Raw genomic sequence first — 288,358 nt, 5'->3', positions numbered from 1 at the left:
TGAAGATGGTGAACAGGTAAAGACTTCCAGTTGTAAGATAAAGAATTAATAGATATGCAATGTACAACATGATTACTATAGTTGACACTGTAGTATGGTATAGTTGATATATACATACATCATATATATGATAATTGTTAAGACAGTAGATCCTAAGATTCTCATCACAAGGAAGATAAACCTTTATTTTATTATCAATATGAGATGAGAGATGTTAACTAAATTTATTGTGGTGATCATTTTACAAAGTATAAATCAGATCATTATGTTGTACACCTTAAACTTATACAGTGCTCTATGTCAACTATACACATCGTTGACACGTGTACAGAAAAAATTAGAAAAATAAAATAATGCATATGTTCCTTTTAATGATTCTTATTTCCCCAAATCAATTCTAATAATTATAATTTAAGTTTCAAAAGACCAAGTACAACATTGTGTGTGGATAGTTTTTTAAAATTTGGCATAAAGGTTTAGAGAGAAAAAATTATACTGAAATTATTGTTTATTTTCTAAACCCTTTTTTCTATCAGTATTCAGAATTAGAGATATAAACATGTGAATCTAGGTGTCCTTTACTTTTCATATGAATATTTGTCCTTCTCTGTGAAAAGGGTAAATATTGGGGGCAATAGTGATAAAGAGGCCAAAGTGTCTGAAAGTGAATCCTGGTCCTCCCATTGTGCGGACCTAAGCATGTTAGTTAGCCTCTCCAAGCATCAAATAATTTTTCTCTAAAATGAAGATAACATGGTGCCATCCTCCTATAGTTGTTGCAAGGATTAACTGAGTTATTACACATAATGTGACCATGTACCCAACATTTAAGTGTGATGGTAGATTCAGCTATTATAATGATCATGATGGTGATGGTGACAATGATGTAGCAGGCAATGATGATGATGGATATATTATGGAGAATGGAGATAAAAAGGAAAACTTCTCTTACCTCTGAAAGGAGGAAGAAAATGGAGAGAAAGTATTTAATTGTAATACAAAACCAAAACAAAATGTGTAGAAATATAAATAGGGTGACCATCTGTCCCAGCAATGATCCAGTTTATCCCCGTTCTAGCATAATTACTAATTTTATTCAGAATTGGTGCAATGGGATGAAATAAAGTAAGTAAAACACACTTGACACAAGAGGCCAGGGGATGAACTTAAAGCCTCAAGGAGGAAAAGACTTTTGACCTGATCCATAAAAGGAATGGTTAGACTAGGAAAGCCATTTCTGTTCCTTGCCAAGCTCCCCCTGAAAAGGAAATGGGCAGGGGAAGGCTAAGTTTTCCTTGAGTTTTCAGCAAAGCAGAAAGCAGAAAATTCTAAATGAGACTATTTTGATCTCTTCTTGCTACTGTAGCAATGAACACTAAATTAGTGCCTTAAAGCAATGCAAATAGCCTCTCCTACAATTCAGGAGGTCAGAAGTCTAAAATGGGTCCACAGGCCTGCATGTCATTGGGAGGCTTCCGGGGAGACTCTGTTTCCTTGCCTTTTCCAGTTTCTAGAGGTTGCCTGCGTTCCTTGCCCCGTGGCCCCTTCCTCCACCTTCAAGACCTGCAGCCTAATCTCTTCTCTCTGAATTCAGCTTCCACCCTTACATTTTCCATAAATGTTAGAATCCTCCTGCCTCCCTCTTCTGAGGACCTTTGTGATTACATGGGGCCCCACCTGGATAATATAGGATCCTCTCCTGCATTTTAAGATCCTTCATGTAATTACATCTGCAAAGTTCTTTTCACCATGTCAAGCAATATATCCACCGCTTCCAAGGATTAGAACATAGACATCTTTAGGGACCCATTATTCAGCCTACAGTGAGAGCCACTGTTTTCATTGTTCTGGTGTCAAGAGCACAGCACTTGGAACCAAATACCATTCTATTGAAGATGAAAGGTACAATATTTTAACAATCTCAGGCACATGACTAAGTCAGTTAGCTACAATTGCCAACACCAGAATCAGGAACACATTTACTAAGAAAATAGGGCTCCAAACTTCAATATGACTTCTACATGTATGTTTAAACTAGGAGAATACCAATGTAGGAAATCTTCATTATCTGAGAATAATTAAATAAAAGGCTTTTAAGGTGAATCCCTTTATAAAGGGGTGGGGGTGGGGGGTCCATAATAATTAATGATAACCAAGAATGACTGGATGTTTTCTTGACAAATAAAATTGAAAAATTTAAAAATACATATGCTGAACAAAACGCATTACATTTCAATTGTGGTCTAATGTGTTGAATAAAGATTAAAGTAAGTTGACTCTTTTGGTATAATATTTTTTTAATGTGATAGAGTATGACTGCATTTATATTTGGCTTCTATGGAACGATCTTAAAGAGGCATTTCTGAAAATATATTTGAGGGCATACCAAATTTCTCAAGCACCTCACAATTATTCACTTTTGAATAATCTATTTTGTTACCAATGTTATAAACATTTTTCTTTGTTAACAATTCTTATTCTATCAGATTTTCATTTCTTTATTGGTTTGATTACAATATTTTTCCAACATTATTTTCATCAACTGCGTTATATCTTATATTCTCAATAACATTGGTAAATTTACTTCAAAGTTGATCTGAAACATATTTGCATAGAACATCAGGTCATAAAATACAAATAAAATAATTAAAAGCCTGGATGGGCAAGGATATTGCTGTCATGGTGACACGATGTAGTCCTATTAACAGAAGAAGGATGTTTGAGCAGGGACTAACTGAATTGAAAGCTCTAAATGAATTTTTCATCATATGATGACTTTTTCTTCCCTATGCAATATTCTTTACTATGGAGAGCTAAAACAATGAATACCCAGGTAACCAATTCAGACTTTTACTTAAACAGAGTTGTAAACATTGGGGGAAAAAAATCACATTAAATTTGCCTTAAATTTTTGTTCTTTATTTTATTACTATATTTACTACATTTAATGGCCACTTGACCAATTTCTAATGATTTTTTTCTTACCGTAATTATATCTATATTGTTCACTATTGTGTCCCTCACACTAAGATAGTACCTAAAATAGAGCAGACATTCATCTGGTTTAGGGGAGAAAGCACAAAGTAAAAAAATGTTTAAAGGTGAATACGTTGAGAGAGCATTCATTAAACCACAATATTTATCATGGAGAATTTATTATATCCATTTAAACAAAGAGTTCCTTGTAGAAAGTAGGAATATTTGATTAAAATATTTTATTACCAATATTTAATGTAAAAAAAGTATAACATTTACCTCCTTCTCCTTTTACTATGAGAACATTCTTGGTCATAATTCAAAGTCAGTATTTCCCATAATTCAAAGTCAGTATTTCCCATAATGTTTACACTAAATATAGTATTATCCAAGATAAGCATTTGGGAAACAGGGAAATTTTTGTCCAAAAAATGGGAAAAAAACAGCATACTATACAGCAAAACAAAACATTTTTTACAACATTTGCTGTATTTAATTGATAAGGAAGACTCTGTCCCTCTCAAAGACCTACAGGAACACAATGAGTCTATTTAGAACTACTTTTGGAAGCACTTCTTTCTTTTTCTCTTCTTCCCACCCCATCTCTTCTCTACTACTTTGAGCTTTAAGAATTTGGAAAGTAGATAATGAAGCTCTAAAAAATAGGGAAGTAAGTAAAGAAAGGAGGAGAAAAGAAGAGTAGAAATGTTCAAGAAATATGGAGTTGATGAGTAAACAAGAGACACGGTTGCCTGGAGAGTAGAGACTTGGAGGTAAAACTGCTGGAAGAAGATGTGGGCGGCTCATGATCCACAGGAAGCCTTTCGCGTGAGGAAGCTCTCCCAGCATGTGACGACATGGTCACAAATATCTGTGGTTGTTTGCAGAGAGGAGGGAGGTGGTGATATTTTGGTCTTTCCTCTCTCAGAAAGTTCCTGAGATTCTTATGCAAATGGTTCTTCACCTCCCTAGAGTTTTGCAATCCAGGGAGTCAATAGAGAGCCATGAAGATTTTCTGACTAGACTTGCACATATAACTAAAGAACCCACTTAAATGAGTCTTTAAAATTTTTTAAATTATGAAATTATGTATGTGTTTTTATGTAAATGGCTGTGCACAAAACAAATAATGAATATGTTCGGGTTAAAGGGGAATAAAATAAACACTTTGTTCTCTATACTATATAAGTTCACAATATCTGTGGACCCTCCCATATGCCTGTCTCTGGTCACAGTTCACTCCATCCCCTCAAAAGCTAACTAGGATCCAGAAATTTGTGTTTATTATTTGTATTTCTTTATTACTTTACCATACATGTACATATCCTTTAATATAGTTTAAATTTTCATATTTCTGAAATGATATATGGCCTCAAACTGCATGTGTTCTTCTGTGACTTGCCTTTGTTGTTGTTCAACATCTTTTGTGAGATTTATCCATGTTGGCACGAGTAGCTCTTGTTCATTTATTTTCACTGCTGAATTTTAATCCATTCCATGACCGTATCATAATTTATGTAGTCATTCTCCATTGCTGGATATTTCGACCAGTTCCCCTTCTTTTGCCAATACTGCCACGAACACGCTTTCTTGAGCATATACTTAAGAAGTGGAATTAGTAAGTATAAGCAAGTTCACATCTTGAACATTGCTAGATGTTAAATTGTTTTTCAAGGTGGGTGTGTAAGCAATTTGTACTCCTACCAGCATTCTCTAAAGCTTACAGATTACTCACATCCTCAAGAGCACTTGGTATTGTTAAACTTGAAGCCAATTTGCAGCAGGGCAGCAAAGTTTACTCCATGATCAGCTGCCAGGAGGCAGAGCCTGTGGAATTTTGAGCTCACCCTCTAAGAACATCTCTGCGGTCTTGCTCCTTGTGAGTCAGCATGAGTTGAGACCCAGCCAGTGTGGTATGGTGTCCTGTTTTAGGAAACAATGTCTGAGAAAATATTTATCTAAGATATGTATTCCTGAAGCTGAAAGATGGTCACAACTCTATCCTGATCAGTTATCAGAAGTGACAAGGGTACCCCTGCAGGAGGGGAGAAACATCATCTGACTCTGTGAAATGCCCATGAGCAAACCAATGGTGGATGTGGATTAATCTGACCTTACAGTCCTCTCTTCCTGTCTGGTATTTGGAAGCAGAACTAATCTCCTTGGTAGTCAGTAAGCCCCTTTGTTCTTAGACAATTCAGTGTGGGATTGGGATGGGAATGTAGGGGGACATCTTGAAAAGGGAAATAGAGGACATTTCACTATATAAGGAAACTTGAAAACTCAAACAACTAACTGGAAAATAAAAGTGTGACTATTTACATTGCAAACAAGTTAAACAGGTGATACCAAATTCATATTAACTGCTGATATAAGACCCCTCCTTTTACCTATTTCATACTAACCCCAATTTAAACTTCTCTGGCAAACTTCACCCAAATCCAGCCTTCTTATAATTAGCCAGGCTTATTTCTCACAACCTCGTCCAAAAGTTCACCTTGTCTTATCAACCTGGTCTTCTCAAAACCTTATGAATATGCCAAAGTTTAATTGTCAATATTTTCCTCTCTCTGGAATAACCTCTCCTCAATTCTTTCTCAGTATAATTAGTCTGAGGTTACACTTAAAACTGTACCTTAAATCATAATAACTGTAAGTCTGTACAAACCTTGCTTATAGAAATTCCAGTATTTGTAAGGACTACCGTTTTCTATAAATTTCCAACATTTGCTTACAGTGAATTATAAAATATTTGTCACTGGTCTTACCCTTCAGACTCCAAGGTAGGAATACCTCAAATAAAGCCCCCAGAGGTCGAACTCCATTTCTAAATCTCTTTCTTCCATCAGTTGCCCGTGGCCCATGTGCCATTGACAGTGACTGATTGCTGTTCCTCCCAGTGATGCAACTGGACATAAAATGTCACTGCTAACTTTGCTGGAAGCCCTAGCAACTTTTCAAGTCTGTGGCTCACCTAAACATCAATCACCTCTTCCTGAATCCCTAGTGCCATGCTCCCCAAGATCCTGATGTTTTCAGCCAGTGGCCTCATCCATTCCTTTCCTCCTTCTTAGAAAGGATGGCCTATCCGTTAGTGGAAACCTTTCTCCAAAAGAAACCAAATGCAAATTCAAGCTGATATAAGTAAGTAATCAAATGAGCAAGTAAATGAGTGAAGTATTGACTCATACACCTGGAAAGTCTAAGCACGTGGTAGACATTGAGCACATTTAGATCCAGGGTTTCTGAAAAAGCTGTCACACTCAGTTCTCTATCTCTGGGCTCTGCTTGCCTCTATTTGATGACTTCCTTCTTATGCGAGCTTTTCCACAAGGTAGCAAAAATGGCTGCTGTCAGCCTCAGGTCAGTATCTCCATAGTTTATGAACCAAAAGACAATGAGAGCCTCTCTCTTTCCCAGTGTCTATCCAATCTCATGGACTCAGGTAGGTCCTGCTTGGGTCGCACGTCTACTCCTTGAACTATCGCACTCACTGATTAGGGAGTAGATTATCCTGATGAGCCAGGCCAGATGTGGAGCCCAGCCTTTTTGCTAGGAGATGGTGGCACTATGTGATTGACAGGTCCCCTCAGAACCACACTGAATGGAAGAGGAACATTCCCCAATGGAAACAGTAGTGATAAAGCATGAATGCGTTCGTGCACACACACGCACACACACGCACACACACACATGTCCACTAGGCCACTCTAAACTAGTCCTATTTAGGGGACTTTATGTTCATCCCTTTACTAATTATTATTGTTATAGTTGATTTTACGTTTTTGTCTTTTGTTATAGTTGTCTTTTGTTATTGTTATAGTTGATTTTACTTTTTTGTCTTTTAATCTTCATACTAGCTTCTTTAAATGATTGATCCTTTGTCTTTACTAGTGGGATTTTTCCTTTTCTATAGATTATTACTTCTTGTTATAATGTTTTCTTTTCCACTTAGAGAAGACCCCTTTCACATTTCTTTTAGCAGTGGTTTAGTATTGATGAACTTTCAGTTTTTGCTTGTCTGAGAAATTGTCTCTCTCTCCTCTTCTAAATTATATTCTTACTAGGTAGAGAATCCTAGTTCGCAGGTTTTCCCCTTTCAGCACTTTAAATATATCATGCCAGTCCCTTCCGGCCTACAAATTTTCTGCAGAAAAATCAGATGATATCCTTATAATGGTTTCCTTTCTACATGGCTCTTTGTTTTTCTTTTGCTGCCTTTAGAATTCTTTATCTTTAAATTTTGCCATTTTAATTATGATATGTCTTGTTCTGGATCTGTCTGGATTCATCTTGTTTGGGACGCTCTGTGCTTCCTGGACCTGGATATCTCATTCTTTCTTCACATTTGGGAAATTTTCTACTGAATTTCATCACATACATTTTTGACCCTCTTCTCTCTGTCTCTTCTCCTTCTGGGACTCCTATAATGAAAATGTTGATATTGTCCTAGAGATCCCTTAAACTGTTGTCATTTTTTTAAATTTGTTTTTCTTTTTGCTATTCTGATTGGGTAATTTCCATTATTCTTTCTTTCAGACCACTTATGTGTTTTTCTGTATCACCTAGTCTGCTGTTTATTCCTTTTAGTGTGTTTCTCATTTCAGGTATTGTATTCTAATTCTTTTTTATATTTTCTAGTTCTTCGTTAAAATTCTGGCTGTGTTCATCTATTCTCTTCCCTAATTCAATTAGCATATTTATTACTAATGCTTTGAACTCTTTATCTGGTAAACTATTTCTGTTTCATTAATTATTCTAGGGTTTCCTTTTGCTCTTTAAAAAATTTTTTTCTGTCTTCTAATTTTGCTTAACTTTCTCTGTCTCTGTGAAATTAGGTGAAATAGCTGTCTACTGTGGTCTTGAAGTAGTGTCCTTGTGTAGGAGCATCCCTATACAGTCTAGGTATGTCCAGTGCTTTGGTGGGAGACTGGACCGGACATGAATACAAGTCATGTCTTTCCTCAGGGTGTACTGGCAGCTATCACCTTGGTAGGAGGTAGGGCTGGAGATGGAGGTGCTGGGGCCAGAGCCAAGTGTGAACCAGGGCTTCTCCTCTGCTCATTGGCTGTCACCACCCTCTAGGGGGTGTGGATTGGTCTCAAGTTGCTGGAGCCGAAGCCCTGAGGTTTGGGTCCATGCTGCTCTGTTCCTTTTAAGTGTGTTTTGTCCCCTCTCTGAGCACTGGCACTCTTGCCCCAGAGGGGAGCAGTGCTGGGACAAAGGGAGCTGGCAATGAGCACTTGGCGTGGGTCAGGGCACGGCCTGCAGCAGTCCAGCTGGGGTCACAGACCCAGACTGCTTCCAATACACTGCCTCTGTAAGCACCAGAAATGGCTGTCCCCACCCTGCTCAGACACTGCTTCGGGTCTGAACCTCCTTTGTTCCTCATAGCTGAGATCTTCCTTTGGCCTCTGCTGCCATTGCCTTGGTGTGGAGCCATGACACAGGGCAGGTGAGGCCAGTGCAGGTGCTCAGCATGGTTTGGGGCATGGGGCGTGTTCATCTGGCTGCAGAGATTGGGACTGCTTCTGATGGGCTGCCTGTGAAAGCACCAGAATGGCTGCCCCTGCCCGACTCAGACACCATTTTGGGTCTGAGCCATCTCTGTGTCTCACAGCCCAGCTCTCTCCTTGGCCACAGCAGCCCTTGTCCTCATGCGCAGCTAAGTCATGAAGCAAGCAGGGCTGGAATGGACATTTGGCCCAGGCTGTGGCACGTGCTGGGGCAGTCACAGGAAAGCTTTTGGTCCACTCCTGTGGAATAGGGGCTGTTCTCTATAAACTGGCTGAAAAAGCCTTTGGCCTGGCTCCTCCTGGACCAAGCTATCACTGTAGAACTGGCTAGTATTAGCTTGAAAGCTGTTTGAATTGAGCTGTTTTTTGCTGTAACCTGTTAAAACTGTTTGAGAATTGTTTTTACTCTAGAGAAAAACCTCTGAGAAATGGGATCCTAGTTATCTATGTATTTTGAAGACATCCCCCCCCCATACAGGAACTTTAGCCAATTTTACCTTTATAAACCATTGTCCTTTCTCAGGTACATTTCTCAATAAATGGACTGATCTGACTAAAGGCGATGTAGAATACCAATGGCCATTATGGGAAATTTTTGAAAGCCCCAAACTTAATTTCCTTAAAACTTAGTACTACAATTGCTCAAAAATTTCCGGAACTGAATGGTATGCCTATTTTGACTGGGATTTTGAGGCTTCCAGGCATGATCAGGAGTCTAAAATTGTCTCCCTGCAAAATTAAATTTTAAGATTAACTGAAGCAAACAAAGGTTTAAAGTAAGATTAAATGGCTCCTAAAGCCTCAGGCTCTCTCCTCCTTGTTTCTTTGTCTCAGGCTCTGCTCTGGTACCATTTTTTCTCCCTCCCTAAGCTTCTCATGGTCAGACTCCACCTCCGGTGCCATTTTCCTCCTTTCCTTCTATGCTCCCTCTACCTCCTCTATACCCTCAAGTCACCCACATAAATTCTCTTGACAAACTTCTTTTCTTTGTCACTCTCCTCACTCCTTTTTCCTCTGAACTCATCAGAAACTACTTCTTTAAAATCAAGCCTTCTGAGGGTCCAGAGACTAAACCATTAATTTCTTATAGCGCATGGACAAAAGCTGTGAGCCACAGACAAAGATTTTCCCAAAGTAGCTGAAGATCCACACAGATTTGCTGAGGAATTTAATATAGTCATTCAAACTTATCACCTGGTTTCTCTGACTTATATCAGCTAGTTCATATGCTTGTCAGTAAAGGCCAGGCCCAGCGTTGTATGAAAACCGCTAACTGGGAAAAACCCTGAAATGTCTCCATGTTTACAACCAGGAGACCAGCCCACTAACTAATTCATTGTATGACAGGCTCTGGCAATCACTAGGCAACATCATCAAGTAATTCCTAGGGCTTTTCCAAAGTCTGTTGAATGTTACAAAATTCAGGCTTGCACACAAAAATTTGATGACCCTTTTCATGACTACTGCAATTGATTTCAGAGTGTTTTTAAAGAAAACTCTCATCTTCCTTCAGATATTGATTCCACCAGGTAGTTTTTAAACTTTATGTTTACTAATGGGCTGAACTGCGACCTTTCACTTCTAGTAAAAGTACCAGGATGGAATGAGAAACTTGTCCCATTCCACTCCAGATTTAGTCAATCTGGCAAACAAGCTTTCTCACTCTAAATGAATCACCCAGAAGGAAGACTGCCAAAATTCTTAATCTTCAACTCCAGCAAATGAAGGCTCCTAAGTGAAACCAGAGCACTCCTAGTTATTATTCAAGACACTGCAAAAGAAATTGTTACAAATTTAAGTGCACTAGGTGCCTACAGCCCTCTAACCAGCCTTCCCAGCATTCTCCCTGTTCTCAATGATGGAGCTCCAAGAACTACAGAGGCTCTTTCCAGTCCTCCCTCTTAACTGGCTTGGAGAAACATTTCTCTGGATTGGTGATGAATCTCTTTCAGTCCTAGTTGACACCAGAACACCACTCTCAGTTCTCAACCCTACTACTATAAAACAGCCCCCTCCTCAGAATAGTACTAAAACAGCTCAAATAGTAGGGATCACTAATGAACCTCAAGAGGTTCCTGTCTCTGAACCCACTCCCTTTTGTTTAGGCCCTTTAGAGAAACACATCCTTTTCTCTTTAGTTCCTCTGCCCCTTCCAGTTTATTAGGCTGAAACTTCTTAGAGAAATATCATGCCAGAATTTCTTTCTCCTAAAAGGGGGAAATCATTCTAGAATTTGACAGTAGTCATCAACGTAATCAACTAGGTGAATTAAATGACCCTTGCATCTCTGATTGTACTAGATTTGATTCTGGAAACACTGATCATTTGTCCCTATTGAATCAGCTCCCATCCTCCTTATGGGCAAAATCTCCAACTGATACTGGCAAAATTCACAAGGCACCTCCCATCAAGATTCATACAGATCCCTCAAAACCTCTTCCCAGAAATAATCAACACCCTATAAGTAAAGAAGCCCTTCAAGGCATCAAGCCCCTAATAGAAAATTACAAGGCTCAAGGCCCCTTGGCCAGTCCCTTAATACTCCTATTTTACCAGTGAGAAAACCTAAGGGCCAAGGCTGGAGGTTTGTCCAAGACCCTGAGCAATAAGCAACATTGTTATCCCTCTACACCCTGTTGTTCCTAACCCTCATACACTAAAATCCGTTCCCACTGGAAGCAAATTCTCTACAGTAAGTGGTTTGTGCAGTGCATTCTTTAGTGTTCTAGTTGATAAAGCTAGCCAATACCTTTTTGCCTTCACTTGAGAATAAAAACAACTCACTTGGACTACAATGCCTCAGGGTTTTATTCAGAGTCCTTCTTATTCTTGCAAATTCTGAAGGCTGATGTGGGTGATGTAAAGTTCCCTAGAGATTCTACTTTGAAGACAGCATCCAATTGCTAAAGCTTTTAGCATTAAAGTGTCATAAGGAAACAAAAGAACAATTTCAGTTTGCCCAAACCCAGTTAAATATTTAGGGCATACGATATTAGAACAAGAGTTACACCTAGATCCAGAGAGACTTCATGGTGTCCTAAGTTTCCCAAACCCAAAACTAAGCTGAGAAGTATTCTCAGGCTAGTTGTTATTGCTGAAATTAAATTCTAAATTACTCTCAAGGCCAGACCTCTGTATGTTTTACTAAAAATAACATCCAGACCCAATTTTATGGGAAGAACTGGACAACATAGCTTTCAAGACCTTAAAGGAGAGTTTGATGAACCCACCTGCTCTTGGGCATCCCAATTATCAGATCTCTTTTACCTTTTTGTATGTGATAAGGAAGGGAATGTTCTTGGGGAACTCACCCCAAAACATGGGACCACCATCAACCCATAGGGTATTATAGACAGCAACTGGACCCTGTGACACAGGGCTACCCCTCTTGCCTGTGCCATTACAGCCACTGCCCTTCTGGTTAAGACCACTGTGAAAATCATTATTTTTGCACTTCATGCAGTAGTAGCTCTCCTGGATTCTCAATCACACAAAACATTTCTCTGTCAACTGCTTCACCTCCTATGAAGTCCTTTTTTTTATCTGCTCCTCACATAACTTTTATAATAACATTACTCTGCTACTCTTCTCCTCTCTGTCACCAATGAAGTCCCTCATGACTGCTGAATACTGACAGATCACCTCCAGACTCCTTGGGATGATCTAAAAGGTAGATCACCTTTGGGTAACACTGACTTCTAATGGTTCATTGATTTAAAAGGTGACAATGGCAAATATTGTGCTAGGATTGGAAATTCAACAATTGTTGGTTTGACAAAAAGAGAGAGCTCTGGTTTAGACCAAATAACAATCCAGTCCTACTAGAGACTCTAAAACTCTCACTCCTCCCCACCATACATTCATTAAACTATTGGTCTTCTGACAAAATAATAGCCTGCATGAATCAATATTGATGGGAAAACATTAACAAGAGTGCAGAAAGTACCTACATCATTTGTCCAGCTTGTCCAAAGTACAACCCAGGGAAGCCTGTCTGTACTGCTCCCAGACATTTTAAACTGCCAAATGGACCACTCAAGGTCTGGAAAATGGATTTCACACAACTTTCTCCATCTCATGGATGTAAATACATGTTAGTCATAGTCTGTATGTTTTCACACTGGACTGAAGCCTTCCTGTGTAGACAGGCTACTGCCTCTTCTATGGTTAAAGTCATTTTGGAAAAGGCCATCTTTACCTGCGGAACTTCTCTTGAACTTTACAGTGACAGAGGAACCCATTTTACTGGTCAGAAATTTTGACAAATCTGCACTATTTGGCAACACTTTCACTGTGCTTACCACCGTCAAATCTCTGATTTAGTCAAACACACTAACAGACTTATTAAGACTCATTTGGAAAAATCTGTAGAGGTCCTCCAACTACCTTTACACTTACTCCTTCTAAATCCTAGATCTATCACTTTTGGAACTCAGAAACTCTCACCATTTGAGAGAGTCACAGGATGCCAAATGCACTTGCTTCCTTCTTCTTTTGACTCATAACTGATAAAAGGAGAGACACTCCAATATTGCAAAAACCTAATTACTTTCTAAATACAGTCACGTTTGGGTAGAGCAATCTTCTCTCTGTGCGCTCTTGAGAGACGAAGACCTTAAGAATCACACTTTGAAAACTGGGGACTTTGTCTATTGGAAAAAACACCTCCAGAAGAATTCTCTTCAACCTTACTGGAGAGGTCCCTATCAGGTACTGCTAACCAACCCTCATGCCAACAAACTCCAAGGAATAGACCCTTGGCTTCATGTGACACGCTTATAGAAAGCATGGAACCCCAACTGGTCCTGCACATCATCTAGTGACCTGAAAGTAAAGATTTCCTGTAATTGAAGTAGACAGCATCTGATAAGACAGCTTTCCCAAAATATCCAGACCATGACTGTTGGAATTTTGTCACCAAACCTTTCATGATGACATAATGCTTCAGATGATCTCCAATGTTTATAATCTTAATAACATATGGACTTTAGATAAAAAGTGCCTGAGAGTTCTCCCTTTTACCCCTCTTTGTTACTCTCACGTGACATCAATAGGCTTGCAATATGTACATGTGCACTTGGACATGAGACGCTGCACCCAGTAAAGCTCCTTCCTGACACTGAGGGGAAAAAAGGCACTGAAACTAGAAAACCTGATTCTTGATCAGCAATGCTTTCAGAGAAAGATCTTGATCAAGATGGGGAAATGTAAAAAATTAATCAACAGAAACCTCAATTAAATAGAGTCTGGAGACCAGCATGGGAAGCTCTCATATCCTGCCGTGATAGTAGAGCCCAACAGGAAGAAGAAAGAACCCTCTTCTTTTTGGGCAAAATCTCAGCCAATGAAAAGCCATGGATCCTTTATTTACTACAGCTCTTCCAGCTTTCTTTTTCCCCTATAAAAGTGTTCTCTCCTTGCTGTGTGGGAAAATTACACATAGCTCGCTATGATTGCAGACCCCAAATTGCAATTCCCTGCTGATCCTGAATAAACCCATCTTTGCTGGAAAAATATCTAGCATTCTACTTATTTCAGGTCAACAACAGTTACTTCACACAAGATGGAAATAAAAGGATTAAAGTGTCAGGATGGTTTAAGAAAAAGCCCATTTAACTGGGAGATCAGTCATCTGGGTCCTATGCCTATCAGAGCACATTGAATGCACTACTTTCACTCCTGACTTTATATTACATTATTGTTTTTTTCTTTGGTTCATTACTTGTTTACCTTTAATTTCCTATTTGGATATGTTTCCTGTTTCGAGGTTATCTTAAATTCATCCTTTCATTTACTCAATAAAATTTTATTGAAAACATATTATGCATAGGCTCTGTGCTATATCTAGGAATGAAAAATTTACAATGAATATATAGACAATACCTTCTTTAATTTTCTAGTCCACTGGGAATTTCAGGTAAGTAATTGATGAATGAGTAATGGTGAGGTGACGAACTGTCAGGAAGCAGTGTTCCAAACAGAGAGAATAACGTGTTCTGCTGATAGGAGGAGAGAGAAAACACTGGGTTCAAAATAATACACTAAACTAAACATCAGTATTGCTACAGCATAGAAGGAATTTGGGGAGAGTATAGTGAATGGATGAAGCTGGAGCTTATGAACAACCTTGCAAGTCATTTTCAACAGTTTGGACATGATCAGATTTGCATTTTAGAAAGACAGCACCGGGGTGGGGGGGCTCCAATCAAGCTGGCAGAGTAGAAGGACATGGAACTCGCCTCCTCCCACAAATACATCAAAAATAACAATTCAAAATAACAATAACAAATGGAACAATTCTCACAGAATACCTACTGATCACTAGCAGAAGACCTCAAAAACCTGAAAGGACAAGAAAGATCTCCACATAAATGGGTACGATGAAAGTAAAAAAAAGAAAAAGAGGAAGCAGATGGGACCTACCCCCTGGGAAGGAGCTGTAAAAGGGAAAAGGTTACCACACCTCTCACTGGTGGACAGATAAGCCAGGACAGAAAAGGAGCCTTAAAGGCTCAGAGGAGAGCACAACAACCGGCCTGCAGCAAGCAGAACAGAGAGAGAACTGCACAGACAGTCAGTGCCACTGCCCTGCACAACCCAGCCTAAGACACCTGTCCGCTGGTACGAGTGGGGCCTGGGTGCTGAAGCTCGGGGTTTAGAGGACAGACCTGAGGAGGGGAGAAGACTGGTGTTGGCTGTGCAGAGAAAGCCTGAAGGGGCTGGAGTGTGGCATGTCCACAACCAAGAATGTTCACAGAAGAAGCCTGGGTCCACCAAAGAAGCAAATCACCGATGTTAAGTGGCTGGTGACGGGAGGGCCAGGGCCGCCATAGCAGCCTCTTTCTCTGCACACCAGCCCCATCTCCATGGGCTATGGGAGTGTACACCCCAGCTGCCGCCTTGGCGGGCTCCCGCATCTCAGCTACCGCCTCTGCAGGCTCTGGGAGCAGAGGCCAGCGGGTTGCCCACCCACAGGGGTTTGGGGGGGAGGCTGAAATCATAGCTGAGGCCCAGGGGCCTTACAATTTAGGAAGTGGGCTGAAATCTCTCCCTGCATCTGCATGAGCCATGGATTTACACCTCCGCTGGTGGCTTTGTAAATTCAGCACCTGCTCGGGACATTTGAGTGAATAACAGGTGCTCCTGCTGCAGGGACTGGTGTGGCCTCAGCAGCAGTGGGCTTTGTGGGTGCACGCACTCAGGGGCTGGGTCTGCTGGGCCAGGGTCTGCGCTGTCTCCATACTCCCACAGTGAGTGGGTCCAGGTACATAGCTACTGTAGTCCTCAAACCTGACTTCGGTGGATCTGTACTAGTAGCCTTGTAAAAACAATGCCTGAGGGACACCATGGCTGACTGCTGGCATTCCCACGGTTGAAGCGGGTTGAAGCAGGGCCTAAGGCAGTGACAAAAACAGTGTATTTTATAAGCCTGCACAATGGGTGACAGGTGACACAACAGAGTGCACTCAGCGGTGGACAGCTGTGCCAAAGGAATACTCAGTGGCTCCTCTCCCAGGGAGGAACATTTCTATCCTGCCTACCTCATACTGCAGCTCAGAAACAAATCTGGGGGCTTGTACTCCAACAACTAGGGAGGAAACCCTGCCCCTCACAGCACAGTGACAACCACAGAGCAAAGAGGAGGCCCTGGTCAATATCCAGGGCAGGCTCTGGTCACCCCAACACCAGTCACACCTCCTATCAAGGGGATAATGGCTAGCATACACTGAGGAAAGAGGTGGCAGACATCCATACTAAAAACAGCCCTCACACCAAAAATATTAAAACCACACAGGCTACATGTGGACACTCTCACATAAAAATAGCATTCCAAGACCGCAGTAGATAACTGTATCTCCTAAACTCATACAGCAAGAGAAATATAAGTAAAATGAAGAAGCAGAGGAATCACTCCCAACTGAAAGATTAAGAGAATTCCCCTGAAAGAACAAACAATAAAACAGACCTCTTCAGTCTTATAGACACCAAGTTCAAAAAGGACATAATGAAAATACTGAAGGAATTAAGAAGGGCTATTGATAGAAATGCAGACTGCTGTAAAAAGGAATGAGAAACTATGAAAAGGAACTAAGAAAAATTAGAGAACTGATTCACAGAAATTAAAACTGAGCTAAAGGCAATGAATAGCAGAATGAATGATGCAGAAGAATGAATAAGCAATCTGGAAGATAAAATGACTGGATGTTAGCAAATCAGAACAGCAGACAGAAAGCCAAATGAGAGACCAATGGGATAATGTAAAGCATGTCAATCTACACAGAATAGGGATCCCAGAAAGAGAAGAAAGAGAAAAGAGGATTGAAAATGTATTTAAAGAAATTATGGCTGACACCTTCCCAGACCTAAAGAAGGAAACAGATATCCAAGTACAGGAAGCACAGAGGGTCCCAAACAAGATGAACCCAAACAGACCTACACCAAGACAAATTTTAATTAAAATGGTTAAAGTTAAAGAGAGGATTCTAAAGGCAGCAAGAGAAAAACAAAGAGTCAATTACAAGGGAACCCCCATAATGCTATCAGCTGATTTCTCTACAGAAATGTTGCAGGCCAGAAGAGAGTGGCAAGATATATTCAGAGTCCTGAAAGGGAAAAAACCTGCAACCTAGGATACACAGCAAGATTATCAATTAGAATAGAAGGAGAAAAAGAACTTCTCAGACAAGCAAAAAAAGAATACAGCAATACTAAACCTATCCTAAAGGAAATATTGAAAGGTCTTCTCTAAATAGAAAAGTAAGAATCTATAGGAAAGAGAAAAATCACAGTTGGAAAGTAAATTATTTAAATAAGCCAGTACACAGATTTTTTTTTAAAAAATCAAAACATTTCTGTGAAAGCGATGATAACCACAATGAACAGCAAAAGGATGAATATAAAGATGTAAAACAGGATATCAAAATCATAAAACATGAGAGGAGAGTAAGAAAATGTAGACTTTTTTTTCTAGAATGTGTTTGAGTCTATATGACTACCAGTCTAAAGCAAGTAGATATAGTAAATGGTTAACATACTTTAAAAACAGGGTAGCCACAAATCAAAAACATACAATAGATTAACAAAAAACAAAAAGAAGAGAATACAAGCATAATACAAAAAAAAAAAATCATCAAACCACACAAGGAAAAAAAGAAAAAGAGAGGGAAAAAGAAGAAATATAAAATCAATGGGAAAATAAGGTTTAAAATGGCAATAAATACATAGTCATCAATAATTACCTTAAATGTCAACAGACTAAATGCTCCAATTGAAAGACACAGAGTGGCAGATTGGATTAAAAAAACAAGAGCTTACAATATGCTGCCTAAAAGAGATCCACTTTAGGGCAAAGGACACACATAGATTGAAAATGAGGGAATGGAAAAAGATATTTCATGCAAATGGAAATGACAAGAAAGTGGGAGTCACAATACTCATACCAGACAAAATAGCCTTTAAAACAAAGGCTATAAAGAAAGATAAAGAATGACACTATATAATGATAAAAGGATCAATACAAAGAAAGGATATTACATTTGTCAACATAAATGCACCCAGTAAAGGAGCAATCAAACACATAAAACAAATACTACCTGACATAAAAGGAGAAACTGACGGGAATACAATAATGGTAAGAGACTTTAACACCTCACAGACAATGGACAGATCAATGGACAGATCTTTGAGACAGAAAATCAATAAGGCAAAAGAGATCCAAAGTAATACAATAGAACAATTAGACTTTATTGATATTTTCAGGACATTACATCCAAAACAAGCAAAATACACATTCTTTAAAGTGCACATGGAACATTCTTTTCAAGTGCACATGGAACATTCTCTAGGATTTATGACATACTAGGGCACAAAACAAGCCTCAACAAATTTAAGATTATAGAAATTATTTTAAGTATCTTTTCTGACCACAATGGCACAAAACTAGAAATCAACCACAGAAAAAAAAACAAGAAAAAAAAAAAACAATTACATGGAGACCAGACAACCTGCTATTAAAAAACCAATGGGTCAACAATGAAATCAAAGAAGAAATTTTAAAAATGCCTTGAGGCAAATGACAATGAAAACACAACCATACAAAATTCTATGGGATGCTGCAACAGCAGCTCTTAGAGGGAAGTTCAGTGATACAGACCTTTTTTAAGAAACAAGAAAAATCTCAAACAACCTAACCCACCATCTAAAAGAATTAGGAAAAGAAGCAGCAAAGAAAACCTAAAGTCAGTGGAAGGAAGGAGATAATAAAGATCAGAGAGAAAATAAATTGAGATTTAAAAAACAGTTTTAAAAAATCAATAAAACCAAGAGCTGGTTCTTTGAAACGGTAAACAAAATTGACAAACCTCTGGCCAGGCTCACCAAGAAGAAAAGAGAAAGGACCCAAATAAACAAAATAAGACATGAAAGAGAAAAAATCGCAACTGATAGTGCAGAAATACAAAAAACCATAAACGAACACTATGAACAATTATATGCCAATAAGTTTGACAACCTAGAAGAAATGGACAACTTTCTAGAAACGTACAGCCCACCAAAACTGAATCAAGAAAAAAGTAGATAACTTAAATGGACTGATCACTAGAGGTAAAATAGAATCTGTAATTTTTAAAAACTACCTACAAACAAAAGTCCAGGACCTGATGGGTTCACAGGCGTATTCTACCAAACATACAAAGAAGAACATATACCAATCCTTTGCAAACTCTTCCAAAAGACTGAGGAGGAAGGAGCACTCCTAAAGACATTCTATAAAGCCACCATCACCCTGATACCAAAACCAGACAGACACACTACCAAAAAGGAAAATTACAGGCCAGTATCTTTGATGAATATAGATGCAAAAGTTCTCAACAAAATATTAGCAAACTGAATTCAACAACACATGAAAAGATCATACACCACGGACCAAGTGGGATTCACCCCAAGTACAAAAGGATGGTTCAACATACGCAGATCAATCAATGTGATACACAACATCAACAAAAGACAAATACCACATGATCATCTCAATAGAGGCAAAAAAATCATTTGATAAAATTCAACATCTATTCATGATAACAACCCTTATGGAAGTGGGTACAGAGGGAACATACCTCAAAATAATAAAAGCTAGTTATGACAGACAATCAATATAATACTCAATGGTGAAAAGCTGAAAGTCTTCCCACTAAAATCTGGAACAATACAAGGATGCCCACTTTTACCACTTCTAGTCAACATAGTATTGGAAGTTCTAGCCACAGTAATCAGACAAGAAAAAGAAATAAAAGGTATCCAAACTGGAAGGGAAGTTGTAAAATTGTCATTATATGCAGCCGACATGATTCTACATATAGAAAACCCTAAAGACTCCACACAAAAATTACTATAACTGATAAACGAGTTCAGCAAGGTAGCAGGATACAAGATTAACATACAGAAATCAGTTGCATTTCTTTACACAAACAATGAAATATCAGAAAGGGAATGTAAAAAAGCAATACCTTTTAAAATCACAACTCAAAAAATAAAATACTTAGGAATATACCTCACCAAGGATGTGAAGGACATATGTTGAGAACTATAAAATATTAATAACGGAAACTGAAGATGATTCAAAGAAATGGAAAGATATCCCATGCTCTTGGATTGGAAGAATTAATATTGTTAAAATATCCATACTACCCAAAGCAATCCTCAGAATTAATGTGATCCCTATCAAATTACCCATGACATTTTTCACAGAACTAGAACAAAGAGTCCTAAAATTTATATGGAACCATGAAAGATCCAGAATTGCCAAAGCAATCCTAAGGAAAAAGAACAAAACAAGAGGCATAACCCTCCCAAATTCAAATAATACTACAAAGCTACAGTAATCAAAACAGTGTGCTACTGGCATAAAAACAGACATATGGATCAATGGAACAGAGAGCCCAGAAATAAGCCCATACACCTACAGTCAATTAATCTTTGACAAAGGAGGGGAGAATATACAATGGGAAAAGACAGTCTCTTCAGCAAGTGGTGTTGGGAAAGGTGGACAACCACATGCAAATCAATGAAGTTAGAACACTTCCTCACACCATACACAAAACTAAACTCAAAATGGCTTAAAGACTTAAAGATATGACACCATAAAACTCCTAGAAGAGAACATAGGCAAAACATTCTCTGACACAAATCATACCAATGTTTCCTTAGGTCAGTCTCCCAAGACAATAGAAGTAAAAGGAAAAATAAACAAATGGGACCTAATCAAACTCACACGCTTTTGCACAAAATGAAAAGACAACCTATAGACTGGGAGAAAATATCTGCAAACGATGTGACTGACAAGGGCTTAATTTCCAAAATATACAACCATCTCATACAATTCAATTAAAAAATCCAATCCAAAAATGGTCAGAAGACCTAAATAGACGTTTCTCCAAAGAAGACATATAGATGGCCAACAGGCACATGAAAAGATGCTCATCATTGCTAATTATCAGAGAAATGCAACTGAAACTACAATGAGGTAGCACCTCACATCAGTCAGAATGGCCATCATTAAAAAGTCTACAAATAATAAATGCTGGAAAGGGTGTGGAGAAAAGGGAACACTTTTACACTGTTGGTGGGAATGTAAATTGGTGCAGCCACTATGGAAAACAGTATGGAGGTTCCTCAAAAAACTAAAGATAGAGTTGCCATATGATCTAGCAATCCCACTCCTGGGCATATACCCAAACAAAACTATAATTCGAAAAGATACATGCACCCCTATGTTCATAGCAGCACTATTTACAATAGCCAAGACATGGAAACAACCTAAATGTCTGTTGACAGTTGAATGGATAAAGAAGATGTGTTATATATATACAATGGCATAATACTCAGTCATAAAAAATAACAAAATAATGTCATTTACAGCAACATGGATGGACCTAGAGATTATACTAAAAGAAGTCAGTCAGAAAGAGAAAGACAAATACCATATGATATCCCTTATATGTGGAATCTAAAATACAACACAAATGAACATATCTATGAAATTGAAACAGACTCACAGACATAGAGAACAGACTTGTGGTTGCCCTTGGTGGGGGCAGGGGAGGGAAGTACTGGGAGTTTGGGATTAGCAGATGCAAACTATTATATAGAGAATAGATAAACAACAAGGCCCTACTGTATAGCACAGGGAACTATAATCAATATCCTGTGATAAACCATAATGGAAAAGAATATGAAAAACAATGTAAATATATGTATAACTGAATCACTTTGCTGTACAGCAGAACACAGTATTGTAAATCAAGTATGCTTCAATACAATATTTTAAAAAAAAATAACACTGACTACAATGTGGAGAACAGATTGGAAAGGGATAAGTTGAAGAGCAAGAAAAGCAGTAGTAAAGTCTGTTTAATAAGCCAAGGGGTAGTGGGCTGATTTTTAAATTGAATGTAAAACTTTACAAAATGGCAGCATGTCATATCTAAGCTATTCTGGCAGCTGGTCCACACCCTGTTTGGCTCTGTGTACTTCAGCCAATGGGATAATGAGGAAAAGCGGGGAAGCGGGATCAACAGAAAAGGACAACAGGAACAACCACAGGTTAGTCTGTGCTGAACACGCAGCAAGTGGATGACCTACAACAGTGTCTCTCCATCCTGCTGCTCATCAGAACCACCAGAGCACTTTTAAAATGCTGATGCTAAGGCAGAGATTCTGATTTAATTGACCTGAGTTGGGGGTCTTAAAAACATCCCCAAGAGGGATGAGTAGGCAGGACTGAGATCCAACGAGAACCAATGAGTCTACCCAGAAATTCAGGCCTATCTATTCCAGCTTTATTAATTTATGTTCCAGACTCTAAGGCAGTTGTTCTCAAACTTTAGTAGGCATCAGAATTCCATGGGGAGCTTGTCGAAACTCTGATGGGGCCCCGTCAGCGTCTCCGATTTAGTAGGTTTGTGTGGGACCTGAGAACTTACATTTATAACAAGTACTAAGGCTCTGCTTCTGCTGCTGGTGCAGAAACCAGGCTTCAAGAACCACTAGTCTAAGGCAATCATTTTGGAAATGAGAATTTTACCAAGTGGGGGTGGGAGGGTGGGATGAACTGGGAGATTGGGATTGACACATATACACTAATATGTATAAAATAGATAACTAATAACCTGTTGTATAGCACAGGGAACTCCACTTCGCTGTACAGTAGAAACTAACTCAACATTGTAAAACAACTATACCCTCCCCCCCAAAACTTTTAATTAAAACAATAAATTATTAGAGAATTTAGTCTTACAAAATAAAGTCATATTAGTTTTCATTGTAAAAAAATTAAAATATGATTTATTTTTTGCTGGAGGAACTAACTTTTCTTATTCTTTTATTCATTTAGATATGTAGAGTCTTTTTAGTTTCACACCTTGTGTGCTAGAAAAACACCAAAGTGGAAACAAAGATGAAGAAACTATGGTAGGATTTTACTACAAATGTGACAAGTAAATAGAGCCTTAAAGAGTTTCCTCAAAATACAATCTGTGCTGATTCTTCTGCTTTTTGAAAATTTTAGAATGAGGCATATACAATGAGAAAATACATAATAATCTGATGGTTCACTATTGTTCATGATTTAGAAAAAGCTTGTCCACCATAATCATGACTGACCTATGTTTCTGTCTAAAATAAGTCTGCAATTTATGACAACCCAGTACCTGGGGCTGGTTGGCTATCTCATAATTCTGATCATGCTGATTCATTATTATTGATGTGACATCAATCATTGTTCTTTCAATTCTTTAGGAACCTTGGTTAGTTTACAAAAGGCACTTTTTCTTCCAGAAAAATATTACCAAAGAAATTTTGATTTTATAGTCAAGCCTGATGTGTTTCTCAAATGTACACAAATCATTCCAAAGTTCTTATTAAAAGTAAAAGCTACTTTTACTTTAACTGCATGGTTTAATAACAACAAATGTAACTTAGGTCAGGAATTTAATGGCTTTTTATATAAAATACCTTTCCTTATTTAAAATAATGACTTCCACAATGTCAAAATTCTTAATAATATTTTTCTGCTTAGCACATTGACATTTCTTATGCCAACTGGTGAGTAAAATCTTATGGATACCAAGGAATTTTCTTTTTCTTTTTTTAAAGGTATTTTGCCTTTTTTTAAAAAAAAATTATTTATTTATTTTTGGCTGTGTTGGGTCTTCGTTTCTCTACCAAGGGCTTTCTCTAGTTGCGGCAAGTGGGGGCCACTCCTCATCGCGGTGTGCGGGCCTCTCACTATCGTGGCCTCTCTTGTTGCAGAGCACAGGCTCTAGACGCACAGGCTCAATAATTGTGGCTCACAGGGCTAGTTGCTCCACGGCATGTGGGATCTTCCCAGACCAGGGCCCAAACCAGTGTCCCCTGCACTGGCAGGCAGATTCTCAACCACTGCGCCACCAGGGAAGCCCAAGGAATTTTCTTAATGAATAATTTACAGTAATTACATGTTTTAAAATGTTTCGCATGTTTTGTACCAACTATACACCAGTATTTTTTTTTTAATTTTATTTTACACAGCAGGTTCTTATTTGTTTTTTGTTTTTTGTTTTTTTGCGGTATGCGGGCCTCTCACTGCTGTGGCCTCTCCCGTTGCGGAGCACAGGCTCCAGACATGCAGGCTCAGCAGCCATGGCCCACGGGCCCAGCCGCTCTGCAGCATGTGGGATCCTCCTGGAACCGGGGCACGAACCCGCGTCCCCTGCATCGGCAGGCGGACTCTTAATCACTGCACCACCAGGGAAGCCCTAGTTATCTATTTTATACATATTAGTGTATATATGTCAATCCCAATCTCCCAATTCATACCACCACCACCACCCCTGCCACTTGCCTAGCTTGGTGCCATACATTTGTTCTCTACATCTGTGTCTCTATTTCTGCCTTGCAAACTGGTTCATCTGTACCACTTTTCTAGATTCCACATATATGCGTCAATATATATTTGTCTTTCTTACTTCACTCTGTATGGCAGTCTCTAGGCCCATCCATATCTCTACAAATGACCCAATTTCATTCCTCTTTATGGCTGAGTAATATTCCATTGTATATATGTACCACATCTTCTTTGTCCATTCATCTGTCAATGGGTATTTAGGTTGCTTCCATGACCTGGCTATTGTAAAGACTGCTTTAGTGAACACTGGGGTGCATGTGTGTTTTAAATTATGGTTTGCTCTGGGTATATGCTCAGTAGTGGGATTGCTGGGTCATCATATGGTAATTCTATTTTTAGTTTTTTAAGGAACCTCCACACTGTTTTCCATAGTGGCTGTATCACTTTACATTCCCACCAACAGTGCAAGAGGGTTCCCTTTTCTCCACACCCTCTCCAGCATTTGCTGTGTGTAGATTTTCTGATGATGCCCATTCTGATTGGTGTGAGGTGATACCTTGTTGTAGTTTTGATTTGCATTTCTCTAATAATTAGTGATACTGAGCAGCTTTCTATGTGCCTCTTGGCCATCTGTATGTCTTCTTTGGAGAAATGTCTATTTAGGTCTTCTGCCCATTTTTGGATTGGGTTTTTTTTTTTTTTTAATATTGAGCTGCATGAGCTGTTTATATATTTTGGAGATTAATCCTTTGTCCGTTGATGCAAATATTTTCTCCCATTCTGAGGGTTGTCTTTTCATCTTGTTTATGGTTTCCTTTGCTGTGCAAAAGCTTTTAAGTTTCATTAGGTCCCATTTGTTTATTTTTCTTTTTATTTCCATTACTCTAGGAGGTGGATCAAAAAAAAATCTTGCTGGCATTTATGTCAAAGAGTGTTCTTCCTGTTTTCCTCTAAGAGTTTTAGAGTGTCCAGTCTTATATTTAGGTCTCTAATCCATTTTGAGTTTATTTTTGTGTATGGTGTGAGGGAGTGTTCTAATTTCATTCTTTTACATGTAGCTGTCCAGTTTTCCCAGCACCACTTATTGAAGAGACTGTCTTTTCTCCATTTTATATCCTTGTCTCCTTTGTCATAGATTAGCTGACCATAGCTGCATGGGCTTATCTCTGGGCTTTGTATCCTGTTCCATTGATCTGTATTTCTGTTTTTGTGCCAGCACCATACTGTCTTGATTACTGTAGCTTTATAGTATAGTTTGAAGTCAGGGAGTATGATTTCTCCAGCTCCATTCTTTTCCCTCAAGACTGCTTTGGCTATTCAGGGTCTTTTGTGTCTCTGTACAGATTTTTTTTTTTTTGGCAGTATGTGGGCCTCTCACTGTTGTGGCCTCTCCCATTGCAGAGCACAGGCTCCGGACGTGCAGGCCCAGCGGCCATGGCTCACGGGCCCAGCCGCCCCACGGCACGTGGGATCTTCCTGGACCGGGGCACAAACCTGCGTCCCCTGCGTCGGCAGGTGAACTCTCAACCACTGCGCCACCAGGGAAGCCCTCTGCACAGATTTTAAGATTCTTTGTTCTAGTTCTGTAAAAAATGCCACTGGTAATTTGATAGGGATTGCATTGAATCTGTATATTTCTTTGGGTAGTATAGTCATTTTCACAATGTTATTCTTCCAATCCAAGAACATGGTATATCTGTCCATCTGTTTGTGTCATCTTTGATTTCTTTCATCAGTGTCTTATAGTTTTCTGAGTACAGGTCTTTTACCTCCTGAGGTAGGTTTATTCCTAGGTATTTTATTCTTTTTGTTGCAATGACGAATGGGATTTTTTCCTTAATTTCTCTTTCTGATCTTTCATTGTTAGTGTATAGGAATGCAAGAGATTTCTGTGCATTAATTTTATATCCTACAACTTTACCAAATTCACTGACTAGCTCTAGTAGTTTTCTGGTGGCATCTTTAGGATTCTCTATGTATAGTATCATGTCATCTGCAAACAGTGATGGTTTTTCTTCTTTTCCAATTTGTATTCTTTTATTTCTTTTTCTTCTCTGATTGCCATGGCTGGGACTTCCAAAACTATGTTGAATAATAGTGGTGAGAGTGGACATCCTTGTCTTGTTCCTGAATGTAGAGGAAATGCTTTCAATTTTTCACCATTGAGAATGATGTCTGCTGTGGGTTTGTCGTATATGGCCTTTATTATGTTGACGTAGGTTCCCTCTATGCTCACTTTTTGGAGAGTTTTTAATCACAAATGTTGAATTTTGCCAAAAGCTTTTTCTGCATTTATTGAGATGATCATATGGTTTTTATTTTTCAGTTTGTTAATATGTACACCAGTATTATTTTTAACAGTAACAAAATGAAACCTATTCAAAGGCCAAAAACATACTAATCACCATAGACTTTTATTTCTAAAAATGTACGAGTATCAAATATCACCAAAACTATGGATATAAAAAAAAACCATCAAAATAAAATGAAATGATGCAATTTTGAAATTAAGGAACTGGCTGACTTTTTCTCAATTAGGAAAAAAAAAATCTGGCTAAACAGATGGATTCTGAACTGAGCCCTGAAGGAGAATAGAGTTGGCTTTACTGTACTTGGCTTTACTGAGACGCAAGCCATGGGTCTGGACTGTCCTTGTCCTTAACTCAGAACACTTTACCAGAGTGGAATATTCCAGAAATAAGTGACTATTAAATTGGCTTTGGGGAGCATTTTAAAAACTGACAGGAAAAGCCAACAAACACTTTCTATTTACTTATCATTCTAGATTAAGTCATCAAACAACATGAGAACTTTTAATCAATTTTGGATGGTTGCTGGATTTTATCCAAATATTTCCCGATACACCTGTATTCAATAAGATGGTCCCTGCACACACCAAAATGCCATTACAAAAGAAACAACATGGTTTCTGCTGCAATCTCACTTTTGTCGCTTCCATGCCCTTGGGAACTCAATTTATCCAGAGCAATTTTAGCATTTCAGGGCAATGGGAAATTATTTTAAGATACATTACAATTCTAGACAAAAAGACCTGAAGCATCTTATAAGCCCATGGATGGATTTACTCTTTATTGTTCAAATCATGCAAAGGTGTTTTTAAAAATCATTGTTTGTGTCAGAAATAATTTGTGGAGTAATTCATCACCATTCAAGAAACATTTACTAAGTGCTAATGCAAGACATGGTGCTAACGCTTCTCAACACAGGTTTAGTTTCTCTTTAAGCATACAGATTGCTTATCATCACTTATTCATAGCCTCAAAAGACACATTTAGCTAAAAACAATCATAAAAAGCCTGAATGGTTAGATATGTAGTCCCATAAGCCATTAAAAGAATATTAATATAGACTGTATTTTTACAATAAAGAATACTTGACTAAAATTAGATACTGAGATAAAATGGAATGTTTTGGATATTATTGACTTTTTGATGTTTTAAGTATTTAATATTTTCATTTGGAAGTAAAATCTAATTCAGTTACCTTGTAAGATTGTCCAAGAATATGATCATCATTTTGAATATTTTGAGTAAAAAAAAATTTGGAAGAAATGGATCAAAATGTGAAGAAAATATTTACAGCATTTGCCTCTTTCCCCTTTATTATGCACCAACAGGCGTGATAAAGTTGAAATACTTGCCTCTAGCCAATGCAGTAAATAATGTGGTCAAGCAGGAAGCCCAAGGAAAACCATATAACATTATTTATGATTCTTGGAAGTGGCTATGGGTACTGTTTGATAAACACACAATTTAGCACTTTAGAAGAAGGAAGAGGAATTAGAGATAATCTATTCTGACACCCTCATCTACCCATGAAGAAACTGAAGCCCAGAGCTAATAGCAGGACTCTTTGTACGTAACCCTTTCTCATATTTGCTTGTAGTATACATAGCACATCTGGTGATACTTCCTCCTGTGATCTAGTATAAACTAGGGAAAACTTGCTTAGTGGCTCTCAAATTTTCATGTGCTGGTGTGTTTGATGGACAGGCCCCATGCCCTGAGATCAAGTTCAATATGTCTAAATGGAGCCCAGGTATCTGCGATTTTGTGATTGTGATGAGATCACTATGACTGTGATGAAGTCATCCTGAATTAGTGCTGAGAAAAACAAAACTGCAGAATGCAAAAGTTTTAAAAAGGGATGCTGAGTGAGCACAGTTTTCCAAACAAGTCACAGCTTTTTCATTAAACTGTAATTGCTTTTCCTTACCTTTACAACTATAAGGAAAAGGGAATGCTGTTTAAACAAGAAACTGGGGAGACCACAGAGCAATACTCGATCAAATTCTTGACAATCAGAATCACCTGGGATACTTGTGCGACTACAGATTCATGGGACCTTTGCCTGGAGAATGTTATTTATAGGGAGATACTGATGGGACCCAGAAATCTGTAGTTTTCAGAATCATTCCTGGTAATTCTGAAAACCAACCCACTTTGAAAACTACACCGTGATCTGTTGTATTAAAACAGGATTCAGCGGTTCTCAACTCTGCTTTACACAATCAGCCAGGGGACTCAGGAAAACACTTACCTCCAGAGCTTCTGAGCGGGTAGGTCTGAAGTAAGTCCAAGAATTTGCACTGTTTCAGGCTCCCGGGTGACGCTGACACATTGCGAACCGCTGGGCGACACCGTGCTGTGCAAACTGAGGCAGAAGAGTCACGGGAAAATGGCCAGAGGCTGCGGCAATTTCTCTGCTGAAACTCGTACCTCCGCCTCCCGCTGCCCGAAGAACAAGACAATGGCGTCCGCGGCTTTTTCAAACCTCAAGCAGGTGCTTCTGATTAGTGGAACCTAAATTGGAACCTCCTGGGAGAGAATCTGGCCCAGGTAGTTCCCAGGCTGTTACACTGGGTGGAGACAGCCCGGGGCGGCCGTGGAGAGGGGCGGGGGTGGGAAGTAGACGAGGGGAAATCGTGCTAACTCCCAACACGTAAGGTAGCACAAATGTCAGGTAAGTTTTAGTAGTAGTTTGTCCCAAACTACATAAATCAGTTAATCCCTGATCATATTCAAACCATAACGCAAAAATGTCCTCGTCTTTCATGGAAGTTGTGTAGTGAATTCTGTAACGTGATACCCAGATCCCCCTTCAGGACGGGTACACGTACTTCCTCGCTGCTGGTGAGGGTGCCGGGAGCACCGCCTGGTCAACAGCCCTCAGCGCTCAGCTCCCTTCAGGAACTGCATCATTTGATGTGAGTCACCTGGCCTAAGCCCCTGCCCCCTTCAGGAACAGCCAGCAACCAGTGACTGGACATCCGGGGTCCCTGCCAAAACTCTGAAGGATCTTGTAAGCTTTAGAGCCCCATGTGGGTTACAAAGGAATATTTTGATTGCATAACAATCCACCTTCTCTATTATCTGCCCAATCTCGTTTCCTTCTCTTCCCTCACCCTTCAAGGGCACGACCCCCAAATCTTCCTGCAGTCAAATGTCCATCTCAGAACACCATATAGCAGGTTCTAGCTAACAAGAAAAACAAAAGAGAAATTAGATATAAATTATTAAAAAGATAAAAACTGCTATCTAGTAAAAACCCTAAAGAAAATGAATAATTGCAAAAACTCATAAAAATTCCATAAGAAGATCAATAAAAGAGCAATACACAAAAATCTATTAAAACCTCAAAGAGCAACACAATAAAATCTAAGGCCCTTCACATCTCAACTAACAAAAAATTGAAAATGTAATGGAAAAATTCTGAATAACAGCAAAAAGATAAAGCATCCTGGAAATCTAAAAAGCAAAATAAAGCACAAGATATATATGAAACACATTTTGAAATTTAAAAAATGCCGAGTAATGAGGAGAAAGGTTTTGTCCTACCAGTTATCAAAATGTCATATAAAACTATGGTAATTTTATCAATTTAATATTGGATGAAGAATAAAGTTATGAAATAGAAGCATCTAAAAACATGCTCATGAATATATGCGGATTTAATTTGTGATAAAAGAAGCAATATGTATATGTGGGAAAAGAATGAACTAACCATTTGCAAAACATGAAGTCAGATTTATGTCGTACCGTACACGAAAATAAGGTTAACTCTTAACTTGCCACTTAATCCTTTGATTCCCGTCCTTCCTTTCACCTGTGTAAATTCATTCTGTTGATTTTCCTCATCTTTTACTGTATGTTCCTCCTCTCCTTCTCTGTTCCGTCAACAAGGAAGCGAAGGCTTTCCCATCTTAAACAAACAGCCAGTAGCGACAAAAGAAAAACCCTCAACCCCACCAGTTTCTTGCAGCTACCACCATGTTTCTTTCCTCTAGATTGAAAGCGCTGCCCCTGGTACTGTCTGTGCTTCGGCCTCTCCCGCTTCCCCTCCTACAGCAGCCTGCCTTCGGACCCAGGCCTCACACTGGGTCTCTGGAAACAGAGTCTGGGATCAGAGAATTCTGGACTAAAGGAGTTTGAGGACATTCTGTCAGGAGATACACTAGTAAGGAAGTGAAGGGGCAGGATTAAGCAGCTGGAGAAAGTGACCTACAGAGTAGTTCCTGCTGAGGCCCCAGTTGATCCTGAGGGGAGCACAGGAATCCTTCCAACTGAAACAAGGGGGCTGGGCCTTTAACCCCCACATCAGACAGTCACTGGCCTGGGCTGCCTGTGCGTGGCAGTGCCCTGCAACTGAGGACAACTGCCTATGGGGACAGTGACTCTTGGCTGAGGATGGAGTAACTGGCCCTACAGAAGGGATCTGGGTGGAGCCACAATATCTGCTACATCTCTTCTCTGAGGGCCTCACAATCACTTGCTTCTTAGCCAGTTTCTCCCCATCGGGGAAAGGCTTGGCCAGGATTCTGGTTGGCCTTTCTGGGGAAAATTGTGAGAGAAGGGTTGGTAGAATGAACTACAGCCCCCATTGCCACGCCTGATCTCAGAACTACAACTGATACTCACCATCTCTCTCCTCCACCACCCATTCTAGACTCCCCTCAGCCAACACCTCTGCTGGTCCAGGCATTTTACCTCCTTGGATGACCTACACCGTCATTCCTGAAGGGTCGGAGCCCCTGGTGACTGTGCCATTTCCAGGCTGCAGCTGCTTCTCCACACACCATTTAAACCAGGCATGGCGGTGCCCTGGACAACCCAGTGGATCACCTGAGGACCAAACATGTTTATCCCTCCCCACACTGGGTAGCAGCTGCCCTTGCCCTGCCTCCTCCTGAAGATGGGCTCCATCACTGCTGCTGGGATGGCGGCTCCTCTTCTTCGTGCTGGCCTGGTGGCATGAGGATCCTGGAAGACTAGGTGGCAGCAGGAGTCTAAATGTCAGTGCTACTGTTATGGGGAGCCAGAGTCTCTAGATCTGTGGAATCTACAACGGTACGGGTGGAAAACACAAATTCCCTCCAAGTGGATCACTGAGAGTGGAGGTCATAAGGGCCACTCCTACTTCAACAGTTTGGTTCCCAAGCCCCTGAATTCTCCCTGCTGTGGACATAGCTCCAGGCAATACTAGTTGATTTAGGCTGTACATGACACCCTGGAAGGTGGCACCATCCTCACGGGGTGTCCTCTGCAAGCCGGCACCTCAGCTATGCTTTTAAGAGGCCAATCCATCTCCATCAGCCTGCTTGGTTCTGAGGGGTGCAGTAACATGCAGGGCCAGGATAATGTGAGGTAAGTGAGGCGCAAAGGCTCAGCATTCAGGAGGCACTAATCTCCAGAGGAATCTCCTTCCATACAAGTTGATGGACAAGGCCCACCAGCAAGAGTTCTGCCCGCCAGGAGGATTCTTCCTCACTGATGTCTTTCAAGGCCAGCCCTGAAAACTTCTCAGAACACAAAAGGGTTTATAGTGAAAAGTAATCAGCTCCCCTCAGTCTCCATTTTACTTCCCCTGAAAGGTAAACATAATTATAGATAACATATATGTCTCTAGATAACCTATGCACATACAAGCATGTACACATATACTATACACACATGTCCATTTTATCTACAGATTTTTAAATACTTTTTTCTTAACCTTATGTTTTAAAATTTATCATATCTTGGAAATGGTGTCATAGATTATATAGAGCTATCATTGTATAGCTATAATTTATTGATGGACATTTAGGTTGTTTTCAATTTTTTGTTATTAAAAATAGCATTGTAATGGATCAGATACAATTTAAATTTTGATAGATAAATTAAAATCTATATATTATGGTATTTCAAGTTTTGATTGAGGGTGAGCATCTTTTCATATTTAAAAGACATTTATATTTCCTTCTTTGGTAAATGATTGGTTAATATCATTTGCTTATTTTATGATTAGTTCATAGATTTTTTCCCTGTTAATTTTAGAGGCTCTTTTAATTATTTTTATAATCATTTGTGTTATACGTTTTTTAATACTCCATTAGAGTTTATTACAAGGTAATGGCTATAATTCCCTGTGCTATACAGTATATTCTTTATTTTTTGAATTTTATTTTATTTTTTTAATAAAGCAGGTTCTTATTAGTTATCTATTTTATACATATTAGTGTATATAAGTCAATCCCAATCTCTCAATTCATCCCACACACCCCCTTTCCCCCTTGGTATCCATACATTTGTTCTCTATGTCTCTATTTCTGCTTTGCAAATAAGATCATCTTTACCATTTTTCTAGATTCCACATATATGCGTTAATATACAATATTTGTTTTTCTTTTTCTGACTTACTTCATTCTGTATGACAGTCTCTAGGTCTATCAATGTCTCTGCAAATGATACGATTCCATTCCTTTTTATGGCTGAGTAATATTGCACTGTATATATATATATCACATCTTCTTTATCCATTCCTCCATTGATGGACATTTAGGCTGCTTCCATGTCCTGCATATTGTAAACCCATTCACTATAACTATGTATGAATGATCGCATTGGCTGACTACTCCGTACTACATTTATTTTTCAAAATTTTTTCTAGGATACACACAATGACTTAATATGCAAAAGTTACTGAAACAATTTACTGTCTCTGCTGTTGCAACTAGTTAAAAAGGTAAAGGTGATATTTGTTTTCCTGTTCCTCTGTCACCAGTTTTATACTTTTCTCACCATTAGCTAAAATTTCACCCTAGATGACTTACTTCTTAAGGGTTTGGAGCTTTCGTTTGCTTCAATATTGCCAAAGGGTTTACTCCTCAGTTGGCATGAAAACACCGAGAGATGCTCCAGGGAACCACAGGGATCTCTAAGTACACCCGTCTTCCCATACTTTGTTGCAGCAGCCCCTGCTTATGGATTCAGGACCACGTCTAGTGATAATGGTAACTCCTTTCTTTGCCTACTTGCCATCCAAAAAGAAAGAAAAAACCAAATTCATAGAAAAAAAGAGAACATCTGTCTGTGGTTATGAGAGGCAGATGTGCGGAGAGGGGGAATTGGATGCCGGTGGTCAAAGGTACACATTTCTAGTTATAAGTAAGTACTGGAGATGTAACGTACAACATGACTACTATACATACACTGCTGTGTTTTATACATATATATAAGTTTGGAGTAAATCTTGAGTTCTCATCACAAGGAAAAAAACAATATTTTTGCTTTTTTGTATCTATATGAGATGATGATGTTAACCAAATTTATTTTGGTAATCATTTCACAATATACATAGGTCAAACCATTATGCTGTATGTACACCTTAAATTTATACAGAGCTATAGATCAATTAAATCTCAATAAAACTGGAAAATAGTAAATTAATAAAAATATAAACCTTAAACATACTTTTAAATGCAATTATTTAGGAAACAAAGTTAATTTATATAGTTAATTAACATAATATGAAGAGCTTGTAATGAATCATAAAGAGCCAACTTTCCTAAGGCAATTTTGATTTTCAATCAAGCTACACAAATCTCCACGGGAGCGAGGGACTACCGTGCCGGGTTACTTGCTTTGAAGTATAAGGGCAGATAAGATGAGAACAAACACACTGAGAGCAAAATATCTCCATAATCTATCCTGCCATAGTTGAACACACACACGGACAGACACGCACACACTCCTTTAACAGCTCACTTCTGGCACCTGTGTAGTTATATAGTACAAACTACTATGGTTTGCCACTCATTGACCTTCTCGTCCCTGTGACCCACATTAGTCATCAGTGATGATTGACACTGGTCACTCGCTCCATTGCGTGGTCTTTCAGCCGTTCCACCCCCATGAGCCATCGCACCTCGTGCTAGCGCGCTCTGCGCCTCCTTCCCCAGGGGCTCGGCTTCATTCTCGCATCTTCGGTCTGCTCCGGGCCACCGTACCTTCTGTGAGTCAACCTTGCACTTCTCGTGCCACATTTCCCCGCCTCTGTCTTATTGTAAAAGTTTTCTATTGCTCTTTCACAAGGACTTTTCTTTGTCCTGGGTTACTCTCATTTCCTTAATTTATAGACTCCGTTAGGGTTAATAAATCAGGATTTGACAGGATCAGGATTATGAAATATTTCTGTAATTCTAGCATAGTATTTCTTTTGTTGTGGTTATTGCACAAGTTCTGGACATATAGCACTAAAGATTAGGTTAATGAAATTTTATGATTAAAATGAACTTATTTCTGTTGTACATTTGCACTCCAGCTGTAGTGGTATAGGGGTGTGTGTGTGTAGTAGAAATAAAGATTTAATGAAAGTTTTGAAACAACTTCTCATTCGCGTAGGGAAGTTAAACCTCTACAACCTTATAATGCCTCAGTTAAATACCAGGATTATCTGAGGACACTATGAAATGGAGCATTCAAATTCCAGGCCCATTCAATATACATAGGTAAATCTGCATTTTAGAAGTGTTTCCTCCCCCCTAAACTAGTTGTAAGCAACCATTTGATTGATTAGACACATTTTGTAAATCAAAGCCATTGATCTAAAAGATCCAGATAGAAAATCAACCTCTTTGAATAATCAGATTGTCTAGCTCTGTACTAGGTCCTGGGAGGAATTCAAAATACTTGGAGGTCTTTGCTTTTGCATATATACATAAAAAATAAAATTAAATATATAACAAGCAAGCCCCAAATGTCATAAGCAGTGCATTTTTCAGACAAATGCTATAGACAATAAACACTCTCAGGTGAAACCTGAGAGAAGTTGGAAATCATGTGAGCAATTATTCAGTAGGCACTTTTTGTTTTGTTTTGTTTGTTTTGCTTCAGAAGGCTATTCTTATTTATACTATAATTAAAACTTAGAGATAGAATTGGGAGATGCTTTTAAAAAGAGAGATGGCAAAAAAAAGGAGTGGGAGAGCAGGAGTAATGTGGGGAAAAGCAAGAAAAAGAAGCAGAAGTGAAAAGGAGAGAGGTGAATATAAAAGCAAGAGAGGGACTTCCATGGTGGTGGAATGGTTAAGAATCCACCTGCCAATGCAGGGGACATGGGTTCGAGCCCTGGTCCAGGAAGATCCCGCATGCTGTGGAGCAACTAAGCCCGTGCACCACATCTACTGAGCCTGCTCTCTAGAGCCCGCGAGCCACAACTACTGAAGCCGGTGTGCCACAGCTACTGAAGCCCATGTGCCTAGAGCCCGTGCTCCACTACAAGAGAAGCCACCGCAATGAGAAGCCCGCGCACCGCAACGAAGAGTAGCCCCCACTCACTGCAACCAGAGAAAGCCCGCACACAGCAAGGAAGACCCAACACAGCCAAAATAAATAAATAAATAAATTTATAAAAAATATAAATAAAAGCGCGAGAGAGAGAAAGTCACCAATAAGTGCCATTCTCCTGAGGGGCACCCATGCCACAGAACCTATGTGCTCTGGGATGGGACAGAATGTGGAGGCTTGGATGGAAAACATGTTCATCTGAGTGAATTACTTAATTCACCTTAGTCCCATTTTTCTTGTCTGTAAAGCAACAGTCTGACCCCGATGATCACCAAGATTCCTTTTTTGCTTTAAAATACAAAAATGATATGAAAGGTCACACTCTAAGCCAGGTGGCAGCTGGGCAATTCAAGTACGTGTTTACATTCCAAACATCTTCCAAAAGCACCCTGTAGAGTTTGAAAAGGCCCCTGAATGTGTCCATCAAAAATTCTTAAATATGAGCTGCTCTTTGGACTTTGTCAAAGTGTTCCTTTCTTCTTTTGTAAGAGACCTCTGTCTGAAAAAGCCACCTGGGAAAAAATCACCTCAAGTTTTCTCGTAGGGTGGAAACACTGTCGCTTGCTGACTGCCTAGAATGAATACAAATCCACCCAGTGGTCACTAACTGTCATCAAAACCCTAAATCACTTTCAGCTTGGAGAAGACCTGTGTGTTGGGATGGGTCCCATTTAATTAGTCTGTTTCAGCTGAACTCTATAGAGTGAATCAGGGCTTAAGCCAATTCTTAACAAACACACCAGATTTTACCATCTGGAAGGAAGCTGATCCAAAACAAATTATATGATCCATATAGAGTGTAGCTCTGGTGTGGTCATCTGATTCCTAAGCAGTGACCATACTCTGGATGAGTATGATGAACTTTTAACCAAACAAATGACAGTTTAGCAAACAATAGCTGCTCAACCCTTTCACTAGTAGACCCATAAAAAGTCGCAGAAAATAAATTTTGTTTACAGCAGTATTAGCACTTCAAAAATGGCTTTTTCTTTTTTTTGTCTGCAGAAAATAAGAGAGCTTGCCGCAATCCCAGGGTTCAGCTCTCCTTTAGGAGATAAACCACGCCTTAGAAAAGCAGATAAGTTTAATATCTTTTCTTCTGCTGCTCAACTGGCTCTTTAATTTTATCTTGGGCTCTGTTTTGAGCCTTTACTAAGGCAAAGCAGAATCTGTCTTGGATGATTTTGTTAACAATGTGGGTTATACTATGTTTTATTACTAATTAAAATGGACTGAAAACTGCATAATGGTGTCTCAAATTAATGCACCCTCATTTGGACCCCCAGGGCTTGTCTCAGGAGGTTTTGCCCTAATCCTGTAGCCCTAGGCACTTTCAGGTGGTTATTGATTGAATCCACAGATTCACTTACAGCAAATGACACTATGTGGTCTGTCTCTTAATTACTTAATGCAGTCTCTGTGGGTCATGACAATATGCACATTAAAACAGGTGGTGTAAATTTAGCTGGAATGATCCTGGTTGAGGCAATTTTTATAAAAGCTGCTCTACCCAAATGGGAGGATCTCAAATTCAGTTAGGCAAAGTGTTTCAGTGAAAATGATGCATTATCCTAAAAGCCATTTGGATGATGTTATCTGTTATGCATAAAATGACCTAATGAAAAAATTAAATTGATAAGGAAAGCGTGAATGTCTGTATATTGGGGGTCTGGATGGGCAGGGTAGTATTTTGCCTGGCAGGGAGCTCCTTTTTAAACTAGGATAAATAGGGGAAAGGATGATGTCTAATTATTAAGCAGAGTTCCGTGGGTTCTTATTAAGGACGCTCATCTTTTCCTAAACATCTCTGAGGCACATCTACATGCTAGATGTGAACCTTGAGTAATCCACAAGGCAGGGAATCACTTTAACTACATCATTGGTCGGTTTTCTTGTAGTTTTAATACTCTATTATTCTATGAAATTATTCACTTTTTTTTCATTTTTGGTTGGCTGTTTGGTCCAAAAACGTTGCAAGGAAGAAGCCAATGATGAAGATTTAGTAAAAACTCCTGAGCTCAGGCAGTCAGTGTGTAGGAAAGATCTTTAAGAGATTTTCTTCAAGATTGTTAAACATCCCATGAGTAATTGAAGGTTAGGTGTATTTTCGTATTGTTTCATCATGTTGTGTTACTTGGATGTTGATATGTTTTCATTAGGTCCTTAGCCTATCAGTCCTGGGTCTTGTATTTTTTGAATGATAGAGATTCAGAGCCCAGAATCAAAACGCTGTGCTATATGTCACTCAATATCCTATCCAGTCCTAGTTTTTTATATTTGAAAAAAAAAAAGTGCCCCTGAAACTACAGGAACAGATGCAGATTGTTTTATCAAAGGTTAACTATTTCCAGAATATAATTGCTTTTATAGCCTTATTATTCTAGCATTTGGAAAGTATAATACACTCTATTATCAAAGTTATATTTCATATTGATTCTGTGGTATGCAAGGGAGGGAAAAGAAACAGATGTGTCTACTAGAAGAGTAAGGTTATTACTCTCACTAACCAGGTTTTGAATAAGAATGAAGAAAACTATCACAGGAACTAGTTTTTGGTCCAGAAGTTATCCACAATAAAGATACAGCCAGCAAGACTTTTCAGACCTTGGCTATTAAGTCAAAGACAAGTTTTGAAATGTCTAGTCTATTGCTAAACTCCAACAGCTAGGCTTTCTTGTCCACTTATTCATCAGCCTCATGCACTCTGAGATCATGAGACTATAGCATTTCTTTAAAAATAAAGGAACTTGGATAATTCTCTTGTGGCATATGCAAACCACAGCTCCTGTGTCAGTTGAACTACACTGTTGAGTGGCTTCATCTTCAATAGCAATGACGGACAAGTTCCTCTTCACTGACCCCACTGCCATCTGTCATCCTGGATTCCACCTACAGTGCATTATCTGAGCTACACTGAACAGGTTTCACCCTGGTCAAGGTCACTGCCCAGCCAATCAGAACTGACGGGGTCACTGCAAATATCCAAATTACTTCCAAATGGAGGTGCTGACAGACACTGTTAATGAGGACTGTTTTGTCAGACTTGTTGATGACCTTTGACAACATCGCTCTTGCAGACTGCCAAGAGTCGTCTAGTTTTTCTCCCTCTGACATTTATGTGGTATCCGATACTTAAATGCACATTTGAGGGTAATCTGAACACAGTGTCCAAAGATAAATTTGCACAAGTGATAAAATTGAGAGCATCGTTATCCATTCATTAGCTAAGAAAATATTTTAGCCACTTATCTCAAGAAAGATCTAAGCCTGCACCTCTGGGTAACTGTTATTGCAGAAGCAGATGTTAGATACGCAAATCTATATAATTGTAAGTATAGCGCAATGATGATAGCAGTGCAAATAATTCTGCTTCTAAAAAATGTCATGTACCTATTTTTCCACTTGTATCCTGTGCTGACCAGTGAGGTGCAGAATATGAGAGAGAACAGACTGTTCAAAACTATAGTTTACATTCTAAAATAATGACATCTGCATATGCTTGGATGTTGTGATAAAAACAAGCAGAGATATTATCCTATAGACTTTTTTTTTTTTTTTTTGCAGTACGCGGGGCTCTCACTGTTGTGGCCTCTCCCATTGCGGAGCACAGGCTCCGGACTAGCAGGCTCAGCGGCCATGGCTCACGGGCCCAGCCACTCCACAGCATGTGGGATCTTCCCGGATCGGGGCATGAACCCGCATCCCCTGCATTGGCAGGCGGACTCTCAACCACTGTGCCACCAGGGAAGCACCCCCAATAGACTCTTTAATCATAACCTTGACCTCAACATTAGATAACATTTCCAATTATCCTCTGTGATAAATCAGCCAAATCTCAACATTCTCAAGAAGCCACTTAAAATGATGAGTATTAGACTGTGTGTGTCTGTGTCTATGCAGGTAGGAAACTCATACATAGGTAGATCATTGACAAGTCTACATTTCAATAAAACATCCAGCTTAGAAAAAATTAATATATAATTTTGTTGTTTAATTTTAAAATTATTCTACCCAGCAGCTTTCTATTTATACTCCATATTTTCAGGTATGCATGTCTCTGAGTTATACTTAAATACCACTTTTTTAATACTTCTTCACAGTCACTTGATTCTTTGTTTTAATTGTCTGTGAACTTAAGTTATGCGAAGGGAAATCCTTGTACGACTCTATTCCTTAGCTCCAAATGTAGGCTCCGTTGTCTCTCTGTTCTCTGCTTCCTCAGCTAGATTTAATCTCTGTTCATAAGCGGACAATTACTACCTGTAGCCTCTCTCAGGATTCTATGGTTCACCTTGCTTCCAACTTAAATCTGGAAGGCTGCTTCACACCTGCGTCACAACTTTAGCTGAAATTACTTTAGTCTCAGAAATATAGAAATTTCCTTAGAATAGCCATAATTTAGGAAATATTGTCTGTTCTTAAAAATCAGATGATCACCATAGAGATTTACTCTATCAATCCTCTTATTTTTTCAGTAAAAATTGTACCTGTAAACTCAGTCTTTTTTTGCTTCAAAAATAGTCTAATGGAGTCAATTTTATGCTCCCCTCCTTTTGCAATTCAACATATATTTTTAAAAACCATTTACTATAAATATAAACCATTTACTATAAATATAAAGGACCAAAGACATTTAGAACACTGATTTATGATCTAATGTCTGGGGAAACGAATCCAAAATTAACTATGAGACAAAGATAAATGTAATAGAAAACAATATAAATACAAAGTTCTACAGAAAATGATCGTCATCATTCTTTTTCCTTTGTAATTTTCCTTGAGTGATGCCTTCCTTCCTTGTAGCTTCAACTCTGTTTGTGGAGAGCCCCTCAGTGATTCCTGCACCAGCTCTGAAGGCTCTTACACGAATCTCTTCCTGGTTTTGTATCTTGTGATCTCATATTGGTAACCATGGTGGTGGCATTTATGCCATGGAAATGGGTATAATTTCTTTGGTTTTTCTTCTGGAGACCTAGTTAAAATGTTTACCAGAACATCACTGATCTTAATTCTATCCTAATTCAGGTTAAGACTTGGTGAAAATAATTGTACTTTTCCCCCTTTGTTTTTAAAATAAACATACAAAAATCACATTAATTTAATGAGCTATGGCTATGAAAAATAAGCAAAGTTAAGTTTTTTGGAGAAATGTTCTCCAGATATTACTACAAAAGAGACAGGTAACTGCATGCAAAGATAAATTGTATATTTTCAAGCCTGTGTCAGCTGTCCCAAGGAAGATAGTTTCTAATTGTTTGCAGAGAAATGAAACAATTGTTTCACTGTGAAGGATGAGAGAAAAGGAGAAAGGAATTGTCTTTTCTCTTCCTCCAAAATCTGCCTTCATCCTCTCAACCATCAATTACAAAAGTAGACATAGAACCTTACCACTCATAGTGTGATCTGCAGACCAGCAGCATGGACACCTCCTAGGAGCTTATTAGAAATGCAGACCCTCCAGAGCAATCTTATTGAATGAACAATCTACCTCTTAACAAGGTACAGGTAATTCATACACATATTAATGCTTGAGAAACATTGGAATCGAAGAGACAGAAGCATGGGAGAGGTAAGGAAAGGAAGGGGCTTTGATGGGGGGTAAGGGGATGCGGGGTTAGGCCAGAGGCACATCCATTCGGTTGTCAGGCCATAGTACGCTGGATTCTCTACAAAGGCAGGCACAACAGAGGACAAACTGGCTTTTTTAACATTTTTTTCAGATGAGTTTTCTATCCCCTACACCTGTGGTTGCTTGTCCCCCCCTCCCAGCACCTGTTAAAAAAGACAGTGAGGCTGACAAGATAATTCTCAACTACTGCTGAGAAAATTGGAGAAAGTTGTTGTTGTGACCCTGAGGGCGAAGCTCTTCATTTTTTCACCAGGCAGAAAATGTGGATTAAGGAAAAGCATATTCTTTCACTTTGGCCCTGTTTTATACTGAGCTGAGCAAAGCCAAATGAGACTGACCCCAAAAATCTGCTCTAGTAAGACAGCACAATTGAACAGCATCCAGGCAATAATACAGAATCCCAGAAAGTCAAGCTTTAACTTATTTGATGCTGACAGCCAAAAAGAATCATGTTTTTGTTCTCGTGTGCACTTTTCTGCACTATATAGCCATATCTCTAGGTCACTTATATATATGGAAAAAGCACTACATTGAGAAATAAATGTACTTCTTAGTAACAAAATATGTGACCTCTTTATGACTGTCAGTTTCATCATCTGTAAAATGGTTGTGTGTGACAACTCTTGGGACCACCCTTGTCTTCCCACCTGCTTTATACTGTTCACCCCAGAGTATTCTCATCTGGAAGAGCCATTTACTAAGAACATTTGTCCTCTGGCTCTAGCTGTTTCAGTGTGTGCTGACAGCGTGTTCCCCTTGCCTTAGATTTTTTGGATTCTTGAGCCTTACATTTGTTAAATTTGTCAGAAAGATTTTCTCAACTAAATTGTGCACCAGTATTGTGTATAATTCTACATATGGGTGTTATTTTAACCTAATCTTAATCATTGATTTTTCTTGTGATAAAGTGATGTCCTGAGACACTACAATTGTTGTTGGTACAATTGGTAGTTACTAGAAATTCTGATATGCTGAAACCATATAATCTACAGAGACAAATATCTATAAATAGGAAGACAAAGCTGGAAGCCCTCATTTATAGACATTACTCTAATATTTCCTACCAAAATTTATCACTGACATTACAGATCACTTGAGTCTCATAGAGCACCTATGAATGACTCATTATAATGTAACAGGGCATCAGAGATTAGAATATTCTACTTACTAACTCTCTTATTAATGTTAAATTTCTTAATATTTGTGTGCCTTGGTTTCATCGTCTGTAAGAAGGTAAATAATAGTAGCGTATTTTTCCTGGGTTTGCAGATGAGAATTAAACAAGATAATGCATATAAGCAACACTACCTGGCAATTAGTAAGCATCCCATTGATGTTAGCTATATTGTCATTTTAAGTAGTAGTGGTAGTAGTATTTCTCTTATAAATACATAAATAAAGCACAAGGTGGGTAATATTCTAATCCATTCAACAATTATTCAATATTTAACCCACATCTAAATATCAAGGGCCTTCTTAGTTTTGACACATACATGCAATACAAACCTAGCCTCAGTTGCCCACTGAGTTGAGAAACGATAAGCGTTCATTACTCTTCTACCACATTAACCTTATTGACCCCTAATAGTATTTTCTCACTTCAGATTCCTTTGAGAAGCAGCCAGGGCACCCATCAATCAATTAAAGTAAATGTTTGCCCCTCATTTCTCCCTTCTTAAATATATCCTCAAAAGCAAAGAGCAAACCACGTTTATTTCATTATTTGCTCCATTCACTTGCACTCACATCTAACTTTAACTTTGCTCTTCCATAATTTCAACTCTCAAAATCAATCAGCGGGTTCCTTTTTGCATGGCCATTATGTTTCCCACCTCTGAAGCTCCAGAAATGTCCTTCTTCCTCCACATCAACCTATGTGAATTCTATTCTCCACAGTCCATTTCAAGATCTTTCTGCAGCAAGGAACCTTCCCCGATTACTATAGTAAAGTCTCCGTTTTCTCAACTCTTACTCCTTGGGCAGTATGGGCCAAAAAGTAAACGTGGTTTTCAGTCCCAGTCCATTAATGTGCTAGCCGTGGTGGGAATGTCTGGGTTTGTTCTTCCATCTGTAAAATTCATATAACAATGCCTACCAAATCATTGCTGCTGTGGTAATTAGGTGAACTACTGAATACATTGGACTTACAGCTAATAGAACACTCATAGAGCGAAGTAGATATTTTAATCACGTTCTCTTGTTGCCCTTGTAATATAAATTATTTGATTGTTGTTTATTGTCTTTTACTAACAGATATTTAAAATTTGTCTTAGCTTTCTCTTGTACAATTGAGATGGGGTTATTCATTTCTCACATGAAGGTAGATGGTATATTAATATTTTAAATCGTTGGTTGATGATAAGTTTGAGTGTTCTAGTTACCATAATGGATTTTCAAACCAATAACTGTTCACGTTCTGAAGTCTGTATTACAGTATATAGTATCAATTCCCTATTCATTAGATATTAGAGTTTAAAAGGATTTACTATATACTATCTAAAAGGGAAGATGCTGTGTGTTTATTAAGCACCTACTATATAGTCAGCAATGTCCTAGATACTAAGAATAAAAAATGATTAAAATGAAAAACACACTGTAGCTGGCAAGAGACAAAAATAAGAGATTAAATGTTAATAAACAGGGCTAATGCTATGACACATGTGGACAAGCCATGTGGAACAGCAAGGAGGGATAAACCAACCTGGGAAAGTGGAAGAAAGCCTCACAGAGCTGCAATTTTTTTCCTGAAAAAAAGTGTTACAAGGAAGTCTGCAAAAAGGTTTTTAGGATTTTTCTTGATGAATTTAAAAAAGAAAAGAAAAAAAAATTCTGGTAATCTCAGAAAATGTTAAGCACTTCTCCTGCTGTTCTCTGGCTGTAAATATTTTTTTCTTGACCCAGCTAGTGGTTTTGGTGGTGGTAGTGGTAGGCATGGTACAGGCTAATGCTCTTTATTCAGAAATGAATCGGTCTTTTATTCCTTCTTTCCCTTCCTCAAATCCATCTTCCATAGATATTTTTATCCACAAGTGTCCATAATTACTCTGTTCCTGAGAAGACACTTGGATTTCCCTTCATTTTCAAAGCCTCAACGACAGCTTCTGATGAAGCCGTCTCAAGGGAGTCAGTCCAGAAACCATCTTTCCTAGCAACACTTCGTTTCCCTTTTTAACATGACAGAGGAAACAGTCATCTGGGGTGGAGAAGGGTCCATTATGAAGAGCTATAAGAGCTCCAGAATCACTGCTTCAAGGCTGACCCCAGTGCCTTAATTAAAGATTTGAAGTCCTATATAACGTGCATTGTAATTTCACCCTTCTGAAAAAGGATATTTTACCCCACAATCCATTTTCTAAGTAGTTCTCACTCACTTGACAATTTGTTTCTAAGTGCAGGATGAAACTGCATCACTTGCCCAGTAAATAAAATCAGGATTAATTAACTGGATTGTTAAGGCAGCCGGTCTTTACAAATTGTTGGTCTCTTAATCATGTCGCACTATATATTCACTAAGGTTATTGTGGACTCTCAACCATAAAGGCTGTTTGCATCCTCAGTTATTTACAGCCCCTGGCCATGTGACCCCAGACTGTCTTAAAAGCATTCACACAACACTGTCATTAATGGCTCTTGGATTTTTATCCATGACTGATTTAGTTCTCAGTATTGAAACCTAAGCCACTTCCTCCTCTGGCTATTACTGCATAATAAATCCCTCTTTCTGACAGTTTCTGCATATTCTAGCTCCAGGACCACCCCTAGGGCTCTCTACAAGCCACCTTTGACCTCTTTTGGTGTCCCTTTTTCCCTTCTGGGGCAGGCCACTCCAACAATTCTTGCTCAGCCTCAGGGGATGAGTAATCTCATATCACCCCTGCCTTTTATTTCAAAAGTACACTCCAGGAGGAACCATTACCAATTGTTTATACCTCTTTGTGAGTGAAAGTCAATACTTAAATCTACCGGTTATGTACTCTTTTAAAAATATGTCTTTGGCTCCTAGTTGCTCTTTCTGTTTTCTTTGTTTGCATTCCTTGCTCTCAAAAGTCCTCTGAAATACAGCCAGAGATATTTTGTATGGAATGTAAATCACTAATGTGATGTCATTACCTCCATGACTTTTGTATTCCTTAGAATCAAATCTAAACTTCTCCCCGTGGTCATCAGGACCCACGTGACTTTGTTTCTCTGCCTTTGGAATACAGTCTCATCCTTGTCTTCTCTTCTTTCACTGAGATCAAGCCACTCAGGTTTTCTTTTCTTTGCCTCAAGTCTGCCAGAATTATTTTTGCCCCAGAGCGTTTACTAGTTTGTCGCTCTGCCTGAAATGCTCTTTTCCCCTGATCTTTGCAAGATTTTTTTCACCTGTCTTTAATTTCCTTCATAGAACTTATCTCAGCCTAACTTTTTTTTTCTTTTATCAGGGTATAGTTGCTTTACAACGTTGTGTTAGTTTCTGTCGTTAGTTACAACGAAGCGAATCAGCTATATGTATATCTATATCCCCTCCCTCTTGGACCTCCCCCCTCCCACCCCCCCTTCCCACCCATCTAGGTAGGTCACCACAGAGCACAGAGCTGAGCTCCCTGTGCTATACAGCAGGTACCCACTAGCTATCTTTTTTACACATAGTAGTGTATATAAGCCAATCACAATCCCCCAGTTCATCCCACCCCCACTTCCCCACTCCCTGTGTTCACATGTCCGTTCTCTATGTCTGCATCTCTATTCCTGCCCTGCAAATAGGTTCATCTGTACCATTCTTCTAGATTCCACATATATGCATTAATATACAATATTTGTTTTACTCTTTCTGACTTACTTCACTCTGTATGACAGACCCATCCACGCCTGTACAAATGACCCAATTTCGTTGCTTTTTATGGCTAATATTCCATTGTATATATGTACCTCATCTTCTTTATCCATTCATCTGTCAATGGACATTTAGGTTGCATCCATGTCCTGGCTATTGAAAATAGTGCTGCAGTGAACATTGGGGTGCATGTGTCTTTTTGAATTATGGTTTTCTCATGGTATATGCCCAGTAGTGGGATTGCTGGGTCATATGGTAATTCTATTTTTAGTTTTTTAAGGAATCTGCATCCTGTTCTCCATAGTGGCTGTATCAATTTACATTCCCACCAACAGCGCAAGAGGGTTCCCTTTTCTCCACCATCAGCCTGACTTTTACATAGCTATTCGTGTGTTTGTTTTACCTTTTCCATCCAGGAAGTAAATTTCACAACAGCAAGGATGTTGCTTTGTTACCTGCTATATCCTTAATGCCTAAAATACTGCCAGGCACATAGTTAAGTGCTCAATAAATACTTGGTGAAAGAATTAATAAATGGTATTTCCAGTAGCAAAGACATAGTGATAAAATAGTTAATACTACCTGATATTCATTTTATATCAGGTAAGTTTTGAGCACTTTACACAAGATCTTCACTTTCTCATGAGATTGATATTATCATAATGATGTCAGACCTGTAAAGTTAGGTAGTAGTAACCTAGAAAATTGAGTCTAGGCATTCTGACTCCATGGCCTGGGCTAGATGTTACCCAGAGTCCTATAAATTATATTATGAAGGCTGCTGTGTATGAATGTTTTTGTAGTGAAAAGCCTCCTTGGTGAGACTCTAAGTAATGAAATATAGAAGATGCTTAAAGTTTGGAGCTAGACTCTTTGGGGCCTTTAGAAAGTTATTTAACTCAGGGCAAGTATCTAAATGCATTAGACTCTCAGTTTTGCCATTTACAAAACAGACTAATACCTTCAGAAGATCCTATGAAGAAAGCAGATAACTATGTATAGTGTGTACCTTTACATAGGAATGCTCACAGAAAATGCTCAGTAAATGGTTATTTTTAAGAGGGTGATAATTGTGGTAGTTTTCTGGTGCAATAGCTGTTGACTGTTATGAGTTGCCTAGCACATAGTTTACGTTCTTTACCAATATGAATTCAGCCATGATTTACCATGCCTGGAGCGTTGCCAGGAGAGATCCGACGGGAGGCTATAGAATGGGAATACCGAGGACGATTATGATAAAGGACAAGTTTGTAACAATGTAGATGACAGCTAACATCCAGGGTGAGTAAATCTAAGCTCCAGGAGAGCCAGCTTCTCCCAGCAACTCAAGGTTACAAGGTGAATGGAGAAGAAATTCAACTTGAGGAAAGAATGAGTCAAGACCCTACTCTTGAATTGGGAAAATAGAAGTTCAGGGTCAAACATGAAGACCCACAGGTGCATAACATGATAATGATCATCAGAATGTCTGCTGGACAGTGGCAGGGGGCTAAGAAAATAGGAGCAACAATAAAGATAACAAATCCTCACTGGAGCTTCTGAATGAAGTGGAGTGGTCTTATAACAGCACGTAACAAGAGCATTAACTCAACTAATAATAATATATAATCCTGTGGCAGGAATGTTATGAACACTTTATGTATAAATACGATTCTAACCTTCACAACAACCCTGTGAGTTGCTATCATTATTATCCTCATTTTTCAGATGAGGCACCCAAGGTACAAAGAGGTTAAGTAACTTTCCCAAGGCCACTCAGTAAGCAACTGGCTGCTGGGAGTCTGCATTACAGATGATTATCCTGGAAAATCCACAGATATGGGTCCATTGAGCCACACAACCCATCAAGGCATGATTGGAACTATAGGTACAAGTATTGAGAAGAAAGATGGTTTCCAAACATTTAAAAAAATAAAATTGCAAGAGAACCTAATGAAATTGTCAGTTTTTAATTAAAATAAACTTTAATAATAATTATGTGACATATTCTTCAAAAGATACTTAAGTGTTTGAATAGCAGCACTATAATGAAACTTCTTCCATCTCCAATTATGTAAGTACATTTCCTCATACTTTCATATCTAAAATCAAAAATTAGAAATAGCATTTTGGTTCAATCTTGTTTCATCCAAGGTAATTTAATTAATGAAAGAAAAACATGCTACATCCATCTCATATACATCTTCATTTAAGATTTTTTTTGTTTAGTGATTTTTATGCTTTTGAGCTTTTACTATGCGTCAGGTACTGTAAGAATTCCACATGTATTAACTCATTTAATTCTCACAACTACTACATGTGAAAGATATTATTATAATTCCAATTTTAGAGAAAGCAACATCTCATCAAGAGGAACATAACATCCCCAGGCTGTATCATTTTTAAGTGGAGAAGTTGGAATGGGAACTTAAAGCAGAAACTGAGACTCATTTTGAATTAATAAAAAAATTGAATATAGCTGGCTTGTGGATCTCGATGTGCATGATCTGTGGATACAACGCACATACAACTGCATCCATTAAAATATCACTGGGAATCCAATGAATGTCCCAGGCAGATGTGGCTTGGGTAGTACCTCCTCAGTTTTTTTGTTTCCCATGGTTGCTTTTCCTATTCACAGCTTACAACTGTGAGTTCTCATCAACTCAAAAGATACTTTGAAGGTCCAAGTTCTCTGTTTGATGAGCCATGATGCAGCAGAGAAGGGAAGTTGATTATTAACCATACCCTCTCCATCCCCAACCCACACAAATCAGTGAAAGGGAAAAAATTAAACAAGATATTGAAAAATATCCAGAGAAACAATAGGAATGGCTTTGATTTTTATAATAATTCCATCATATATCCATTTGACAATGCAGAAATCATTACGTTTTTGATCTCATAAAATGTTTGGATGGCATATTTATAATTCAGAGGAAAAAACACTTAAGGAATATAATTCACCCCACTTTTGTACTTGGGGGTTGAGAGATAAACTTACATAGGATAAATAGTTTTAATGTGTTTGTTATAATGTCATTCTTTAATAGCACTTTATGTAAGTAACACTCAAGCATGGCAACATAATAGCCCTGAGAAATATACAATTCAACCTGTGTGGAAAGTATTATTTTGTGAGGTACATAGACAAATACATTAGTCACTAGAGTGAAGATGGCATTTTCTTATCTTGGAGGTAGTTCTTCCAATTCTCAATACCTGTGCACTATGAAAGTAAAGTTGTTATGAAATCATAAAAATTGAAATATATACCAGAGGCCCCTTAGGAAAAACAATTCATTGACAGTGAAGTTCACTGAACGGCACATACACAGAATTTGTTGCAATTGGCTTTGATTTTGCAGAGGGGCTTGTATTTTTGTGCAAAAGGTGATTGGATAAAATGATGGTGGGATAAATCTTATGAAAAAAAAATATTTTTCACAATAGTCTTCCACAACTTTGTCACCATGCATAAAATTCAAAGAAATTCTCAATGCCACGGGTTAAGTAACCATTTTACTTAGTCTGCTTTTTCCTTGTCTAGACTGAAGTTTTCAATGGACTTGACTGTGCTGCAAAACAAAGCTGCGGTGTCTCTCTTGACTTTAGCCAGAGAGCAAATATAGGAAACTGTGATCCTTTCCTTAAAAAAGTTTTTCACTTAGGTAGGAGACACAAAGCATCAGAAATGCAGTAAAATTATAGGAAATGCATTTAAAAAATTTTAAACTAAGGTTAAGTTCAAATAGAAGCAAGGGAGATACTGAGAAATGAAACAATTAGGGAGTAGTGCAGAATCATCAGGTTGGAAGATTTGTTGAGATTACTTTTATTTTTTGTTGTTTCTTTTCCTGTGGCTTCCTTTCCCTCACTTTCATAAAGGTTCATTTATCTTGGTAAGGTGTTATCTGATCCACTGACCGCAGGCTCCCCAGCCTAGACCATTGGCATTTAACTTGTCAAAGGACACAACTTAAATATTCCTTCCTGTTCTAGCAATATCTTTCTAAATAAACAAATATTAAGAAATTTATTAATACTTATTATATGATATGTTCTGCCCTAACACTTTACTGGGATGAACTTGGGCAGAGAACTGAGGCAGAGAGAGATTCGATAACTTTCCCATGATAAGACAGTAGGATTGGATTCAAATCCTAGCAGTCTGGCTCCAAAGCCCAAGTATTTATAAACTATACTTTTTTTTTCCCCACTGTGGACACAAGTCTGAATAACTGTCCACAGACATGAATGGATGTACCATGCCTCTTAAAGAGAAAACAAACATGAATTTGCTTGCTGTTTATAAAACATCATAGAAATACACACAGAAACTGAGAACATTGGATCCTTCTGGGGTAGGACTTGCATAAAGGAGAGATAGTAGTGCAAGGAGAGATTTCCAAGTATATCTTTCTGGAAGTTTCGAATTTTGAAATCCAGATGCATTACTTTCACACACAAAAAAAGGATAAATAAATAAAACAGGGAAAAAAAGAACAATTACGAGAGTCAGTAGATTCTACCATGCCAACAAGAAATTGTAAACCCAACATTAAAAAGGAAAATTAAAGACATCCTTGGGGAATTCAACATGTTTTATTTTGCCAGGCACATGATTTCTTCAATATCCAATTAAATAATACTGTGCTAACTACATTTTCTAACAGAGTGAACATTCACTGTAATGACAGTTTCATCATGCTAAAATCTATTCACAAACCTACACTGTGAAAAAAAGTGCATTTCTAGGAAATTTTATGTACAAATGGAAAACATATCAAGTCATCGAACTGTCAAACTACACAAAATAAAACCAACCAATCAACCACCAACATTCAGTATACGTTAACAATATTTTAAGAAAGAAAATTTTCTTTACATTTGGCAGTTTTGTTCAAGAGGGGCTCTATAATTTTAAAAGTAAAATAATAAAAGTATATACAATTTAATAATGTTCAAAATAGAAGATATTAAATAGCACAAATAATGTTACAACACTAAACACCCTATTGTCTATCAGTTTGGGTTTACATGAAGCAAGGGGACCTGTATAGTTTACCCTATCCTCTGCATCTAAAACAATTTTACTTTCGACTCTGTACATAGAATAGATTGGCCATAAATACAGAAGATGGTTTTGGCTTTATGCACATTTCTATTTGTGCAAGTAGAGTAGAAATAATGACCTACTTGCAAAACAAACTGCTTTAGAGACTACTTTAGAATCATATACATTTGGAACAATAGCTTTTATTTAATAGCTTTTTTTTGAATAAACATTATTTATGTTGTGTTTGTTAACTGCTATTTTTGCCCCATTGAGGCTTCCTCTTATAATATCATAATTTACCACCATTTAAATAATAAACTTTATTCCTAGATTTTGATCAGTGATTACATTCATTTTGACAATGATTTTAGTTCTTGACGCTTTATATTGTAGTGCTTAGGAAGGTAATATATCTACCTTGATTACCTTCTTCATGGCTTGTTAACTACAAATAAAACTTTCGTATTAGATTTTGATTAGGTATGATATAAGCTCTGTTTGCACCTAGAAACATGAAAATGTCTTTAAAACTAAGTAAAATGAAAGAGCAAAAGTTGTGTTTTTAAAAGAAATGTGAGGATATGAAGAAAATTTTCATACTTCTCCCATCTAGTTGTTATCTGGAGTAAAAAAAAAATCACTTTTAAATTACTCTAATAAAAGGATCCAAACATACAATTAGAAGATAGTTATTTTATTCATCACAAACTTACCACATTTGTATTTATATACCAGTGAACATAATGTACCAACATTCTTTTAAAATAAAGTATGTCTATTTTTGTTCAAATTAGAATTTTTCTCACTTCTGCACAAAATGAGCATCTCTCCAGCATACATGAAAGAGTATTAAAAAAAAAAAAAGAATCAGTGACTTAAAAATCAGTATGATATCTGAGGTTGGTAAACAAAAAAAAGTGAGTTAATCATTGAAATTAATTATTGAAGTTAAAAATTAGTAACATTTTTAATAAACTTCTGTCAATAAAATTGCATTTTCTACCTTGTTTTTTTCTATTTTTTTTCCATTTTGATGGTTTCGGCCCTCATATACAAGTTTGATATTTCAAAAGAAATTTCTTCTTATATTTTTTAAAATGCCATACAAACTAGAAAATTAGAATAAACACATTTATCAATTAAACTGTGTAAGATTATATTCTCTGAATCTAGAATAACTTAAATAACTTCCAAAAAAGAAAGTGCTTTTGTTTGGAAGACGATTACATAACAATATAAACGTAAATGCTTCACTGACATAATTCCAATTAAAGATATTAATGGTTAGGTGTCCTTTTATCTTCCTGAAACAAGGGAACAGAGATCAAAGACAGATATCAAAAACTGATAATTTTTGCAATCTTAAAAGTAACCAATACTATATTTCACTGGAAGCACATAAACTCCATGTTATCTTTTTATGAAAATCGCTCGTGTTTTAGATTTCCTCTTCCTTGTCTCTTTTCTATTCTACATTTCTTTTGACAACTACTCTGTCACATGTATTTATATAACTTTTACTATGTAAAAATTGTGAACTTGGCATTTGGTCTTGTATACAAATGATTGACAGAACTCTAAACCCTTAAAGCAAGGATGGAAGATCACAGGTTATGGCCCTAGTTCAATTAAGGGATGTAAGAATTCTAGTTTTATAGTCGCCATATTGGTTTTGAAGAAAAGGTAAATAAAGATATAAATAAAATCTAGGTTAAGTTAAATATTTCTATGCACCATGAGGACCATGACATGTCTAGTGCTAGTCAATATCATACAAGAAAATGCATATTCATTTCAGTTCATGTAACGTTCACCTTTAGGAGTGAGTAATCACCTTTCTCAGGAATTTCCCATGGGTAAAGCACAAGATTCTTTGCTCAGAAGTTGATCACTGAAGACAGATCATTTACTGATGGAAGCACTGAAGACAGATCATTTACTGATGGAAGCGTAAGCCCTATTTAAGAAAACATTATGACTCTGGCAGCTGATTCCTCCTATTTCTACTTTTCCGGCTATTGATGAGAGCCTTTAACTTGCCATAGTCCCCTCTCATCTTCTGGGATTCTTCTCCGTGTTGATGTTGCTGCCGAGTATCTTTGCAGTACTGATTAATCATCTGCATTTCTGAGTGGCTGAACGCCCCCATGATGTCCTTTGGGTGGAAGGGTAAAGCCCTCACAGAGCTGGCCCAGGTCCATGGAGACCATTTGTCTGTAACAACAGCCACCATTTCGGAATCTAAAACTTTAAAGTTGATCTTGGCTATGGTCTGCTTGAAGCTGTTTTCTGTTGCAATGCAGTGATACAGTCCTTGGTCAGAATTCTGAACAGAGCGGATCAGGAGTCCTTGTGAAGTGGCTATGATTCGCTCATTCAGCTTGACCTAAAAGTGAGATATCAAAGTTCTGAATACCCAACTCTATATATCTTCTAAAAAGATATGACCAACAATACAGAGTGTTAACTTCCTTCTTAGTGGACACAGATTTTTGATAAGTTCCATTGCCTTTTTTCGTTTTTTTTTTGCTCAGGAAATCTAGTCTCAGTGGTACTGAATCTATTAAAGAGAGGGTGAAGTTATCACTCATATTGCCCAAAATAGCTTAAAGTGCATTCCCTTTGTGTAGAAGTAGTTTCTCCACATATAAGCCAGAGTTTGGGATGTTTCTGGAATGTAAATCACAGTCAACATATATAAATGAAATTCACAGATAGTTTAAAATGTCTATTTTATCCTGTAGTTCTTGCCTTTTATTGTAACAAAAATACTCACTTATTGAGTAAAAACATGAAGCCACAATTAAAGGGTTGAATTTTGCCTTTTTTTCAATGAATGAATGAATATTCCCTTAACTAAAAATTTTATAAGCAGAGGCAGCATTTTGAACATTATCAAGGGCTTTTTCCTGTTATCTAACACAAAGAATGACTAAAAATAAGCTGGAACTCATTATCTTGTAAGTACTCCAAGTGGTTTTACTTTCCAACGAAAAGTAATAAGAAGCTATGAGGTGAATATTTAATTATTTTACAGGCTTATACTGGAAAAAATATCATTTTCTAGATATAAACTAAATGCTGAAATCCATTTCCTTACAGTTCCCGCTATAGTATTGTCAATGAACATGTAAAAACCTAAGTGGTAAGTAATTCCTTCACATGTATACTCAGGAATGCTCTTTCATTGAGGGAAGAAGGAAATTTGACCCAAAGAAAAATAAGGGAAGGCAAAATATAGTACTGAAATACAAAAAATAGAACAGAAGTAGAAAAGAGAGATTAGGAAAAAGTAAGGACAGAAATATATAAAGCAAAAATTTTTATGTTCATTTAATTTGTAAAGTTTAAATGTGCCTTGAAAATAGTTTTAAATAATGTAGAAATGCATTCAGAAATAAAAGAAAAGAAAGCCTTTTCCATTTGTGTGAAATTGGGAAAAATTTTGGAGGCCAATTTGATAATATCTATTAGCGTGTATATAATATTCAGTGCAGACATTTTATTTCTAGGGATTTATATAGAAGATATACTCTTACAAGTATGCAGATATTCATTTACATGATGTTTTTGATAAGAGGAAAAACAAGAAATAATGTAACCAGTAGATAGCTTTAGAAAACTTAAGGTATGTTCATACAGTGGAATACTATGCAGCCAAGAAAAATAAGGCAGCTCCACATGTACTGATATGAAGTGTGTGTGTGTGTCTATGTATCAGAGAGACAGAGACAGAGAAAGAGAGAGAGGAAAATAGGAAGATTATGGAGACTATTTGGAGGAATATATAATTCTTAGCAGCCTTATACTCTGAGAAGTGGGAATAAGTATTGATGTGGAGAAGAGGAGGGCTTTTAGTTTTCACTTATGCTATTCAATATGAACTATTTGCATTTTTCTCTGCAAGCTTTTTTTACCATTTGTCTTACTTTTCAAAATAAAAGTTCAATATTTGCACACCATTAATATGAGAAATATGTGTATGTTTGCCTAAACTACTAAGGAAGAATTAAGATAAATTTAATTAAATGTTAATAGTTTATTGAACTAAAGTGAGACTGAGTGGAATTGTGATCTGCTTGAATTCTGGACAGAAGAGATTTTCATAATTACATTAGAGTTAATTTTTTCATAGTCTTAAATTATGGCATTCTTCTGTTTTTTGAGATTGGAAGAAAAATCAAGATAGTCATATTTGAGTCTCCACATTCTTGAACCTTCTGAAATAGAACATTAGAAATACCATAAAAGTGATAAAATTTATGATCCATTCCCTTTTAAATTTCATTTGATAATTCCTGTGACATGTATTCAAGACTGTATATATTCATTTATTTCAATTTTACATAATAGAAATTACATTCACTCATATATTATTCCACTGAACTTTCTACTGAATAAAAGAAAAGCATGTTATCTATGTTAGTCCCCGTTTGAGTTTTGGATTTCCAATTCACATACACACATACGGACTTTCTCTGGAAGGATGGTTCATGTCCACACGTCATGTTCTAACCTAAGAATTCCATTTCTGTATGATAATCATCATAGTACTTTATGAATTTTACCCCAGATTACTTTGCAAGGCAATTATTCTTACGCTCCATATCCATTCAAAATAATTTTAAATTAATTAGACTACAGACAATTCAAGACTAATTTGATGATAGATTTGATAGCAAAGAAAATAGGTCGCAAACAATAATTTTTTATTAATGAAAAAACTAAAAAAGAAAAAATTTAATATCATGGAAATATGGAGCAAGAAGGGGCCCTGAAGTGCATGGAGCTCATCTTTGATAGTTATGTCTCATCTTATGCAAGTGGTCATCAGCCTATGGTTTAATATTCCAGTGACAGGGGACACAAAATTTCCTAAACAACTCATAACATCTTTGGATAGGCAGGTCTGAGAATTGGGAAGTATTTTCTTATAAAGAGCCAACATCTGTTTCAGTAATTTTGATGCAATGCCTGTGTTGTACATCTTGGGATTGTATCCATTCTACATAGCCCTCATTAATCTAATATGTAGTACGGAAACTGCCTACAACAGAACACACACAAATGCAGAAGGCTCTATTTTCTCTTTGCTACATCAGACTTTATGATGTACTGTTAGTACCACTGCAGTCTAGGCTACTTTAACGGTTTATATATACAAATATATTTTTCTTCTTATCCTCTCATTTGTCAGGACAACGTGATATCAATATTATGGAATTCATTATTTATAATATTTCACTCTATGCTGTTTTACAATGTTTTCCTTTTTTTTTTTTTTTTTTTTGCGGTACGCGGGCCTCTCACTGTTGTGGCCTCTCCCGTTGCGGAGCACAGGCTCCAGATGCGCAGGCTCAGCGGCCATGGCTCACGGGCCCAGCCGCTCCGCGGCATGTGGGATCTTCCCAGACCGCGGCACAAATCCGTGTCCCCTAGCATCGACAGGCAGACTCTCAACCACTGTGCCACCAGGGAAGCCCTACAATGTTTTCCTTTTAAAGCAGCTCTTTACAATCAGTGAAAGGTTAATAATATAAGTGTCCTTTTATTTGAAAATCGAGGGTTTTTTTTACATATCAGTAAATAAAGGCAATGGTCCCATACACAGTGATTCCACATATTACCTAACAAAACCCCAGGAGTTATGAATAATAAAGCAATGGAAACAGATTACCACACAGCAGAAAAATGCTCTTTACCATTTCTTGCTGAGGAAAATTGAACTTTTTTAAAAGCCCCTTTTATCTTGTGAATCACACAAAGGTGCTGTTGTATGAGAACTTAGCTTCTGGATTTGCACACATCTTGTTTCTTTTACAAATGCTTCCTCACATCAATACCCCCATCTGAGTGCACAAGCTCTTGTTTTAATCACTGTGTTATCGAGGTGAGCAGGAAGAAAGGATTTCTAATTAATCCGTCAACTCTATGGACAAAGCATTTTAAAGACAGAGGCACTTGTCATCCCAGAGACATTAAAGGATGTTCATATGTCTTTCCTTTTTCATTTGATCTGAATGTCACTGAGGGATGGTGATTTAATGCTCTTTCCAAAGCCCTGACTGATTGCTCTGCTGAGTTACTCACCTCTTTCCTCCTGTCCTCGTCTTTCTGTAACAACCACTTGATAGATGCCTGTGGAGACTTGGGCACACACTCAAGGAAAGTGGTGTTATTTTTTACTCCATACTGAACAATTTCAGCTGCATTTCTATATGCTGAAGAGCAAAAATAAAAGGAGAGAGGATGACAATGGAATTTGGAACATATTCTATTATTTGAATGTTCGTTTCTCTATAAAATTGTGAGCGACTATGGCAAACCCCAAAGGCAGTCTTAATCATTTAACAAGCAGACTATTATACATTGTTTGCCTGGTTTGTTTAACCTAAAGGGAAGGAGAGAAAGATATAAGGGAATCAATGTTTATTCAAGAATTACTTTACACGAAGGAATGCACTTAATATCATCTTGAACATTTAATTATTATAACATCTTTGTGAATTAAATTTTCTCAGCTTTTCATAGCTGAACAAATTGAGGCTGTGAGTTATGAGGAAACATATCCTAGTTAAAGAATTAGTAAGTGCCAGGCAATACTGAAGCCAAGTTCATCCCACCCTTAAACTCCATACTCAGTGTGGTATAGATTAAATTCGGAAAGGCAGAAAAGGCAGAAAGCAAGGTGTGGCCACAGTGGGATGTAATGGTTGAGAAAACGATCTTTGAAATCAGATTTTACCCGAGGTAAAATCTTGACTTTATCACTACTGGCTATGTAACCTTAGAGAAGTTATTTAATATCTCTGTGCTTCAGTTTTACTTGGTTCTAAAACAAACATTTTCAGACATTCTTTACTGAAATTCTTAAATTAGAAGAGTATTTAGTATAATCATGTGGTAGCTTAGACATGGGCAGAATCCTCATTCATAAAGTGGGAATAGGAATAGACCTTACTTAAGAATAATTTCTTGAGCACTGAAATAATCCATGAAAAAGCACTTAGCTCAGGTTTTGACACAAAATCAACATCGGTGTTTGTTCATCATTACCTCCGCTGCAAATACTCTTACCACTATGACTGACACTCGGATTTATAAAATACTCAGCAAATAGAGAAATAGTAACCTGGCTTTATTCCCTCAATTAGATGTATGGAACAATTAAGCAAAACGTGTCTCAATTTTCTTCTTGTAGTTAGTGTAGTTAGTGACAAGAATTTCATTCTTTAAATAAAAACAAAAATGCCCAGACTCAAAAAGATTAGCAACAGGAATCTCAGTGTTAACAGTTAACAACGGTACCTCTGTAGCACCTTGGTGAGCCTGGAGGAAGGTCCCTCTGTTGGTGGGGTGGAGGTGGAGGGAGGGGGTCAGTGGGAAAAGTATAATAACATAATATCCATGTCAGGATGGGAAGAAAGGAGTTAGATTAATTGTAAGATACAAGGCAGGACTGCCAGAAGCAAATGGAATGGTTGTAAACTGTAAAACCAAGGCACTAAAGTACACCCATGTTCAGAGCAGGATAATTCATAATAGCCAACTTTTGGAAGCAGTGCAAGTGTTCATTGATGGAAGAGTGGGTAAACAAAATGCGATATATATTATACATACAATGGATTATGTTTTCACCTTAAACAGGAAAAAAATATTCTGACACATGTTACAACATGAATGAAACCTGAAGAAGACATTAGGCTAAGTGAAATAAGCCATTTACAAAAGGACAAATATTGTATGATTCCACTTATATGAGATATCTAGAGTATTCAGATTCATAGAGACAGAAATTAGAACAGTGGTGGCCAGAAGCTGGGGAAGGGGGAATAGGGAGTTAGTGTTTAATGGTTATGGAGTTTAACTTTGGGATGATGAAAAAGTTGTGGTGCTGGTTGCACAACACTGTGAATGTACTTAATGCCACAGAACTGTACACTGTAAAATGGTTAAAATAGTAAATTTCGTTATGTAATTTAACACAGTAAAAAACAAACAAACAAGATGTTATAAACATGGTAACGTGGTAAACAAAAAAATAAGTAAAAAATAAGTAAATTTTTTTCTTCAGAAAGAAAATAATGTCTAGGAAAATCTATAATTACTATCTTTGTGAAAGACTTACCTACTAACATATCCAAGGTATCTGTGTTCCCGGACTTTTGTTTTACAAAATTCTTAGTATACATACAAATAATATTTAATTTTTAATTACCATATATGAATACCACTAATTTTTATAGTGAATCTTTCTTTAAAATGACATACTTGAATCTATTACAAGGTTTCCCTTACTGAAATGTGATACTGAGCACTGCTAGTCTTTACCAAGTTTGACCACTTTTAATTACCTTTTAGATTAAATCCTCTGCATTGAGTCAATGGATTTCCATGTCTCACATCTTGTCGTCGGCTCCTCCTATGAAGCACAGAAGTATATACAAGTGACTTAGAATTAACATTGCCAGTTATACCACATTTAAAAGACTTCAGTTTAAATTTTGCAATCTTCTGATTGCCTAAGCTTTCATAAAGAAAGGTGGTCTGATTATCTGCATTTTTTTGTTCAATGCTTCAAATACAGTGTGGATACTTAACCTTGTTTTCAATCTGAATTAATTCAGACTCTCCCCATCTACCTCTTGTGATAGATGAACCTCCTATTATGTGTACATCCTGGGTAAATGCTAGATTCCAAGTTAATATTGTAAATTTTTATTTTAGAGACATTCATAGAAAATTTTCTAAGATGATAACTCCAAAGTATAAACTCACTAGCATCTTCCTCCTTATAATTTTTTCTTAAATAAGTACAATTCTCTTACAAAAGTCAATGCTTTCAAACCATTTCCAGAGATACTAAAAAGTTTCCAGAACAAGAGATACAGAGAACATGGATTTTTAGTATAAAGTTAAACAAAATTTTTCATTTACTAGAATAAGAATTTTCCTTCACGTTTTTATTTTGAAAAATTTCAAGACTACAGAAAAGTGGATATATGAATACAATGAATGATGGTATACCTAGACTCATAAATCGTGTTTTGCCATATTTATTTTTTCTCTCATACGCAAGTATATGTCATGTATATACTGTGTATGCACATATATGAAAATCTTTAGAAAATAAGTTGCAGACATGATAATTTTACACCCTTAAATGTATGTGTCTTCTAAGAATAAGTAATTTCCCTACATAAGAACAATATCATTATTATACTAAAGATATCAATATTTATTTAATAATACTATATAATACACATTTTATATTAAAATTTCACTACTTGTCCCCAAACTATCCCTTATGAAGTTTTTAAAGTTTATTCAGGATCCAATCAAGGTTCACTCAGGGTATTTACTTGTTACATATCACCAACTTAAGCATTTCAAAAATTTAGTTACATCCTTTGTAAGTTGGTCATTATTTAAATTAAAGTTACTTGCAAACTATTTAATTTCTTGTCTTAGATTCACTTACATATTAGCTTCAATTGTATTACATAGTGCAACAAATCAAAATAGACAGAGCAACTGAAATTCTCTTAGCAATGAATCGTGGACATGAACATGGTTATAAGAGAGAAGAAAGGGAACACTCTTCGAATATTGGAAGTACAGGGGTAGATCAGTTGTTTATTATCAGTGCTGAAAAGTATATATGGATAAGCATACCACTTAATTGGGTTAGTTAAGTCTCTTAATATTTTTAACCTTAATGATAAATTAAAAAATTCAGTAAGAAGAAGGGAAATATTAAAATCACACTGGGATTATAAAATTTGCAAAGCAAAATGAACCTCAAAGTCAATAATGAAAAAATTTATTTTAAGGTTACAGCAAATAGTTAAAATAATCAAGGGATTATATACATCTATTTATGAAAATATGAGTACAATTTTTGTGTCATTTAAGTACTGTTTCTCCCAAAAAGCCACATGATGCTTATTCAATTGTATATTTCTTTACAATCACACACACACAAACTAGTGGAAATCACTCTTGTCTCAGAAATTATGATTAATACTGTATTTTAGAATAGATCCTATGTCAGGTTTTTACTGCATTGTATTTGCTATATTTTGAAGTCACAGCATTATTTACTACTAGCTAACTTGTGAGCGTATATTATATGAGAACCATATGACAGTTCTTATGGCTGAACTGGTCATTTTCAGTCATCTAGACAAGCAATATTACTCACAATGGTTAAACTTATTGTCCTGTGATCAGCACTGTGTTACGGTTTACTCAAGTACATGAACCTCCAAGCTGGGTGATCTGAATTTGCAGTATCACATAGCTTCCAGACATTCAAATACCATTCAAATACCATTGTTATGGCTTGTTTTAAATGTTGAAAACAACAAGGCAGCCATCTGAGCTTTCTATATGTGTAGATTCCCTTTCAGGCATTTGTATAGCATTGTGAAAGCATGAGGGTAGACAGTCATATTATATTGCATTTAGGATTGGGGATGTGGCTCAAGTTGCCAATGTTTCTGCCATTATAGTCTATTCTTTTGGATAAACAATGAAATCATCTACTTCTTGTGTAAAAAGCAGATATTTACTTTAAGGGTGAACTGATTATCTTGTCTTAACGTTTCCAACTTCATGTCTGAATCCATAATAAATAACATTTGAGATTAAATTGTAATATTTGATACAGATGCACAAATAAAGGTAGTTGAGGGTGAAGAGGAAAAATGCTTATGTTGTTTACTATGAAAAAACTTTTTTTAAAAAAGAGAAACTACGGAGCCAATGATACTTAACAACTCTATTATGTCAAAATATAACCTCTATTGACTTCCAAGCGTAACTGTACTTCTTTGTTTCCATACAAAGGACATGTTTTCGTTTTTCATTCCTATGAACTCCTCTACATGATCCTTGTATTCCAGTTAGATAGTGCAATCGAAATAAAACCAGGTAAGTTAACACTATTAAAGAAAATGAAAAATACTCCAAATGATCATTTTCATATTATTATTTAATCTCTAAAGAAAACAAATGCTACATATGGGAATTTGGGAAATAATTCATGCAGCAAACATGTTTTGTATTCACTATAACTGTATGCTTAAAAAAGTTTGGGAATAATTTGGAGAATTTAAATAGTATAGATAGTTTTTTTGTTTGTTTGTTTTGCGGTACGTGGGCCTCTCACTGTTATGGCCTTTCCCGTTGTGGAGCACAGGCTCCAGACGCACAGGCTCAGCGGCCATGGCTCACGGGCCCAGCCACTCCGCGGCATGTGAGATCCTCCCGGACCGGGGCACGAACCCGTGTCCCCTGCATCAGCAGGCGGACTCTCAACCACTGCACCACCAGGGAAGCCCATACAGATAGTTTTAATGAAACTCCCAGTATGCTAGCCAAAGACAGGTAAGCGTAGGCCAAGGAATACCTTATATATGTGTGTATATGTACACACACACACACACAAGTCAAAACCACAATGAGATATCACCTCACACCTATTAGAATGGATATATATATATATATACATATATATATATATACACACAGTATTTTTTTGGATCTCTGTGATAGAATTAAGACACTGCTAGAGGTATCAAGATAGCTCCTTAAATCCTTAGTTTCTTTTTCAGCCCATGATACATGTTTTTTTTCTATCTGTACTTGAAAAACTGTGGTATAATTGACATATAACATTATATTAGTTTCAGGTGTACAGTTTCATATTTATGTATATTGCAAAATGATCACCACAGTAAGTCTAGTTAACATCTGTCACTTTACATAGTCAATTACAAAAGGGTTTTTTTTTCCTATGATGAGGACTTTTAAGATCTACTCTCCTAGCAACTTTCAAATGTGCACTACAGTATTATTAAGCAGTCACCATGCTTTACCTTACATACCCGTGACAATTATTTTGTAACTGGAAGTCTGTACCTTCTGACCCCCTTTTGCCCATTTTTCCCACCACCACCACCCCTACCTATGGCAACCACAAATCTGTTCTCTGTATCTATGAGCTCGCTTTTGTTGTTGTTTTTAAAGTTCCACATAAAAGTGAGATCATACAGTATTTGTCTTTCTCTGTCTGACTTATTTTCCTTAGCATAATGCCCTCAAGGTCCAACCATGTTGTCAGAAATGGCAAGATTCCATCATTTTTTATGGCTGAAGAGTATTCCATTGTGTGTGTGTATGTAAGTATGTACCTATCAATCTATCTATCTATCTATCTACCATATCTTCTTTATTCATTCATCCACTGATGGACACTTGGGTTGTTTTCATGTGTTTGCTATTGAAAATAATGTTGCAATAAGCATGTGGGAGCATATATCTTTTTGAATTAGTGTTTTTGTTTTCTTTGGATAAGTACCCACAAGTGGAATTGTTGGATTGCATGGTAGTTCTATTTTTATTTTTTTCGGGAACCTATACACTTTGCCATAGTGGGTGCACCAATTTACATTCACATCAACAGTTCACAAGGGTTCCCTTTCTTCCACATCCACGGTAACACTCGTTATTTTTTGACTTTTTGATGCTAGCCATTCTAACAGGTATGAGGTTATAACTCACTGTGGTTTTTGATTTGCATTTCTCTAATGATTAGTGATACTGAACATCTTTTCATGTGCCCCTTGTTTATCTGTATGTCTCCTTGTAAAATGTCTGTTCAGATCTTCTGACCATTTTTAATCAAATTATTTGTATTTTTGCTATTGAGTGGTATGAATTCTTTATACTTTTTTTAATAGATCTTTATTGGAGTATAATTGCTTCACAATACTGTGTTAGTTTCTGTTGCACAACAAAGCGAATCAGCCATATGCAGACACATGTGCCCATATCCCCTTCCTCTTGAGGCTCCCACCCCTCTTCCCTATCCCACCCCCTCTAGGTCATTGCAAGGCACTGAGCCCATCTCCTTGTGCTATGTTGCTGCTTCCCATCAGCCAACTATTTCACATTCGGTAGTGTATATATGTTGATGCTACTCTCACATCGCCCCAGCTTCGCCCTCTGACCCCATGTCCTTAAGTCCATTTTCTATATCTACCTCTTTATTTCTGCCCTGAAACTAGGTTCATCAGTACCATTTTTCTTTTTTTTTAGACTCCATATATATATGTTAACATAAGGTATTTGTTTTTCTCTTTCTGACTTGCTTTACTTTATATGACAGACTCTAGGTCCATCCACCTCACTACAAATAATTCAATTTCATTTCTTTTTATGGCTGAGTAATATTCCATTGTATATATGTGCCACATCTTCTTATCCATTCATCTGTGGATGGACATGTAGGTTGCTTCCATGTTCTGGCTATTGTAAATAGTGCTGCAATGAACATTGTGGCATATGTCTCTTTTTGAATTATGGTTTTCTCAGGGTATATGCCCAGTAGTGGGATTGCTGGGTCATATGGTGGTTCTATTTTTAGTATTTTAAGGAACCCCCATACTGTTCCCCATAGTGGCTGTATCAGTTTACATTCCCACCAGCAGTGCAGGAGGGTTCCCTTTTCTCTATACCCTCTCCAGCATTTGCTGTTTGTAGATTTTCTGATGATACCTATTCTAACCAGTGTGAGGTGATACCTCATTGTAGTTTTGATTTGCACTTCTCTAATAATTAGTGATGTTGAACATCTTTCCATGTGCCTCTTGGCCATCTGTATGTCTTCCTTGGAGAAACGTCTATTTGGGTCTTCCGCCAATTTTTTAACTGGATTGTTTGTTTTTTGATATTGAGCTCCATGAGCTGTTTGTATATTTTGGAGATTAATCGTTTGTCTGTTGTTTCATTTGCAAATTTTTCTCCCATTCTGAGGGTTCTCTTTTTGTCTTGTTTATAGTTTCCTTTGCTGTGCAAAAGCTTTTAAGTTTCATTAGGTCCCATTTGTTTATTTTTGTTTTTATTTCCGTTACACTAGGAGGTGTGTCAAAAAAGATCTTGCTGTGGTTTATGTCAAAGAGTGTTTTTCCTATGTTTTCCCTAAGAGATTTATAGTATCTGGTCTTACATTTAAGTCTTTAATCCATTTTGAGTTTATTATTGTGTATGGTGTTAGGGAGTGTTCTAATTTCATTCTTTTACATGTAGCTTTCCAGTTTTCCCAGCACCACTTATTGAAGAGAATGTCTTTTCTCCATTGTATATCCTTGCCTCCTTTGTCATAGACTAGTTGACCATAGGTACATGGGTTTATCTCCGGGCTTTCTATCTTGTTCCATTGATCTATGTTTCTGTTTTTGTGCCAGTACCATACTGTCTTGATTACTGTAGCTTCATGGTATAGTTTGAAGTCAGGGAGCCTGATTCTTCCAACTCCCTTTTTCTTTCTCAAGATCACTTTGGCTATTCAGGGTCTTTTCTGTTTCCATACAAATTGTAAAAATTTTTGTTCTAATTCTGTGAAGAATGCCATTGGTAGTTTGATAGGGATTGCATTGAATCTGTAGATTGCTTTGGATAGTAAAGTCATTTTCATAATATTGATTCTTCCAATCCAAGAACATGGTATATTTCTCCATCTGTTTTTGTCATCTGTGATTTCTTTCTTCAGTGTTTTACAGTTTTCTGAGTACACGTCTTTTGCCTCCTTAGGCAGGTTTATTCCTAGGTATTTTATTCTTTTTGTTGCAATGATGAATGGGATTGTTTCCTTAATTTCTCTTTCTGATTTTTCATTGTTGGTGTATAAGAATGCCAGAGATTTCTGTGCATTAATTTTGTATCCTGCAACCTTAGCAGATTCACTGATTAGTTCTAGTAGTTTTCTGGTGGCATCTTTAGGATTTTCTATGTATAGTGTCATGTCATCAGCAAACAGTTTTACTTCTTCTTTTCCAATTTGTATTCCTTTTATTTCTTTTTCTTCTCTGATTGCTGTGGCTGGGACTTCCAAAACTATGTTGAATAAGAGTGGCGAGAGTGGACACCCTTATCTCATACCTGATCTTAGTGGATATGCTTTCAGTTTTTCACCATTGAGTATGATGTTTGCTGTGGGTTTGTCACATATGGCCTTTATTATGTTGAGGTAGGTTCCCTCTATGCCCATTTTCTGGAGAGCATTTATCATAAATGATGTTGAATTTTGTCAAAAGCTTTTACTGCATCTATTGAGATGATCATATGGTTTTTATTCCTTAATTTGTTAATGTGGTGTATCACATTGATTGATTTGCGTATATTGAAGAATCCTTGCATCCCTGTGATAAATACCACTTGATCATGGTGTATGATCCATTTAATGTGTTATTGGATTCTGTTTTCTAGTATTTTGTCCAGGATTTTTGCATCTATGTTCATCAGTGATATTGGTCTATAATTTTCTTTTTTTGTGATATCTATTTCTGGTTTTGTATCAGGGTGATGGTGGCTTCATAGAATGAATTTGGGAGTGTTTCTCCCTCTGCAATTTTTTGGAAGAGTTTGAGAAGGATAGGTGTTAGCTCTTCTCTAAAAGTTTGATAGAATTCTCCTGTGAAGCCATCTGGTCCTGGACTTTTGTTTGTTGGAAGATTTTTAATTACGGTTTCAATTTCATTACTTGTGATAGTTCTTTTTATATTTTCTTATTCTTCCTGGTTCAGTCTTGGAAAATTGTACCTTTCCAAGAATTTGTCCATTTCTTTGTAGTTGTCCATTTTATTGGCATATAGTTGTTTGTAGTAGTCTCTATAATCCTTTGTATTTCTGCAGTGTCAGTTGTGATTTCTCCTTTTTCACTTCTATTTTTATTGACTTACTTCCTCTCCATTTTTTTCTTGATGAGTCTAGCTAAGGGTTTATCAATTTTGTTTATCTTCTCAGAGAACCAGCTTTTAGTTTTATTGATCTTTGCTATTGTTTTCTTCATTTCTATTTCATTTATTTCTGATCTGATCTTTATGATTTCTTTCCTTCTACTGACTAGATTTTCTTTGTTCTTCTTTCTCTAGTTGTTTTAACTGTAAGGTTAGATTGTTTATTTGAGATTTTTCTTGTTTCTTGAGGTGAGATTGTATTGCTATAAACTTCCCTCTTAGAACTGCTTTTGCTGTGGCCCATAGGTTTTGGGTTGTCGCGTTTTCATTATCATTTGTTTCCATGTATTTTTTTATTTCTTCTTTGATTTCTTCAGTGATCTCTTGGTTATTTAGTAGCACACTGTTTAGCCTCCATGTATTTGTGTTTTTTACATTTTTTTCCTGTAATTGATTTCCAATCTCATAGCGTTGTGGTCAGAAAAGATGCTTGATATGATTTCAATTTTCTTAAATTTTCCAAGTCTGGATTTGAGACCCAAGATGTGATCTATCCTGGACAATGTTCTATGTGCACTTGAGAAGAAAGTGTATTCTTCCACTTTTGGGTGGAATGTTCTATAAATATCAGCTAGATCTATCTGGTCTATTGTGTCATTTAAAGCTTGTATTTCCGTATTTATTTTCTGTTTGGATGATCTGTCCATTGGTGTAAGTGGGGTGTTAAAGTCCCTTACTATTATTGTGTTACTGTTGATTTCTCCTTTCATGGTTGTTAAGCATTTGCCTTAAGTATTGAGGTGCTCCTATGTTGGGTGCATAAACATTTATAATTGTTATATCTTCTTCTTAGATTGATCCTTTAATCATTATGTAGTGTCCCTCCTTATCTCTTGTAACAGTCTTTATTTTAAAGTATATTTTATCTGATATGAGTATTGCTACTCCAGCTTTCTTTTGATTTCCATTTTCATGGAATATCTTTTTCCATCTCTTCACTTTCAGTCTGTATATGTCCCTAGGTCTGAAGTGGGGCTCTTGTAGACAGCATATATATAGGTCATGTTTTTGTATCCTTTCAGCCAGTCTGTGTCTTTTGGTTGGGTCATTTAATCCATTTACATTCAAGGTTATTATTGATACATATGTTCCTATGACCATTTTCTTAATTGTTTTGGGTTTGTTTTTGTGGGTCTTTTTCTTCTCTTGTGTTTCTTGCTTAGAGAAGTTTCTTTAGCATTTGTTGTAAAGCTGGTTTGGTGGTGCTGAATTCTCTTAGCTTTTGCTTTTCTGAAAAGCTTTTCACTTCTCCATCAAATCTGAAGGAGATCCTTGCTGGGTAGAGTAATCCTGATTGTAGGTTTTTCTCTTTCATCACTTTAAGTATATACTGCCACTCCCTTCTGTCCTGCAGAGCTTCTGCTGAAAAATGAGCTGATAACCTTATGGGGATTCCTTTGTATGTTGTTTTTTTGTTTTTTCCTTGCTGCTTTTAATATTTTTTCTTTGAATTTAATTTTTGTTAGTTTGGTTAATATGTGTCTTGGTGTATCTTTCCTAGGGTTTATCCTGTATGGGAGTCTCTGTGCTTCCTGGACTTGGGTGACTATTACCTTTCCCATGTTAGGGAAGTTTTCAACTATAATCTCTTCAAATATTTTCTCAGACACTTTCTTTTTCTTTTCTTCTTCTGGGACCCTTATAATTTGAATGTTGGTGTGTTTAGTGTTGTCCTGGAGGTCTCTGAGATTGTCTTCAATTCTTTTCATTCTTTTTTCTTTATTCTGCTCCTTGGAAGTTATTTCCACAATTTTGTCTTTCAGCTCACTTATTCGTTCTTCTGCCTCAGTTATTCCGTTATTGATTCCTTCTAGTGCATTTTTCAATTCAGTTATTGTGTTGTTCATCTCTGTTTGTTTGTTCTTTAGTTCTTCTAGATCTTTGCTTGTATTTTCTCAATCCGTGCCTCCATTCTATTTCTGAGATTCTGGATTATCTTTACTATCATTACTCTGAATTCTTTTTCAGGTAGATTGCCTATTTCCTCTTCATTTATTTGGTCTTGTAGGTTTTTACCTTGCTCCTTCATTTGTGACATATTTTTTGCTGTGTCTTTTTTTTTTTTTTTTTTTTTTTATGAGTGGGATTGTGTTCCTGTCTTACTGGTTGTTTGGCCTGAGGCTTCCAACACTCGAGTTTTTTGGCTATTGGGTAGAGCTGGGTCTTGGTGCTGAGACAAGGAACTCTGCGAGACCTCACTCTGATGAATATTCCCTAGGATCTGAGGTTCTCTGTTAGTCCAGTTGTTCAGACTCAGAGCTCCCTCTGCAGGAGCTTTGGCCCAACCCTGGGTTTGTGAACCAAGATTCCGCAAACCGCCTGGGGTGGCAAAAAAAAAAAAAAAGAAAAAAAAAGAATAATAGCAAAGTAAAAAATAAAATTAGACTAGGAAACTAACAAATATGTTAGGAAGAATATAAAAGTAAAAATATAGATGAATCAACAACTGGAAGGTACATTAGTACCACAATAGTAAAAAAGAGGAGGAGGGAAAAGAGAAAAGGGGGGGGGAAGGCTTTGGCTGTGGAAGGCAGGGCCTAAGCAAGGGTGAAGTTTGGGCGGTGGGTGGGGCCAAACCTTGCCCTTGCTTAGGCCCTGCCTTCCACAGCCAAGGCTGGAAAAGGCTCTGGGGGCTGTGGGGGTGTGGGGCTTAGGCTCAATAGAACAGAAGGGGCCCAGGTATGCCCCCCACCCCTGTTCTCAGAGGGCGGGGGACCTCACCTGGGATCCCAGCAGGCTTCTTGGGCATGAGTGGGCAGGGAAATGCCGTCCTCTCATCTCCTGCTCCTCTGGTCTGGGAGGGCCCCTCCTGCCTGCCTCTCCTGATCTCCCTGGCCTCAGGGGCGCAGATCCTATCTGGCTTCCACTTCTCCTATCGCCTCAGTCCCCCTACCTCCTGCTGGTTCACTTTGGGGTTCCTCCCGTCTCCTTCAGCATCACAGTCCCCCACCAGTGGCCAGCAGGTGCCCTAGTTGTGGGGAGACACTAACTCTGCATCTTCCCACACGGCCATCTTGACTCCGCCTCCTCTTTATACATTTTGGATAATAACCCCGTATAGGATATATGTTTTGCAAATATTTTCTCCCATTCAGAAGGTTGCCTTTTCATTTTGTTGATGGATTTCTTTGCTGTGCAGAAGCATTTTAGTTTGATATAGTCCCACTTGTTTATTCTTGCTTTCGTTACTTTTGCTTTTGGAGTCAAATCCAAGAACTAATCACCAAGACATATCAAGGAGCTTACCACCTACATTTTCTTTCAGGAGTTTTGTGGTTTCACGTCTTATGTTCAAGTCTTCAGTTCATTTTGAGTAAATATTTGGGTGTGGTGTACAAGAGTAGTCTAGTTTCATTCTTTTGCATGTGGCTGTCCAGTTTTCTCAATACTATTTATTGAAGAGCCTGTCCATTCCACATTGTATATTTTTGGCTCCTTGGTTGTAAATTAATTGAGTATATATGCTTGGGTTTGTTTCTGGGCTCTCTTGTCTCTTCTCTTGATCTATGTTCTGTTTTTATGCCAATGCCATACTGTTCTGATTACTCTAGCTGTGTAGTATAGTCTAAAGTCAGGGAGCATGATTCAACCAGCTTTTTCTTCTTCCTCAAGATTCCTGTGGATATTCAAGGTCTTTTGTGGTTCCATACAAACTTTAGGATTGCGTGTTCTATTTCTGTGAAAAATGTCATTGGAATTTTGATAGGGGTTACCTTTAATCTGTAGACTTTGAAATTATCCAGGCCACTTTTCCCTACTCCAGATTCATATTTCTAATTGCCTACACAACATCTCCACTTGAATATCTCATAGGCAGCATTAACATTATCTTTCTCCCCACAAATCTGCTCCTTCCACAGTCTTCTCTTTCTCAGGAAATGACATGTACATACTTCCGATGCTCAGTTCTGAAAACTTGCTCATTTCTGAGTCCTCTATTTCTCTAACATCCCTACATGTAATATGTCAGCAGATTCTGTGAACCCCTGAACCCTATCCAGAATCAGACCACTTTTGGCTACTTCCACTTCTATCATCCCTTTGCAAGCCAACATTGTATCTCACTTGGATCATTAGTTAGTAGCCCAACTGTCTTGCAGCTTCTATTTCTTCTTTCCCACATCTTCTTCCCATCTCAAGACCTCAATCACAGCCAAACACAACCAGACGATCTTTTTAAACCAAAAGTCAAATAATATCACTCCTGAGCTCAAATACTCTCAGCAGTTTCCCATTTAACTCTAAATAAAGGACCTTCAATGATTTACTACGTCCTATGTCATCTGGCATTCTGATCCCTTTTCTTCCTACCCTTTTTTTTTCTCATTCCAGTATTGCCCCATTAGTCTTGGTGTTGTTTTTTGGACAATCCTGGCACACTTAAGCTTTAAGGATTTCTGGCCCCTCTCTCCGAAATGCTGTTCTCCCGAATAATGGTGGTATCACCTCATGGTATCATTCCTCATCACATTCAAGCCTTTGTTCAAATATACCTTCAGTAAGGCCTCCCCTGCCCACCCATTTAACAATGCAATCCCCTGCTTCCATATGCCCTATCTCCTTTCCCTGCTCTTTTAAAAGTTATAGGCCTTATCATCATTTGATATACTGGAGGGTTTCTTTCTTTATTTGTTAATTGTCTGTATTCCCCCTCTAGAACTTATGATCCCTCAAGGCAGAGATTTTTGTCCTTTTGTTGTTATTTTTTTTCATGTTATATGCCTAGCTCTAGAATACTGCCTGGCAAATAATTGTCTCATGATACAAATTTATTGAAGTAATAGATAAAAAGATCAGAATAATCTTGATATGCAGAAGTGCTAGGGTTGTTTTAATCTGTCAAGTCCTTAAAGGCCTATATCTTTTTTTTGTTGTTTGTTTGTTTTGTGGTATGCGGGCCTCTCACTGTTGTGGCCTCTCCCATTGAGGAGCACAGGCTCTGGATGTGCAGGCTCAGCAGCCATGGCTCACGGGCCCAGCTGCTCCGCAGCATGTGGGATCTTCCCAGACCGGGGAACAAATCCATGTCCCCTGCATCGGCAGGTGGACTCTCAACCACTGCGCCACCAGGGAAGCCCAGGCCTATATCTTTAACAGAGAATAAAGGAGCTATAAAACACCATCACCCCAGTGATTTTACTTGAAATATCACTGGTGCTCAAGGCTTGTCCTATTTGCTCTCTCCTGATGACCTGTGTTTTATAGGTTTTCCTCCTGTCACCCATCATGACCCATATCAAATTTTGACTGAAAATAGCTGACCTTGGTTAAACCTAAATTCTGCTTATTCTTTGTTTTATAATTTCACTACTGGTGTTTCCTTCCAACTTGGTGCAAGTTGGTTCAGAGTTTCCTGCCTAAGTCTTCTCTTGGATAAAAGGCACTATGCCTCAGACTGCCTTAACCTCTTAATCTAACCAGCAATCATGCACTCACCATTCTAAGGGGTAAAGCATGGTCATCAAGGTTTTGAAAGTGTTCATGGTACCCATTCTGGAGCGATGCTCCTGTTGCCTGAAGTAGGACAAGCATTTGATTACAGGGGAATTAAGCGGCCAGGGAAATCCTAGGAAAGTTAGATTTAAGGATATCTGAAGCATATAAAACAAAAAAGATAAAAATTAGGTAATGTGAGAGTTAAATGCTGCTTGAAATATTTGAGGTGGGGATTGTGTTGCAGAGGAATGTTAAAAGGAGAAAGGAATTTTTCCAAAGTACTGCATTCTAATATGTCTGTGAGAATCTCAAGTTATAAAGCAGGGCCATTTTCTGTTTTGTTGTTGCTGTTTTTTTTAATAGGTTAATTCCAAACTCCTAATTTATCTCCTCCCAACCCCCACCCCTCTGTCTCCCTTGGTAACCATGTTTGTTTTCTATGAATGGCCATTTTCTTAATTCAAAGACTACATATGGTACTAAACTTAGCTACTACTTTTAGTATCATTTTACAGAGTACTGCAATAGAACTATTTTAATAATGTGGAGCACTGCTTAATTGTCTGATGATGTCAATTTTGATTTTCAGCTGAATATTAATACTCACCGTTTCCCGGTTGGATAGAACCTAGAGCAAGCATGGCCATCCCAGGCGCAGTAAGGGTCTCTTGCCAGGCAGCAGTCAGCACAGGCTGTACCGTAGATGTGGCAGCGATGCAGAGACACTTGGGAAAGTCCTTCATTGGAGCTCACATACAACTGTTGCTATTAGAAGAATAATGGTGATTTATTTCAGATGTGGAAGTTAAAAGTGGACTTCCAGCAGGAACACAATATAATATATGCCCACAAACCCTTGGATTCATTTTGAAATAGACTAAAAACAAGAAGCAAAGCACAGAAGGGTATAAAGCCAAAATAAATAGAATTTTCCTACGTTAATATGCCTATAACATTACCACTTTCCTGTTTAAAAAAAAATGTTCAGAGCACCATGTAGAATGGTAATGTATTTTAGACACTGGGATTCATTGTTCTCTCAGATTTGAGCTAATGTATTACAGATTTAAATTATGATGTTTGCCTTTTTTCTTTGAATGCTGTCTCTTGGCAAAGCACAAGACAGCTTTCTTATTCTTCAAGTCTGGCAAACCATCACCTTGTAAATTTGAAAAAGTAGAGTCTAAAATAAAGGGCACTTTTATGTTTAGAAAAAATAGATGGTAAATATTAGATAAAAATATTAGATTAAAAAAATTTCACATGCCTTTGAAAGTGACTTATTACTGAGAGCAATTTTAAAATTATTTAGAAGACTGTAAGTATTTATATTTAGACATGTTTTAAACTTTCTGTATGATCCCAAGATCTTCAGCAGCCTAAGTCATAAATAAAGATTTCATCCTCCTTCATTTGTACAGTGTCAGGAGCTTATTATGATATTTCTCCAACTCTTTTAGCTGTGCATAAAGCAGTTCTCAGGAGTTGAAGGGATGTTTCTAATTCACAGTCCTTATTTTACAAAGGACTGATAATATGTAATTCAAGTTAACATAGAATTTCTAAGCTGGAACTTGAATACATGCACATGTGCACACATATGTGTGTGTATGTGTGTGTGTCTGTATGTATATAAATTTAGAAATTATATATAAATTTAAATATTATATATAAATTATATATAAAATATTTAAAAATTATATGTAGATTTAAAATTAAATCAGTGAGGGCACCATTGGTCTATCAGGTTCTGGAGGCACATCTCTGAGATTCAGATCCCAGCTACCACAAATTTGCTGGTTAACTTTTCTGAATCTCAGCTTCCTCTTTGGTAAGACTGAGACAATATAGCACTTACTCCATAGATTTTATGTAAGAACTAAATATAAGGGCTAACTCCACATAAAATGCTTAGAATAGTTTCTGGCACCTAAACGCTTAATGAATATTAAGCAATAGTATTAGTAAACTACCAATGAACAAGCTAGCAATTTATACATTTTCAATTCTAATTAATCATTTGAATCACATCTCAGCCTAGCACGCGTAATATAAAATAATTATTTTATTCAGATCAATGAATTTTTCAGAAAATAGGCTGAAAATCACTGATTCCCATTTGAGACATTCAAGCTATAAGAAATGTTTTGACGATATCATTTTGCATGTTTTGATGATAATCATTTCTCTAGAAATATTTGAAATAAATGTTCATTGAGTACATTAATAAATAATACAGTGAATGCATCAACCTCATTAAAATATTTCAAGGAAACTTGTTTATTTGAGGAAAGGATACAGGTAATTCCATTTTAGAAATTATCTTTTTTATTAATCTATTTTCTGCTATATGGAATGCAAGGATAAATTAGAGAATAAAGGAGCATAAAATGAAAAGTAAAATTTTTAGTTTGAGCATTAGAGAAGGTACTAAATTCGTGGAATTTAAATATATATAAAATACCATTGGCAATTTGTAGCTCTTTCACACTGAAAAAATAATGCAATACATAGTTGTGTAAATGAATTCTCCCCCAAATCAAACAATTACCTTGCCCTGAATCTAATTGCTTTAATTAAACATTTTAAATTACCTACAATATAAGATGTTGAAACAAATTTAATACTCAGTCTTTCCAGTGTATGTTTGTGCTGTACACTGCAATTTAATGGAATGGATTGTGTATTACAAGTTCACCAGTTGAATTATGAGCTGAAACCTATATTGTATACTGTACTACTATGTCACACAAATGGCTTTGTGTCCATTTTGAATCTTGCTCTGATACTTTCTCCTTCCATTAAACTACTGTAAACAAAGGGATTCCATGCTGACTTCAAAGACAATTCTGACTTGGGATCAGCTCCCTAGGACACTGGGGAAAATGACAAATGGCTTCTTGTTACTTGGGAAAATGTTTGTTATGCACCATACAAACATTTTTACAGATGAGATCTTTAGCTCCCTTGTACCCTATTTATTTTTCTTCATAAAATTTAGTCAAGTGAAAAGAGTACGAGACTAACTGTGGAGTACTTCTTTATCTGTAACAGACCAAATATGGTGAAGAACACTAAAGTTATATCATCAGTTATGCCAACACATAAAACCTTTTTTCCATATTCCAAGAAAAATAAGTCTTAGGCTCTTACAAACAGCAGTTACCGAAGACCCACTTTGTTTTAGGTCATTTATGTAAGTTAACTCATTTGTGAGAAAGCATTACCTTGCAGAGGCAGAAATTTAGGTCAGTGAAGTAAAATAATTTGTTTATAATTTAAGGTCACGTTGGGGTTCAAACGCATGTCAGTCCCATTCTGAAGCCTACCCCATTTTTGACTATACTGCTCTGCCCCTTAGAACTTTTGTTTTAGAGATAGCAACTTTGGGGTCTGGAGAGGTGCATGTTTTGCACATGTAGAGATTGGAATTGGGCTTTTCCTCTCCATGGTCATTGTGTATTTGCGTGTGAAGGCACAAATTAGAAGATCAAACATTTCTGATAATCATAGTAAAACATTTATTCCCCAGATCCTGAACCCTGATATGGCTTAGATTTGAGACGTTCAGATTTTTTAAATGACATGTAAACCCTATAAAATAGCACTTCCTTAGAAATAAGCATAAAAGAATGCACTGCATATTTCAAACATGTGACAGCAACAGGAACTCAAAAGAGTATTGATTACTCATTCCAAGTCCCTGAGAAGGTTCGTGATGCTACAGTAGCCCAAACATTATGCTAAATTCTTCCTTCAGAAACATTATTTTTATTTTGGTTGGCTTCATACACTGTAATATTTGAGAATAGGGGATATACAAATGTTGGAATATCTTGCTGCATATATATATATATATAAATATATATATATTCTACTCTGATGAACTTCTGTACAAAAATAAGCCTATTTTGTCTTCCACTAAAGCTAAATTCCATATCAAAATTAAGTGTGTGGTATACTATGAACAGTATTAATAATTTTGCTAATAGTAAAATTAAATTTTCAGAAATTATAAAACACATTCTTCCACAATAGTAAAATTTTTAAATACAAAGAAAATAAAAATGGGGTTGTTTTTACCTTCTTGGATGAAATTTTCATTGTTGTTATAGGAGCATGATTCTAAAAAAGTTAGAAAAACATTGTTAGTTGCTCAAATAATCCTTAAAACAGATTTTACATTCAAAAACTTTCCTTGTTTCTGTTAAAATTCAAGAAATCATCATTTCTCTGTATATGCACATATAGTTTCAAAGTTTAGCAGTAATTGTCTATAAAGTACATTTCCTCTGTTTGGAATAAGGGCAGATTTGTTACACAAATAATAGGCCTAAACTTTAAAAAGTGGCAATTATAACACATCTATCAATATAGTCATTAGAAAAAAATGAAAATTTGAGAAATTTCAGAGACTTGAAAAAACCGTATCTTGGAATATCGAACACAGCGCATAACTCAGGATTGGATCTGGGTACTTGGGGTGGGGGGCTGTGGAATGGTACCCCTCCTCAACACAGCACTTTGCATAAGATACTGTTGTTCAGCTGCCAAATGTTGCTATGCCAAGAAGTATTTGCCTGAGCCATACTTATTCTCTTTGTTGAATACAAAGAAATATTGTTAGGTAAGGTCCTCTTTTGATAAATGTGAATTAGTGAAAGAACCTAAGAGTTATCTGAAATAGTCATCCTTTCTGAAAGTTCCTCTATTCTTAACTTTACTTCTTAAACATTATTAGTTCCTTTTAAAGATTAAAAATTAGACTCGTGATAACCTGATAAAGATGTGTGAAGTTTTACTTGAATAAGTCAAGTGGCAACACACTGTCAAAGTCAACTGTGCCCATAATTATTTCACTTTCTGGAGTTGTGTGTTCCTACAAACATTTTAAAAAGAAAATGGTGATATCTTTAAATACTCAGTTGCAACAGATCATGACATTCATTCAGAAATATACACACATACAAAACAAGTTTTGCAATTTACATCCACCTAGGCAACTACTAATAGTTGTACCTCCAATTCAAATTAAGTTTAGGGAAGTTGGACATATTTTCAGAAAATATTCTGAACAGAGGATTAAAAAATATATTATGGTTCTGTGCTCTTTAAAAACAAAGTGCCTGGTTTTTACATTGAGTTTCCTGCAGTATATCAGTGTAACACTTAGCTAAGGAATTTATTTCAGTTTAAATGTATTATTTCCTCAAGTGCCCATCACAGTATATCATACACACCCAATTATTTTCACCTCACCTCAGAAAATGTGACACAAACACCACGCTGAAGACAGTAACTGTATTTGGTAACTGTTTCTCTCAATTTAGCCATATCAATCACTGGCACACGCATCCAGAAGGAAGCTCAAACTTCTTTAGTCTCTCTTGGGTTGATGTCCCCCAACATGCATTTTGACTGACTCCATTCTTCCACTGAGAGTTTATTCTTTATGATATAACACCGCACATGATCAGAATAACTCTCATTTCTAAGACCTTTCCATAGAACACATGTAAAACTCAATTAATGTTTCCTTATTATCAAACTCAATTAATGTTTGTGTCAAACTCACTTAATTAATGTTTCTTATTATCAAAAAAATATATTTCACAATTAAAAATGGAGTGCTGCAATACGGCCTTTTTGCTATTTTCAAGAAAACTACTGAATAAGGTACTTTATATTATTTTGGCCATCCAAGTTGTCCCTATTGAATTGAATGAGAAGAAATATATTATATATATTTTATATGTAAAATGCAGTTTTGGTTAATCCAATGAAACAAACAATTTCTTTACAAAGCAAGGCATAGAAAAGGCACTTAAGTGCACATAGTTAATATTTTATGAGCATAATTTTAATGCACTAACCACAAGGAACCTTCTGCCAAAGTTAGTCTAGCATTAAAAATTGTAACCTTAATAACATATTGGGAAATTGCCAGAATTCCACAGTTTCTGTATTTGATTTGATTTTTAAAAATAGTTCTTCATATTTAAAATGTATTAGTAAAACCTAATATCACTGTATCTTGATCACTTATGTGCTTATAAATCCAATATTTTTAGTGACTGGGGGAATATATATTAAGTTAATACATTCTGAGTCCACTCAACAAAGCAAGGCAACTTACTGGACTAGCAATAGTCTGCTCCCAGGGGCTTTGAAGTGCTATTTTTACTCCAGTATAGGCTGACTCTGGTCTTTTGGTGTCCTTGGCCATTGTTTCTTAATTGGTTTAGTTGGAAATAGAAGTTTGATGTAGGATTGATTCCATACCAAAGTTTCTTTGAAATCCTCTGGCTGTGCTTTACCCATCTTTCCAAATCAGGTAAGAGGGACCACATAAACTGCAATGACCTATACTTTAAGGAGAGAAGGGCTTGCAGGACATAATGTACCAGCTCTCCAGGCTCACAGACACATAAAGAATTGGCACTCTGCCCTCAGTAGGTTACATCTTACAGGACTGAATTTTCTTCTATGTGCCTGTTTTTTGTTGTGTTTTCTTTTTCTTTTTTCTTTTTATCCCAAATTCAAGGACAAAGAGAGTAATACAATGCAATCTCAATTTCAGACAGAACATGAAGTTTTAAGAGACAACATTTGTTTTATTTAACTAGAGTGACATTTGAGTTGAGAGCAATAAAATAAGAGAAAACAGCAGTTTTTCTTGAAGTTCCTGGCTAAAAAAATATGAGAAAGTTTATCTAACAATCAATAATGTGGAAGAATTTGGGTCTCGGTGGCTTGTGAAGCAAATGATAAAAGCCCTTTCATGGCAAATCTTCTAGACCTTGACCACAAGAACTCATTTTTTAAAAATAATGATGACCAAAATTCTTCAAGTTGTGATGATAGCTAAAAAACTAATTCTTTTATGCTAAGATAACTTAAAATGTTAAAAATTACTTTAGAAGAATATTTGTTATTTCTCATTTTATCTGGTGTTTCCTACATTCAAAAATTTATAACATTCATTTATTTGATCTTTTATCAATTTTTTTCCCCTCCCCAAGTGATTGTAAGATTAAAGAGTTGCATTTATCATGCGTGTGCTGGGGCTAATAGAATAGATGTTCAAACCTTAAAGACTTCCAACTCCTCCAGAATGAGCTCACAGCTGGCAGAGCTGTTAGAAGGAAGAACAACAACCTTCTGCACAGTACCTCGATCTAAATCAGAGAAAGAAACAATGAGATGTAGGAAACAAAGATATTTAGACATAAGACTACTACTGGCTTAGAATTTAGAATATTGTTTATGTAATTACTTAGTCATCAAAAAAGAGATTACATACATTGAGCTATTACCATTTGCAGTACTCTGATTTCATTATAAATCTCATATGTTTAAATTGAGATTATGTAAAATTCAAAAGGAATTAATAGGAACACCTTATATTTTGCACATATTTGGTATAGTCATAATTATGAGAGAAGAAGGGAATGTCCAAATGTCTTTTGAAGTTCAAAGTTCTGTTTCTGAACCAAGTGTGTATTCTTGAAATAGTAATACATAACTTTAAGTTTGGCCCTTAAGAATATTACTCCTCCTAACCAACATTATAAAGTGACACTCTCATATTTTTGTTAAAATTGACACATAATGATTTGAATATCGGAGAAAAAATTACTATGAATGAGTTTTTATAATAATTTTATTATAAATCATTAGTACTAGAAATTGACATTTGACCTGTAGCGGTGAGAGATTTTAGACACGGTAAAATATTTCACTCACAATTCAAAATAATTTTCAAAGCAGAAACATAGCTATGGCTTTATTTCAGATGTGGACACCTATTCATAGAATAATTCTATGATTTTCACAATTATCTTTATCAGTTGGGAATGTTTCTTTGGGTATTTTTAAAATATAGGGAAAATTTCAAAATTACATGAGTTGAATAAACTTAAGCAAATAAAAAACCTACTTGTATTTCTCAATTATAGATTGCCAAAAACAGAGACGCCCAAATAAATGTATTATATATAGAAAATGTTACTTATGTCAAGATTTTTTTTTTTTTTTTTTTGCGGTACACGGGCTTCTCACTGTTGTGGCCTCTCCCGTTGCGGAGCACAGGCTCCGGACGCGCAGGCTCAGCGGCCATGGCTCACGGGCCCAGCCGCTCCGCGGCATGTGGGATCTTCCCGGACCGGGGCACGAACCCGTGTTCCCTGCATCGGCAGGAGGACTCTCGACCACTGTGCCACCAGGGAAGCCCTGAGGGGACTATTTAAAAGACACAGCAGGAGTTCTAGTTGATCAACGACTTAGGTGATTGGTCAGGATCTCTAGCACTTGGACCCTCATAAACAGAGATTCCAACTGTAGTGTACACATTTACAAGGCTCTACTCTAGATGTCTTTATATTTCTGCTCCTCTTACAAACTGCCAGACTCCCACAATCTCCAGTTCAGATTCTCAAGAGGCAGATTTAATTTGGTCCAATCTAGTCATGATGAAGGCACACTGTAAACTGTGGCTTGGTGGATAGATCAGTTGTCAAGTGCTAATGGGTCATTTCAATCAGTTATGGCACCAGGAAGGAGCCAATATATATATCACCCACGGTTGCCCCTTAAATTGGCCCATGTTAATGGGAAAATTTCTCTCAAAATGCAGTCATGGTAGACACCTTTGGTTTCTTTTCTAAACATACAAAACCTCAGTTCCATATATAGAAAATACTTTTGAGGTATCCTTGGGATGAACCATTCACTACTAAGTAAATAAAAGGACTTGGGTTGTCTTCCACCCATTTTTACTAATTGGTTCAACAAGAAATTACTGAGTACCTTCAGTATGTCAGGCACTATCACCAGTATGAATGCAAAGATAAAAGGGCATGGCACTCAAGAGTTCACAGTCTAGAATTTACAGGGTTTTTTTTTATGGTTTTTTGAATAGTGTGTTCCCATAAATGTTAGTCATTGAAAAATATGCATTCCGGAATGTCCATAAAATTCCCAATTACTTATGTCTACATAAAGCCATCTCTGAACCCTTTAGCCTGAAGATGATAATATATATAGTTATCAAATACCTTCCTTCTGGCGGTAGTGAGAATGGCATTCCTTGAATATATGCAGCATAAATTCTTTTTGCTTTTGATCTGCAGAATTGGGATATAGCTTATATTTCCTTGGGAAAAGCACCTTGCCTACAATATAGTTACAGTTTGCTTGTGTGCAAATGTAAATAATAATTATAACTTTTGTAATGGATATCTGTTACTAAGGTCTACCTAGAATCACTTCCCCTTTCTTGGTAATAACACCCTGAGACATCTTTTGGAAACAACACCTCTCTCATTCTCAGTCTACATGGTTAAGGAGTGGAGTATCTCTCTTTCAGCCCCAGGGAGATGCCATGACTTAGGCCTGTGCAATTAGAACATCTCTTTGCCCCTATGATTCATGCAGGAGTGGGCGTAGAAACAAGTCAGGGCCTAGCCCTCCTTGGGAATTAGATAGGTGGGAGCCTCTTTCTTTCTGAGATCAGGACTGTTAAAGACTTGTAAATTTGGAGGTGCTGAGGCCATCCCTGCTACCACATGCACAGACTCCATTTGAGAATAAAGAGGAAGGCAAAGCTGAAAGTTGGTAAGATAAATTCCTGAAAACATCCAATTAGCACAAATTCAGCTATATCTGAGGCTGCCTCCTGCATTTCCCAGTTGAACACACAAAAAAAATTATTATTCTTTAACTAGTTTAAGTAAAGCGTATGGTCACTTTCAGTTGAAAGAGTTCTAATAAATCTAAATGAATAATACATGCAAATTGCTTAGTATGATGTCTAGTGCATAGTACCCTCAATAAGTGCAAATTATTTTTCATTTGTAGCTCGACCACTTACTAAACTTTTGACATTATTGGAGTCACTATTTTTTCTGAACCCCAATTTTCTTATCTATGAGATATACATAATAGGCATGCCTTGAATACATTAAAGCATTGTGACATGAATCAAGCAAGACACATCTTACAAGTGATTTGCATAATGTAAACTGATATACAACGATGGCATGGTAGACTCACCAACCCATATTAGTGCTCTTAATTTTCTTCTACTTCATTGAATCTTTAAAGAAAATTCCCCAGACAAACTTCTTTCCTGTATTATATATTTTATAACATCTAGGTGCTCTTTTTCTTTCTAGTACAACAGATCATAGCAATACTATCCTTAAACCTTACCACTGTCTCCAGATGAGAGAACAGCTTGCATTTATATCACAGTATAAACAAGTGATGAAACATAACTCATTACCTGCAGGTTATTTGAACAGTGTATGTGTATCTGTCTACTGAGTCTCTAAACTAGTCTTTAGAGGTTTCCCTAGAAACTGCTCTGCCAAGCTGTCTGCTTGCCCTTGGGCTTCTGGCTGCCTGGGGATTTGGGAGAACACTGCCTCCTTAATCAGATTTAGTCAGTCCCTTACCCCTGGTTGTTATTCTTTAAAAATATTCTAGTCAGGGTTGGCTTCATGGGTGTTAGACTTGTTCAGTCACACATATTTCTGTGGTCAGAAGGGTTCATATTTAGTTTAATGCTCTGTTGTCACCTCCTTGAAATTCTTAATAATTTTAAACAAGAAGCCATGAATTTTCATTTTGTAGAAGGCCCTGCAAATTACGTAGCCAATCTTATTCTAGGTGTTGGTAATTAAAGCTAGCAATTTGTACCAGCTAAGGAGGGACCTCATTCAATTTAGTAAAGACAAACATACAAATTCCAAAGTCATATACTTAACTGTTTCCTCCTTTTTCTCAATCTTCACTATAGTGTCTCTAAATGTCAACCTAAGCAGCCCTTTGCATGACTTCAGAGGTTAATTATTGCAGGAAAATCAGTTCTAGTGTTTATTAATTAAAATTAGTATTATCTAAGATAAAATCACTATATTTGTTAAATAACAATACTTTTTTAATTATAGTTTTCTGCACCAATTTGTTTATTAAAATTAAGAAATATATTATAAAGCCAAAAAAGAACTGCAAAAGCTCTGCTTGGCAAATGAAAGCTTTATAGACAATATAGGGAAGAATGAAATGACTAGATACCTTACATTGTTAGTTTCTATAATTAGACCTTACCAATTGGCTGCTTTAGTTCATGTTAGTTAAAATATATATTCATAATAGATTTCTTTTTCCTGTTAGTTTATCAAACTGCTGCTACATTCTTTTAATAATATTTTTTAAAATTTGAGAATAAAACTGAATCTTAAATTTATAAAATCTTTATTAGTAGTTTACTGAATACACCTTTAAGAGGTGGCAATTCTATTCATGTATGACCCCCCTTACTATATATATATATAGTACATATGTATATGTATATATATTTCTAAACTAGGTCATTTAGCACAATTTCTCACACTTAGCAGAGCTTTTCACACTCAATAGGTTATCTAAATGCTGTGATGTTGACACCTGCAGCTTCAGCCCTTGGGCAGTTAGAGCCCAAGTTGGTCATCAAAGGCATCTCAAGTATCTCTATTTGAAGGGAGGTCCTTGGAAAGACAGTATCAACAAATGCTATCTATTCAGCCTCTCCCTGAGTGTGATAATGTTAAAAAGTTTGTAGGGAAAAAAAAAAAAGTTGGTAGGGTTGAATAAATTTGGATAGTACTAGATTAACCTAAGTTAAATAGGTTTCTTTTCTCTTTACTACAGAACCTTTCAGAACTATAAAATACTTTTCCACATTATGAGGAAAATATAGTATTCAGTGACTTTCAAGTTTATTTGCTGATACCATTAATTTCATTTGACTCCCAAGCACCTACCACCCATGCTCTTTTAGATACCATGTTCTATTATACAAATAGTTTCTCAAAGGGTTGTGTTCAGTCCACCTCATTAAAAAAATTAGGGAGTTTCCAAAAAATTTTGATGTTGATTCCCACGTCAGATCACAGATTTATAATTTTTAAAAGTGCTAATTTTAGGGCTTCCCTGGTGGTGCAGTGGTTGAGAGTCTGCCTGCCGATGCAGGGGACGCGGGTTCGTGCCCCGGTCCGGGAAGATCCCACATGCTGCGGAGCGGCTAGGTCTGTGAGCCATGGCCGCTGAGCCTGCGCGTCCGGAGACTGTGCTCCGCGGCGGGAGAGGCCACAACGGTGAGAGGCCCACGTACCGCAAAAAAAAAAAGTGCTAATTTTAAATAAGCTTTACAAAATAAATATATATCTGTTAAAACATTTGAAAATCACAAAAGATGAACATGTACTGAAAAAGCTACTAAATTCATTTTAAAATATCTATTGATTTTTAATTTTTTTCTGCCTAAGTTCAGCTAAAATAACATATTTTCTCTGAATATATAAAATTAATGACTTATCTGGAATGTACTAAAATATTCTGGGAGTGTCCCCAAGTAAAATTATAATAAAAAGTTTCAGATATTTTGAAAATCATACTGTATATGATTTGTATGTAAAAGTGCACATGTATGAAAAAGTATATATATCTAAAAAGTGTATATACATATACATATGAAATTACAAAAATACCCACTTAATCTCCAAACATTAAAATAATGTTAAACCTAGAGCTGGTATGGATATAAAGAAATAGATATTTTCATACACGTTTGGTAGAAATGCATTCTGAAAAATCTTTCTGGAGGGCAATATGGCAGTTGGTCATGATGCAGTAACTGATACTAGAATATCCTTTTTGTAAGAAACAACTATAAAACTGGATGAGTTATATGAGACAATTCTTTCTAGGTAATGGATAACAGACAGTACAAGACTAAAAGAAGAAAAAAATTCACAAGGTGGTCTTCATGATTACCCCACTTTCTGCCTGGGAACAATTTCTCAACAGAGGTGCAGAGAGCAGGTGTCCAAGTAGTGCAGAGTAGTCCCACTGCGATGAGAAGGCAGGTATGAGAATTTAGGGCAGCAGAAGCAAATTAATTCTCTGGCACATGGTATCAGAGAAAGGGAGGTGTCCAGAAAACGGGTTCTAGAAGGCCATGTGAAAATCCCCTGTGGGTCTATGGCTAATTCCTGGGCTATACATTTGCAGGATGACACTCCCAAAGCTTAACAGATTGCGAGTCCTATTAGGAGTATGGAACAGACAAACTATGGGTGCAGCAGCTCTGGAGAAGAGCAATCCTGGTTTAATTGGAGCTCTGGCTCTATTAGAGTAGACAGATTGCATTAATACCTTGTTTAAAATCCTGACATCCAGCTGACACAAGAAGGTTGACCCTATAAGAGTAAGCGCCACATTCTAGAGTTAAGAACTACGTTAGGTCTGCCCTAACACAACTTGTAACCAAGATCTGACAAGAGTTACAAGGGAGAGAGTTTGGAGTTTGAGTCCTGCTAAAGTAGAATGCTTGAGCACAAGAATTTTAACAGAGAGTAAAGCAAGTCTAAACAAATTCAAAGTGATCAACTAATAATTGACTTCTTGAACCTAAAGGCAAGTTATTATCTACAATGTCCAGTATCAACAGCAACAAAAATTATTGTATGTGGGGAGAGAGAGAGAGAGGGAGAGAAGAGGAATGAATACATGAGTGGTTAGTCTTCGGGAAGAAAAAGAAGTTAAAAATATCCAAGATGTTGAACTTAGCAAGTAGAAACTTTAAAGCAGCTATTATAGCTATTATAACTATGTTCAAAAAATTAAAAGGAAATCAGAAATGAAAATAAGTTATGGTCTTAACGAATGAACAGACAAGAAAAATTCAGCAAAGAAATAAAAACTATAAAAAGTCAAATGGATATCTTAGAACTAAACTATAATAACTAAGATAAAAGGTCAATTTTATAGACAATAGCAGATTGGGGTTGAAAGAAGAAAATCAGTGAACTTGAAGCCAGATCAATAGAAATTATCCAGTTGCAAGAACATAGAGAAAAAAATTGAAGATAAACAGAGTCTTTTGGGCATGGCTGACATTACTAAATGGTCTAATATATGTGTAATTAGAGTTCTGAAAGGAGAATAAGGAGAGACTGGGGAAGAAAAAAACTATATGAAGAAATAATGGCTGAAAATTTCCCAAATTTAGTGAAAAATAATATGTTGCAGACCTAGGAATTCTGTGAGACCCTAGCTAAATAGATATAAAAAGAGCCATGCACAGGCACATTATATTTAAATCGCTGAAAACAAAACTTATAGAAAGAAAACTTTGAAAGCAGCCAGAGAAAAATACACATTATGTCATGAGAACAAGGAATATAATTATTGCTGACTTTTTATTACAAACAAGGGAGCCAGAAGATAATGGAGTGACCTTTTTTTAAATACTGAAAGAAAAAAAGAGTTAACCCATAATCTTATACCCACTGAAAATATTCTTTAAATAGTAAGATGAAATCAATCATTTTTTAGATAAATAAAAGCTGGGAAATTTTGTTGCCTGCAGACCCCCTTCATTTGAAGAAATGCTAAGGGATGTCTTTTAGTCAATGGAAATAATACAAAATAGAAACAGGTTTATAGGAAGAATAAAGAGAATCAGATATGACCTCTTTCCATTAGGGCTGATTGGTTTGTAGATATGTTTTGGAACTTCTGCAGCCATTTGTAAACATGAGAAAAGTTAACCTAAGAACAAAGCTGATCTCTGCTCCTTGCTAAGGAGGACAGAGCCAAAAACTCCAAAGAAAGAAGCTGGGGTCCTGGTCAAACAACATGTAAAACCACTCTACAATTGTGTTTTTCAGTTTTGTGAACCAATAAGTCTGTAACAAAATGTAAGTAATAATATTTATGAGAATCTTAAGTGACAGTGAAATAAAATATCCCTCTCTTCTCTCCCAAATATGCCAAGCAGAGCTATTTGTGATATCTTACAGGGTAAAAAAATAATTAGTGTATATATAGTATAATCCCTCTGTATAAGTAGTGGGTTACACTAAATTTTTAATATGGGCTTATAATCTTTTTTCTGCAACTCTAAATTTCAAAAGTTTTTTTTTTTTTAAGTGCTTTGGTGGTAAAATCTGCCCTGACTTGAACTCCTTTGGTCACAAAATTTGACCTGCACTTACTTAAGGCTATTTATGGTCTTTATTTATTATACTTGGTTTGAAGATTTCTATGTTTCACTGTAGAAATAGTACTGTGCATTTCACTGTGATCCAAGGTTCTACAAGCCATTTTATCTAATATATATGTACACATTACCTTGCCCTATTCACATACTTCTTAATGCTGAAATACACTTGGTTTCAAATTACAGAATACAAACTAGGATTGTTTTTTCTTTTCTTTTTCTTTTTCTTTTTTTTGTTCATCTATTTCCTTGATTAAAAAACATTTAGCTCACGCAATAAAAAAATAATAATTTAAGAGATATAATTAAGTAAAGCTATAGATCGAAATAATGTTCTGGTTATTACTAAAAAGATAAAGTAGAATGTAAGTATTCAGAAGTAAACTAAAGCTACTGTATAATTCAGGACACTGCTATTGAGTCTGCCCAACAACAGTTACATTAGAAGGAATACAACAAATTAGTACTGTTTCACCATATGCTGAACGCTGAGTACACTTGTAACTGCGCTCTATGACGGTTCTCTTTTTGCAGTTAGCTCTCAGGAGTAGATAAGCATTGCTTATTAACAGCCCAGTGAACGGCAGTTCCCACACCACTACTGAAAAAAAAAAATACCTATTTCCCCAAACCTACAATAGCGTCCTCTATTCTTATCCATTCTGGTTTTATACTGGAAAATGGTGTAAACTTGAGCAAATCTGCCTCCTGTAAGCCTTTTTATTTCTCTATAAAATGTGGATATAGTATTTGCTTTACATACCTGACAAGGCTGCTCAAGATCAAAGGCAAAAGTCTATGTGAACCTTCTTTGTAAACTCTACAGAGATTATAATTTTTCTCTTAGTGTTCTGAAATTGTCATTCCTCATTGTCCTGTTTATGTAACTTTACCTGTTACATAAATTACTTACTGTTCTTATATACCAGCGCTTTACTTTTATCTATAATTTCCAAACAGAAGAAATGCCTCTCATTTATTAAAGGCAAATTCATCTATGGTCTGTCATTAAAGGTTTTGTTTCCTTTCTGCTTTTCCTAATACAGTGTACTCAAATTTAAGTAATGCTGTAAAATAATTATGCACATATTATTCATTGCCTGTTTCCTCCCACAAGAATATGAACTTTATAAAAGGTGAGACACTTGTGTATTTTTTTCACTGCTTATTTTTGGTGAATAGAATAGTATCAGGATTTGCAATCGAAATTCAAAAATATTTATGTATGCACAAATATACTTATATATATGCATATTTATATTCATAGATATGTATGATTGATGTCAATAAATATATATCTACTGTATAGATACTTGTGTATATGTACCTGTTGAGTGCTTACTAATTTCTAGGCAGTACATTCAAGGTTTTATACACATCATCTCATTCAATCTTTAAAATACATCCATAAAGTAGGTACAGTTAAGAAAACCAGGCTTAGAGATGTTATATAATTTGCTCAGGTCATATAACTGGTAGATGATACAGAGCAGAATTTAAACATACGTCCTTTGAAGTTAAAGCATGTTCCCTAAGCCTTAGCCTAGAATTTATCCAAGAATAACTTATTATAACTATTCTAACAAGTTATTCTGTTTTTAACAAGGTTTTGGAGAAATCCTAAACAAAGTTAGAATTGATCATTATGAGAATATCTCTGGAAATTTTAATTTCCCATTACACACTGGATTTCCCATTTCACACTGGACCTAGGATTTTACAGGTAAGCACACACACGCTTGTATCCATTACTGCTGTAGAAAGTTTGGGAGTTACATATCTAGATAAACTAATCGAGAAGTAGACTTCTGGGGCAAAATTTTAAGGCCAACAATCTTACTAAACTGGCAATTTTATAAGGAGTGACTAAATTATAAGCCTTGACTTAGTTGGGACTTACCAAAAAATCAGAATCCAGCAAAATGTGCCATTTTAAAAAGTTGACTTAATTATTTATTCAACTAAGGTTTCTGTCCTCATGAAAAATATCTAATGTATCAAAATGTGTTTAATTAAGTTACAATGTAATAAGTTCTGGTTCTAGAAGCTAATTTTTCCTGTAATGATTTTGAAAAATATCTAACAGTATTAGACCAAGGGATAATCCATCAGCATATGGTTTACTGTAGTTATTTCCTGGTGATACAGCTAAAAATAATACTCAAATAGGGCCTCAGGAATCACTAAAATTAATGTTTTAGGATTTTGTAAATTACCAAAAGGTACATATCATGTCTCATTATCCTTCACTGCATTATATCATGAATGTTTTATTTACATCTCAAGTTAAACAGACTTACATGCAGGTGCATGTCCTATGTAAAGTTTTACTGATTCTACACTATGAAATAACTAAATTTCCAAAGAGGCAAAACTGGAGCTAACTCTTTCTACTTAATCCTTTATCATTTGGGGAAAGAATTACTCATCTGAGATTAATGAATTTTATGGTCATTAAATAATTTATTTTCTGCACCATTTTTACCATAAGATAGGCTGTTCTGCATTAATTTGCAAAAATTAAAGCACATACAAAAGCTGATTTGGAACATTTACCTATATTTCTGGGTGCTTGGGTAAAGAGGAGCTTTCCCCTCTTCATTTAGTCATCTCTTAATCCACCATGGACTTGCTCATGCTAACGCCTTCTTACTGCCTCCTGTTCACAACTCATTCTTTCCACTGGAATGGTTGTTTCCTCTCAAACTTCTCTGGTCTTCAAGAAGACAGGCTAATGAGGAAAGGAACGTATTGCAAGGGCAGTCAGACATAACTGTGCTACATCTGATGATCTCGACCACGGCTTCTTTCCTGCCTGCTATTCTCTTCTCTCCAGATCACCATATTATTTTCTCTTATTCTCCTGTTACTTTCATGGTCACTTTTTCTCCATTTTCTTGGTAAATACTCTCTATTCTCCTACCGTGTAAATGAGCTCCCCAGAGTTAAATCCTTATCTGTATAGTTCCTAGACTGACCTCAAGAATTGTCATGGATTCAGCTAACACCTACATTGCTCATGACTCCTATATCTACATCTCTAGCACAGCCCTCTCTGCTGAAGTGTATCTACAACAACACCCTCTTTGACTTATCCATCTGAATGGTACACAAAATCTTTAACTCAGTGTGAGACAGACCTGGGTTGGAATTTAATTAGTTTCTAATAGCTTCACGAACATAAGCTCAGTTTACACAGTTGTAAAATGGGAATAATGATTCCACCTCATTGGGATGCTATGAGGTTTTAATGAGATAGTGTATTTTAGGTGGTAAATTCAGCTTCTAATCATAACAGGTCATAGGAGAAGACAGGTGTGCTCTTCAGAAGGAATTCGTTACTTCCCAAATCTGCTTGCTGATTCTATATTCCCTTGATCAGTGAATGGTACTTCTTTTCACCCCTTTGCCAGACCATAAATCTACAAAACACTTTAGACACTTTTCTTCATCTGCCTACCCTTCCCTCATCAATTTGTTATCATCAGGTCCTTTCCTCATCCTAAATATCTCTTGATAATCTCTCTCAATCTCTGACTTCTAATACCTGTTTTAATTTAGGCTCTCATCAATTCTTGTCTATAAAAAACAAAAGTCTCCTAACTGGCCTTCTTTCCTCAGTCTGTAATGTATCCTCCCCACCAATACCAAACAGATCTATTTAAGTGTATCTGGGCAGTGACTGACCTACACTAAGGTGAACCCTACTAAGTCATGCCCTTGTATAACTTCTCCCCTTGAGTGCAAGTGGTTGTGTGATTTGCTTCTAGGCCAAAGAATAATGCTAAATTGATGGTATGTCAATCCCGTGATTATGCTCCATTGTATGAGACGCCGTGTTACCAGATTGAAGGAGCAAACAATCATGTTTTGAATGGCCAATGGCAGGGAACTGCAGTGTCTCATTCTTGCATCAGGAAGGAACTTAATTTTTCCCAAAACCATGCGAGTTTGGAAGAGAATTTAAACTCCAGAAAGGAATGCAGTCTGGTTTACACTTTGACTGCAGCTTTGTGGGACCCTGAGCAGAGAGACCATGATCCAGGGATTAGGACTTTGGGGGACTCTTATTCTGCTTACCACATAAGTGAAGAGAAAAATAAGCATACAACTAAGTAAAACATTTATGACTCTAAACTAAATAAAACATTTATGACTTACCTCAGAAAATCCAGTTTCAAATCTTTTTGGTTCAATTCACACTACACTTCATATTCTACAATGAAACCTTTCTTTCCATTTTTGACCATTTGAACTTTTCTCAGTTCCATAAAACTTTTTTTTAAAAAAACTGGCTTCCCACAAAGACCACCCTCACAACTGACACCTGGCTATGCACCTCCTTTGGGTAGTCACATAGAGAGGGCCTGGCCTGGCTGGGTAGTGGGCTGTGAGATTTTCTCCTGGGGACAAAGGCTGCCAAGTCTGCTTCAGCGAAGCTTGGCAGCGCATCAAGAACAAGAACAGAGTGTGGTTATTTCTTCTTAAGATGCAGACAGAAGACTTCATAAATTAATGTCTTTAGGCTAGAAAATTTCTTTACATTCATATAAGAGTAAGGGGTTAAATGAAGGCAACATACGGATTAGGTTTGACTGTAGTTGCTTTATATTAGTGATTAAATAGTAAAAGAACCAGTGATAAAGAGCATATTGTTGCCAGCTCTACTGCTGAGAGCACTATCTCCTTGTGTGATATTCTGAAATCCTCCATATCTATCTACTGAATATGCAAAATCTATTTTAAGTAAATAGAAACCTGCAAATTAGATATATGTGTTTTGGTGAGTGCATAAGACATTTTGGACACAGATAGAAGCCCCATTTCAAAACAAGTTTTAAAACACACAAAGATTTAGTGATATATCAAAAAGTAAGATGAAGTACTATTCCATTTCTGTACTCTACTCTCCCCCCAAAGTATTACCTCCTTCACTCCTAAATATATGGCAACTGACATAAAAAGATATCAGAATCACAGGTTAATTGGTTAATTCACATACAAATCCAGTCTGTTCCAAGTCTTTTCTGTCACCTTGAGAGGTATCTCGTTCACATGTAAGACGTGGTGACAGCATGTGGATGGGCAAAAGCGAGTGATGTCATTCAAACAAAGCAATGCTGATGCTAATGTTGAATGTCAACGCATCAGCAATATCTTCTTGACATATGTGGATGAAACATTTAATTCATAGTAAAATGAGACAATATAAATTAAATTACCTTAACTTCATAAAAGGAAAATATGTAAAGTGGTGATGGTAGATGAGGTAATTAACTTGAAGAGGGTAAATGCTCAGGATGTGAAATCAGACAGCAAGAGGTGATATTCTGGTTGTATCATACCCTCAATATCTATGTGATCTTCACTTATCTGAGCTTCTGTCAAACACGATGGAGGATAAGTGCAACTCATTCACTCATTCATTCAAATAATATCTATTGAGTGACAACTTTGAGTGATGCACTATTCTAGGTACTGAGGATATACCAATGAATAAATCAGACAAATATCCTTGCTCTCTATGGAGTCTACATTCTCACAGTTCTTTAATGGGTAGCTATAAGGGCTGGAGGTGATTCAATAACATATGTGGAAAAAGATAAGCACTGTAAATAACTTTAATTAGCATCACTATAATAGTAATAAAATATTTCAGAAACTTGAAAAAGTATACTTATTTGCATAATAAGTAGCATACTAAATAAGTAAATGGGTAATTCAGGCAAACTAGCTACACTAAAATTTGTATAAAAATTATGTGAGATTTTATGCTAGCTTTAAAAGAATGTATCTCTGAAGAGTAGCTTAAAGGAAAAGAATTATGTTTAAAAAACTTTTTTTCAGCAATTATCCATATATTTATTTTTAACAAATTGTCTTTTTAAAGTAAAATTTAAATGAGAACATTTGTCTCTGGATTAACAATCACCATATGGGCTCTCTTGCATTTTTTTCTCTTCACATATCCCTTTTGCTACTCTTCCACATGATCAAGCAGTCATCACACCATGATTTATCATCTTTCTCCTGTCAATTCAGCCATCACTCCACTCTGTTCTATTACTATTTCCTGCTGTGAAAATCCCTGTAGAATCCTTGGTAAACTCTCAGAAGTTTCCAGATTCTGCTTTGGAAAGCAGTGAACCACAATGTTATTAAAAACCAGTGACTTATAAGGGGATTTGTTCCTTACTCCTAAGCAAAGGAGCTTCCAACTGACAGTATAGTCTTTTCTGAAGTCAAACGTACTGTTCCAGCTATCAAATTTTACATCTTGAGTAATTTAGGGAGTTCCTTAAAAATCAAAATGCCTGCCTCTGCAGTTCATTAAGTGTGCCATTCCAAGAGCTGTGACTGCCAGAACTTGTTAGTTACTATGAAGGCAGTTAACCTGTAATGCTGCAAGGCAAACGTATTAAGGTTTGAGTCACATATGTGGGCACATACTTCAAAACTCCACACTTTCAAAGGACTTATTGGAGCCTACAGTCCAACTTAGTACTCGTCCAGTTAAACAGACGTTAAGAAGAGCATGAAACACTACACACTATATAAGAATTTTCACAGAGTAGCACACGTATTGAGCTTACATTAAAAAATCATAATGGCATTAAATCATCCTAAACCTCTAACAACCATTCACAAGAATACTCCCACTCTTTCATCAGAAAGCACATGGCATTCTGATTCATATTTAGTGCTAAAAATGTAAATTTGACACAACGTGTCTGAAATTGACCTAGACACTTAAATATTTTCATAACTCCAGAGGCAAAAGGAAAACAGGCAAAAATCTCTTCACTGTGCATTATAGTTGGCTTTGAACAAATAGCCTGGACATAAGCAGTAGGTGGCAAAGTTAAAATAGAAATGTTAATCCTATGAGAACCCTTGCCTGCTGTTTTATAGACCTTCCTAAAATTAAAAAAAAAAAAAAAAGAGTAAGGAACATAAAAATACCCATCGCCCTAAATACTAAAAACTAAAAAACAAAAAAACGAAAAACCAAAAATGCTACAGAATATCAACAAATAATACCAAATTTTAGAAAGCACTGATTATAAATTACATTTTTTTTTAACCTGTGCTCCTTTTTAGGGGATGTAGTAGTAGGAATGAATGGGAAAATAATTAAGTAAACTTGGTTTCTAGTTTAAGTTTTAATAGAAGAGCAGGACATTTTTTACTCAAGATTAAAGAAGATGTATTTATATGAAGCAACATTACAAATTCTTGTATTATAGCTACATATTAGAAAATAGCTTCTTTCAGAAGTCTTAACTTTTCTAAAATTATATAATTATTAAATAAAACAGGAGTCAGCAATTTTTTTCTGTAAAAACCCAAATAATAAATAATTTAGGCTCTTTGGGCTAAGCAGTCTCTGGCAACTACTCAACTCTGCTGTAGTAGCACAAAAGTAGCCACAGACAAAATGTAAATGAATGAACGTGGCTGTGGTCTAATAAAACTTTATTTCTGGGCACTAAAATATAAAAATCTTATGATTTTCACTGCTCATGTAACATTCTTCTTGTAATTTTTTTACAGTCGTTAAAAAATGCAAAACATTCTTAGTTTACAGACCATACTTGCAGAGGGCAGTGGGCTAGATCTGGCCCATGTTGTAGTTTTCTGATCCCTAGACTAGACATTGATAATGCAAACTAAGAAATAAAAGATGACAGGACAAAGCTTACTTTTCTTTCTCCTCTCCCTCCCTCCCTCCCTCCCTTCCTTCTATTTTTTTACTTATAAATGTACATATGCACATACGTAGGTATGTATGTATTTATTTGTTTGTTTATTTTGTCAGCTGACAGCACACAAAAACTAATGAGGCAGTCCTAGAAGGGTGAAAAGACAGATTACCAGCCTCTCAAGCTCAGCCAGAGTACTACACTGTAATGGACTAACTGTAACAGTTATTGGGCATTGAGCCCACATAACTACCATGGAGATTCTGTGAACTACAAATCATTCATACTAGTCAAAGTGGATACAGTTACAAGATACGTATTTGCATTGCAATGACCTGTCACATGTTTTTCCTATGGCAAATTTTTTGACAACCAATGTCTTCATCAAATTTCCTTAAATTCTCCATGAAGGTCCAGAGAAAAGGGAAGACATGAGAGAAGCTTGCTTCATTGTGGGAATAATTGAAGCATAATTATTTATTTATAACAATTAAAGGGCTATTTTGTACTTGACACCCAAGACATATTATATCCTTCCTAAGACATTGAGATACACAAAGCTAAGAAATCCTGGGAACAGTGACCTGTGTTTCTCCTAAGTTCTATTTCAGAAAAGGCTATTTTATTCACTTTTAGCAGCAAACAAGCACAGACAACTGTCTTCTGAAGAAATTTCACCAGAAATCCAAGATCTACTCAGGCAGAAAATATTTCATCATGATATACTGTTTGTTAGAGTTTCACGAAAGTAGAAATCACTTTTAAAAATTACAATGTGGGGCTTCCCTGGTGGCGCAGTGGCTGACAGTTCGCCTGCCGATGCAGGGGACACGGGTTCGTGCCCCGGTCCGGGAGGATCCCACATGCCGAGGAGCAGCTGGGCCCGTGAGCCATGGCCGCTGGGCCTGCGCGTCCGGAGCCTGTGCTCCGCGGCGGGAGAGGCCACAACAGTGAGAGCCCCGCGTACCGAAAAAAAAAAAAAATTACAATGTCGTTTGATATAACCATGAGGATAAGGTTCAACGGTTAAGTGAGTTACCATCTATTCAGAAAGGTGCTGTTGGCAGAGGCACTGTCATAACATGCACTTTCCAAATAGGATACAGTCTTCAAGAGACTTATGTGGCTTTGTAAGCAAGCATCAGTGAAGCTTCCCACTACAATTAAAAACAGATGCCTAAATACTGCCTAAATACCTAAATACTGTTTTTGAAAATGATACAAGTTTTTTCTTTTCTTTTTTTCTTTTAACATCTTTATTGCAGTATAATTGCTTTACTTTACTAATGGTGTGTTAGTTTCTGCTGTATAACAAAGTGAATCAGCTCTATGGGGGTATATATATATATATATATATCCCCATAATTCGGCCCTCTTGCGTCTCCCTGCCACCCACCCTATCCCACCCCTCTAGGTAGACACAAAGCACCTAGCTGATCTCCCTGTGCTATGCGGCTGCTTCCCACTAGCTATCTATTTTACATTTGGTAGTGTATATAAGTCCATGCCACTCTCTCACTTCGTCCCAGCTTACCCTTCCCCCTCCCCGTGTCCTCAACTCCATTCTCTACGTCTGTGCCTTTATTGTTGACCTGCCCTTAGGTTCTTCATAACCGTTTTTCTTTTTTTTCTTTTTTGATTCCATATATATGTTTTACCATACGGTATTTGTTTTTCTCTTTCTGACTTACTTCACTCTCTATGACAGACTCTAGGTCCATCCACCTCACTACAAATAACTCAATCTCGTTTCTTTTTAAGGCTGAGTAATATTCCATTGTATATATGTGCCATTATCCATTCATCTGTTGATGGACATTTAGGTTGCTTCCATGTCCTGGTTATTGAGCTGCAGTGAATATTGTGGTACATGACTCGTTTTGAATTATGGTTTTCTCAGGGTATATGCCCAGGAGTGGGATTGCTGGGTCATATGGTAGTTCTATTTTTAGTTTTTTAAGGAACCTCCATACTGTTCTCCATAGTGGCTGTATCAATTCACATTACCATCAACAGTGCAGGAGGCTTCCCTTTTCTCCACACCCTCTCCAGCATTTGCTGTTTGTAGGTTTTCTGATGAGGCCCATTCTAACTGGTGTGAGGTGATACCTCATTGTAGTTTTGAGTTGCATTTCTCTAATGATTAGTGATGTTGAGCATCCTTTCATGTGTTTGTTGGCAATCTGTATACCTTCTTTGGAGAAATGTCTATTTAGGTCTTCTGCCCGTTTCTGGATTGGGTTTTTTGTTTTTTTGATATTGAGCTGCATGAGCTGCTTGTAAAGTTTGGAGATTAATCCTGTGTCAGTTGCTTCATTTGCAAATATTTTCTCCCATTCTGAGGGTTGTCTTTTCGTCTTGTTTATGGTTTCCTTTGCTGTGCAAAAGCTTTTAAGTTTCACTAGGTCCCATCTGTTTGTTTTTGTTTTTATTTCCATTTCTCTAGGAGGGGGGTCAAAAAGGATCTTGCTGTGATTTATGTCATAGAGTGTTCTGCCTACGTTTTCTTCTAACAGTTTTATAGTGTCTGGCCTTACACTTAGGTCTTTAATCCATTTTGAGTTTATTTTTGTGTATGGTGTTACGGAGTGTTCTAATTTCATTCTTTTACTTGTAGCTGTCCAGTTTTCCCAGCACCACTTATTGAAGAAGCTGTCTTTTCTCCATGGCATATTCTTGCCTCCTTTATCAAAAATAAGGTGACCATATGTGCGTGGGTTTATCTCTGGGCTTTCTGTCCTGTTCCATTGATCTAAATTTCTGTTTTTGTGCCAGTACCATACTGTCTTGATTACTTCAGCACAGTCTGAAGTCAGGGAGTCTGATTCCTCCAGCTCCGTTTTTCTTTCTCAAGATCACTTTGGCTATTTGGGGTCTTTTATGTTTCCATACAAATTGTGAAATTTTTTGTTCTAGTTCTGTGAAAAATGCCATTGGTACTTTGATAGGGATTGCACTGAATCTGTACATTGCTTTGGGTAGTATAGTCATTTTCACAATGTTGATTCTTCCAATCCAAGAACATGGTATATTTCTCCATCTGTTGGTATCATCTTTAATTTCTTTCATCTCATCTTATAGTTTTCTGCATACAGGTGTTAGGTTTATTCCTAGGTATTTTACTTTTTTTGTTGCCATCGTAAATGGGAGTGTTTCCTTAATTTCTCTTTCACATTGTTCATCATTAGTGTATAGGAATGCAAGAGATTTCTGTGCATTAATTTTGTATCCTGCTACTTTACCAAATTCATTGATTAGCTCTAGTAGTTTTCTGGTAGCATCTTTATGTATAGTACCATGTCATCTACCAACAGCGACAGTTTTACTTGTTTTCCAATTTGGATTCTTTTTATTTCTTTTTCTTCTCTGACTGCTGTGGCTAAAACTTCCAAAACTATGTTGAATAAGAGTGGTGAGAGTGGACAACCTTGTCTTTTTCCTGATCTTAGTGGAAATGGTTTCAGTTTTTCACCATTGAGGACGATGTTGGCTGTGGGCTTGTCATGTATGGCCTTTATTATGTTGAGGTAAGCTCCCTCTATGCCTACTTTCTGGAGGGTTTTTATCATAAATGGTGTTGAAATCTGTTGAAAGCTTTCTCTGCATCTGTTGAGATGATCATATGGTTTGTATCCTTCAACTTGTTAATATGGTGTATCACATTGATTGATTTGCATGTATTGAAGAATCCTTGCATTCCTGGGATAAACCCCACTTGACCATGGTGTAGGATCCTTTAAATGTACTGCTGGATTCTGTTTGCCATACTTTGCTGAGGATTTTTGCATCTATGTTCATCAGTGATATTGGCCTGTAGTTTTCTTTCTTTGTGACATCCTTGTCTGGTTTTGGTATCAGGGTGATGGTGGCCTTGTAGAATGAGTTTGGGAGTAATCCTCCCTCTGCTATATTTTGGTAGAGTTTGAGAAGGATAGGTGTTAGCTCTTCTCTAAATGTTTGATAGAATTCACCTGTGTAGCCATCTGGTCCTGGGCTTTTGTTTGTTGGAAGATTTTTAATCACAATCTCAAATCAGTGCTTGTGATTGGTCTGTTTATATTTTCTATTTCTTCCTGGTTCAGTCTTGAAAGGTAGTGCTTTTCTAAGAATTTGTCCATTTCTTCCAGGTTGTCCATTTTATTGGTATAGAGTTGCTTGTAGTAATCTCTCATGATCTTTTGTATTTCTGCAGTGTCAGTTGTTACTTCTACTTTTTCATTTATAATTCTATTTATTTGTGTCTTCTCCTTCTTCTTGATGAGTCTGGCTAATGGTTTATCAATTTTTTTTATCTTCTCAAGAACCAGCTTTTAGTTTTATTGATCTTTGCTATGGTTTCCTTCATTTTTTTTCATTTATTTCTGATCTGATCTTTATGATTTTTTTCCTTCTGCTAACTTTGGGTTTTTTTTTCTTCTCCTTTCTCTAATTGCTTTAGGTGTAATATGAGGTGGTTTATTTGAGATTTTTCTTGTTTCTTGAGGTAGGACTGTATTGCTATAAACTTCCTTCTTAGAACTGCTTTTGCTGCTTCCCATAGGTTTTGGGTCATCGTGTTTTCATTGTCATTTTTTTCTAGGTGTTTTTTAATTTCCTCTTTGATTTCCTCAGGGATCTCTTGGTTATTTAGTAGTGTATTGTTTAGCCTCTATGTGTTTGTATTTTTTACAGATATTTTCCTGTAATTGATATCTAGTCTCATAGCATTGTGGTCAGAAAGATACTTGATATGATTTCAATTTTCTTAAATTTACCAAGGCTTGATTTGTGACCCAGGATATGATCTATCCTGGAGAATGTTCCATGAGCACTTGAGAAGAAAGTGTATTCTGTTGTTTTTGGATGGAATGTTCAATAAATATCAATTAAGTCCATCTTGTTTAATGTATCATGTAATGCTTGTGTTTACTCATTTATTTTTATTTGGATGATCTGTCCATTGTGAAAGTGGTGTGTTAAAGCCCCCTACTATGATTGTGTTACTGTTGATCTCCCCTTTTATGGCTGTTAGCATTTGCCTTATGTATTGAGGTGCTCTTATGTTAGGTGCATAAATATTTACAATTGTTATATCTTTTTCTTGGATTGATCCCTTCCAAAGAAGTGTCCTTCTTTGTCTCTTGTAATGGTGTTTATTTTAAGGTCTATTTTCTCTGATATGAGAATTGCTACTCAAGCTTTCTTTTGATTTCCATTTGCATGGAATATCTTTTTCCATCCCCTCACTTTCAGCCTATACGTGTCCCTAGGTCTGAAGTGGGTCTCTTGTAGACAGCATATATATGGGTCTTGTTTTTGTATCCATTCAGCCAGTCTATGTCTTTTGGTTGGAGCATTTAATTCATTTACATTCAAGGTAATTATCGATATGTATGTTCCTATTACCATTTTCTTAATTGTTGTGGGTTTGTTATTGTAGGCCTTTTCCTTCTCTTGTGTTTCCTGCCTAGAGAAGTTCCTTTAGCATTTGTTATAAAGCTGGTTTGGTGGTGCTGAATTCTCTTAGTTTTGCTTGTCTGTAAAGGTTTTAATTCCTCCGTTGAATCTGAATGAGATCTTTGCTGGGTAGAGTAATCTTGGTTGTAAGTTTTTCCCTTTCATTACTTTAAATATGTCCTGCCACTCCCTTCTGGCTTGCCGAGTTTCTGCTGAATGATCAGCTGTTAACCTTATGGGGATTCCCTTGTATGTTATTTGTTGTTTTTTCCCTTGCTGCATTTAATATTTTTTCTTTGTATTTAATTTTTGATAGTTTGATTAATATGTGTCTTGGTGTGTTTCTCCTTGTATTTATCCTGTATGGGACTCTTTGTGCTTCCTGGACTTGAATAAGTATTTCCTTTCCCATATTAGGGAAGTTTGCAACTATAATCTCTTCAAATATTTTCTCAGCCCCTTTCTTTTTCTCTTCTTCTTCTGGGACCCCTATAATTCGAATGTTGGTGCATTTAATGTTGTACCAGAGGTCTCTAAGGCTGTCCTCAATTCTTTTCATTCTTTTTTCTTTATTCTGCTCTGCAGTAGTTATTTCCACTATTTTATCTTCCAGGTCACTTTCCGTTCTTCTGTCTCCATTATTCTGCAATTGATTCCTTCTAGAGAATTTTTAGTTTCGTTTATTGTGTTGTTCATCAGTGTTTGTTTGCTCTTTAGTTCTTCTAGGTCCTTGTTAAACGTTTCTTGTAGTTTCTCCATTCTATTTCCAAGATTTTGGATCATCTTTACTATCATTACTCTAATTCTTTTTCAGGTAGACTGCCTACTTCCTCTTCATTTGTTTGGCCTAGTGGGTTTTTACGTTGCTCCTTTACCTGCTGCGTGTTTCTCTGTCTTCTCATTTTGCTTAACTTATTGTGTTTGGGGTCTCCTTTTTGCAGGCTGCCAGTTCATAGTTCCCATTGTTTTTTGTGTCTGCCCCCAGTGGCTAAGGTTCGTTCAGTGGGTTGTGTAGGCTTCCTGGTGCAGGGTACTAGTGTCTTTGTTCAGGTGGATGAGGCTGGATCTTATCTTTCTGGTGGGTCATGCCACCTTCAGTGGTGTGTATTGGGGTGTCTGTGACCTTATTCTGATTTTAGGCAGCCTCTCTGCTAATGATTGGGGTTGTGTTCCTGTCTTGCTAGTTGTTTGGCATAGGGTGTCCAGCACTGTAGCTTGCTGGTTGTTGAGTGGAGCTGGGTCTTAATGTTGAGATGGAGATCTCTGGGAGAGCTTTCTCCATTTGATATTACATGGAGCCGGGAGGTCTCTGGTGGACCAATGCCCTAAACTTGGCTCTCCCACCTCAGAGGCACAGGCCTGACACCCAGCCAGACCACAAAGACACTGTCAGCTACACGGCTCAGAGGAAAAGGGACAAAAAAAGGAAGAAAGAAAACTATAATATAAAATAAAATAATTAAAATAAAAAAGTAAAAATAATTATTAAAAAGAAAAAAAAAGAAAGAAAGAAGAGAGCAACCAAACTAAAAAACAAATCCATCAATGATAACAAGAGCTAAAAACTATACTTAAAAAAAAAAAAGAAAAACAATTGAACAGAGAGAACCCTAGGACAAATGGTAAAAGCAAAGCTATACAGACAAAATCACACAAGGAAGCATATATATACACATTCACAAAAAGAGAAAGAGCAAAAAAATACATATGCTGTTGCTCCCAAAGTCCACCGCCTCAATTTTGGGGTGATTCGTTGTCTCTTCAGGTATTCCACAGATGCAGGGTTCACCAAGTTGATTGTGGAGATTTAATCCTCTGCTCCTGAGGCTGCTGGGAGAGATTTCCCTTTCTCTTCTTTGTTCGCACAGCTCCTGGGGTTCAGTTTTGGATTTGGCCCCGCCTCTGCGTGTAGGTCACCTGAGGGCATCTGTTCTTTGCTCAGACAGGACAGGGTTAAAATTGTAGCTGATTAGGGGGCTCTGGCTCACTCAGGCTTGGGGGAGGGAGGGGTACAGAACGCAGGGCAAGCTTGCTGCATCAGAGGCCAGCATGACGTTGCAACAGCCTGAGGCGCACCGTGTGCTTGCCTGGGGAAGTTGTTCCTGTATCACGGGACCCTGGCAGTGGTGGGACACACAGCCTCCTGGGAGGGGAGGTATGGATAGTGACCTGTGCTCACACACAGGCTTCTTGGTGGCTGCAGCAGTAGCCTTAGCATTTCATGCCCATCTCTGGGGTCTGTGATGATAGCTGCGGCTTGCCTCCATCTCTGGAGCTCATTGAGGTGTTGCTCTGAATCCCCTCTCCTTGCACATCCCGAAACAATGGTCTCTTGCCTCTTAGGCAGTTCCAGACATTTTCCCGGACTCCTTCCCGGCTAGCTATTGAGCACTAGCCCCCTTCAGGCTGTGTTCCCGCAGCCAACCCCAGGCCTCTCCTTGGGATCCACCAAAGCCGGAGCCTCAGCTCCCAGCCTCCAGCTGCCCCGGCAGGTGAGAAGACGAGCCTCTCGGGCTGATGAGTGCTGGTCAGCACCGATCTTCTGTGCGGGAATCTCTCCGCTTTGCCTTCCACACCCCTGTTGCTGCGCTCTCCTCCGCGGCTCCGAAGCTTCCCCCCTCCACCACCCGCAGTCTCCGCCCACAAAGGGGCTTCCTAGTGTGTGGAAACCTTTCCTCCTTCACAGCTCCCTCCCACTGGTGCAGGTCCCATACCTATTCTTTTGACTCTGTTTTTCATTTTTTCTTTTGCCCTGCCCAGGTAGGTGGGGAGTTTCATGCCTTTGGGGAAGTCTGAGGTCTTCTACCAGCGTTCAGTAGGTGTTCTGTAGGAGTTGTTCCACATGTGGATGTATTTCTGATGTATCTGTGGGGAGGAAGGTGATCTCCGCGTCTTACTCTTCCGCCATCTTGAAGGTCTCCAAAATGATACAAGTTCTTAAATACCAACATAAAAAGTCTATGTAGGGCTTCCCTGGTGGCGCAGTGGTTGGGAGTCCGCCTGCCGATGCAGGGGACACGGGTTCGTGCCCCGGTCTGGGAAGATCCCACATGCCGCGGAGCGGCTGGGCCCGTGAGCCATGGCCGCTGAGCCTGCACGTCCGGAGCCTGTCCTCCGCAACGGGAGAGGCCACAACAGTGAGAGGCCCGCGTAACGCATAAAAAAAAAAAAAAAAAAAAAAAAAAAAAGTGTATGTAAAGGTGCCAGATTACTTATGTGGTAAGAAAAGCCAAAGAATTTGTGCAAAAGCATGTTTCTTACTGCCTTCTATCTAAATAAACACTGCTGAACTGTTTATAAAGACTAAAAAATTCCATCCATGAAACCTATATATTTTATGTAGACTTTCATGAAAAAACAACCTGAATGTGATATCAGAGTCCACCTCTGAGAAACAAAAACACTAACCGGAGAAGATATCTGCACCTCTGTGTTCACTGCAGCATTATTCACAATAGCCAAGATGTGGAAATAACCTAAGTGTCTGTTGACAAATGAATAGAAAAACAAGTGTGGTTTAAAATATTACTCTGCCATTAAAAGAATGAAATCTTGCCATTTGTGACAACGTGGATCGAAATTGATGGCATTATGCTAGGTGAAAAAAAGTCATACAGAATAAGACAAGTATTGTATGCTCTCACTTATATGTGTAATATAAAGAAACAAAAACAAAAACAAAATGAAAAACCACATTCACTACCAGATGTGGAGAGAGGGAGAATTAAATGAAGGCAATCAAAAGGTACAAACTTCCAGTTAGGAGATACTAAGTACTAGGGATGTAACATACACCCCCATAGTTTTGGGATGTACTACAGTTACATTGCTGTATGATATATATGAAAGCTATTAACAGAATAAATTCTAAGAGTTCTCATTAGAAGGAAAAATTTTTTTTTCTTTCTTTTTATCGTATCTGTATGAGATGATAGATGTTAACTAAACTTATTGCAATAAGCATTTCACAATATATATGTCAAACCGTTATGTTGTGTACCTTAAATTTATACAGTAATGTATGTCAATTATATCTCAATAAAACTGGGGAAGAAAAGAGTCTACATTTAAGACAGCCTTCAAAAGGAAAATAAGAAAACAGTCATTTTTTTCTGAGTAATATGAGACATTAGAGAGAGGTGTGACTCTAAATGACCTCATCACTTGAGGAAAAAAAAATTTTTTTCAAAAGCAATTTCCACACTGGATGATCAGAATCAAGGCTAAAAGAAACTCTTTATAGTTATTTATATGGAAGCAACATCTTTGGAGAACACAGTTTTATGCAAGTGAAGATTAGCTTTTGCAATCAGTTATGAATTCATTTCATTGTACGTGTTGCCGTGGATATAGTCATGATTTTCAGTTCATCTTGACAAATATTTACTGAGGTTACCCGGTACTGTGATATGCCCAGAGAGAAATGACATATGAAGGAGAAACGGCACCTTGAAAGGAATGTGTGGTAATGAATACAAATATGGGAGACTGGATTAAGCACTGGTTAAAGAGTTTTAGAAGTGAATAAACTGAGTTTGAAGCATGATGTTTGAAATGTTAACCTGTCATACAACTTGTGTTACCTAATCATAAGTTGTAAATGCAAACACTGAGCTCACAAAATGGCAAGGACTAGAGATACACATTTGGGATTGTTTGCACAGACTAATTAAAACCAAATGAATGAATGAGATGGCCAAAGAATACATAAAAATAAGAGGACCATGCAGAGAAGCTCAGGAAACACCTACACTCATGGGGAGGAGAAAGCGAGGCTACTGAAGGAAACTGAGAGAGAACTGCTAGAGACAGAGGAAAATTATGTGCCTTGTGGCTGAAGCAACAGGTAGGGTGATTCTAAAACGCCAAATGAGGCAAAGAGGATGTGGAGGCATTTCAGTGGTTAAAGGATTTTGGATTTTCTTGTCATGGGAACACTGAAGACCTTGGCGAAATCAGCAGTATAGCAGAGGTGGCAGTAGGTGAAGGTACAGGCCTAGTTTCATTTGCTAGCGTAAGGTTTCTAAACCAAGAATTCAGTAGAGGATGAAATGCAAGAATAAAGTATATAATAATATAATTGATAAAGAAACGTCCTGGAGATGGCAGGAAAGCATATATGGCTCCATGTGTTTATGAAGCGGTCACAGTATTTGTTTTAGTTGAGAGAACACTCATGCTTAAAATTTCCCATCCCTTCATTCATCTCATTACCTTATTTCACCACAATATATGCCAGGAATAGTTCTAGGTGCTTTATATATATTAACCCATTTGTTCCTCACAACAATCCTATAAAGTAATTTATCTTAACTGCATTTTACAGATGTAGAAACTGAAGCATGAAGACATAAAACACCTCAGAGTCAGACACATGTAAACACTGGAGTTTTTCTGATTTCAATATCATGCCCGTAGCAAGTATGCTCTTTTACTACACATTAAGCTAGTTTGAGCTCAAATACTTACCTGTTCCGAGAAACAGAACATGGTATCTACCATCAGCAGCATTCACTCGATCCACAGCTATTTTTGTGTACTTATAGTCAGTGCCTGTACGAACAATCAAAGGCCTTCTGTGGATTGGGTAGATGGAATTGTACATGAGAGGGTGGTTCCGAATAAAAGTGACAACATCGTCTGGGAACTCCTTGGTGGTTCGCATATTGGGTGTAAATGCTCCTCCTGGGCACTAAAAAAAATTTTAAAGGACTAAGTTAATACAATAGTGGCTTTATTTTAATAATAATCAGAAGACCTCTATTTTTCAAAATACTTAGAAGCTCAAGCTGTTTTAAGTGTATTTGCTACCGAGTGAGGAGAAAACTGCATGACTATGCATAGTACTACTATCTGTAGAAAATAAGGTGTATAATTTGATCATTTAAATAGGCTAAGTCCACTTATCCTGCACTGTTTGTTTTCAGAGAGGAGCTGACACCATTTGGTATACGGTATAAATTTTCACCCTTCTCTCACTTTTCTGTTTCTTATTCTGCGCCAGGTCCAGTGTTGTTATAAAAAAAAAAACCTTCTGGATATAATCTAATGCTGCTACCGGCTAAAATAAATTAGATTATTGTTATCAAATTCAATCAGAACTCTAACCTGCGAGAGTTTTATTCTATCTGATCCCCTCTCCCAAAAGAGGGCTCTCCGAAGTTGGAGCTTGGATTGGATATGGTAAACTAGACCTTATAATTTCCCTCTGGAAAACACTCCAGTGATTTCCATTACTCTCAGAATAAAATCCCAACAGCTTAGCCTGGCTATAAGCCCCTGAATGTCTGGCCTGCATCTGCATCTACCCCTCCCATAGTTCTTGCTCTTCCTGAGTCCCAAGCCAGCTCCCGCTCTAGGACCTTGGCACTTGCTCCGTGGTTTTCTCTGTTGCCTCATTCAGTTCTCAGTTCAACAGTTACTTCCTTAAAGGTGATGACACAAACAAAAATAGCTCCCCAACGCCATCTCCACTCTCCATCTCCTTAGTTTGCTTTATTTTTCATCACAGCTCTATTTACCTGTGTGTAATGTATTTGTTGCTTATATCTTTATTGTCTGTTTCTTCCTCTACGATGTAAGCTGTGAATTAGTCTTAACTGGGTAAATTTTGTTCATGATTTTACCCTCAGACCTATAATAAAGCTGAAGAATATTAAATATTCCACAAAGAGTAGTTGAATGAGTGAATTACTCCGTTATATCTGGCATCCAATTTTGGTGCAGGGGCTGTATGAAACAGGCGCCTCAGTTCTGGGGAGGAGAGGAAAGATTCAGAGCATCAAGTTTAAAGGGGCAGAGAGAAAGCAATTATGAGATCTAAAAATGACTGCTGGACAGTTTCAGCAGTTCTGGAAAGGAAGCATGACAAGGACTTCTGAGACGAGGATTCCATTTACAGAGCATCTGAGGCCAAACTCATGGGTAGGCTGGGAGGTGCTGAAGCTTGGAACTTAAAACACACTCACTAATAGGAGCTGAGTGTTAAGTTATATGAGCAACATATAAGCTTTTAACACATACAAACATTATTTGTCTAGCCCTATTAAACACTGTCAATACCTCTACTTTCAAAAAAAAATACTTGGTCATTTTTTTTAAAACAAAAGCACTACTGTTCTAGATTTCATTTATCCTCTTTAGAGAGGTACAAAGTGAAAGGAAAGCAACAAAGCAAACTTCGTGTTCAACAGCAATGGGTACAGCGTCTGTGGTGAACAGCAAGATGTGATGGGGACAGTAATAAAAGGAAAATTATACCCCATTCGACAGTGGCAATGAACATTTATTTCTAGTTGACTGCTCCTATGCAGGAATATAAGCCTAGTGTGGCCATATTCCAACAGAAGATAGAAATGTGGAACTTTATGTGAAAGCTGCCAAAATTTTAATGTTGACCCAATGAAAAAAAAAAAGAAAAACAACTTTAGGGACCAAACAAAACATGGCAATTTCTGGGTTAAATCCATGCAACAGCTGACCTACAATGTCACTGCCTCTGGGCCAGTGTTGCCAGGCAGTCCTGCATTTGCAAATAAGACTCAGCAGATTATGAATGTGCTCTCAATCATTTGAACTGTATCATCCTGAATGCAATTTTTAGACTAACTTTGACCAGTTAACATTACTAGAATTTTTTTCTAGGACAAGTAAATATAGTTCTCTTTTTGTAGAAAGGCATAAGGAGCAATTAAATGACTTCACTGAAGAGAGATAATGAGACAAGTAATAAAACTAAGCTTCTCATTCATTATCCCATTAACTAGACTTTCATCTGGGGTTCATATGCTTTTCTTTTAGGAAGAAGTATTATATTTATGCATGTTTATAAATTGCTTACACTAAAAGACCAAATGAGGACAAAAAATTCCATGTGAGGGTATTCTAAACTTATGGGTATGTACCATACTTCTGAAAAGTGTAGTATTATGGGTTTTTTTCTACCCTCATTCCTCACACGAAGTGGAAAACAGGAAATACATTGCTCACTGAATGAAAACATGGAAAGAACAAATGCATGGGCAATTTAAATAGTTCCAGTCCTTCGTAAAACACCACTAATGATGGTCTGCTAAGCTGAGATGTCTCCTTAAATATTTGCAAGTGTTCTCATTTGTAAGTTCCAGAAAGATCCAAAGTTAGCATATATTACTAGGCAATTTATACAATTTCCAGTTAGCAATTATTTTCATGAGTGATAAGCTTATTAAATTATAAGTGCCTAGTTTCTGGGTTTTACTTAATAGTAGTTGAAATTTAGATAAAAATTATGTTCAGTTGCTCAAAACCATAGTTATTAAATATGTAACCCAAATAAATCAAGTCAAATCAATTATTTTATATTCATTCAAATGTTCTCCATTTGGGACTTTTGTTTTATATCCACAATAAACTTTTTACTTAGAAATAAGTGTCTCCTAGTAAAAGTTTGTTTTCAAAATTACAGAAGAATTCTTTTTGACAATAATTAATTTTTCCATTGATTCATGGCATAAAGCTTGTAGATAAGACACAGAATGAGTGACAGTGATGGTGACAAGAACAAAAATTGATTACCCTTTGCAGACTTTCCATCTGGAACTGTGAGTTTGCTCAGTATAAAACTGCCAAGTATAAATAAGATGTGATTAACGTATCCCTCACCTTGTGATATATGGAAGCCTCTGTACTGAAACCTCAAGATAATATAACACCCACGTGCTACCATAAAATAAAGCCTTTGTCCATTAATTGGGCTGTTGTCTCATTCTTAAGAAGGATAATTTTGCTCTACAAATAGTCATTATTTTGGTTAAACTTCTCCTTTAAGTGTTTGTTTTTCTCCAGTTCTAGCTTCTGTTTATCAAGTGGTGATAAGCACTCCTTTTTTGAGTAAAGACATTTTAAGTGTTTTGATTACTAAAGTGTTAAGTGAAATACAGGAACAATAAGAATGCCATGTGAAGGAAGTATGCCAAATTTCTTTGCTATTCTCAGGTATTCTTGAGCATCTGCTCCTAATCCACTCACCCATTTATACTAGTCTTCAGCATTAATATATTCACATATTAATTCATATGTCAATTCTTCGGACAGCTTTTATTCAAAATGCTTTTTGATGTGCCCAGTTGGGGACTTAAGAATCGGGAGCTACCATTGTCCTCTAGACACAAGTGTTCTAGTAAGGAAGATGGACATATTCAAAGTAAAATAACAATTGAGACATATAATTATAATTTAATATAAATATAAAATAAATAACAGAATTTGGTTCATGATCAATAAGAGCCAATATTTTTAAAATGAATTTAGAATAGTAGAGAACTTAAGGCTGCCAGAATTAGTGAAGAGGTTTAGAGATTTAAAAAAATAAAAAGAGTTTGGAATATTTAGGGAACTATAAATCCTGGGGCAATCCTGAATCACAGAGCACAAAGTGAAAGAAAGAGGTAGAAGTTGAGGCTAAAGACAGATAACAGAAAATAAATGCAAAACTATTCACAGAAGGAGTGACAGGCATGTTTCAAAAGAAGCTTGACCTAACACTTGAAGGACAAGTGGTATATGGATAAATAAATGGACATAAATAAATGATATTCTAGAATCGGGGCTAGTTTCTAGCATTGGTCTTTGAAACTCGTGTTCGGAGAGAAATTGATCTTACGTTTAAACCCTTGGTAATCTACGCCTTTTATTTAAAGCCCAAAGAATTACAAAGTTGAAGACTTGTATTTATGCACCAGCTGGCCCTCATCTTCCTTGTATTTATCCTCCACGACTTAAAAGAGCTCTTTGTTCCAGTCTACTAGCCCATGCAGAGCTTCTAGGATTCACTTATTAATTTCTGTCTTTGTTTTGTAATGTATGCAGTAACCTTTGCCTGAAACATCCCTTCTTACTTATCCAAATTATCCACATCAACTACACTTCAGGCCCAGCTCAATCTCATATATTTTTATATGCCTTTCCAAACAGGGCTGTCCCATGTCGACCTCCTTTTTCTCTAGACTTCAATAATATTTATTGTCTGCTTTATTCATATGTCTTGAATAATTATGTGAAACAATATGTAATTAACTTTTCATGCCTATATGCCTCATGTGTTAAATTTTTTTGTAAACTTTGCTATGTTTTAAAATGTCTATGAGGAATAAAAATGCTTCTAATGTAAGAACAACCAAAAGATGCTTTGAACATGATCCATATAATTAGTGGTCCCAAGAAAAAGGGAAACCTTTTTGCTGGCCCTTTTGTCAGGATCATGAATTTTCTGTGTTCTTTTGCTGTACCAGGTTGTAGACCTGTTCAAAGCACGGTGATTGAAGCAGATGGTTCTGGTCCAGTTATAAACAGATGTTAAAACTGAAGACTTTTGTGAGGTTCTGCTTTAACAGTATAGTATAAGCAAACACAATCTTCTACAGAAGCTTAAACATGTTGTATCAGAATAATGTAATATGTTAGCTCAGCCACAGAGAGAATCTGCAGTCCTTGGCTGCCCTTTACAACATACCAAAGGTGTCTTGTTTCTTCCACAAACTTGTATTACTTATGGAAAAACATTATGACACAATTGGCAGGCTTCTTCCTACTGACTTGGGCTTGCTAGTTGGGAGTTTGCTAACACAGCTATCAATGCTGCTTTAAAAGAAGCACCTACCAGGAACATTAGAATGAGGGTATAGGATTTCTGCCAGTGTCATTTCTTTAAGATTCCAGTCATATATTTATGAGGTTGACCTTGCAACTGGACTACTGTATAGGGAAATAAAGTATGGCGATCATAGTTGATCCTACCTTGGGAGGCTTCAGAGGCAACATTCTTAACCCTAGAGAAAAAGAATGCTTTGGGTCAATTGGCTGTAAGTCTTCTGGCTACATGAAGGTGATATTAAACCTTAGAAGCCCAAGAAAGAGACAGATACTGGCCACTCTGAGTCAGAGAGCTGACTTCATGGTGTTTTGCTCAGTGAAGTGTGGAGGAACTACATCTTCAGGGAGGTATGCTTTTCCAGGAGCAGTTCCAGAGGTCATTCCTCCACCCAGCCTCTTTTATTCCCTAAGGATTACTCATCTGACAATTTTTTTTTTAATTTAAGGGAGTTACTCTGGTCTCAGCACCAGATGTAAGAAACCACATTATAGAAATATGTCTCAAGTACTGACTACTCACTCCCTTTTTTCATGGAGTCTCCTCCAGATGTGTGTCACTAAGCCCTGGCTTATTTCACACTGCTTTGGAACAGGAAAAAATGCTTATTCTTAGGAGTTCAGAAATAGTGAAAAGTGGGACTGTTTGCAGAATTTTCTAATTTAGCGTTGGTTTATATTGTTTTACTAAAAATGATTTATCTAGTCTCACATTTTATGTAGGATAATTGCTATTCAACATGAGTGTTCTTCTCAGAGACCTTTTGAGCTGCCATTGGGTGGAGAGTCATGAGGCACTGTGGGACCAGGGAGAGCGCTTTTCTTTAGGGGAAAAACCCTGATTTGTAACATCTGCCAATTTCCATGGTGTAGTAATCCCACCATGGCTGATTTCCAGTTGCTACTGTGACCTCCTCAATTGAGATGAGGTGAACACAATCTCTTCTTGCCAGCCAGGTACAAGCTAACTCCAGCACACACTCACTGAGGCTCTGAGGCCTTGAACCCCGATTCAATGAGTGTGGCTCTCTTTTATCTCTATCTGAGAGGTTTCTCTTAAAGTTTTATTTAGGGGAAATGGAATTTTATTCAGTTTACAAATCAATTGCTCCTGTACTAATCCCATATATATTTTGTTCAAAAGAATAACTGATGAAAGCATATATAATCACAACCGCCTCTTAATTTGCTGATTTAAGATGAAGCAATGACTTGGTCAAATTCAAATAGCAAACAATTCTCAAAAATATGACAAATCTTTGGATACTTTATCAGTGAATCATTTGAAAATACATGAACTACATTCAATGAAATAATGAGAGTCTTCAGTTATGATGGAATTTGAAAGTTATTCAGCTTCCCCTTGCTTTCCCTTCTCTTATGTAAACCCTGCTTCTTATCCAACACACTCCAACTTGAGGTACCCTAAGATGGATATATCTGTTGACTTCTTTTCCTTGTGTGGTACCAAATAAATAAATGTTTCTTCCATCTTCTGTTGAGCTATAAGCATCAAAGTGAAATCATTTAAAAGGAGAATGTAATTATATGGTTAAGACTTTGTTGCCAGCCATGATTAACTACAACTTTTTAAAACAATTCTTTCCTGGATAAGTAGCAATTCTGATAATCTTTCCAAAATTAATTAAAAGTGAATTGTTCTAATAAAATACATATCAATGACTAATCTTTGAGCTTCCTAGCCAGGGAACCAAACCTGAGCCCTTTTAATTTTGAATAAACATGTTCTTTAGAGGCTTAGCACACTTTTTTCTATTTTTAAAACATTTGACAGCAGTATACTTTAATGATGAGAAAACAAAGGAGTAAATAATGCATTGCAAAGAAACTCTAATAATAACACAAAACTAAAGTGAATCAACAGTCAGTAAAAATTATGAGGAATGAATGTCTGAAAGCATATTGACAAAGGGGGTTTCATATTCAAATAAAAAGAAAAACATTTTAAGTAAATATTATTTTAATAAATATCCTTCAATTTAAAAAAAATCATTCTTTACTTCCCTCCAACCCAATTTATAAATATAACCTCACTTGATGTAATGCAAAGATATGAGAGGATTATATTCCTCTTGGTCAATTGTGTAACATCTCCTCTCAATCAGTGTGTTGTATGACATTTTACAGAGACAGAAACTAATCAATATTTTAGAATGCAAGGCAGCATTATTATTGTCCAAATCAAAAACAAATAGTAAGACTGTGATCATTGTCCTAGAAAAACTCAGTTCCAATCTGCCAGTGCACTGTCTGTAACTTCAGCTGGAAAAGGTAGTTTACAATGTACCCCTTAATTCTACAATGTTGCAAGACATGGTTATATTTGTATGCCTTAAAACTTTATAAATATTTTATCTGAATTACATCACTTTCATTGTCATTACTTGCTCACACATACCATTTTATTTCTTTGAGAAATATATACAACGTATAATTTTTAACTAAATATATCCCTAAAATTGAAATATCTCCACATGATTTATCTCTAAACTAATTCTCACATGATTATTCTTTCATTAAAGTAGATGAGATTCCTTAATATAAGGAAGAATTGTGAAAAGCAACTAGCATTCAAATTCTTAGGCTGCCTTCAAAATGTTAACACTTTCCAAGCTATGGTTTTTATGTCAGTAAAATTAGGAAAATATCTCTTCCCTATCTAACATATCCAGCTGTCTTGAAATATAAATGAGATTTTATTATCAATAGCACTTAGAAAAAATTGTACAGAATGCTGTAATATATATATTTTTAAAATCCCAAATCTAAGAACCTGTGAGCTGAAAAATTATAATGAGTATACCAGTAGGTCTATAGTTGTATTTAATAAACATCAGCATGATATTCATTTCTTAGTAACTTATATTTTTTAAAAAAGTAAAATAACAAAGAAAGTTTCCTGGATACTTACAGTTCCAGGGCGAGGATAAGGAATTCTACCCTGGTAGGAAATCAGCTGATGATTGGGCCCTTCTTTGTGGGCAAAAGGCCCATTAAACACAGTCTGTATATCAGATAAATGATACACACACACTGCTGATCCTTTAAAAACTGAGCTAAAAAAGAAAATAGAAAGATATTAATTTTCTTATTTTTAAAATTTAAATACAATTTTAAAAATAAAGGTAAAATTTGTGATAAAAACTTAATGTAATTCATCATGGAAAAGTTGAATGTTATGGTACACATTGTAAAAAACTAAAAAACTTCTACTGTTTTGAAATAAGCCATTGATATCAAAACATTTAGTTCACCCATGGAGGTAGTAGACAATAAGTTATAGAAAAGTACTCAATGTACTTGTCCTAAATATAGGACAAGTCAAAGAAACTTCCAACTGGTTTATCTTGCAGAAGATATTAAACAAAAAGTGAATTGATGATTTATTAAAAATATGATTTGAATTCTAAATCAGTATCAACATAACCTATCATAGTTTACCTCACAGAAATAAATCTCATTAATAAGAGAACACTGTATCTCTTTGTCTTAAGATTATTTCAATGTGAGAGTATTCTTACAATGCTGTCCTAAATAGTAGTTGGAGAAATTGTTGTAAACATTCCCTGCTACTCTGCTGTAAACAATAGAGTCCAAAAAAGATTCCTTAAGTTATGTTTAGTCAATAAATTCTCATAAAATTTATTTGGATGCATACTGAAAACTATTTCCATTGTCACTAAGCAGACTGACTGAAACCAACATTTTCCTGAATCACATATTTCTCTTAAATTAGATGCCTAATGGGAAACTTAGATGCCCACTGAGAAAACCAAGATATATTATTAATCATTAGCATTAATAGTCAGAAATGACAACATTTTTTCTATGTTAAAGTTATTGGTGTTGGGAAACACAGAACTAGGGAAACACAGAAACTAGGGAAATATTTTTTTGAGACAAACATTTTCTTCTTAAGAATCTGGTTCTTTTTGCTTCGTTCAATTCTTTGTGAGTTAAATCAAGACTATTTCCTTTGTTAAAACAGGAGTTAAACTCATCCTGAAAGACATCTTTTTAGATATCTTATAGGGCAAAGTAAATATGATTTATAATCAATATCCCTGTGATATTCTTTTACTGTGAAGAGATCATTACAGTTTACAATTATACCACATTTCCCCCACTAGAGAAGAATAGTAAAATCTTTAGATTTTCATTTTGTAGTTGACTGTCTGATGAAAAGGACATTCTGAATTGGCCATATCACAAGTGGAGTATTGTGCTGAATTCTGAGTAACACTCCTGGTGTAAAATGAGTACGCAGGAATACACGCAGGAAAGGATGAGAATATGCTGGACTGTCTTGAAATACATGATAATTGGGATTGGGCATTCCAGATAAATTAGAAAACAAAGCTATTTTCAAATATCTAAAATACTGTCACATGGAACATGAAAACTGGTTTAGTGTGTTCATAGCTATCACTTTAGATTGCTATTGAAATAAAAATTGTAATAGAAATGCTAAGAGTTTTATTTGCATCATGAGTCTTCAAATTATTTCCTTAAAACAATAGCTTATATACATTATCCCTGCATTGTAGTTTATATTTTCCTTTCTTTGAGAAAAATAGCATATAATCATTATAAATACCCCATACAAAACTATTTTGAAACTCTGAGTTCAGCTTAAATATATTTTAGTAATCAGGCAAAAGTAATAAAATGAGAGAGTTACATCCTAAGTGTTAAGTAAAATTAAAGAGTTGAGAAGAATGTTTTTATAATAATTACTATTACTTAATAAAGTTTATTGTTTAACTCATACAATGTAATTGTTTAATATTACCTTGATGTTGTAAAAATGCCATACACTAGTGTTGTCCTTGGGTTATCAGTTTCCAGCAGAAACACATCCTCTATAAAAGGGAAATATCAATTTTTAAGATTCCCAAATATTTAAAAAATTTATCCTAAGAAATAATTTCAAGTACAAAAAGTATTATTCAGAAAGATATTCCTGCAGCATCATTATAATTTGACAGCAACTAAATGATAAGCACATGGTAAAGTAAGTTAAATAAAATGTTACACAAACACTTATGGAAACTATGCTGATGAAATAATATTAAATAGAAAAGACACAATGGTATTTAATATGGACCAGAACCATGTAAACCGTAAAACTATACATTAGAATACAATAAGAAGATTACCAGTGAGTGTTTCTGGTTAACAAAGCTACAGAAACTTTCCTGTTTCTTCTTTTTTCCTGAATTTTCTAAATATCCTTAATGATAATAAATTACATTTTTAATTTAAAAAGTATTACAAATCTCAATTTCTTTTTAATCTAGGGTTAGAATTTGGAACATGGAAGAAAACTTTTTCACAGTGACTTATAAGACTTTTTTGTCTTTTAGTCAAAATTGCTAGTGATATTTTTATTTAATCAATAATTCCCCTAACAACAAGAATTTTAAAGTATATTGAGGCAAAGGCAAAAGTATAGATCGTAAGGTACAGTAATACATAACAGAACCTGGAAGTAAATTTCTGATAGGAAATTCCAATTAATAACCAATTGTTATGAATGCAAGAAAGATCTGGATTTAGTGACCTTTTTGCAAATAAGATTCTTGCTGACCAATACAAAGAAAGATGTATTTTGTTATTCACAATAAATTTAGAACCTCTTAAGCAATAAATTAATAATCACTAGTCTTTCCATAAAAGGCTGGCACTGTCTATTCTCCCTAAAAATGGGAAAGACTGAAACATTCTAAGTCACTGAAACATAAATATACTTGCAAAGAATTTGGGGGGAAATAATGAGTAACTAGGTTATAACATGAAATCATACTTAGAACGTTTTTTCTAGAAAAGCTGAAATAAAAACTTGTGTTTCTATGATCAACATAATGGCTTTTTGAGGAGACCAACTGTCTATTTCAATTATTGTAGCTGCTAGAACCAGTATTTTTTCCATATTATAATACATTTTTATTGCTTATCTCATCACCTGCCTCAGTATTTGAGACTAACTAGCATTTTATATTTTAATGGATTAAAGCAAAATAAAAGTCATTTCTAAATGGCACTTAGTAAACACGATACTATTATGTGTACCAAGTTATTCTACTGTTCGAAACATATGGATACCAAGGGGGAAAAGCGTGGATGGCGGGGTGGTGGTGTGATGAACTGGGAGATTGGGATTGACATGTATACACTAATTTGTATAAAATAGATAACTAATAAGAACGTGCTGTATAAAAAATTAAATTAAATTCAAAAAAAAAAAAAAGAGAGAGAACTGTTCCTTGGCAGAAAGGAATCAGATTTTCAGTCCTTATTTGACCTGGAAAGTATAACCCTCCTCATGTCACACATGCTGAGAATATTTAGTCCCAGGGTCACCAAGAAGAACTAAAACTGGAGCACAAGTCTACTTTCTACTCTGACACTTTTCCATATAACCTCTATTGTGTCCATTAACTGTAGTAAAAATATATAGCTGTATTCTCATACAAACTGATTTTAAACCAGAATATCAGAATTCAAATATATATGAAATATACATTTATTTTAGAAAAGCACAAACATATCATTACTTATATATAAATTATATAAATACCTCTCTCTTCTCTCTCTAAAACACACACAAACACACACACAAAACACACGAATTCATATATCATGGTGGATTCAATGAACTAAATGTTTCAGCAGTGCACTTAGGGGCAAGACAGATTTAAAAAATACTCAGGAAATTCATGAACAGTATCCAGATCATTAATTCAAATCAGCACTTACTTATGCTGAAAACATTCATGAAAAATACAACCTCTTGAGAGTTTATTAAAATATGTAAACTTTACAAACTCTCTTTCAAGAACATTTTTCAATCTCACATTTATGTACCTAGTTCATCAAAGTGTGTTTCTGGGCCATCTTCATCAGTTACCGAGCATACCAGCCTCGCTTTTAAGAAGGTAGTCCACTTGTTGACAAGGCTACGCAGTCCACCAGTGTCATTCTGAAACCATTTTGTAAACACATTTCAGATTGCTTAAATAAATATTGAAGTGTATTTAAAATTTACCTTGGATTCTTACTACTTGGGGATTTGTTATAATCTGAAAGATGGAAATGTTAACCAAATCTGCATATCAATAGTTAAAGAGGAATATTTAAGATCTATAGTATTTTTTAAAAATAGCCTTAGTTATACTGTTATTCTCCTATTATATGATATCAACTGAAAATGTATCAAAATGAATTTAATAAATATATGCCATAACACTTTCTAAATTTCTGATGAAAATATGAGTAAGCTGTTATGGAGACTACATAATTTAATTTGCCTTTTCTTGATAACTCATTTTCTCCAGTACAAACATAAATGATTGTATACAGGGAAGCATGCAGATTCTACCGTGGTCAGGAGAGTGGGTTTATACTTACACCAAATAGTCCCCAATAATTCTATTTTCTCTCCTTCATTTCTCTGCATTACCATTTAATCCTTAATATTTCTAATCAGATGCTTTATATACATATTTCTCTGGTCAGGGCAAGGAAAATGGTATTTGGATCATTTACAAATAGTCTCTATTGAATGACATTTTTTCTGTACTTCCTGAAGCTTTTCACATCATCAGCTGGCTTCACTGCCTTGTTCCAAATGACTGAGAAGCAGATAAGCTCCAAAATCAGTGGAATATTATAATGTTTAAAAATAGACTATTTTAAACACTAAATATTTTAAGAAATACTTTTGCACAGAAGATGCTAATCATAAATGAGTCAGGACATGCCTGTAATACTCTTATGTGAGAAGACATCATGAGTTTTTTTGAGTTTCTATGTATACTTACTCTTGATACACAAGAATATTTTGATCAGTTTGTAATTAGAACTGTATTTTACTAAAGCATTTCTTAATTCTCACTATTATAGACAGTTCCTCAATAATTGTCTTTTACTGTATTTTATCCATAAGAATTGTTCTATTTCTTTTTATAATATACAATTCAGCAATTTCTTTTTAATTCTAATGCATTAAGTGGAAAAAAGCAAAAATTAATCAAAACTGTTTATTTGTGTAAAACCATAACCAAAATATTCCTTGGATTAAATTATTTTCCAAAATAGTGTGTTTATCTTGTATGACTGATGTGAATAAACATTAAATCTAAATGTCTCCTTTTAATATTTTATTAATTTGTAACCGTAGATTTAAAAAGTAGGAAGATAAACTATTGGGAAAAGAAGACATGTTTACATAATTTGAATTTCTTAGTCTTTCATCAAATTAGAACAACTTTAATACTTACAGGACATATTCTAGCAATCATGGAATGAATCTGTTTTGTGCTTCTGCTATTGTCGGTCAGTTTCTCTTTGAAGAAGAAGTACACCTTAGCATCATTTGGATCAGTGCCATCTGGGATAACATGTGCATCCACAAACATAGGTTCTAGAAAAAAATACAAAGACGATATATATACTCATGATGAAAATCCATCTACTCTCCATCCAAGTAGACCACAGGCACATGCCTTCCCCATCTTTGGTATAAAGGAACAATTCAATATTCATAGCCAAAAAGTCTAAAAGCAAGCAATTGTATTCACTGAACATACCGCATTTGGAATGTCAAGTGCCATAAAGTAGAGCTATGATATAAAGCTTCAACTATTTTTCTCTGTCTGCAATACATTCTGGAAGTACACTAATTGCAAAACTTCTTTGTGCCTGATGAGTTTTAAAATATTGAAAAACTTTTCTACCAGTTATTTCCCATGGGATCTGATAGTCGTTTCATAGAAAAAAAGTTTGTTTTTGAACGTGTGGTTTTCAGGCTAGTGCATATAAACTCAAATTCACTGAAGCAGAATGAGGAGTTGGGAGTCCATGATCTGAAAAACACATTTCACTTAAAATACGGCATATGAAATGAAGGGGAAACTTTTCAAGGAAAAAATGCAGTCATTTGAAGACATAGAGGGATTCCTTATTTCAAGAACAAAACAATTTTCAGAATACTTTATTTCCAGATGTACTGGAGGAATAATTTGAAGAAGTAAATGGACAATCACTGCTTTCTTGTGCTGGTCTGTCAGTGAAATAAGATGCTTAACTGTAGTGATTCATGCTTAACTGTTTAATGTTAAGTGAATTGCCAAATCTAAGGTCAGCTTAAATTTTCCCCAGGGTGAAATGACAAAGATCTTAGTGGTTTCTTCTTCCTCTAAACAACAGCAACTGATTGGAATTGTACATTAAAGTCAAATGAGCACTTTTCATGATGTGAATTCCATGTGACCCCCAAAATTGAAAACATTTGAACACTGATAATCATAAAATTATCATACTTATGATTTCCATTATTAGTCAAACTGTGAAAAAATAATATATACCAGCTTTATAATTTTAGAATCTAAGCATAAAACAAATAGGAGTTCCTAAATATGCCCTATTCGTGATATCTGTCATAAATTTAGGAAAATGTTTAGATTTGGCATTATTAAAATATACAAGTAGACCAAATAAATAAATGACGTTTAATTGTAACATGCAACAATTAAACAACTGGAGAAGATTCTTGTCTATAGGTACATATGATGAATATCACTGTGACTTTTATTTATTCATATATCCTATGATAATTCTATGATTGTTAATAAACAGTTAGAATATGAAATATGGCTCATTTCATTTACTTATTTAGCCTAAATATTTAAAATCACAGAGTACAGAATTGTTGTTACTCATATTTTAACTTTTTAACCATTTTAATGTAATTTTCATTATGAAATTAAATTAGTTTAAAGTATGATTCTCAGAAAATGGATAAACTGTTATTTTACCACTTAGCCATTTTGAATTGTGTTGATCAGTTCTGACTGCATTCCTCTTGGTTAAACTTCGAAAAATAGCTGCATCTGTTCCCATGAAATCTATATACATTGCAGAGAAAAGCTCCTCATCTATGAAAAAGAAAATGTGAACAAAATTAAAAGCAAATCTTAACTGTTTTTAAGGCTATTTTTAAAATCAAAGAGAATTTGCTTATTAGATCATGACACATATTACAGAATATTTATAGTTGTTAATTGGTTTCCATTGTTCACCAAATTAAAAAATTGGATAAAGTTTAATTTGGTCTCATTATTGCCCATATAATGACCAAAACAATCTTTCTGATATAGAGATAAAAATTCCTCTGCCTGTACTTAATTATACTAAATACTTAACTAAACTTGATTATATAGTGTAGTGTGCATCCGAAATGGCAGAAATAATATAGGTATAAAAACAAAGAAATGGCTCAATTATTACTTCTTTAATAAATAAAAAATACTGTAAGAGAAATCTTGATTTCTAATTTTTGCCATAGTTAAACTGGGAATTAGGGATAAGTCATTTAGTACCCTGAATCTCAAACTTCTATGGGAATTGGATTATGATCAAAAGTTCACAGTACATATTAAAAACTCTATGATTTTACTAAATGGATTGAAAATAATAGTTTTTATTATTTCATGAGATGGAGCCACATCAAATTGTCAAAGTACTATTAATGATAAAACAATTTCATCATTAAATGTATATGTTTTGACCTTTATGCTAGAAGGTTTCTCTAAGGTAAACAAACTGCTACTTTTTCAATTGCAACACATAACGTGTTAACATTATGTTAACAATATAATATGATGTTAATAAGCCATATGTGGCTTAACATATTAGCACATATAAAATAAAACTTAAAAATAAGAAAAAAATATTGGAAAATTAAATTATCATTATTAATGACAAAATAAGATATGTTAATCTGTATGTGCTCAACACTGGACATTTTGCTTATTTGTTAAGATCCACATTAATTTTTATTCTAGTAAGGGAAGTAAGCAGTAAATTGGTATGTATGACCTTTGAGCACAAAGTTAAGTATCTATTAAAAAATAATAAAATTGATCAGGTTTGGCCCACTGAACTACCATGCAGCTGCATTCTTTGACTAATGTTCTAGAATTACTCTCCTGGCTACCTTCAGATTGTGGTCATTTTGGCAGGACTGAAACATTTTAAAGCACTCTAAGCTCACTGTTTAGTAATAAGCAATACCAGTTGGCCTAGGATAGAATGGAGAATGGAATGTTTTTAATATGTGCTCACCAGGTCACAAACTGGACCCCTACCAGTTAGCAAGTGGGTATGGCAGGCATTGTGTCGCCAAGTTCTGCTTCCTGGTAGAGATCTGAAGTCCATGGGAACAGATTATAAGGAGATAACAAAACGTGCCTGAAAGAATTTTGAGCTATTTAGCTTCTTTACAATTTTGTGAACATTTGTGAAGCATCTACACAAGTATTCTGTAGATACAATGATTGTTAAATTGAGAAAACTTTGTAATTAATTATTTCACAGCTTTGTTATATCCAATTATGCCCAAAAGAGGAGGTTATAAATTCCTGATATTCAATAGATTTATTAGCATCTGTTTACAGGAAGGAAAATAAAAGGACACTCAGAGGATGGTTTATGGCAGACAGGACTGATTCTAACCCTACTGTATACCACCTTATTAGTTATGTCTTAAACATTACAAAAGAGTTAGATGGCTAATTGGCTTCATTTCCTGTCTTAAATTCTCAGCAATTTTAATAGCAAGTTAAGGATAATAAAGTTTCTGCTTTATTTTGTGTAAGAAATATTTAATTAATGTCACTTTGGAAAGAATTTTATTTGAGAGTAGAAATTCTTTTCTTTCAGAATTTCATTGTAGGGTTTATGCAAAGATAAACTTGCTCAATTTAAACTTTAATCCAAAAATATTTTGCTTTCCAGTTGTACTTCCACTGACTAAAAAATATCTCATGAGGTTTTGAAGAGGCTCTTTAAGAGATGTCATCTGACTTTGTTGTGCTACAATAATTACTAAAAATAGCAAAAGAACACTAGCACGTTGGGCCAGATGCCGCGCTATATTATGTAATTTGAAATTCTAATGCTCAACGCTTCTTGGCACTTTAATAGATAGAAATATTTTAACCAATTTGTGTTATTTAGTGCACTGCAATTGAACAGAAATGATACATCAAATAGCAAAGTGAGATGAGTACACAAATGAAATATTAGAGATAATATTACAGGGATAATCAGTAGAATAAATAAGATGATAAATATAAGGTTATAAAGCTTCCTGCTCTTTTTAGTTTCAGGTTTCAAGTTAAGCAAACTGTTTAATGATTTTCTTTGAGAGTAAAAATTATAGTGTTAATCAAAATATTAAAAAGTAGAATAGGAATATAAGCCTAGGAATTGAAGTCTCAGGTCCTTGAAAAATGAAGAGCAATAACAACTTTAATTTCATAAATGAATCCAATTCTCTAAAGCGCAAAACTATTACATGACTTACTACAGTTTAACAGGAAAATTTATACTGCCTTGTTTTAACCCTTTTTTGTTCTAAATAATATTTGATGAGATAAAACTCCAGTATGTGTTAACAATAATTTAGAATTTTGAAGTTTATTTTCATAGCATTTAACTTGAAATAAGTAAAAACTTTATATATTTATCTAGTACTATACAAATCTTACAGTTTCTAAAGGTGAATAAAATTTTCTTCCTCATGAAGAAAATAATTTCTGAGACACTGCTTCTATTAAATAATATTTAGAAACTTATTTGAAAATACTCTGCATCAGACTTAATTGGATATCTTGAAGTTTCAAAGCTTTCTAATTTTTCTGTCCTAATGATACATTTTCATTTCCTCCCTACCCAATTTGAATGACTATAGGGAAATAATTTACTGGATAATTTCCAAGCTCACATTTCAGTCAGTGCTGGATGTATTTGTCTTAATTTAGTTTCCAGATCTGAGAAAGAAAGATGAGTTGCCTTTTTAAATGAATCAAATCAAAGGGTTTTGAACAAATTAATTATTTTTCCACCTGTTCTACTGTCAAATGATGCAATTTTACCACTGGCAATACATAGAGAAACAAAAAGGGAAAAGCATTTACTATATAATCGGCATGCTGAAATCCAAGATTTGTCCCACAGTCAACTAATGTTAAGTCAGACATATTCTAGAAGTGTCTTAATTAGCCAGAAAAGAATGTCTTCTAAGTGAGGTATAGACAGGCACTGGATGATTGAGACTCAAGGACATTGATTTGTTAATGTGTGTAGCAGCAATCAACTGGGCCTGCTTTTTAACTGATATATTTTATAAAAAATGAGAAAATAAAAAAGTGATTTTATGAGTACATCTTTTTTAGTACAGCAACTTCTAGACAATCCACAGAGAATGTACTTAGCTAACACATGCACTTTGTTATTATTTTGCATGAAAGAAATACCAGTTTTAATCATTTGTAAAAGATTACTAAAACATGAGGAAAAGTGAATATAATTAATACTAGAAAAACAACTACAGAAAACACTGAAAGTTACTTTATAATATATATTAATATATGTATGCACCTACACAATACCTATTAATATATATATATATACATACATACGCTTTTTAAATGGTTGACTTGCTCTACAAATAACAGCAGTCATATTAGATGAAAAAATACATGGTTATCATTTAATCATGAATATTCTTGGAAACGAGAAATTAAAATTTCTCACAACTTTCTATTATTTTACTCAGGTGCTATCATCCATGCAGCTATCCAAAATGGGCATATGGTATCATGAATTTATTTTCTTTAATTAATTTAATTTCCTTTTTAAAAAAATATTTCCCCCTCCCTCTTTTATTTTCCACTTACTGATCATAACAGACACTGTGTTCACATTGGGGTTGAAAGAGCAGCGTCCTTTTCCGGATTCACACTTGGAGTCAATCATGAAAACTTGGTCCTTTATTACAGATAAAATTGGAAATGTAGTAATGATAAATTACTTTATCTTAGTTAACCAATTTTTCTTTAGTAAAACAAAGCATCATCATAAATAATATGCTTTCTACTTGGTTGCTTATGCCTTCCCAATTTTACTATATTAAGACTCTCTTGGCCTATATGAAGAATCCATTTGTAAGTTATAAAGCTAACCTCAGCAGGTCAAGTTCACATCCTACTACACTCCCCATAAAGCTGATCCAACAAGTTCTCAAATCAACATCAATAAAAAACACTTGGAAATCAAGGATCATTGTAAACCTGAACTAGGTATGTTGAACATTGGCCAAAAGAAGAAAACTGATTACAGAGAAACAATGTGTATGAGGATTATGAAACTTTCAAAATAATCAAGATTTTTTTAAACATAAAATTTTGTGACCACTTATTTTGTTATATAAAGCATTATACTAGATTCAACAAAATAATTCATAATTTAGATTAAAATGTTTCTTTTACTCATTCATTTATTTATTTAACAAAAATTTATTGAGCACCTACTACTTGCCAGACACTGACAAAACATTGGGGGTAGAGTAAACAAAATAGACAAAAATCCTTACCTGTAGGTAATTTATAATCTAATGACAGATAAAATAAATAAAGAATATAAAGAGAATAAATACGTAAAATATAAAGTATGTTAGATGGTACTCAGTGCTTAGGAAAAAATTAAACAGGGAATGGGACTAGGGAAATCCACGGATGGGGGGCAGTGGGTTCAATTTGAAATATAATGGTCAGTGTAGCCTCAGTTAGAGGGAGCATTTTGTTGGTATATTTATCGTTTTTCTTACATAAAGTTAGTAAAAGCTACTACTAAAATTCAAAGAAAAATGATCACATTTGTAGATTGCATTAAATGATGGAGGACCTTAATTATCAAGCTGCTTTTCAAAATTATCCTGAATGAAATACGGGCTCAACATTTTTGAGCATGGAATAGAAGGATTCAAAACATTGCTTTAAGAAGATTGGGTCTTACTTGTGCTTTAAGAAGATTGAGAATGGTGGCTGTAAAGACAGACACTGGGTTCAAGAAAACAAACTTGTTTTGAACTGCAGTAGTCCAGGAATTAGGTAATAGTAATCTGACATGCCAGGATCTCAGTGGTCAGGGTAAGAGTGGTAAAGATGTAAGAGGATTTGTAAAGTGAAAATCGACAGAGCTTGGCAATCAATAACAAATTGGAGGCAGCTCAAGAAGATGAAGAAAACAAAGTTGATTCTGAAGTTTTGACTCTTTAAAGAAAATAAAACTAGTTCATTTTTGTTATACTGAGTTTGATGTATTGGCGGGAAATCCTTGAGGTAATGGGAAATTAGAGAGCTTAAAAAGAATCACAGTGCTCTAGCCTAGAAAGGTCTTATAACACGATGCTCTTCATGGATTAACTCTAAAGATGAGGAAACTATGACTTGTCCAAGATCACCCATAGCTAAATAGTGACAAAAGCAAAATTAAAATTCAGTCTCCTGACTCCTAACTATGTCTGCTTTCCAAGAGGTCATCATTTATACAATAACTAAACAATGATAAACCTGCAGGAAAACAATACAATTTAGTAAACTTGGTTGTGTAGCCAGAGTCATACATAGATTTGACTAAAAAAGTGACAGCTGGCACTGCAGGAATTGAGGAGACTGCTTAGGCACCACTTGCTCACCACTGACTTCCTTCTCCATTGCATAGCCTCCTTGTACTCACACAGTGATAGTCTAGATCTTGTCATCCCCAGGAAGGGATGTGATCTACCTGAATAATGACTAATTCAAGCACCCTGCAACAATTCTTCAAACTCATCGCCTAAGAACCCTTTCTATTTTTTACAATTTATCAGCCTTCTATCTTCTTGATAGATTAGATTCCATGCTTTTTAATTTTGTTTTTTTCAAAAATATCAATATTAATTTCCTTGAATCTGTGATTGTTTTCATTGCACCCATAGCCTATAAAGACACATCTATCTACATTCTCCACACCTGCCTCCAAACTTCTAAGCATTTTGTGAAAGGTTATCCAACAAGGTGTATTCAACATAGTATAGATTTTTGATCACCAACTTAAAGTGAACCCTCTACACTGCTCAGCAACCTTTCAAAGGCACTCTGTCAACTGGTTCTTCCCTTGATAACTTCAAACCATTGCCACTATCGTCAAATCTCCCAATTTATTCTCAGGTCATATGATTGACAACCATGTTACTTAGAAAGTGAAGCCCTTAAATGAGGCACCAGTTTCTCACTACCAAATATATAACTATACATGAATACATCCACTAATACACGAGAGGAAATATTTCTCTTACTCTGAGGCCAATCCTTCCACCAGTGTTTCAGATCCTATCTTACCCAGTCTTCTTAGGCAACTTATACTTTCCATTATCCCTACTCGTTCTTTTTTTTTTTTTAATTAATTATTTTATTTATTTATTTTTGCCTGTGTTGGGTCTTCGTTGCTGCGCACAGTCTTTCTCTAGTTGCAGGGAGCGGGGGCTACTCTTCATTGCGGTGCGTGGCTTTCTCATTGTGGTGGCTTCTCTTGTTGCAGAGCACGAGCTCTAGGCACGCAGGCTTCAGTAGTTGTGGCGCATGGGCTCAGTAGTTGTGGCACACGGGCTTAGTTGTTCCTCTGCATGTGGGATTTTCCTGGACCAGGGCTCAAACTTGTATCCCCTGCATTGGCAGGTGGATTCTTAACCACTGTGCCAACAGGGAAGTCCCCTACTTGTTCTTTAATCTCATTAACTGGATCCTTTACAACATTATTTCAACAACTCCTTCAGCTCTTATACATTACTCTCCTTGAGAATCACATTTCTTAAAGAATTACATATACTCATCACCATTTCCTGAGTTCTCACTTTCTTCTCAATCCACTTCAGTTGGGCATCCAACCTCAACTGCTCTATTGAAACCCTTTTTTGGCAAGACCCCTAATGACTATCATGTACACAATTCAGTGCTTATTTTTTTAGACCTCTTCTTTCTTGGATTCTCAATGGTATTTGAGATTTTTGTCCACTTCTATCTTTTTTAAATGACTTGTTTTTATTCCCAGAACACACTTTCTTTTTTCCTCTCCTCTTGTTTCTTTTTAGTCTTTTTTGGAGATCCCTTTTCCTCCATCTGGCCATTTAAAGTTAGGAGATCCTCAAGTCTCAGTCATAATCATTCTTTTCATACTATACTCTTTCTGCATGATTAAATCTACACTTTGTTTGGGCTTCAGTTACTCTTATGAAACAATTACTCAAACATTCATATAGCCAAATTTATATTCAGCTGCCTACTTGATATTTCTACTTGTATCTTTCAGCAGCGTCTCAGACTCAACAGAATCAAACCCAGGCTCATAATTTTAACCTCAGACATGGTTCTCTTCATTGTTTCTCATCTCAGTTCATGGCAACTTTATAATTAAAGAAGCTAACAAACAAACAAACAAAAAACGAACAACAAAAATATCAATGTAATGTAAAATACAAGTGACAACACAATTCTGTTCATGGCACTTTCTGCTTAAGGTTGTTTCAGTTGCTTCTTCTTAGACACAGGACAAAGACCAGTATCTTAAAGATAGCTTACAAGTTCTGAAATGATTTTGTTTCTGCCATTACTCTTATTAAATAAATACATATTTGTAGATTGAATCAATAAGAGAAAAAATAGGACCAGAAAGAGAGTATGTGGTGAAAAATCAGGAAAGAAGGCATGGCAAGATGTCCCATGGTTATAGATGTCAATAACAGCACTGGGCTTCCCTGGTGGTGCAGTGGTTGAGGGTCCGCCTGCTGATGCAGGGGACAAGGGTTCATGCACCGGTCTGGGAAGATCCCACATGCCGCGGAGCGGCTGGGCCCGTGAGCCATGGTTGCTGAGCCTGCGCTTCCGGAGCCTGTGCTGCGCAATGGGAGAGGCCACAACAGTGAGAGGCCCGTGTACCGCAAAAAAAAAAAAAAATAAATAATAATAATAATAACGGCACTGAAAAATAGAGGGCATGACCAACATGTCATAGATTGGTCTAGGAGAAAGGATGCTGATTAGGGGAGTCCCTTTGATCACTGAGAATCTTGGTCATTAGGGAAGAGTTTCAGTTAATGGGTGAAAATGAAATTTAGATTAGAAAGGTTTAATGAAAGACATGGAAAATAGGATTGTAAAAGCTGAAAATATAGCCTACTAATCCGAGAAGTTTTGTGATAAAGTAAAAGAGAGAGAAAGGAGAAGAGTTGAAAAAAGTCACAAGGAAGAAAACTTATTGTTAAACAAGAAAAAAAGAGTAAATACAGGGGAAAGGGAATGAAGACGTAAAACAGTGAAGGTTAAAGATCAGAGAACTTTCTTGATAAGGAAAATGCACAGCTATTCTTCTGACAAGAGAAAAGCTACAAAAAGATGCATAAACAGAAAAGTTTGATGATTAATTTTGTTCAAAAAGCACATGGAATAATTTGAATGCCTGTGATATTCTTGGTCAATCAAAGGCAAGGTTATCTGCTTGATGAGTGGCAGCATCCGGGGCTTAAACAGTATTCAGTTATGAGAACTGATGTTATGGAGGCATCTGATAAAATCAACCCAAGATGAGAGGTAACATTCCAAGAATGTGCAGCACAATTAACCAATAATTGTTTCTTATTAATGTTTTATTCATTAGTTAAAGTCATCATTTACTTGTGTTGCTTTATCTTTTTCCAGAAACAGAAGACAGTGGATAAAAGAGAAGAACTATGGTTAGGAATCTATGTAGCAAAGATTGTAGGCTCTTTGGATGGACACCATTGAATTGCTTTAGGAAAGCTCTGAATCAGTCTCACAAAATAATGGAAGGGCCATAGAGTCTCATGAAAGTGCGTGGTGTTCCAAATGTGAAGTAGGGTTATAAAATGTTCTCTAAGAACCAATGAATTGCTATTAGACAGGCAAATAAAAGATGGTAGATAATGTGTCAGAAATAAACAGGAATACTTAATGACTGTGCCACCCTAACCTGGTTCACTTTCAAAGTGGTTTCAAATACATAAAAAATGCTATATCTTTTTTTTTTTTTATGTTCATTTGTGTTCTATTTTATTTTATTTATTTATTTATTTTTTAACATCTTTATTGGGGTATAATTGCTTTACAATGATGTGTTAGTTTCTGCTTTATAACAAAGTGAATCAGCTATACATATACATATGTTCCCATATGTCTTCCCTCTTGCGTCTCCCTCCCTCCCACTCTCCCCATCCCACCCTTCCAGGCTGTCACAAAGCACCGAGCTAATATCCCTGTGCCTTGCGGCTGCTTCCCCCCAGCTATCTACCTTACTACGTTTGTTAGTGTGTATATGTCCATGACTCTCTCTCGCCCTGTCAAAACTCACCCCTCCCCCTCCCCATACCCTCAAGTCCGTTCTCCAGTAGGTCTGTGTCTTTATTCCTATCTTACCCCTAGGTTCTTCATGACATTTTTTTCCCTTAAATTCCATATATATGTGTTAGCATACGGTATTTGTCTTTTTCTTTCTGACTTACTTCACTCTGTATGACAGACTCTAGGTCTATCCATCTCATTACAAATAGCTCAATTTCATTTCTTTTTAAGGCTGAGTAATATTCCATTGTGTATATGTGCCACATCTTCTTTATCCATTCATCCGATGATGGGCGCTTAGGTTGTTTCCATGTCCTGGCTATTGTAAATAGAGCTGCAATGAACATTTTGGTACATGACTCTTTTTGAATTTTGGTTTTCTCAGGGTATATGCCAAGTAGTGGGATTGCTGGGTCATATGGTAATTCTATTTGTAGTTTTTTAAGGAACCTCCATACTGTTCTCCACAGTGGCTGAACCAATTCACATTCCCACCAGCAGTGCAAGAGTGTCCCCTTTTCTCCACACCCTCTCCAGCATTTATTGTTTCTAGATTTTTTGATGATGGCCATTCTGACTGGTGTGAGATGATATCTCATTGTAGTTTTGATTTGCATTTCTCTAATGATTAATGATGTTGAGCATTCTTTCATGTGTTTGTTGGCATTCTGTATATCTTCTTTGGAGAAATGTCTATTTAGGTCTTCTGCCCATTTTTGGATGGGGTTGTTTGCTTTTTTGTTATTGAGCTGCATGAGCTGCTTGTAAATTTTGGAGATTAATCCTTTGTCAGTTGCTTCATTTGCAAATGTTTTCTCCCATTCTGAGGGTTGTCTTTTGGTCTTGGTTATGGTTTCCTTTGCTGTGCAAAAGCTTTGAAGTTTCATTAGGTCCCATTTGTTTATTTTTGTTTTTATTTCCATTACTCTAGGAGGTGGGTCAGAAAGGATCTTGCTGTGATTTATGTCATAGAGTGTTCTTCCTATGTTTTCTTCTAAGAGTTTGATAGTTTCTGGCCTTACATTTAGGTCTTTAATCCATTTTGAGCTTATTTTTGTGTATGGTGTTAGGGAGTGATCTAATCTCATACTTTTACATGTACCTGTCCAGTTTTCCCAGCACCATTTATTGAAGAGGCTGTCCTTTCTCCACTGTACATTCCTGCCTCCTTTATCAAAGATAAGGTGTCCATATGTGCGTGAGTTTATCTCTGGGCTTTCTATCCTGTTCCACTGATCTATCTTTCTGTTTTTGTGCCAGTACCATACTGTCTTGATTACTGTTGCTTTATAATATAGTCTGAAGTCAGGGAGCCTTATTCCTCCAGCTCCTTTTTTCGTTCTCAAGATTGCTTTGGCTATTCGGGGTCTTTTGTGTTTCCATACAAATTGCGAAATTTTTTGTTCTAGTTCTGTGAAAAATGCCAGTGGTAGTTTGATAGGGATTGCATTGAATCTGTAGATTGCTTTGGGTAGTAGAGTCATTTTCACAATATTGATTCTTCCCATCCAAGAACATGGTATATCTCTCCATCTATTTGTATCATCTTTAATTTCTTTCATCAGTGTCTTATAATTTTCTGCATACAGGTCTTTCGTATCCTTAGGTAGGTTTATTCCTAGATATTTTATTCTTTTTGTTGCAATGGTAAATGGGAGTGTTTTCTTGATTTCACTTTCAGATTTTTCATCATTAGTATATAGGAATGCCAGAGATTTCTGTGCATTAATTTTGTATCCTGCTACTTTACCAAATTCATTGATTAGCTCTAGTAGTTTTCTGGTAGCATCTTTAGGATTCTCTATGTATAGTATCATGTCATCTGCAAACAGTGACAGCTTTACTTCTTCTTTTCCGATTTGGATTCCTTTTATTTCCTTTTCTTCTCTGATTGCTGTGGCTAAAACTTCCAAAACTATGTTGAATAAGAGTGGTGAGAGTGGGCAACCTTGTGTTGTTCCTGATCTTAGTGGAAATGCTTTCAGTTTTTCACCATTGAGGATGATGTTTGCTGTGGGCTTGTCATATATGGCTTTTATTATGTTTAGGAAAGTTCCCTCTATGCCTACTTTCTGGAGGGTTTTTATCATAAATGGGTGTTGAATTTTGTCGAAAGCTTTCTCTGCATCTATTGAGATGATCATATGGTTTTTCTCCTTCAATTTGTTAATATGGTTTATCACATTGATAAAAAATGCTATATCTTAGTACTAACATAGGGTGTTAGCAGTAAGTACTACCTCTGATCACTACAAAATACAATGTTCAAAATACAATGTATGAATAAGGAGAATTCTCTCAAAATACAACTTTCTGTATCATGTGGTCTTCCATTCTAAACTAAAGAAAATAAATACATAAGATGTTTGATAAAACTGTGCATTCTATATTTATATTATTACTTATATACTACAGATATATAAAAATGATGTGGTGAAACACTTTGACTTGACTATTAAGGAAAACAAAAAGCTTAAAATTTCATAATCTTTTTCACACTTAAATAGGCTCTTAATATATTATTTAAAGAGATTAATTAATGGAAATGATTCCCCTTTGAAACACATCTTTTGAAGTGAGACTAAAGTAGTTCATATTTAGTAAAGTGATTAAAATTTATTCCATGCTGGTTTTCCAAAGGAGATTATTTTTTGGACCAACTTCCCAATTAAACCCTGAAGTGTATAGTGGGCAATTTGTACATGGGAAAATGATTTTATTTAAAATATGAAAACTGCTATGCAGTTGTTGGCCTGTACAGTGACTGCACAGCCCTCAGTGGAGTGTCTGACAGACTGCAGACGTCTGGGCCACTAGTTTATTTAATCAGCTGATCACAGGCATGTGGTGCTAATGACAAGCTCAATTCAGCCAATTGTACTCTTCCAAGAAGCATAGCTTTACTTTTCTTTAAGAATTTTAATATTTCATATCATCTTAAACTACTTGTAAATGGCTCAATTTGGGGTCCAATTATAATTACTCATTTATTTTTTATTTTTTTTTCCGGTACGCGGGCCTCTCACTGTTGTGGCCTCTCCCGTTGTGGAGCACAGGCTCCGGCCATGGCTCACGGGCCCAGCCGCTCCGCGGCATGTGGGATCTTCCCGGACCGGGGCACGAACCTGTGTCCCCTGCATCAGCAGGCGGACTCTCAACCACTGCGCCACCAAGGAAGCCCTACTCATTTATTTTTAAATGGCTTTTTATTCACTGAAAGATAGATGCATATAAATTACATTTGAAAAAAATTTAATAATAAAAGACTATAGAGGAAATCATTGTTCAATTATGTTAGTACTAAAGTGGATGAATCCTTGTTAAAGAAAAATAAACTTAATTAAATATATCAGTAGCAATATTTAATCTTTTTTTACAATTTTAATCTCTAAAATTGAATTAAGATATTATTTAAGGACTGGAATTTCTAGATTTAAGTTGCATAATGAAACAAAAGCAAGTTAATTTGAAAGAATTCAGTTATAAAATACTTGTATTAAGTAAAGCAACATGTTTCATTACAAGAATAAGGAAAACCCTTTTGACCTAATGCGTAGTTTCCTTAGTCAATAATTGTGAACTGAGATAAACAGTCTTAAACATCACAGGTGAAGTTCAACCAGCCTTATATTTGACTATACAATTAGCTATGTATTTAGTCTTTAGTAAATGCTTTTGTTCACAGAACCCCAAATCATTTTAACCAATGTAAAAATAAAGCTATAATAGCCTAGTGTAGACCAATGTTGGTCTAAAATGGAAGTATGATTTATTAATTATATAAAGTTCTTTTCCGCTAAGGCACTTGTCGTTCTGCTTTATACATCTCTTACAGGTGTCTACCTCATAAAAATTTACCAAATTTGAAATATGTAAATAAGAAATTACTTAAAATAGATTTGAGAAAGTGAGTTTATACTACAATATTTCTATAATTTGGAGCACATATTATCAATACCTTATGCTCTGAGTAATTATGAAATTATACCATTCTCCTTCCTTTATCTTCTGCAGCTTTTCCATTCAGAAACATATATATTTAATTGAAGGCAAAAGGCTACACTTGAAGTAACCTGGCAGACAGGAACCAAATGTAATATATTTTGTGTTTAAAGGGCTTGAAACTTTTTTTATGGCCATTAATGATATTTCCAAGTTTTTACTGTTAAATACAGTTGTAAGAAATCTTTGACACTAACATCAAACTAAGAATGAAAAATTGTTACACTTACCTCTGATCTCCTCCCTCTGTTCAAATAAGTACAGACTGGGCTGAAAGCACCACTCCCACAAACATACAAATGCGTGCGGTTGAAAGCCTGAATTACACGGACAAAGTTCCCGCAGCCATGCTAAAACAACAGGTAAATAAGCGGTTAGTAACCGAATGACTTTTATAGCTATTTCTAAGTATTACTGTGATACTTTGTTATACATTTTCCTTTCTGCCCTAACTTTTTAATTATTGTTAGGAGATAACAAGAGAACATGGTGCATTTTAGGAGGAAGGTAGTTTACCAGATAATGAGTAAAATGATATGTCTCTCCTATTTCAGTATTTATATACTGGGCACCTTTTTATGTTCTGAAACTTTATGAGCTTACTCTTTATCTGAGAAAGTTTAGAAATTGAAAGGTACACCAAATTGTTTTTTCAAATTTTCCTCAAAACATTACACATACACACACGCACCCTCACATATTATATAAACATGTTTTGAATGAACTTGTGTTTATAGAAGGGCCATATTATCATTAGTTACAGTTGTAAACACTATTGGCCTTCATAATTGGTGAATAAAGCAAACCTTAAACAAAATGTCAGCACTGTTGCTTTCCATGAAAAATAATGGAATCCTGATCTCTCTGCTCTTGATACACTAAAATACTCTCCTCTCCCCCAAAACTCCTTTCTCACCTGTTCCCAGTCCAACCACTGGAAAGGCTGTCATTTATTCACTCAATGAAATGCAAAATATGGTAATTATAAGTTGACTATGACTTTGCAGAAATACATAAACATGGTCAGCACCAAATGCAGATCTCTGTGACTGAATTAACCATTGCATGTTCTACATTTGCAGGGTCACTATCCTTTGCTGACTACACATTAATCAAGCCTGAGGGTGAATGTAGTTCCCTTCACAAAGTCATTGATCTAGCAAAGAATATTATTAAAAATAATGTTAGAAATTAGAGACAAAAGTTTTTATAAAGAAATATGTCGGGCTTCCCTGGTGGCGCAGTGGTTGAGAGTCCGCCTGCCGATGCAGGGGACATGGGTTCGTGCCCCGGTCCGGGAAGATCCCACATGCCGCAGAGCGGCTGGACCCGTGAGCCATGGCCTGCAGAGCCTGCGGGTCCGGAGCCTGTGCTCCGCAACGGGAGAGGCCACAACAGTGAGAGGCCCGCGTACCGCAAAAAAAAAAAACAAAAAACAAAAAAAACAAAAAGAAATATGTCAAAATCTAACAGGAGTTTCCCCATGGGTGGTCATACAGTGTATATTTTTTTCTCTTCTAGGTCCATGTATTTTACTAAATTATTATAATGCACATTTATTGTTTATATTATTAGAAAAGTAAAAAAAAATCTTTTCTAAAATAGGAATTTAAAGTCAATATTATTTTATATTTTCTCATCATTTTTCCCTTTTATACTCATTGTTACTTGCCAGCAAATATATGTTTATTTTCATAAGTAGTAACTGTATATACATTTCTATTATGGATTTATATTATCAAATCATCAATCACCAACTCTCCTGTTAAATAAATTTATCCTTACAGACCAGACTATATACTTTATTTTTATTTTAAGACATTAAGGATTTTTGTTAAATATATAGTGTCACTGTATCTTGACACCTGTTTATAGAGGTACCTGGAAATTGACTACATACCTGCAGATGAAATGTGTTTCTCTGGAGAAAAAAAGCATAGATGAAGTACAGTGTATATATAGTATGCCTATGTTAAGGGTATCTGTGAGCAATGACACTTGTGCTTATTGTTTCCACACCCAAGTCCAGTCATTCTGGGGTTCTGCATATAACATTTTCCCGTAAAACACAAATTCATTCCAATTCTATTAATAATAGGTTCTGTCTTTACATTTCGAATACAGGTTATACTTGTTTCATGTATATGTTTATATCAACATATCTGTTATATATATGCTTATTATGGCTAATATTTTTGAGAATTTATTATGTGCTAGACATTAGAATAATCCTTTTATATACTTAACCCCTTTTACTTCCCAGGAAGTTTGATTTTTTTACATTTATAGATCACATTTATTGAGCAAACTATATGTACTTAGGCACTTTATATTCAGTCAGTTTTTTCAACTCAACCCCTTTTAGAAAACAAAAGCTTAGATCTTGTTTAGTTAACTCGCCTGAGGTCATGTAGCTAGAAACAGGTAAAGCAGATTTTCAAACACAGACGTGTTTTACATTGAATCTTGTACTTTTAACCACTTTATAATTTGTCATTGGGTGAGAATTCCATAGTTGCTAGAGGGAAGTTTTTATAACAATTATTAATATTTACAGAGCTCTTAATCCTTTGATGTTAGTTGTTTTCAATCCTCACAGCAATGTTCCAATTAAAGTATTCAGTCCCATTTTAGTGATGAGGAAATTGAGTCCTCAAAAATGTTAAATGAAGTGCTCTAGGTTTAATAAATAACTCTGGGTCTTGAATCATGGCTACCCTCCACCATGAAGACTAATTCCCACACTATCTGATGATGCTTTACTGTGCTCCTCCAAAGCCTCCCCAAAGAGAAAAACATGAAAGGAAAAATAAATCAGTTGCTTTAATTATTGAAAATCATTTTCTAGGTCCCTTCCATTTCCATTGTGCTTAGTTTCTGTCCACATTATTTCTGTCCTAGACCACTGCAGTTGTGTCAATTCCATCCAGAAAATATTTATTTACTGAACTCATTCTGTGAAAGCACTGTATATGGTGCTAGCAATACTGAAATGAATAGATTCAATTCCTGTTTTCAGAGAAAGGGGAGTATAATACATCAGGCTGTAGTAGATGCTATAATAGGGTTATATCTTTCAAAGTGTGCTATAGAAAGAAAGAGGAAATGAGTAATACTGAAGTGGGTGTAATGGTTTGAGAGTGGATGTCATTTGAGCTGGAACTTGCAGAATAAGCTAGAGATTCTGACAGGCAAAAGCATAAGAAAGGAACATTCCAACAGAAAACACAGCATGAACAGAAAAACTGGAGGCATAATAGTGCAGGATTTAGTTGGGGAATAGTGCCTAGAGAGGACAGAGGATTATTGTGTGATGAAACCAGAGAGGCAATTAGAACTGGACTATCATCGTGCCATAGCATGATGGGCAGCAGAGAGTGAATTTAAGTATACAGATCTCAGAGCCAGATGACCTGGGTTCAAACTCTGGCTTTATCTGTTACTAGCTATTTGAACTTGAGATATTTACTTAGCCTCTCTGTGCTTCAATCTTTTTATCTGTAAATGGTGATGATAATATTTGTTGTAAGCAGTATACTACTGAAGCACTTGGAACAGTGTCTGGCACATAATAAATATACCCAGTGTTAGGTATTAGATTCTTTCATTTATATTTTCAGTTCCAATTGTCAGTACAAACCCTGTGTAATGGACAGGGAATTTGTCCTGCATAGAGATTAGTACAGGTCCTGACCACAGTAGACATCCATAAAAGGTTTGCGGAATGAGACATCAGTGAAATTCAATACCATGGATGCTTTCTTTTTATTGCTTAATTCTCTTTTAAAACTATTTCAAAGTAAATGCTAAATGAAAAATCAAGCTGCTAACATTATGCAGAATGTAATACCATTTTATTTATATACATATACATGTCATATACTAAGATGCTGGAAGAATATACCCCCAATTTTTAAGTTATTATGTTTGGGTAGCATAATTTATTTTATTTACTTAACAGTGTGTGTTTACTATGTGCTATGTACTGTTCTAAGCTCTCTGCAAATATTAATTCACTAATCCTCTTAATAACCCAATAAGGTAGGTTTTATGAGTAGCCCATTACACATTTAAGAAAAATGAGGCACAGAGAGGTTAAGTCTCCAGGGTCAGAGAGCTAATAAAAGATTGTTTTCTGTTGCTTTCTGCATGCTTTTCTAGGTCTTCAAAAATTTCTGTGTTAACAGGTATTATTTATATAATTTTAAAATAGATGATTTAAAATAATATATCCTGGAGCTCAGATTAATAGGGCTTTAAAAATATTGACTCTTCATGGTCCATACTATGCAATGGAAAAAAAAATACCTCTTAATTTTTTTCTTCTTGGTCTGGGGAATATATCAAGGTATTTCAATAAATGAAAGAAAATATGTTTTCAAATAGTTTAGGATCCTCTGGTCACAGAAACAGGGAAATTGATATTCTACAATTAATAAATCAAGTTTGACATTGTGTGTATGTAATGCACATAGGTCTAAATATATGTAACCATGCTTAATTTTTCAATGATCTCATACAGTACTTACTTAGCACATTCATTATGCTCTATCTCATTGGATATGTTTGACAGCATGTGTTACTGTTTAAGCTCAATTTATTTAGCATATGAATAAAATATTAATATTCAGAAATAAATAGAGCATGTAGGAATGTGAATAAATTGGGGCAAAAAGGGAAATTGGGAGGTAAGTTATACTCTCTTAGCTGAGGCAGACAATAAGCTATATTCCCACCATGATAATTATGATAAACATTAGTTTATTATATAGTATTATGATACACATTACCTGGGATCAAATTTTAAATTATATTGAATTATTTTCTAATAATTGAGTATTATTTTTATAACTTTAAAGTTTGATATAAGTAAAAAATCTAAAGGAATAAGAGATGTTTGATTCTATGGGTTTTTTTCAATTGTTATAGAAATATAAAATTTGTCACTAGTTTATGCTTTTCTTAGTAGAAGATTAATATAATATTTAAAAGTAAAAAAATTAATTTAACCAAAATATACCTTTAAAAATTGTGCATAATGAATTTATTATAAACTTATTAATCTAAAGGTATTAATAACTCAGTATCCATTGTGTCCTACCCCCAACCTGAGAAAAGTACTTGGAATAGATTCCCATGCTTACTGCTTCTATCTCCATTTTTCCAGATCTTGTTGAAATTTCACGAAATGCCTAGATACAGATATGGGCACTGGATCCAATCACTAAAAATGCAGTGAAATAAGTTCTAGTGTTTCAGGTGAACGCACAGGGAGGGGCAGCTAGCCCAGTCCTGGGTAGCAAGAAAGGACTCTCCAGAGAGGTGACATCTGCACTGTTATTTGAAAGGATGAGTAGATGATTCCCAGGTTAAAAAGATGGGAAGATAATTCAACAAGAAGAGAATCACATGTAGCCTGTACCAAAGGCTGAAAGAGAGAAAGGATACAACTTATTTGAATTTCAGTATTATTGAACTAGAATAAGGGGACAAGCTAATGTAAGACCTAGCATAGTCGCCACCAAATCTATCAAACCTTTCCTAAATGTCCCAGGTGCAGTGAATTTTTTCTTTGTCTTTGTGTGTATTCTCAGCATTTATCATATTCTCCCCAGAGAAGTGGCATGTTTTATCAACTAAAAGCAAAAAGATCTAGAGCCATATGTGCCTGAGTCGGACAGAGGCCTCCCACTTGCAGGCAGCGCAGCTTTGGGTAAGTTCCTTACTCTCTTAGTGATTCAGTTTATCTATCTTAAAAATGTGGATGAAGACAATAATGTCCATCTTGCAGCATCGTCATGAGGATTAAAACAAAACACTTAGAATAGCACCTGGCCCATTCCATTAAGTGTTGGCTAGTATTACTTGGTAATTATTGCATATATGTCTCATCATCCCCAGTATATTGTGAAGACTCTTAAAGGTAGGAACTCCACCTTATATACCTCTGGTTCCTTCACTTCAATTAACTGATTTGTACAAATTAAAATATTCTGTTCCTGCATTTAAAAAAATGAAATATTAAGTAATTAGATGATATTTATTCCAAAAGAGCTAAGAGATTCTTAAATATTTAGTTTCATTGAGAAGTGTAATTAAAATGCTGTTCTATAGAACTTCTATTTAGCATCATTTTTCTGCCCCTGGTATCCTGCTTAAAGGACACTTGTTTGTAAGTACCTCACATGCCGTAAGCGAGATGAATTTGTCAACATTCTCTTCTCTTGCATAGACAGAGCATATATTTGAAACTTAGTTTGATTATTATTTCCCAGGACCCAACAGCATTGCCTGTACTACAACAGAGCCCACTACCAATTACCTCTGACTGGCCATGTGGCAGAATATAAAGATATCCATGAATGATATTACAGCATGACAAAACTATGTGAAAACATAAGCATGTATTGAAGATTTCATCTAATGATGTTCAATTATAATAAAGCAAATAACAGAGCATTTCTACTTTGCCAAAGGGAGAAAGAAATCAAATGACTTGGCTAAGACTCTTCAGAAAATCAACAACAATTTTTGGAAAGAGAATGTGCAAAGGTATCTAAATCCTATATATTCTGCCTGTGGCAGTTATATGAATGGGACACAGAAATTTTTTAAACAAAGAACAATTAAATCCAGTAATTACAACCACAGGATGTAATCGTGGGAAAAGACGAGACATGATCACATAAACATCAATGGGAAAAATCTCTACATTAGAGGATGAAAGAAAGTAGTTTAATTCATGCAAAATTATCGAAATCATAACTTCAGGGGACCAAAAAAAAAGTGCCTTTTCCACTACATTATACTTCATTCTGCTATTGGTTCCCTAGAAAGCAATTGTAATGTACTCTTTTGAATGTTTCTTTCACATTTTTTCTGGATTTTTTTCCTTTTTGATTGTGGTCCAACAGATCCTGTGGGTAGCAAATATACTACTGTGAGCTCCTTTTGCCCATTTAAAATTTTCTCTTTTAAGGTGAATTATGAAACTAAAACAATGAAACCCTGAGCTGAGTCACTCCTGGTCAGCACTCTTGCCAAAACGCCCTCTGGTGAGACCCGGAGATCTGCACTCCAGAGTCTGCTGTGGTCCTGCCTTAAGCCAGGCTTTTTCAGAACTTTGTACCTGTACTGCTAAGAATCAATAAAATATAAAAGTTTCATTTCCATACTTCTTCTTCCACAAGGAAGAAGTTTGAGACAAGAAGGTGAAATGACATCTAAGCTTCATTATAAACATTAAATGACTTGTGCACATTAAAGAGCTGTTCCATGTATTTTTTATAATATTCAAGAATAACTTAATGTGTCAGTTTCAGAAAGTCATTTGTAGAAATCAATGTAGATTTATTCCTTGATTCTTTATATGGAATACATTTTGTAAAAGTATTGCACACTGAACATTTACTGATATTTGTATCTGCCTTGATTTTTATTTCTGTGGTTATTTTTAATTAACAAAGATAACAGCCATTACTGGTGATTTATGCTTCTGGAATGTGCTGGCTAACCACTACCCTTTTGACGAGAATCTTTCTTTGGAAAAGCCCACATGGTATCTGGGAGCTACTCCAGACACTTGAGTTATCATTATTTCAGCAGCCTGCTGAGAATTCTGCAGGTTGGATCCACTTTGAACAGGGGTTATTACTGAAATCCATCATGAAAAGTGTCAGGGTTCAATAATGAAAGCAAAGCAGGAAATTTTTACCCAGTCAGGAATTCCTAAGTTACAGTGTTTAAGAGTTCCAATCACTTTGCATTTACATTTCTTACTATGTGTCCAGCCGAGGATTCAAAACACCAATACCCTTTGTCTCATTCTTGGATGCACTCAAAGTACATGAATTCAAAGACCAAATATTTAAGTTTTGGATTTTTTTAAGCACTCACTGTGGGATCTTTGCCAGCCATTTTGCACTCTTCAACTTTGATTGCAGATGCTGGCCAGAAAACCTGCTCAGAAAGGAAAATAAAGGTTGCATTTGACAGCTCAGTACTCTTCATTTACTTTATGCTAACAGATTTCTTTAAGTTAATTCTGTATTTATATTTCAAATTTCTTCTTTCATTTTATGAACTCAAGTTAATAAAGATTTTATTACTTTATTCTAAGAATTATGTTTTTGTTTCTTCCATGAATTTTTCCTTCAACAATCCTTTCTATAATATGTGCTCATTTACTAATGGTACAATTTTAAAATAAGGAAATTATTGATGTGCACCATATAATGTATATTTCCCTCCCTCTGATTTATAGTACACTTTTCACAACTGCTTATATCACAATGAATTTATGTTTATACTGCTATCTTGGGGTTTTTTTTTGGTAAACTACACAGCTGGGCTGGTAAATTTACTGCAAACTAGGTACTTCAACAGCTAAAATAACCTGGATAAAGATTCTCTCTCTGACATACTGTGCTAGCATGCTAAGTCATTGCAGCCTTGGGTCAGGTCTGATGGAGATGATTTTTTTTTATCCTGTAGCTTTTTTCAGCCTGTAGCTCATTGTTAAAATAATAAATTCAGATGTGTTCTTCCTGTAATAAATTTATAATTAATTTACTTTTATTTCTTTACTTTAATGAAGCTCAATTTATTTCCTTGCTGTGACTTAGAATGATAAATATAGTTAACCCTTGAACAACTCAGAGGTTAGGGACACTGACCCTATATTCCAGTTCCACATCCAAAGATTCAACCAACCATGTATCATGTAGTACTGTAGTATTTACAACCAAAAAGAATCTGCATATAAGTGGAGCCATGCAGTTCAAATCCCTGTTGTATAGGCCACATTTTTTCAAAGAACACTGCATTTAATAATTGTGTTCTTTTCAAGGCCTTCTTGGTTTATGTACAGATGACAAGGTACGCTGTCCTTTAATCTGACTATTTTTCATGCTATACTCCATGCTTCTCCTTTTCCCTTTCGATGTATATATACACGGGAAGTATTTTCTCACTTAGCTTCAAGTTTTAGATGGCTAAAAACTATGAAACTAGACATGGAGAAATGAATTGATTATATTTTCAGTCCTTGAAATAAGTAGTAATTTCCAACTATTTATTGATATATGACCTGTATTTTCTATTGTTCTAATGAAGTACATAATTTTTTCATTGTATTTGAAACTTTTAAAGAAAAAGAAACCTAGGAATTTAGCATTGCCCTCATGAAAATGATAAACTTACACTCAAAGGTTCTTGACTTATGTTGTTAATATTCAAGGAAAGAATGTGATCTTTGCTGCCCACATATATCCGGTCCTGATCTTCATCCATTAATAATATCCTGTAGTCTAAAGGGTGGTGAGATAGGCTGAAGTATTCAGAGGTCTTGGTTTCTCGAAGCTCTGAAATAGTGAATAGCACAAGTGAAAATTGAGTATCTTGATTCCATTATTTTAATGAAAATTATCTTATGGAAATATTTACCAAAAAAGTCAAAATACATTTTCCTCCTACAATAAATTAATTTTAAAACAGTTATGTTAGTGGATATTTTAATTTATTTCCTCTATGCTGAATTAAAACATAAATAAATCCATAAATGCAATGTTCAAGTTTATAGTGGTACTACTTGATTACAAAATTATTCACATTTTGCTAGGACCTCAACTCAGTTGTTTACTGTTTGTCATCAGCTCAAAGCTTGCTAAAATAAATCACCCAAAAAAATATAGCAAGTGATTAGATTGAACAAAAAACAAAAGCAATGATGGTGTGAATGTCTTCCTAGACTCTCTTAATATTTTATTGTTGGACTTCAATACATTCATCATTTTAGGGTTGTTGTTTCCTACCCTGAATATTTACCTTACTTCCTCAACATAATTCTAACTAGTTTAATAAATTTTTCTATAAATTACTTGGATGTTGTTCAGGAAAAAAGTTAGCCTCTGCTAGACCAGAGGTTGTTGCTGAAGTAGGAAAAAAAATCCAAGAGCTCAGAACATGAGAGAGAATATAAAATGCAACAAATGTCACTCAAAGGTTGGAGAAGACACATTCTCCTTTGATTTTGCCTAAAGTCCAGGGTGTTTAATAAAGCTTGCTTTTCATCCAATGGAGGAGATTCATGGCTGCATAATTTTCCTGTAAAACATCATTTGTAGGGTGCTGGTTGGGTACAGAATAGATATTCAACAAATACCTCATGAATAAATAACTCTCCAGTGAAATACACAGATTAAAGAAGTAAAATATGACTGAGTTTGTGGCATCTGGGGCGCAGCCACTGGAGTCTGAATGCTGGCTCTACCGTTTCATTTATATATGTACTTGGCCAGTGCCTTTGTCCCTCTAGACTCCAGTGTCTTCATCTTTAAAGTCAGGATAATAATGGTCCCTACATCATAGGCGTATTGTGAGGTTTAAATTGTTAATATACATCAAGAGCTTAAAAGAGTACCTGTCTCACAGTGACATGGGTTACCTATTATTATGACTTGGGACAAGACTTCAAGCTTCAGCCAGACAAGTAAGAAGAACAATTCTTTACACAGGGAGAAAATATGGAAAACTAAATTGTCTGATTTATATATATTAATATATTTAATATTTCTTTTTGTCACATGTAGAATCTACTCAAATTATTTGAGCAGGACAGTAAAATAATAAATCATATTTAAGAATAATAATTTGGTGTGAAGGATAATTTTGGGGCATGTGAGACTGGAAAACTAAGAGATGCTCTTCCAGATATGATGATGATAAAGACCTGATTTGCCAGAAATAGAAAGGAAGAGAGGAGTTGACGTGAGGGTCACTTAAAGGATTTGGAATGATTTTATATGAAGTTGGTCTTTGGGTAAAAGGAAGAGGTAATTATCTTCCAAAGATGTAAACTGAGAACAGGATAAATGAACATGGCCTTTACTAATTTTGAGAGATTCAAAAAGGAAATTTCTTTGGTAAAGACATTACTTGAGTGTTGATAGATTAAATTCAAGTAAAAGTGGAAATGTCCCACAAGCATGTAAAATTAGATAACTAATTTGTCATTAAAGATATCAAATCTGCAGGGAGAGATTTCCAGTTCTTCTCATGGATGATATGAAGCTCAGAGAGTAGACAGCTCTGAGGAAGCTCTGAGGAAGAGTAAGTCTAAAGTGAAAAGCAAAACACAGAGATGCATTGATCATTAGATCCAAAAAGAGTATCTCTGTAATTGAAACTCAAAGTGAGGCATGATGTACAGGCAGCAGTGGAGAGAGTACAGAATTGGAGTCAGACAGTTTTGAGTTGAAATCCCAGTTTCATCACTTACTAATCTGTTAGTTTAGGAAAACTACCTTGTTTCTCCCAGGTTTCGATTTTCTCATCTATAAATTGGTTATGTTAATACATAGCTCAAAGGATGTTCCACCAGCACACAGTAGAAGATCAGTGTGCTCCTTTTGGCAGGAGAGATTACTGACCCTCTGTCTAACAGACATTTTCTTTCTCTTTCCTGTTGGCAGGGAACCATATGCCAACCATAGTGGATCCCCCAGCAAGTGAGTGACTAAAAATACGACCATGTGACTAGTTCTGGCCGATGAGACTTAGAGGGAAGCCTTCTGCAAGGTTACTAGAAGAGGTTTCTTGGGTCTTAAAAATGGCACAAAAAAGAGGTGATTTCTTTTTCTGCCTCTGGACATTGGTAAGTGAGCATATAATACTTTCAGCAGTTGCTGCTACCAAAAAGATTGCTATCTGAGAATGGCAAGCAGAAATTTAGGAAAAATGCTGAGTTCTATTAGAAATCATTTAATGTCTACACTAACCCTACAACTGCTCTACTACAGGATTACTTCTGTTATATATGATTTTTTTAAAAAAAATCCTTGCTCTTTTTTAGGCACTTTGAATTGAGGTTTTCATTTCCTGTTGTTTAAACCCTTACTAACTGATCATATCTGATAATATCTCTCCAGTGTTCACAGCACCTAACACCTTCTCACTCTTTCTACCATGGTTTGTTTAGTCTGGCTATTTAAAAAAAAAAAAATTTTTTTTTTTTTTTTTTTGCCTTCTCTTCCCAATGTATATTGAAATAAAACCAAGAGTGTGAACTGGGCTCGGAAAACAGTCTCAACTAAATTTTACTTGCAAGTAACAAACAATGGCAGTTCTCTTCTTTACCTGTTTCGTTAGAAAGTAATCAATTTCTTGCATTAATTCAAATACCAGAGGGAGCAATAACTGCATTAACTTAAGACCTTTCTGGTCCAAGGATTTTATCTCTTTTTCTGGGCCATCAAGCTATCTTCAAATTTAATTACCTATAGCTCATTGATAGCTGACAGCTGTTAACCAAGGAAGATTTACTTTAGAAGTGCCTCTGTTAGAAGCCTAGAAGCTAAGGCTATTTTTTTAAAAAGCTATTTAAATTGCTGGTAGTTAGCCATAGCTGAACTCTGGGGCTTGGGAAAAACAAAAAAATCAAAAAGAACCTTTTTTTTTTCTTAAAGAATAAAGAGATGAGTTCAAAGCATCCAGGATTTTTATCTATAAAGAGAATGACTGAATAATCCATCATTTTTGGTTTAATGCAGATGCAACTTAAGTCAATGAATGATTCAATAATTTGGCTACAGTTAGAGAAAATGACTGATTTAATGATTTGGCTATAGTGAGAGAAGGAACTCACAATTATTGGTCTCTCATCTAAACAAGTCACAGAATGGCACTGTCCTACATTTCTTTACATCTTAATAATTATGTCATTCTTTTCACAGCATTGGAGGTACAGCTAGTTGAGCTATTTCTCCGGACATGCTCAACTGACTGAGAAGGAACTTTGAGAGTATGCAGTATTAGAAAATGCAGCGGCCCCACAAAGGGCAGTGTAGGTCTCTAAATCCTTGGGAAAATCTCCTGGGAAACAGTATTAAAAAAAATACTACATGCTTCTATCCTGAAATCCACATTATTGTAGCGTTCTAGGGTGGAAAATTACTGTAATGTCTTCCATGGCAGTGTTCCCTGAGGGAAAATTTGTAGCATTATATGCTTACCTGAAATTCATGTACTGACATGGGCTTACCTTTGTATGGAAACTATTGTGAGCCTTGAGAATTTAACCAGGGCTGGGAGAAAAATAAGTTCCCCCCAAATATAAACCCTCGCAACATAAGCTTCTGGGACCACTTGAATATAGTCAACACACTGCTATAGCAATTACAACATAGTTTAATATACAGAATATATTGTCTGTAATTAACACTCTATCCCTAACCATATTAAGAATTAACCTTTGTTCTCTGTTAGTGATCTTAAGATTTCTGAGGTGACTAAGTCAGTGAGAACTTATTAATGTGCTCGAAAATGTGATCTTGGTGGAGGAAGGTGGAGAGTCTAGAGTTCTCTTTTATGAATAATATATATCTGTTAAACTACTGATTAGGGAACACATTCCCTCAGAATACTATATTATCTTTGGACTTTTATAAGTTTCAAAAACAAGCAAAAGATTACTTGATTGAAAATCAATCCCCAGGGGTCTCTTTATGAGAAGCATATGCAATGGTGGCTTATTAATTATATTTAAAGTTCATGATGTGCTATTAATTAATTAAATTTTTTTTGGCATTACTTCAATATTTTATTTTTAGGGACCACAAGATGAGTTAAGAAGTTCTGGAAAATATTGGAGAGGCAGGATCCCTATCACAAAGGCTTTGAGTACCAACATAAGAGGCTTCTACTTTGTTCTAAGGACATTTGTGAGCCTTGGGAAGCTACAAAGCAGGAAAGCAACAAGGTCATCTTCTGCCATCAGACACTATTTATTAAATAGCAAAATTAATGAAGACCAAGTGTCTACCACATCTGAAGACTGTCCCATCTCCTGGGCCCCTGCTGTGAAGGTTGTCACAGAGAGAGAAAGCATGGTTTGGAAATCAAGGGATGTTAATGTCATGGGCCCTGTCACAGAGCAGCTACTCAGAATAGACGTGTGGAAGGAGTGCAGGAATAACCAAGTGAGTGAGTGTGCCTCAGAGGCTGTGGAGAAAAGGGAACCCTCTTGCACTGTTGGTGCCAATGTAAGTTGATACAGCCACTATGGAGAACAGTATGGAGGTTCCTTAAAAAAACTAAAAATAGAACTACTATATGACCCAGGAATCCCACTACTGGGCTTTTACCCTGAGAAAACCATAATTCAAAAGGACACATGTACCCCGATATGTTATTAATTTATATATTCAATACATCTTTATTAAGCCCTTATCAAGGCAGGCTAGACATCTGCTCACAAAACAGGACACTAATATGAACATACAAGGCCCCTACGACAATTCCAAATCTTGACTTACATTCTGTTATTTTGTTTGGCTAAGCCCACCATGACAGTTTCCTCACCATAAACCTCAGCTCTCCCTCTGGCAGAATGCACACCTACAGATTTTAAAGTAAATCCTTAGCATGTCTTTTACTTTGGAGACATTGCTACTGACAGGATAATTTCCTCTCCTGAATGTCTTATCTCAGAAGAATTTTAAGTAGAGTGGGCTTAAATGACCCATCCTCTCCCTGAGGCTCACTATCTTGAAAGTGGCTTAGAAACTGAACTTCACCTATCCCTTTAGGACAAACAGGCAGATAAAGATAAGACCAGTGAAACTTCAGCAGGCTGACACTGCAGTTCCTAATTCCTAAGGCAAAGAGACACCAGAAGGAATGTAGTAAAAGCACATTTGCTCAAAAATAATAGACCCAAATAGCTACCACTTGTGGGTCTAACAGCAGGAGTAACTGTTCTAGGTGCTTAAAACACCTGTTTAATTTGCATTTAAAACCTCTTTGTTAGGCTTTAATATCATTCCTGTTCCACATTTAAGGAAACTAAAATTCAGTTCATTTGAGCAATCTAACCAAGATCACATAGGAAAGAAAAGAAGAGGCTAGAGCCAGGATTCAAAGCAAGGTGGGTTCCTTAATCTGTGAACTCTATCAGACACCCTTTTGTTTTTCAAATAAGACGGACAATTTAAACACTTATTTATTGGGTTTTTACTATGTTCTTGACCTGCCCATGAGTCTGTGCAGTGCCAAATATAGTATAAGAAATGCCTCAGTCTCTCAAATTTTTTCTTTGCCAATTTGAGGAGCAGGGGGTGAGGTGGGGTGGGGAGAGGAGAACATACTCCAAACAACTTGAGAATAATCAAATTCTCAGTGATGCTCTTCTCATTAAATCATCAGATCAAGTCCAAGAAAAGCTGCATGAGAGTGAGATCAGAGAGTCAGATATAGCTTCATGTAAGAGGTAAATGGTTCCACATTTTCTATGTTTTTGATGGATGGGCATGATTGGCTAAGTGGAAGCAAACTGCCAAATGGATGAAAGAAAGAAAAAGGAAAACAGTTCTATTCAGTGAGTCTGGCCAGGGAAGGACAACAGTGAATACAGTATGTATCTCCCAGGCACTGCATCAGAGGGCAAATTAACCAATATATAAGAGCTTTTAAAGATGATTCTCATCCTGGCTTGCCACAAACAGCCCAGCTTTGGGCTGTTTTACCAGTGTAATTATCAATAGTGTCCCCTTTACACTCTCAAAAGATTCATGGTTTAAATGATTATTCTAATTTTAAGCTTTCTCTTCCTGTCTTGAATGATTTTCCATTACTTTTAGAACAAAATCCAAAATTCTTAACATGGCCTTTGAGGCCTGCTATAATCTGGCTCAAGATGACCTCACTAGAAAATCTCAATCATCACTATTTGGATATTTTGTTTGTGTTCTCACCCTTCTGACCTTTTCACATCTTGAAACTTGCCTTCCTCCTTTCTGCCTTAGGGTCTTTCTACATTTTATTCCTCTTGCTGAGAGGACTCTTCCTACCTTTTTCTAACTCCTACTCATAACTCAAGCAGTAATTTCGATGTAATTTAAATTGGACTGCTTCATAAAGACTTTGTTGATCAGGTCTCTTGATGTCAGGTCTCAGATCTGCTGAGATTTGCTCGATTTCCCTTTGAATTTTCTCTTCTCTTAAAGGCTGCCTGAAAGATGATTTGAAATGGTTTAAAATGCCATGGATTGGGGGGTGGGGGACTATACTGTATGACTTGCTAAGGCCCACACTGTTTTCTGTATAGTTTTGCATCTGAAACTGCCTCAAAATATGAGACAAAGTTCTTTGTTCGTTCACACTCTTTCCCTTTATTCTGTTATATTGAGTTTTATGACCTTTTAATTTTAGTGAATTAAAAATTATGAGCATGGATCCACCAGAGGGCAGAGAGCAGAAACAAGAAGAACTACAATTCTGCAGCGTGTGGAAAGAAAACCACATTCACAGAAAGATAGACAAAATGAAAAGGCAGAGGACTTGGTACTAGATGAAGGAACAAGATAAAACCCCAGAAAAACAACTAAATGAGGTGGAGATAGGCAACCTTGCAGAAAAAGAATTCAGAATGATGATAGTGAAGATGATCCAGGACCTCGGAAAAAGATGGAGGAAAAGATTGAGAAGATGCAGGAAATGTTTAACAAAGACCTAGAAGAATTAAAGAACAAACAGAGATGAACAATACAAGAACTGAAATGAAAAATACACTAGAAGGGATCAACAGCTGGGTAACTGAGGCAGAAGAACGGATAACTGACCAGGAAGACAGAATGGTGGAATTCACTGCCACAGGACGGAATAAAGAAAAAAGAATGAAAAGAAATGAAGACAGCCAAGGAGACTTCTGGGACAACATTAAACGCAACAACATTCACTTTATAGGGGTCCCAGAAGGAGAAGAGAGAGAGAAATGACCAGAGAAAATATTTGAAGAGATTATAGTTGCAAACTTCCCTAACATGGGAAGGGAAATAGCCACCCAAGTCCAGGAAGAACAGAGGGTGCCAGGCAGCATAAACCCAAGGAGAAACACACCGCAACACACAGTAATCAAACTGACAAAAATTAATGACAAAGAAAAATTATTGAATGCAGCAAGGGAAAAATGACAAATAACATACAAAGGAACTCCCATAAGGTTAACAGCTGATTTCTCAGCAGAAACTCTACAAGCCGGAAGGGAGTGGCACAATACATTTAAAGTGATGAAAGGGAAGAACCTACAACCAGCATTACTCTACCCGGCAAGGATCTCATTCAGGTTTGATGGAGAAATCAAAAGTTTACAGACAAGCAAAAGCTAAGAGAATTCAGCACCACCAAACCAGTTCTACAACAAATGCTAAAGGAACTTCTCTAAATGGGAAACAAAAGAGGAGAAAAGGACCTACAAAAACAAACCCATATCAATTACGAAAATGGTAATAGGAACATACATATCAATAATTACCTTAAACATGAAGGGATTAAATGCTCCAACCAAAAGACACAGTCTCACTGAATGGATACAAAAACAAGACCCATATATATGCTGTCTGGAAGAGACCCATATCAGACCTAGGGACACATATAGACTGAAAGTGAGGGGATGGAAAAAGATATTCCATGCAAATGAAATCAAAAGAAAGCTGGAGTAGCAATACTCATATCAGATAAAATAGACTTTAAAATAAAGAATGTTACAAGAGACAAGGAAGGACACTACATAATGATCAAGGGATCAACCCAAGAAGAAGATATAACAATTAAAAAAATATATGTACCCAACGTAGGAGCACCTCAATACAACTGCTAACAGCTATAAAAGAGGAAATCGACAGTAACACAATAATAGTGGGGGACTTTAACACCTCAATTACACCAATGGACAGATCATCCAGACACAAAACCAATAAGGAAACACAAGCTTTAAATGACACAGTAGACCAGATAGATTTAATTGATGTTTATAGGACATTCCATCCAAAAACAGCAGATTACACTTTCTTCTCAAGTGCACATGGAACATTCTCCAGGATAGATCTCATCTTGGGTCACAAATCAAGCCTTGGTAAATTTAAGAAAACTGAAATTATATCAAGCATCTCTTCCGACCACAACACTATAAGATTAGAAATCAATTACAGGGAAAAAAGACATAAAAAACACAAACAGATGGAGGTTAAACAATACGTTACTAAACAACAAAGAGATCACTGAAGAAATCAAAGAGGAAATAAAAAAATACCTGGAGACAAATGACAATGAAAACATGATGATCCAAAACGTATGGGATGAAGCAAAAGCAATTCTAAGAGGGAAGTTTATAGCAATACAAGCCTATCTCAAGAAACAAGAGAAATCTCAAATAAACAGTCTAACCTTACACCTAAAGGAACTAGAGAAAGAAGAACAAACAAAACCCAAAGTTAGTAGAAGGAAAGAAATCATAAAGATCAGAGCAGAAATAAATGAAGTAGAACCAAAGAAAACAATAGCAAAGATCAATAAAACTAAAAGCTGGTTCTCTGGGAAGATAAACAAAATTGATAAACCTTTAGCCAGACTCATCAAGAAAAACAGGGAGAGGATTCAAATCAATAAAATTAGAAATGAAAAAGAAGTTACAATGGACACAACAGAAATACAAAGCATCATAAGAGAGTACTACAAGCAACTCTATGCCAATAAAATGGACAACCTGGAAGAAATGGACACATTCTTAGAAAGGTATAACCTTCCAAGACTGAACCAGGAAGAAATAGAAAATATGAACAGGCCAATCACAAGTAATGAAATTGAAACTGTGATTGAAAATCTTCCAAAACACAAATGTCCAGGACCGGATGGCTTCACAGGTGAATTTTATCAAACATTTAGAGAAGAGCTAACACCCATCCTTCTCAAACTCTTCCAAAAAATTGCAGAGGAAGGAACCCTCTCAAACTCATTCTATGAGGCCACCATCATCCTGATACCAAAATCAGACAAAGATGCTACAAAAAAAGAAAATTGCAGACCAATATCACTGATGAATATAGAGGCAAAAATCTTCAACAAAATACTAGCAAACAGAATCCAACAACACACTAAAAAGATCATACACCATGATCAAATGGGATTTATCCCAGGGAGGCAAGGATTCTTCAAAATATGCAAATCAATCAATGTGATAAACCATGTAAACAAACTGAAGAATAAAAACCATATGATCATCTCCATAAATGCAGAAAAAGCTTTTGACAAAATTCAACACCCAGTTATGATAAAAACTCTCCAGAAAGTGGGCATAGAGGGAAACTACCTCAGCATAATAAAGACCATATATGACAAACCCACAGCAAACAGCATTCTCAATGGTGAAAAACTGAAAGCATTTCCTCTAAGATCAGGAATAACACAAAGATGTCCACTCCCACCACTATTAGTCAACATAGTTTTGGAAGTCCTAGCCACGGCAATCAGAGAAGAAGAAGAAATAAAAGGAATACAAATTGTAAAAGAAGTAAAACTGTCACTGTTTGCAGACGACATGATACTACAATTAGAGAATCCTAAAGATGCCACCAGAAAACTACTAGAGCTAATCAATGAATTTGGTAAAGTTGCAGGATACAAAATTAATGCACAGAAATCTCTTGCATTCCTATACACTAATAATGGAAGATCAGAAAGAGAAATTAAGAAAACACTCCCATTCACCATTGCAACAAAAAGAATAAAATACCTAGGAATAAACCTAACTAAGGAGGTAAAAGATCTGTACTCAGAAAACTATAAGACACTGATGAAAGAAATCAAAAATGACACAAACAGATGGAGAGATATACCATGTTCTTGGATTAGAAGAATCAATATTGTGAAAACGACTATACTAACCAAAGCAACCTACATATTCAATGCAATCCCTATCAAATTACCAGTGGCATTTTTTACAGAATTAGAACAAAAAATCTTAAAATTTGTATGGAGACACAGAAGACCCCAAATAGCCAAAGAATGCTTGAGGGAAAAAAAACTGAGCTGGAGGAATCAAACTCCCTGACTTCAGACTATACTACAAAGCTACAGTAATCAAGACAATATGGTACTGGCACAAAAACAGAAATATAGATCAATGGAACAGGATAGAAAGCCCAGAAATAAACCCACGCACCTATGGTCAACTAATCCATGACAAAGGAGGCAAGGATATACAATGGAGAAAAGGCAGTCTCTTCAATAAGTGGTGCTGGGAAAACTGGATAGCTACATGTAAAAGAATGAAATTAGAACACTCCCTCACACCATACACAAAAATAAACTCAAAATGGATTAGAGACCTAAATGTAAGACCGGACACTATAAAACTCTTAGAGGAAAACATAGGAAGAACACTCTTTGACATAAATCACAGCAAGATCTTTTTTGATCCACCTCCTAGAGTAATGGAAATAAAAACAAAAATAAACAAATGGGACCTAATGAAACTTAAAAGCTTTTGCAAAGCAAAGGAAACCATAAACAAGATGAAAAGACAACCCTCAGAATGGGAGAAAATATTTGCAAATGAATCAACGGACAAAGGATTAATCTCCAAAATATATAAACAGGTCATGCAGCTCAGTATTAAAAAAACAAACAACTCAATCAAAAAATGGGCAGAAGACCTAGACATTTCTCCAAAGAAGACATACAGATGGCCAAGAACCACATGAAAAGCTGCTGAACGTCACTAATTATTAGAGAAATGCATATCAAAACTACAGTGAGGTATCACCTCACAGCAGTTAGAATGGGCATCATCAGAAAATCTACAAATAAGAAACGGAGATGGTGTGGAGAAAAGGGAACTCTCTTGCACTGTTGGTGGGAATGTAAATCGATACAGCCACTATGGAGAACAGTATGGAGGTTCCTTAGAAAACTAAAAATAGAATTACCATATGACCCAGCAATCCCACTACTGGGAAACCATAATTCAAAAAGACACACGCACCCCAATGTTCACTGTAGCACTATTTACAATAGCCAGGTCATGGAAGCAACCTAAAAGCCTATTGACAGACGAATGGATAACGACGTGGTACATATATACAATGCAATATTACTCAGCCATAAAAAGGAACGAAATTGGGTCATTTGTAGAGACATGGATGGATCTAGAGACTGTCATACAGAGTGAAGTAAGTCAGAAAGAGAAAAACAAATATCATATATTAACGCATATATGTGGAACCTAGACAAATCGTACAGAGGAACTGGTTTGCAGGGCAGAAACAGAGACACAGATGTAGAGAACAAACGTACGGACACCAGTGGGGGAAAGTGGTGGCAGGTTTGGTGGTGGTGGGATGAATTGGGAGATTGGGATTGACATATGTACACTAATATGTATAAAATAGATAACTAGTAAGAACCTGCTGTATATAAAATAAATAAGATTCAAAAAATAAATTATGAGCATGAACCAATAAAGTGAGAAAAAAAATGCTATCCAATTTTTTAAATTAAGGTTTTTATGATAATAATTTATTACTATTAAAAGGTAAGGTGTATGGGGAGAAAGGCCCAGTTTTGGAATGAGCCAACTGGGGCTGAAGTTCTTGTTTCATCATTTGTTGATACAGGGCTTCGTTTGCCCCCATTCACTCAATCACTCCCCCCCTTCTATTTCCCCCCACCTTAAGTCTTACATCTACAAAATAAAAGGAGGAATGAGATTATTTATTAACCAGAATGATCTCCAATGTTCCCTGCAGCAATAAAAATGTCCATGAAAATAATTCCTTTTTAACTGTTTATAAGTTTTATCTACTATTGTAAAATATCTGTAAAGCTAATGTAATACTTCATATTACTATAAAAATGATAAGAAGAAAGGAACTCTCTAAAAATCTATCTTAGCAATATGTAATACACAGTAATACAACTGTGTCCTTTCTGGAAAAGAGGCTAAACCAAAAACCAAAGCTTTTTTTCTCCCTACCTAAAGCACATTCCATTTGTGTTGTGTGATTCAATCAACCAGAGAATTATAAATTCTGACTTCCCTTCCTCTAAGCTTACTTGGGAGACATGAAAGCTGGCTTCAAAGATGTTAGATGCCAGGAATTCCCTGGTGGTCCAGTGGTAGGACTTCGTTCTTCCACTGCAGGGGATATGGGTTCCATCCCTGGTGAGGGAACTAAGATTCTGCATGCCATGAGGCACGGCCAAAAACCAAACAAAATGCAATCAAAACCAAAAGTGAATCACTCTGCTGTATACCTGAAATTAACACAACATTGTAAACCAACTATACTTCAATAAAATTCAATTAAAAAGAATAAAATTAAAAAAAATTCTAAAAAAAAAAAGATGTTAGATTCCAATCTTTGGCTCCATGTATGTGGCAAATGGTGGCTGGAGTCTATCTCAGAATATGGAGAATATACAATTAGGGGATAGCTAAGATGTCTTGAGAGTCTTTAAATTAGAAGGAAGTAACTTCTGGAAAGTAGAACCAAATCTGAACCTATTGCTAAGCTGTAGAGGATAGCATGGATGAGCTGAGCTGTCATTACCAGTGACATTCCTACTGTCAGGAAGACTGCAGCTTAAGAGTGTCCACTTAAGATGTAAACAAGGGAGATAAACTTGTGGAGGAGGAAACACTTCATCTGACACCTCCTTTCTAGAGCTCTTGACACTTCTGGAAAAGCTGCTTTGGGGCAAGTTATTCAAAAACAGTGGGTCCAAGGTAAGAACAGTAGGTAAGGAGACAATACCTCAGACTCAGCTGTTTGCAGTGGGGAGAGGTGAAGAGCTCACATTTTGTAACACACCAGAAAAATCCCAGGGCAGAGAGAATACAATAGACCCCACTCCCCCACTCTAATCCCCAATGTGAACCATTCCCCACACAAACCATCATATGGAAAGATTCTTATAGTAGCATTTAACACTTGTCTATCACAACATTTATACTATTTATTGATTTTCTATGCTTTCAATAAAACTTTCTTTGGATACCTGTGGCCCTCCAGTGGGAACTTCTAGTTAGCAAACTTGATTAGAGCAAGAGTAGTAGGAGATACCTTGTGCTGAGTGAGGTCTCTTGTCCCATCTCACCCCCATAAAGTTCTCTGACCCTTCATGCCAGTTCCCTATGATATAAAGCTTACATTTTAAAAAAATACAGCAGGCTCTTCACAAAATTAAAATATTCTTTGAGGTATATATTTATTCAATCATTCAATAGATAGTAAATGAGCCAGAGGCCAGTTAAAAGATGAAAATTCTTGGTGTTTCCCTTCAAAATGGATAGTCATCGATAGAGGTACACAAACAATTGCAGTACAAGAAGATGACTCAGGAAATTAAGGGGACATTGAGGAAGGAAGATTAAGTCTTTCTGGAAATAACAAGAAAATCTTAAAAAGAAGGAAGCACTTGACCTTATTTCTTCATTCAACAAATCTTAGTTGAGCCACTCTATTAAATTAATACACAGAAATAAATGCACAAAGTATGGTAAAAGACAAGATAAGTGCTTCAAGCAAGGGCAGCTGCTTTACATCAGGGGTCAGAAAAAGCTTCTGTGAGTGTCATATAAGCTGTGACCTGAAGGATAAACATGACTTAATAAAGAGATAAGCATTTTCCAGGGAGAAGAAAGAGTTTGTGTCGAAACACTGAGATGAAAGATTCAAATATATTTAGAAGTTTTCAGAGTTGATAAGAAAGAGGATTTGGGTGGGCAGAATCAGGGAATCAACCAACACGCAAAAATGCAAACTTCTCGGTTGTCACACAAGTAACCTGTAAAGATGCAAATTCCTTGTATATCAAACCAAAGTGCTTGAATTTTTTCAAAGTTGCTTGGGGCACCAATGAAAAAATCTGAAAAAGCACATTACATGATAACTTGCAAGTTTTACAAAGACTATTCTACTATTAAAGAATTTTCAAGAGTGAGATTATTTTATGACACAATATTAAGTGAATAAAGTAGAATAAAACATTTTGTATAACTAAACTATAAGATGCCCGCATAGATGCATGGACAGAAGTCTTGGAAAAAATTCAACTTATTAACATTCTTCTTCATGATGTGTTAAATTAGAAATAAGAAACCGATAATACTGATGGCTCAATTCAACATTCTGTCAGTTTACAGAACTGTAATTACTCTTTAATCAAGAATCAGGCTGCGCAAACTTTCTCTACAGACCTCTATGATTTAAATATATTCTCATACCAGAATCTGGTTGCACTACATATAACAAAATGTTGAACTAGACAAGGAAAGAAATACCAATTATCACTAACTGGAAAACAGCTATGTATTGCCAAAATTTTTCTATCTCTAGATTCTTTCAGAATGATGGAAGACCACCCACAACTTCCAGTAAAACAGAGTATTTGGAAATTGACAATCCAGCTCCTCCCACTACCAAAATTCTTGAACTTTGCTTTCACTTGATGCATCTTTAAACCCATTTTCATTTGCACACAGGAAAAAATTACAATAAACTGTATACCACAAAATCTCAAATCTAAAGAACCAGACTTTATGAAAAAAGAAATATAGAGATGTTTTCCTAAAGAGACAGTTATTTTATCTAAATATTATTTAATTCAACATGACTCACTGTTTAGCCAAGTTACTGCTTTTGGCTTCAAAACAAAGAAACACATTTGGGAAAATGTAGAGGACAGTGGAGACATGTTCATTTCACTTTAAACACATTCATCATTCATTCAACGCAGAAGCTCCCTTTTCTCTTTTTTTCTTGTTTCTCTCTCCCCTAACACTGTCTAAAATACAAGGTCAGTGACTGCAGTGCTCAGCTGCTGGAGAGGAGATTTTTAAACAGTCCTTGGGAGTGTGCCTCTACATAGTAATAGAGCTGCACTTTGATTCTTTTCAAGAGAAGCACAAAGGATCCAATCATGTTTCCTGCAACTTTGAAAAGCCCAAGACTCATCGTATATACAATGGCTTTTCAATGTATATGTAAGAGGTTTCTCTTTACTTCATCCTAGATTGGGAATCCATTTGTTTCCAAATTTAACGTGATCCCATTTTGAGAAGGAGTAGATGCAGCCTCACTCAATTTTTCAAACTAGAAGATCATTGTTGTACTTTTCTGCTTTTGCTCTGGGACATAATATTTATCATTCCTGCAGGCACTTCAAGGAGAATAGCAGAATATGGACTCAAAGCTTATTCATTTTACAAAATGCTGTTGCTTCCATCAGGTAAGAATTAGCCAAGGCTGTCTCTTTAATTTTCAGGGTACAAGTAAAATCTTTTGGTGGAAATAAGGCACACTTAAACAAGGAAGTGACAAGCTATTAAAAACCAAAAGTTTGACCTGAGTATTAACAGCTCACGGTCGCCTGTTTAATGTAGAGGGAAGTTTCATTCTACTGACTTATAGCCATTTTTATCCCTGAATCTCAAAAAGCAAAACACGTTTTATTAGGCAAAATGACAGGTGTAGATAGTTGGAATGATGTTATTTGAGGGATTTCACATTACACAATTCAAGTGACTTAGCAAGACAGTCAAACAAGCCACTTTACGCTCTAAAACTAGAGGAGTGGATAAACAGGTTTTAGTTAGGCATTTGCCTTTGGTTTATCTCATCAAAGACATACAAGTTGTACTTCCCTAATTTTAAAACTTTGCAACCTTAATTACTCATAAATAATGAACGTAAAAACAACCAAGATTGTCTTTTAACATCCAAGTGGAAAATTAATTCAAGTTAGTACAAGTCAAGTCTCAAAATAGTTTTAACCTAAGATATACAGATAATTAACATAAAACTCTGTTTTTTCTCTGCATTTTTCTGGAATAAAGACTGGTGTTTGGAGACAGAGACATCTATACTCAAATTTTGGCACTGCATCTAACTACATGGCTTTAGGTAAGTAACTTAAATTATTAGTGCCTGAGTGTCCCCACCTGAATGATGGAATAAGAATACCTATCTCAGGGGACAATTGTGCTAACTGAAAGAGAAAATAGGTGTAAAGCATCTGGAGCAAAATAGCTATCACTCATAGCTGTTAGTTTCTGTGCTAAGACTGGAGTTTCAATTTTAAACAGGGTATTTGTGCACTGTCATAGCTTTGGGGCATTACTCTGCAGTTATTTTCTGAGTTAATCCTACTAAATAAAGTTTGTTGAATTAACATCTAATTTGTATTGAAGTGCAATCTGTGCACCAATAAAATGTTATAATGTTTCAAAATTCTAGCAAAAACAGTTCTCAGATTCCAACACAAAAGTAAATGATTTTTGTAGAATACAATTTTTCTTGATCTTTTTCCAGTCTGCCTTTCTTAACTTACCACTCACGCTACCTACTATCTATTGAGAACGTGCAAAGTACCCAATTTACTAAGAAAAGTTTACACTGTTTCACTTAGTCCTCACAACAATCCTATTAACTGGTCCTACTGTTTTCTGCATTAAACATACGGAAAAAAATTTTGGATGAATCTTGGGTAACTTTCTCAAGTTTTGAATGTAAGTCTGTATGACCCAAAGTCCATGTTCTCTGGTAATTCAAGGAGGATAAGAATACTCGGCAGGAGAACTTGGTCTCCTTTAATTTTCCCTGAATGTAGTAGTGGTTTAAAAATTTTAATACACATAAGAGATATGTGAATTGTTTATTAAAAATAAAAATTTACAGGAATAAAAATAGTTCCTTCCAAAAACACTTATTCAGAGGGTCTTCTCGGATCTTTCTGCTGAACACACTCCAGGGCTGCTGCCAAGGAGATTAACCAGATCTTCCAAAGACTGCTTCCTTCTTCTGATTCTGAACTCAACTGACACCTCACTGGAGGGATATCCCTTCCCACTTTATCTAAACAAGCCCCTCCCATGTTACTAGGGACTACCTCTATTTTTATTATCTTCAAGGTCTTAACATTATTTCTGGCCTAAAGCCTCAACTTTGTTTTAAATATGCTGCTGGTTGTAGAATTAATATCAATGTGTGACTGGAAGAATGGTTTTTGGAGTCATCTGACAAAGTCATTTGAAGCCATCTGACAAAGAATTCAAGATCCTCCAAAAGGTGAACTTACTTTTCTTCACAAGACTTTGTGAAGATCAGAGATAACTTACACTTTTGCCCAGTTCTCCTCTTTCCACAAAGAATTTGGAAAGAGTCTCAAAAATGTGTGAGAAGGAAATAGGCAAGAGGGACTGAAGCCCTATGTACAGCTATAATACCTGTGCAGAAAGGCCTCTTCCCCAGTTTTTGGTACAGAAAATCTCTATCTTATATACAAATGTGATCCAAAAATTAATGAGCAAGCTAATTATTTGAGGTTCAAGATTAATTTTTCCTTTAAAAAACCCAATGTTATAAGTTGTACTAAGATCCACAGTTCTCCCTGAAAATCTGTCATGTTAGTATTACCACTGAAAATATTGAATCAAATGTTTGTCCAATATTTTCTAAGATTTTCCATTAATTATTTCCCTTCATTACAGTCCTATAAGGTCTATAGTGGTACACAGTTTAGGCCCTGGGTCCAGAGTGCCAGGGTAAATGCTTTCCTTGCCACTTGTTCCTTGTATTATCTAGCAGTTACTTAATTCCTTGAAGCCTCCATTTACATATCTGTAAACTGAGGATAATGATATCATCTATCTCATGGATTTGCTGTTAGGGTGAATTAAGTTAATAACTTAAAGCAGTAAGAACAGTTATAGGCACATTACATTGCTCATAATATAGTAACTATTATTGTTACTCCTATTTTCAGGGACTAATGGTTAATATTTCTCAGAAAAATCAGACATCTTTTTCAAGGTCACACAATGAAAATGCCAATGGAAGGAAACTGAAATTAGGTCTTTCTGTCACTAGAACCACTGTCCTTTCCACTTCGCCATACCGTCTTTCTATACTATCAGGGCACTAACCTTTGAACTATACCTAACCAGCAGTGGACTATGTCTTTTTGAGGAAATGCATGCAATGTGCTAACTTAGTACATCACTGAAATCATTTTCAAGATATATAACACAGCCACCATGAAAATATCCCCCTAAATTCTCTGTATCTGTTCTGTGAAAATATACCTCTTTGTCAGAGGGTTTCATTCCCTACCTGCTTCAGAAGCAGAACTTTCCAAATGAAATCAGAAGTCAAACTATAAAACAGCTCAGTGAGAAACGGCTCTTTTTGAGTCTCTACTAGGAACTCCTAAACCCTACCTATCCGACCTCTCCTACTTCACTATTTACAAAGCACAGTCAGTCATACTGTTCAGCTTTTCACTCCCATTCTATGAGAGGTTCCTGTTTCCTCACATTAACTGAAAACTCTTGTGAGGCCAAAACTGGCAGAAAGTTTGAAAATGGGATACAAAAGGTAATCGTTCCTATAGGCTCTAGAAATTGAACTATACCCTCTACGGCACCTTTAAGTTTTTTAAAGATATTTCCTGAGTACTTCTTAGCTGGACATGGCTAAACCAACTACTATTGAGAATACCATAAAAATTAAAAAAAAAAAACTTTCTAGAAACCTACAGTCTTCAAGAGAAGATATGGTATGTTCAAGGTAATATAATATAAGGCAGTATAAGATAACTGCCTTTAAAGCAAGGCATAGAATGGCACCAGCATCCATCATCCAATCTATAAACCAGGAAATCATTCTTAATTCCTCCCTCACAGCCAATCAATCAGTTCCTGAGTCTTGCCGATTTACCTCTAAAGTGTCTCTCAAATCTGTCACCTTTTCTCCATCCCAATTATCACTCTTTAATTCTAGACACTTATCATGTCTCTGACTAGATAATTGCATGAACCTTCTAACTGTTCCTCCTGCTTTTAGTCTTCTCCTTTGTTCAAATATTTATTGAATGTTGGAGAAACATGGGCACTATGGGGCAGTCTGTGTGCTGGGAGCTAGGGATAAAAGACTTAGATTCCACCCTACAAGTGGAATTCTCACACCAGCTTCATGCCTCTACCCGAATTAACTACCATCCAAAAGCTAACCATGACCATGTCTTTTACACTTAGCACTTCTGTCCCACTTTAAATCTATTCAGTGACTTCCTATTTTCTAAACCAATAGTTACAAGCTTGTTAGAAGCCATGGGGTACTTTTTTTCTCAAAAATTTCATATATGATCATAGCCATAAAATGTGTGAAACTTCAGGGTATCCCTGAAACTCTGGCATTCATTCAAGTATCCCTCCATGTTCCACGGGGGTGGTGCATAGGAGGTAGGGGTCCACACACTCACGTTATAAATGTCCCACCTAAAGAGAAAATTCCTTGCCTATGAGTGTACTAAGCAAGACACTATGTGACCCGACCCCTTGCTTACCTCCTTAGCCCAGCACTTGGTATTTCCTCCTTGATCTTTATGCTCCTGCCAGTAGAGCTGCCGGTAATGTCTTAAAAATCATCTTCTTACCTCATGCCTCTCAGCTATGTTCATACTAGTCTCTTTTGTCTTATTTGCCTTGCTAACTTTTCCATGTTTTTTAAGGCTTAGCCAATACTACGCTTTCTTTAGAGTCTTAACCAATTCCCACTTTTCCTGTGAGAAATGAAAATAATGACTTTATTAATAACATACTATTTTACTGGCACTGAGATAGGTGTTTTAATTACATACATTTAATCTTTGCACTGCGAGGTGTATATTTTGTACTTTGTGTCTTACACATAAAGAAATTATGCTTAGAGGAGTTAAGTGTGTTGATGGATTATGGCTAGGGAGTGGTAGAGTCAGGATTAGAATCCAGGAAAGCTTGGCTCAAGTTCTTTCCATTGAAACACAGTGAGTACACATCTATTTTTACACATATTGGACTCAACCAGATGCATCTGTCCCACAAATGTGGGCACTTTAAAAAAATTTTTATTATTTATTTTAGAAACCTTAGGAATGCTTTAGAGACATTGGGAGATTGTGCCTGTTCAATAAAAATTGCTTAAACTGGCCTTCAATTTTCAACTCAATTTGGGGGAGAGGGAGGGAGAAGAGAAGAGAAAGGATTATTTGTCCCAGCAGGTAGTGTTGCCTGACTTCAACTATTTGTCATTCACCATGGAGGGAATTTGAGGCCAGAGTGGTATAGACTAATCCTTTTCAAATGATCAGTGGTGAAGGACAAGTGTTTTGTTTGTTTTATTTTTGTAACATATAATAAAAGTGAATTTCTAGGTACGTGAAAATTAACAACTCAGCCATACAAAATTCAATCCCAAATTTCTTAACATTAGATTCAGTTGACATTACAGTAAGTCCCCTACATACGAACGAGTTCCGTTCCAAGAGCACGTTCATTAAGTCTAATTTGTTTGTGAGTGCAACAAAGTTAGCCTAGGTACGCAACTAACACAGTCTGCTATATAGTACTGTACTGTACTAGGTTTATAATACTTTTCACACAAATAATACATAAAAAACAAACACCAAAAATAAAGAAAACATTTTTAATCTTACAGTATAGTACTTTGAAAAGTACAGTAGTACAGCGCAACAGCTGGCATCCAGGGGCTGGCATCGAGTGAACAGGCAAGAAGAGTTACTGACTGGAGGAGGGAGAGGAGGTGGGAGATGGTAGAGCTGAAGGATCGTCAGCTATAGGAGATTGAGGGCAAGCTGCAATTTCACTCATGCCCTACGTTGATGGCAAAAGTTCTGGTTCCTTGCTGGATTCAATTCTATCTACCCTCTTGAAAAAACGATCCAGTGATGTCTGGATAGTAGCTCTTTTTTTCTCATCATAGATGACACGGTAGCACTAGATTGCATTGTGAACGGCTGCTGCAACCTTCGTGTACGATTCTGCATTCGGGTCCTGTGCCTCAAAAACTAACAGTGCCTCCTCAAATAAAGAAAACCCCCTTGCCATTTCCTGCGTTGTGAATCTCTTCGGTTCTTCAGTTACTTCTTCTTCCTCTTGTCTCTCTTCTTCCTTTCTCTGGGCCTCCAATTCCATCAGGTCTTCACCAGTAAGCTCCTCATGTTGCACAGCAAGGAGTTCAATGAAGTCATCCTCTTGCAGATCTAGCTTGAAATAAAGATACTGTACTCTATACAGGACTGTACAGTAAAGTACACAAAAGCACAACCACTTGTAGAGAATGTAAGCACGTGACAATATATGCCAGACACGTGAACTTTCGTGACCGGACATGCAAACGCACATTCGCATCTTTGAAAGTTCGAAACTTGAAGGTTCATATGTAGGGGACTTACTGTACAGTACTTTGTCAAATGGTTGTACTCTGATTTTCTGTATTTACCACATTGTGGACTGATAACAGTCTGATTTTCTGTATTTATCACGTGTGGGCACTCTCTGCCATTTATGAAAGACCAAATCTGAACAGTACTGGTACAGAGTAGCTTTTTCCTTTTCCAAAATTAATAAAAGCAAATTCACTTGGCATTCTCATTTTGCTTATGATGCATTTCGGACAATGAGTCAATAACGTAATTAGTCAACAAGTCTTCAATACTGAGTAGTCTCTGCAGTTTACTATAGCAGCAGGCATGAGAGCCAGTGTGTCTACGAACAGCAAGTATATGCTATGCATAAATCAGGCAATTTAAACATTTATTAGATGATAACTTTACCGCCTTCATGTCTCCATACCCTGGACATAGAATATGGCCAAGGTCAGGTCATGGAGCACTGTCAAATATTTCTTCCCTTAATACATTTGGGGAAAAAAAAAAGATAGCCTTCTTTAGAGAAGTCTAAAACAACTTCTTAGTCCCATCCTTTTTACAGTTTACAATGTTTTTATTTTTCAAAGGATTTCTACTCTTTCTATTCCTCTGTTAAGTACATTTAGAAAACATAAGCAAAATATTCCAAGTCCAAATATTTCTTCAAACTGGACATTCTTTTTCATCCTCCTTTCTTTATCTTGTTTTTTTCTTTTTCCAGTACGCGGGCCTCTCACTGCTGTGGCCTCTCCCGTTGCGGAGCACAGGCTCCGGACGCGCAGGCTCAGCAGCCATGGCTCACGGGCCCAGCTGCTCTGCGGCATGTGGGATTCTCCCTGACCGGGACACGAACCTGTGTCCCCTGCATCGGCAGGTGGACTCTCAACCACTGCGCCACCAGGGAAGCCCTATCTTGTTTTAATGAAGTATTTCTTTCTTACATATATTTACTCAGCCTTTGTATTTTTTTTTTTTTTTTTTTTGTTTGTTTTTGTTTTTTTGCGGTACGCGGGCCTCTCACCGTTGCGGCCTCTCCCGTTGCGGAGCACAGGCTCCGGACACGCAGGCTCCGGACGCGCAGGCTCAGCGGCCACGGCCCACGGGCCCAGCCGCTCCGCAGCACGTGGGATCTTCCCGGACCAGGGCACGAACCCGCGTCCCCTGCATCGGCAGGCGGACCCTCAACCACTGTGCCACCAGGGAAGCCCTCAGCCTTTGTATTTTATAGAACGTAGTCATTTTCATTTCATTTTTCAATCTATGATGGATTTATTCATGACAATTTCATTGTAAAATCTAGATGAAGGAATTCTGCCTTTTTCTAACTCTAGAATCCCTCTCTTGAAATTGACCACAGTCTCTTAGTTGGGGAGATGATAAGATCACTCATAAACTTACTTTGGCACCCTTCCCCTTATCATGTTTCACAGCAACACATGTTTCTTAAGGCAAGAGATTTTACTGCCTCCTTCATCCAGCTTTTGAATGTCATACAAAACATCATTTTGCAGCTAAGTTTCTAAATTTAGCTTTAAGTATGTCTACCTAATTCTACCATGAGTGGATAATTGCTTAATCTTCTACAGTTACTGTTCTGCATGAAAAATAATACAAGAATATTTATTTAGCCTTCATTTTGTATCATTTATAAACAGCTTTTCCACCTAGAATTTCAAACCAGAGGGGAAGTAGCATGACTAAGCTTTAAGAATTAAAGAACTTTGATACTTTTGTTGAGTAGATACGTAAAAGGAAAAATTACCATTGCTGACATAATACTTTTCCCTGATTTTAAAGCCTTAATATATCTTTTAAACTGATAGACTATAAGTTATTTTTATTAAGGTCTCTACTTCACACATAATAAAAAGATTCTTATGCATAAAAATACATTTTCTTAAAGGGCGGGTGCTACTGAATGTAGTAGATAATAATGTACCATTTCATAATTTTTCAAAGAAAAAAGGAAATAAACACTATAGGTGAGGGTACTTTCAATCTCAGTTGGTGAACAAATCCCCTAGAGAATAAAACAGAATACTATCTTTATGGCCTTGGGATAGGTAAAAATTTCTTAAATACAGCAAAAGCAATATAAGTCATAAAGAAAAGAATGATGAACTGGAATACACTAAATTTGGTATTTCCATTTATACAAGAGCATCATTAAGTGTGTGAAAAAGCAAGCCAAATAATAGGAGATTTGTAAACTCATACATATAACGTATAAAGGGCTGATATCCAAAATGTCTAAAGAACTCCTAGAAATCAGTAAGAAAAATATAAACTAAAATAAAATAGGCAATGTTTTGTACTCTGCAAGATATCTACATTACCAATAAACATTTGAAACAGTGTTTAAACTCGTTAGTGATCCAGAGAATTCAAATTAAAACTACAATGAGATATCACTATATTGCTACCAGGTTCACTAAAATTTTTGTTTTAATAAAAATAAAAATAAATAATAAAGATGGCCATTTCCATCTTTTCCATCCAAAAGCAATGGCAACAAAAGCAAAAATAAATAAGTGAGACTACATCAATCTAAAAAGCTTCTGCACAGCAAAGGAAACCATCAACAAAATGAAAAGGCAATAAACTGAATGGGAGAAACTATCTGCAAATTATATATCTGATATAATTATATCAGTTAATATACAAAATATACAAAATATATAAAGAACTCATACAACTCAATAGCAAAAAAAAAGAAGAAGAAATAAAAGAAGAAGAAAAGGCAAATAACGATTAAAAAGTGGGCAGAGGAACCAAATACACATTTTCCAAAGAAGACATACAAGCTAACAGGTACCTGAAAATATGCTCAACATCACTAATTATCAGGGAAATAAATGCAAATCAGAACCACAATGAGAGATAACTTCAGAACTGTTAGAAAGGCTATTATCAAAAAGACAGGAAATAACAAGTGTTGGCAAAGATGTGGAGAAAAGAGAACTCTTGTGTACTGTTGGTAAGAATGTACACTGGTCCACTCACTATGGGAAACAGTATGGAAGTTCCTCAAGAAATTAAAAATAGAACTACCATATGATCCAGCAATTCCATTTCTGGTTATTTATATGAAGAAAACAAAAACACTAACTCACAAAGATACATGCACCCCCAAGTTCATTGCAGCATTGTTTAAAAAAGTCAAGATATTGAAACAACCTAAGTGTCCATTGGCAAATAAATGGATAAAGAAAATGCGCCATATATTTTGATATATACAGTAGAATATTATTCAGTCATAAAAAAGAATGAAATCTTGCCATTGGCAATAACAAGGATGAAATTGAGGGCATTATGCTAAGTCAGACAAAGGAAGTCAGACAAAGAACTAAGTCAGACAAAGAAAGACAAATACTGTATGATCTCATTTATATGTGGAATATAAAAACAAACAAACAAACCCAAGCTCATAGATACAGAGAACAGACTGGTGGTTGCAGAGGTGGATGGTTGGGGTGGGTGGGCAAAATGGGTAAAAGGGGTCAAAAGGTACAAACTTCCAGGTATAAAATGAATAAATCATGGGGATGTAATATGCAACATGGCAACTATCATTAATAATACTGTATTGCATATTTGAAAGGTGTTAAGAGACTAGATCTTAAAAGTTCTCATCACAAGAAAAACTTCTGTAACTATGTGTGGTGACAGATGCTAGCTAGACTTATTGTGGTGACCATTTATCAACAATGCAAATATTAAATTATTATGTCATACACCTGAAACTAATATAATGTATGTCAAATATACCTCAACACAAAAATAATAAAATAAAGTATGGTCAGGACTTCCCTGGTGGTCCAGTCTTGCAATGCAGGGGATACCGGTTCGATTCCTGGTCAGGGAAGTAGAATCCCACGTGCCAGGGGGCAACTAAGCTTGCGTGTTGCAACTACTGAGCCCACGTGCCACAACTACTGAGCCCGCATGCTCTGGAGCCCGCGTACCACAAGTAGAGAGAAGCCCACGCACCACAATGAAGAGCTCGCGTGCTACAATGAAAGATCCCGTGTGCCGCAACAAAAGATCCTGCGTGCTGCAACTAAGACCCGATGCAGCCAAAAAATAAATAAATAAGTTTTTTTATGTATGGTCATTTTCAAGTTTATCGAGGATATAGAACAACTATGTATACTGCTAAAACAGTATAAATTTATATAACCATTTAGAAAATAATTTGGCTTTACCTGTTCAGTTTGAAAATGTGCATACTATATGACCCAGCAGTTCAATTCTTAGGTATGTGCAAAAGAAGGATATGAAAATGTTCACAGCAGCTTTATTCATGATAACCTCAAACTGGAAATGACACAAATGTCTATGAACAGGAGAATGGATAAACACATTATGGTATTTTCCTACAATGGGTATTGCTCAGGAATACACTACTTCTACTCATAGCAATGTCACTGAATCTCTCAAACAAAATGTTAAGCAAAATAAGTCAGACAAAAGAAAAAATATACTATACAACTCCATTTACGTAAAGTTCAAAATCAGGCTAAATTCATCTATGGTGTTAGAAATCAGGACAGTAGATACATTCAAGGAGAAGTTGAAACCAAGAAGGACCCTGTGGGGCTTCCAGGCACGAAAGCCTTTTTGTCTCCCCGTTTTCATGTAGGTAAGACTCCAGCCTCCATGACCATCCCTGAGTTCCAAAGGGCAGATTCGAACAGTTGCTAATCAAAGGAGGAGCAGTCAAGAAACCACCTGAGGCGAGATTCATGGGGCCAGAGAAGCTCATCAGATGAGGAGACTGCCCACCTGAGAAGACATTAAGGGAGTGCAGCCCCTGCACACACCTTAATCTTGTCAGCAACCCCGCCCTTGAACTACTGCTATAAAAGTCCTCAAATCCTCCCAAGTTGGGACACATAGTTTTTGAGGGCAGGAGCCCTCTGTGTCCTCCTTTGCCTGGCAAAGCAATAAAGCTATTCTTTTCTACTTCACCCCAAACTCTTGTCTCTGAGATGTGGTTCGGCACCGGTGAATCACATCTCAGAGACAAGAGTTTTGGGTGAAGTAGAAAAGAGGCCAAGCTTTTGGGATCAAAGGGAGAGGATAGTAATTGAGATGGACAAAAAGAAACCACACATATTTTTCAACCTGGGTGGTAGTTACACAAGTATGTGCCAACTCATGTGGTAATTTATTTATAATGAAGATTTTTGTAATTTTTCTGAATCTATGATTTGTTGAAAATCATAGTTTTGAAAAGAAAAGGTATTTAAATCTATACATAGTCTCTGAGTCATGGTGTGTTAGTTTCCTCATTGCTATAACAAATTACGACAAGCTTTGTGGCTTAAGAAAACAAATGTATTCTCTCACAGCTTTGGAAGCCAGAAGTCCAAAATCAGTATTACTGGGCTGAAATTGAGGTGTTGGCAGGACCACGCTCCCTCTGGATACTCTGTGGGGAGGATGTCTGCTTTGCCTCTTCTAGTTTCTGGGGCTACTGGCATTCCTGGGCTAGAAACCACCTCCTCTTCTGTGTCAAATCTCTCTTACAAGCAAATTTGTGATTGTATTTAGGGCTCACCTGGATAATCCAGGATAATCTCCAGCTCTCAAGACCATAAATTTATTCATATGTGTGAAGTCAAATTTGCCATATAGGGTAACGTTCACAGGTTTCAGGGATTAGGATATGGACATCTTTCAGGGAGCCATTATTCAGCCTACCATACCATTGACAGTAATCACTGAGTTCAGAGGGGAGAAAAATAACCAAGTACTAGAATCAGCTGAAATCCCTCATGGAACAGAAGGGGGAAAACTGTATTTTTATGGATAATGGTATTGGAACATGTAGGAAAAAACAGGCCGTCACAGTCCAAAATGGCCACAAAAGATGCCAAGTGATAAAGAAAAACAAAGTTTAATATAGTCCACTATTGGTAAAAGAAATCAACATGTGCCTAAATTGTGGTACATTTTCATGAAAAGAGAGAATATTAATTTTAGCTGTATTTGTACATCAGAAATTATACCAGTGAAAATGGTAATTTTCATATGATAAAAATTGGATTGAAAGGTGAATATCATCAATAATTTATGTTTGGGTTTGTTCTCCACACTTCTGAAACCCTTTGCCTTTAAATGCCTGTGCTTATTACTGTTGTGCAGAGTTACTCAGGTTGCTAATGCAAACACACTGACAGAGTGTTGCTAGAGATCAAGCATTTCGTCATCGCCCTGGCACTACAACAAGACTCAGACACATTTTACTAGAAGCAGAAGAACCCTTTCACTATAGTCCCCAGTTGGGTCTCTGAAAGCAATCCCTGTGGAAAATCAAGATACTCTCAAGTGTCTGCTCCTCACATTATTGCTACGTGTGCAGCTTAATCCCTGACCTTCTTGATGTCACTGGTTTGAAATGCATGCCTGTCCCTTTGGAACAGTAGCTGCGGTCACTTGCTATTCAGAAATTTCTTCAAAAGAAGAGGAGATTCTTTTCTGACATCCTTACAAAGAAAATAAAATAATTTCAATCGCATAATCTCCATAATGAAAACTAAGGTTATTACACAATTAAAAATTATTTTGCTCTATTTAGCAGGGCAGAAATAGAGACACAGATGTAGAGAACAAACGTATGGACACCAAGGGGGGAAAGTGGCGGGGGGAGATGGTGGTGGTGTGATGAACTGGGAGATTGGGATTGACATATATACACTAATACGTATAAAACGGATAACTAATTAAGAACCTGCTGTATAAAAAATAAAAAAAAATTCAAAAACAAATTATTTTGCTCTAATACAGTTCGATTATAAATAGGCATTAAAATGATCCTGAAAAATAGGTTATGTACTTTAAAGTGAGGTTACTGATAAAAATATTCTTTTAATTCTGGAAAATTACATGCTCCTCCCAAAATTCTGTCAAAGACAATGACAGAAAGTCTTTCCAAAGTTTCCCATTTGTCCTTTGCTTGAGGTGACCTTCAGAGCAGACTCCACATGAACTTGCACAGCTTATGAATTTACATGGAGAGGGGAGACTTCCTTTACCCGATTATGTTTTGGAACAATTTTCTTAAGCCCTCCACTCTGGGGGAGGGGGGACTATTAAAGGAACAGCAGAAGTACCTCCCATTAGAAAGGTCATAAGCTTAAGCTAGAGCCAAGTTCTGGGGATCCACAGCTGGGGCAAAAATGAACCTCCTAGTTGCTAGATCCTGGGTGAGACCAAGGTTCTTGGGTAAGGCTGAGGCAACAAAGCTGGGAAAGGTTACTTGGGGTTTTTCAACATTTTAATAACAGCACAGGTATATTGATGCTTATCAGGCAAGTATTAGGCCATTGTATTAATGGGTGGCCATCTGTGCTCTTTTACATCTTTATGGAGAGGGTGTTTATCCAACAACTAAACCCAGTTATATTATGGCTAATGTATAACCTATTGTTTGCCTAAAATGATGTCTGCTTCAAAGACTAACATCCATACATGTTTTTCTACCAATAGCATTATTTTTCATTTTTGTATTTTATTACTCCCTTGGCTTGAAAATTTTAGAATGTAGACCTACTGATATAACAACTTTGTTTCTATATTTATATATAAGACAAGACACAACCAGATTCTTTGAAAATAGACTTTTGGGCGTATTTAGGATGCCCATGCTGTTCCACTGTCCATTATGTTATTGCACAGGGCATGTGGAACTACTAGATTTCCCTTGTCAATTCCGTTTCTTTACATTGGAATTATACTGGAATTATAATAGACAAGAAATATAGTAATCTTACAAGAAATACAATAATCTTACATTTATAGGTAACGTTTCTCTAAGCCCTTTACATAACTGTGAACCTTCACAATAGCCATTTAAGAAAAGAAACTATAATTTATCAACTAAAATGGGACATTTCTGAGTGTGAAAGGGGGAGCTAGTTATAATTACTTCAGCACAACTGTCATAAATGGGAACTGTCCCTGGCAAACTAAGATGGATGGTTACCATACATATTATTTTTAACCTTACACAGAGGAGGATATTGGGCACAGATATTTCAATGATGTGCCCACACTCACAGCATTTACTAAGTGTCAGAATCAGGCCTGGCTCCCTGGGCAGCCTGGTTCCAGAGACCTTGATCTTAATCACACCCTGGAGGACTGTAGTAGAATCAACAAGATGCAAACTCTAAGGAACTGATAGAGATAAAAGGAGATTATAATGTTAACAGTTTACTTCCTTTGAAATATTCAGTTGTAACACCAGTTTGAGCTGAGGAGATAACTTTTTTGTTAGTGTTTAGATTTCACTTCACCTTGAAGCTCTTTTTAAAAAGAGCTTTCTTTTTCTCAGTTTCTCATATTATGTTTTAACTAGACTTGGCATGTATTTAGCAGTCTCATTATCATGTATTTCTATAAAAGGTAAGCCTTTATGAATTTATTTCTTGCTTCTTTAAAAAGGGTTTGTGTGTGTGGGATATTTGGATTAAATGTATTCAGATAACCAGTCTTAAAATAGTCTTTAATAAATCAGAAAAAGAATTTTTAATTAACTATTGTTACTAATTTTTTTAGAGTTTTAAAATTATAATTATTATTTCTTAAAAGGCTCTTCATGAATGCAGGTAAAAATTTACCATTCTTCCGATTTCATAAAGGTGTCAGGATAACAATGGATTTAACAGATGATCTCAACTTAAAAAATGACCGCTTTGAGGCTGCATTTTAGAATAGTTGTTTTTTGTCCATTCTCTCCTCTGTTTAGCAGATAAGGCATGTCAAACAAACAAACAAAAAACAAGAATATAAATTCACCCTGAACTAATAAAATGATAACCTGGAAGGAACAAGGGTTAGCAAAAGCGGGGAGGGGCTGGCACTGCTGTGCTGCACTGCATTCAAATAATGGTGCCACCCCCATCAGAGATTTTCGAAGGACACACAATCCTGCAATGGTTGGGAAAAGTAGGTCAGAAGAGGAATTTATGCTGATAAAAACTGTGTACTTTAATCTTAGAGTTTAAGGATTAATAAACAAAGGAGCATTGTAGATATAAATTCCTTTCTGAAAAAAAATGTTATAAACATCTTATTATCTTACTGACAGTTCTGTGACTAAGTAAAACTCATCCACTTACATGTCTCTACTGCTGAAGGAGCTAGAACTGAAAAGAAACAGATCTCATCCTTTACCTGGGCCTATGGCCCTTAGTGAGAGAACAAGGAGACTTCCGCCCCACACACACCATGTCACCTAGTATGGAAGAAATTCAAGGTGTTAATCAACCTAAATGGTCACTCCATTTGCCTCCCCTATGTTTTGAGATGAAAATTAAAGCCTCTGGGGTTTAGCTTGAAGCAAAAATCAATGTTAGCTCCATCCTCCCCTTCCTCTCCTCTTCCTCCCTCTTATTTCATTCTAATCACCCCACGCCACTGGATGGGATCTGGAGAAGCAGTCACTGAGGCCCTAGCCTCACAAATTTCATCATCAATGTATGTTAGAAAAAGAAAGTCTCTCTTCACCTTCACCTAAGCCTTTCATTAAATTGATTCTTGAATTTAATCCATTTTAATTTCTTTTTGCCTGCTATGTATATATATGTTCCTTAAATTAAAGTCAAATTCCTGACTTCCAAGAAGAGGACATAAATACTTCAAATGATGCAGGCTTTGGCGTCAGTGACATAGGGTCCTTTACTGAAGGGAATTTGAATTTTCAAGGATGTGCCCATGCTCCATATATTCTTAAACCCAACAAATTACTCAACAAAACAATAATTTCATAAATGTTCAGCAGTTAAAAGAAAGGAAAAGGCAAGAAAAGACCAAAAAAGAAAAACGAAACAATGTCTTAATTGCATGATTGATTGCTAAATTAGCCACGACATCTCAGTATTATCACTAGATAAAGTGTTTGCTTAAGGTATATTAAAATTTTTTAAATTAGTAGTCATAACCTGATATGAATGGATTTTTCTCCATCCAAGAATACATCATAAAAAATTAAAATCATATACTTATGAGCATTTATATCTGTCAGAAACTTATTTTCTAGAGAGGATGGCCAGCTCTTCCCTTTGTCTAGACTCCTGACCACTTGACAATAATATTGAAGGAAATATTTTGATCAGACAAGTTAGCTTAGAGTCAGCATGAAGAATATTTTAAAGGAACTAAGGATTCTTTGCTAACTAAACAAACTAAAAATTTCTATCAGCTCAAACATTTTTACCAGCTAAACATTTACCAGTGTTTTAGTTGTATGATATGTTTGTTAATATCTTGTTATTAATTGTGATGTTTCTAAATATGACCAAGGATATTCTATGTTCACAAAGTTGGAAACTGAATCAAACAGCCTGATGATTTTTTCTTCTTCCCTTAAAACTTCCACAATGTTCAGATATTGGACACTGATATGGGGAGTTTTGTTGTGTTATCTAAGATATTGCTTTAATTTCACCTTATTTTTTTTAAGCATCTAAAGGACTCAACCACACTTACGGCACTGACAGATTGAAAATACTCTTAGGCATTTGTGACCCTAGATTATGGTAGGCTTCTAAATCTATCTGTATTTGAGGAAGGCTTTCAGGAGAGTCATATAAGAATATGTATCCTGGACCCTACTATAAACCACTGGCTGACAATTCCTTTGGGTGGGGCTCAAAAATGTATACTTTAAATAAATCTTCCTGAGAATCCTGAAGTTCAAGCAGGTTTGAGACCTACTAATCTATATTATGAAGGAACAAAGATATTTGCCTTTAGGGCTTCCATCTGGTTTAACTGATGACTTGACACTAAACCCCAAAGGGAAATTTTTAGTTATGCAGAAGTCCAGATATATTCCAAACTGAAAAACCTCTGTGAATACTGTACAGCAAACTAAGGTACTGCACTTAAGAGTCTTTGAGATTAGAGATTTTTGTTATAAACTCATAAAACTACAAAACTTTGGAGGAGGAATTTCAGTCCCTATTTTTACAGACAAGGAAATCATCAAATAAAGTAAATGCTACATCAAGTACTGGTGTTTACAAATCACACATGCTCAGATGAAGTACAGAAAATGAATAAAAAATTTTTTAAATGCCTAAGATAAATTGAAATAAGAAGCTTGAGTTACATCAGGCTGAGCCATCCAAGTTCATGAACCTGCCAGGTGCAGATCAGAGCCCAACCTTTTTACATCCTTTCACACAGCCCTGCAAAGTTTAATTAGACCAGATACATTTTAGTCGAGACTGGATCTAGCTTTACATAGAGCAACTATGAATTAGAGGTAACTCTGCATTTGTCTTTTCCATTTATTTTAGGAGTCTAAGTTTAGGGAGGAAACAAACCTTTCCAATCCAACTTGAATTTGAATATAACTGAACCTTAGACATGTAGAACTGAATGTATCTAGAGAGGATGAAGTTCAGGCTCCTTACTTAGAGTTGCATTATTTGTCTCGTTCACTGCAACACTCAGAATTTATAGGAGCTTTTGATTTTTCAGGCTTTTTTTCCTCTCTTTCACCTTTCATCATTTGAAACTTTTGCCTAAAACTCCCTCCTGAGACAGGCACTCATCTCACTTTAGTTCTTAGACTAAAAATCCAAGAAAAAATAGAGGTGAAAACTCAGGATAATTTCCCAGTTTTTTTGTATGTAAAAAGAACTACATTTATTTCATCTATATAGATGAGGTATTATAATGGTTTATCCTAATTATATGCTTAGACATACATATTTAGATAACTTTTTTTCCTTAATGTTTATGGGTCTAGAAATCACTTCCTTTGCTTTTTATAACAGGTGTACTGCTAAGTTTTGGTATGCTTGTCTTAGAGTTTTGGTTGTTTTGGAAAAGCACCCAACACACTCTCCGCAAGGGATAACTTATTTTCTACTCTATCATTTCCAAGTTCATCCTAAATAGTCACATCAAGCCTCAGGTTGGTCTAGTGAGCTCACAAATGCCTACAAGCACCTCTCTAAGCCAGGGTAGCAACTAGTCCTCTCAATCATGGCTATACAACTGCATGAACTGAACTCCATGTTGAAAACAAAGATATGACTTTTGGTGTGTGTGTTTTCTATGTTAACAATTGTTCAGGGGCACACATTTTGAAAATAATTCCACTGCCACAGTTTGCTGACAGCCTCCATTTGGGTGTCTTTCATTGGATGGTAAGCTCTTCTCTGAGACAAGGCATGAGGCCTTATTTGGTGATGATAGCTCAGCTCCCAGCTCAGGGGCTGGCACAGAAAATGTTTCTGCACTGAACTGAAATTTAGAAATCTCTAACACCTTTCACATATGTTTTGGTTTAGGAGTCCCTTTCTAAATCTGTCAGACACAATTTACTTTTTAAATAACCGGTTTTCAAGAATGTCTCATCTATTGGGCTATAAACATATTTAAACTTGGGAAAAATCTTTTAATGAAGAGGGAAAAAAATATAAAAGGCTATTTATATAAATCCCCCTTAGGTTTTACTCAAATAAGTCTTAATTCCACTGAAATAATCCTTGTGGTTAAATGTATGCCCAGCAAATGCATATAGACTAGCATTTTTATCCCACTCACTTTTCAGCAATACCACTGTTTCCTAGGAGAAATTAACTATTGCCTAGCTTTTACTGAATAAACTGTGACTAAAGTCCAGCAGCTTAAGTTTATAATCATAAAAATAAACTTAAAAAAATATTATGAATCTTCAACGATGGCCAATTGTTTTCTGGCTTCTTTGTTAAGATTTCAGGAATATATGAATCCTGTTATTGCTTCCCTAAGATACTTCATCATCTCTATTATAGCCACTTTCAGAGTGGAGCATCATCACATTTCTGCTAACATGAGTCTCTGGACATACAATGGTCCAACCGTGTCCCTTGAAACACTGCTACAACATGACAGAGAAAACTGATTTAACATGGTAAAACCTATACATAGCTTGAGCTCTGTCCAACAGCCTGAGAGCTACAGAGGCATTATCCTGTTTCTATTTGATAATATTAAAATAATCTCAATCAGGGAACAAGATCTAAGTTTAATTGGCAGAAACCCAGAGTGGAGGTTTGAGATCCCAAACTTGCAGAGGTCAAGGGCCCACAGCCATTATTCTTCCAGCAGTGGCAGAGACAGAACTGGCAAGTCCATTCAATCAAAGGGGATAGATAGTGAGTAGAAGGCCACCCACACAAACCTTTGTTTGCTTGCTTGCTTCTTTTCTTAGAATACCGTGAAGACAGGTGCTGTGGGGCTTGAAAAGTTGTGTCTGGCGAGAGACCTACTGCTTGGTGAGTGCTTTTTCTTCTGTAGATACCTCCAAAGCACAGTTTTGTTCTTTAATTGATGTTTGTTTATTTAATGTCAGCAATGTTGATATAGCTTTATGTGTGACTTTAAATCAAAGGCACACAGGATGAAATAATATGGATTTTCACTTAATTAACAAAGACCTTTATCCAGTTGACCAAACACAAGAAAATGAGAACATAGCAATGTGAGCATTCCTTTGCCATTTTATGTCCTGACAACAGCACTACAGAACAAATTTTGAGTGTAGGGCACATGAAAAAAAGTTACTTTCTCCTATATTCAGTAAAACTTTGATTTTTAAATCTATTCATCCATCCATTATTCCTAAACCACAGGAGTGTCTATCCTTAAAAGGAAAAAATATATATCATAAAGTATGTTCAAAAGGCATTGCTTCCAGATCAGTTAGTTCTGAAAACTTATTAATATATTAGAAATAATTCAGTCATTTGTAATATTATAATATGCAGTTAAATTTGTTCTGAGTAGCATGATGTCACAGTCACATATTTACTTGCAACGGTTTTCAATATTATGGGCCTGGTTTGACTATCCAATAAAATACCCGAATTTTATAAACTACTTCATTTTATGGCCACATCATATTTTATAAGATTTGGGCAATATATCAAGGGAAATATATACCAAGCCAGAATTCAGGTTTGTTCATGCAAATTAAATAGCTATAAATTTAAATGGTTAAAGCCTTTAGAAAGATGATTTAAAGTTTTAAAAATGTAAATATCATTGACATAGCAACATTAATTATTTCAAAGGATATTCCTGAGTGTGTATTATTTGTCAGCCACTAGGCTCTGAGAATACAATGTTGAATTAAACACCATATTTCTCTCTGTATGGAGTTTTTATTCAACGTTCAATTCAATGCTGCAAGGATTATTATGTAGTTACTAAAGTAAACTCCAATTATCCAGTGATCAGAAAAAATATCAAGAAAGATTGAGTATAATGTAGGAGATTAAAAAATAATAAAGAAAAACAAACAAACCCCCCACAAACACCTTAAAGCCTCCAAAATACAGTTGACCCTTGAACAACATGGGTTTGAATTGTGTGGGTCCACTTACACTTGGATGTTTTTCAATAGTAAATTCTACAGTACTACACGATCCACCACTGGTTTAATCTGTGAACATGGAGGAACTGCATATACAGAAGGCTAACTGTAAGGTATATGTGGATTTTCAACTGTGTGGAGGGTCAGCGCCCCTAACGTCTGTGTAGGTCAAGGGTCAGCTGTATATATGCTTAGACAATAATACTTAATTAACTTCTCTAGCTGTATCATCCGTGATACCTCTAAACTTATCTTCCACTCTGGCCTACTGATCTACTTAATATGCCACAAACATATTCCAATCATTCTCTCTCCATGTCCTGGATTTTATTGTCTTTTCTATCTGTAATGTTCTTTCTCCAAATTCATCTTTCTATCTTTAAGGATGCAAACCAAATATGCAGACTTTCCTGACCTCTCTATTTTCAATGTCCGTAGCACTTAATTTATAGTGCTTTTACTTTGCTTGATCTGTAAGAAGATAATTCCTTACATTATAGTGCCTAACTATAAATGCATTAAGAGGAGGCACTGTATTTTGCTTCTCTTTTTGTCCCCTGTAGTGCTTAATTCAGTGTTTTGCATATAGTAAGTATTGAATAAGTATCTCTTTAATAACATTTATCTAACAATTGGAAATATCAGGTTAATGATTCCAAAGTGCTTTCTGATATTTCCTCAATTAATGTGCATAAAACTCACAGATTCAATTTACATATAAGGAAATTGATTATTAGATAACTTAGGTAATTTGTCAAGATTATATAATCGGCGATTATATAAACTAGTGATGATAATACTCAGGCCTGAGATTAAAAGAAAGACTGTCTTCTGAGGGGTTCAGTGTTTTTTCTATAATATTATGGTCAATATTCAAATTAAAAGAAATGTATTTGAACAATGAAAACCACACTGTAAAAAGTTTCCTTCTAACACAATTATTTTTACTTCCACTTATTTTTCACAGTTCTTTAAGAAGCGGTCATGTCACCTGGATAAAACCTAGTTTATCAGTGAATTCCATGAGGATGGCTACGCATAATTATAATCAGCACTCCTGCAAGGTGCCAGGGCAGCTGGAGAAGGTGTTTGTTTTGACTGAAAACTGGGCATTCTGAAGAAACAAATAGTAACTTAGTGTTGAAGGAGCTCATCCTTATAGCTTCTTATAACTCTAGTAATTTAAAATAATCACTTGACATATGAAGCATTTAAAATATATGGAACATTATTTGCATTTAGAGACACTGCATTTTTAACATAAGATTTCTATGGTAGAATAAATAAATAATATAAAATTTCCACAGAAGTAAGTTCTTAGGACTACATAGCTTAAAAGCTGACGTATTTGCTTAACTAGATTTGCTTAGAAAGAATGCAGAGAGTAATGTAAGACTGAAGTTGTGGAAACAATGAAGCTTGTGAACCAACAAAAATGAGTACGTTTCAGATAAGCAGAAAAAAGTGAGAGAATTCCAGGGAAGGGGTCCCCTTGGAATGCCTATTTGAGAAATCCCTATTAGGAAAGCATTTTTTTGTTAATATATGAGATAAACAACAAGTTACCAATTTAACATGCTACTATGGGAATTCATAATATTTTCTGATTAATGGTTGTAGGAAAATATTTTGAAATAATCAAAATATATCGTTTCAAGCAAAGAGAAAATGTATTTATGTTGGTGTATACATACGGCAATTATTTTTATATTAGGACAAATGTCCTAATAAAAATGCCAATATTTCAAAGTATTACAGTTTGCAAATCACTAACATATAATAGTATTTTGAAGTTAATTCTGTTCTTACTTTTGTCTACAGTGTTGAGTTGATTGACCTCCCCTTGTTTCCCTGTCTTGTTGTCCCAAGTGCTTTGTGAATTGTTAGTACAGGCAGGAGGCATGTGATAGATCTGAAACCAGGGAAGAAAATAGGGTGCAGAGTGGCATTATAATGCTGAGAGCACATTTATCATTTCTTTATATATCCACATGTATAAATACACACACAGACACCACACTAGTTAACCTTCTCCTTGAAGAACACATCATGACAGGGAAGTATTCCATACATTTAGAGACTACGTATATAATGCCAATGAGTCAAACAGGCCAGGAGATACTATAAACTGATGGTCAATAGGAACTGAGTCTTGTTCTCAGTTTTAGGATAACAGTAAAGCATGATGAGGACAGTAGAAATAAGAAAGTGCATGCCCTTATAAAGGGGGTAGCCATTTCTTAGCTACCATAGTCTCTGTACTGACAGATTTTCCAATTTTTCAAGAGAAACAGACAATTTAGGTTTTATTATGAAATTTCGCAATTTAAAAAATTAGACAACTAATCCACAGGTTTTTAAAAAATTTTTATTTTATATTGGAGCATAGATGATTAACAATGTTGTGTTAGTTTCAGGTAGATAGCAAAGTGATTCAGTTATACATATACATGTATCTATTCTTTTTCAAATTCTTTTCCAATTTAGGTTATTATAGAGTATTGAACCAGCATTCCCTGTGCTATACATTAGGTCCTTGTTGGTTATCTATTTTATTTAATTGATTAATTTATTTATTTATTCATGGAAAGGCATTTTTTAATTTTAATTTTTTAAAACTTTTAATTTTATATTGGGTATAATTGATTAACAATGTTGTGTTAGTTTCAGGCGTACAGCAAAGTGATTCAGTTATACATATACATGTATCTATTCTTTTTCAAATTCTTTTCCCATTTAGGTTATTACAGAATACTGAGCCAGCGTTCCCTGTGCTATACAGTAGGTCCTTGTTGGTTATCTATTTTATTTATTTATTTTTCATGGAAAGGGATTTTACTTTAAATATAGCAGTGTGTACATGTCGATCCCAAACTCCCAGTCTATCTCTCCCCCCCTTTCTTGCCCCCTCATAACCATAAGTTCATTCTCTAAGTCTGTGAGTTTTGTAAATAAGTTTATTTTTATCATTTTTTTAAAGAAATCTTTGTACACATATGCAAGTACATCTTTATTTTTATTTATTTATTTATGGTGCATTGGGTCTTTGTTGCTGCATGCAGGCTTTCTCTAGTTGCAGCGAGCGGAGGCTACTTTTCATTGCGGTGCGCCGGCTTCTCATTGAGGTGGCTTCTCTTGTTGCAGAGCACAGGCTCTAGGTGCGCAGGCTTCAGTAGCTGCGGCACACGGGCTCAGTAGTTGTGGCACACGGGCTTAGTTCCTCCGTGGCATGTGGGATCTTCTCGGACCAGGGCTCAAACCCGTGTCCCCTGTATTGGCAGGTGGATTCTGAACCACTGTGTCACCAGGGAAGTCCCTGTATCCTTTTTTTTTTTTAATTCTGCAGTTTTTTAACACTGTGTAGATCAAGGTCTACATGTCTGTGGGTCATCTGACCTGCAGGTAGCAATCTGTGACTTCTAGAATACAGGACGTTGCATTTCTGTCTTCCAGTTAAGGCGAACAAAACAAACAGCAGCACCAGGAACAGCAATCTCTTCTTTTCTCTCTAGATCCCTCCCTTATAATTTAAAATAGGATACTGATTATTAATATAGATATTCATTAGTCATGTATTTGTAACCAGCTGATGAGCATATACTTTCCTCTCTCAGGAAGCAAAGATTATTCATGAAATTTATATGATGATGTCAAAATTTGTTGTTTGGAGCAGGGGGAGCAGAGTTTATTACAGTTGGCTGGAGAAATTCCACAAATAGCAGATTGCAGGAATCCACAGCTGATGTCTGTGTGATTCTATAGCTGCTATTGTGGTTATACCAGGTGTCATAAAAGGAACTGGAACAGACAACCAACAACATTTTAGAAAACAATTTATCTGTAAATTGGGAATTACCCATATTAAATGTATAATAAGGTTGCATCATCAAAGCAAAAGCTGTAACAATAAAATACACATTTAAAATTAGGAAAGACTATTTACTACTCCTAAAACCTAAGTTAAATGTATATTTAAGAGTATAAAATGCTTTGTATATTTCAAATGGATAAATTATGAGTAACTAAAATTTTAACTACAATGAGGATAGTGGAGATTTTTCAAAAGGGTATTTTAATGTAAAATCCTGGTATTATTACAACTCAGTGCAATTTTTAGTAACTTAGATAAATGAACTAGAATGCTCCCCTCCCCCAGACCTGGCACTCCTGTAAGTAATCACATATGAATTTAATGTTATAATTAACTGTAATTAGCTAGCAAAGTGTTAATGAAAGTGTGTTTTTTAGCAGCAAAGAAAATCAGCATCTCATTACAAGACAAGCAGGGATTGTTCGATGTATAAACCTACTTGTTCATACATCAGTTCTTAAATGTTAAAAGCACAAATTTTCTGTGTTACTTTTAACATTTATAGCCTCATAAAAACTCTCACAGAAGAAGTAAAAATATGCAGTATGGGATGTTTTTCTACATAGCCTCACTCCCAGTTCTACATTCTTCTCCTTCGCCTTTCCAGACCCACACCAGAGCCCTTCCATCAGAGTTGGATTCATATTTATTGATGTTCTCCATGCCAGGCACTGTGGCAGGAGGGAAGTGAATTATAGGTGCCGTGAGCACCTCAAATATGTTTTGGATTAATATGTTTTCCTTTTGTTGGTATTTAGAATCAGATAATTTATTGCTAGATGTATTATTTTCTTCCCCAAAGCAGCTTCTCCTTTCCTGAAAGCACTATTTACTTAAAGGCATCTTTCAAGTTTCTGGGATTCAGATCCCAGTATCATCCTTGACGCTTATTCCTTCATTTCTCAAACCAAAAAAGAGCCTCATGTCTATGGTTTCACGTCTGGGATCGCCTTATCTTTTTTTTTTTTTTTTTGCGTTACATGGGCCTCTCACTGTTGTGGCCTCTCCCGTCGCGGAGCACAGGCTCAGCAGCCATGGCTCACGGGCCCAGCCGCTCCGCGGCACGTGGGATCTTCCCAGACTGGGGCACGAACCCGTGTCCCCTGCATCGGCAGGCAGACTCTCAACCCCTGTGCCACCAGGGAAGCCCTCGCCTTATCTTTAACTGCAACTTCAAATCCCTCTTTTTTCCGGTTACTTTCTCAGACTTTACTCTCTCTTCTCACCAATTCTTCCTTTGCCTTGTTACCAAAGCTTATTTTCTTATAGAACAGATGATAACAGATGATCGAAACCTCTCATGTTTATAAATTTTCAAAGACTCTCTCTTTCTTGCAGAGTAAAAGCGCAGCCTATAACTTGCAAAGTTCAATGTTCTCCACGGTGTTTCTGAACTCTTTTTTCCCATATTAAGTTTCCACTACGTCACCTCTTATTGTATGCTAAGCACTGTGCATTCCTCCTTGTGGAAACAGGCTCAATCAGAGCCTTTCCCTACCTGGAATTACCTTATCCCACTTGAGTAGCATGACAACACCCTTCTAATATGTCCAAAGCCCATCTGAGAAGTTCCTTTCTCTTCCATGTCTTTTCTGATGGCAGTGCTCAAAATTCTCATCTTCCTCTTCCATGATTTCAGAGCACCTTGTAGATGCCTCCATTAAAGTACTCGGCAGAGTGTGCATTGCATTAGTTCTATCCCCATTAGAATGTAAACTACCTGAGACCACTATTTATTTTTTTTTAGAAAGTCATTCTTTATTCCTTTCACTCAGCACATCCATTTGTTGAATACATTTTCTCCCTTTTAATTGAACTAAAGTCAGACTTTTCTTATTTTTAGATTAGTAAATCAAAGCTTAGACATGCTAAATTACTTAATCAGGGTTTCTTGGCCATTTAGTTGTTAAGTTAGTTCTCCTTGACACGCAGCCTCCTGTGCTACCCACAATGCCATAACAATAAACACTAACACTGCCAGAGGGAATACCACGTGTCAGGGACCATTCCAATTATCTTTACATGTGTTATTTAATTCTCACAACTACTCTATTGGAATCTCTATTTTACAAATGCATAAACTGAAGCATAGAAATGTTTAATTAGTTGCCCGAGGGCATGCAGCTAATGTAACATGGAGGCAGAATTAAACACAGCAGCTTGGTAAGGGAGCCCAAATTCTTAACGTTCTCTATGGGATTTGTATTTCAAAAGAGTACAGCAGAAAGAGTCACTTCAAAGAATGTCTCTCTAATGGTAGAGTTTAGACACTTGTGCTCCCTGCGTGGGAGGGAGAAAGACCTCCCCTGGAGCCCTTCAAATCACACCACAGATACCACACCTCCTCGCTTTATATTAACAGCTTGCCTTGGAGGAATATGTGCATTTTTGCCTGAGGGAGTTCAGACTTTAATACGGACCATGTTTAATTTATGTTCCTCTATAAAAGTCAACACGAGTTTCTGGCTGTAAATTTGTCATGGACTAAATTGTGTTTTCTGTCAGTGTTCCATTTAAATTGATGTGATCTCATTCATTAGGACATGAGGTATGTATAGCTGTAAGAAATGTACAAGGGTTTCAAAAACTTCTCCCCACTCAAAAAGCCAAGGGGAAAGTGGGCTGAAGAGTTGATAAACATGCGTGGGCAAAGGAATAAAAATTTAAAGATGATTTTATTTCATTTAACTTTTACTATAAAATCATTTCTCAAATATGCCACTTATATCCTGTTACTTCCTCGTTTGCAGACCTTTAATTTTCTGCATCAACTGCACGATCAGTTTAACAGTCCTGCCTTGTATGCAAAACTTACAGAGCTAGCTCAAACCTATCCTTCTAAACAACTCCCATTTAGACATCTTATGTTCATTTACTAATTCACTTGTTCTACATATGTTTGCTGGGTGTCCATTATGCTTCAGGCACTGTTCTATGTGCCGAAGAGTGCTAAAATGGTGAATATAACAAAGTCCCAGCCCACATGGTGCTTATATTTTAGTAAAAGAAACAAGTAGGGCTTCCCTCGTGGTGCAGTGGTTGAGAGTCCTCCTGCCGATGCAGGGAACACGGGTTCGTGCCCCGGTATGGGAAGATCCCACATGCCGCCTAGCGGCTGGGCCCATGAGCCATGGCCGCTGAGCCTGAGCGTCCGGAGCCTGTGCTCCGCAACGGGAGAGGCCACAACAGTGAGAGGCCCGCGTACTGCAAAAAATAAAAGAAACAAGTAAATAAGAGAAGTAATTTTAGTGTTTGATATATATCTATAAAGCAGCAATTCTCAAAAATTTTGGCCTCAAGTCCACTTTGCATACTTAAAAATTATTATATACCTCAAAGAACTTGTTTTGAGTCTATGTTTAATGATATTTACCACAATAGAAATTAAAATTGAAAAAAGTTTAAATATGTATTAATATATTAAGAATAACCATAAAACCTATTAATGTAAGTAATATGAGTTTATGAAAATAACTATATTTTCAAAGCAAAAGATTAATGAGAAGAGTAGCATATTTTTCAGATCTCTCTAATGTCTGGTTTAATAGAAGTGACCAGAAATTTCATATCTGCTTCTGCATTCAGTCTGTTGCAGTAACACCTATCATACGGCTTCTAGAAAAGTCCACTATACGGTCATGAAAGAACAAAAGTGAAAACAGAAAGCTACATCTTACTACTACAATGAAACTAATTTTGACCTTGTGGGCCCTCCTGGAAGGATCATGGGGGTCTTCAGGGATCCCCAGACCACACTTTGAGAACCACTGGTATAAGGGAAGGAAACAAAGGGCAAGGGGTGGGGTAGCACTTTTAGATAGGAGTCAGGAAATACCACTCTGAGGAAGTGAAAGCCTCGCGGAGGTTTGAAGAATGAGAAGGCCCCCCAAACAACTGTAGACAGAGAAAACAAGAAACATGAAGGACTCAGAGTATGGAAGAGCTCAAAAAATTTGAGAACCTGAAAGGAAGCCACTGCGGTGATAATATGGTGAGCAGGGGAAAGGGTAGTATGAACTGTGGTTGCCAAGCCAGGGAGAGCCAGACTGAGCAGGGCAGAGGTCAGAAGCTAGTGGCCTGTGGTTCTGATCTAGACATCTGTCTTGCAGATGTATTTTGTCTGCACAGTGTTTTTTTTTTTTCTTCCACTATTCTTATTGAGCCAAATATTTTTAAAAGGGGATTTCACTTAAAAATCTGGATTGCTGGATGCTCTTAAGCAGACCAGAACACCAGGCAAAAGGAGAGCTACTGCTACATGGGGCAGCTAGAGCTGAGTAGCACCTAATATCGCATTTGAAGGAGCCATAGTCTCCACCACTCCTCACGGCTTCTTCAAAGCTGAAGCCCTCTCCAGTGCTATCCATTCTGGCCTGATTCACTTATTAAACTCATTTTTCTTGTCCCACACATACATTGTATGTGTGAGACCTCTAAGCAGGGACTCATTTTGCAGCATTTGCTTCTTGATTCTAAGTGAAATGGAAAATCTTTGAACTGTGGTATGCAGGGAGAAACACGCTCTCATTTATGTTTTTAAAAGACAACCAGTTATTGTGTGGAAAGTAATTATAGGGGCAAGAGTAGAAGCTCCTCTGAAATATTCACCAGGCTCCACCCCCCTCCACCCACCTCCAGCATCGTGAACTTGGTCTTCACTCCTGCCTTTCCCAACAGTAATGCCCTTCCTCCCACTTACACCTTATCTTACCTTTTCTTCCTCTAAGATCTACCTCAAAGTGGAGATGCAGTGGGAGGTATCCTCAGACTACAATCGCCCCCTGAGGCTATTATGCTATTCCTTGTTTACACAAAGAATTTATAATCCATGGTTTTAGAGCTTTTCACAATAAGAGTAATTTCATCAATCAGACTCTAAATTCTTTGAGAGCCTGAACTTATCTCTCTACTGCTTCTACTACTTAGAACTGACTGCTCCTACCAACCCCAGCAAGAAAAAAATCACAGCTAGCAATTACAGTTCCTTAGGTGCTTTCCTCATGTTGGCTAGGCTGTCACCATCTCTTGCTTAGTGGTTGATTGATCATGATAGGCAAACATTTGAGAAATGACCAGAATTTTATCTATACTAGGTACAATTGCTTTTACCACAGAGGTATCACCTTGTTCTATGTATTATTTAAAATACTACGGGCAAGTTATTTATCTTCTCTCTCAAGTTTCTTCACCTGTAAAATGAAGTTGTAATAAACAGCACTTCCCTCATGGGTTGCTGTGAAGATTAAATGAGATAACAGTGCTCAGTTCTTCTTAACTACCATCAGCAGCATGGCTTTTAGATGCCTATTCTCACGTACAAGAGAAATGTTTGTGCTATTCGTAAATCAGAAAAAAAATTTGTGACATTTTTACAAAGTTCTCCCCACTAAAACGCACTTGAAAGCATACCTCTTTTGTGACGTTAATTTTTTAGTAATAAAAAACGTTTTCGGCATCCTCAGTATATATATTACTTAAAGGCACCTTTCTGGAGAGAAATTTATGACTAATCAATTCACATATTAATAATTTCTCTAATGACCTATTTTGTAGTATCTTTGGAATTTTAGATTTTCTTACATTATGTTTTCAGTACCAAGCCCCATAATCTTTGTAGGTACTACTACACTACACAGGTAAGTTGAGCATTTTAAAGAAACATACAAGGAGAATACAGAGAAGTAAACTGATTAAGAACAGGGGCTTTGGAACTAGATGGCTTGGTTTGGGCCCTCAATCTATCACTGGTTTTGTGTCATAACTTCTCTGTGCCTCATTTACTACCTATAAATTGGAGCTAATGCTAATATCTAACTTATAGGGTAGTTTTAAAGATTAAATAAGTTTTGGTAGTAATTTACAATGTATGTCCCCAAATATAACAAAGCATTATCAAGTTATTTAGCAAACATAATTTAAATATAATTGATACTGCTTCTTAATCATTAAAAATATTTTTCAAAATTATTTTGATCGTTAAATAGCTCCTTCTGCAATATAAATAAAAGCCACACTGATAATATTTAAATTAGGCCACACTGAAAATTGAAATAAATTTTCAATTTCCTTGTCAATTTGATTTGTCGCATGAAAAATACCTATTCTCAAGCAGCGTGAAAACACTTGTCAGTAAAATGAAAACGCTACTGGTCTCAGAAAGCTCCCATTTCTTTGCTCTTTCCATCACTGTATTGCTTCCAGCAGTTCCTGGGGAATTGCTTTCAGGGTCACGCCAAACTGGACCCAAGAGATTGCAATAATTACATCCCAGTGGTGTTGACATTCAGCTTTGTCCCACAAGCTGCTGAGGACAGGCAGGGCGCCATCTGCTATGTTAGATGACCACTAGCTAGCTGTGATTTGTGGAGATTACTTTTCTGACATGCTACAGTTTACTTCTGAGCCAACTTTGTAAAGTCTGAAGCAATTATAGTTATCTTGGAAAAAGATAATGGCAAGATTATGAGCATATATTGATCATATACAGTTACAAAATTTAAGCATAATATCACAGGAAACATATGTAAGTCACTATTAATTATAAATTTTCTCTACAGTGGCTACCATATATTTTTAACAAGTGTGCTAGTTTATTATACATTCCCAGTTATAACATTTGTTAGTCACACCCTACTGATTTTTTCTTCAAATTTGAAATGTTTTGCCTCATTCTCCTCCAACTGCTAAGCTCTTTGTAACCTGAGGTTCTTTAACTTTGGCAGAAACACTTTCCTTTATATTAAATGTTTATTTTTAAAATTCCTTTAAAGATTAATGTAAAATGTGATTTTAACTGCCGTATACTCTACTACCTAATCTTATCTCAATGTTTTCACGCCATGTGGTGATAATGGCCACTGATATTTCAAACAGTATTTTTACTACATTTCTTTTAAAATATACTTATTAGTTGACAGATGGAACTAATATAAAAAATACATTCACACTGTTTTCCTCTTTTCTTGAAATTAACTTCCATCTTACACAGTTTTAGTGATTATATAATTTAAATATATTTTCCCATCTAGTCTTTTGTTCTGCATTGATAAGAAAACTGATTTAACAATGTATTTTGTATTTAAAAAGATTTCCCCAAATTAACTCTTTCACGGATTTTGAAATGTAAAGTATAGTTTATGATGTATGAGATTGGATGTAGTGCAGTTGGAAGCAATATGACTCAAAGGAGGTAAAATTTCTCTCAGTAGATCTTACATAATGAATTCCGCTAAGGGTGGAATTATTTCTTTCAACCTAAATCAAACTTTTGATTAGTGTTTTTTGTAATGACAAGTTTAAAATTTATATTCTTCATTTAAATTTAATAACTCTTTATGATTAGAACCTCTTCCATTAATGTGAATTTTATTTTCACAATGGAATTTATGGTATCTGTTTCAAGTTTTATAGAATAAAAAATAAACATAATTTCACAAGAAGTTACATTGGGACACCAAGGTAATTTAGGAAGTTTTATGTTATAAACTATAAAAGTCAAAGTAATTGATCATATAGGGGCGGTGAAAAAGGAATCAAGAATGGTGCTCACAGGGAAAATATTCTGTATGATACTATAGTGATGGATACATGTCATTGTATATTTATCCAAACCCATGGAATGTATAACACCAAGACTGAAGCCTAATGTAAACTATGAACTTTGAGTGATAATATTGTGTCAATGTAGGTTCATCAAGTGTAATAAATGTATCACTCTGTTGGGGGATGTTGATATTGGGGAAGGCTGTGCATGTGGAAGAATAGGAAGTATATAGGAGATATCTGTACCTTGCTCTCAATTTTGCTGTGAATCTAAAACTTCTCCAAAAAAATGGTGCTCAGGTTCATAGCTTGAACAGTGGGGTATTCAGGGCTGCCAATCACTAAATACAGGACAAGGAAGAGAAAGAAGTTGGGCAGTGTTTAGAGTTTTAGAGTTAGACATCTTGAATTTGAGGGTGTCTATGGGATACGGATTTTCACACTTGTGTCTAGGTCACGGTTCTACATAAGAACATTGGATTCACGGGAGACCTCAACTGGAGATACATCTGGGAAAGATCATAGAATGTAGATGGTGATGGAAGTTTTGCCAGGGGTTGAGATTGTCCAGAGTGTGGAATGTCATCCTAGGGACACCGGTATTTATGGGGTGTGTGCAAAAGGAGGAATTTAAAAAGATTACAAATAAGTTGCCTCAGAGGTAGACTTGAAAAAAATGACATGAAAGAATATTGTCATTGAAGCTAAAGAAAAGAATATTTTCAGGAAGAAAAGTGGTCCATTGCCTCAAATGTTATACATAGAATCAAATCAGATAAAGAATGAAAATAATACTAACGTAGCAGTGAAGAGGTAGGTGACTCTTCAGTGAGATAATGGAAAAATCCCATCTGTAGAGGCCTGAAGACTAAAAGGGAGGAGATGACGTGCAAACAGCAAACACAGAAATGCATGTAAAGAGCTTGGTATTGAAAAGGAGAAAACAGGCAGGCGCTGCTAGAAAACGGGACCTAGAAAGCAATTGTTTAATGATGGGGGACATCTGAGCATGTATTAATGGAAATGGTCATTTAAACAAGATTTGTTGGAGATATAAGGAACAATAAGTAACAGAACAAAGTCCCTTCACAGACAAAGGATACAGAATTCCAGAGCACAGGGAATCAAATAGCATTAGAAAGAGTAACACTTGATTCTTTTCAGTCAAGAGGGCAAGAGGCAGAGATACAGAGGCAGGAAGATTGCAGGCACCTGACTGTGTTCTCAAGATGCTGCAAAAGGAAGGGGATGCAAAGGAGCACAGATTCCAAACGCATATAACACTTTGTGAAACCCCATTTCAGGCCATGCATTCAACTATTCATGGAATTTCAGGGACCATAAGTTTATGGAATTATTCATGAATATTTATTTATATATATAAATATAATTGGACCTAGAAAAGAATTTTCTGTCTATCTATCCATCCATCCATCCATCTATCTAGTTTTGTGTGCGTGTGTGTGTGTGTATGTGTGTGCGTCTGTGCTAAAGCCACACCAGCATGGAGTAAGAATATAAGAATAACAGGAGACAAACCATGAAGAGGTTAGCTGATATTTAAAATGAATTTGGACACATTACCGAACCTAATTCAAGTGACCTTGAGCCAAGAGGCTTAAAAGGCTTCTCCATCCGGTTTTCATAAAATCCAGTTCTCCTCTTTGAAGGACACTCATCACGGTACTGCCGTAAAGAGATCTGCATCAAACCCCCTTCAACTCATTTTGACTTTACCCCTCCTATTCTATCTCTCACTCACTCTGCTTCAGTCACACTGGGCTTCTTCTTAGAATATTCCAGGAATGCTCCCTTACCCCTTTGGGTCTTTACTCTGGCTCTTTTCCTCTGTCTGGAATGCTCTTCCCACAGATATTCCCTTGGTTATCCCTCATCTCCTTCAAGTCTTTGCAAATCTCACAGTCTAAAAGAGGCCTACCCTGACTACCATTTTAACACTGAAGGCGGCCCTCCCCCATCTCTGCAAAACACCATTAACCTATTCTACTTTTTCTTTTCCATAGTACCTACCACTGTCTAAGATACTAATTTATTTATTTGTCATGTTTTGTGTTTTTTATCTGTCCCCTCCCACAAGAACATAAAGTCCACTACAGCAGGGGTATCTGTTCTGTTCACTTATATGTTCTGAGTGTCTGTAAGAATATCCCATGCATAATAGTGCTAAATAATACACACTTGTTAATTAAATGAATGGATTTGAATGATGTCCTGGAGATTTACTATGTTTAAAAATCATGGTGGTTGCTTACCTTAGAAACACGTGTTACATAATTTATAGAAATCTCTCAAAAGATCTGTGCCTTTTAGGATATTGAAATGTTCACTCTGACCTCCATTTAAAATAATCTTATCCAAATGTAGATCATACTACAGCAAGAAATAAATCAGCATGACTTTTAGGGAAGTCACTTGCACTGTAAATATTCAATAATCATCATTCTTTTGGAATGATAACTTTGATGAAAAACAACCAAAGTTAATTTGATTGCTAGGATGTGAACTGGTGTTTCTGAAAGAATGATCTTCTATCAAGAATTTTTAAGCCTAATTGTTATTTTTATTGCCTGGGGAAGGACACACACACACACACACACACACACACACACACACACACAGTCTCAAGTTTATCAATCATTTTACCCAAGAACTCATCAAGACCAACATTATTATTCTTCCAAAGGAAACCCAAGCGTTATTCTATCAATAGTTTCTTAGCTAATCTTGTATAATTTTTATATTCAAAAACAACCTATAAGATGTGGTTTCTGATGAGGTTTTTTTTAACACTAACGTAGCAGCACTAGCTTCCAAGAAAATAGATTGATAACTTCCTCTGAGTGCACTCTGAGTTTTACACACTGCTTGCAAGAAATAATGGACAAGTTATGGCATCATTGGAGGAGTTTTGCTTGTGTAATTGATTAGGAAACAGAGCACTACAATTGCTACATTCTCCCAGGGATTATCTTTTGTAGAATGGAAAAGTCAAACCTCTCCTACATGTGGTGCTTATCTTAGTAATCATGGAAACAATTATCTGCATCTACAATTGGCTTTGCAGCAGCAGCAGCAACAGCAGGAGCAGCAGCAATGAGTTGAAATAAAGTTAGAGAACTGGATTCATATTGTTCTTTGTGGAGATAACCAATGAGTAGGGCTAAAAACCTCTAATTAGCCAGTGCATTACCATAAAGACAGTGTGAGGAGAAAATGTCAAGCCACATAAAATTTGTAGTGACAAAGAAAGCCTGCTGAAAATCATAAAAGCCTGAAAAAGCTTTTCCATAAATGAATACAAATATTGTTTATTGGGGGAAAATAATGAAATAAACTACTCATGTGATTCTGTTGATTTAATACAGTAATAAGTATTTTGGAATGCATTATATTTAAGTAAAACATAAATATAGCTGTAAGGGGAAAAATTATAGCATACAGATACCTTTGGGCACACAGGAAGTGACTCTATTCTTTTAAATGTCCTGATCATTTTTTAAATTTACTGTGATCATATGAAAAAGAACCACAGTAGAAGTTGACGTTAGTCATTATAACTGATCATATAGATTACTACACCTAGTTCCCCAAATGCTATAATTCAATACTGTATGGCTTAGACCACTAAAATGTACCCTCCACCCATTGCAAATAATCTCAATATATGAAATGAGATGTGTTAGTCATGTCTATGAGCACAGTCCTCATTTCCTGGGAAGTGTTTTCATGGCCTGAAATGCAATACACCTTCTGGTATTTTTATTTTCTCAGAGGCTAGACTGTAGCAAGAACTTTGAATCACTGTATAGCATTGAGTAAAACCTCAAAATACATTTTGGAATGTTTAGGAAATGCATTTTTTCCTGGTATTTGACACTGTCAACTCTGCCTCATATAATTTACATATTTGCTGAAATGCAATCATATGAAGAAAAGCCATTTAACAGAGCTCCTGACTCATAGTAAGTATTCATCGAATATTTGGTGATTTGTTAAGCACTAATGTCAATGAAACATTTCATCTCCAACCAGCAACCTAGAAGCCAGATTAGTACTGGCTTCTCCCCTTGAGGAGTCACTATTACCTCATGTCTCACTTCAGACAATTTATTTTTCTTGTATGCATGGCTGGGTTCAAGAGTTCTTTCCTTGTTTTAATTGGATATATTCTTTGTACCATTTTTTTAGTACAAGTCCTATAATACAGTAAAGACATCCAATAGAACTCTTTGAGAGTTCTCTGGAAAACTTTTATACACAAATGTTTAATTTGGACAGTTTCCACATTAAAATGGATCTACACACACAAAAATTTTAAAAAGAAAAAGATCCTGAAGAGGAGGCTCCTATCAGTAAGTGAAATTCACCTAAACCCATTTGTGAAAAAGAAGGAATGATGGTAAACACACTTGAAATAGAAAAATGAGGATTCCATGGCCTGACATTCTATGACACCAGACACTCAGAAATAAGAAGTTCTCTTCCACCAAGTGATGACTTCTTTCATGTTTTACTATTATAATACTTTTTTCTTAAGTATTTGCTAATATGCCACAACCTACCCTTTGTACTTTTTATATTTAGCAATCAATAAAAAATATACAAATTAATGAATGGTAATTCGAACATTTAGCCTCTTTCTAAAATTAAAAGGGGCCTGAAAAGTAGATTCTACCTAAGTACATCACAGCCTACACAGAATTTAGATTCTGTTCCAAATCTCAGAGGGCAGAAGCCCACACCTTAACAGCACCCCTTGTTTGGACTCTGCCTGACCTGGGATAGTTTCAAACTGAATCAGAGGTAACTCACTTGGAATATCAAATAAAAGTAATTCTAATCCAATGGTATAACCTTCTAAGGGAAAAAGTTGGTTTTACCCTCATTACGTGACCTTTGAGAACAAAACAGCTTACTTCCCCAATTTGGTTCCTGCATCCTCAGACATAAGGTCACCACTCTCTCTTTGGAATGACATTTTGTGTTTTTGTCCTATGACTCATGCATGCTTCTTGCTGCTCCTCCCACCCTGGACACAAATAAAGGCTCACAATTTTCCCTAAGACAAGCTTCACAGGCAGCTTTGCACTGGTTCACTGCTCAGTAGTCCTTCGTAGTATCAAAACACATCGTTAAATCATGAGGAAAAGATCCACAATGTCAACAAAATTACCTCATACCACCATAACCCATAATTTGCAGGAATCATCACTCATCTTTCATTTTCACTTGGTAGTCATTATTTCCTATGAAAGAAATGTTTCTAGAGTCCACACTAAGTGTGAGGCAATATATACCCTAATCTCTAGGGTTAAAGTCAGTGTCACGGCTATTTTGTGAACAAAAATGTCATTTCAGTAAACATTTGCTATGTTAACTTAGCAGTCTTCATTTGAATTTTATTAGTTTTAAATTTAAATTTTAATTCATGGGTAAGCTTATTTTCCTTTTATAGTCAAAAAAGCTGTAAGCAAAAGAAATGTATCCCTAATTTTATATATTGGAATATATAAGTAAAATTTCATATATTCAATAAACTTGTTCCTTTTAAAAGGTGTGAAATGTTTTAGATATAAGGATCCATTTGAATTTCTACATTTTATAGGTAAGAAAATTGAGAGTGGCCCAAGATCTTAAGGCTGTTAGTGAAAGAATCAAGGTAAAGTTCTTTTGATTTCACTATAGATGACTTTTAACTACATAACTAGCCTCTATTTAATTGCTACAAAAATTCGAGGCCCCATGAACTAACTTTTCAAACATGAGAGACACTGAAGACTCTCTGATTTAAAAAAAATACAACTATGCTACAATATGGTAAAGAAATGATTAAAACCTGTGTTTTTACAGACTTTTATGGGCAATTCCAAAGTGAAGATGAGCAGCAAATATTTTCCAGCAGTCTAAACAGAAAGGCCAGGCAGAGAAAAACTCCAGCCTTGGAGGGAAAGTGTTGATGGGGGAAAGTAAGCAGTACATTCTCATACAAATGGTGGCATTGTTTTCCATGGAAGCTGGTGCAAGGTAACCAAGATGTAAACTCTAGCCACATGTTCAGCAGAAATATTGAAATAACTGTGTTTCTTTGTACAAGAATTTCTTTATGTGTTTATTACTGCTTTGATGTACACTATAAATTTCTGCTTAAAGGTCACAAGATTGTGTTGAAACATCACAATCCAAGTTGCAATAATACGTTGACTGTACAGAAAAACTGTGTAACGAACTAGAGAGTAATAAACGTTAAGGCCAATGTATGCATTTAAAAACACAGCTTTAGTGCCTTTAAAAAAAGCCTTCTAAGGAAATCTTTGGTTCCCATGAGGTAGTATAAGTAAAATATTTTACTGTTGAGTTGAAGTCATTTTTTTTAATGAAATCATTTCAGTTGCAAGCTTTCATAAGATTACAGTATCGTGATAACATTTTTCTTTAGAATGAGACAAAGATGATTCTTATGATTAACCTGTTTAACATTTTACAGCTCGGGATTTTCCCCTATATATTGCTTCTGAAGCAGACTATTACCTGATCTCTTAAGTATAAATAGAATTTCTTTTTATGTTTTCAGATATTTGGAACACAGCTTTTTTCCCTATTTGATCCCTAGATCAACTGTGTAAAGAATAATTTTTGCCTTCTTAATTCATATAAAATTACAATAGTTTAAAGTAAAAAATTAACAGCTCTTTGATAATGAGTTTTAAATACATGAGTCAATTCAAAGCGATTGTTACATCTATGTAAACTTGTTATGTTTAAAATCTGTTTTCAATACTATATTCCAACACAGGTACCTATGAACTCTGGCCCACACTCCTGCCTGCCCCTCTCCTGCCAAAAAAATTCTTCACTTATATATTTGCATGCCTTGCTGCCCCAGTGATTCTGCCTATGCAGTCCTTTAATTTAACTGTCTTGTCATTGCCTAGTGAGCCATTAGTTTATACAAACCTGCTGTGCTAAGCATCTATTACAACAAACCTGCTGGTGACATATTGGTTTTTTTCCCCTTTGAGACTTTAGAGCAGCTGTGTTTTTTGTAAGATTCCACTGAGTCCAGAGCATACTCACATTATCCATTCAAACTAATTCAAATTGAGGGACAGTTAATGAATGTCCTGTTGAAGATGCTAACAGTAAATACCAATGAGCAAATTAATTAATTATAGCTTCGCACACATCAATTTTCTTTTTTTTTTTTTACTTTTGTGAGTTTATTTTATTTCTAACATCTGGTAAAGTGTTTCTAAGTTGGCATTTGTGCAATAAACTTACACTGTATATGCAGTATGTATTGATATGTCCACGTATTTAAGAAAAATGGCTCAGCTGACTGTGTACTTACAGTTAGAAATTAAATTTCTTAAGGATTACTTGCATTCTCAGGATTTCCCTTAGCAAATATTGCTTGGTGGGCAGAATTCTAGGAGTTAGTTAAATGAGTTAAATGTACTATCTTAAAATTTATTAAACCAGCCTTGTGCTAAAAAATCACCAGAAATCAGTCTAGTCCTTAATGCTGAAAATATAGTTGAATTTATATAAGTATTTAAAAATCTCAGTAAGTCAATAGTTCCTTATAACAAGACCAATAAGAAAGGAATTTGGATATTTCTAAGTAACAAATACTGATGGATTTTTCTCTCTTTCCAACATTGACCACTAAGATCTTTAAATGTGTACGTGTATGTGTAAAATCAATAACAGGTTATGTTAATTAAACTATGGCATGCATTGTCATTCTCTCAGTGCTTAGTTTATACTCAGAGTTACTAGATAGTTAAATTAAAATATCGCATGAAAAGATTTCTATTTTAATGTAGCTATGTAATTTGATAGAGCAGATCCAATTTAAAGCATGATACATCAAGTACATTTACATTTTCTCACCTGAAATATTTATTTAAATAGTTATTTAAATGTATTTAAATATGTAAAGTATTTATTTAAAACAAAGTTTTAAACGGACAGAGATATTAAATATCTAAACGGTTGAGCTTACCACTTTTTAGTTAGTATCCAAAATATTTATTTCAATCTGGTATAACAGAAATAGACAGGTTGAAGAATAAATGTTAATAAATAGAAAAGAGTGACCCATTGAAATTTTATAACTGAGTTTTTGAATGCCTCTCACTAAGGTTCTATCTCCAGGAAATATACTGAATTTAGAAAAAGTAGAAAGATTAAATCAATAGTTCAACTCCATAAACCAAGATTAAATGGATGAATAGAATCACCAAATCAAAGCATCGGTAGTATGTCTAACAAATTACAGTACTGAAAAATACAGTAGCCTCGAAGCAAAGGTTAAAGACAATTACCTTCAGTCTGTCAAACTAGTTACTGAGATGCTGGTTACAGGTTTCACATTTCTTAGAGTTAATTATATAATAACACAGATTTGAAAGCACTGCCTACACTGAGTATAAAGAGTAACTGAGATTGGATAACTACTTGCAATTGCATACCACGGAAAATAATCTGAAGACTCCAAATGTATTCATCTCTCTAAAGAAATATTCAAATATTTAACATAGTCTATTATAGAAGCTCTATAAATATTGATGTTATGTTACCTTAGATATCCAAAGACTATAATTTTAATTTTAGTTTATCAATTGTAAACCATCTATATAAAGAATGTAGTTTGGAAGACAGAAATATAGACTAATACTATTTCTCCAAAGAAGTTTTAAAGATTAATGAATTTATAATTATAAAATAAACACAACATTTTAGAAAGATGTGTACTGGCATTTTTTCCCCTTAAACCACTTAACGTCAGAGATGATTCCTGAGATGGCCTCTAGGAAACTTAAAGTGAAAGAAGTTTGTAATTATATGAGATACTGATATGAACACTAAGTTTACAACACTAATGTAGTGAAGAGACATCTGAAAGGAAGGAGGTATACAGTGAACATCTATTTACATTGTTTTTAACAAAGAATGAAGAAGGTCTGGTACCATTCTTAGGTGTCTGAATTTTTGTCGACACCACTACTTCTGTTCCATGTCCCAAAAGTATAAGGATCCTTGAACTGATTTTGATTATGCTTAGACATAATAAACATTTTAAATATTTATAATCACAATTATTAAAGAAAGTTATTAAATCTAATTAAGGAGATAAATTATGCTGTATTTTGTCTCATACTTTAGTGCAAAAGCATATTTTGATTTGATCTTAAACTTGAAATATGTTTTGAATTTTATATTACAAAAATAAATGTTTTTTTTCCATTTAATCCCTCAATAGCCCTGTTTGAGAAAGGGTAGCTATTACTATTTTAATTTTGATATGAGAAAAGGAAAGATTGTGAAGTTTAAAGGAATAAGACATAGTAAAATTAAAACTAGAATCTAGGTCTCATCCTAATCCTGTATACTTTATGTTATATATAAACATCTTTTTATGTTATAAATAAATCTGCAAATAATTATTATTCATGATTTCCTTTTAGTATAGAACGTGTCATTTTCCTCTTTCTTGTATTACCACACATCCCTGTAATAGACTTAAGACACCTGTTATATTGGTTCAAAATAATAATTTAGTTTAACCTGCAAAATATATTCTTCTTAAAGAAGTATGGTTACAAATTCATTATGCATTATTAGTTAAAATATATATTATTTTAGATAACATGAATACAAATCAAAGTAATTGTATACATTTCCAAATACAGCAGTGTTTTAAAGGCTGAGCTATAGTTATCTTAAGCATAAATATGACGATAGAAATGAGGACACATCATATATTGTAAAAAAAAAAAAGGGATTTATTTGTAGCACCCTCCTAAATAATACCCAACAATATAAATATTTTTTCCATTTATGACAATTTTTAATAACACAATCACAAATAACTAATTCAGTGAAGTCAGCTGTACGGAGTTGACAGTGGGTGAACAATCATTCAAATTATACCTCTGGCAACTTTAAGCAAAATTAGAAGCCATATTATTCATTCTTTAAATGTTTCCTTATATGTAGTCTATTGTCCTCATAATTGCAAAAAGTAATTAAAATATGCAGAAGAGAATCAGATTAGATGTGTGTTATAGAGGAAACCATTTGCTTTTAGAAGTTTGACGTATTGAAGGCACTTACATTATGGCTAAAAAGTCTGTTGCCTTTGACAATCTGGGCACTTGTCCAATTTAATCTATCACATTTTCAATACATAAATTTTTAATGCTTGTTGCTGTTACTTTCGGATAAAATTTTACCATGGCTCAAGCAAGGGCAAGCAAAAACAAAAGCTTATTTTTATTTCTGATCTCCTCAGTTGTTGAAAATGGGCAAATGCTTCCTGAAGGAAGCTGAGGACCTTCCAAGGTTCCAAAAGTATCCCTCCCTTTACTTGCATCACCCTTTCAACATAGACCATAAAGCTCAATAAAAATTAATAACAAGTTTAAGAGTGTATAAAGAAAAATGAAAGTAAGTTCAGAAAGCTTAAAATCTTGAAAGGGCACTTGGTAAAATAAACTTTGGAAACCACTTCTAAACAACCAAATCTAAAGGCTCAAAAATGACCAAAGTTGTTTTTCACTTGAGGTTTGGCTGAGTTATTTTATTATATATACTTTCTACTTTTTAAATCTGTTGCTTTCAAGGCTGAAATATACATGGTCAGTAGTGACTGAACTTTCCTCAACTAGTTTGGCACATAATGAACTACACAGTTCATGGAGTTCCAAAATTACCAAAGAAGAACCAAGAGCTCAGTGTCAGAGAAGTATCTCTATAGAGAAAGTTTAGATTCTGACAAGATTTTAGACAAATACTATCATAGGCCATATGATATTACTAGCATATTATCACTTTCTCCAAAACCCAAAACAACAGTCAAATGTCCTGTGCATCAAATGTATGCATTATCTAGGTATAATGCTATTATTTTATGATCATTGTAGTATTGGATTTCAGTGGGTTTCTTTGGGAGGCATATGCACAGGCAATCTGTATATATTACCAAGGCGCCCTGCAAGACTTACAAGACTTAATGAATCTTGCTTCAGACCCCACATTTCTGGGCTTGATACAAATAAGAGTCTCCCAGGGAGCTCAGCTCGGTGCTCTGTGAAGACCTAGATGGGTGGGATGCGGGGGTAGGGAGGTCTAAGAGGGAGGGGATATATGTATACATATAGCTGATTCACTTCACCGTACAGCAGAAACTAACACAACATTGTAAAGCAATTATACTCCAATTAAAAAAAAAAGTTTCCCAGGAATTCCACGTCTCTCTTGTGTTTTATCTCTGCTTTGCCTCTTGGTTCAGAAAAGTCAGCACACTTCTGCACCATGTGAGATAGGGCTTGGAAATTTCCACTTTTTGCTGGTTTCCACTGAAATTTTGGACACATTCAGCATTTTGTGATACTTAGCAAATTTACAAATAGTCTATGAGTGAGATAGGAGGGGTCTCAGTCACTGAAAACCCTCTGCCATATTTCCTGTGCACCCCTTCTTGAGTCCAAACTCCTGATGGGTGTCCCTCTTCACCATGCACAACCTGTTGCAGAGTGAGTCTACTCCGCTTTTCTGCCTCCCCTTGATACCTCTACTGTTTCTGTAGTAGTAATAGCCTATTGGACCAGCTTATCTTCTCCAGCCTTGCTTATAAATGGAAGTCATCCATTGCATTACACACATACAAAATCTTCAAATAATTTGGGATACATAGAGAGGAATGGAAATGAGGCAAAGAGAACAAAAAAGCAAAGCAAAACAAGACAGCATAAATATGTTCCTTTTTCACGCTTTTTCCCTTGTTTTAAATAAAATACATAAGCGAGATGAATTGATAAAACTATTTATATTCAAAGAAGAAAATATCAAATTTCCTTAAAGAACAAACAAAAATATGCAAACTATTTTCTTGAGTCCTGGGAAAAAACGTCCTATCTTTTCTGCTGAATATAATGGTCAAAATCAAACTAGAAATTACAAATCTACAAGGACTAGTAATTTCACCCTCTTATCTAAAAAACGTTCTCCAGATAATTGAACTATTATACTTTCCCTAAATGAAGATTCTTTTTCCCATGCTAACTAGAAAATGGTATTACTATAACATTTATTCTTGAATGTAAAAAGCATTAGAAATTCTGGAATTCAGGCAAGAATGATCAACTAGGAAAATTTATTTATTTTTTCCGCCTGTCCTTCTAAAAGTAACTACTATATGCTTAGGATAATAACCTTACCAAAAGTCTGAAGTAGTCAGTGTTTTTAAAAACCATATATTCCTCTCATTTATTTTTTTATTGGTTATAGGCTGTTTCATTTAGAAATACAGCTTTGCAACCACTCTTAGCATAATGGTACTACCTTAGGATCACATATAAAATCATTGGCTTGTGTAGGTAATATCTTTACAGGAGACAATAAACTATTGCTGTACAAATTGACTAAGGTCACTTTGACATTTAATTTATCTTGCAGTTCTCTGTAATCTTTCATAGTTAAAAGCTGAATACATAGCAATGTTTTTATAGGAGACAGTACAGATTATTGAAGTGTATTTATAGAGATCATTCTTCACTTTAACAGTTAATGTGAGTCTTTTCTTCTTATTATTATAATACCAAGGTAATTTATATTCTGCAGTTATGTATATTCTTTCCTTGGGGGTATATGCACAATATTTCAAAGATAGTCATGATATTTTCTTCTTTTCAGATGATTCTCTACTTCTTATTATAGACCTAACTGTGATTAAGTTCAGTGTGTACATTGTCTAAAAAGGAGACAGAAGTAGGTCCTAGACATTGTAGGAAAATGATACACTAAAAAACTTTGAAACCGAAGGGGAAAAAAGAGCAAGATAGTGTCCTACACCTAATAGACGCTATAGAGACACCAATATTTTTTGAGTTGAGAAGTATAAGCCACTAAATCATTTTCACAAATATAGCCTATTGAAAATTATGTTATCTAACATGAATTTTTTTTAAAAAGGCATTTCTAATGATTCAGGTGTAAGTACTTTGCTCTCTGTCTGCTCAGGTTCCTAACAAAACTCCCACTCTGAATAACTAACTCCACTGTTAAAGTTTGGAATATGTGGCTATATTATGATCTTTTTTCCTCCATTATTATTGCTGTAACAAGAAAAGATTAAATTTCTTGTGATTTTATTCTGAAGGAATATTTCAACATTGACTATTGATTATTTTCCCATTCTTCAGAAAAGGATGGAAGCTAGGAATGGTGCTGCATTGGATGGCCTGAAGTTGTACTTCAACCTTATGAAACCTTTTGTCCCTAAACTCTTTCATCAGATAATTAATGAGGAAGAGGCAAAAAATGTGATACCCAGAGTTTTTACTTATTTTTAAATCATAATAATCCCCTTTCACTAGTTTCTTATTATTGGTTTCCTTTTCTAGCCCTCTGTTTCTCCTACTGTTGTTCCTTGAATGCCACCCAACTGCCTTGCCATGGCAACTTGCCTCACTATTTGGACCACATGTTAGACAGATTAGTTTCTCCAATTCCATTTCATCCTAATCCCTATAGTCAACATTGTTCAAATCCATCCCATGGTAAAGACTTGGTCTTAGACTCAAACATATCAAGTTGAGAAATCGATTTCTACACCATTGCTCTATCAGATGCACTTTCTACCATCTTTCTTGCTTGTATATATATATATATATATTTTTTTTTTAAGAAGATGTTGGAGGTAGGAGTTTATCAATTAATTTATTTTTGCTGTGTTGGGTCTTCATTTCTGTGCGAGGGCTTTCTCTAGCTGTGGCAAGTGGGGGCCACTCTTCATCGCAGTGCACAGGCCTCTCACTGTCGTGGCCTCTCTTGTTGCGGAGCACAGGCTCCAGACGCGCAGGCTCAGTAGTTGTGGCTCACGGGCCCAGTTGCTCCGCGGCATGTGGGATCCTCCCAGACCAGGGCTCGAACCCGTGTCCCCTGCATTGGCAGGCAGATTCTCAACCACTGCGCCACCAGGGACGCCCTCCTGCTTGTATATTTTTAAACTGTATTCTTTCTTCAGGTAAAGCTCAGATTGTACCACTCCTCTTTCATTTTTTCCTTATCTCTTTAGCCTTCAACACTAATCATTAACAGTGTCATCTATTGTATAGTTATTATTCTCTTCATCTCCTTAATGGGATTGTAAATTCCTGGAAAGCAAGAAATCTATCATTTACTGATATTCCACTCAATAGAGGAGATAATGCCTTAAATGTGGTAGGTTCTCAATCAGAATATTTTAAATTAGAAAACATCTTGAAAGGCTGAGGGAGGTGTCAGATTTATGTGTACCATTGTGAACTGTGTTAGCTGTCATCCTGTATTGATGTAGACTCTAGCTCTGAGATTACATGAATAATTCAGGGAATTATATTAAGGATATTTCCAAAGTATATCAAATAATTCCTGAAAACTAAACAAAGGCCACCGTATCAAAAAATTAACTTAAGTTGCCCCTTAGCCATTATGAAACAGCCAAGCACTTTTAAAACGTAAACAAACCCTTCAAAGTTACAAGAAATTTAATGCTGTACCATGACTGAAAGGTAACTGAAGACATTTCTCTACTTCGAATATTATTGCTATGACTCAAGTTTTAACCTATGTCACACATGAATGCTGAGAAAACTAATCCTACCTCCCAAAGATACCCATTTTTGCCATTGTTATGAAATAAATACCCAATTTATAGTACAACAACGAGATAATTCTTCCTTTGGTAGACAGTACAAATACTTCAGATTAGTTTCTGAATATTGTGAATTACAATTTTAATTATGGCAGTTGAATAAGAGAGTGTATTAGAATATACTATTTTTTTCTTATTTAATGTGGTGGCCTCCATTGGTAAAGAATATTAAAAAAACGCAGTGAATTTGATTTGGATATATGTAAGTTAAACTCCTTGTGCCTCCTTGATAAAGTGGAATATAAACTGTATTTCATGTGTTATTCAGTTATTTCACTTTATCATTGCAGTAGGATGTTTGTTAGAATTAAACTTACATGATTTGTTTTTTCAGATTCTTTTTCCCACAATGATTATGGGAATTTTTCAGAAATGTAGAGGTCATGTATACATGTTTCTACCAACAGATGCTATTTTTTTAAACAAAATTCATATATTTCCCTAAAGAGTATGTTTCCAAAGTAGACAGATATGGACCTTCTCTGATACTGGCTAATTAGCACTTAGTGGGTTTTTGGAGGCAGATAACTATAAATGCTTTCATTTCTTCTTTTTTCAGATCTAACTGCAAATAAGTGTTTTTCAAAAAATCAAATAATTTTCATTTGTTTGTAGTCCAAAAACTCTCCCAATTTATTGGTGTCAGTTTACCTTTCACAGTTATGTATTAAAGTCTGATTGGCTCCACTCTATCCTCTCCCTTATCATCCTTCACACTACATTTCCAATTTCTCCATATACCCCTTTAGCAGATAAGTAGAGAAGACAGTTATGATGATGTGGGAATGCTATGTACAAGTAACAAGTATACCCAAGTTCTAGTTATTCTGCCTAGTGGCCAAGAAATTTAACCTCTTTGGGCCTCAGCTGTAATATAAAAAGGCAGATTAAGTGATATCTAATTCTTCTTTCAGCAACAGAATTCTGATTCTAAATACAGTAAAGTGAGGCATATTCTTTCTGGCCACTACAATGCCACTTAGCATTTTTACTACGATTAAACTGTTAGAAATAAGTCTGTAACATAAGATATGTCTCCATGACTAATGACACCCAACCCAAGCGCTATGATCTTATTTCTTCCTTACTGGTTTATCCAAACACACACACACACACACACACACACACACACACTCCATAAATCCTCATTCTCTTTGAAAGTGCCATTTATTTTAGTTAAAACCTTTCTTAAACTAGTCTTTACTAATGGTGCTTAATCTCCATGTGGCTTAAAGTAACAAACCAAGGAGTCTGTGTATAGTGAGCATGCGGTCACGAACAAGAGGAAATCTGAATTTAAAGGGCAGAAAGCAATGGAAAATGGAAGCCAGCAGACTAACTCTGTTTTTCCAGCTGTTTCACTAGTAAAAAAATTCTAATAAAACAGATAGTATTTCTTTATAGCCTCATTAGTTTTCCCTATGTAAACTGACAATGCAGGGCAGTGTTCCCTACATCCAATGTTCAGACACAGCAATCTTTTAATTTAAAATATGTATTTCTTGACCATGCTCAACAAAGTGGCAAACTTTCATAAAGGTGTTAAATACAAATCTGCAGAAATTCTAATCACTGATAAATAAAACAAATCCAAATTCCTAATATGCACATCAAACTACACATTAGCACAGAATGGTTAGAAAATTGCAGAGATTAAGTTTAAACATGAAAGGGTTTCAGTAATACATGCAATCTATTAATTATCTAAGTCTAGAAAAATGAGGGACACTAAAAAACACAGAGGAGAATGCCTACAAAAATCTCCTGTTAAACATCCAAACAGTTACCTCATTTTCTAAAATATCTCTGTGATCTGGAAAAATGAAGGGATGATTTAATTTAGGCTACCTAAGGCAAAGTTTATCCTACAAAAATCAATTATTTCAATTGCTCTCATTTAAAATATTTTCTTACACAATTCACCCTTACATTGACTGATCTTTAGGCCTATGTTGTTGGTATAGAAATAAAGTTTGTAGGCACTTCTTAATTAATGCTTTTCATAATATTTTCTAAAATGTTATGAAATAAAAAGAGAAAATACAGAGAATACAGTAATATGAATGTAAGATTTGTGTTTAGATTTTCCATGTTGATTCTACTCAATATTCCCACACTATTTTTAGCATAATCACAATACTATAATTCACTTTACAATATGATTTTTATTACAGCTTTTTTTTTTTGGCTGTGCCACATGGCTTATGGGATTTTAGTTCCCCGACCAGGGATTGAACCCGGGCCCTCGGCAGTGAGAGCGTGGAGTCCTAACCACTAGACCGCCAGGGAATTCCCAAAATATGATATTTAAAATGCTTTAATTTTTAATTCGCTTAAATAATAGATTTTTGTCTTTAAAATAGCCCTACAACTACAAACATTGGATTCATTTATTAATTTATAATAACAATGCATTTGCAGAGAACTTGAAAATGCTCCCAACTTCAATAAAATCAGGATCTTAATGTGATTATTCTGGGTACCTATAGGTATCATCATTTTCATTAAATCAAGGTAACAGTAAAAATTCTTGTCATTGCCCTTTAGTTACTCCAATTATGGGAGTTCTTCATTTCACTATCTTCAGATGCTGTCATTTAACTAGGCTTCAATCATACCTACTGTCAAGAACGGGTATATCTGAGTTTACCTTTTGTAAAAGGATCTATGTAGAAAAAAAAAAAAATAGAAAGGGAAAGCAGCAAAGTTATCTTAGCAGCCACCTGGACCAGCCCAACAGTGAACTGGACCTCAACTGGAGTACACTAGTAGTTCTAATAGTTGAATGGATCTCTTATGACCCTCAATCAACCCTAGTGGTTGTTCCTTTAGAAGTGGCCATCACTTCCGTGTTGTATACTCTAGTCTTGCCATCCTGCAAGACTTGCCATCACACAGCTAGCCTACATCTTGGCTTCTTTTCCTTTTGTGCCAACTTTTATTTTGTATTCATCTTCTTCCTGAATTAACCTCTCAGTAAAAGAGATCTGATAAGACTGTGTGTGGCAGGGTGGCAAGGCTTGGTGAGTACCACCTTTGGAGGCAGATAAGGCTGAGAGAGGCACAGAGTCACACAGACCCCTTAGGGCAGCATGGGGCTATGCAACCATCCAGCAGCTTGCATGGCCCAACTAATCCACCAGCTTACATTCTCTGAAAGTTAGTAATTCTATTCTCTTCTTCTCCCTCTAACTTCCCTTTTAGTAGTTATGAGAAAAATAAAGATCTGAAATAAACTAGGGCTAGATAAAATTATTCATTTTTGTTTCCTGGGTTGTGGAGCAGTGTATGGGGTTGTAGGGCATTGAATGGAGATATTAAATTTAGGAATTTCCACCAAAACATAAAACAACAAAACAATCCATTAAAAATCAACATTCTTTTTTTTAGTTCCTTGAGGAATAAGCAGATATCCAGAGGGAAGTAATGTCTCCTTTTGGGGATTGGAGACTATAGAAGATGTTTAGTGGTAAAATGATTGCTTAGGTAAGCTTTAAACCACAGTCTTCAGACTTGCTTACATGCCTAGGTCAATTCTGGCCTCCCTTCATAAACATCAGAGAAGAAAACTGAAGGAAAAATGAGAGGAGGTGTGGATGGCAGAACACACAGATAGAAAAGAGTGCTCAGCGGTGAAGAAGACGGAGAAATGAAAATCAGGAAAATCAAAGAGCAGAAAGATAACTAGCTGAAGAAAAATACTGAAAAAGAGTGTGAAGCTATTAATTGATTGCAAGATTTGCTACTGAGGAAAACAAAGAGTTGAATGAAAATTCAAGCTAAGAAGGTTGTTGCATTTACAGTTTAAAGATTAAAGCTACTGTGCTATTTTAACTATAAACTTTTAAGTTAAGACTTTTTTTAGTTTGTTATGCAGTACCTTTATTCATTGACAGTATAGTCAGATAGTGCAGAAATTATGTTGGAATGAATACATAATGAAACTTTCTAAATTCTTCATGAACTTGGAAATTGTATTTTTTTTTGTTTGTAGTTACAGCTTAACATGACTTGCTAAAACTCCTGCCAACTGCCATAAAGAATAACAAGAGAGTATTTAGATGCAGTTTATGTTGACCATTTCCAGAAGATGTACTTTTTCTATATAATTTCCCAGATTAAAAAATGAAAAATATATAAACCCAAATACTAAATGTGAAATAATTCTTATTAAAGATGAACATTGAGCTCCATGTATAAGAATAGAAGCAAAGATAAAGATGTGTCATAATAATTAATAATAAAACAAGAATTATTGTACTCATTAGGATACATATGCTCTAGGCAGTGTTTTCTGTCTGTCAATATTTAGCAAAATATGGGTAGAACCAAATCACACCAATCTTGCAGCTCACAGGACTTGGGAATCAGACTTCTATAATAACTTGGTATTGAGTATCAGGAAACTTATGTAGGATATTTCTTTCCTTAAATAAATCTGCATGAAGCTAGGATAGCTGACACTAGATTTTCATTGAAATGACTAAGTAAAAAGTTTTGTCAATAACTTGGCAAATAAGAGAATAATAGCCCATATTCTCACATCATTAACCACAGCCTACCCATAACTTCTCCGAGATCAAAAAACTAGAACTGCTGATCAGAGAGTGGCTTGATAAATTCTTTCCCAAAGTCTGTCAACATAGCCTAGACTATTTCATAGGTGATTTATGCCTTCATGCAAACCTCAACACATGTACATATGCATATATATTTATGAATATATTTATGAAAAAGAAATGCTGTTGTTGATTCCCTTTGAAAGAAACCATTAGATTAGTGGGTTTCTATTACTTAAGGATTCTTACATGCCCTATATTCTCAACTTCTTTTTTTCATAACAAATTAATATTTTCATAAGCAGAGACAAAAGTTAATGTACTGTATTATTTTCAGTGTGGGTATCATGAAAATGATATACGTATTTTTAGGAAGATATGTCTTATTTGATGATTTTTTTTTTTTTTTGCGGTACGCGGGCCTCTCACTGTTGTGGCCTCTCCCGTTGCGGAGCACAGGCTCCGGACCCGCAGGCTCAGCGGCCATGGCTCACGGGCCCAGCCGCTCCGCGGCATGTGGGTTCTTCCCGGACCGGGGCACGAACCCGTGTCCCCTGCATCGGCAGACGGACTCTCAACCACTGCGCCACCAGGGAAGCCCTTGTTTTATGATTTTATTTCCTTTTTTCTCTAACTGTATGTTCCTTGAAAGAAAGAATTCTATTTTTTTTTTATGCCCCAATGCCACCAAGGAGACAGGATCCTTACAAGATCTATTGTTTTATCTAGAAATTATTTTTTATCCATCATCGTGTCCCACTCTAGACCCAAGAGTAGAAAGTCCATGTTGGTGAGGTTCAGACAGGCAACATGAGTGAATAAAGGAAACCAGACTAGAAGGGACAGTCCTACTCAGCCCCTATCAGTGCTTCCTAGATCCTCTGACTTTTCAAGAAAAAAGATAAATATACATTATAAACTAAAATCTCCTGATTCTTAAATGTTAGCATCTTACTCATTGTTAAATATTATTTGAGCCAAGAATATCCTTTTCCAGGTCAGTGTCCCACAAGTTTTCCACATCTAGAATAATGTTTCTTAATATAACTAGACAATACATTTCTTAAGGTGATGGAATATATCCTAGTCATCTTTTAATTCTCTCACTTTATACAAAATAATTATAATAATATTTAGCATTTAGTATACCTTTACTGTTGTCATGTCTTGCTAAGTGTTTTATATATGTTACCTTGTTTAATATTCACAATGACATTATCAGGTGGGAACTAATTTATCCTTATTTTATAGCCTAGTAAACAAAGTTTAAAGAAGTTGATGGAACTGCCATGAGTTGCATGTCTCATAAGCGTTAGAGCAATGTTTCAAACCCAGGCAATTTGCTTCTGGGCCTGACCTAGGCTTGAGCATTTGCCTTAGCTAGTAGAGGTGGTGCAAAACAAAATAATTTCCATTTTGGTTTAAACAAGGCAAAGATAACAGGAGGGCCCATTCACTACTGTCCTATAAATTGCTCATTAAATATAAGTAAAGTCCCTCTATATAACAAATGAATTTATAAAATATAGTTCTTTCATGACTAGTTTATTGCACTATACTGTAAATACTCCATCACCTTTCCCCTCTTTATTACTGAGATAACACAGAGACAAGAATGAAGTATGGAAAATGTGTAATATGTGTTTTAGTGTCTGTTCCCTAGAACAGAAGATGTTGGATACATTGCTTGAGTGGCTCAAAAATAAATTGGGAAATATTGTACTATCACAACTCATTATGTAACATTGCACTGAACAGTTCTGGAGTAACTGGGTGGGGGAAATGAGTCATAGTTTTGTTTGCTGAAGAAGGTGGTAGAAAGAATTACCACACTTCATTTTGGTGGATGAACTCCAGAAATGAATTAAGAACCTCAATGTTACAAGATAGTCAAGCAAATTTTCCGATTGTCAAGTTAGAATTAAATGATAATTTGGGTTTTAACAACAATATTCCAAAACAAATAAATGGTAAGTGAAATACTCCAGGAAAAATAAAAACTACCTTTGACTACATGACTCCACAATTTACTAATGCGGTTATTCTAATGTTTTACAGAAGTAATTTCCACTCAGCAAAGCGATTTTTTTTTATACCCTTCAGAGAAGTACAGTTGTGTAACTTGCATTTTGACACACATGGAGTTGTATTCTTACAGTCTACTAAGCCAGATATTGGTATTTTACTCCTGGAAATATTTTAAGCATTTACCTCTTACTTGTGAGTTCCTCGTTTACTTTGCCAGACCAAGTCCTAAATAATAGGAGCACACTAAACCTAATTCTTTCAAAGGCAAGATACATATCTTTCCATTAAAGATCAATCAATAAAGTTATAGGTGGAAGCATGGAAAGAATGATATCTTAGCTTGATGTGACTAGAATTCTAAAAACCCACACTGTCCTAGAATATCATTTGCTGTACCATTTAATAAGATAGCTGCCTGTTTGTTTTCTTTCCTAAACTGTCAATAAGCAAAACATTTTTCTGAACTTGCCCATTTGAGGTATATTGGGCATTTCAAGGTGTTAAACTTATATCTTTCACAAAAGAGAGTTTTTTCCCTATTTCTCCTTTAATGAAAGACATCATTTTGGTAAACAAACATATACTATAAAGCTCCTGACAATAGCCAAGAAAACTTTTTAATTCATGTTGTTTTAATAAGAACAGGTAAACATGACATGTCCTTCACAGTGAATACTGACATTTTCAAAGGCCCAAAGTTCTCAATTTGTGTTCTGTTTACTATTGACCTGCCCATAATATTGCTTAGTTTATTTCTACCTAGTAATCCCTACACATAGTTTTTTTTCTCCAGAAAGTCGTCAACTGTGAGTATGCAGATATTTATCATAAACTAATGAAAAGTTTCCATGGCTTTCCTGCCTTCATGGCAATAGTAGGATCACAGTACAAAGGACAGAGATCTAAACCAAGATAATTTTCCAAGAGGAAGGTTAAAAGCATATTAAGAAAGGCCTCTCTGAATTATTGGCAACTTATGATCCTGGAACACAGAGCTGGACAGGGTTTGATTCTCTATTTTTGTGTTTTTGGACCTACTTCTGCTCTCTTCCAGTTCTCTAAAACTGCTAATGCAGACATCATTCATTCATTCTTTTACTTTCAAAAATTTATTAAGCATCTACTATGTATCATACATCATTAAAGAGACTGGAAAAAGAATGGTATACAAAAATGGATCAGAATCTGTTCCCATTGCCATAGGTGAAATATTTTTTTCTGAGTGAGAAGAAACCTTCCCTATCTTCCACTCCCAGTCTCCCTACTACTACCACTATAGACTGCCTCTTTGTCTTAGAGAGTCTGCTATCCCACATTTAGACACAAACACATACAAATGAAATTGTCTGTGAGCGAGTACATACTGCACAGATCTTTACCGAATTTTCTTAACACCAGGCTCTATGTTAGACCTGACGACATAACCTAAATCAAGACTAGCTTAGGTTGTCAAGAATCTCACTGAGATGACACTACATTTCAAAATATAAAGGAAATAGAAAATAGAACATAATTTTCTAGGTCATAACTTTGACATGACTTTCATATTTCACAAAGAAATAAATGAAGGGTATTTGTTCACTCAATGGGTAGTGAATACTCAAGGTGCATTATGGTTACACTAATGATGATTTTTCTGGCATTGAAAATCTCCACTGTTGAGTAAAGTGGCTATATTTCAATGTTTAGCAAAGACTCTATCTTGGAAACCCTTAGAGCAATAGACTGAATAGAATTATATTTCATTGTTAAAAGAACCTTGGAGATTTCATGTTCTCTAACAGAAACTGAACTTTAGGGATTTGGAGGCAGTGGTCTCTAAATATGACTGCAGATTGAAATCACCTGGAGAAGTTTAAAAACAATAGTGGCTATACCTCATCCCTAGAGATACTGACTTAATTGGTCTGGGTGTAGCCTTGGCAGCAGAATTTTAAAGCTCCCAGGTGACTCTAATGTGTAGCCAACATGGAGAATCAGTGTTATAAGGTCTTGGGTTTAACATGATCAGTCGTTCCAAACATTTAGAGTTATAGATTTTTCCCTGGTCTAATTTCTTCTGTCTTGTAGTCTTATGATAAGATGGCAAACTGCTGATGGGAATGAAAGCCCAGAGAAAGGAGCTTCTGACCTCTGGTATGGAATTCATTTTCGTGTATAAAAGAAGATATTTCTGAAGACCTAGTTATTTTGGACTTCTGATGTTTAAGACAGGCTGCTTCATGTCTTTCTTCTATCCCTCACATATGGCCAACATTGTGTATTTGTGTGTGTGTGTGTGTGTGTGTGTGTGTGTGTGTGTGTGTATGAGAGAGAGAGAGAGAGAGAGAGAGAGAGAGAGAGAGAGAGACAGAGACAGAGACAGAGACAGAGAGAGAGAGAGAGAGAGAGAGAGAGAGAGAGAGAGAGAGAGAGAGAGAAATCAAATAAGAGAACAAGAGAGATTTGGAGACTGAGAAATGGAGAAGACTCTAAAAACAGTCCCCTGCTCCTATCACCACTATAGACAGTTTAGGATTTTAAATGCTCTGGGCATTTGGAGACAGTTTGGCAAACTGGTGCCAAACTGTTTGTCAGTATATCACTCATAATGATTCTATATTGTACAGGACTGCTGGAGATTTAGAGGTGAACAACAAGACAAAACAAATCCTAGCAAAAGAGCTTTGCCCCAGAGGCTTGGAGAACCTTGGTTAAGTGCAATAACCTCTTCCTTGGCATTCCAGTTGAACTCCCCTCTCAATCCAGTTTATAACCATGATAAAACTGTAATCCCTGCTTGCATAATGATTAATGCCCACAAAGGGTTTAAAGCCAATTTTCAAAACCAACTTAAGATAATGTTTTTATTTCAAAACTGGCTTCTTCTATGAGTTGTTTGTGTCACTCTTATGGCACACATTAAGCTGTACCTGGTGTAGTATTTATGTAGTTGGCTTACCCTGCTGATTAGAACGGGTGGTTACCGAGGACAGGATCCATGCCATACTTCTCTTTGTACCTATAGATGTAGCAACCACATTGTACAAGGTAGGTTCTCTAAAATATTCGTGGAATTCTGTGCAGTTCTTTGGGTCGTTTTAAAAAATGGAACAATGTATTTAATGGAATCTCTCCAGAGTAGGGTGGATGAGTGGGGAGTAAAGGGATAAGAGACAGATGGATACAACATTTTTTTATAAAAGCCTGAAAGCTTTTTCTTTTATTGACCCATAATTTGCCAACAATCAAGTCTAACCAGATTTTCCAGCTTCCACTTTAAGGTGAACGTAATGTGTGCTATTGGAACTTAATACAGATACTTACATACCTTGAAAAATATCTATGCTTTATTATTAATGGGCCTTAGCAAATTTATCTTTGGTTATTAAAATTCTATTTTTAACCCAGAAGCAATTTTAGAAAAGGTTTTAAAATTTTGCCTTAGTATCAAATATTTATTGTAAAATTTGGAAACCAAAGATGGTTATTGCTTTAAAGGTAATTTCATCTAAGTGTTTATGGCACTAAATTTCATTTCCAAAGCATATATAAATGATGCATCTTAACTCTAGGCCATCTTTAACTCAATTCCTCCTACATGTTCCATCAGCACCTAGGCTCTGAGGCTTTCACCATTTTGTGAATGAGTCCAGGCTAAGCTTAATAATCTTTTTCTTAATTCAATTAAAAAAGAAGAAAAACCAAAGAAAGAATGTAAGGAAAACAAATGCAAGGTGATAAACTGCTAGATAAATATATTTTACACCTTAAATTCCTGATGTAATATCTGAAATGTCTATACATAACTATATGTATAGAAAAGTGTCAAATACATATCAAAAAAGTAGAAATATATGAGATGAAGTAAGTCAATGCAGATCATTATAAAATATCTATAAAGACAAACTGTTGAAAATAAGCACATTATAAAAGGGACATAGATATTATACACATAATAAAAAGATAATTATTTCCTTTCACCTGAAATCAGAATATTTTATTATTCTATAGCAAATAGGTATGTGCTCCTTTGTCCTTCAACAAAATAGAGCCTATTGAATGTTCTTTTCCTCCTGTAATAGAAAATTGCTTACGCCACTGGAGTCAATACAATTAAATGAATAACCAAAGTATATGACTAGCATAAAAATCTATGCTAGATATCAGAATAAAAAACATAACTTTGTAGAACATATGCATTATCACATCTCCCTGGAAAAGATATGCATAATTAGATTTTCACACAAAGGTTTTAAAACTCCAGTCATATCAGCAGGTTTTGAGTTCTAATGGAAAGTGGAATTGATGCAATTATGTTGAACAGTGGCAGGAAGCATGGCTTTTAAGAGAATCAGCTTAAACAAAAAAATCCCAGTTGCATGTGCATTAAAGCTGTCAAGACTCTAAGCTAAAGATCTGCCCTCTGTGCCAGCTAAACCCCTACCCGACTCTGGAAAGTACTGTAACTTTCTGAAGTCTTGCCAAGCCCTTTGCTTGAAAATAACATCTTAATTGGTTTCTACTAATAAAATTCAAAATGCTCTTTTGGTGATGATAATACACTCATTGTTTTATTCCAGCTTAATGTTCTGGTCTCCTGAAATGTTCTGAGTATTACTGTTCAGGGAAAAGAAAAAAAAAATCCATGAGTTTGAATTTATGGAGCGACAATCTGGCTGGATAGACCAATAAAAGTTGGAAACTTTTGATGCCAGAAAGACTGCTTCTGAAAAGAATGGTTCTATTTAAACCTAGATTTGTAGATAATAGCAATAAGATTCCAATCTCTTCCCATTGTCTGCATCTTTGTTACATAATAACATTTAGGTGTGAATACAGAACGAGGTTGATGATGTTTAGAGAATGCTTAAGGTTCTTACTGGCAACTGACAATTAATTATCCAAAGAATCTTTCAAATCAAGAGATAATTTAAGTCATGAGGTTTTGTTTTTGCTAGAATTATGACAAATAGCATATATTTAAGAGGATGGAAAAGTTATAAAAAGAGCTTCAAAATATTCACCACATCATATTATCAGAACTTTTGCATGCCTGGTCATCATCTTAAGTTTCTTTATTAAAATATTTTCAATCCAGTCTATTGAATGATTTGCATACATATAGACGTAACTCTAATTCCATAATGAAATTCAATGAAAATCTTTTTTATACAAGCCAATTTTATAATCACTTTACTACTACTCACTTCTTCATTAAAAAAGAAGTCCCTCTGTTAAGAATTACAGTTCTGTGGAACTGTAATAGTCTCTACCATTTAAAAGAAGCTGTGGCCACATACACCACTTCTACCTGACCCAAATAAGCAAGGAAAGGAATACTAGGATGTTCTACTCCCCTTACTCTCAGTTTCTAATTTTGTTAGTGCTGTCTTAAAAGCTTCAGACCCTTGTATTCATCATAAAATTTCAGCAATGAATGAAGTCCCAGCTTGGTGCACTTCACACAGTTTGTATAAAGTTATATCGATTTACAAAAGAAAAAAGGGATTTTCTAATCTAAATTTTGCAAAGATTTTTAGAAAGGAGAAGCTCATAATGAAAGATTATGTTTCATATGCTATAATTGGCACACTGCTAAGTCTTTGGTAATTGGTGCTAACTATAGTCACACTAGCCACTTGGGTTGGAAGACTACGGCTGTAAAAGAAGCAAATGTAAACAAATTTAGGTATTTATTTAACAGTGCCTTTACATATTATTTTTTTCCATTCGCTCCCTTTAAGTTCCTGTTTTCTGTGCTAAGGATGGATTACCTCCTTCTGGCAGCAAGTCATTTTGTTCTCACTATTACTAGCCATAAATAATGGGAGGGAGGCAAAGCTCAAATACAGAAGCCACCAGAGTTTCTTGCCCAGGTCCTCAGCTCACTTGCACTAGCTATTACTGTATAACTAAGGGTTACAGTAACATTTAGAGTACTAAAGTGTTTGCCAAGCTAATTATCCAATTATTAAATGATAAATTTGTGCTAATTATAACTTTAAAGTAAGAAAACATATGAGTAACACATTGAAAATGATACCAGGAATACAACTCTTTTCTTCGCGACTTCTCAGTTTTTGTTATATGCACTTACAAGAGAACATATACTTAGAAAACACCAAAACGATAATGAAATATAATTGATCTTTACCCACAGAGTATGTGTATACATGTATGTGTATGTAAAGATTGTGCATTTATCTTTACTCAGATATATCCCCTCTCCATAATTCATTTATCTTTAGAAAGTGAAAATCTATACCAAGGAAAGAGGAAGTTTTTCATGAAAGAATTTAACAACTGTTTCTTTAGTGCTATTACTCCTAAAGAGACTCAAGGTTTTCTTTTTGCAGGATCAGCAGTCTGACCCTCTTCTTAGATAAATAGCAATTATCTTCTGTAAAATTATATTGCTTTGACTCCTTTGGCCTATCAATTCCACATAGGCTAGAGAATTGACATTAGCTATTACATTATATATAAGCTTAAATATAAGCAATCTTATATCCAAAGTCTGGTATCAGCTAATTTTTTATAAGAAAATAGTTTCAGTAAAGTAGTAATTTAGGAATTAATTAGGTAGAATATTTTACCCTTTTATTATCAAGAATCTTAAATGCTAGAAAATGTTAAAGTTGAGAAAGGCAAGAATATTAGGCACTTTCACTGGCATCACTTCAAACCAGATCTTAAGGTTATTTTAATGATTGTTTCTTTCTAAGATAATACATAGAATATTCTGTTCTGAAGATTGACAAAGGGGAAAATGGAATCCTAATGTACAGAGCACAGCAAGTGAAACTCTTGACTACAAAAGCAGTAACTTAGGGAAAGCAAGGCAAGGAAAGTATGTTCATTAACTTACATGAAATAGAAACAAAAATATGAACTTCTGGTATTTATGTATTGCCTCAATCTTTTCAAAGAAAATTTACAGGCATTTCTAATATGTTCAATATATTTGAAGCCTGACATATAATAATCCATAAATTACTGTTAAAAATCAGTAGTTAATTAAAAATGTAAGGTATGTTCAAGCTACAGTGTTGTGCATACTTTGAGGAAGCAAATAGCATGTGACAAATTTGCTAATATTGAAATTAATGGCCTGGCATTTCTGCAGATTTTGTAATATACATTTGCAGAATGTCTCTTATTCTCTACATAATTAGTTTTCTTTTTCCTATACCATTTCCCTCTTCCGGTCTTGTCTCTGTTAGCATCAAGCTGCAGATCCTTAGCCAAGACATTTAGCTCCTTGGGGCCTCCATGCCCACCTATTGCCTAAGCATTCTGTAATAAATGAGATAACATGTGGAAATTCTCCGAAAAGTAAAAAGCACCCTGCAGAAGTAAAATATTACTACTGAGTGCTCAAAGGCAGTTAATTCTTACCGAATAAGGAGGGAGTGTAGAAATGATTGTTTCTGAGCATGCATCTTGGAAATGTAGAATGTACTTGCCATCTTTTACAGCTCAGCACATTGTTTCATGGCTAGTGCTGCCCTAAAATAGCACATGGCTCAGCACTCAGCTCTGCCTTTTATATGCCCTTCTTGCCAACTCATACTCTGCCTTAGAAAATGTCTAACCTTTCTGTTCCTTGCTTTTAACTGTTTTCATTAACAGCAGAGGTTCTCAGTAACACATAAATGGAAATGCAGAAGGCAAAAGAGTCCTGGAGTTTGCCCAAAGCCTGCAGCTCTCTTTATGAATACTTTTATTTTTTGACAGTAATGGAACTAAAATAAAAATGACTGGATTTTTTTAAACCTCATTTTATAAGAGATATTTGGAAATTGAAAAAACTGAGTGTGTCTCAGTGCTATAGTTAGTTGACGCTGCAATGGTATCCATAAAAAAGAGCACCTGAATTTTTTTTTTCTTTAAAAGAAAGTATAGGCTATATTGAACTTAGGGGGACACACCCTGATAAATCTGTATAGTGAGGTAAGGAGAGTGAATAATAAATTTTTCTATAGTTATCCTTTGTCTGAGCTCAGATTTGCTCTCACAGCCACAAAAGGAGACCTCACCTACAGCAACAAAATAAACTTGTTCCAGAGGGTGATTCCCTCATCCTTACCTTGATGAAACTGAAATTGAAGAGGGAATTAGGAATGGTGTACAGAATGAGTTTTATTTCCTTTATTTTCAGGAAGGCTTGCTGTTCCAAGAGAAGAACAAAAATATACTGACACCCTTAACATGATAAAGCGAGTTATAGTGTGACTTCCTCAGAAAATGGTTTTTTATTTTAATTGTGATTTTTGTGGACCTTAAAACTAATTCTAGCAGCATCTGCAGAAATGGCTCTGGCTCTGGACTCTGACTGCTTGTGTTTTATCATGTCCCTTTCCATTCCTGTGACCTCAGGTAAGTTACTTTCTCTGTACCTCCATTTTATGAGGATGAAAATAGTGCCTAATTCACAGTGTTGTTAGAGAATAAAATGAGATAATGTGAATTATTTAGAATAGTGCCTGGCACAAAGGCAACATTAACGTTAGTGATTATTATTATAATGAATACAAATAAATTATCAAAATATTTTAGAAACACAGAAGACAAAATTGTAGCACACATCTATGAAGGATGGAAAAATGCATATATTTAGTTCTAGGTATATTTTTCTAAATCAAAACTGCAAAGAAAGTCTATGTAATGTATCCTATTATCCACACTTGTGAAAAACATATCCACATATTTGATCAACATGTAAAATGGATTTAAAATAATCTATCAAGCATCACTTGAGCCACCTTCATTTGACAGTTCAATCATAAATATTCACATGTATCTATGGATAATCATGGAATATGATGCATTTTTTCATGGAATTGCTATAGTTGGTTGACTAAATTAACAGAGCATATAAGCTCGCTCTCCTGATTTCAGATTACTGAAGCATCCCTCTTTGTTCCCAACTGCAGGAACCTTGTACCTCTAGGAATGGCTTAACACCACAACATCATCTTTTGGCAACAGAATTAAGCTTATTGGATTCTGAGAAAACTCACCTAGAACAAGAATTACTTTTTTATGACAGGAAAATATGTTTCCAACTTTTTTTCTAAAAATCATTTAAAAAGAGATCCACAGCATATCACTGTAATACATTTCTGTCCTAATATTTCCCAAGAGACATTCTGTGCTATACTTAAAACTTCTCTCCTCCAATTCAAGGCTATGAAACAGATTTTGTCTTATTTTGACTACTGGAGTCCCATGTCAATATATACCTTACGGCAAAATAGACATATGAATTTTTTGGCAATTTCTTCTCATTTTCTATTCCTACAGTATTTTACAACTGTTTTAACTTGCTCTTTACACCACAAATTTAGTGCTACTCTAAAGATTCTTTATGCTTTAGGTAACATCCAACTCTCACTTGCATTCATCAATCCCTTCCTGGGTTCAGTGACTCTCTCACAGGGGAAGAATGCAAAGAGCTTCTTATTCACACAGCACCCCTTGTTGAGTTAGGTTTATTAAAACATGCAGGTGTTATTTAAGATGTTTAATTGACATTTAACTGAGACCACTGGCAGAGAAATTAAAGGAAATTGTAGTAACACAAGTTTTCCCAAGAACTAAGTATTTCAGAAGATTCAATACAACCAGAGTGAGCATTCTCCAAGATTAATGGAGTAATCAAGGCTTTATTTTTATCTCTTGGGCAACCAGTAGACAAACTGTTTTCAACAAATGTACCTTGCAATGTTAATGCTACCAGAGTTCATAAAGAGGAAATTTATTGTTTTGAGTTTATTGTCCAATAACAATTTATCAGCTTTTGGATTCAGCCTACTAGTTCACAGGGGTCCTTTCATTTATTGTTTAATTAACTAAGCTTTCTGTCAAATGAGGCAGATATTAAAAGATAAAAGAAGTTTTGTAAAATTCCATCATCTTTCATTTGTATACTATCAATGACCTGGAGACTTTGACAGCTTTATTAATTAAAATTCAGCACTAAAAGAAGGCAAAAAGAATCACAAAGTAAATAACTGAAAGAGCTTATAATCTTATGCAACCCTAGTCTCTACACTGAATACACTTTTTTCCCCGATACAGCTCACACTGACATTTTAATGTTTTTAAACCACTGTCATGCATATGTAAATGTAAATGTAAAACTCAACTTTGGGCTGGAAAATTGGCCAATATTAGCTATGTATCCAAATAGCAAAAATCTTTATGGAGTTTTAATCTTTTAATTGTTTTTTTCTTTTGAGTTTTAGGTAATTAGTCACAGGCTTAAATGGGGTGAGGAACAGTTTAGTAGTAGAAAGTCTTTACTGAACATAGCAAGGAATTACTAGCAGTCACAAATAATTGACTTTTCTGCCATGCATTTAACTATCAATGAATTTATTTTTGAGCATTCATAGCTTTATAAAGCAATTTAAAATATGTCCATGGTTATCTTGATAACTCATAAGAGTTTTTTAGAAACTCTAAAAAGAAAACTTGAAGTGGAGCCAGACAGCTGTCTATTCAGTAAAATGATATTCAGGCTTTTTGAAGCTTGTGTTTTATTGAGTGCACCTTAGTCTTATCCTACTTCTTTATTTCAGAATATTATCTTTCTAGATCTAAAAACATAAACAAAAATGATAATCCAGTATTTATCAGGATTACTTAAAAAAATAAGGTCTGATAACTTAGAGGCTTGTACTAACAAAACCAAAACATCCACATGACTGAATTAGTGCTTCTTTGCCAAAAAATCCACCTCTGGCACAGCAACCCACAATTAGGAGGGATCTCACAAATATAGAGCTTCTCCTTGAGGAGTGAATGGTTTGTGCTCCATATCAAGCACCCCAACCCTTGGGACTTGCACAGGAGACATGAGGCCCCATAATGTCTGGTTTTGAAAACAAAGGGGCTTATGTCCAGGAGACCCAAAAGGCTCCTGGGAAGTGAGATTCTGCTATTAAAGGGCTTTTACATACAGACAACTCGCCTTGGGACTCAGCACAAAAGTAGCAGTTTGAAAACCTCCTAGTCTATATGTGAAGGAAATTCATTTGCTAATCTTAAAGCATCTGCTGGAGGGGTAGTGGCCTTTTAGGACTCTCTCTGGGGATGGAGGTGTTAGTGGGTGACATTTTTTGTGTTCTCCCCTCTACCTGGCTAGTACCACCAGGCACATACTGTCACAGCACTTTCCTGCTGCTCTGCTAAATCTCTGGCATTCATGACCTGCCCTGTGTTCTCCTGCTGCCTTCTAAAGCTGGAAGTTGCATTACTGTACTCTTCTGCTCCATCTCTAAAGATAACATCTGCAGATGCATCATGACCCTGAGTTCTCCTGCTGCCTCGCTAATGCCAGCAGGTGTGCACAGTCCACACAGGAGATGCACCCTGATCACCTGCCTCTGGTGGCCAGGGGAGCTTTCGTTTCTGGGCCCTACAGGACTGAAACAATCAGAGAGTCAGTTCTTGGAAGGCTACCACACCCAGGGCATTAAACAGACAGCAGAATGAAACACAACCCCAGTCTTTCTGTGAAAAAAGGCCTATTTTCTTGAGCTTCAACCTGAGGGGGAAACTTAAGGTTTGCCACACATCTAGAAGCTATGGAAGTGCTCTTAGGGAATGTAGGACAGGGAATGCCATCATTGTATTCTCCTCCCTCGGCCTCACTACAGCTCACTGGTGCCTCCCAGAAAGGAGTTTATACACTCATCTGGAGCCCTGAGTTTTGCAACTGTCATCCAGGCGACACCTCCACATCACCTGATCTGGAAGACAGCAGGGCTTACATTTGTGGTCCCACAGAGCTGTATATATTTGCATACTTTAAAAGCTGCTACCTGAGGGTATTCTTTCCAATCAGCCTGAAACTAGGTGCTCTCTGAGATCCCTCCCTATGGAACACTGATGGGGCTTGGTACACCCTCAACATCTGTGACATACCAAAAATAAATCAGGCTGCTTAGACAATCACAGGGGTTTGAGAGACACGCAAGAGTTACTGCAAGGTTGAACAACAAGGTTCATCTCCTACATAAGACCACTCCTTTGAGACTGAGAGAGGTAGCTGTTTCATCTAATACATAGACACAAATACAGAGAGTCAAGCAAAATGAGGAAACAAGAATATGTTCCAAACAAAGAACAAAATAAAACCTCAGAAAAAATCTGAATTAAATGAAGACAAGTAATTTGTCTGATAAACAGTTTAAAGTACTAGTCATAAAGATTTTCATTGAATTTGGGAGAAGACTGGATGAACACAGTGAGAACTTGAACAAATACAGAAGAGATAATAAAGTACCAAACAGAAGTCTCAGAATTGAAGAATACAATAATGGAACTGAAAAATACACTAGAGGGGTTCAACAGCAGACTAGATGAAACAGAAGAAAGAATTGGTAATCTGGAAGACAGGGCAGTGGAAATTCACACAAAGAGGGCAGCAAAAGAAAAAAAGAATTTTAAAAAGTTAAGATAGTTTACAGGACCTCTATGACAACATAAAGAGAAACAGCATTTGCCTTCAGGGGTCCCAGAAGGAGAAGAGAAAAATGACAGAAGATTTATTTGAAGAAATAATGGCTGAAAACTTCCCTAACCTGGGAAAGGAAACAGAATCCAGATCCAGGAATCCCAGAAAGTTCCAAATAAGAAGAACCCAAAGAGATCCACACCAAGACACATCATAATACACTGTCACAATTTAAAGATTGAGAAAGAATGTTAAAAACAGCAAGAGACAAAAAACAACTTGTTACATAGAAGGGAACACCCATTAGACTATCAGCAGAATTTTCAGCAGAAACTTGGCAGAACAGAGGGAATAGCATGATATATCCAAGGTGCTGAAAGGAAAACCTTCCAACCAAAAATACTCTACGCCACAAGGTTATCATCCTGAATTGAAGGAGAGATAAAGTTTTCCAGGCAAGAAAAAGCTAAAGGAGTTCATAATCAGTAAACTGGCCTTACATGAAAAGTTAAAGGGACTTTTTTAAGCTGAAAGGAAGTGGTACCAATTAGTAACAAGAAAACATATGAATATAAAAATCTCACTGGTTAAGGTAACTATATAGTAAAGGTAGTGGATTAATCATTTATGAAGCTAGTGTGAAGGTTAAAAGACAAAAGTAGTAAAAATAACTATAACTATAATTAGTTAAGGGATACATAAACTAAAAAGATGTAAAATGTGAAATCAAAAACATAAAAGGTGGTCGGGGGAGTAAAAGTATACAGTTCTAGAATGCATTCAAATTTAACTTGTTTTCAACTTAGAGTAGACTGTTATGTATATAAGCTGTTATATGTGAACCTCATGGTAACCACAAAGCAAAAACCTATAGTAGATACACAAAAGATGAGAAAAAAATCTAAGCATAACACTAAAGAAAGTCATCAAAACACAAGGGAAGGGGCTTCCCTGGTGGCGCAGTGGTTGAGAGTCCGCCTGCTGATGCAGGGGACACGGGTTTGTGTCCCGGTCCGGGAGGATCCTGTGTGCCACACGGAGCGGCTGGGCCCGTGAGCCACGGCCACTGAGCCTGCGCGTGCGGAGCCTGTGCTCCGCAACAGGAGAGGCCACAGCAGTGAGAGGCTCACGTACCTCAAAAAACAACAACAACAACAACAACAAACAAACAAAAAAAGAAACACAAGGGAAGAGAGTAAGAGAAGATGAAAGGAGCAGAGAAGAACTACAAAACAGCCCCAAAAAACAATTAGCAAATTTGTACATATCTATTAAACATTACTTTAAATGTAAAGGGAATAAATTCTACAATCAAAAGACAGAATGGCTGAATGGATTAAAAAACAAGGCCCATCTACATGCTTCTTACAAGAGATTCACTTCAGACGTAAGGACATACATAGACTAAATGTTAAGGGATGAAAAAAGATGTTTTATGCAAACAAAACCAAAAGAAAGATGGGGTAGCTATACTTATGTCAGACAAAATAGACTTTAAAACGAATAATGTAAAAAAAAAAAACCAAAGATGGTCATTACATAATGATAAAGGGGTTAAACCAACAAGAAGATATAACATTTGTAAATATTTATGCACCCAAAATAAGAGTACCTCAATATATAAAGCAAATATTAACAGACCTAAAGGGAGAAAATGACAGCAGTATAATAATAGCAGGGGACTTTAGTACCCCACTAAGATCAATGAATAGATCATCCAGACAGAAAATTAACAGAACATCAGTCTTAAATAACACATTAGACCAGAAAAATTTAACAGATGTATACAGAACATTCCATCCAAAAGCAGCAGAATACACATTCTTCTCAAGTGCACATGGAATATTTTCCAGGATAGATCATATGTTAGGTCATAAAACAAGTCTCAATGAATTTAAGAAGACTGAAGTCAATTCAAGCATCTTTTCTGATTATAATAGTATAAAACTAGAAATCAATTACAAGAAAAAAAAGGAAAAAAAAACCCACAAATATGTGGAGATTAAACAACATGCTACTGAACAACCAATGGGTCAATGAAGAAATCAAAAGAGAAATCAAAAAATAACTTGGGACACATGAAAATGGAAATACAAGAAATACAACACACCAAAATCTATGGGATAGAGCAAAAACAGTTGTAAGAGGGAATCATAGTGATACAGGCCTACCTCAAGAAACAAGAAAATATCAAATAAACCATCTAACTTTACATTTAAATGGACTAGAAAAAGAAGAATAAATGAAGCCCAAATTAGTAGAAGGGAGGAAATAATAAAGATCAGTGTGGGAATAAATTAAACAGAGACTAAAAGACAACAGAAAAGATTAATGAAACTAAGATCTGGTTCTTTGAAAAGATAAACAAAATTTTTCTGATGCACCAAAGAGAAAAAGAGAGAGGGTTCAAATAAATAAAATCAGAAACGAAAAAGGAGACTTTACAGAAATACAAGGAACCATAAAAGACAACCATGAACAATTAAACACCAAGAAATTTGACAACCCAGAAGAAGTGGATAAATTTCTAGAAGCATACGATCAGCCAAGATTCAATGATGAGGAAATAGAAAATCTGAATAGACCAATTACTAATAAAGAGATTGAATCAGTAATTGAAAATGTCCCAACAAACAAAAGTCTAGGACCAGATGGCTTCTCTGGTGAATTCTACCAAACACTCAAAGAAGATTTAATATCTATCCTTCTTAAAACTCTTTTTCAGTATACGGGCCTCTCACTGTTGTGGCCTCTCCTATTGTGGAGCACAGGCTCTGGATGCGCAGGCTCAGTGGCCATGGCTCACGGGCCCAGCCACTCCACGGCATGTGGGATCTTCCCAGACCAGGGCACAAACCCGTGTCCCCTGTATCAGCAGGCGGACTCAACCACTGTACCACCAGGGAAGCCCTATCCTTCTTAAAACTCTTGCAAAAAATTGAAGAGGAGGGAATGCTTCCAAACTCATTTTATGAGGCCAGCATTACCCTGATACCAAAGCCAGTAAAGGACACCAAACACACACACACAAATTACAGGCCAATATCGCAGATAAGCATAGGTGCAAAGATCCTCAACAAAATATTAGCAAACACAATTCAACAATACACTAAAAAGAGCATACACCATGATCAAGTGGGATTTATTCTAGGGATATAAGGATGGTTCAACATCTGCAAATTAATCAACATAATATACCACATTAACGAAATGAAGGAGAAAAATCACGATTGTCTCAAATAAATGCAGGAAAAGCATTTGACAAAATTCAACTTTCATTCACAATAAAAACTCAACAAAGGGGGTATAGAGGGAACATGCTTCAACATAATAAGGACCCTATATGACAAACCCACAGGTAACCTCATATTCAATGGTGCAAAGCTGAAAGCTTTTCCTCTAAGATTAGGAACAAGACAAGGATGCCCACTCTTGCCACTTCTATTCAACATAATATTGGAAGTCCTAGCCGGTGCAATTAGGAAAGAAAAAGAAATACAAGACATCCAAATTGGAAAGGAAGAAGTAATACTGTCACTATTTGTGGACAACATGATTATATATATACAAATTCATAAGACTTCACAAAAAAACTTTTAAAATGAATAAACTCAGTAAATTTTCAGGGTACAAAATCAATATTCAAAATTTGGATGCATTTCTATACACTAACAATGAACTATTAGAAAGAGAAATTAAGAAAACAATTCCCCCTTTATAGTTGCATCAGAAAGAATAAAATACTTTATTTCTATTAATCAAAACCATTTTTGATATTCCAGATAGGAATCATGGATTAGGGCAAAGGATAAAGGGCCAAATGAATGCCGGTGAGTTTGTGCATTATATAAACCTTACCTAGTATCTTTGTCTTACATCACATTGACTAAACTTGAGTCGCATAGCCACTCATACTTGTAAAGAAATTTGGAGGACCAAGACAGCAAGGGAGCATCCCCACTTCTATCATCAATGAAAACACAGACTGCGGCTTTGGAAGACTCCATACACACTACCTCACTGGATCACTAGATAAACTCAGTGAAGTATGTATTCAACACCTACACTGGTGCTATGAATTTTTGAGTGTTAGGATAAAATTAGGATATTATTTTCTGCTCTTACAAAAACCAGCGTCAGGAAGAATGCCTTAAATATTAACTTTTAGTTGTGCATGGCCCAAGACCAAAGACAGAAGCAGGAGAGACTAATTTACCACAGGAACCATGGAGGAGCTTCTCTTTGTTTTGCTTTGAAAAGCAGGTATGAGAGGAGCTGAGTAAGGCAGGTTGACTAAATGTAATGTGCTATACTGGATGGGATCCTGGAACAGAAAAAGGACGTTAGGTGAAAACTAAGGGGGCTTCCCTGGTGGCGCAGTGGTTGAGAGTCCGCCTGCCGATGCAGGGGACACGGGTTTGTGCCCCTGTCCGGGAGGATCCCACATGCCGCGGAGCGGCTGGGCCCGTGAGCCACGGCCGCTGAGCCTGCGCGTCTGGAGCCTGTGCTCTGCAATAGGAGAGGCCACAACAGTGAGAGGCCCGTGTACAGCAAAAAAAAAAAAAAAAAAAAACTAAGGAAATCTTAAAAAATGGACTTTATTTAATAGTAATATATAAATATTGGTCTATTAATTGTAACCAATGTACCATATTAATATAAGATGTTAGCAAGAGAAGAAACTAGGTGTAGGGTATATGGAAGCTACCTGTACTACCTTCTTAATTTTTCTGTAAATCTAAAACTCTTCTAAGAGTAAAGTTTATTTAAAAGGAAAAAAAGAGTAAATACCTAGGAATAAATTTAACCAAAGAGGTGAAAGACCTGTACACTGAAAACTATATACTGAAAGAAACTGAAGAAGAAACATGGAAATGAAAAGACATTCTGTGCCTATGCATTGGAAGAATTAATACAGTTAAAATGTCCATATTACCCAAAGCAATATACAGATTCAATGCAGTCCCTATCAAAATTCCAATGACATCTTTCACGGAAATTGAACAAACAATTCCAAAATTTGTATGGAACCACAAAAGACCCTGAATAGCCAAGAAATCTTGAGAAAGGTGAATAAGGCTGGGATATCATGCACCCTGATTTCAAACTATATTACAAAGTTGTAGTAATCAAAAATGTATGGTATTGGCATAAAAACAGACACATAGGTAAATGTAACAGAACACAGAGCCCAGAAATAAACTCAAGCATACACAGTCAATCATTTACAACAAATAAGCTAACAATATACAATGGGGAAAGGACAGCCTCCTCAATAAATGGTGTTGGAAAAACTGGACAGCCCAATGCAAAAAAAAAAAAAAAAAATCCAGACTATTATTTTATAGCATACACAAAAATGTACTCCAAATGGATTAAAGATTTAAAAGTAAGACCAGAAACAAAAAACTCTTAGAAGACAACACAGGAAATAAGTTCCTTGACATCAGTCTTGGTGACGATTTTTTGGGTCTGACTCCAAAAGCAAAGGCAACAAAAGCAAATATCAACAAATAGAACTATATCAAAGTAAAAAGCTGCTGCACAGCAAAGGAACCCACCAACAAAATAAAAAGGCAACCTTCTGAATGGGAGAATATATTTGCAAAACATATTATATATACAATAAGGGGTATTACCCACAATATATAAAGGCCTCATACAACTCAATAGCAAAATTACAAATAATTTGACTAAAAAATGGGCAGAAGATATGAATAAACATTTTCCAAAGAGTCATACAAATGGCCAAGGGGCACATGAAAAGATACTCCACATCACTCATCTTCAGGGAAATGCAAATCAAAATCACAATGAGATAGCTCACCTTAGACCACACCTGTCAGAATGGCTACCAACAAAAAGACAAGAAATAAGTGTTGGTGAGATTGTGAAGAAAAGGGAACCCTTGTGCACTGTTGGTGGGAATGTAAATTGCTGCGGCAACTATAGAAAACAGTGGGGAGGTTCCTCAAAAAACTGAAAATAGAATTACCATATGATTCAGTAATTCCACTTCTAGGTATTTATCCAAAGAGAATGAAAACCCTAACTCAAAAGATATATGAACACCCAAGTTCATTGCAGCATTATTTAAAGTAGCCAAGATATGGAAACAACCTAAGCTTCCGTCGATGAATGAATGGATAAAGAAGATATGGTATGCATATACAATGGAATATTATTCGCCCACAAAAAAGAATGAAATCTTGCTATTTGCAACAACATGGATGGTCGTTGAGGGCATTATGCTAAGTGAAATAAGTCAGACAAAGACAAAAACTGTATGATCTAATTTATATATGGTATCTTAAAAAAAAAAAGTCCAAGCCTTAGATACAGAGTACAGATTGGTGGTTCCAGAGGCAGGGTGTGGAGGGTGGGCAAAATTGGTGAAGGGGTCAAAAGATATAAACTTCTGGGTATAAAATAAATACGTTATGGGGATATAATATATAGCATGGTGACTACAATTAATAGTACTGTATTTGAAAGTTGCTAAGAAAGCAAATCTTAAACTTCTCATCACAAGAAAAATAATTTTTGGAACTTTCTACAATGACATATGGTAACAACCTGTTGCAGTAACCATTCTGCTGTGCATACAAATATCGCATCATTATGTTGTACACCTAAAACTAATACAATGTTATATGTCAATTATATCTCAATAAAAATGTAAACAAAAGAGAAAAGAATATCTCATTTTTAAATAGAAACAATATTTAACACATTTAAAGTAGTCATCAGATTTCATATCTATTCAAATATAGACAATATTTCCATTTTTCTGAAGCTCAGCACCTTTTCTTAAAATTACATGCAACTGATATCTTCTGTCAAATTATGGAGTATTTATTCCTGATTTTGTAAAAGATTACATGCTAAAATTTCTTCTTGATAAAGCAGAATCTTTTCAACAATTATTTCCCTTGTATATTAGCAAGCAAAACAAGTTTTGTCTATTTATATACATAGCCTCGCCTTTCCTTGTGACCCTTATTGATCTTAAAGATTTTCTGGAAAAAAAATATACAATAATGTTATGAAATGTGAATTTGTCAAACAATTGGAATTTTTTTCAAGAAAAATTCAACTCAAACAAAAATAATTTGCATGACTGTTTTATTCATTTGAAAAGGTATATGGCAAAAAATAAGAATTATAAAAATTATGAAATGCAATATCTAATAGGAGTCACAGTTCTTTTTTTATTTTTTGTTGCGGTACGTGGGCCTCTTACTGTTGTGGCCTCGCCCGTTGCAGAGCACAGGCTCTGGACGCGCAGGCTCAGTGGCCATGGCTCACGGGCCCAGCCGCTCCGTGGCAAGTGGGATCTTCCCAGCCCGGGGCATGAACCCGTGTCCCCTGCATCGGCAGGTGGACCCTCAACCACTGCGCCACCAGGGAAGCCCAAGTCACTGTTCTTTTAACATGCAAGATTTATCTAGCACAAATGTAACTAATTAATAACACCTGAAGTACATTCTCCCATAGTAGTGATGACCATCTGGTTGACCTTGCACTAGATGAATAGGGAAGGCAAATCTGTAAATCATTGTTTCCCAAATGTTATCACCACCACAAGAAGGGATGGAATTTGGATGGGAGAAGAGATCTCTTATTTCACCCACCTTTAAATTGACTGTGATTCTTAATTGGACAGTAAGACAAGACTGGGAGGATTCTTCTAATGTGTCACTCAGAAAATTTTCATTATGAAATAAATGAAAGTATATATCTGTATATATTTAAATTAACATATATTCATATATATGTCAACCTTGTACAAAGTTCTATATTTTGATGTTAAGACTAAACCATTTTGTAAGAAATTTAGTAACCTATTCAGTGCGATACTCAGAGAAGTCATAATAAGATCAAAGAGACACTTTAAGTGATAAGAAATTTGGAACAGGATCTCAAGCAGGTTCACTGTCAAATCTCTTAAGAAAATTAATATGAATTAATGATTAAAATATATACATTTTAACAATTGGTTTTGCTCAAGGTACTTTTCCAATGATACTTTGTCTATTATACAGTTCATTTTTGGAGTTTTTTTGGTATTAATTTAGAAACCGTGGCATTTCATTATGCTTGTTGATATATCTCTTTAAAACAGTATTCAAATTAAGTGAATTCTATCTCTCTAATTATTTCCTAGTAAGACTCTTGGGAAAAATAAAATAGGAATTACAAGACTCTCAGATCATTAGCTTATCTAATCATGCTGTATTCTGCATATGTTATAAATTAAAGTATTATTCTATAAGAATCTATTTTGAGATTAAGAACATTTAAAATTTTAGATATGCAGAATTTTAAAAAGCCCATCATAATTTCTAGTCACTTTGTAAATAGCAGTCACTGTCCTACATGGTATTGAAGTTTGGTTTTAAGAGATTGTATTAATTTCCTCTGTAAAAGGTAAATTGTAATTGTCTTTTCAAACACAGACCTAATGAATTATCTCTACTGACACACTTGTTGTTAATGTTTACATATTTTGGTTTAAGTTTCAGTTCAAAGAAGTTTGATTAGTTTCAAAGTAATAGAGAGAGCAAGTTTAGATACCTCGTCTATGAGACCACTCCATCTTCCTATATGCTGAGAGAAATACAGAAAACTGGGGAGAAATTGTACTGTTCCTTAATGCCTTTCTTTTTTATTTGATTAAGTAATTCATAGTTCTCAACTTAGGAGAAGAGGTGTTGGCAGACTGCAAGATTTGTTAGTAATTAAAAAAAAAAAAAGATACTTCAAAGGTCTGTTTTTCCTTTCTTCGCAACTTAACTGGATAGCCATGGGTTTTTGAGGGGAATGCCTAACTCAGAAGCTAAGGAAACAAGTAGAAGCTCACACACTCTAAGTTCTAAATAAGGCCCCTTCAGTGCTTATGATGACCTTGGGGAAAGCACTTGGTGATTTAAGAAAGAAAGATAAAAGGATAGCCATTTGAGTGATAAGTGTCAGTCATACTGCTGTTTGACATTCAAGATAGAGTTTCAAAGACATCCTGCTACATAAGGCTTGAGAGTATACTATTTCTCAAATGAATGAAAATATGCCCAGTGACACTGAGGTTTATGCAGAGACAGAGCTGAAAGAAGTAATAAAAATATAAATGACCTGACTGGCAGGATGATCTTCCTGCCTGATCCATTTCTTTCTTTCTTTCTTTCTTTTTTTTTTTTTTTTTTGCGGTACGCGGGCCTCTCACTGTTATGGTCTCTCCTGTTGGTGGAGCACAGGCTCCGGATGACGCGCAGGCTCAGCGGCCATGGCTCACGGGCCCAGCCACTCCGCGGCATGTGGGATCTTCCCGGACCAGGGCACGAACCCATGTTACCTGCATCGGCAGGCGGACTCTCAAACACTGCTCCACCAGGGATGCCCTCTGATCCATTTCTTATTCCATCTGTCCAATTAGTATGCGTTACGTGACTGACCAAAATCATCCATCTACAAGTCATTTGAACTATATACATTAAAGCTCATGCACACATTTGGCAAACCATACCCTCAGAGGACCATAAGCCTTTCATGTTTGTGAAAATTTGAAATCACACTCGTTTCCCTAAGCTTCTGAAGAGAACATCTGCATACAACAGCAATCAAAATATTGCAATATTTCCGACTATTCTTTTAGGTCCTTTTCAATTAATTAGGAGACTTTGCCAACCTCAGGAACTCCTCATGGAAATAGAAGAAACACCAGTAGAACAATGTATGGAGAGACCAGTTTTGAGCCTAAGGCCCAATATGTATTATAAAAAATTGTAATAATTAAACCTGCATAGCTCTTTCTGCTGATGAGGATTAGCAGTTAAGGGGTGTTCCTCAACAAAGCCAAGTGACTACTAAGATCAAAGGCCTTAGGCTTTGAGTTCTTCACCATCTCCTCATACGTGTGCATGCAAACACAGAAGAAACTTCAAAAAGGGCAGAATATACTTCAAGCATTTTCATAAACAAATGCAAGAGAGGCTTTTGTCTATTAACCAATAATTTAAAATAGCTGTCATCCAAAAAGCTGTCCACTAGATATTTTTAAAGCTAATCAATACTCAATAATATTTTACTGTCTTTAGTAATTTTTGAATCTGGATAAGAAAAAATACTTCAAATAACATTGTCCTCAGAGTGTTTATCAACTTTCTTACCGTCAAATGTTAAGTAAACTCTTGCTTGGGGCTGAGATGATCCTTTTACACAGGTAGAACAAACAAATACTCCAACCAAGACCCAAATTGCCTGGAATGCCATTTCTTCAGATTTACAAGTTAATATCCAAGGGAAAATACCTTTAAAATAAAGATAACAAGTTTGTTATATTTCACTTCACATTTTAGGAGCACACCCCCCCTTCCCACCACACACGCAAAACCAGCAATCTAGACAGAGCACTCTATTCACAAAAGACACAGCTGAACTTTTACAGTCATGCAAACAGTAGGAGGTGCTGTGACTGTTTCTTAGATGTGAAAATTTGGATTTGATTTCATTTGTGTCTGGAAGTCTTTGTTAAAAGTGAAATTATTTCATCTTCCAGCAAAATAATGCTAATATTAAACAAGGCAGCCAGGAAAAAGTTACTGATTCCCAAAGGAAAAGCCAATATTTAAACTTATTTTTCGCTTTAAAAAACACATTACATTGAAAAGACTTGAGAATGGTGCAAATAGGTATTAGTGGATGAAAACTTCTTTTGCTACCATAAATATAGTAGCAGTAGGAAAATCCCACATGAACATTCACTTCCACACACTCATTAGCTCTTTTGGAGTAACCATCTCTGAAATGATATTTCTACACAGAGATCTACTAGTGCTCAATCCTTGATCACTGGAATTAGTTATCTGCCAGTTTATACAGATGACCATACAGCTGTTAAATGATGTAGATGACGTAACCATGGATTTGTGCCAAATTCAAACCAATGACTTAGTGGTGAGCAATCCAGTGAACCATATATCCCTCAATGCATATTTAAAATAAATCGACTAGAAAATGGGCTGTCAAAATGTCAAAAGATAAATCAGAGAGACAGGTATTACTGTTTGAAACTATAGCTATAAAATTGACACATGCTATTAACTAATGTCTGAATAACAAAGATCAGGTAATGTGTAACTTCATATCTATAGGAGCTCTAGTGGCCACAATATGCAAAATAAACTCAGGACCATAAAAGAAACCCCATCATTTTGAATCTACCACAATTATACAATAAGATGACATGACAGAGTTTAATCTAGAAATTTATTTTTACAGGTTACAACAATACTGATCTTCAATATTATGTGGCTTTTAAAATTAAAATTTTACCACTAATTTTATTCAATAAAGAAATGTCACTAAAATTTGAAAAGTAACAGAAGCAATAGAAAAGCTTTAGTAATACAGAAGCAAAGGAACAATTAAACCGAACATGCCATTGTAAACAAAAATTATAAGCTGATTTCCTAGGTGGTATATATGTTATAAGAGGCAGAAACAAAATTGCATGCTTCTTTTACCACACAGATGGAGGAAACCCTAGAGATGTTTGTGTTGGTAATTTTCAAAAGAAACACTTTCTTCCTGCTTCCACAACCTCTTCACCTTGTCATCCCTAAATTAACTTAGAAGAAAATTGATTTTATAGGGTGACTTTCCCTTGGTAATTTACTCCCTGGTTTTGTTGACTTTATGTATAAAGACCCCCACACACAAAGCTATAAATATGCCTAAACTTTGTCTCTTTATTAAGCAGGCTGATAATAATCACGAATTTCTACATATTGCTATTAACAATATCTTATCTGATATGCCTCCATGAGAGCTACATATGCCACAAATTGCAAAGAATAATATTGGAGATGAAATGACAGGTCAAGTGGAGTGAATATACAGAGCAATGTGATTTCAAGCCAACCTAGAGCTGAGAAGGGATTGAAAGCCAAGTGTCTCATCCACGCCCCCGCCCCTCATATTTTATGACTTCTTCCCTTTAACTCAAACACTTAAGACAGGCTGCTTGTTGTTTTCACTTGTACTGATTGAACACTAATAACACGTAAGAAAAGGACTCTTTTATAAAATCCTCTCGAGTAATTTTGCCTTAGAAGGCAGGGAAATACTCAGCTTTAAACTCTCCGCAGGTGTCACAACCTAAAGAAACAATTCCAGCCGGGCTCTCAGCAAGGGAAACACTTCCATGACAAACTGCATGCGCTCTTAAGAAAATATCCAGACCTGAGCACACTGATATGTGAAAAGTCTATACCCAGACCCAAAAGTTATATTTTTCTAAATTTGTAATGCTGAAAACAACGAATCCAGCTTACCGATGTGGGACGAGATCAGCACGGAAAAGTCAATTTGCTACAGGTTTGGATCCGCGTGTTTGTAGTCCTTTTCCCCAAAGACCGTAAATTCTAGGGCGTCCCAGAGGTGAAATTCTTTCTTCCCGGTCCTCTGAGTTTCTTTGTAAAGGAATCCTCAGCGTTGCAGTGGCGCGGCACCGGGAGCCCTGCTCTGTGTCGCTCAATCAAGCACTATGAAGTGAATGGAAAGTGGCCGGCGCATGGGGCGAGCGCTCGGGTGTCCGATTACAGCGACGCGGCGCGCGGCTCTGGCTGCCCCAGCGCGCCGCCCAGCCGGCTCGCTTCACCCGCCCAGCACACTCGGCCGCATCTCCACCCGCCGCGAGGCCCCACCCAGAGCGCGCCCGCGAGAGGGTGGCAGGGAGCCGCCAGGGCGGGGCCGACCCCAGGACAAGCCGCCCTAGAGATACAGGAATGCGCCGCAGCAGTCTGGGGGGACGAACTGAACACCTCTGCTGCTTTCGCGCTCTGCAGTGGAGTGAACAACTTAACAGGGTGTGCTCCAAGGTTTTTGTTTGTTACCGGCTGCTCTTGGAAGGCATTCAAGATTAAGCTTGGCCTTAAATATCAAAGTGCAAAGCAGCTTTTGCAAGAGAAGGATCACTAAATCCTTTTAAGGCAAAGAGATGCGTTTTTAAAAGGGCACGAGTCTTGTTCTTTTCCCGTAGAAAATTTTCTAAAACCGGTCGAGATAAACCAACAGCCTCATCGCAGATGTTTATCCTTTTAATGGGTATTGTTTCCTATTGTTTCCTTAATGTCCGAAAGGCAGTAACTCTGTTGACCTCACCACGTTGACTCATAATACAGTACTCTACCTCCACCCTCCCAGATATTACCAAAACATAATTACAAGAAATTATTTCACAGTTTTGTAAAGGAAGGCTGTTCTGAACTATGCCAGCAGATAGAGGTTTACAAATCTAGGCCTCAGGGGGTATATTTCAGCACTACTTTCAGATAAACTTGTTAAACTCTGGAATGACTTTGATGTTTAAGTGAAAATTATTTCTCCGGATCACAATGAGCTACATACTTGAACTTCGAGAGAAATGAGCTTCGGCCTCCATAAAATGAGCAGGTATTTGCTTAAAAATCACTGTGGGCTACAGCCCAGCAGATGTCACTATACAGAGGGAACATGGAGTGTAATTTCTCCACCTTGTTCCTCATAATTTTCTTTATGAAGTAAAGCAGATCACTAAATTCTTATAAACTATCATAGAAAACACTTCTGAAAGTGCAAAATCTTTAATGGAGTGGGACAGCTGAACTAAATCTCAGGTAGGAAGAAGTGAAGAAGTGATTAAGACATCTTTCATGTATCTAAGCACCACTTGTTATGTCGACATAAGTCATGTCCCTAACTCTTTCTGTATAGCTGAGATATGAAGGGATCATGTCAAATAAGAATGCAAATTTAAGTGTTCAAAAATTATATTCCAGGGCCAATATTATCTTTAAACACAACTATGTTTATGAAAGAAATTTCCAATTCAGTGGATGTGTTCTTTTAAAAAAATCTAATACAGTTAAATTATTTTTTGTGATAATTAGTGCAATAAAAATGTGAGTAGCTCCTTGACATAAGTTTGTAATAATGAATTTAACCCCCAAAACATCTGACAGTATCAAAAAACCAGATGCAAACATGAGTAAGCACTATGCATGGTTTTCTCTGAAATACTTCTGAAACTGATTAAGACCCAAGTTATACTGACCACTATTATCTTCCTACTGATGCCTGAGTCAGCATTTGTAAATTAGGAAGACAGGGAATAAGTCATTAAGAAAGAAGAATGCTGTGAGCTTTAACAAATTATGTAATTCTTAATTTCAAAATGTGGAGTCATTAGGCACTGATTAATCTGTAAATCTATGTAAAGTAGAATATATTTACACATTTATTTTTCAGTTTCAGGGAACTGAGATGAAGAAATGCAAGGTAAAATGCATGTCAAATGGTGTTTTTACAGGGGAGTTTACTACCAAACTCAATTTATAAAAACCCAAAGCATTATGTCAGTCTCTCATATATACTCAAAAGGCTTTAAGAAAGTGTGACAAATAGTTTAGATTTAACTACAGTCTATGAAACCTGTGCTGTGATTCCCTCTATCTTTCTTGAATAAACTTCTTTTCTATGCATTTAATTGAATTGTGTGCCTAGTACTGAGACACTGAATGCTATTTGCTTAGTACTCAGACATTTACCATTGGCCGCACCTCAAAATAAGTCATGAAAATATTGATAGGCATTAGCCAAGGCAGATTCAAGCACAAGAACGCAATTACTTCTCATGTTTGATTGAAACTTGGGCCATATAGTGAAATTTTAAGAGTGGCACTAAGTTCCCATAGCAAGATTTATCTCTGCTCCCCTTTCTCCAAACTGCTTAGGAGCCTAAAACACCTTGACAGGACTTATATAAGAAACATTGCTGGCCAGTGCTACTTTTCTCCCATGTAGTCTTTGACTCTTACAGGTGGGAAAGTCCTTACAGGTGGGAAACAACATGAGCTAATTGTGTAAGCTAATTTGGGAAAGGTGGACACTACATGGATGTACAAGAGTAATGACACAATTAAATTTCGAGGCTACTAATTACAAATTTTGCCCTCATCAAAATGTCTTGGGAAAAAATATCCAAGTTAAAATACTAGAATCACTCTCATTGAGATGTTATAGAAATGTTATAGAACCTTGTACACTGAAGTTTCTCTATTGAAGTATAGTGACTTTATTTTTTAATATTTTATATTTTTGGTGGTCCTAAAAAATACTATTTAACTTAAACTCTTGGACTGATTTTGAGTAATGTACTCATCTTTTTTTTTTAATGAGTTGTACAGCTGTGAATTCTCTTATTTCAAATTTAAAGAAAACAGATCATTTTCAGATTTTCTCCATCATACAGATAACCTATATAAATAAACTTTACCTCGAGAATCTCAGTCCTTCAGAGATTGAAAGTTGTCCTCTTATTAGTTATAATTAGTATTTGTCACAGGAGAAGATAGTTCATGTATATTCTAGTCATTTTGCATATTATATGAACAGCATTCTTAAATGAAGTTACTATTTTACATATGAGAACATTGAAGGTTTGCCCAAAGTCACATGGATAGTAAATATTGGACTAGAAAGAGAAACTGGGCATGACTGACTCATCATTTCATTTTTTTCAATATGAACCTGAGCAACGGTTACACTTGCTTCTCTTTAATTCTCCTCTCCTCTTTACCTCTCCTCTCTCCTATCTTCCTCCTTTTCTCAAATCAGATGACAGCCTTTTAAACCTCCTGAACTATATCTTTAGAAAGTTTGTACTTTAAATGGTTATTTACATTGTTCACGTCAGCCTTACTTCTCCTTGGTTTACCTTAGTTGGTCTGAGAGCAAGCCGGTCAAACAGGTCTGCTCTAGAAATCTGTTGTGGAATTGCTATCTGCATGGATGATAGGCTTTAGTATTTCCTCTATTAAAATCATTCCTTATTTTTCAATAAGATGAGTGTATCTCTATTTTCATTCTTAACCCATTGCTAATCTATATCCCTGACCCTTGATCTCCTTCTTTTTTGATATGTACTAGACCCTAGGTTTCTCAAATTGTACAGTCCCTGGCACTGAACAAAACAAACTGGTGACAGTGGTTTGCACCGGAGAGGGAAACTGGCCAGAAAGAGAATTTTTGTTGTTTTCCCCTTTTTGCCTTTGTAATTTTAAACCAGATGAATGTATAAGCTTTTACAAAATTTGAAATTTAATTCTTCAACTTTGCTTTAAATACCTTTGAACTTCTCAAACACAATAAAGTGCTGTATTTCCCAACTCAACCAAAATAAGAGCATGTGACCTCTAATGTCTATGTATTATCGTATTTCAAATGTAAAATTAGAATAGTAAGGAATTTCAGTAGTAGGAGCCTGTTAGTGATTTTATTTTATTCTTTATATGCACATGACAAAGTTGTAAGAGAGTGTTGTGATCACTCACACTTTCATCACAGGGGTAAAATGTGAACTCTGTTTTGTCCGTATTGGAATATTTCATGGGAAACCTCATGAGGGGAGTAGTATCTGTCTTTGAGATTAACTATCAATATAAATAATTGCAGTTGCAAAGTAAGTGATAGTTACTTAATAATGTTTGTTAATTGAATATATGCACACACACCCACAGTCAGACTTCTTTTAAGGAAGGCAAACTGCTTTGATGGCTCTATTGTATCTAAATCTCTCTTTCTCTTTACCTGACAGTATAAAACCCTTTCCCATATCTATTCTCACAGGAGAGCTAAGAGAGGCCCATGGAAGTGCCTCTGATTGTCATATGTGTGTAAGGAGGCTCAAAAATAATAGCCAGCTGGAGCAATGAATTCAGGACTGTTAGTTACGGCTAAATTGACTCCCATCTACAGCCCTTCAGCCTGGTCAAAGGCCTTTTCCATGCCATCTTCAGATTTTACTATTTTTCTATTATTCATGGACTTTAAGTGGTTGATTAGAAAGTAGAATATTAAATTGTGTAAACAACTTTCACATCCTAGCAGAGGCATTCTCGTAATGAAAATCATATGACCAAGTCATCTATACCAGTGATTTCTAGGAGACAGAGAAGACTGTGAGGTAAATTTAAAAAGCATCAACTACTACTTATTATACTTATTTAATTTTAGTCATGATACTTAATGCTTTGAAATTTCAAGTGACATCTAATAACTTTAAAGAAGGATATACAATTTTCATTTTTTAACAAATGCAACACAAGATATGCAGCTCGGGGTACATTTCAGTGAAATATTTTTCCTTTGATGGATTGTGTCTGGTGCAATGGGCTCACTGAATTTTAGACGAGAAGTGTACCAGAGGGGAGTATGATTTAAAAGAGAATATGTTATTTAATAGATATCTTACAAAGAGTATTTCTTTTAATATCCATAACACTCCTAAAAGGAAGGTATAAGTATTGACATTATGCAAACAGGAAAGCCAGTGCAAAAATCTGAGTCACCTTCTCCTACCTGGGCCCTATCCCTAGGCAATGAATTAAGATCTACCTGTGCCCGAGTCCACACACTTCCCACTTTCTACTACCATTGGTACATTAGTCCAGTCCAGTAAGTAGGAAAAGGCAGTGGAGACCTTTACCTTTCCTCCTAGGCTATTTAGGTCCTGAAGAAGGTTTTCTGTTTTTGTTGGATACTAAACACTACCTCACAGATCTGAGTTGTAAATGCAGACATCTTATTATCACCATGAAATTATAGACAGTTTCAGAGCAAAATCACTGTCTATTTCTCCTTCGTATCTTTAGAATAGCTAGAACTGAGATGATTAATGAACAGCCTTGAAATACAGATGGAGAAGGATTTCAGGGAATATGGGTGGAAGAGAAGAGGGAATCAATAATAAATTGGCTAGGTAAAAGACCACACAATTATAAAACAAAAATTCATGCATATTCTTTTTATCATCCATCCAAGGGCACATTTATAGTTATATAAATTGGTTCTCTTCCCTTATGTCTGTTTTGTTACTTATGCAAATCAGTAAATGCCAGTCCAGAAACAAATTTGCACAGTGGATTCAGCCTGAGTAACATGAGGTTCATTGATATCAGGGAAGGTCAAATCTGATTATTACAAGTCACAGGTTACCTGTTAAGCCAAATGTCACCAGGGTTACTGAGCAGTCTTTTGTTCATTCACTGAGGATAATGTTCCAGCTTATTTTCATGGCTTAGACATTCCCTTTCACTGACTGAAAGGTCCAGGGTCCAGGTTAAACCCTCATCCCCTCTCATCCATTCCTTCCCCTGGCACCTTAAACTTCTGTGCATCAAATGCCTCACCTTACAATTCTTTGACCACACCATACCTCCTCACACTTCTGTGGTTTTGTACACCATTTCCTCTGTTTTCCCCCATCTCACCCACCTTTTAAATTTTTTCTCATTCATTGAGACTCACCTCAAATAAATCCTCTCTGTTGAATGTTCCTCTGCTACAATCCTAGGCAAAATTAGTCAAGTCCTTGATGTTATATATAAAGTGGTAACAATATTAATTTTGATGTCAAATAGATTTTGATTTAAATTTTTGATACCTAACTTACTATTTTGAGTATTGTTTGATTTCCAGTTTTATTTTTGTTATTTGTAAAATGAGAATTATACCAACTACTGTTAGGTTGATGGTTAATTAGATACTATAATGTATGATACCTCTCTCTATTGTATTCCCATAAATTTGTTTATCCCTCTGCTGTATACTTACTTAGTGTTACAATCATGTGAAAACGTTCTCCATTAACTCCCACTACCACAGGAAAGGACATAGGACTCTAGACATTTTGTAGCCAGAAGCAAAGCCAAGTCGTGGCACACAGTGACTGCTGGATAAATGGTTACTCAATTAACTAAACCGAACTTTTTTTTTTTTTTTTTTCTTTGTGCTACGCGGGCCTCTCACTGTTGTGGCCTCTCCCATGAGGGCCGGAGCACAGGCTCCGGACGCGCAGGCCCAGCGGCCATGGCTCACAGGCCTAGCCGCTCCGCGGCATGTGGGACCTTCCCGGACCAGGGCACGAACCCATGTCCCCTGCATCGGCAGGCGGACTCTCAACCACTGCGCCACCAGGGAAGCCCTAAACCGAACTTTTGAAATGATAGTGTTGCATTTCAATACATGCAGTTTCTTACCAGCTTAAGTAACCACTTTCCAAGGTTCATAACTTTACTCCCAAAGTAATTATGTTTGTATTTTCCCCTTCAGGCCACATTTGAATTTTAATTTGCATTTGTAAAAGCTGTGAACTGTAAAAACATTTGAACTGGCTTGATTCTTGATAATCAACTGTTATAGGAACAAGTGGTGTGAATTAATTAAAATTTTTAAATTTGAGCTTTAAAATTAAAATTCAGAAAACATGTTCTGAGCTCTCTGTTTAAAAATTTAAAACAAGGTTGTGTGAAACTCTTATCACATTAAACAAAAAATAAGAGCATGATTAAAAAGAAACCAGTAGCAGCAATTCTTGGCATAGAAAGGGAAAAATTATCTATTTCCATTAATTGAATATAATTTTGTTTCTTCTCATGTTTCACTCTAGAGGTGTTTCATTCTACCTTTCTTCTACCAAGGTCTTAATTTGAAACAACAAGAACATAATCTTTTAAGAATTAAATTTAAAATATTCTATAGATTTCCACCCCAATTTTTTTTTTTACTTTTTTTTTTTTTTTCCAGTATGGAGGCCTCTCACTGTTGTGGCCTCTCCCATTGCGGAGCACAGGCTCCGGACGCGCAGGCTCAGCAGCCACGGCTCACGGGCCCAGCCGCTCCGCGGCATGTGGGATCTTCCCGGACTGGGGCACGAACCTGCATCCCCTGCATCGGCAGGCGGACTCTCAACCACTGCGCCACCAGGGAAGCTCTTTTTTTACTTTTAAGATATATACCATTTAACATAATATCATATATTAAAAATTTGGGGTTATCTAATGCATTAATAATAGCATGAGTTTTAAAACCTTGCTTTACCAAAGGGTTCTTCAATTTATCCAAAAGATTTCTTTAGTTAGCGAATTCTCTGAATGCATTCATGTTAAAAAATGTATATATCAATTTTCAGAAAATATCTATGGTTTAAATGAAGAGTTACAAAAAATATCACCAATAATACCAATTCAGTTTTAAAATTCTATGATGGGTAGAATAATGCAAAACTTTTAAAATTATAAGCGTATTACTTCAGGAACATATGGTATATTATTTGTATTTATCTACAGCAAATCCATATCAACTAGGAAAAAAAGCATTTATACTTCATGATAATAGAAAATATGAAAATTTTACAAAAGTAAACCTTATTGAGAGACATTGAGCTCCAGCCATAGAATTAAGTGCTAGGGTTGGGTATATTTCTACCAATCCCTTAGAAAGTATAAATGTGCACCTGTAACCCCGGAAAATTCATTACATGGGTAAGATTTTATCTAGAGAACTTTTCTTTTCAAAATGAACCATTTCTCTTCCTGGATTTAAAAAGCCCACCTCCCCTATCCCCATACATATCCATATATTTTGAAGAAGTGTCATATTAAAAGTTTCTAGGAATATTCTGACCCTGGGTCTACAAAGTTTAAGAACAAACACTAAAAGATACTATAATTCTATTACAACATAGATATACTGAAGCCATGACCTCAATTTTGAAAGTACGAATTAGAATTAAGCATCCAGTTATTGATGATGTCATTTGTCTAGGTATGTATGTATAGACCCATTGGAAAGGTTTCTAAAAGGCAGCAATTTTTGATAGAAAATATTTCATTATTTGACTTACATTGAATTTAAGTCTCTTGAGTGCACATAAGCTCCTTGGTCACAATATATTGTTTCTCTATGGGATTTATGTTCTTTATATACTTTACCTTTATATATACATACATACCCTGAGGTATGATTTGGTTATATGACACATTAATACAAAATGTGTATGTTTGATTCTTTTAGGCTTTCACTTTGATTTAAGGCACTTTAACTGCCAAATCTTCTGTTGTTTTTATTCTATTTTACATTTCCTCCCTTATCAGACTTTTTTTTTTTTTACTTTAGGATTATTATTTGAATGAAGCCAAAATACGATGAGAGTATCTGCAAATTGAAACACAAGAATTTACTTTTAGTGGAGAATGTAGCCTTTGGCAATATTTTAAACACTGACTGCTGAAACAATGCACGGGCTAATAGTGAAGTTTTGCATGTGCTATGATTTAATCTTCTCAGATTTTGAAAGGCAAACAAATGTCCTTTACTTTTAAAGTTTAACATTTTCCTCATATTTAGACTTGGAAAAAATAATCTGTTCCCTGCTCAGTTTCACCATTTTTAAGTTAAGATCCAAGATCACAGATTGGCATAAATTTAATTGTAAATCTACTTTTCTCAGACATCGCAGCCTGGTAACTAATCAAGTCACATAGATGATCCATATTTTACTGAACTTGTCAAGTTATACAATAGTTTAACCCAAATAAGGTCCTTTACTAGAGTAATAGCTTTTCTCAACATGTTTCTTAAATACTCATACAAATAGACAGCTACCCTGCTACTTACTGTCTCTTTTCTCTTCTAATGCTTCCTCTTCACCCTCATTTTTGAGTCAAAACCCCCATGCCTGCTGTTGAAATATGGATTATCTTTAAAGAAACAAAGTTTTGCTGTGTACAATACCAAAGAGGGTTGGAGGTGGAGGGAAATGCTTTATTTCCCATTTTTGATACTTTCTAACAGAGAGCTATATTAGTTCAGTTTGCATCCTATTGTCCTAAGGAATTTTGCAAGGAATAGCTCTGTTAGCATTTCTAGCTTTTATATTCAGCATATCTTACCTTCCACCTCTCACCTAAGATTTAAAAACAAGGAAAGCGAAGCAAGGAAATAAATCTGAATGAAACACAGGAAAGACAGAAGGTAGTACTCAGAATCTACATCCCCCTCCACTTCTTTTAAGTCATCACTATCTAGCCCTGTTACAACCTACAGGATGTCCTTTTTCTATGCAGGTGATGGCCACATTGTCTTGACTACAGTTTCAATGGCTTTCTGAATTACGCCAGTATCACTTGGGAGGAATTGTGGTTTGAACTGTGTCCCTCAAAAAGGCATGTTGAAGTCTTAACCCCTGTACTTGTGAATGAGACCTTATTTGGAAATAAGGGTCCTTGCAGAGAGAATCAAGGTAGAAGGGGATCATTGGAGTGGGCCCTTAATCCAATATGACTAGTGTCTTTAAAAGAAGGTCATATGAATATGGTGACAGAGATTGGAGTTGTGCTACCACAAACCAAGGAACACCTGGGGCTACCAGAAGTTGGAAGGGACAAGGAAGGATTCTCCTATAGGGAATTCAGAGGAAGCATGTCACTATCGACACCTTGATTTTGAGCTCCTAACCTCAGGACTGTGAAAGAATAAATTTCTGTCATTTTAAGCCACCCAGTTTGTGGCACTTCGTTACACCAGCCCTGGGAACCTAACGTTAAATAGTTTTCTGCTCTGCTCCCTGCACTGTGCTTCTTTCCCCTGAATCATACTACTTGTTATAAATTAACATTCACCAAGGACTCAGACAAGTTCTCTTCTCCCTGAGCTTCAGATTCCTGACTTGTACAATATTATCAGTGATGTTTCCCTCCCATAACTGTGTTGCTTAAGCAAAATAAAAAAACATGAAATATCTAACATGTATAAGAGTCACTATTTCCCTGCTTCACTAATTTCAAACATTTTCTAATTATATGGAATGTAAAATCCTCAATTTCATATTTATTAATGAAAGTCAAGATGTTTCATGTCTTAAAATATTTAACAAAAAATGAAGAAATATTTACAAAAATAGCATTGAGATTGCATTAGAGTCAGAGACATTATGATGAACTCATGTTGAGTTTAATATATAAATATGTATGGAAACAGAAACAGCTACAGATATGTATGCATGATGGCTAATTTTATGGGTCAGTTTGGCTGGGCCACTGTGCTCAGATATTTCATCAAACATTATTCTGGATGTTTCTGTGAGAATGATTTTGGATGAGATTAATGTTTAAATCAGTGGACTTTGAGTCAAGTGGATTGCTCTCCATGATGTGGGTAGGTCTCATCCAATCAGTTGAAAGCCTAAATAGAATAAAAAGACTGTCACCCCTCAAGCAAGAAGGAATTCTGCAGCATATGACTATTGGATGTGAACTGCAACATTGGCTCTTCTCTGAGTCTCCTACCTGCTGGGCCATCCTGTAGATTTTGTATTTGTCAGCTCACATAACCACATGAACCAGTTCTTTAAAATAAATCTCTTTCTATGGTACACACATCCTATTGGTTCTATTTTTCTGGAGAACCATGATACAGTATGTACACAGGGGTTAGTATGTATATGTATACTACCTAGCTATATATATTGAGAAGCAATGACATACAATAACAACAAGCACATGTAATACCTTGATTTTGGTTTCAAACACTATTCTCCAATAAAAAGGTACCAGAGCTCCTATTTCTCCAAATAGCTGATTCTAGAACCAGGGCAGAAAGAAATAAAAGACAAACCCCGATCATCTTGTAGCTCCAAAAAGTAAGGAAATGTTAAAAAATGAAAGGATGGGGATACTTCAAAGAGACATGACTAACTTAAAAGAGTTCCCAATGGCCAAAGCTGGAACAATTTGAGCAACAAAATAGAAAACATTATACTGGGTTATAACCTAAAGTATAAAATAAGTATACATGAGTTCATACTGATATAAATGAATGACTGAATAAATAAATAATTGAGGAAGAAGAAACAAGTGTTTCTTCCCAGAGGAATTCCAAATAATATGTGTAGATACTCCACGCTACAAGAGGTAAACAGTAATTCTTGTCTCTATCCTCAGTTAAGGATGGACTAGACTTAATGATTTATTTCCAAAGAATAGAGCATCAAAAGGGGAAATAGTGACTGTAGAGCGGAGAATCATGGAAAACACTACTTTAACCAAGTAATTAAGATTAACACCATGAACGACGTACTCTAGATAGCATGTACTTCTGATATGATATGAAGAGAAGGGCACTTCACTTCTTTTGTATTCTTTCCAAAACCTATAACCACAGTCTAATCGACATTAAACAACAGACAAACCAAGATTAGAAGACATTATGCAGAATACCTGGCCAGTATTCCTTAAGATTGTCAAGGTCATAAAAACAAAGAGAGGACTTCCCTGGTGGCTCAGTGGTTAAGAATCCGCCTGCCAATTCAGGGGACACAGGTTCGAGCCCTGTAAGATCCCACATGCTGCAGAGCAACTAAGCCCGTGCACCACAACTACTGAGCCTGCGCTCTCCAGCCCGTGTGCCACACTACTGAGCCTGTGTACCGCAACTACTGAAGCCTGCACGCCTAGAGCCTGTGCTCCAGAACAAGATAAGCCACCTGAATGAGAAGCCCGCGCACCGCAACTTAGAGTAGCCCCTGCTCGCCACTGCTAGAGAAAGCCCACGCACAGCAACAAAGACCCAATGCAGCCAAAAATAAATAAATAAATTCATTTATTTAAAAAACAAAACAAACAAACAAAAAAAGGAGAGGCAGAGAAACTGCCACAAACCAGAGAAGTCTGGGGAGGCCTGACAACTAAATGCAATGTGCTACCTTGGATTGGATCTGGAATATAAAGAGGACATTAATGAAAAACTTGGTGGAATCCAAATAAAGTCTACAGTTCAGTTAACAGTAATATATCAATGTCAGTTTCTTAGTTCTGATAAATGTACCATGGTAATGTAAAATGTTAATGGGGGAAACTGAGCAAGGGTATGTGAACTCTGTACTCTCTTTGCCACTTTTCTGTAAATCTAAAATTATTACAAAATAGAAAGTTTATTTTTTAAAAAGTAGCACCAATTTTAAAAGTAAATAGTAGAGATGGACTTATAATTCTCTGGCCAGTTCATCTCTTCCTCTATTCCTGTTCTCCACTTTTAAACATATATAAAGGTCTATGCTAATATTTCTTACATAATTTTAGAGACGATCTTTTGTGTTCATGGAATGATAGGTGGAAGCAGAAACTTGTACAATATCTAATTTACTTTCAATCTTCCATCCCTGTAAAAGTGAGATTGCTATCACTTTTTGTTACTTTTAAAATTTTATTTCTGTTATAAATTATATTCTTACACTTTTATTCCTTTTTCCATCTACAATAGTCAATATCTCCTGAATCCTCATTTTGTAAGATTTGCATGTTATTATCACCCACAGCCTCTCCTCCAGCTCTTCTCTAACTTCTTCTCTCTAGTCACTTGAGCATTTTCTTATATATTGTCAAGGTTGGTTATACCATATTCTGTTCCATAACAATAAGTAACCTTTCTGCTCTATCTACAGCTTAGTTTTAAAATTGAAAGGCAATATGAGGTATTTTTTATTCATGTTCATCTAAATAGTGTTTACCATGGAACTGTGTCATACTGTGATAACATTTTCTTTTCTATATAGTTTTTTTTTTTTTTTTTTTTTTTTTTTTTTTGCGTTACGTGGGCCTCTCACTGTTGTGGCCTCTCCTGTTGCAGAGCACAGGCTCCGGACGCGCACGCTCGGCGGCCATGACTTATGGGCCTAGCCGCTCCGCGGCATGTGGGATCTTCCCCGACTGGGGCATGAACCCGTGTCCCCTGCATTGGCAGGCCGACTCTCAACCACTGCGCCACCGGGGAAGCCCCCTATATAGTTTTATTCATCCTTTCATTCCATCATTTATATCTTTCCTGTAGTTTAAGGTGACTTTCTTTTTTTGTAGCTTTTATCACATTTTTTGTTCTTTAAAATTCTCAAAATAACAAACCTATGAAATCTTTTTTTTCCTCATGAAATAATTCCCTTCTCTCATCTTCTATTCTCCTTCTCCAATGTGGACTGATTACTGTATAAAACATTCTGGTCCATATCTATATGACTCTTGAGGATTGAATTCTTTATTTTCTAAATTCCATATGTTCATTTCCATTTTTTGGTGTTAGTTTGCTCATTTACTCCTTTTTACTAGAACTCACACTTAAGGAACTGCCTAAAAAAGGGTATGTGGAAAGTAATCTTTTGATAGCTTATTTATGCTGCAGTGACTTTATTCTGTCCAATATGGTCCAGGATGAAGATTGATCGACTTTGAAGGCATGTACCACTTTCTTCCAGGATTCAATTTTGTTGTTAAGAAGTCTGATGCTAGTTTGAGCATTATTTCTCTATAGTTTAAGCAGTTTGGCCTTATAGGAACTCCTTTTGGTCCTTGCCATACTGAGCTTTTACAACGCTTTTCTAAATGTATATCTTTTTCATATACTCTGCTAAGCACTCAATTAGCCCTTTTAATCTGTAGATTTATACTGACATCTTTCAGAAGTGTCTATTAATTTATTTTTAATCCTTTTTGTTGTATTTTCTCTCTTCATGCTTTCTAGAGATTTTTACTAGTTTGATATTCAGTCCCCAGGATTGATCTTCTATGTCTTTTGCCTTTTTTTTTTTTTTTTTATAAATTTATTTATTTATTTATTTTTGGCTGCATTGGGTCTATGTTGTGATATGCGGGCTTCTCATTGCAGTGGCTTCTCTTGTTGTAGAGCACGGGTTCTAGGCTCTTGGGCTTCAGTAGTTGTGACATGCAGGCTCATTAGTTGTGGCTCACGGGCTCTAGCGCGCAGGCTCAGTAGCTGTGGCGTACGGGCTTAGTTGCTCCGCGGCATGTGGGATCTTCCCAGACCAGGGATCAAACCCGTGTCCTCTGCATTGGCAGGCGGATTCTTAACCACTGCGCCACCAGGGAAGCCCCTCTTTTACCTTTTTTATCTTCTTGAGAAATTTCTTTGACTTTATATTTTAAACTTAATTATTTTAGGGGCAATAAATTATTAATTGCTAAGAGATCTTTTTTGTTCTCTGATTACTCTTTGTCATAGAATCTTATTCTTATATTATGGAAGAAATATATTCTTTACAAAAATCTAAGGCCCCTATTAAATTTTTGAATGTTTTATTTTCTTTTGTAAATTATCCATTTCCTTAGGGTCATTTATTCATCTGTTCACTTTGGCTTTTTTACATTTCATACTTTTCTAAACTTTCCTGTCAACTCTAGTTATCCATTTATGTGGACTCATGACTATGAATTTTTCTGATGTGTGAGGTATTTGCTGATTGCCAGACTGTTTAGAATAAGGTCAGAATGTTGTATTGCTACATATTTGGATCCTTAAATCAGAATATAGATAGTCTTATTATAGGGCGGCTACTTCCTCACATGTTAACAACCTTTAAAAGGTTAATTTTTGATCTCGGAGTTAAAAAGCTGGCTGTCTATATTTAGTTGTGAGAAATGGAGTAGATTAACTATTCCATCTACCTACTGTAAATTAATCTTCACCTTTTATGGTAACTGAGACTTCTGGTTCTGAACTGTCCTGTAAGTTTGTAGCATATGTTGACTCTCTCCTCACCCCTGTTGCCTTTTCCTCATATTCTCTAGGCCACAGATTTTTCTATCCTTTTGCAGTAGTACCACTTTGCCATCTGCTTTCTGTCTTCTAGAAACGTGTCAGAAGCTCATGGATAACCCCATTCTGCTCGCTTTGTTGCTGCAAATCACTTTAATGTAAAGTTAAGTGGGGAATTATATAAATACAAATGTTCCATCTACCATTTTGAACAAAGCTTCCCCTCTCCCAATCTTCTTTCTGTTTGGAATTACTGTTCCTCCATCTCATCTCAACATTGGTAAAAATTCTGTTTTGCACTGCGAAGATTTACTGACTAAGGAAAACAGAATGCCAATAAAATTGCTTTCAGTAGGCCTTGCTTATTAGATGTTGGCTGTTCTAAGAGTTTACTACATAAAAAAAACTAGACAATTATAAAAATGAGATACATTATATGTGGTGTAGAGAAGACTATCTTCTCTCTTAACTCTTGGCCCCAGCTCCTCACCTACTGAATTAAAAAAAAGAAATAGGGCTTCCCTGGTGATGCAGTGGTTGAGAGTCTGCCTGCCGATGCAGGGGACACGGGTGCGTGCCCCCGTCCGGGAGGATCCCACATGCCGCGGAGTGGCTGGGCCCGTGAGCCATGGCCGCTGAGCCTGCGTGTCCGGAGGCTGTGCTCCGCAACGGGAGAGGCCACGACAGTGAGAGGCACGCGTACCGCAAAAACAAACAAACAAAAACTCTGAGCTCTCTGCTAAATTTGATATATTTCAATTTTATACATAAACCCTCTGTTAGAAATATTTTTCATAATTTTATATAACATCTCAATACTATAACCAAACAATATGTTTCAACACTTTCAAGGCATTCGCAGAAATGGTTTTGATACGAGAAAGGAAATCATATCTTGGAATTTGTCCACATAAGTCTTCCTATCTAAGTCCACGTGTGAACTTAAATGGGGCTTCATTATACACTATGCCTTCTAATTTAATAAATCAGTATATAATTAATTAAAAAAAAGAATATATGTACTAAACACATTCATGTAAGATTTTTCATGCATTCTCTAGTCTTGAAGACTATGTAGGTCTCTACATGCCCTTATAAGGATATTTTTCTTTATCACTAGACAGAATAAGTATCTTCTCATGTGGAGTGGGGCCATGACTTCAATGACATTTTAATGGATTTTAAGTGGATCTTGACCCTGACCTTATCTTATTTGTATGTGACTTTCTGTAAAGCATTAGACCTATGTCCTTTATTCAGTTAAATTATGTGAGGCAAAGCTGGTACATGCAATTCACTTCTTTTGTTCTGCGACAAAACAATATTTGTAAGTGGCTTTTATTCATATGGTGAATTAGTGATAAAATTAGATAGTTATTTTCAATTATGGCATAAAAGACTATTGAGGAGTGAATTTTGGATCAGTGCATTTGAGCTGAATATTCCATTTGATGTCATTTCCAATGTCAGGAATGGCCTCTGTCTAATGTATGGCCATTTCAGTGAGGGCTATGCCACCTTGTCTTTCTCAGCTTGCGGTGTTTAAAGAGTTTCTTTATGTGACTGCCTGGTATCTTTGAACTTTTTATTGTAAAAACCTGGCCATCTTTATATTTTCATGTAAAGTTAAAACCAAGTGTTTATAATTATTGTATTTTGGTTGTGATAATTAATATAACTTTATACAAAATCAATAGACACTTTCCTTAATCCAGAAGATTTCTTTAATTTTTCCTCTGGGGAGAAATCATGTATTATCATCTTAAAACCAGTTTTATACTTGATTGAACTAAAATCTGGTCAAAGCACCTTTTATTCCCAAATTATCTGTAATATTTAGAATCCTAGAATTGGAAAGAATCTTTGAGATCATGTTGTCTAATCCATTCTTTATACTTATGGAAACTGAAGCTTGAGGTGACTGGTGAATTGTTAGTATACTAAAACTAATATTCAGCAAAGCCTCAGATCAGATAGAACCATTATGTGTTGGTTACCAGTCCACAGCTCTTTCCATTGCCACTATGTGTACACCACACTCCCATACCGCAGTAAATCAGATATTCATTCCTCATTGGCCCAAAGAACTGACATAAATGAGTAAGTATGTCAAAAGCTATTTGTCATTTATCATTGTACAGGAATTCACAGAGTCCTGGTATCACAAAATAAGAAAGATCTTAGGGGTCATCCAACATTATATTACATTACATTATACTAGTTTATATTACATTCTATTCTATTTTATTATAGTGTGTGTTATATGTAATATTACATAGGCTTAATATATTATTTTTGTATTAATTTTATATCCTATGTATACATTTAAATCTTGATTTTTTATTCAATTAAAACTACTTATTCAGTACTTACTATGTAAAAGATATAATGCTTAGAACTTTACATATATTATCTAATTTAATTTTCACAATCACCTTGAGAAGTTTCCTAATCGTCAATTACAGACAGGCAAGCAATGTTGAAGAGACAGTCTTTGAGAGAGTGAACATCTCACTTCATATCTCACAGAGCAGGAAATCAAAGTCAAGTCTATCTTTCCCCATGGTCTGTATTGTTAACCATACTTTTCTTTGGCACTTCACACTATGTTCTGCACAACTGCCAATCTTATTCTCACTTCAGGGTATTCAGTGTAATGGGTCCCTCTGCCTGGGAATGCTTACTCCTCCATCTTCGCATCGTTCCCAACTTCCAGTCATTGAGATCTCAGTTGCAATGTCAGCTCTTCAGAAAATTGTTTCTTGTTCATTTATGTTTATTTATCGTATTTTAGTTATTCACTTTTAGGGTTAGGGTTAAGGTTGTGGTTAGGGTTATTTACTTTATATTCTTATTGATTATGATTAAATTTTCCATAACTTCTTTTTATCTATATTTCTTTCTTCCTTCCTCCCTTCCTTTCTTCCTTTCGTTCTTTCTCTCTCTCTCTCTCTCTTTCTTTCTTCTTTCTATTGTCTTTTTTAGACATTCACTAAAATGTAAATTCATGAAAGCAATACATTTGTCTCCTTTACAACTCTAGCTTAGTCCAATGCCTGGCATGGAGTAGCTCTCAAAGATTATGACTTGAATGAATAAATGAACTTACATGATTTATAGACTCTTAGCATTTTTTGTTATTATAATCTCATCATAAGAGTTAATGATATTTTTAACAAAATAATTTATTTTCAGATACAGTATATAACCTAGGAGATGCATTATAATTTACTTATTCTCTACTTTTAATTTAAACAATTTTTAGTTTGCTATATATATATATATATATTTTTTTTTTTTTTTTTGCTCTAGATTAAAGTTTTTCATCCTTGGCACTATTGACATTTTGGCCTAAATATTTCTTTGTTGGGTATAAAGGTGGGATGCTGCCTCTTGCACTGTAGAATGTATAGCTGCATCCTTGGTCTTTACTCATTAGTAACTAGTAGCTTCTCGATCCGCAAGTTGTGAATACAACGATGTATCCAAATATGGCCAAATTACCCCCAGTTGGAAACCATATCTCTAAATTATGCTGCAATAAATACCTTTAGTTATAAAGCTTCTTTCCATATGTAAAAGTATTTCTAAGGGTCAACATCTCAGATATGTTTTGTAGATGGAAAAGTAGAGGCTTAGAGAGTAAAACATCTTGCCAAAGGTTACAGTTATGAAGTGGCAAAGTTGGAACTTTATCCCCAGTCAGCATGAGTTCAGGACTTTGTGTTTAACCACCATGCTTCGGGACTCCTAAATGAAGGCCCCATGAAGTCTGATCCCAGGCTACAGTATCTTGCATTTCAATACTTTCCTTCACCGTACTTCTACTCCTTTTTCCCAGATTATCTTGCTCTTCCATCCTGGTTTCTGGTAATCTGTTTTCCTATTTTGTACTTGGAGATTCCTATTCTCCCTGTCTCTTCCCTTCCACTCACCTCTCCCTTTGTTTTGGTCAGGCTCCAAAGAAGCAGACCCCGAGTCAAGAACGTATGCATAAGTGACTTATGAAGGAAGTGACCACAGGGTTACTGGTTAATGACCACAAGGGATAAGGAGTTGGAGGAATCAGGAGAGAGAAGGGAAGGAAGCCAAGTAACAGTGCAGATGCAATCTCAGGCATAAGTCCTGCAGAAGGTAACTTACACCTGGTTCTGCAGGGAGTTATATATTATGCCTTAGAGGTGCCCCATCTGGAGGCAAGAGAGCTGGCTTTCATAATATCTGTCAGTCTTTTGTCATTGTTAAGGGGTAGAAGGTAGGTTGTTGAATACATACCAAAGCATTAATACCCCACCACTTCCACATAGAAAAAGTGAAAAGGATCCAATGGATCTGTGAAGAGCCCCACACTGTCCACGATATACTTCTCAGGTATTGAGTCAGCTCTATCCTAAAATTCACCATCTGCTTACTGTTTTCTGTTGCTGTGAGCATTCTACTAGGTCCTGGCTAATAAACCAGGAACACTTAACGCTAGCTGTGAACAATGGTCCTGGGACCACGAGTTCTAGGGTAGCCTCCTCTGGGAATCTTTGGTCTTTATCACAAAAGAAAAAAAAAATTAAGTTTGTTCATGTGTGTGGAAATTCACTGACACTTTGATAAGAGATCCCTGGACCAAATGTGGCCTCTTAGGGACTCCCATTTGAATGCTTTTTCCTAGGTAGAACTGGAATTTTTGGCCTGAGGAAAATGGCAATTACCTCACTTAGGGACAGCTGGTACCTTCATGGGGCGTTAAACTTAACTTTACAGATAGAAACTAGTCATCTTGTGATTCATAAATATGAACTCATTGTCATAAGGAGTATACCAGGGGCAGGCAGGAAGGCCATAGCAAAGACAATTACAGTCTTATTTCAGTGCCATAAAGAAATGTCACATGAGCCTTGACACAAATTCTTACAAACTGAGGATCATGCAACTATTGCCCAATAGAGTTAAACAGAATGATTGTACTTGGTCTTAACTGCCCAGTTTCTGTCATAAAAATTAGGCACTGAATAACACCATGATACATAATGGAGTGAGAAAATGTTGAATTTCTTCATATCAGAGACTGTGAACACAATCCTAAAATAAATATCAAGCTATCAAAACCCCAATGCAAAATATATATCAATTTGCAAGAAAAATTTATACAATTGATATCCTATAAGTGTCATTTATGACATACTTCTTTCATCCTCTCTGCTCCGTTGTTTGGTCACCTTCCTTGTCTCTCTTCTCTTTCCTCTCCTTTACTTCCCTCACCAATTTAGTATTTATTTCCTAAGAAACAAGTTTACATAAACCTTAGTTAACTCTTTGCCAACAGAGATTTCTCACTTTTCAACTGCAAAGATCAAGGTATTTTTCTAATGAATCCATACCAAAGAGGAATTCTAATGTCCACTGATTAAATAATAATTGTTTTCAATGTGTTTCAAATATATTGATATTTGAGAAAGTTATTGTAAGCAGAAGACTTCTTAATATTGTAGTGCTGACAAAAAAGTAAGTTTGTAAAATCAGATTGTTATTTAAGAGCCCTGATTCTGAATAGAAGGCTCAATTTTCTCTTCTATATCCAGGAAACACTGGCTGATCCCTGGCTCTTGCCAGCACTCTCATAGCTGCTTCAGACAGCCTGTTGCAGAAACTCTGGCTGAGTCATGTCTCTGCTCAGCTACTCAGTAATGAGCCATCTCTAGGGACATTCCTGAGACGTGCCAGAGATGTATTTCTAGTCTCCACCTATTTCTCTGTTACGCCCCAGGCCATGTCCACATTGGTGGAATTTCCAGTGCAATGCCCGCTCCGGAGGATAAAGGGAAAGTTTGCAGAATTGCTACTGAATATTACTCAATAAATCAAGAAGCAATGAATGGAATGGAATGCAAAATTCTTGGCTGTTAGCCCTAGATGGAACCACTTCCTTCTTATAAGCAAATAGTGGTTAACAGGTTGACTTGGAGGGCTGTGGGAGTAGGATAGTTTCTAAGTAGTTAATTTTACTCTGAAAATATGGAAAATACCTTTTTCAAAGGGAGGAACTAAGCTATTTCTTTTTTTTTCCCCCTCAGAGTAATAAGTGTTTATCCAGGTAATATAATCAGTGAACAAATGTTTGCTGATTTTAATTGTTAAACAAAATGATTCAAAAGAGTTACTAAATGATCACTTGCTGATTTAATAAATAACATTATTATTCACATATGAAATGTGTTAGGTTCTGCAAATACTACATTCTCTCCTTTCAGCCAGTATTCTACTTTTGTCCCAGGAGAGCCTCCAAAAGAAAATTGCTACTGCCAATCTAGAAAGATAGCCATCTGAGAATAAAAAGTATAAAACATAATAAAAAAGATGTTGGAGACAGTGAATTGTAGAGAAAATGCAGAAATGGCTCTTCTTTTCATCCCTATTTTGCTAATAGTTATATCTGCACCAAAACCAAAGTATAGGAATGGACACATTTTCTTTCAGACTCAAGAAAAGTGCTTCAGATCACTGTTTCCTGATTTTCTTTTTCAAGATGACCTACTGCTGTTAACTTTTAAAATATTTCTTCAATTTAAGCACTCCCTTTGGTCCCCCGACCCCATCTCCCCTCAAATGTTCCAGTGTTATTAGAACTGCTCCCTCCTGAACCTCCCCCTCTAGCCAGTGTGTTCATGTTCATGTACTCATGCACCACACCCATTTCCCACATATGGCAGATATCACTGTTGGATCAACAATATTTCCTGCAGAGATTTCATTCTGAGACCTCTATCTGGGTAACTGTGATTTACAGATAAAATCTACTTGATGCAGTAACTGTAGTCATTCATCCTTTTAAGTCCATGCTTCAAAATACCACCAAGTTTTTTTTTTTTTAAATAAATGTGAGTATGCCACTTCCTTGTTTAAATCCTACATGGCACACAATTTCCCAGAATATAAAATATAAACTCTTTGGCATGGTAAAAGGGCTTTGCAAGGTGACCTTAACCAGCCTTTTCCTCTGCCTGTCACATATGGGTTCCAAGCTCACAGTGCTCTAAATCACTCCTTGTTATCAACATGTGGTCCCTGTCAAGTCTCTATGCCTTCGCATTTGCTCTTCCCTTTAGCTGGCATAACTTCCTCTCTCGTATTACCACTTCTTCTCAGTTTTAGGATTTGGTTTAAATGCTATCATATCTGTGAAGTCGTCCCTCAATCTCCCAGACAGAGATAATTATTCACTCACTCTGCTCTTCAGAAGCTAACAAAAGCAGTGAGTGTCTAAAACTGTGTTAGGTTGCTGTACTAAGGATAAGACATGGCTGCTGTCCTTTGAAAGATCATGGGCTACGGGAGCTATGAAGGTATTTCAATTTTGCTCTATGTTTTTATTATTTTTGGATAGTCCTCCCTGAGCTCTGAGCTCTCTGAAGAACTGTTTGTCAACACTGATTGTGAAGTTTAGGCAGAAGTCGCTGGAAGCCATAAGCACACTGGTGTCGAGAGAGAGGCAGAATGTACGTGTAAGAAAGAGCATTACAGGACCTTCCCATAACTAGTTGAGTATTGGTCAGTGCGCTAATTAAAGATAAACATTTTCTGTTACACCAGCTTTCCAAATAGGCATCAGTTTTTAAAATTACTGAAATGTAGTAACAACTGCAGATCTGCCTGGGAATGAGCTGGCTATTTATTATCTTTAGAACAGAGTTAGACTAGGACTGAGAAGCATTAGGTGATTAGGAAAGTGGATTATGGATGTAATTTTAGAAGAAAGCCAAGCCATTAGAGTTACTCCCTTAATAAAGCAAATTTCCTTAGAAGGGGTAACACATTAAGCAGCATCTTAGTATTCGTTTATTTATTATCTTTTCAAAAAATGTATATTGATAATCTTCCTCTGTGTAAAAGATGGTGCTAGATAGAGTTGATACAATAGATATAATCTTTTATTCTGAGGGCAAAAAAAGACAATAAATAACTAATGTGCAATAACATAAATTACAAATAATCAATTAACTATTTCACTGTAATTTTTTGTTTTTTAATTTAATTTTTATTTTATATTGGAGTATAGTTGATTTACAATGTTGTGTTAGTTTCAGGTGTACAGCACAGTGATTCAGTTATACATATACATATACCCATACACACTACTACATATAAAATAGATAATCAACAACGATCTACTTTATAGCACAGGGAACTCTACTCAATATTCTGTAATAAACTATATGAGAAAAGAATCATCATAATTTTGAGACACGGGTGAAGAAAGCATAGAACGGAATAATAAAATTTAACCTTGTGGTCAGGCAACTTTTCTATGAGGAACTGATATCTAAACCATGATATGAGGAATGGCAGGACCCAGGTGAAGAAGGGATGACAGTGTGTTCCAGGCTTAGTAAATAGCCTGTGCAATTGCCCCATGGTTTAATGGTATAGAATGCATTCAAGGATATGAACAAGGCAGATACAGTTTGGAAGCAGAAACCTAGGGTCAACATGTATTAAGCTGAGTGTAGAGATGTAGAGAGTAATCAGATTTTGGTAGGTCATATTCAGAATTTTGAATTTTATTATAAAAGCAATGCGTAGGCATTTTCTCTTCTCTTTAAGAGGAAGGGATTTGTATAGAACATTGATCTTAACAGATTTTCTGGCTAAGAAATCATAGCTTGGAGATAGATAATGCTGATGTGAGGAAGTCTAGTAAAAACACCTGAAATATATTTGATACAGAATTGACAGGACTTGATGTTACATTGGACATAAAGTTTAAAGGAGACGGAAGTATCAAAGATGATTATCTGCTTTCTGGCTTAAGCAATTAGGCGGAAGTCCAAGTTACTTTTTGCCAGTGGAACATAGGAGGGGGTCTGCTGGCCATGAGGGGATCTTGTATTTACTTCTGGATATACTAGATGTGAGGTAGCTATAGTACCTCTGGGTGGAGCTGCCAGTAGGCAAATGGTTATATTAGTGTGGAGTCAGATGACAGTTATAGGATTCAGACTTCTATTTTAGACTCTTTCACATATATCGGATAAATGAAGCCATTAGAGAAGATAATAAAGCCCAGGTAAAAATTATGGAGTGGTAAAGAAAGAAGGCCTAAGAAAGAGCCCTGAGGAACTTCAGCTTTTAAAAGTTTAATAAAGAAGGAAGTATTAGCTATTAGACTGAAAGTATATGTGAAGTACTTTACCAATTATTAGCAAGCTAGCAATTTAAGAAGACAGAGCACTTTTACAAAGAAAATGCAAAAGACTTAATGGTTTTTTACTATGATTTTTTTTCTGAAGGAAGAGAAATTATTTTTTAGCAAATTAGTCATGTGCCTACTAGCATTATGTTATTAGAAAAGTCATATGACTATGACTATTAAAAAGTTTAAAAAGTTAGCCTTGGAAAGAAATGAAGTATTTCATCCCACAGATAAAATCTGTAGGCTAAAAGTAAAACTTCTATGCTATATGTCACTATTTTGACATTCTCCATTGTCTAGAAAATTTAACTAATTTTGTTTTTACCAAATATTGACTTCATAAATCATCTCATTTGCCTAAACATAAGAGTTGGCTTTTTATTTTACCTCCCTATGATGAGATGACATCTTTTTCTGAGAACACAGTAATGTGGTGGTCTTAGAAGTCCCTGCTAGAACAGTAAACTGATGTTGATATGTATGTTTAAGACTAATTTCATTTTGTACAAAAATAACATATGATAAAGCATACGCCAGAATACTGTTTTTATCTTTTGAGGATTAAATTTCCCTTTGTAAAAAACAAGTCAAATGGCCTGGAGGCAATGTCACTATTGCCTATTAGTGCCACAGAGAAAGAGATTTGGACTAGAAAGTAAACTTTGCATTTACAAATCTCTCTAAAGCAAAACCAAATATCCTGGAGTTTTGGAAAGCACTTGAAATAACTTTTGAAACAGGAGACAATTCAAGAAGAGGGCAGACAAGTACAAATGAATCTTTCCAAGAGTTAAGAGGGTTTCTGAAACATTCAAGCAATGAGAAAGAATAACATTTGCTCTCAGAATCATGGCAACATTATTGTTAAACCTTTCATATAGTAGTAAGTGGTTTGAATATTTGAGAACTAGACAGTTCCAGAAATCCACTTCTCTTTTAGAAGAATTAACATTTGAGGTATACTTAGAAGAAAGAGGATTTCTATAGGCAGAGAATGACAGGAAGACTGTACTGTCTGAGAGAAGATATGAAGGGTATGTGAAAGTGAAAATGTGTTGGAGGAACCAGCTAGTTTATGTTGTGTGCAGAGCATCGGGTGCCTAAAAGGAAGTAGTAAGAGGTTAGGGTGAAATGGAAGGACACTAGACAGCCACTGTTTGGTCTGCCTTGTATCTTTCCCTCATTCTGAGAAAAGTCACCTCCTCTCTCAATCATCTGATTCTCATCTAACTCAAAAATACGTGATTCTATTTGGGGCTCCCAATTATGATATATTTATTGCCTGGCTCCCAATTCCATTGTTATCACTAGAATGGATAGGTGGCCCTTGTCAGGTTGATTGGAATTTTATTTTTAAGATGAAATGAAGGGCAGTTATGTCTTCATCTTTTCCGCAGCTTGGTCATTGTGGTTAGGCAGAATAATGACCCTACAAAGATGTCCATTGTCTAATTCACGGACCCTGGACATATCTTCAGTTACATGGCAAAGGGGAATTAAGGTTGCAGATGGAGTTAAGGTTGCTAATATGATGAATTTAAAAAAGGGAGATTATCCTGGAGTATCCAATTGAGCTCAGTGTAATCACCAAGTCCTTAAATGTGGAAAAGGAAGGCAGAAGAGGAGGTCAGAGTAATAAATACCAATTTATCTGGGAACCTTGAGAAACTACATGGCTTTCAAGTAATTTAGAATTTCAATTTCCCATTCTCCCTTACATCTTGTGCTTCCTTGGGCAGATTTTCTTCCTTTGGTGTTCTTGTTAATACAGGGTTAAGGTACCATATTTCCTTGGTCCTCTGACATAAGCTTTATATCTTAAAATATTTATTAATTTGGGATGCATAGTACAGTGGACCCCTGAACAACATGGTTTTGAACTGCACCGGTCCACTTCTACACAGATTGTTTTTTTTCACTAAATGCATATTACAGTACTACAGGTTCTAATGTTGGTTAAATCTGTGGATGTGGAACTCCAGATAGGAAGGGCCGATTGTAAAGTTAATACTCAAATTTTCCACTTCAGGAGGGCAGGGGGCCCCTACCCCCCACATTGTTCAAGGGTCAAATGTGTAATCAATATCACATTTAAAATAATACATGTCATGCTCCTATTTTTCTTTGAATGCTGTTATCAAATCAATAGTGTCTACAGTTGATAATATCTTAGAATTGAGGAAACGTGCTAATTAATGTCTGTTTTTCATGAGGATTAAATGAGTTAGTAACGTAAAGCACTCAGAATAGTACTTAGTACATAAGTTTCACTTAACAAACGTCAGTCATTATTGTCAATAAACATCATCATGATTATGCTAGGTAGAATAGTGAAATCGTTAGGAGCACAGTTTTTGAAGCCTGAGCTCAAATCTCACTTTGCCATTTGTTGTCTGTGGGGGCTGACAAGTTATATAGTTTCTCTAAGCTTTGGTTTCTTCTTATTAAAAATGGAAATATAAGATTTACATTAAGACAGCAACAAGATTAAATAAGAACATCTACTTTATGAGCCTATCATAGTGCCTGGAGCAAAGCAAAATCTTAGCTGAGGAAACAGCAATCTGTTCCCAATTAGCCGCCAATCATTAGAGCATCCAGCATTCTGAACATTGGGCTGTATTCACAGGATTAGCATTTGTCAGCAGGTTTTTTCAGGAAATGGAGAGATAAGAAAGAGCAGAATGTATCTGATGTTTCTGGTCTTGGCTTGCATCCTTATTCCTATGTCCAGTACCATTGCTTTTGGATTTAAATTTGATGTCATCTCTGGGCCTAAAATGACAGATGATCACAGCCTTGCTGCTGTTGTTGTTTATGGAAAGGGATAGAAAACTGTTATGGGATATCCTAATAGTGACCTTGAATACAAGTTTTGGCAGATTCATGCAGTGACCCTGCATGGGTGGGTGGTAAACGTGGCATGCTGAGTAGACTGGTACTGGCCTTGTAGAACTGATTGTTAAATTTTCAGCTTTGTAAATCCAGTTGTCCAAAACAGTTATTATTAAAAATTAAATTACATAAACTTTGAATTAAATAATATTGAAAGCAAGGTAATAAGCATCGAACCCCATCATTTCTTGATTATTTTACTACCTAATAATACTATTTATGCTTTTGTGGCTATTTAAATCTATTGTCTTTGTATGGTGAAATGCCATTTAACGGTGTGCTACTGAACATCGCTCTTCAGCACTGCTCATTGACAGCACTTTGGTAGTCTTAAATCAGCCATAATATAAGTATACGCTACAGAAGAGGGTCTTCTTTCCCAAGCTGTTTCTTAAACATTTATCAGGATACCACTTGAGTGAGCATAGAGCTGGGCACATTAGAGTGAAATGTTGTTAAGCAATCATCATGTGCAAGGGTTCTTTCTAGATTTCCTTGAATGCATTTGACATCAAAGTAATGGTAATTTAAAAATTCTGTGCTTGTGTTTCTTTCTTTCTCTATTTTTTTAAAGACAAACTTGTGAGTTCAGGGTAGAGACAGGTTATGCCCCATAGGACATGAATGTTAAATACATTTAGGAATTTCAATAGCCAGTGGTAAACTGGCTTGAAATTGTCTATGATGTGAGACTATTTGCACTAGAAGTGAGAGTGGTTTTGTTGTTGATTTTAAGAGGTGGTTTACCAATACCATAACTAAAATCCTTATTTTTGCCTAGAGTTCCAACAAAATGTTTCCCGGTTTATCAATATGTTTAGCAATTAGGGTCATTCTTACTCAATCTTTGCACAATTTTAGTAACAGTCTATGAATGACATGAGGATAAACTCTATAAAACATTCAGAAAATACATTAAAACTGAACCTAGGGGCTTCCCTGGTGGTGCAGTGGTTGAGAGTCCGCTTGCCGATGCAGGGGACACGGGTTCGTGCCCCGGTCCGGGAAGATCCTACATGCCACGGAGCAGCTGGGTCCGTGAGCCATGGCCGCTGAGTCTGCGCGTCCGGAGCCTGTGCTCCGCAACGGGAGAGGCCACAACAGTGAGAGGCCCGCGTACCGCAAAACAAAAACAAAAACAAACACACAAAAAAACTGAACCTAAAAAAAACATACTACTATATATAAAATAGCTAACCAACAATGACCTACTGTATAGCACAGGGAACTACACTCAATATTTTATAATAACCTATAAGGGAAAAGAATCTGAAAAAATATGTATAATTGAATCAGTTTGCTATACACCTGGAACTAACACAACATTGTAAATCAATTATACTTTAATAAAAAATTAATTAATTAAAAAAACTGGACCTGATAAAAAACAGTAAAATCATTTAGTGACATAATATATGTATACAGTACAATTTTATATATGTTTTCTGTTTTTAAAATGTTATTCTCTGAATTCCTCTAGCATTTATTCCATTTGAATTCTGTCCCCTATTATGTACCTGAAAACATACTGGAATTCCTTTTGTCTTGTTAATGGTTTCAGTCAATAGATAACTTTCTTTAGTAGGAGTAAAAAGATACAGTAAAAAGCTTTTTGCTCAGTTTTCTAGATACTATTGCTAAATCTACGTTTCATGGAGTTTGAAATATAATTATTTACAGTCCAATACATATGATGAAGGTGAAATAAGAAAATAATTATAAAAGCAAGTGATCATAAATTGGTTGCGAGACATTTTTCCTTGGTTGTGTTTGGCTTGGGTGATTAATGATTTATTAATTTGGGGGAATCTAAATATTCACTCATGGTTAGCCTAGAGGTGAAAACTAACTATCCTCCTTTAATTACTACTTCATTTATAACACTGAAAATGCTAAAATAAGTTATCATAGAAATATTAAGTCCAATTAGTTTTAACTTATCTGATAATAAACTATTTAATAAAAAAATGTCATTTACCAAAAAGCGTATTTGCAGGAATTTTTTTAGAGGCCTTTGTGGAGAATCTCTCTTAGAACAGCTTTAAGAGAAGAGAGATCAGTTTGATAATACAGAAGTTCATCAGAACTCTAGCATTGTATCTTTTAAAATCTTTAGCATAACCGGTGCTGTCTTTCCTATTTTGAGTATGGTGCATCATTGCCAAGAATTGCCAGAGCATGCCTGAGTCTTTTGAAACTTTATCCTCAAATTCCAGAGGGTCTATTGCATCACGGAACCCTCTTTGATTTTGCCTACTTAAGGCTCCAAATATAGTTATATTCATTCTTGTTCAATTGTTGCTTTTCATATATTTCCAAGAAATGCTGTATCTCACCTAAAACACTTCAACTCATCAATAACTATTATGCATATTTAAATTAAAGTGAGTTGATTGTGTTTACAAATTGCCATGCCCAACATTGGCGACAACCAGGAATGTAGCTCAAATTTCACTTCCTCCATGAAGCCTCTCTTCACCTCTTAAACATAAATAATTCTTCCCTCGTAAACATCTAAAATATTTTGTTACCAACACTCATGTGGCACTTATCACATACAGTTAAATAGAATATACTTTTAAGAATAGTTTTACTTTCATCCCTTCTTAGTATAGTGATATCAATCACAGGGTCAGAAATTAGACTAACTGGTTTCAATTCTCAGCTCTGCTTCTTAACTTGATGTATGACCTTCAGCAGGTTTCTAGGGCAAATTGTCTGACCTCTCTGTACCAGTTCCATCATATGTAAAATAATACTAAGTAGTATTTATAATTTACTTAAAACTTTATTTTTGAGTGTTCTGAAAATTAATGAAATATATTAAAGCTCTTAGACTAGTTCTTGGGACATAAAACATGCTCAATTATTTATGAGTAGATAACAACAATAGTAGCTATTTAAAAATTGGTCACCTTTGTGTTGTACATTCTTGTTAATGTTTATATATGTTACATTTCATTTAGTCATCCCAATAAACTTAGGAGAAAGCTGAAGCTTGTAGAGATTAAATTACTTGCCCAAAGGCACATCCTTAGTTAGTCAGTGAGTTGCAGTTCTGACTCAGTTGGTCTCATGGTAAAACATCTGCTCTTTAACAGCATACAGTTCCCCTCTCCAACCAGCACCAAAGGACATGGGTCTCTTCTGTGTAAATCTATAGATTCACACATGGCATGGGAGAAGGCTTATATAGACAACTCAAATATCACAACTACTAACACACATACCAGTGGTGCTCAAACTTTGCTGAACTTTAGAATCACTTGGGATTGGAAGTTTTTTTCTTTTTTTTTTTTTAAATCCCAATGCCCAGGGTACTCCTAAACCACTTAAATATGAGTCTCTGAGGGTGCAGTAAAGGCATCACTACATTTAAAACACCCTAGATGATTCCAATATGTAACCAAGATAAAGAACCAGTGGTTTAGAACAGTGATTATAATTGGAATCAATTCAAATTTAGAGAAATGAATCCTCAAGTCTTCCAGAAGGGTCAGGAAGGGCTTCACAGAAGAGGTCATTCTTGACTTGATATTTGAAGGAGGAAAAGTTTTGCCAAGGAATCATGGGGAATAGAAGGAGTAGGGAAGGGGAATAAATATGAATGAACAGAATATGCAAATACACAGCAGAGGAGAAAAAGTTCATGGTAAACTGGGGCAATTGCCAGAATTCTGCACTCCTAGCTGTATTGTACTATCCCTCGAATGATCTTGTTTGTGTGATAATGTTTGCAATTCTTTATCCATCATCTTCATCTTTTATTCTAAAAACATGACTTTCTTTGTTTCTTCCCTACCCGCTCTCTGACAACGTGTATTTTGACTATTGGATAGTATTTTGACTATCCAAACCAAATCCACTTGATCACTTTCTTACATTTTGCTTATCTTTTATCTGTAACCAGTTTGGATACTTACTTTCTTTAAAATATTGGATAATAGATTTGTTCTATTAGATTGTGCACACTTCAGTGTAGGGTCATTTATTTTCTTCAGTTATATATCTGTATACAGTATGTACACAATAAATCATTTACACTTAAAACAGTGTTTGTTTACTGTGTAATTTGTTGCAAATAACCTGATTTTTTAAGTTTTGAAAAATTTAATTATTGTTGCCTATATATCTTTTCTATATTTCATATTTCTGTAAGTATTAAGTATCATTTTATTGAAAAGTACAAAAGAAATTTTAATGCCTTAAATGATATGTGCGAGTAAAAAAAAAAATATATATATATATATATATATATATATGAAACATGTCTATGAGGTAAAGTGCTAAGTTAAAAAAATCTGGCATTTTGAAAATGCATTAAAATTTAAGTCTATGACAAGAAGATATTCTGTTCCAATAATTCATGTATGTACCTCAAGCTGCCTTATTAATGAAAAATCAGAGATTTAAAAAAAATGGTTACAGATGGGATAACAAGTTGGATGTAAGAGAAATGTTTGTGAAGCCTATTGTTTTGCCTCAAACTTACGTGCAAATGACTTCCAGGAATAATTGGTCAGAATGTGATTTGAGTCAGAACTTAAAACTCCAAAGAAGACAATAATAAAAAACAAACTAAAATGCTATGCAAGTCTAAGGGCGAAAAAGTTGTTTACTACAAATCCAAAGTAGAAAATATAAATATAAAGCATTAATATATTTTCTTTTCAATGGGAATTAGTAGCAAAATGCAACATATGGCTTGTAATCACATTGTTGACAGTTTTTGGAAACTACTCACTGTTTTCCAATATGAAACCAAAAAACAGATATCATACTGTCTTTAAAATGTAGTAAGCCAACATGTACCTGAATACTAATGAAATCTTTCAGTGTTAACTGCCCCTGTGAGAGAAACATAATGTATAAGTGGAATTGAGAGATTAAAAAGTTAATTGACCAATTTGAACCTGGATCTTCATAATCATGTGGTTGCCAGTCTCACATATTCAGAAGAAACAGCTGTTGACATGACATTTCAGATAATAGGAGAAATTTTATAGGCCCTTAGGAAATGCATGTGAAGCTTTGGAATCATCCTTTGGATGAAACCATCGGAGCATTTGTGAAGTAACTGCTCTGAAACAGTATTCCCTGGGACCATAGCTAATAGTTGCCAAATCCATCGTCACCCAGATATCCTGTTCTACAGAAAAAGACAAGTAAATCAATCTATCGTGATTTTACCTCCATAACATGGTTGTCTTTACAGGTCAAAGACTAAAAAATCAGAATATGACAAACACAGTTTTTTAATAAAAAAGGTTCCCATCATTGGAAAACATAATTTGTTAGGACTTCCAAAATCAAGTCACTTTCATGAACAGTCCTCTAGAATTCTACAACTTTGTAATCACATTAAAAGATGAGTTAATTATTTTAAAAGGTGACATCATATACCCGCAAAAGCAAAGATCTGGGGATCAGGGGTGTGTGTGTGTGTGTGTGTGTGTGTGTGTGTGTGTGTGTGTGTGTTTGTGTTTATGTTTTCCCTCACAATTTTTGTGAGGGAAACCATTATATTTTTCTGAGTCTCTTTTAGCTTTTCTGCAAACTGGCCAGTAGACTAGATCAGTGGTTTTCCACTTTTTATGGGTTGTTGATTATATGCAGCGAAAGGTTCATTACATATAAAGTCAAACGTGAAACATGAGACATTAGAATATGTCAGTTTGGAGATGTAGGAGTATAAAGTCATTTTAGCTCCTTGAAAATCATGTAATGTTATTTCTGAAATTGCTCAAAAATAAGTTTGAGAAAAATAGGGTTCAACTAATGATGGTAAAAAAGGACACGTGGTATGTACTGAGGCATTTTGGTAGTCCTACAAACATGAAATTAGAATTTTATTACTTATGACATAGTTTTAACCTTTTAAAAAACTGTTATAAAAGATGACTTTTATTTACCAATTACTAAGTGCCCAGTGCTCTTATAAACATTCTACAGACAATGATTAATTTTGACCTCATATCAACCTGAATTACAGATGAGGAAAGCAAGGCACAGAGAGGTTAGGTTCCTTGCCTATGACCACACAAAGATTAGGTGTGGAACTGGAATTTGAACCCAGGCAGTTTGGCTCCATAATCTGTGTTTCTTACACTTTAGTGGATTATAAAATAAATCGATTATTATATTTACAGTGGATTATAAAATAAATCCACTGTAAACAATCAAGTTACTAAGTTATTCTGACCAGTTAACTCATTATATAGACCATGGAATAATGCAGCTTCTGCTCTCACTGTGCATCTTCCTCAACTTTCTGTAAATGTAGAATTTTATATCTTTTATTAAAAGCATCCAGTCTTGAGCATACCCATCTTCTAATGTAATACTCTGAAAGCAAGTAGATTACTCAAACAGTTGCACATATGTTAATAGTTTCCAGGTTATCTTTCTTTATCTTTCAACAAAAAACCCTCTTTTCAAGGTAACTCATAGGTGGAACTCAATTCACATGTAAAACTTTTGCTTATTCAATGAATGTCAATGAGAAAAATTTAGTTGTCTTAGAGATATTCAAAACTGAAATCAAGGGCTAGAAAACACAGCTGCAAATAATATTCATTATTGCTCTATTTTGCTTTGATTGTACCATATATGGACCATCTTGACTGACATAGGTGAGTAGTTGCAAAGATGACATTTTTCCAGGGTTTACCTTTGCAATTTCAGGATAATCTTCTATTAAGGCTTGGTGGATTAGTGGTAGGAAATGTTGAAGTTGAAGCACTGTTATCATAAATATAAAATCAGAAAAGAAGACCTCAAAATTGACTAGTGGTAATACTCTGTAATATAATGTTATTCACTTGTTATTTAGCCATTTGCACTTTTATCCAGACATGTGAAACTACTGGGTCTTGCTAACAGGGCTTGATTCAGATACATATCCCTGAGTAACAGACCCACTTGTACTGATGTGCATTACTGGATATGCTCAGGACTGAATTTTGTATTAAAAAAGTCAAGGAACATAGTGCTGAACTGCACTTTCTTAATTGATAACAACGTTTACAAGAAGTTCAAGTATATGCACGAAGATGGCTGGAGACAGTGTAAGATCTGCATAAGATGGGTTAACCCTGAAGAATAAGTTAATGTGCTAGTCGTTCTACAGGGTTGCCACTTAACATAAAATACATTTGCTGTGGATGTTGTCTCTCATTACAACTTTAAGAGTTAAAATACATTTTTGAAAATTTAAATTCTAATTAAATACCACAAGAGAACTTAAGTTTAAGTTTTGAAAACCATTCAACTAAACAACATTGTACAGCACTTACATGATGTACAATTATGTAATTCTAAAAAATTCAAAAATATTATTGGCTACTAAATTTGTTTCTGGATTGGTTTATTATTGGCAGATATTTTGACAGATGTACTTTGCTTATTTTCTGTAAGACTTTTCTTTGTAAAGGGAACATGTAGAAAAATAAGTACCATATTTAAGTTTTGTTCCTTTCAGCCTTGAGAAGGTATGAAAATTAGTAGACTGGCCAAGACTAATAGCATCTTATTTTTGATGTGTTTATAAAGAAAGTTTTTCAATAGGTCTTTGACCATGTATCATTTTGATCCTTTTCTTTCCCTTTAAATATGTATAAATTATCAACTTGACAATTACTCCTTCAGAATGTCTTATATATCTGCTCCCTATGTTCATTCCCATTGTAAGCCACATAGTCCTGGCTATCTGTCTGCATTATTGCAAATATATGGTCTCTGTGCTTGCAAAATTTCTGCCTGTTTTCTCTAAATCAATCACTATGAAAATGATTTTATGTTGTCAACTCCTTTAACAAAAATAATATAGAAATTTCACATTCCTCCTATGATAAATTCTGAATGGCTCAGCATGTAATTCATAACACACACACACACATGCACACACACACACAGAGCTTTCCAATCTAATCTATTAACATTCTTAGTGTAAACTCCCTGCTACATATATTCCAGTCTCAATGTTTCACCTATCTTCTCCACTTATTTAAAAATTCTTAAGTTTTGCTTAAGATTTAGAAAGATGTATTCTTCCCCATTTCAACAGAATTTTAGTATTCTTTTTTTTTTCCAAGTCTGTGCTTTTATTTTTTTAACATCTTTATTGGAGTATAAAATATTCTTAATAGTAATGAGGGATTCTCATTTCATTGTGTTAATATAATTTTATTTTCTATTTATTTACTCTGATTTTATTTCTTTTGAGGATGTGTTAATTTCACCTGAGTTGTAGCTCTTGCTTCTTTGATTTTGCTTTCCTGTGAGATTATTTTTTTTGCAAACTTGCTGTTCTTTTATTTCACGATATAGGAAATACGGTTGCCATACACAGCAGTTAACAGGACACTAGCCAAATGATGTGATAGAGACTGAAGCTGGTCATGTTGGTTTAAACTTATCTGAAATGACTAGCCTTGTAAATATCAGACCCAAGTGCAATTTACTCACACATGCCATATGATTTCTTAGTGATGTTCAATTACTTACTTCCCTGTAATTCATTTGTTCAACAAACATGTACTATGTACTGTTCTAGGTGCTAATGATATAACGGTGAACAAAGAAGAGACAGCTTCCTAACTCTCCCAGAGTTTATAGTCTGGCAGAAAGGCAATAATCCAGGATAGACTAGTGAATATGTCTGGGGATAAAAAGGCATTGTAAGAGCTTACAATAGGGCATTGACCTAAGGAGGGATCTCAGGGAACTTTCCCTGACGGAATGCTCTTGCACTGAACTCAAAGTGTGAGCAGACATTAATTTGTTAAAGAAGGGAGGGAGAAGTATTCTAGCAGAGGGTACAGCATAGTTAAAGAACTTGCAGTAGAAGGAACAGGACTGGTTCTGGGCCTGGAAGAAGAGCAGAATGGTTTAAGAAGAGAAAGTAAAGGGGAAAGTGCTGGAATTTGAGGCTGGAGAAAGAGATGGAGGCCAGAGCCAGCCTGGTGCTAATATCTTGTAATGAGATTTCTTATCACCTTAAGAGCATAGGGAAGCCAGAGGGACTTTAAACCAGGGGAATGATATATGCAGAAAAATACTCAACACTAAATGGCGACTAAGAATATAGGATTTGTAGATTTTAAGCATTCGCAATAAGAGTAAACACTTGGGAACTGTTAAAAAGTGCATTAAATGTTATGTTATTCTGTTTATATTAAACACTTAAGTCACAATGCAAAATCACATTGTGCTGACATTTGGAGCCTGTATGTATATCTAATAAAATGGCAACCCAGAGGCCTTTTATAAATAATCCATTAATTAAAATCTAGGAATGGCTCAATGTTTTTAAATTAAAACACTTGAACTGAAGAAGTGACCAAAATGTTTATGTAATAGGAATTTGATGTATCCATGGATTCTTAAGCAATTTTACTCCTATATTTTTCTTCTGGCTTAGGTTAGAAATGACTTGAAATTGTTACCTCCTGACAGCTGCTGACATACTTGCAATTAATGAATTCTAGGCTTAGCTCCTAGAGCAGATGTCTATGTAGTAAAGCTAATGTCCTAATTGCCTCCAATTGGTTTCTTCTTTGGCTAAGTCAGTAAAAAGGCCAGGATCAAGTTGTTTAATCACATCAGTAAGAAACGCAAAAGAGCACTTAGGTCAGTTTCCCTCTTTCCTTGAGACTACAACAAACCTGCTTCCTACCCTTTATCCTTAAGTGTTTTGCCTAGTCCAACTTAAATGTATTAAATGATACGAATTCCTTGCTTCCCTCATAAAACCTCTAAACATTCTGCTCTCCCCACCCACAGCTTTTCTGCTCTTTGCTTCCTTAGTAAACATATTAAAGAATTCCTGCTTTTTCTCTGTATTTCCAGGATTCAGATAGTAAACGGAGATGTTCACTTAAATCATGAAGAAGAAATGAGCTGGAAAAATGAGTAGCCTCCTTACCTCAGTGGGTGGTCCTTGTGTATGGAAATAAAATTTACCAGAAGGGAGGAGGAGTTATAGTAACTGTGAGCCATCCACAATACAATAACATAGACCTAATGTCTATTTGATATTACAATCAAATATTGGCCAAGAAAGAAAATCACTATAAATTCTAAACAAATGAAATACTTTAAAGGTTGGAGAGGAAAATGGGAATCTGTGATCTGGAATATTCTATTTATTTTTGAGGCTGAGTAGAATGCACGTGACTATAACAAATGTTTATTTTCAATAACCACACCTTAAAATGTGTTAGAGGGTAGGCTGAAAGAAGTTATCAAATGTGCTACAGACTGAATATTTGTGTCTCCCCCCCACCCTAATTCATATGTTAAATTCTAACCCCCAGTGTGATGGTGGTATTTGGAGGTCAGGGCTTTGGGTGGTTATTAGGTCATGAGATCAGAGCATTCATGAATGGGATTAGTATCCTTATAAAACAGACCCCAGAGTGCTCCCTTCTCCCTTCCCATTCCACCATGTGAATACACAGGGGGAAGATAGTTGTCTATGAATCAGGAAGTGCACTCTTACAGACATCAAATGTTCTGGTGCCTTGACGTTGGACTTCCCAGACTCTACAACTGTTAGAAATAAATTTTTGTTGTTTGTAAACCACCCAGTTTATGATATTTTGTTATAGCAGCCCAAATGGACTAAGACAACATGTGTTTGAAATTATCAGAAAAAAAGCATTTCTATTAGTAAGAACGGGTTCTTTTTACATTATGAGAAAATACCTTTTAAAGGTGTTCTTTTCATGTTCTTATAATATGACATTATTGTTTCACAATGTAGGGAATTGAAATTCAGTAGTGTAGTAAATAAGAAGTAAATCTAGAATTAGATTCAGGGATCTTATCTTTCAAAGACTATTTATCTCCCCCTTATCTATGCTTACGTTTTTCCTTTTATGGTAGGTTTTTATCATATATGAAAGCCAAAATGAAATGCTTTTGAGCTATGACAAAGAAATTTTGAAGTAATGGGGATAGAAGTAAGGAGGGGGAAACCTTGTGTTGATGAGCAAAGCATTTAAGTTTGCTGTTTCACACATGGAGAAACAATCTTGAGGTCATCTAACACCTGTTTTACCAGATTCTGATATATCTGGCTTACATAAACTCCTTTATTTTCCTTTTTGTGTAAAGGATTTTACTGCTAATTAGCTATGGGGAAACAGAGTCTCAAAAGCAGAAATAATGTGGAAAATTTACAAAACTCATGAGTTTGATCCCTGATCTTTATCTTCTAACTTCTTTATAGAGTTTAATACTAATTCTAAACAGACATTGTGAATCTTCCATGAAAAGGAGAGAGGAGATATTTAAGAACCGATACTTTCCCTATAGAAATTGCTCACAGATCTTGAGGTTTCTCCAGTGTTCACTTGTTGGAAGAACATGAACAGAAAAAGTCACATGACTTTATAACCATGCCATAATATAGAAAGCATATAGAATAATATATAAATATTAGTATATAGAATAATAATTATTCTATACACTATAGAATAATACTATGTCATATTATAAGAACATGAAAAGAACACATTTAATAGTAAAGTATATAGAATAATAATTATTTCCATAATATAGAAAGTCTACATAATTCCTATTTTGATTTAGTTGTTATCAGTATGACTACTAAAATTTGTCCTCCACAGAGTGCCTGGCAAATGACCTGGGGAGGCCAAACTTTCAGTTAATTAATGGAAATCTAAGGGTAACTAGCAAATATATCAAAGATAGTGTAAAAGATTAGATCATTCTTTGTGATAAAAATCTTTAGTAAAATGTATTGCTTCACTTGCATTACTTGGAGCGTCATGACTTTCACTCAGTTATCTAACCCTCACACAGCTCATGAAGATTTCATATTATTTTTCCCCTGTGTTTTCTATATGCACACATAGACTTTGAAAAATTCCTTGGTCCAGAATACTTTTTAGTTAAATTAAAAGCAATAGTTATATCTACGTGAAAAGTGAATGCAGATTTGGTTCTTTATTCACAAAGCGTTGCCATTAGTCTTGTGACAATTGGTTAAATAACTACTATAAGGCAAATCAATGTAAGTATTAGGGAAGGGGCTGTGTTTTCTAAGCATTTGCTGAACACTTAATTCCAAAACCAATGCTCATAAAGTATCTGACTCCTACTGGGTGTGCCAACAGGGAAAACTCATATCTTTTTATAATCACATATATTTTAATATTGTATAAGTCTGAATCCAATCAGGAGATTAAACCACATAGTAATCTGAGCAAGAAAAGTTTACTATAAAGACTTATTAACTATAACAGGGGAATTGAAGAAAAAAGGTATTGGTTAGTAGGAATTAAAGAGAACTCTAATGGATTTGGAAATGAAACATATTAGTAATAGCCAGTACCCTAAGGCTGAGATAAGTTGTCCAAAGAAGAGCCTCCCTTCCCCCACCCCAGGCCTGAGATCCAGACTTTGTTGGAGAGAAAATAATCTTGTCTCACTCGAAGACTAAGGAGTTGTTATGGTGGATCTTGCAGGAATCTGTCCTTTAGAAGTTGCCAGAAATAACTATCTTGGTATCTGGGGAAAGCTACTCATGGGAAGATGTCTCACCAAAGGCACTCTATTATGAAACCACCCATGGGGCATGCCAGAGGAAGCTGCTGGTCCCTGAATGCTGCTTATAACTGTTCTATAGAAGCCTAGTGCTGGAGAAGCTACCTGTTTCAAAATGTAGGTTTTATTACCCAGGTATGATGAGCCCAACAGATCGAGAGATTATTGCCACTGAAAAGAGAGTTTGTTATACTCACACATCCCAAGAGGAGGGAACATGCCATGGGGGAATACATGGAGAAGCACCACTGTCAGTTAAGAGGCAAAAAGAGTTAGGGAAAAGCATAGGCAAGAGACTTTAATTGGGATCTCCATGTGAAGGAAAAGGCAAGGCAGGGTAAGCAGGCTCATGATTGGCTAGTTTGAATAATTTGAGCAGGCTCTGGGACAAAGGAGCTATCCCTAGTTGTCAGGTACCTGATCCTGGGAAGGTCAGGGCAGGGGGATAGTGGCCCAGAGTGTGAGAGCCTGATAAAGAAGACTGTTGGGGATATGGGCTCTGGATTGGTTAGTATGTATATGAAAGAAGCTCTTGAAGGTGAATTGTTTGCTAGCTACAGAAATTAGCTAACCTTGGGAGAGGCAGCCTCTTAAGGGTCAGTAAGGCCCCAGTACGTCAAAGCATCAGTATAGAAAATAAAAGGCATGGTTAATACATAACCCCCACTGCAGAAGCTGGGCACTAGGAATGCTACATGCACTGTTAGAATTGGATGCTGGAGAAGCTGCCTTCACTGTAGTAACCAGGCACCAGCGAAGCTGTCACTGTCTAAATCTTCTAGGAGAGCACACTAGAAAATTCCCACCTGCAATATTTTTCCAGCTCCCTCCACGAAACTTAACATCAAGCCAGAAGATAAAGGAAAATCTTTAAAGGGCCCATATATGTTTTTGCAGAGCAGGTAATGAAATTTGGATTTGGAGCTAATAGGCAATATACATCTACGTTCAACTGTTGATTTTGAGATTATAATGTCTCTATTCAAGCTAATTCAACACACTGTTTTAGAACCTCATTCAATGAATCAAAATGAAGTTAGAGTGGCCCTTTGGATCTATCCCAAGTTTGGTTGAGATAGTTGGTTCTTTATATCCTTACATTGATCTGTCTTGGATATAGTTGCCCAAGTAGGGTCAAAACTGAGGCAGTGTCTGGCATACAATAGGTGTTTGAGAAATTTGTTTTGAATTTATGCTGTTATTGTTATTATTAACACTATCATTTATTATATAATTCAATGAAATTCTTGCTGTGCCCTCAGGTGAAAATTTCTCCCACTTTGAGAACCAGGATTTCGGAACCTGTAACGCGCAAAATTGCAAGAACAGGTAGCACAGACTCCCAAGTGGGTCACTGGAAGTGATGGTAAGTGGAGCTATTTCTGCTACTATAATTTTGTTCCTGGACTACTGTTTCTATTAGGAGTAGAGTGTCACATAAAGAACTTTAATTTAAATTGTATACTCTTCTACTGCATCCTAGAGGATAGTGCCCCATTATCATACATTATCATAATGTGTCATCTTCAAACTACCACTTCACCAACGACTTTAACAGGCTGTTCCACTGCTCTGTTAGCATAGATTTTAGATGGCATGGTATATGAAATGATATTTGCCCATGGTCCAACTCTGGAATTTTCTTTGCTCTAAAATGTGACCCTTGTTCTGATGTCATATTTCTGTGGGGTCTCATGCAAGTGACTCCTACAGGAAAGAAAGACAAAAATGTACCAGAATACCTGTCTATTCCTATCAGAGTGAATTTCTTAGAGGTCCAATGTAGTCAATTTGACACTGTCCAGGACAATCCTTAAGAGATTGTGCTATATAAGCAATTCAACATTAGTCTCTGTTTCTAGAAGATTGATTTCTGGGGCCCATGCATAAACTCTATCTCTACCTCCATAGCTGCTTTACTCAGGTGCCCATAGTGCCAGCACTAGAGTGGTTATTGACAAAGACTTGACTAATTACAACTAGACAAATAATTTTGTCTGCTGAGTTGTTTAGTGCCTCTTTTCTGGTAGATGCTCTCTGATGGATATGAATGTGTGATACACATATCTTCATACTTCATTGCCTCTTTTATAGGTACACTCACATGTCTCTATTCCAGAACTGCTTTGTCCTTTTAGGACCCAGATCAGCCAGGCAAGCCAATGTCCCTGCCCATGATTTCAAGTATATTCTAATCCAGAGTCATTCCTTGTTTCACTCAAAGTGGAAGACCAGGTGAACTGCCCAAAGTTCTGTCCATTGGGAGGATCCTAAACTGCCTTAGATGCTTTAAATCCATTTGAATATACTAGTTCATAAGCAATCGGAAACAAAGCTACTTAAACTTCAGACTGGATCACTTGGAGAGCTTTCTCTTGCTCTGAGCCTCATGATTTTAGTATTTCAGCTTTATTTAGAGTGGGCCTCCATTGGGGTCTGCTTTCAATCAACTAAGTAAGTGAATAATTTAAATCACTCCCAATTCTGTATGTTAGCACACTGAATTGTATTCCTGCTAAGGACACCCATACCAATAAATCTGGTCCAACTTAAAATTAGAATATTCTGTATTTATTCTGGCTCCCTCAGAATTAATTTCTACCCACATTCTTCCAGCATTTGTTAGCATAGTGCAAACTTGAGACCAGGATATTTGTAGAAGTAAACATAAAGTTATGGCCCATGCTAAGGCAGCTTGCAATTCTAGAATTCCCATAGAATAGTAGTTTCCAACCAGGGACAATTTTACCCCCACTCTTTTCCCCCGGATTATCAACGTCTGGAGACATTTTTTGTTGTCACAGCTAGAGAGGTGTTAGTGGTATCTACTGGGAAGAGGTCAGAGATGCTGTTAAACATCATACAAAGCACACAACAGCCTCCACACACACACACACAGACAAAAACAGACACACACAATTATCTGGCCAAAATATCAATAGTGTTAAGGTTGAGAAACCTACTGAACTCAGAGAAGTGGTCATTTTGAGAGAAAACTCGCTGTGGGAGGGACTGGGGGATATAACTTTACCAAAAGATGGTTTCAGTGATGGCTCTGTAAGCCAGGGATGACAGAAAGAGAATTTATTATAGAACTAGGCTCACTGGTGGCAATGAAAATAGTAGAATCCACCTAATGGTTATTAGCCAGTCCCTGAATATATAATTAGAATAATAATAATTGGTAGTTGGCAAAAATCCACTTTGGGTCCTTGGTCTGTGGGTTAAGAGCTATTATTGTTCTGTATTTTTATAGTCATCTACTTCCCTTTACAAATCACTTTGCTCTCATGCAAAATAGATGATTACTAGAGGACAAAGATGTTCCTAATTAGATGACCAATATCCAGCAACCATTATAGGAACATAAATAACCAAAATTTCCTACTAAGAATTTCAAAAAGATTCCCTCCAATTAGCAGAAATCATCAGCAGTTATGCAGCTACACCATTTTTCCCTGCTCATAATAACATGGGTTTCTCATTCAGATGGATCCAGAAAAATGAGTTTATTTTGTTTTAGGTACAAATCTGTCAAAATAACACAACAAAACAACAAGAATAGAAGCAACAATAACAAAAATAAACTCAGCTCTGCTTATTCATCTACATACCAAACATGCAGTGTTATTCTTTTGCTTTGTCTCCTTAGGTCCAGACTGAAAACACAAGCATATAACCCCAATTCAAATCACTTACCACCTAGAGAGTAATGGGTTCAGAATTTTATGCCTAAAAGTGGTCTTAAAGTTTCATCTTAAAGATAAAGAAATTGTGTCTCAGGAAGCTGAAATTACTTCCCCAAGGTCAAACAGTGTTTTAGTAGGCAGTAACCTAGATTTCTGTATTCCTATTTAATGCTAAATAACAAAATGATAGTACCAGGGATGGTCAGAATAACTTAATTAAAAATCATGCTATGTAATTCTATTTTTTGTTGTTGCTGTTTTTCTTGAATTTTTGAATTTTATTTATTTTTTTATACAGCAGGTTCTTATTAGTTATCCATACATATCAGTGTATACATGTCAATCCCAATCTCCCAATTCATCACACCACAACCCCCACCCCCTGCCACTTTCTCCCCTTAGTGTCCATATGTTTGTTCTCTATGTCTGTGTCTCAATTTCTGCCCTGCAAACCGGTTCATCTGTACCATTTTTCTAGGTTCCACATATATGCGTTAATACACGATATTTGTTTTTCACTTTCTGACTTACTTCACTCTGTGTGACAGTCTCTAGATCTATCCACGCCTCTACAAATGACCCAATTTCGTTCCTCTTTATGGCTGAGTAATATTCCACTGTGTATATGTACCACATCTTCTTTATCCATTCGTCTGTCGATGGGCATTTAGGTTGCTTCCGTGACCTGGCTATTGTAAATAGTGCTGCAATGAACATTGGGGTGCATGTGTCTTTTTGAATTATGGTTTTCTCTGGGTATATGCCAAGTAGTGGGATTGCTGGGTCATATGGTAGTTCTATTTTTAGTTTTTTAAGGAACCTCCATACTGTTTTCCATACTGGCCGATTCCCACCAACAGTGCAAGAGGGTTCCCTTTTCTCCACATCCTCTCCAGAATTTGTTGTTTGTAGATTTTCTGATGATGCCCACATTAACTGGTGTGAGGTGATACCTCACTGTAGTTTTGATTTGCATTTCTCTAATAATTAGTGATGCTGAGCAGCTTTTCATGTGCTGTAATTCTATTTTAAATAAACTTTATTCACTTGGGCCTAAACATATTACTAGACAAAAATTAAGACATTCATATTAAATATATGCTATATTCTTTATTAGATTAAGCAATTTATTTGATATTCCCAAAAGACTTCTTTTGTTTCTCATGTAATTTTTAATTTTCAGCAGAAGACCATAAAAATCCAGGAATTGAGCAAGTGCATATCTGGGCTTTATTTGCATCATTGTTGATAACATACATGCTCTTGACAATTGCTTTGTTCTTTGTGTTTCTGTTTCCACACTAATAACTCTGCCTTTGTTCTCCACCACATCACAGGGGGGTGCAGATGAATAAAAGCTCAGGAGAGTGGTTGTTGGGAAGGCAAATTGGTAAGAGATAAAGATTTTAAACAGAATTTTCCTGGTGTATAATTTAAGAGTAACAGCATTAGGCTAAATAGCGACTGAGTATGTTTGAGTGAAATACTTGGTGGAGAAGAGAGGTAAAGGGAGAGTAGGGATTAATAGAATATGTAAGATAATTTCTCTCTCCTAAAGGCTTATGGTATAAACCTCTTTTTCCTATTTATAAAGTAAAAAGAATTACATTTTGGGTAGCCATTGGTCCTAAGGTCATCAATTCTCATCTAATTCAGGAAAAATAAAGGATTATTCTCTGAGTCTAATGGTACAAAGGAAAACAAGATGTGAATACTAAAAATGTAATTTCATGGATGCTGTCCAAAACCAGACTTCATACTATAAATTTGAATCCTAAAATATAAATAAAATAAATATTCCTATTTTTATCATAAACATCTTTCTAATACCATCTAAAATGCTGCAGACTGGGACTTCAAATGGGATGAAGAACATGAGCAAAGCCTATTATTTCACTTAATGAGAGGTTGTATGTTGAAAGCTTCCTCTATTCTGGCTACTGTAGTTCTCACTTATCTAAATTTCTTCTAAATTTGGTTCTAAATTTCTTCCTGTGTTTATTGTTCCATTTTCTGAACTAATGATAATAGTATTCATTCAACAAATATTTACTGAAATACCTTCAAGCCACAAAACTAACTGCTAAATATCAGAGGGGACTTGTCCTTGCTCTAAAGGATCTTACAATATTAAGTAGTAAAATTAACCTAGATGAATAATTTTGTTCAGCAACCCAATCCATGCAATCAGGTGGTTGAATAAAAACTCAAAACTATTTATTATATTTTGAATTTTCATATAACCAATTACTTTATCTAAAAAAGATATTCTGCTCAAAGTATTAAAAAGCAGAATGACAAAGGATCATTGATAAAATTATGTATATTTAATTTCCTCATATAATATATATCCTGAATGTTTATCTGTTTTATAAAAGTGTTAATCACATTTCTCAAATAAATTAAAAACTCTTTTCATATTTGTATTGAAAGATTTATTAGGTTAGAAAGCTCTGTGTGATTTTGTATTTATCCTATTGTGAGTAATTTAATTTTATTTTGGTACAAGAAGATACTTTGTGAGATTTAAATCTTCTTATATTTATTGAAACATTTTATGTTGAATATATTGTCTATTTTAAGAAACATTTCATGTGCACTTAAAAGAATATTCTACAATTTAGGGGTATGATCAAAATGGTTGATAGTACTGTTAACTTTATTTAATTATTTATTTATTTATTTCAGCAATCATTTACACATAGATGAATGCTAAAATCTCCAAACACAATTTTGAGTTTGTTAATCTCTACATTTAGTTCTGTCAAGTTTTGCTTTATCTTCGTAAAGAATGAACTTTTACCATTTTACATTCAATCTCTCTATTTTTAAAGTACATCTTTTATAGACAGAATGTAGTTGAGTCCTTTTTTTTAAATCATGGGTCTTATATTTTTATCCTTCTAAAAATCTCTGCCTATTAATAGGAACATTTAGTCCATTTTAATTTAGTGATTGATATGTTTTGGTTTAGATCTACCCTAATTTACTATTTAATTTCTATTTGTCCCACCTGTTATTTTGGGTTAATCAAATTTTTGGGTTTTTTTTTTTTGTATTACATGTTGATATCTTAAATGGCTTTGAAACTGTCGGTAATCATTAGTCAAATCCATTTCACCTGCCTTCACTAATCAAGGTCATCTACAAAAGACTTAATTGTTAAGAACTGGCTATTGGGGATTGAGCTTCTTGGTGACTATAGCAAGGACACTTAGAAAGATTTTGTTGCTGTGACCACCTGGAAACAAAATTCCTTCAAAATGGAAAGTGTTAATTCAATCTCTACTTGCAGCCCTCTAGGCTGCAGTCTCTAAAATTGAGTGACTTTCAGTAATGAATCCATGGAAAAGAAAAATATGGTATTTTTTGTAACACTGTATGTCCACAATGTCCTTTAGACTTCATAGCAAAATGGCCTGAAAATGGATCCTTAAATCACCATACAATTTTGCAACCAAAATTATTTTGTAAATGAGAAGAAAAATGGGATGAAATACCTTATGTACAGTCTTTTATGTTATTGTATCAGAATAAATCTGTTCAAAGAAAATGTAAGATTATGGTCCAATAGGAAGGGAAGGCAAAGAAACCTGTTTTGCCTGAATTTAATGAAAAGTAGAGTGACTTGCTGTTAATTCAGGTGGACATTCTGAGTGCTCTTCCTCCACACTTGCATGATGGCACTGCTGTTCCTTTGTTGCCACTGCCTGAGCCACAGTCTCAGGCTCACCTGCAAACATCCTCCACCCTCAGTCTCTGAGGGTCGAGAAATACTAATGGTCACCCTCTCCCCCTCTCAAATTTTAAATAGCTTATTTAAGTGGTTAATCCATAGTCCTTACTGTATATTTGCCCTTACTGGTGGGACTGTTGCTTTCCTAAAAATTCTTACTTCTTGTTGTAGTCTGTACTTTTCCACTTAGTGAAGAACCTTTAACACTTCTTTTAGGGTCCATTAAGTCTTGGTGAACTCTTTTAGTTTTTGCTTGTCTGAGAAATTCTTTACCTTTCCTTCAATTTTGAATGATAACCTTGGTGGGTAGATTATCCTAGGTGTAATTTTTTTCCTTTCAGCATTTTAAATATATCATGCCACTCCCTTCTGGTCTGCAAAGATTCTATAGAAATATCAGCTTATAACCTTATGGGGGTTCCCTTGCATGTGACTCTTTGTTTTTCTCTTGCTGTCTTTAGAATTCTCTCTTTATATCTAACTTCTGTCATTTTAATTGTGATATTTCTTGGTGTGTGTCTCTTTGGGTTCATCTTGTTTGGGACTCTGCTTCCTGCACCTGGACATCTGTTTCCTTCTTCAGACTTAGGAAGTTTTCAGTCACAATTTCAATAATATGTTTCAACCCTTTGTATTTTCTCCTTGGGACCCCTATAATGCAAATGTTAGCATGACTGATGTTGTCTCAGAGGTCCTTTAAACTTTTCTCATTTTTTTCTTATTTGCTTTTCTTTTTGCTGTTTTGACTGGGTGATTTCCTTTATTCTATCTTCCAGATCACTTATGCCTTCTGTATCACCTAGTCTGCTGTTTATTCCCTCTAGTGTGTTTTTCCTTTCAGTTATTTTATTCTTCATCTCTGACTGTTCTTTTTTTTTTTTTCTTTGCTGTATGCGGGCCTCTCACCGCTGTGGCCTCTCGTGCCGTGGAGCACAGGCTCTGGACACACAGGCCCAGCGGCCACGGCTTACGGGCCCAGCCGCTCCGCGGCACGTGGGATCCTCCCAGACCGGGGCACGAACCCACGTCCCCTGCATCGGCAGGCGGACTCTCAACCACTGCGCCACCAGGGAAGCCCCTGACTGTTCTTTTTTATATTTTCTAGTTCCTTGCTAAATTCTCACTGTGTTCATTTATTCTTTTCCCAAGTTCAGTTAGCATTCTTATTACTAATGCCTTGAACTCTTTATCTGGTAAATTATTATCTCTGTTTCTTTAGTTTCTTTTTCAGGGTTTTTGTTCTTGGCATGTGAAACAAATTCCTCTGTCTTCTCATTTTGTTCAACTTTTTCTGTCTCTATGAAATTAGATGAAACAGTTACGTATCCCAGTCTTGAAGGGGTGTCCTTGTGTGGGAGTGTCCCATTGCAGTCTGAGTGTGCCCAGTGGCTTTGGTGGGAGAACTGGATCTGAAGTGATCATGGATCATGTCTTCCCCCAGCACGTCCTGGCAGCTATTACTGTGGCGGGAGGTGGGGAGGTAGAGATGGAAGAGCTAGAGCCAGACCCAGTTGTGAGCTGGAGCTTCTATTATGCTCAGTACTCTTGCCTTCATTTTTGAAGGTCATTTTCATTGGCTATAGAACTCAGAGTTGGCTTTTTTCCCTCAACATTTTAATAATGTTCTTCTATTGTCTTCTGGCCTCTGCCATTTCTAACGATAGCTTAACCACCATTCTTATCATTGCTTCCCTATATATACTAAGCCTTCCTCTACCTCTGGTTGATTGCAACATCGTTTTTATCTTCTTTTTTATTTAAGCAATTTAATTGTGATGTCCTATGTGTAATTTTCTTTGTATCTATTTGTATTGGGTTTTTAATTTTAACATCTTTATTGAGTGCAATTGCTTTACAATGTTGTTATATTGGGTTTATTTATTTATTTATTTATGGCTGTGTTGGGTCTTTGTTTCTGTGCGAGGGCTTTCTCTAGTTGTGGCAAGTGGGGGCCACTCTTTATCATGGTGCGCGGGCCTGTCACTATCACGGCCTCTCTTGTTGCGGAGCACAGGCTCCAGACGCGCATGCTCAGTAGTTGTGGCTCATGGGACCAGCTGCTCCATGGCACGTGGGATCTTCCCAGACCAGGGCTTGAACCCGTGTCCCCTGCATTGGCAGGCAGATTCTCAACCACTGCGCCACCAGGGAAGTCCTGTTGTATTGGGTTTTGATGAGCCTCTTGGATCTGTAAGTTGGTGTTTCTCACCAACTTTGAAGAATTTTCAATTATTTTCTCAGATATTTTTCTTTCCCAATCTCTATACTCTTTTTCTGGAGTAGACAAATTGATATTGTCTCTCAGATCACAGTTACTCTGTTCATTTAATTTTCAAATCTTTTTTCCCCATTCTGTTCTTCATATTAAATAGTTGCTACTGATTTTTACTCAAGTTTACTGACCTTCCCTTCTGCTGTCTCCAGTATACTATTAAGACCATGTGATAGATTTTTAAATTTCAGATACTATAACTTTTACTTTTAGAATTTTCATTTGATTCTTTTAAAAATAATTTCCATTTTTTCCTCTGATATTCCTCTCTGGTTTACTTATTATTATAATCATTTCCTTTAAGTCAGTCATTGAATGTATCTACTGGTTGTTTTAAAGTCCAAGTATGCTAATTCTGTTATCTAGGTGGTCCCATGGTCTGGATATACTGGATGCCTTTTACCTTAATTATGATCAATTTTTCCTGTTTCTTTGCACATTTAATATCTTTTTTACTGTATAGAACACTGTGGATGATACATTGTACAGACATTGAATTCTGTTATATTCATCTGAAAAGTAGTCATTAATCTTCTTGCATTTAGTTAAATTACTGACTGATGCCATGAACTTGTAGAAGCTTGGTTTTACACTTTGTTAGAGTGGCTGTTTGGGTTTTGCCCTTATTCTTAAGAAAAGTTCTTTAGTTCTAAGATAGAGAGCTATGTGAGAGTGTGGGCCCTCTTAGGCTTCATTGTAAACCCATTTAATCTAGCACATTTCAAATTTCAAATTCTATCTCCCCTAAAGTGAACAGCAATTGAAGCCCATTCAACATATTCTGCTTTCTCTCTTTTGCTTCCTGCTGGATTTTCTGTAGTCTTTCTTGCTAGTGCAGAGTCAAAAGGTCAGCCAAGGATATGAGGAGACTTAAATGCAAATTTACTGGTCTATGTTTGTGGCTTCCTACTTTTCTGAATTCATCTTCTCAATTTACAGCCATCTGGTAACCCCAAACTCTGTCCTCTGGCATTACGCCTCAATCCAATTACACTGCAACTTTCTGCTTGATCTTTAATATTCTCCCTGAACACTCTGGACTGAGTAATGCTCATGAAAAAATACATGTAAACACAGACCTCACCCAGTGAGGTTCATTTTCTGAAGCACTAAATTCCATCAAATTTCTGCCTGCTTTGTGTCAGTTTCTAGTGCTTTCAATTGATTTTCTTTAAAAAAATATAATTTGGCCACATTTA

At 36.0% G+C, this 288,358-nt stretch overlaps 1 protein-coding gene across 6 annotated transcripts; it reads right to left on the bottom strand.

The window, feature by feature from the left end:
* Window positions 1-51,006: 51,006 nt before the first annotated feature.
* On the bottom strand, window positions 51,007-238,297 carry SEMA3C (semaphorin 3C). 6 transcript variants are annotated; one of them, XM_032642657.1, is made up of 19 exons: window positions 237,726-238,075; window positions 235,560-235,700; window positions 182,033-182,135; window positions 144,001-144,161; window positions 142,696-142,758; window positions 135,030-135,149; window positions 125,302-125,392; window positions 121,375-121,494; window positions 119,839-119,981; window positions 118,424-118,538; window positions 116,349-116,418; window positions 114,468-114,612; window positions 106,376-106,598; window positions 79,808-79,896; window positions 76,802-76,843; window positions 73,326-73,483; window positions 59,834-59,901; window positions 57,570-57,700; window positions 51,007-53,865 (listed from the first exon to the last, which is right to left on the bottom strand). In XM_032642657.1, exons 3-19 carry the CDS (start codon window positions 182,124-182,126, stop codon window positions 53,452-53,454), a joined length of 2,247 nt encoding a protein of 748 aa, XP_032498548.1. In that variant the 5' UTR covers window positions 182,127-182,135; window positions 235,560-235,700; window positions 237,726-238,075; the 3' UTR covers window positions 51,007-53,451. The 6 variants fall into 6 exon arrangements, with proteins under 6 accessions (XP_032498548.1, XP_032498544.1, XP_032498545.1 ...); XM_032642653.1 differs by lacking the exon at window positions 182,033-182,135 and adding an exon at window positions 72,719-72,796 and having other exon boundaries at window positions 237,726-238,072; XM_032642654.1 differs by lacking the exon at window positions 182,033-182,135 and having other exon boundaries at window positions 237,726-238,297.
* Between the last annotated feature and the right edge of the window lie 50,061 nt (window positions 238,298-288,358).

This window comes from Phocoena sinus, chromosome 9 (assembly GCF_008692025.1).
Source record: "Phocoena sinus isolate mPhoSin1 chromosome 9, mPhoSin1.pri, whole genome shotgun sequence".
Classification (NCBI taxonomy): domain Eukaryota; kingdom Metazoa; phylum Chordata; class Mammalia; order Artiodactyla; family Phocoenidae; genus Phocoena; species Phocoena sinus.
Note: the sequence above shows the minus strand (reverse complement) of the source record. Positions and strands in the feature narration are given on the sequence as shown.

Coding starts and splice junctions, on each gene's coding strand:
- SEMA3C (XM_032642653.1), bottom strand. CDS start 235,662: ATGGCATTCCAGGCAATTTGGGTCTTGGTTGGAGTATTTGTTTGTTCT. Junction 73,484..76,801: donor TGAAAATTTCATCCAAGAAG/GTAAAAACAACC, acceptor TTCTTCTAATAG/CAACAGTTGTATGTGAGCTC. Junction 53,866..57,569: donor ACGAGGACAGGAGGAAAGAG/GTGAGTAACTCA, acceptor TCTCACTTTTAG/GTCAAGCTGAATGAGCGAAT.